Source organism: Felis catus, chromosome C1 (genome assembly GCF_018350175.1).
Source record: "Felis catus isolate Fca126 chromosome C1, F.catus_Fca126_mat1.0, whole genome shotgun sequence".
Taxonomy (NCBI): domain Eukaryota; kingdom Metazoa; phylum Chordata; class Mammalia; order Carnivora; family Felidae; genus Felis; species Felis catus.
In genome coordinates, this window is record NC_058375.1 from 13944609 (window position 1) to 14226056 (window position 281448).

The window sequence follows — 281448 nt, forward strand, 5'->3', positions numbered from 1 at the left end:
GTCATGATCTCATGGTTCATGAGATCTGCACTGTCAGCACAGGGCCTGCTTGGGATTCTCTCTCTGCCCCTTCTGTGCTCATGTTCTCTCTCTGTCTCTCTCTCTCTCAAAATAAAAATGGCTTCTTGGTTGGAGGTCAGTCTCAAGGTCACACTAATGCCTTACGAGGAGGCGGGTGTGTGCACATCATTTACCTTATAAATCCTTACTGGAAAGATGGTCTAAATAATACAAAATAGACTGACCTGAAAGAGTATTCGATTGATCTCATAAAAATCTCTAATGGAATAACATTTAAGAATTTCAACCTTGTCGCCATTAAAAAAGGGTATGGGAAATCCATATTGCTAATATGGAAAGCTCTTCACAATACATTAAGTGATAAAATCAAGTTGAAGAACATTATGGAATCTGGAGAGGTATTTACCAAATTGTTCAGTGGTTACCTCTGGGGCACAGAATGGGGGAAGGCTTTGAGGGAGAGACTCATCTTACAGTTTGGGGCATTAACTTTTTTTTCTTAGTCTTTTTTTTTTTTTTCCTAAAGTTTATTTATTTTGAGAGAGAGCACAGAGTCGGGGAGGGGCAAAGAGAGAATCCCAGGCTGATAGCGCAGAACCTGACAGGGAGCTTGATCCCAAGAACCAGGAGATCTTGACCTGAGCCAAAACCGAGAGTCGGACCCTTAATCCGCTCTACCACCCAGGTGCACCTATTAAATAGTCTTAAAATAGAGAACTTGGAGGGGCGCCTGGGTGGCTTGGTCAGTTAGAGCGTCCATCTCTTGGTTTTGTCTCAGGACATGATCTTGTTTCATGAGCACACCCCCCCAGCTCTGTGCTGCTAGCTTAGGATTCACTCTTTCCTCTCTCTGTCCCTCCCCCACTTGTGCACACGCACGCGCGCACTCTCTCGCTGTCTCTCTCTCTCTCTCTCTCTCTCTCTCACACACACACACACACACACACACACACACACAAATAAAGCAAAAATTTAAAAAACATGGAGAGCAAAATTGAAGCAGTTCATACAAAGTACCAGTATGTCCTTCGTTATTGAAAGGTAGATGCTACCTCTGTTTACGTTTTACAAACTTACAATAAAAGTGCACAGAACGTTGTCTACGTTCTTTTGATTATGCAGTAATTGTCAAGTTACGTCCAGCTTGGGGCTCAAACTCACAACCCCAAGATCAAGAGTCGCATTCTCTACCAGCTGAACCAGCCAGGTGCCCCTCATCTGGCAACAAATTTTTTAAAAAGGTTCTTCCCCTGAATGTTCTGATTCTGTAGTTAACTCATACTTTCCCCAATAACTGCAGAGTCAAAGGCTAGGGAAAAATTATAACAAAAGCCACAAATTTTACATTATTCCCTAAAGGGACTGACAATCACTAAATAACTAGCTGCAAAATCTTCCACCAAAGATCTTAAATACTGACCAAATAAAATAAAATTTAAAAAACATTAAAAACACTGAAGGACTTACTTCTTTAAGTGAAACACTGCAGGGGGCTCCCAGTTAACCTAATTATTGAAGAGAGAGGAAACAGCTCAAGGGAAATGCACAGAAAAGGAGGAAGACCAGAAAAATCAGAGCACTGAGGGGCAACAGTTTCAAATGCCACAGGTAGAGGCTGGGTGAAGCCGGTCCCAACCAAGCACAGCTTTAAGACGGTGAAAGGTAGGAAATGACAAGATGGACGCTGGAACATGCCATCAGCATCAGCTATTTCAAGCACTTGCTTTGCAATAACTTTCAGTAGAATGGTAATGATCAGAGCTGAAATACAGGGCATTTTATGAAACGGCAGATAAGCCCTCCCCTTAGCTCGCTCTTGCAGATTCTGGCACATATGTAGGTAAATAAAAACCAGAATCTAGCAGAGTTGGGGGTGCTGTGCAAACAGAGCAGGCACCAAGGCAGCAGCTACCGACGCAGCTTGCACACACGTATACAGGGCAGTCAACATTCCAGCCGGCTCTCTCAAAACTAGGGCAGAATTTTTTTGTTGTTGTTTTAATTTCTTTCCTTCTCCCAGGACACTTTAAACAAACTATGCCTTGAGTCAGGGTGAAAAGATGCTGGTTTTCTTCTGGAGACACCTAGATGTTGACTCACTCATTAAAATCAGTTTCATAATTTTATTACTCAAGTAAAAGTAAAATGATTATCTTGTTTCTTCCTTCTCTATCATGATCTACCAGCAGCATATGACCACAAAAAGATTTCATTTTTTTTTTTAAAGTTTATTTATTTTCAGAGAGAGACAGCATGAGTGGGGGAGGGGCAGAGAGAAACAGAGAATCCCAAACAGGCTCCTTGCTGTCAGCAGAGCCCGATGTGGGGCCCGAACTCAAACTTTGAGATCATGACCTGAGCCGAAATCAAGAGTCAGACACTTGGGGAGTCGGTTAAGCATCCGACTTCAGCCCAGGTCATGATCTCACGGTTCGTGAGCTCGAGCCCTGTGTCGGGCTCTGTGCCGACAGCTCAGAGCCTGGAGCCTGCCTCAGATTCTAGGTCTCCCTCTCTCTCTGCCCCTCCCTAGCTCACACTAGCTCTCTCTCACTCTGTCAGAAATAAATTAAAAAAAAAAAAAAAAAAAAAAGAGTCGGACGCTGAATTGACTGAACCACCCAGCTGGCCCAGATTTCATTTTGTTTTTAAATAACACAACTCTTATATGATTGAATTGGCATGCTTCCTATTCAAATACACTCCATTTCTGGATAGCTTTTTGTCCCCTCTAATGCAGAAGTAGCCTCCAAGTCCCACACCACAAAAAAGGACTGACATTCGTGCCATTCACCATTCACTTTATTCAGACACCCAAGCACACCGCTCTCCCCGCAAGGCTACAGATGGTCTCCTCTGCACGTGTCATTTCCACAGTAAAGAAAAACTCCATCGTTCCCAGATCCGTGAACAAAGGAAACTTTTAGGACTTCTTCCATTCGTAGCAGAGACAACAGCCCAGCCAATCAGCAATGCTTCATCCACAAAATGCCCATTTCCTTCCCCTACCCCCACTCTCCCCTCTTTTAAAGCTGCAAAGGTTACAACAGTAACATTTAAAATCTACTCACTTTAGGAGAAACACGGTGAGGCACTCATTAATTTATATCTAAAAGTAAAAATAAATAATGAGGTTCTTGAACAGGACAACTTCCTCTAGGTCAGAAGAGGACTACAGCCTGGGGGTGAAACGAGAGGTTAGCAGGCACCACGAAATGGTAGATTCTCTCCTCCTTAAAATCTCTTGCAGCTTGAGACAATTCAGTAGTATTAAAAAAGGCCTCTGCTTGGACACAACTTAGGTGAAAAGCACTGGCCCAACAAATCGGGACACTGTTTCGCATTCGACTTTGATGAACTGCATCAAGGACAGGGTGGCCCGCCCTGATGAATGACAGCCTCCAAACAAGGGGCTCAGTTAAAGTGAGTTTTGACACCATATATAGATTCCTCAACTCTTTGGAGAAAGTCCGTGAGAAGCTGGATCAGTCTTTAAGCCTCAACTAAGCCTGGATCTTCTTTCTCGACGTAAAACAGCAAAAGCACCTGCGAGGTGGAGTTCTCAGTAAGAGTGCCCTCCGGACTTTGAAGCATGAGGCCGGGAAACAGAAAGATCTCTGGACAGGTCTGGGAAACACAAGAGGCAAACCACAATCAAGTTAGGCAGGCCTCACAAAAGAGAAAAATCTGCTGGGGGTCTTCGAAACAACAACATTCACGAGTGGGCAAAAAAAGGAAACAGGGCGATAGCCTTCAGACGTTGAGGGCAAGTCCGTCGAGATGCTTTGAGATTCTCGGCTGAGACAACGTGTGAGTTCAGCCTCCGTGCGCCACCAACACCGCAGCAGACGTGTCCCGGAAGGAGTCTCCACAAGAGTCCCTCTTCTTCCCCACGACTCCGCTGACACGAGCACCCAACACACATCCTCCCCCGGCCTGTCACACTGCAGCTTCCTGTCTGACCCTCTCAGCCCTCGGCTCTCTGTTCTCTGGCAATGGGTCTTGGGTCTTTACCGCCAGGCCCGATTCAGGAGTTTCACTTGTGCCAGTCTCTTAGTGATCATGGTGGCAAACACCAGGCCAAAGAGGACACTGCTGATTAGCACATAGTCATAGTCGTCCTTCAGGACGTCAAACTGCTTGGATGGGTAGACTCGAGTTTGGTAAATGTCCAAGCCGTAGGCCACAACCTAGAAGGCAAAAGGAGCGAGAAATACGTAAGAAAGGTGGCCAGTGGTCCACCGTGACCTCAAACTCCGGTAAGAAAAGATATGGAATCCTCAGCTGTCTCCTGGGGTGAGCCAAAAAGCAGCGATCACACGCAGCGGCTGTGGGCTCTACTCACCAAACAAGTGGACTCCAGGCCTGAGGGAGCCGTGTAAATCCCTCGCATTCGAGAAACTGTCTGGTTGTAGTTAATGAATCGCTCTGCGTGTATCTGCACGTCTGGAGAGTACGGGATTAGGTTCTCCTCTCTGCAAAACATCAGCCAGGACTGGCATTCAAAACTCCTGCAAGGGGATCTCTTGGCTGCCCTTTTTGAGTCCCAGGAGGTTTCCAGGCCACATATCTAGCCTCAAATCTTCCCTCAACATCTACTTGCATCATGTAGTTAAAAATTTAGCAGCTGAATGTCAGCAAGGGCTACAAGAAAGAAACCTGTGTGGAGAGTAAGATCTGGATTCCTACCTCGTTCTAAATCTAAGAAAACAACAGGATGCAACTTCACCCTAGAGGAGGAAAGTCAGGGCCACTCTAAAACTCACCCACGGAGCCACACTAGGCCAATTCCTGCTCTTTGCTCCACGGTGACTCGGTCCGTGCTCCTTGGAAAACCCTAGGATCCTCCCACGTGTCTCCCCAGCTTCAGCCGCCCCTCTCTCCAAACCACACACCCCCTTTCCCCCTGTTCCCCTTTTCCTGCTCCCTCTTCCCCACACCCCTAAGTGAAGAGGATTCGGGACAGAGGTGGAGAAATATGCAGAGATGATGGCTGTCAACACAAAAATTACTACTAACAATGACAAGCTTTTGACTTCCCCACATAACCCAGCCCCCATTGCCTCCCTGAGCTCATTTCCTAGTGTCCCCCCATCCCTGCTAGCTGCTGCGGCCACTGTGGCCTCTTCCCTGCCTCTGGCTCACCAGCCATGATCTCAGGGCACAGGCACTGGCTGTCCCCTGCCTGGAAGTCTTCCCTTACATCCACAGGCTGGCTTCTGACCTCCTCCAAGGCTTCACTCCACAGTCACCTTTCCAGAGCGGCTTTCCCAGGCCACCCTCTCAAATTTCACCCCCAGGTACCCCTCCCCAACCCTTCATAGCCTCAGTCCCTTTTTGATTTTCTCTCCGTAGCATTTACAAGTACCTAACACAACATTATTTCTCTTGCTTATCTCATTTAACCTCCTCCACCAGAATGTTAAGCTCCATGAGGGCAGAGAGTTTTGTTGGATTTGTTCACTGCTATGACCCCAGCCCCAAGCACAGCAGAACGGCAGATAGCAGGCCAAGGACCAGGTTTGTTCAATAGGTCACCTTCTCAGGGTCAGAGCCTTCAGCACCACCTGCAAGGTCTCACCTGCTTTGTTCTGTTGGGATCTCAGGACGGCGGGGATCCAGCAAGGCCTTAGGAAGGGAAAGAATTGCTCCGGAAGGTAGCCCAACTACACAGAAACGAGTCAACAGAGGTAAATGTTCACACAGTGATCCAATCCCAAATCGGGGCTAGTCACAAAAATGTCATTATCACAGAAATTTAAGATAGTTTCAAACCAAAAATTGGGTCATTGAAGTGCCCTTAAGTGGCCAAAAACAGTAATTCAAGAATATACATGGGTGTGAATGAAGGTTCCCACTTTTGAAGATACTGGTTTCTTCACACATCATCCTGAGACCTCAGGAAATCAAGTTCTAGAATCAAGAAATGGGTATGATGAGAGAGAAGAGCTCAGAAGGCCACTTGATCTCTTCAGCCCTCTCCTTTCCCTCCAGTGACAGCCGCCCCAACAAAGCGGGCGTCCCCGCCGCTGGCCAAACACCAGAACACCAGGTATGTGCGTGTCGCTGCAGGCCACAGGAGAGCCTGCTGGTTACAGGATGGAGGGACCAAATCTGGGAAACCCACAGATTTGAGAATAAACTAGTGATCCAAGTGCCTGTCGGAGCTGAGAGTCCCTGACGTCTCTAGTAAAATCCAGCAGACCAAGCAGCCTGCTAAGCTGTCACTAAGTCCCGCACCCAGACACAGAAGGAGACCCTAACCCCTGCCGGTTTCCGCAGTATCAGCACAGACATGACATCAGGGCTCAATTTGCTGGGTGAGGTGAAAGTGCCTGACAGAGAAGTGACGTGGCTCATCAGAAATGAGTCGTGCCGTCTCTTACAGGTGGCAAAGCCGGACTGAGGAACTTTCTCGGCTGAAACAAAGCCCTCCTCACTAACCTCCCCTACGGTGGTCAAACAGGGTGTGCCAGTGTCGCGTCTCCAACCGTCTCCTTCAGTGTGACGCCCCACGGAAACCCCGCCACCCCGGACACCCTCCCCTGGTCACTCACTGAGCAGGTGCCGGCTGGTGATGCCCCGCTCGGTGATGGTGGCTTCCATGGCACTGATGGAGGAGGGGAAGATGTAGGACTGCTGGAGGACCTGGGGCAGCTGGGGACGGTCCAGGGAGCTGAAGGCGGTGGCGTTGTACTGCTCGGTGCCCTCATAGAGCTCCAGCGCGGTAAACTCGTTACGCCGGGCCTTGGTATTCCAGTACTGGTACTGCAGAGAGAAGAGAGGGCAGCTTGGGACACGGCTGCTGGCTCAGCGGGAAAGGGGAACTTCCACAGGAAGCCAGCTTTCCGACGAGCTACATGTCCAGGGAGGAAAGAAACCACCCAGCACCCCACTTTTCTTCCTTGCTGCCAAGTTTACTAACTTTCAGGGTAGTTTTATCTAGTTTTATCCAAAGTGCACCATAAGACAAAGGGGTTTTCAAGATACTCAGAAAGCAGAACAGCAAGTCAGCGTTTGAGTGCTTATTACATGGCAGGCGTCGTCCCAACCTAGGCCACAGGACACTCTGCTCTCTCTACTTCGCAAATGATGCAACACACTGGCTCAAATAACTAGTTCAAGGTTATACAGTCAGGAAAAGGCAGGGCTGGCATCAGCCCTAGGTGGTCTAATTTCTGAGTCTGTCTCAACTGCCATGCAGGGGTCTGGATCCTACAAAAACACAAAGCAGCCACTGGTTGCAACAAGAGGCGATGAAAGGATTCGAGACACGGGGAGACCAGCCATGCGCTCTTGACGGTGTCACGTCCCTGGTAGTGACACCTGTAGATCTGCCCCTCCTTACCACCACCCAGTTCTCGGAGTGCACAATGTGGACGGGGCCCTTGGCTTTCCTCTGCACGGAGGAGTGGATGATGCGCCCGGTGACACCATCAACGAGGAAGATGCCGATGAAGGTGCGCTCGTGGTGTATGTCTGTGCTCTCCGTCACCACGGCCAGCAGGTTGGGGTTCAGGCTCTGGGGAGAAGGAGAAAAGAGGTCCTTCAGAACCACGATGGCAAATCACGAGCTCCACTCTGATGTGAGCCCTGGGCACGGCGGCAGACCTGGAGCCTGCCAGCCTGGAGGAGAAACCAGACCTCCTGGTCAGAAGAGCTTCCTATTGGAGTTCGTCTTCCCTGCACTGGATCAGAGTCCCTGGGTGCCGCGTGCCACACCGGGTGCTTGGCCTACATGGCCTCACTGAATCCCACAAACCACCCTGCAGTGGAGCTGTGGCTCTCCACATTTGGTAGGCGAGGAAAGGCTCGAGGTAGTTAGTTACGCAACCTGCTCACGTCACAGACACAGCAAATGGTTAACTCAAGATACAGGTCTGCCCACTCACGGACCTAAGTCATCACTGCAGCGACACTGTTTCTCTCCACCACTGCCCTCCCTACCACTAAGCCCATGGCCGAGTCTGCTCTGGTCTTCCCTGACCTGCTGGTACAATGTGACACAGGGCGGTCACCCCTTCTGGAAACACCTTCTCCACCTAGTGTCCGTGACACGTGCCCCCCTGCTTCTCCTCCACCCCACGGACCCCTCCTTCTCAGTCTATTCTGCGGAGTCCTCGTCTCTCCGGGCTCCTGGACCTCGTCTATGCTCGCTGTCATGGTCACGTCACCCACAGGAGCTGGCAATGGCCAAGGCTGCGTATCTATGCCAGACCCTCCCCGAATTCCAGGCTTTGACAGGCTGCCATCTCAGTATCTCTTCCTAACTGTCCCATCTCACACCTGACACGCCCCAAAGGGAACTCCTGTCCTGCCCCTGCCTAAAGCCTGCTCCCTGTGGGCCTCCCCCTGCGTCAGGGTCTAAGACCGGAGACCTCCAAGCCATCCTGGACTCCCCCTTCTCTCTCTCCAGCACAGACCCAAGCATCCCATCCATCAGCATATCCCACTGGCTCTACCTAAAGACACACCTGGATTCTGGTCCCTCCTCACCCCCCACCAACCCTGGTCAAGCCACCACCACATCGCCGGGCTTACTACAACAGCCTATGCGGTCTGCCTGCTCTCTCCCTCGGCCCTCTGGTCTCAACACAGCAGGCTGAGTGAGCCCTTCATCTTGGTCGTTTACGTCACATTTGTGTTCCCAACTCCCCACTGGCATTCCATGTCACATGACCTAAAGGCCAGAGTGGCAGCTGTGGTATGCCCCGCCACCTGCCACCCTCTGACCTCAGCAGCCTGGACTTTCCGCACTTACCCCATTCCAATCACACCATCCTTGCCATTTCTGGAACACTCCAGGCCCACTCTGGCCTTCCTGTCTAGAAGGTTCTTCCCCTGCTATCACACACTGTCACTTCCTCCTTCCGTCCAAGTTTCACTTAGGTGTCACCATCTCAGTGAGGCCCTCCTAACATTCCTATTTTAAATTGCAACCCCTTCCAATCCCAGCTCCGCATTCCTTCTTCTCAGTTTCACATTTTTCTGTAACCAACCTCTAATTTGCTGTAAACTTATCTATTTATTTTCGTTATTGGCCTCTCCAGAATATATAACAGCCTCAATTTTGTCTATTCTGTTCACTAACGTATCCCAGAATCTAAAAAAAGTACCTGACATCCTGATAGCACTCAAAAAAAAAATGAAAGAAAGAAAGAAAGAAAGAAAGAAAGAAAGAAAGAAAGAAAGAAAGAAAGAGAAGAGCAGAGCTGAGCTTCCCCTCTGTGGTATTCCTTCTAAACCCCAACCACAGTCTAACCGTGAGAAAAACATCAAACAAAAACTGCCTACAAAACACCTGCCCAGTACTCTTCAAATCTACCAAGATCGTGAGAAACAGAGACTGAAAAACAGAACAGAGCGGAGGAGACTAGAGAAACAGGACCACTATGTGGAGCATGGGGTCCGGGGCTGGGGCCTGCAGCACAGAGGGACCTCAGCGAAAAACCTGGTGAAGCCCGAAGAAAGTCTGGAGTTTAGTTAACAGTCTTGCACCAATGCTGGTTTCTGAGTTCAGACAGATGTACCACAGTCTCCCAGGAGAAACCAGGTAAGGGGTGAATAGGCAAATTCAATGCATGGTCTTTGCAGCTTCCCTGTAAATCTAAAATTAGGCCAAAACAAAAGGCTTATTGAAAAAAGACTAAACTAAACAATGTGTGTGATGAATATGAATCTATTCTATTTTTTTCAATCCACTCTACTTTTTTCAACACAGAAAAACATAAGCACTCTAGTAAATTTCACCTCATAAAGGTAAATCACATAGTGAATGTATTTTTCTCTAGTACAAGTCAAGCATACTTTAGAATTTGTGTTATTTTGGTCGTTCTGAATAAGTTAAACTGACTGCAGCCACGTGGAAGGCATCCATCAATAAAGATTTCAGATCAATGGCTCCAATAGCATTAATTACACAGCAGTACACTAACCACGGTCTGTGTTATCGTCAATCTTCAAGACAATCCTGTGACGTAGGTGCTCTTATCTCCGGTATATTCTTGAAAACAGACCTTCGGGGAGCCTACCCAAATTACCCAGGACAGAAGTTAGCCTGCGGCAGAGCTAAGTCTGTACGTGGACAGCCCAGCAGGCCTGCACTCTGCGGCACGGCTTCACGCCTGGGGAAAGCAGCCTGCTCGTCAAGGCTCCTGGGTCGCGCTACCCTGTTCTATCCCATCTCCTCCTCCAGCTCAGCCCCCGCTCTGCAGAGGGTGGAACCAATGACCACTACTACAAGGACTGCATTCTCTCCCGGAGGTGCTGCAGCCCACTGGCCACCTCTCCGTCTCCCTCCCTTCCCCACGAACTAGTGTCGGACCACAGAGGTGGGGTTTCTAATGGATCAGCTAAGGCTCAACCCCAGAAAGTTCTATCAGCGCTACCACTAGTAACAACAGCTAACCTCTAGTGGGTAGCGGCCACGCACCAGGCACTATGCTACACGTGAGCATTCGTGTGATCACACAACAACCCTAGGAACAGGGTATGTTATACTCGTTTTACAGACAATAAATTAAGGCTCAAAGGAATGAAATGACTCACTCAAGGTCAAGTATCTGCCAAATCCTAGAGCCAGAATCCAAGCCATGGCCCCTCTACTTGACACCAGACTGCTGAACCGTACCTTATAGAGCACGCTGCGGTCCCCCATCACGCGGCCCTGGGAATGAACGTGCTCGCTGCTGCGCTTCCCCTTCACCTTGACGATACGCTGTACTTCTGGGGGAATAGTCAGCTCCCAGCTTAGCTCAGTGGTAAGATCCTAGGGCCAGGGCAAGAGAACCAGCACTTATAAACTGGAGAGCACACTTAGACCCACAAGAGCTGTAGCCAGATACGTCCCATACTCTTTTATTTGGGGCCTCTGTGCTGGAAGAAATGGAGATCAGAGCTCCTAAGAAAACAGTAATAAGGATCTAGTTTGTGCAGGAGTTTTGGAACTCTCGGTTTGGTTCAGAAAGATACTAAAGCTAGTAAGAAAGGAGAGGAATACTCCATGGTATCCCACTGTTTGTCTGAGAAAGAAATATCCAAAGAAAGTTTACCACTTTATTACTGAAGGTGAGGATTCCTAGGGGTGCCTAACTGGCTCAGTTGGTTAAGCGTCTGACTTTGGCTCAGGACATCATCGTACTCTTCATAGTTGGAGCCCCACTTTGGGCTCTGTGCTGACAGATCAGAGCCTGGAGCCCACTTCGGATTCCACGTCTTCCTCTCTCTCTGCCCCTCCCCTGCTTGCTCATGCGTGCACGCTCTCTCTCTCAAAATTAAGTAACATTAAAAAAAAAAAAAAAAAAGATTCCTGTATCTGAAGCCAGCAGTAAATTACTAAGCTGGCAGGGACCCTGAAACATTACAGGAAATGTTTTTTGGGTTTTTCTGGTTTTTGGTGTGCGTGTGTACACAGTTGTTTGTTTTGTGTGTGTGTTTTTTTAATTTACATCCAAATTAGTTAGTGTATAGTCCAACAATGATTTCAGGAGTAGATTCCTTAGTGACCCTTACCCCTTTAGCCCATCCCCCCTCCCACAACCCCTCCAGTAACCCTCAGTTTGTTTTCCATATTTGAGTCTCTTCTGTTTTGTCCCCCTCCCTGTTTTTATATTATTTTTGTTTCCCTTCCCTTATGTTCATCTGTTTTGTCTCTTAAAGTCCTCATGTAAATGAAGTCATATGATTTTTGTCTCTGACTAATTTCACTTAGCATAATGCCCTCCAGTTCCATCCACATAGTTGCAAATGGCAAGATTTCATTATTTCGGATTGCCGAGTAATACTCCATTGTATACAGATACCACATCTTCTTTATCCATTCATCCATCAGTGGACATTTGGGCTCTTTCCACACTTTGGCTATTGTCGATAGTGCTGCTATAAACATTGAGGTACATGTGTCCCTTCAAAACAGCACACCTGTATCCCGTGGATAAATGCCTAGTAGTGCAATTGCTGGGTCGTAGGGTAGTTCTATTTTTAGTTTTTGGAGGAACCTCCATACTGTCTTCCAGAATGGCTGTGCCAGCTTACGTTCCCACCAACAATGCAAAAGAGATCCTCTTTCTCCACGTCCTTGCCAACATCTATTGTTGCCTGAGTTGTTAATGTTAGCCATTCTGACAGGTGTTAAGAGCATATCTCATGGTGGTTTTGGTTTGTATTTCCCTGATGATGAGTGATGTTGAGCATTTTTTCATGTGTCGGTTGGCCATCTGGATGTCTTCTTTGGAGAAGTGTCTATTCATGTCTTTTGCCCATTTCTTCACTGGATTATTTTTGGGTGTTAAGTTTGCTAAGTTCTTTATAGATTTTGGATACTAACCCTTTATCTGATATGTCATTTGCAAATATATTCTCCCATTCTGTGGTTGCCTTTTAGCTTTGCTGATTGTTTCCTTTGCTGTGCAGAAGCTTTTCATTTTGATGAGGTCCCAGTAGTTCATTTTTGCTTTTGTTTCCCTTGCCTCTGGAGACATGTTGAGTAAGAAGTTGCTGCGGCCAAGATCAAAGAGGTTTTTGCCTGTTTTCTCCTCAAGGATTTTGATGGCTTCCTGTCTTACATTGAGGTCTTTCATCCATTTTGAGTTTATTTTTGTGTATGGTGTAAGAAAGTGGTCCAAGTTCATTCTTCTGTATGTTGCTGTCCAGTTTTCCCAGCACCACTTGCTGAAGAGACTGTTTTTATTCCATTGGCTATTTTTTCCTGCTTTGTCAAAGACTAGTTGGCTATACATTTGTGGGTCCATTTCTGGGTTCTCTATTCTGTTCCATTGATCTGAATGTCTGTTCTTGTGCCAGTACCATACTCTTGATGATTACAGCTTTGTAGTATAGCTTGAAGTCTGGGATTGTGATGCCTCCTGCTTTGGTTTTCTTTTTCAAGATTGCTTTGGCTATTCGGGGTCTTTTCTGGTTCCATACAAGGAAATGTTCTTTATAGTCAAAGAAAACCAATACATATAGTTTTATAGTTAGATACATTTTTTTTAACTATTTACTTGAGAAAGAGAGAATGAATGGGAGAGGGGGAGAGAGAGAGAGGGAGAGAGAATTCCAAGCAGGCTCCGTGCTGTCAGCACAGACCCAGACATGGGGCTTGAACCCACAAACCGTGAGATCATGACCTGACCCAAAATCAAGAGTCAGATGCTTAACTGACTGAACCACCCAGGCAGCTAAATACATTAGTATACATCCATACTGCATATATGTAGAGCCTTGGGGGGGGGGGGGGGGGCAGGGAGAGAGACTAGAAAGGGACACAAGAAGGGCAACTGGGTGGCTCAGTTGGTTAAGCGTCCGACTTCGGTTCAGGTCATGATCTCGCAGTTCGTGAGTTCGAGCCCCGTGTCGGACTCTGTGCTGATAGCTCAGAGCCTGGAGCATGCTTCTGATTCTGTGTCTCCCTCTCTCTCTCTGCCCCTCCCCAGCTCATGCTCTGTCTCTCTCTCTCTGTCTCTCTCTGTCTCTCAAAAATAAATAAACATTTAAAAAAAAGAAAGGGACACAAGAGCCCCCCAGGGTCCCGGTGCCATACGCTGCTTCCTGATCTGAGGGCCATGTACACAACCACGTTCCTCTTGTGAACGAGTGAGCCGTAACCTCATGGTTCTGCATTTTCTCAATACCGTACATTGACAAACAATAGATTTAACAAAATAATGAGGTAGAAAACATACTAAATAAAAGGAACAAATTTCACAAATTCCACTTAAGTAAGAAAACCTGAAATATGAACCCCACACATTCTATAGTCCATACCACCGTGACTCCAGTATTTACAAATGCACAGAAAGGACAAGGGAGGATGCACGGCCAACTACTGACACGCACTCCATCTGCAGAGGTCTGCTCATGTTCTGTGTGCTTCTGGATCAATATTTACAACATGCGTAACTTAAGGTTTTTTTTGAAATAAAATTTGTATTAAGAGCAAATCAGGCTGCATCGCCACCGGCTCCTGTGAAGCCATTTGAATGCACGAAAACCTCCCCAGGGAGTAAGGTCGCCAGTACGCTCACCTGGAGGTCAACGACCCAAGACTGCAGTTGGCTTATTTCCCACGTAAGCTTAATGTCCTTTGTCCACCTTTGGCTACTGTTTCCTCCCATATGTCCTCAGGACTCCACTGATCATGACACCCATGAGTTTGCTCCCCTCTACCACAAAGAACCATCTCTTTCAAGGTCCCCTTTTTATCAACTTGAAGGGACAATTTTTTTTCACCCACAAGACTAAAGAAGATGTTTTCCGGGGAGACCGTTTCCCGTGCTGTTTCTGTAAAGGTTGGCTACTACAAAACGTCAGGAAAGGACACTTTTTTTTTTTCTTTAACATTTTTAGGACAACAGCAGCTAAAACTTAGCTGGCATTTATCATGTGCCAGACATTACTTCATGTGATTTACACCTTCATGTGATTTACAACCTTATGGGGGTAGATCCTACAATCATCGTATTTCACAGATGAGAAAACAGAGCGTTGGAGAAGTCATAAGCCCGAGGTTACAAAGTTAACAAGTGATAGAGCTTGGCTTCACTCAGACAGCCGGATCCAGGCCCTTAAGCTCTACACTGTATTGCCTCTCAAAAGACCCTGCAGGACAGGATGGAGGGCCTCTGGTGAGTCCACAAATCCTTCTGTCCACAGCCCTACTAATGAGGCCAAAGTCAGCCCCTTGTGAACCTCAGAGCTGGACCCCAGAGCCAGTGTCTACACTGTTTGCTAGTGCTGGGCTCAAGTATGTCAGCATTAGAACAAATCAATCTCATATCTAAAAATAAAACTCAAAGCACACATTCCATCAGAAGCGGGTCAATAACATCATCCTCAAACAGAAAGTACGACTCATTACTCAACCCGGGTTCCCACCTCCCACCCGCTCAAGGATGGACAACATCCCTTCTCTCTGCTATAGAAAAAGAACATGGAATAAAAACTCCCCAGGGGAGGAGCACTTGGGTGGCTCAGTCGGTTAAGCATCCGACTTTGGCCCAGGTCATGATCTTGTGGTACAGGAGTTCACGTCCCAGAGCCTGCCTGGGATTCTCTCTGCCCCTCCCCCACTTTCTCTGTCTCTCTCTCAAAATAAACTTAAAAATTAAAAAAAAAACCTCCACGAGGGCAGACTTCATGTGTCGGGCACCCCTCTTTCCACAGCACCTAGACCCTCGTCTGCCACATAGCAGTCGCTCAGTATGAAAATGACCACGAGTCAGACATCGGGATTATGCTGATACGTCTACAACAGAATGCATGCTATAATCCACTTCTTAGTGGAACATCCAAGGGACACCCTTACTCCTCCCCAAAAGGTCCTGCCACGAGGCGCCTTCCCTACCTTTCGAAGTCGATATCCACATAGCCGTCCCTGTTCTGCATCCACCAAATAGAAGAAGATGGAAGGGGCGAGCTCATGGAGCTGTCGCAAGACATTCCGAGTGGCTGGGAACGCCGTGACCTTGAAAACCCCAGATAGCCCAAAGAAGGAATTAAAGGAAAAGGACTCTCCATACAGTTTCTCAAGACTCATTACTGTTCACCATTAAAAAGAGCCTTAAGAATAAAATAGCAAATCTTAAAAGAGTTAAAGTCCACTGACCCGACGTGGGGCGTAAGTCTACTTTTGCTAAGAGCCCGAGTTTTCTCAGGTGCAGGAAGAGCCATCGGGTGGCTCAGAGACGCCCCTCAAGCCCACACACGTGCTGGCTGCTTTGACCAGCTCCGACCACATACCTCCCCCCACATCTGACCCTCCTGGATGCCCTCCGGCCACTCGGAAGTCTCGCACCTTGTACTCATCATCAATCAACAGCAGCACCTTGGCATAGTCTTGATCCATGATGGGGAGAAGCAAAGACTGCAAGATGGGGCGCTTCAGCACCGGGGGGGCCACCTGACTCCACTTCCCGAAAATGGGATTGAAGACATACAGCGAGCTCATTCCCGTCTCCTGAAATGGTCAAGCAAACAGTCAGACTCGGCCAACCGGAAAAGAAGGCAAACGCTAAGGGTACATCTGGAGAGCTGGGACCTCGGCTCAGCTGTGACAGCCTCCCCAGTGCCCTCTGGGTGGATTCCCTCTTTGTGCAAAATCACGTCCTGTCTCAGTGGGAACGGTCCTCGAGGCTAGCGTGTCAGAAGGGAAACAGGTAAACTGCCTGTGGCTGCAAAGCTAACCAAGCACCGGACATGCTGAGGAACAAACAAAACGGTCGGCACCGACCGATTCGGCAGTGTCTACCAAACCGCCTTTCCAAGGACATAGAGTGAATCCACAAAAATCCAGCTAATTCTGGGAGGCAGAGATAAACAGCTTGTGTCCTGCTCTCCCTCGTCTAAAGAGAAACCGGTGGCCTGTGTCTCTGGGAACGAGGAGAGCTGGCTCGTTCCAGGTCTGGTGACGTCACAGCTCCTCCAGAGCCAACCGCCCCCCCCACCGGTCCAGGATGCTCCCACCACTCAGGCAAACAGCTGCCTAACCCCTGAACACCCGTCCCTAGCTATCCCAGCATGCCAAAGGCCCCGGAGAAATTCGGCTTGCAAAACACCAAAAAGCCACACCTACTTTGGCTCAAATCCGAGGAGAACAGCCTCACCTTGTCCTTTACCAGAAGGGTGCACTGCGGGGGGTGGGGGAAATGGGCGGTAGTTCTCTGGACCATCAGTTTAAAGGAGGAGTCTGGCTTGACGTTGGGGAGATACTGTTTCCACAGGATGGTGCCAGAGCTGCTCTCAATGCCAAAAAGCTGCAAGATAAACAAATAACTGGCTCGCTACTAGAGAGACAAGCCGAAGAACCGATCCTATCCTTGGAGACTGGAACTGGCGCTATCCCCTACCAGAGGCTTTTTGCTTCCCACTCGCGGAGCCTCAGAAGGTTTGGGTACCCGGGGCTTCAAACGCCCTCACCTTGCCTGAGGCCGTCACCATCACCATCATCTTCTGGAGGTTAAATTCGTCTCTGGCTAGGGTGTCAATGTTGACCTCATTCTTAATCTGGCTTCGGGGCTTCCGAGCGTCGTAGAACATCTTCCAGAGGTGGGAGGTCCATGCCTGCAGCAGGATGAGCTGCGACGAGAGGCGTTTCAGGAACATTCCCAGCAAGCCGTCTGGTGTCAAGGAAAAGGTAACGCAACTGAGGCTCCCTCCTCATCGGACTAGGTGTTGCCAGCAAGGGGCTTCTCCTAGCGAGGGGTCTCTCCCGCTCCTGTGGGGCATTCAAGTCATCCACATGCCAGGCTGCAAGTCCAACGGGCAGTCCTTTGTCTGAAGCTGCCCATCTCACACTCAGGTACAGCCAGGCAGGAACTTCCAAAACCTGCTTTCCTGGCTCACAGTATTCCACCTCCTGGAATCTTGGGAGAGGAGACTAACTAGGGGTCAGGGGTCAGCCACGCAGGCTGTAGCCATGCTGGCATGTCTCTGCCACGGCCCGCATCCAGAATGGCCAGAGGAAAGCTTCTGGGTGCCGCGACAAAGCCACAAGAGGGGAGAGTATCGGGGTGCAGGACGCAGAGGCAGGTGCACTGTGGACAGGTACTCCCATTACCCACTGCTTCATTCCCACCCGTCAGCTATTTAACCTATTCCCGACAGACCAAGTGATGACTGACCCCCAGAGCTATCACTCACTCCACCCCACCCCGTGACTGAGGATGCCACCCTCGAGTCTCCTCCGGAGGGTCAACGTGGCCATCGGAGCCAGCCAGTGTGAATAAAGAGCACGGTCTCTGGTGTCGCCTGAATTAAAATCCCAGCTCTACTACTTACCAGCTGGGTGACCCCTGTACATAACCTCTGACCTCTGGTTCCTCATCTGTAAAACCACCTGTCGTCTACTGGGCTATTGGGAAGATTAGACCACAGGATATACACACAGGACTTCACACCATGCGGGGTCCACGGCGAGCGTTCACTGAAAAGTAGTGCCTTTGCATATCTTACTTTGCAGCAACCTCAGCTCAAGGAAGAGGAGAGCCAACGGGACAAGTCACAGCCCCAGCGGTCCATGCACACACGGTAGGCACGTCATCGATGCCGGCCAGGACAAACAAAGAACTAACCAAAAGCTAGCCACGCGAGCAGACAACGAGCAACAGGGCAGCAGGAAGCAGAGTTTACCTTGAATTGCTGGATCCGGGCAGCAGAAATGAATAGTAAAGTCAAATTAATCCTCAGCTCAAGAAAATCCACAATGCCTACCGCGGTGCCCGGCCCAGAGGAGGCCGAGGAAACACCAGCTGCGGAGCGAGGTGAAGGGGAGGGAGGGAGAGGCGGGAGGCAGGACTGACCAGAGGGAAGTGAACCAAGTCCAGCCTGCGGCTTGGGACTGGCCGGCGTCAGAGGGCACCGCCAGTCACCACGACAACCGCACCCGCCCAGTCACACCTCTCCAGAAAGATGTGGCTGGGGTTTAGGGATGCCTGACACAGTGCCCGGAGAACCGAGGTACCGAGGCAACGGTAGCTATCATTCTACTGAGTCAAGCTTCCTTTCCCTCAGGATCTCGCCACAGAGGGATGCACAAGAGACTCCTTCAGAAAGAACGGTTACCTAAATCCCATGGCCACAAATGCCCCGGAAACTGGTCACAGAGCTAGGTCCACACAGACTGGCAAAACGACTGTGCCCAGGAAGCCGGGGAGGCCACGAGCCAGCGTCTCTTGTGGTCTAACTACCAAACCCGTTCCCGGGGCGGCCCCTCCAGCAGCCCTGCTGTCCCGGCCTCCGTGCCTACCCGCCTTCTTGCCAAATTCGCCTTCCAGCTCAGCCTGCGCGCCAGTCAGGGGCAGATCCACCGTCTCCAGGCACACCACCTCCGCCAGCGACTCCTCCCGGCCCCACAGCACCACCTTCCCTGCTACAGAAACCCCGGTTACAAAAGCCAAGCCCGCCTCCCCCATCGCCTGAACGCACTCTTCTCCGTGGCTCAGGGATTCCAGCAGCTCCTGTGGGAGACAGAGAAGCAGCGGGGGAGGGGGGGATTCAGCAGCTCAAGTAAGGGGAGTTCCATGCCCCCCCCCTAGAATGCTAAGGGATTACTCAAAAGCAGGTGACATATGGCTCTAAAAAACATTCAGGCTACACTCCGCTGGAATCTTTGCCAGCAGCCGGTCCACAGACCCCAAAATAGAGCCTGACTAGAAATCTGGGCAGGCCTGAAGAAAAAAGAAGAGGGCCGAAGGAGGTCTGCTCACCCAGCTGCTGCAGAAACAGCACCAGGTGGTCCTCCGTCTGCACCAGGGCCCGGTAGCCCACGGAGTCATCCTTCTTCAAGAACACCTGGATGTAGAGCTGTGGGCAGAGTGAGAAGCACGCAGTCGGCGAGCATCCACACGCCTCTGAGCACCAGACCCCAAAGGCTGAGGCACAGGGAGTGGCTAGGGGCCCGGCTCATGGTGTTATTCGCTGTGTAAACAACACGGCTACTGCTCAGACCCCCCGCGAGATAACGTGAACTCGTCGGAGCCGGCGCAGGGGTGCTAGGCTGCAGCTCGGACCTCCCCAAGGAGGAACCTGCGTGCTTCCCGGGCGCCGTGTCATTCCTCGTGTCACTCCCCCGCAGAGCAAGCAGAAGGCTCAGATCAGACGTTCCATTTTGGAGACAAAGAAGCCACGGCCCCAGACAGGCTGAAGAAGACCCTGAACGTGCACAGTGGCAATGCGGGGCGACAACCCGAAGTGCAGGCTATGGCACCGGTGACCCCTTACCAGCTCCGTGACTCTGGGTGGCATCCTGAATCTCACCAGGCCCAGTTTCACTGGTAAAATGAGGGTAGTATAGCCACTTCACAAGGCTGGTGACAGGCGGGGTCCAGTCGATTAGTGCGTTTATGAAAAGCACTAGCTCAGCACAGCGCCTGGCACGCTCACCACTTGGCATAAATGACACCCGCCTCTGCTGTGATTCACAGGGACTTGCGACAGGTCGGCTGCTCAGGAAGAACTAGCACCCGTGTCCAGAGAGCCCTAATCCAGCGCCCCAGGCTGCGAGCTGACCCTGAGGAAGCGAGGCTCACGGTGAGAGGCTCGCAGGACAGAGCCTCAAGACCAAGGCCCCGACTCACCCGCTCTGGCCGAGTGCCATTCTGTTCCAGGCTGAAGGTGATGGTGGTGTCCAGCAGCCGCCGACCCGTTTCCACTAAGTAGAGATTAATGGTGTAGGTCTGGTTGAAGCACGCCAGTGAGTCCTGCAGGTACGGACAGCACGGGGTAACTCGAGAGATCCCCCAAAGCAAAGCCCCACAGAGGACGTCCAAGAATTGGGGTGAACCACCCTAGAGGGGACCAGTCCAAAAGAGGAAATACACGCAAAGGAAAACAAAAGGAAAAAAGAAAGCTTAATCCTGAGACGGAAGTAAGGTACCTGAGTAAACAAACAGAACTACGACTGCCGTACTTGTTTCAGAAGGAAGTCGGTGCGGCGCAGCAGACTTCCCAGAGGTAGGACCACAGAGCTCTCCAGAGGAGCTTCGGGGACGGGGGACGCAGCAACAAGCGTGCCACCCAGGGTCCCACACTCTGCCCCGATGCAGATGCACAGACTACCACTTGGCAATACCAGCCAGGACCCCAGAAGAGACAGGGAAATTGAGCGCCAGAGGAAAAAGTGCTTAAGAACAGGTTCTAGGGTCTCTCCTTCCAAATTCCCAACTAAAGAGGATCCAGAGAAACCGGATTTCATTTACAGAACGTGGCGAACCCCACGTGAGGCTGAGGGTTCCGGGAGACCCGCTCCAAGCCTCAGCTGCTCCCAGCTTCCCTGGAGGGCCGCCCCTGTCTCTAGGTCTGGCACGATGCCAGAGGCCCAATGCTGGTACTCAATGCCACACTGTACCTGAGGACTAGACTTCTCCGAAAAACTCCCCAGTGACCCATCTTCAGAACTGCTAGGTTTCTGCGGGGGAAAAGAGAAGGACAGAAGGAGAAAATTTAGCCAAAGGGTCATTCCCCAGTCACCAAAATGAAGCTCTCACTTCTGTGTCATCTCAGCCCCTGGAGAAGACAAACTTCACTCCTGACTCCTGCCCAGAGAGCCCGTGCAGCCCTTAGCAGCCCCAGGGGAAAAGTGAGGTTGTAATATTAGGGTTCATTCCCGGGGACAAGGGGGTATGCAGAAAGTTCTGTAGAACCAGCGAGAATTTATTTCTCAACGGCTTCCTGCCCCCTGCATTCCAACCGCCCCGACTTTTGGCTCTCAGGGTTCCTGGTAGATACGAGGAGATGCTACTCTCAATACTCACCACTTCACTCCGACAGGTCACGACCGCAGCCACCGTCTTCTCCCCAGTGGTGGCAAAGCTCACTAGGGCAGCCTGGGAATAAAGCAAAGTGCCACTTCCTAAATGGGGCCTGTACCAGCCAGTGGCCTTACAGAGGAGCACCTCTACAGGGAGGTCCCCTAGGCCTTGAGGCTAAAAGTGCTCCTGACTTTGGAGCACAGCAGCCAGGGCACATGAGAACAGACGAAGGCTCCAGGTGCGTCCATAGCTGCACATAAGCCTTTCCCCGTACCTCCAACAGAGGCACAGGCCAGTCATAAATCTCATGCTGTTATTAGTATCTACACGGAAGCTCAAATTAACATCCCCACCCTGCTGCAGACTCAGAGGAAGGCCCTAGTTTTACTCTAAACATTCTTTGTGACTCTCAGAAAAAGAGTGTTCCATTTCTGCTCTAAGGCTAACCCCTCTCAAAGCACACACAGAGATGTCTGGACCCGGAGGGAACATCTACAGATTCAGAGGCAGGGTTTTCTAGCTTCGTGACTTGGCTAGATTCGCCTGAATCCTATGCTGCCTGCGGTTACCTGTGGGAAGTTCTTGAGCAGACTCAGGACCCCGTGACGATAGTGCAGCAGAGCATAGTGACTCGGGGACAACTGCAGGAAGAACTGGGCCCGAGAAGGATCCACCGGGTTGGGCTGTGTGGGCAGGACCCGGGGCTGGAAACCACTTGCAAATTCCAAGTCAAGAGACTGAAGGGCAAGAAGAAAGAGGATTGGGGCTAAACGCAGGCAAGTCACTGATCCACTGATCCATCCCAGGCCTGCTTCCCCTGCCCCACTTTGCCAGTGAAAGTAACTAGGCCATGGCATGTGGCTCCGGAAGCTCCCATTCAGATTCCCCAAAGAGAAGAGTGGCCCATTTCCCCTCACACCAGGTCAGCCAGAAGCCTGACCTTTTCCCAGCAACTGCCAAGGCTCAGGAAGGAAGCAGCATCACCAGGACAAAGACTTTCCTAAGCGGCAAAGCCAAGGCCTTGGGCCAGAGGGCCGCAGCACTACCTCTCACCTGCAGTGGGATCTGTCTCAATTCCCACTCCGTCTCCAGGGCCAAGGTCTGGAGGGACCGTGAGCTCGGATCAGGACACACCAGCACAGCCTCATCCACCACACCACAGGCTCCGGTGAGACTCTGAAGCCAGGGGGTTGAAACCCTGACCTACAGGAAAGATAGCCTAGTGAGAGAGGTTCGTGAGAATTTTTACATTTCCCTCTCGGCTCATCAGCAATGTCACCACCAATCTCACGGGGGGCTAAGCTCAAAGGTTCTTCATGGCTGGCTCTAAAGGACTTCTTCCCATCCCTCCCAACCTCTCAAGAGCTCCAAAGTTGGAGAAAATCAGGATTTTGTTTCTGGTCACTGGAAAAACATACCCAGTCATCTTTAAGACCTGATACTTCAGGTAAGCATTTCCCCACTATATTTATCAAATGTGGTTTCCTCGCTATCTCACGGTATCATCTTCTAAGAAACTCACAGGCAATGAAAGCAACCTATGTAATTTTCAGCCACCCCAGTAGAGCACCGTGTACAAATGTGAGGGCTTTAAACAAACACTGGATGAGAAGAAAAGAGTCCCAAGTGACCAGAATCAGGGACCACGAATGGCTTCTGCATCTTCCCGGCCAAGTTCTCTGGTCCTGGATGCAAAGAAGGGCTCCATCTATTCCCCTCCACAATCCACAAGGCTCTTCAAGCCGATGCCTTGACCATACCTGCTGAACAATCTCTCCATCTTCCACGTTAAACTTGACAATGTTCACGTGGCTGAAGGGAACGACTCCGAGGGCCCACACCACCCCAGAACCATAGGAATACATCATCTGGTAATGGATGCTGTCACTAAGAGACAGAAGAAAAAAGGCAAGGAGCAACAGCTTCAGCTGTGGGACAGGCCCATCTCAGGGGTCCTCTAAAATCAGTCAGGTCCTGGGGCACCTGGGTGGCTCAGTCGGTTAAGTGCCCGATTTGGACTTGCCCGACCTGGTTTGTGAGTTCGAGCCCCGCAATGGGCTCTGTGCTGACAGCTCAGGGCCCGGAGCCTGCTTCGGATTCTGTGTCTCCCTCTCTTTCTGCCCCTTTCCCACTCACACTCTGTATCTCTCTCTCTCAAAAATAAACATTCTTAAAAAATAAAATAAAATAATAAAATAAAATAAAATAAAATAAAATAAAATAAAATAAAATCAGTCAAGCCCTTAGCCAGAAGTTACAAACTAGCCGTCCCCAAGTAGGTTTTGTTTGGCTCGCAGTTTTGTTTTGTTTGTTTGTTTTTTAAATAGTCGTCAATATTTAGAACTGAGACTTTACAGGGGCGCCTGGGTGGCTCAGTCAGTTAAGCGTCTGACTTCGGTTCAGGTCACAATCTTGCCATTCCAAGTTCGAGCCCCACATGGGGTTCCGTGCTGACAGCTCAGAGCCTAGAGCCTGCTTCGGACTCTGTATCTCCCTCTCTTTCTGCCCCTCCCCCGTTTGCACTCTGTCTCTCTCAAACAGGAATAAACCATAAAAAAAAAAAAGGAACTGAGACTTTACATGTAAAAATCAGATTTCTAGCTCTTCTTAAAAAGTAGGAATGGCATCCCCAGGCATTCCTGTAGGGCGCCAATCTGCTGGGTAAGGCTGCCCCCTGGAGGGCAGCCAGGCACACTGCAGCTGCCGGCAAGCCCCATTGGGCCTCCTTTGCTCCAGGATACCATGCACTGGGCCACATAGGAACTTGAGTTTTACACTCTGAAAATGGCCACAGGTCTAAGCCAATCTTTTCCTTTCCTCCCTGCCTCCTAATGCCTCCCAGCTTTCCACATCTAGGACTTCTGGAAACCATCTCAAACCTCACCCAGCTCCTACCCTGGCCTCTTCTTCAGTTGTTCTGATTCATAACATGAATGAAAGGCTGAGTCCAACTGAAGACGTACTTGGGTGGCTCAGTTGATTAGGAGACTGACTCTTGATTTCAGTTCAGGTCACGATCTCACAGTTCATGGGTTCAAGCCCCGTGTCGGGCTCTGTACTGACAACATGGAGCCTGCTTGGGATTCTCAGTCTCTCTCTCTCTGCCCCTCTCCTGATCACGCTCTCTCTCAAAAATAAGTAAACATTAAAAAAGAAAGAAAGAGGGGCGCCTGGGTGGCTCATTTGGTTGAGCGTCCGACTTCGGCTTGGGTCATGATCACACAGTCTGTGGGTTCAAGCCCCGCGTCGGGCTCTGTGCTGACAGCTCAGAGCCTGGAGCCCACTTGGGATTCTGTGTCTCCCTCTCTCTCTGCCCCTCCCTCGCTCATGCTCTGTCTCTCTCTGTCAAAAATAAATAAACATTAAAAAAAAAAATTAAAAAAAAAAAAAAAAAGAAAGAGAGAGAGAGAGAAAGGCTTAGTCTGACTTGAACCAGAAGTCAAAAAGCCCAGAGTGTTATGACCAGGAGCAAGTGAGCCACTCCCTTTGCCGGACTGCCTCTAGTGCCCAGTTTGAGAATTTTCTCCTCACTGCAAAGGAAACGCCAGAGGTAGCAAGGCCTTTGAGCGCAGGCCTACATCTAGTGAGCCCAACACCATCCATGTGATACCGATATAAGGTGAGCCTGAGCCAGAACAAACGCTTCAACCCTCAAGGAGACACAGGGGCTTGTGGAGAGCACGGCGAGGCAGTCATCACCGGGTGGGAAGGTGGCCTTACCTTTCTGGGAGATGTTCCACCCACTTTAGGTGCCCACTGGAGAGATGATGCAGGGCAAGAGTGGTCTTCTTCAGGACCGCGATGTACCTCACTGATGCCTGCAGGCCTACCAGCCCAAGCGCCTGGAAACTGAGCACAGGTACAGGGGTGAGCACGGCCTGGCACCTCCGGGGCCTCGGACTAGAGGAGACGATCTGGAACACTACCACTGCAGCTTGGTAGGTGAGAAAGCAGGCCTTGGAGCCAAACGCATCAGAACCCTAATACTGGCTCTGCCTGTGCTTGGCTGACTTGAGGGGCTGCATTTCCAACCACTCGGCTGTTCTGCTCCCCTGAGACCCCAGGAACCTCCTAAGGGTTGCTCCCCACCCCCCCCCCCGCCCCCAGGGCTGCACAGCAAGCAGGTGATCCCTCTACCGTGGCAACCCACACCATACTGCCACTGAAGGCTACGTGCTTGCCTCCCCCAGCTGACAGTGCATTTCTTGATCTCACATTCACACGTGTGTTCCCACTGTCTGGAGGGCTTGCCAAGTGTTTGCCAAATACATTACTATCAGAAGAGGTATAGGCTACTGCAAATGACCCTATAACGGAAACAACCCCGGCAAAGGTGTAACAGTAGCCCAAGTTGCTCTCGCAACGTAAAATTAAAACACTGGGAGGTTTACATGACATTCCTATACCTAGGACATTACAGAGTTCTCAAGTCACAGTAAGATGAGGACCACCATTCGAGGGCAAAGACACACTCTGCACCTAGCACAGAAATCTGCGCCTACGGGGGTTCAATAAACACTGGCAGAGTAACCACATGTTCCATGAGTTCAACTCATCAGGACACTGGGTGTTTGATGTTCTTTGGCTCTTCGGTGGTCCGTGAGGAAAAAAGCCAAAGACCCGGAATTGCTGTCCATGCAGACCTGTGTTCCAGCAAAGCCTCACACCAAGCCTAGGTGAAATACAGCTTCCTTGCCCTCTACCTGCCACTGTCCAAGGTAATCTCCCAATTCAGGCCCCCAATGTTAGTCTCCCAGGAACGCATGATCCGGCCTCCATTGGACACAGTGATTGCATCTGGAAGAGAAAAGACCACGGTGAAGTCATCTCCCCAACTGGCCCTCTGTAGCCTCCTCCGACAGTCCGTGCGCAATGGCCGCACCTCTGATGTATGGACGCAAATGGAAGTTACTTGCAATCCCTGTCCTTTCCTTTTGAAAACACCCCTTCTCCTTTCTTAGCCAACCCTGCACAAAGGAAGGAACCAAGGAATGGGGAGATGGGGCCAACACCATGAGAGAGACAAAGCAGGACTCTGCTTACCCTGTCCACAGAGCACCATGGCGTCCACAGCCCCTTCTGCTGTGCCCTTGTCAACATGGCGCCACACTGAGAAACATGAGAGTCAGACATTACCATAAACTATAAAAGAGAGGCATCCAAGGAGACAGGTAGGAGAGAACTGAAGAGCTCTTTGTTTGCGTAGCAGTATCCAATTTTTTTTCAAAGGAGAGAAGGATTACAGCTAACTGGCAATGGTCTCCTCCCACTCACTAGGTAAGGAGGGGAGGAAGGGTTGAGAGGAGCGACTCTTATCCCAGTCTGAAGTCTCTTCACTTCCCATACCCCCTGCCACCCTAAACATACGACTGACAAAACAAAATCTCTGTGATCCGCAAGAAAAGTAGTGATCGTAAATTACATGTCCACAATCTCAGTGCCTAAAAACATCCATGAAAGCAGCATAAGGAATTGGGAGTGGCATCCAAACCTTTACTGCAGAATAAAAGAACGGGTTTTTTGAAGCAGTATCTTAAGAACTCGCAGGAGTTCTCTTACTCGCAGTAAGAGATGCATCTTTTGGCCAACCTGTCCCTAACTTGAGTTGCAGCCAGGAAGACTACCTAAGCCATAGGCCATTCTGGATTCACTACGGTCAGCCATCCCATCCCAAGCTAATGGCCTGCACAGGTCACTCACAGATCTCCCCCGTCCGAGAATTTAATGCTGCAATCACATTCTTTTCTGTGGCCACAACCAACTTCTTGGATCCAGGGGAAAATTCCAAGGAGGCAAACTTGAGCTTCCCAACATACTGCTGTCTCCTGAGGAAGAGAGTACAGGGCAGTGAGAGGGGTCAAAATCATCACTGCACAAAATATTTTGGGAAAAGACAACTGTGCCAATACGTGAGGTTGTCACCATCTTAGGTCCTTATCTTAGGACACAGGAGAAATGTCTGTTAACGAGATCCGACCAAAAGCAAGATTTCTATGCAGTGTAGTCAAGGAGAAAGAATACACCCTGGTAGATAAGAAGTGCCAGTCTTCCTTTAAGTTCACAAGTGTGTCTCAAGTGACACATCTGACCAAAACCCCCCTGGAATAAACATTAGTCCTCTCGGTCTTCGTTAACAGAGGGACTAGACGCTATTACACATGAGGAAACAGACACAAAGCCTGTTGTTCACAAGCACACAATCCAACTTGCCCTTCTATTTTCACTGAGCTCTGGAGAAAAAAAAAAAAAAAAATCATGCAGATTCTCCAACCAAAGTCCATAGACGGGGTCAGGCTTCTGTTCTCTACAGCCTTTTCGAGCCCACTCCATGCTTGGGATCCATTTGACTCATTACTCAGACTTCCCTTGGAATAGATCCCATAACTTTGAACACCGTTCTCTAGCATAAAGGGAATATAATTAACTCTGCATGGCTCACTACCAAGTACACAGGAGGTGCCCACACATGGCTGTTAGGCAAGAAGTACTCTCATCTCTGGCAAACTAAACACATATGGCATTTACACTAAATTTCTCTGGTGGTGTGGTTTGGTCTGGTTGTTTTTTGTTGTCGTTGTTTCGTCTTCTTTTTTAAAGAAACTGAGCAGATAGACAGACCTATGTGCCATTTGACAGTTTCTACTGGTATTTTCACATACTTAATTCTTGCTATGTCTATTAAATGCTCTATGAAGTACATAGGACAAACGTTACTAGTTTGATTTTACAAGCAATAAATGACTACTCTCATTTAACACATAAGTAAACTAATGCCTATTGAGGTCAGCTAGTTACTGTCAGAACTAGAACACAAAACTAAGAACTTCTGACTCTAATACCCAAGCTCTCTTGTAAAATATTGCTATCTTTTGGGGTGCCAGGTGGCTCAGTCAGTTAAGCGTCTGATTCTTGGTTTCGGCACAGATCGTGACCTCACGGTTCGTGGGTTTGAGTCCACAGCGGGCTCTGAACTGACAGCACGGATAAGCTTGCGATTCTCTCTCTCTCTCCCCCTATCTCTCTGCTCCTTCCCCGATTGCTCACTCACACTCTAGCTCTTGCTCTCTCACACTCTCTCGAAACAAATAAATAAACTTAAAAAAATATATTCCTATCTTTTATTTGAACTGCAAAAGTAACGCCTGCTCATTGTAGAAGATATTAAAACTATGTAAAAGTATTTTTTAATCTTAAAATGCTTAAAATACCACCACTATAAACTTTTTGGTGTTTTAGGGTATTTCCTTCTGTTTATTCTTCTATTTGTAAATTGCATATACCTAGTATTTGGTAAGTTTGAATATCGCAGGCACATATATGTGAATACACCTTATGCATGTAATATTCACATATTACATTGTAAGGATTTGCACATATCATTTAAAATGTGACTCGAGGGGCACCTGGGTGGCTCAGTCGGCTAAGCCTCTGACTTCAGCTCATGATCTCACAGTTCACAAGTTTCAGCCGCGCATCGGGCTCTGTGCAGACAGCTCAGAGCCTGGAGCCTGCTTTGGATTCTGTGTTTCCCTCTCTCTCCACCCCTCCCCTACTCATACTCTGCCTCTCTCCTGCTCTCAAAAATAAATAAAAAAGCATTAAAAAAAAAAAAACTTTTTAGTGTGACTCGAGTTGCCTTTGTCACACTGTCTTATGTCACATACAGATACATCTGCCCCACCAGACTGAGCTCCTTCCTAACTCTGTATCCACAGCACCTAGAACACCCATTGGCCCATTGCAAGCACTCAACAAATACATGAATCAATGTATCTGATACAGAAAAGACTGCACAGAAGAGGAAGTATCCAAGCTGGGCTCTGAAGAATAAACTGTTCCCTGAACAGTAATAATAACGGGTAACATTTACTAATTGCATTCAATGAGCCAGGCATTGTACTAATTTAAAGGAATGATCTCCCTCATCCTTACAACTACTGCAGGTAACAATGGACTACTAGTAAACCCATTTTACAGATAAACCTTGGCACAGCGCTGTTGAGTCACTTTCCCAAAATCGCACAACCCTTAAATGGCAAAATTTAGTTTCAAATAAAAGCAAACCAATTCCAGGACCTTAAGGAAGGGGGCGGGAGTGACTAAGTGAGTGAATGAATGAGTTAATGGCACCTCCCGGCTGATGTGAGCCTTGCCGGGTCTTATTCTGAGCCCAGGGTCGAAGTTGCCTGGAAGGGAGCAGAAAGGGCACTCGGTTTAGGACCTGTCTTGACCCAAGCCTTGTTCACATACCCAAGAGACGCCAATTCGCGGAAGAACGAGAGCTCACTGAGGGGCTGTCGACCCCCGACACCCAGTAGATCAGAAACCTGAGTCACAAAAACAGGGCCTGACGGGGGAGGATGGAGCAGTGACCTCTGACCACAAACCCAAGCATGCCTGAATGTCAGGGCCGGCTTCACGGGCTCGCGACCTGTCACCCAGGGACTGGCTTAGAAGTGCCCCTAACGCTTGGTTTAATGCTCTGCTCTGGCCATCTCAAAACTCTTCATTTTTCAACGCGGGGTCCCACATTTTCATTTTGCACTGAGCCCCGCAAGTTATGCAGCCGATCCTGCTGCCTGTAACGGCCCTCCCTTTAGCAAGCACATAGGTACTGAGAAAACAGCCACATATTTCCCGAACAGGCCCCACACGCACGCACCAATCAAACTTGCCCACTTGGTCTTCGTAGACCGCGTCCGAAAGGACAAGCAGGGCGGCCCAGAGCCAGGACCAAAGAGTCGCCCCTACCGCCGCCGCCATGATAGGAGCCCGGGCCGCCGCCGGCCCGGCATGCACCGGGCCGAAGGCTCCGCCTCCGTGGACCATAGAGTTTTGAGCGCACGCGCAGCCCTCGCTGGGGCCCTCGGGATTTGGAGGCCTCCGGGTGCGCTTAAAGTCGCCCTAGAGAAGTCTGGGTGGAAAGAGGCGGGCTGTGGCGCAGATTGGGTCAGGCACGCGCGAGGGCAGCCCCGGAGGGCCGGCCCAGAGGCCCCCGCGCCACCCGGGTCCTAACAGGCAGCACCGCCTTCCGACACATGTGCGTGCAGCGCGATGCCCAAATCCAAGCGCGACAAGAAAGGTGAGTGAGGGGTCCTGGGATCCGGAGGAGCACCACCGGCTGGCTGCCAGCTGCGGTGGGGACGTGAGTGGGACGCCAGGGCCTCCGCGAGGAGCTCCGAGTGGGACGCCGGGAGGAGCTCCGCGGACTAGCTGGGAGCTGCGAGAGGGCTTCGCGACTGGGGTCCGGAGTCTGCTCGGGTCAGGGGAACGAAGACTGCCTTGCCGGGCCTTGAGTGCCTTTCCAAACAGCTTCTGAGCACCCGATCTCGCCTTGGCCCACCTTTGCCACCCTAGCCCGTCTTCCTTAGCTCTTCGCGCGCCCGCCACCCTGGTCGCTTTTCCTTTAAGACGGGTTTAATCCCAGATCTGGCCTTTTCACTTGCCGTTGCCTCTGCCTGGCATGCTTATGTTTTGGTCTTCATGTGCCTGGGTCTGTCTCAGCTGACCGTTCATAAGGCATGTCTTAAAAGGCCATTTCTGACTCTTTTATTGTGGTAGTGTCTCTCCCATAATAGACTCTCTAGCACAGTCACCGAACAAATATACTCGGGAGCCTAGTACTATTGCATCCACACGACTCCTGAAACAGAACGCTACGGGCACCAGTGACAGTCACAACAAAGTTTATTGTAATGAGAGGCAAGGCCGATCGATGGGGACCAACACTCTTGAACAGCCAGGGTACAGAGTTTTTATGGCCGATCACATCGTTTTATCATCACCTGGGAACAGAACAGAGAAACAGTTCCCAGACGAGTTAGAAACAGTTGCCGGATGAGGTGATTATTTTAGACTTTCTGCCGCTGAGTTGCAACCAGTGGATCTCCTTGACCTTGCCTCTGATGCTCTTTTCTTTGAACTTTTGTTTCCTTAGTTGGTGAAGCCTGATTTACAAGAGTATGAAGCATAATTTACAAGAGTAAAGCAAGGCTGTTATCTCTTGACCTTCAGTGTCAGAACAAAGCCGTTAGTTTTCAAGCTACAGTGTCAACACAAAGTTGTTATCTCTCAAGCTACAGTTAGTCCTACACTACAATTTAACCCTTGCAGTACTCTAGGCATTGGAGGTTACAGCAGTTACAACAAGAAGGCCTAGAGTCCTCAATGAGTTTAACATTTAGTCACTGGAAATGTTATCCCCCAAAACACCAAAAATCCTATACGGTCAGATTCTAATGAGTCTTGTGGACTCAAGATAAAGAAGTGATATTTCATATAATGCAGCCAGAGAGAGGTCTCTGATGAGCTGACAAGTGAGCAGAAACCTAAAGAAAGGAAGTGAGCAATCCACGGAGTTACCGGGGAGAATGGTATTCCAAGGAGAGGGAAGATAAAGTGCAGAGGGGCTGTGTGGCTGGAGCAGAGTAAGCAAAGAAGGGGAGGGAGGTGGGCAAAGAAGGCAGGGCTTTACAAGCCTTTGCAAGGAATTGGCTTTCACGCCCAGATGAAATGGGTAGCCACCTGGGAGCTTGAGCAGAGGGATGACAGGGTTTAACTTTTAAAAGATCACCCTAATTTCCTTGTTGAGAATAGTCTGGGGAAAGTGAAGCTAGAGGGCAAGGCTGGAAGGAATGAGACCAGCAGCAATCCAAGAGAGGGTCACGCTGGCTTGGTCCACTGTTGTAGCAGTGAACCTGGTGGGAAATGGACAGTGGCGTTCTGTTTGCCTTCCTGTGCTGCCCTTACCCTGACTGGCATGATTGATTACCTTTCCAGGTATACGCCTTGTGAGTGCCAGGCAGACTGAATAAGAAATAGCCCCTTACTGGGGACACTCGTGGCCTTGCATTTGATGCTTTGTTAAGTGTTTGTGGAATGACTGGGTTCGGTAGAGGGAACCCTGGTGAGATGGCAAATGCCAAACCCTCTGGATATGAGGAAATTGGGCCCCAGCTCTTGGTAGAGGTGCTTGCCCTCCCCAAAGAGACATTGCTGCATCCAAACTGCAGAACAGGTTGTAGCAGAGAAGATGGAGTCCCCAGATTCATCATTCCACAGCTTAAGCCACCTCAGATTTTCTCTACACACCATGGGGAGCGGAGGGAGGGGATCAGGAAGGGCCCTGGCAAGCTAGGTATCCCTCTGAAAGCCGTCCAAGAACAGGAACAAGCCCTGCCCCCACACCTCAGTACAGCTTTTTAGGTTAGCCTAATAGGAGCGAGGGAACACCTGGTTTGTCTAAGTGACAGGAAGTATGTCAAGGGATCTCCAGGCTCAGGAACACTAGAGAGTTGGCATTCTGGGGACCCTGGGAATACAAAGCCCTGGTGCCTTTCCTCAGGCTGGCTTGGTCCAGCTGAGCTACCAAAGGGGAGAAGGAAATGAGCCTGCAAGGCTTCTGGATATGTGTCTCATCATCTATCTTTTTCTTCTTTGTATTAGTTTCCTTAACCAAAACTGCCAAGAAAGGCTTAGAACTGAAACAGAACCTGATAGAAGAGGTAAGAGCTCATTCTTTTTATCGGTTCAGATTTTGGTTTATAAAGGTGGCTATAGGGTTGTCAGGGAAATACTGTTTTTTGTTTTGTTTTGTTTTGTTTTGTTTTAAATTTTTTTTTTCAACGTTTATTTATTTTTGGGACAGAGAGAGGCAGAGCATGAATGGGGGAGGGGCAGAGAGAGAGGGAGACACAGAATCGGAAACAGGCTCCAGGCTCCGAGCCATCAGCCCAGAGCCCGACGCGGGGCTCGAACTCCCGGACCGCGAGATCGTGACCTGGCTGAAGTCGGACGCTTAACCGACTGCGCCACCCAGGCGCCCCCTCATACTGTTTTTTAAAACACACACACACACACACACACACACCCCACAACCACCACAGTTCAGCCCTTTTTCCGGTTCAGCCCTTTTTCCTCCAGCAACAGCACCCAATAAAAACCCCCGTAGTAACGATTTCTGGTTTTCACAGAGCTCTTACTCTGTGCATGGCACCCCACTAAGTACTCCACGTGTGTTCCACTTCATTCATACGTGTCTATGAATAATGATCACTGTTATGCATCTAGGTAACAGAAACTTAGATTTGGTAGCCTGCCCAGTGTCAAAAAGCTGTACAATCACAGCGCACCTGGCTGGCTCAGTCTGTAGAGCATATGACTCTTGATCTCAGGGTCATGAGTTCAGGTCTCATGACGGGCATAGAATTTACTTTTGAAAGGTGGGGGTGCACCTGGGTGGCTCAGTCGTTAAGCATCTGACTTTGGCTCAGCTCATGATCACAGTTTGTGAGTTTGAGCCCCACATCAGGTCAGGTGAGCTCAAGGCTTTGGGTGAGCCCTGCCTGCCTCTCTCTCTCTCTCTCTCTCTCTCTCAAAAAAAAAAAAAAAAAAAAAAGCTCTGGGGTTACTAGATGTAAGTGTACCAGCCAGCCCCCTGTCTACATTGCTCCAAGGCTGCAAGCTGGATGACAGTAGATTGTCCTCCAGCACAGTGATTCCTTTTCCATGAGACCGTGTCATGGCTGCAGCCAGCACTGTGGGCAGAGCAGGGCCGATGAGCCGCTTCTTCTTAGTAAATAATAAGGTGTTACAGATTTCCATTTCACAGGAGCCTTCCAAGTATGGCCGAGCGTTTCTGGGTTGTCAGTTAACGGGCAAAGCAAAGCGATCCATTCCACTCATGGCCACAGATAACCCATGTTAACAGATGTTGACCCATGGCCCAGCTGCCCCTGCGCTTTGAGATCACGCCTGCTTTGCCTCGGGGGAGCCCCTGTAGTCCGCGATCATGACTTCAGTAATGGAAGTAAGGAGGAAATGACGAGATTAGAGCCTCCAGCTCTAAACGTCCACGGTTGTTAGGGACCTAGAGCAGATTTTTTCCCATCTGAAGCCCAACCCGTGCTGCCCCTTGAACTCCAGAACCCCATGAATTGTCCCGCAGCTTCGGAAATGTGTGGACACATACAAGTACCTTTTCATCTTCTCCGTGGCCAACATGAGGAACAGCAAGCTGAAGGACATCCGGAACGCCTGGAAGCACAGCCGGTGAGCAGGTGGCGGGAAGAGGGCCTTCCTGAGTAGAGAAGCAGCCAGGGTGCTCTCAGAGCAAGGGGCGGTTATTGACCCTGCGGATACCACCTTACTAAGGAGAAAGTGCCACACCCCCCAGAGGCACTTTTCAGCTGTTAAAACTGGCCTTGTGTTGAGCTTCTCAGGGGCAGGATTTGGTAGTTGCTCAGGGAATGCCTGAGTAATGATCCCTCGGGAGAAGGGGCATCCTTATCCCTGGAGGCTGGTCCTTTTAGGAACGTCCCATCAGTTTTAAAACGTTGATGTGTGGGGCGCCTGGGTAGCTCAGTCGGTTAAGCGTCCGACTTCGGCTCAGGTCATGATCTCACGGCTCGTGAGTTCGAGCCCCGCGTCGGGCTCTGTGCTGACAGCTCAGAGCCTGGAGCCTGTTTCAGATTCTGTGTCTCCCTCTCTCTCTCTCTCTCTCTGACCCTCTCCTGTTCATTCTCTGTCTCTCTCTGTCTCAAAAGTAAATAAACGTTAAGAAAATAAAATGTTGATGTGTCCTCTGAAATGACACAGTGACTTGAGAGCCATGTGGCGGGTACCTGCCCCTCGGGTGAGTCTCTGACGGTACGAGTGAGTCCTGGTGTGGCTCAGACCGGTGACTGTGCCTCTTCCACGTTTCCAGATTGGGGCGCTCAGTGGGTCACGTAACACCCACGGGCTGGTAGTCAGAATACTGTGAACGTTGAGGTCTTCAGACAGGAAAATCACGAGAGGGGTCCTTGGCTGTGGACAGAGCAGGCAGGGCTGTGTGGAAGACCTCCTTCTGCGGAACAGTCTGGGCCTGCGCTCGGGCTCCCCGGAACCAGAGCTGGTTTGCACCTAACGGGGGGAGGGTGGGCAGGGCGCTTCCTTCATAGATCTCTCTTTTTCTGTGTAGGATGTTCTTTGGCAAAAACAAAGTGATGATGGTGGCCTTGGGTCGGAGCCCAGCTGACGAGTACAAGGACAACCTGCATCAGGTGAATTTCTGGCCAGTGGCGGGATCAGTGAGAGCAAGGCCTGACTTACAGCTCGGTTCTCCTTTAAACCCCGGACTCAGAATAGCACCCCTGCCCCACCAGCTCCTGACAACCAAAAACATCTCCAGATTTTGCCAGATGTCTAACGAGACTGGGCTGACCCTCTTTTGTTCTGTAGGTCAGCAAGAAGTTGAGGGGTGAGGTCGGTCTCCTTTTCACCAACCGCACCAAGGAGGAAGTGAATGAGTAAGTGTTACTGAGGAGCAGCAGGGAAGGAATAATCCTGGTACTCTGTACAGTATGGAGGCGTTGAGTCAAAACTGGTTCCTGGAACACTGCTCCTGGGTCTTCCTTCTCTGCAGCACCGTGCTCCAGGCTGACTGCTGGTCAGCAGCAGAGATGGACAGGGAGGTGTAGGGGTGGGGGGAGAAGAGGCCAGGGGGCCTGACTTCATGCGGGGCTGGGGGGCCAGTCAGGAGCCTCCCCTCTTACCACTGATCTTTTCCCAAAGGTGGTTCACAAAATACACAGAAATGGACTTCGCTCGAGCTGGAAACAAAGCAACTTTCACCGTGACCCTGGACCCGGGGCCCCTGGAGCAGTTCCCCCACTCCATGGAGCCACAGCTGAGGCAGCTGGGCCTGCCCACTGCCCTCAAGAGAGGTACGGGTTAGTCCCTGTAGCGGGAAGGTCACAACTTAGCTGCCAGGAATGCAAGCTTGTGAGCTCAACAGACCCCCTCTGGCTCTGTGGCTGAGCAGGTTATTTCTGCCGGCCTCCATTTTCTCCTGTGAAAGTGGGACTGAGTGACCACCTCTTGGTCGGGACGAGAGTGACAGTAACTTGCAGCCAGAATTCAGCTAAAGGACACAAGGGAGGCTTCATCCCCCCACAGACCCTCCTGAACGCTTGCTGGTTTAGCACGAGTGTGCTGGGGTTGGGCAAGGTGGAGTGGGGTCGGGGGTGCCAGCCAGCCCCCTCCCGGCTCTGGGCAGCGGGCAGAGAGCTGTGCACAGGCCTCTGTGCAGAAGTCACTGTGTGGGGTCCCCTTCTCTGTAGGTGTGGTGACCCTGCTGTCTGACTACGAGGTGTGCAAGGAGGGCGACGTGCTGACCCCAGAGCAGGCCCGCGTGCTGGTGAGTCTGACCCCTTCTGCATCCTGTGGCCTGTAGCACAAGGGACCACGGCCACTTCGTGCCACACATGCTCCTCCTGACCATTGGTTCCCTTTACACATCTCTTGCAGAAGCTTTTTGGGTATGAGATGGCTGAATTCAAGGTCACCATCAAATACATGTGGGACGCACAGTCTGGAAGCTTTCAGCCGATGGGAGAGGACTTGCCTGAGAGTGCGCCCGAGTCAGCAGAAGAATCAGAGGGTGAAGACGACTGACAGGCGCTTGGGGCCAGGACACATGGGACTGCCGCCCCGCTGGGGGAGCAGCAGGGGAAGACAGATGGACTGCTTTTCTATAAGGTGTAAAACTATCTGCAGGATGACTCCCTGTGGACAACAAAGAGGAATTTTCCTAGAAAAAAGACCTTGGCTTGGGCTTTGGTTTGGATTCCTAGGATGCCTTTCCTTTACCGCGAGCCAGCTTCCCGCGCTGGCTCCTGCGTGACGGCTGGGGTGGGAGAGCCGCCACCTACACTGGCAATTCGCTCCTCTGGCCTCTGTGTCCCCCTACTGGACACGGGGTTTGCCAAGGAATACGGGAGCCCTGGCCGCACTTCCTTCCGCTTTCTTCCCCTCCTCCCAAACCAGGGCCGGGAGTCTTACAGAGAAGGAGGGACACTTTCACTAAGATGAGAGTAAAGCCACTGCTGAAACCCAGAGCAGATATTAAAACTGCTCAACAGCATACCAGGACCTCTTATTCTTGGTAGTGACTCCAGCGGTAGGTTTTTACCTAAATTGTTCTTGGTGGCGAGTATCCCGCGAAGGATCTCTGAGTGACAGGAAATCTTCGGGATGTGTGGCCCTCTTTCTCTTTTGTGTGTAGCAGCATGAGTGCCATCTCCAGCCGCAGTGTCGAGAGATCAGGCTGGATTCAGGACAGGAGGCTGGGAAGCCTAATCCGTGCTCCTGCCCTCTCCCCCCAAGCCCTCGGCAAGGACAGGAACCAGGCTGCAGGCAGCAGAGGAAACAGATTCACCAGGTTCGCTCCCGGGCTGGGCAGCCAGGTCTAGCACCCGCTTTGTCCAAGCAGGAAGTGGCCGAGTGGACCACAGCCCCAGCCCTTTCACGTGAAGGCAGCTGGGGGCACTGTGGGAATAGAGGAAATAAACAGCTTGTGAACTGGGACTGGGGAGAGAAAACAGGCTCACTAAAGCCGTTTAAGGCCCAGGGTGAAAGTGTGAAAGACGAGGCCCTCTGCCACCTCAAGCCAGCACTGGCCCTAGCAGAAGTCATCGGGACGTTGGTGACAGCCGGGTGCCAGGCTGCATGACGGGGGGCTGTAGGGGCCGTTCCTCAGTCGCCAGGTTCTGTGCCAGCTGCTCCAGGCTGGACATGCCCAGGATGACTGCACCCCCCCATGAGCACCTTGCAAGGGGAGACAGCCACATGGGAACCGTTAATGGACCATAGCAACCAGCCCTGCCCCGCCCCTGCCGAGACCTGGCATCGGATGTCTGCCTACATCCTACATTATTCCAGAAACAATTTATGTCTTGAAAGCCTTGCCTCTGCAGACTCCTCTGCAGGCAGACGTGAGTTCAGAGGCACTCCCCTGCGCTGCTCGGCAGCTGGGTAAACCTGGGTTAGTCACTTGACCTCCCCGAGCTTCAGACTTCTTTACTATGCAGGGTGGCTGTGGGAATTAAAATTTTGTGAAGGAGTTACTTCAGGCCTGGCACTTACCCGCTCAAGAAAGGGCAGCCCTCAGTAGGCCATGGCTCGAGCCAGAGGAAGGTGTTAGGGACACACGGGACAGCAGAGAGGGGAACCCTGCCAGGCACAGAGTCAGACTCTGCGGAGTGTGCCCCCTGGGACAGAACAAACGCTAATGGCTAAAAAGTGTCCGTTTCAGAGTCCAATCTGTGCTCATGTAGCTGCGGGACCTTAACAGCCTCTGAAATGTTTCCCCACACGTAAAATTGGGATAATCACACTTCTAGGGCCAGTAGAGTGCATAATGTGGCATTAAGGAAACCGGATTAGCATGAAGAAATACTGGAAGAAAGGAATAATCTCAGAAACCATCAAATAATTGTGTAGTCCTCTCTCTTCCGTTGTCCCCCTCAGCCCACCAAACAAGAAAGGGGAAAAACACGTCCGGGACAGCGGGTTACCTGGAGCTGGGGGCGCTGCCGCAGTGTGCAGCCTGCACGGCCTTCTCCATCAGGGCAATGGTCTTGAAGTGGTGTTCCTTCCAGAAGCTGGGCAGGTGGGGAGGGTGGCACAGCGGTCAGTGCCAGGAGGTTACCCCAGGGCAGGTATCCCCACGCCGGTCCCTGAGGCGCTGAGAAGCCAACCTCTTAGCATGCATGTGGCCTTCCGGTCCCTCAGTGGGGCATCTTGTAGTCTGGTGGTGGGGGTAGAGAGCACACGGTGGGCAAGAGGAAGAATGCTTGCATTTAACATGCTCACTTCACTAGGTGTGAACAACACAACCCCCCAAATCAGGACCCAGGTCACCAGGGTGCCGCCTGCCACCAGCCCCACAAGTCCCACCTCTGAGCTTGGCTGAAGCCACCTGCCTCCACTTTTCCCTGCTCAGTGAGGAGAGGGGACGCTCCGTGCCAGCCCCTTACAGCAAATGCAGAATGTAAAGGAGGTAATGGACCCCGTCATGCTTTATAAACTAAAGAGCAGACGACGTCAAAACTATCAGGCCTTGATTCCCCACGGTGAAGCCCAGGCCCTGGCTGCTTCACTGCGTGGGGCAATGGCTCCTAAAGTGACAACCTGGCCTGAAAGGTCAGAAAATGCAGTGAGGAGGGGGGATGCTGGATGAGGATTGACATCACAGCAGTGCACACAGAGTGATCTCACATATCAGACACTTTAAAAGTCCTTGGCCCGGGGTGCCTTGGTGGCTCAGTCGGTTGAGCATCCAGCTTCGGCTCATGTCATGATCTCACAGTTCGTGGGTTCGAGCCCCACATCAGGCTCTGTGCTGACCGCTTGCTCAGAGCCTGGAGCCTGCTTCGGATTCTGTGTCTCCTTCTCTCTCTGCCCCTCCCCCGCTCACGCTTTGTCTCACTCTGTTTCTCAAAAATAAAAATGGAAAAAAAAAGATGAAAAAAAAAAAAGTCCTTGGCCCTTTGAACAATACTAACATTGGAGCCCCCTGCACAAAACTCAGCTTCTTGTTCTGGTCCCAGCGACGTTGGGGTGGGGGAGGCAAGTAAACTACACACAGAAATTAACCTTGGAGGCTCATCTTCATTAATGTAGAAAGATTCAATAGGAGCTTTCCAGCAATCCATGGATGGCGTCTAGATCTGGTAAATGGAGGAACAGTGATAAGGTGTGTATTTCGGGGCTCTCGCAGTAAAGAGCTGTCTAAATCCTCACGACTGATGAGTGCAACTTGGAAACGGGTTGCTTTGAGCCATGGGTACATATTGATGGCTTTTTCAAATTTTAGAAAGTGGGAAACAGAAGGGAAGAAGGCTGCTGCCAACATTTGTTCAACTGTAACTATCGACATTGGTAATGATTTCATGGCCAAGAGATTACAAAACTTAGATTCCTTTGCCCGAGGTGAAGGGCCCGCTAGCAGTGGGGCAGGAGTGCCAGGTTTCTCAAGTCCTCATCCAAGGGCCCCCCTCCCGCTGTGCGCAGCGGGTGAGCCCTTCCAGGGAGAGTCTTGGGGACCTGCCAGAAGGCCCAGGGATCACATTCCCAGTCCAGGCCCTAATCCCTCCCAGGAAACATAATATGGTGGCAGCGGGGACCGGGGAAGAGTCGGGAATGCAGGGGCCTCGGTCTGAGCACCAGGAGGAGGTGCCGGTCCACAGGAAATCAGCCCCAGAGATCCCCTATTTCAGACTAGGGGGACCCAGGCCAACTCTTGTGCTGACACGGCCCACCTCCAGCTCACCTTTTCTTGTAGGTCTCAGCCCAGTTGTCCCCAAAGAAGCAGTCCACAGGTGGTTTCCCACCATTGTCCTACTTGTACTTGCCAGTCAGCGGGAAGACTGCCATCAGATCCACTGGCCCCCCCCACTCCCACAAGCTGTTCCAGACTGGCGGGGGGATGGCAGGGAACCCAGGAGAGCCGGAGGACCCAGCCCAGCCTCCCAAGTCCTGGGCCGGGCATCTACTATGTCAGGAATAGTCAGACACAGGGGCCAGGAATGCCCTCCCACCCAGGGGGAGCCTGTCCACACAGCAGCCCATACCAGCCTGAGAGTTGTAGGCGTAGAACCTCAATCCAAAGTGCCTGAGGCAGGGAAGGAGCTCCATTTCCATCTGCTGGGTGGTGGCCTTGTACATGTCCTGCAGATAGAAGAGCCAGATGGAGAGGGTACACATGTCAAAGGAAGAGACCTCAAATCTTCCCTTGCAGAACCCCCAGTTTGCACCCTATCAATCCTAGGGCCTTAACACTCAGGGCGTATACTTAGTGGAAGGAAAATTCATTTATTCAGCCTACATTTCTGAGCACCAACTATGGGCTGGACATTGAATTTCCATCCACACGCCCAAAGGACAAGGCCTCAGCCCTGAGAGATTTAATAGCAAGGTAGAGCGTAAACGGGTATAATCGAGACAAGCCTCAAGTACACTAGTAAGTTCTGTGAGCAGTGCCTGGCACCAAGTAGGGGTTCAAACATTTGCTGGATGAATGAGAAGGAGATACGTAGAGTCTGAGATCTCAGGCTCCTCTGGGGCATCGAGACGGGCCATCTAAGCGGGGCCTGAGCGCTTACTTCTACCAGGGAGAAGGGGAGGAGTGGTCCAGGCTGACGCACAGAGACAGGGCAGGAAGGAAGGGCCCGAGGAGCACATGCGGGCCATGAGGGGAGCCAGGGCCAGAGCCAACAGGTGGTGCCCGTGGGTCAAGCTGAGGAGCCTGCCCCTCATCCCCATGGCACCCGGCAGCCCTCTACAGGCTGTCGGCAGGGGAGTGGCTGCTAGGGAGAGGGCACAGGAGGCAGTCGGAGGGGCCAGGGGAACCCGGGATCAGCAGCAGCCCCGCGGACGGGCCCTGCAGCCCTGGCCCTCACCTGGTACACGGTGGGCAGGATCCAGCCGCTGCTCTTGCAGAGGGTACAGATCTCGGCCACCTCCCAGGCAGCATAGTTGGAGAGGCCAAGCTCCACAAACTTGCCCTGCAGAGGAGAGGCCTCAGTCAGAAGCCGCCACGGCCCAGGACTCTAGAAAGGGGAGACAGGGGTGGGGACCCCGGCAGCGGGGTCTGCCCCCAGCTCTGCTCTGGGACTCCCCTGGTGCCTCCACTCCCCTGGGTAACGGCAGGCCAAGGAGAGGACCGGCAGACCACTTCCTGGAGCTCGGAGGCTGGCCTCACCTCCTGGTGTAGCTGGTGGCAGGCACGCAGCGTCTCTTCCACGGGGGTGTCGTGGTCAGGGGCATGCAGGTAGAAGAGGTCCACCCTGGAGCACTGCAGCCGCTTCAGTGATGTCTCCAGCTGGGTCTGGAGACTGTCAGGCTTCAGCGATTTCCCTTCCCAGGGATTGGCCTTGGTGGTGACTTTTGCTTTGGGGGGAGTAAAATTAGAGTTCAAACCAGTCTGCCGAACACTGGAGAGAGTCTAGCGTAATGGCTAAGACACATCTGGGTTTGTATCCCAACTCTGCCATTACTAGCTCTGTGACCTTGGCCAAGTCAGTTAACCTCTCTGAGCCTCAATATTCTCAACTGTCAACTGGTAGTGACCATGGTACTATCGTGCATGGTGGTCCCAAGGATTGATCAGAACTTGAATGGACGTGCTCATTGTCATCACTATGATGGATTATTTACCAGGCACTAAGGGCTGGTAGAGCCAACAGTTGGTCCCTGCCCTCAAGGACTCACTGTCTAAGGGGCTACTACACAGTGAGTGAGGCAATGATATGTACAAGGTGCTAGGGGAGCTCAGAGCATAGAGGCATGAGGCCCCCTGGGAGTTCAGGGAAAGCTTCCTTTAGAATCTGAATCTTGGTCTCCAAGGAGAAGTCAGCAGCTGCCAGTTGAGGAAGGGCGGGAAGTTCATTCCAGAGGGTGAGGACAAGGGCAAAAGCCCAGAGGAAAAGAACAGAGGAGCCATGCCTGCAGTTCCAGGGATCTGCAGCACTGGGTTCAGGCGGGTGCACGAGGCAAGAGAAGGCCCGCAGACCTGACGCAAAGGGACTTGAGAGCACCCTGTGGAATCTGGACTTTACAGGGCCACGGGGAGCCTCTGAACACCTTCCAGCTGGGGAGCTAAGTGGACGGTCTTGCAGTTTTGAAAGATGCATCTGAACAAAGCATGGATAAAGAGCCGCGGGCAGGTCTGGAACCAGGGAGACCAGCAAGGGGACCATGGCAGGAAATCAGGAAAGAGGGGCAAGAGGCTGGAGCAAGGGCCCCGGGGAAGGAAACGCAGGAACCCATCAGAGAAATAGCCCCGTGCCATCTGCGTTGAGTCAGGTTCATTACAAACTTTTCTCTCGAGCCCCCATTAAGAATCCAGGGTGGCCGGACTGATGGGTGGGAGGAGGGCCCTCTCTGCACACTTGGGGCTTGGCCAGTCAGCTCAGCTGACCAGAGGGCAGTCAGCGGGATAGAGGACGGCCCACTTGGAAAAGTTTCATTCCCTCACCTCCTCACCCTCTGCCCCTCCCTGTTCTTCAGGTGAATTAAACTTCGGATCTGAGGTTTGAGGACTTTGGCCCAGCCAGCTCCGACCGGAAAGAAGGAAGAGAAGGAGGGCTCGGAGAAGAAAACACCTTCAGGAATAAGGGTCAGAGAGGCAACCAGGTGATCTGGAAAGCGTGAGCACCGAGACGCAGGCATGTTCTCTTGTTCCAGATCCAGCATGCTGTGAATCACCCGAGAAACCAGGCAAGACTCTCTCTACAAGAGGGGAGAAGAGCTTGAGTGACACAGCGCGTGTCCTAATAACACTACCAATAGTAACAGCCAGTATCGCCGAGCCCTCCCTGTACCCGCCCAGCACTGCCCGAAGCTTTTCACATGGCATCAGACCGAGAATGGACGTTCCCCTGCCCACACACAAACCCTCCACTTAGCTACATCTGCCTGCTCCAACACCCTTGGCTTTGCCAAATCGCACCCCCTTGGCACCCCCGCTGCCCACCGTGTGGACGCCTGTTCTCTTCTTACTCCTTGGCGGACTCTATCAGTTCTTCAGTGTCTAATGTTCCCTCTCCTGAGCTTTCTTCAACGGCCCCTGGGGAAATGCTCCCTCTTGTGGGCTTTCCCCAACCTTCTCTGGAATCCCAGCTCCCTGGACTGGGTTAGTGCCAATTTCCCTTCTATGATCTCAGAAGCTAGCATGGAGGGCAGTTAGAAACCCTACCACCTCCCCTCTCCCATCCTGCTCGCTCTGCCCACTGAGTAACCACAGCTGCCAGGCACTGCCAGGCACTGCCAGTCTCGTGAAGTGGGAGGCACTGCCGACTGAACGTGGCACCCCAAGCTCCACAGAGCAAAGTCTAGGGCCCAGAGCAAGGAGGATGCAGATCTCCCACCTGTCCCAAAGTCTGATCCGGGGCTGTGCCAGGGAATGCCAGAACAGTAGGGGCAGGGTTCTGGCAGATCTGCCGGCACAGGGCACCCGCGGAGGGCGGGAAAGGGGGCAGGCACCGCACAGCGCCAGATTCCAACCCTTTCAGTGCCCCCTAGAAGAGCTAACCAAGGTGTCCCAGACTGGACCTGGACGGGACATTGCTGTAGGGACGGTCCTGGACGATCTTCTCGGAAGGGAAAAGAGGAAAGGAAGGAGGTCAGGGCAAAGAATGTCCGGCTGTCTGGAGCTAGACGTTCACGGAGCTGCCGGGAGGTCGGCGCCCGGGAGGGGCGCGCGGCTGGGACACGGCTGGGGCCGGCTGGGCGCCGCAAAGTGCACGGGAGGGACAAGTTACCTCTGCAGTCGCCGCCGCCCAGCCCGAGGCCCAGGCCGCCCAGGATGCTCTCGGACTGGCCGTCGCTGTACATGAAGGCCGTGTCCAGCTCCGTGTGGCCGCGCTCCAGGAAGGCGCGCACGGCCGCGGCGCTGGCTGGGGCGTCCATGCAGCGCCCCATTTCCAAGGTGCCCAGCACTGTGGCGAGTCAGGCCGGGGCCCCCGAAGCGGCCCGCGCGGCGACAGGGGCCGGGACTTGGCGGCGGCGACGAGCCACTCTGGCGCCCCCGGGCGTGGAGCGCTGCCGTCGGGGGGCGGCGGGAGTCAGCCCAGCCGAAATCCGCTCTGAGGTGTCTCAGGCCACGCCCACCGGCGTTGGGGGCGGAGTTCGGAGGCCGAAGGGGGCAGGGCTTTGGGGACCGCGTGCGCTTGGTTGAGGCCGGTCTCGGCCCTGGGTCAGGAGGGTTGAGCTAGTTCTGAGGGTTTCCAGCGAACCCGAAGGCCAACGGCTGGCCCTCCTGGGGCCTGGCTGCCATGTCTCCCCACATCCCTCGGCCTCCCCTCGCCCTGAACTGTTCCGGGGGCCCAGCGTCGTTCCGGAGGGAGTTTTCCTACGCGCTGAAGTGTCCCGATGTGAGAGGCCTTGGCTGGGGGAATGTGGCCCTCGGGGCTGTCCCGCTACCGTGCGGTCCCAGAAGTGGGTGTGTGATCCCTCCAGTTCCGACTTGCCAAAGGCTTTAGCCCGAGGCCCTGTGGAGTGACAAGCAGAGACAGTCAGCCTCGGATTAATCTATCCCAGCAAAAATACCTTTCCAACAGGAAGGCAAAATAAAGGCTCTGTTCAGACAAGCAGAGGGACAGGGCATTCACAGCAAACTTTCACTGTTAGAAGTATTTGTAGACCGAAGGAATTCGATTTTCGAATTTACCCACACAAAACATGAGGGGTGCTGGAGGTGGTCAACGTGGGTGAATACAAAACACATTTGTTTAACCTTTAAAAAAAGATCACTGCGTTTTTATAAAATTAAACAGAAGTTTACCATATGACTCCCCGAAAGCCTATGTTCACACAAAAGTCTACACACCTGTGTTTTAAATTTTTTTTTAATGTTTATTTAGTTTCGAGAGACGGAGTGTGAGTGGGGGAGGGGCAGAGAGAGAGGGAGACACAGAATCGGAAGCAGGCTCCAGGCTCTGAGCTGTCAGCACAGAGCCCGACGCGGGGCTGGAACTCACGGACCGCGAGATCATGACCTGAGCTAAAGTTGGATGCTTAACCGACTGAGCCACCAAGGTGCCCCTAAATTTTTTTTTTAATATTTACTTTTGAGAGACAGAGAGAGACTGTGAATGGGGGAAGAGGAGAAAGAGAGGGAGACAAGGATCGGAAGCAGGCTCTGTGCTGGTAAGAATATTACCTGAGCTGAAGTCGGAGGCTTAACCTACTGAGCCACCCAGGTGCCTGGGAACCATCCATTTTATTGTGGGTGAAGACAAAGAAGGGTGACTGCTTTTGTAGAGAATGACATTTTGTCTGTAAGGTATCTCCCTCTAGCTGACAAATGGGACATTTCTTAGAACAAAGAGCCTGATTGGTGGTTTGGTCTAGAATTTCCAAGTTAAGCCCCTTTCCTTACTTCACGTTTAGCAAGCTCTGAGTGTTGACTTCTGCTGCTTGCCTCCCTTGCCCAGAGCTAAACCCATATTTCCGCACCGGGAATGCTCAAATTCCAGCCATCAGACCTGGGATTTTCTTTTCCAGCCTTGGGTGCCTCCTGCTTGGAGGAGGGAAACGGGGCTCCTGGCTGCCCATGCCACACTTCCAGCAGCACGAGACCCAGGGCTAAGTAAGGCTGAGTGTCTTACAGATGACAAGGAGACAGGATGCTTTCACTAAGAGTAAAGCCATTCCTGAAATTGAGTTTGCGAAAAACGTTCCGCAGCATCTTAGGAGGTGCCCGGGAGCGTCTTTATTCTCTAATGGAAGGTTTTGGCCTTGATGATTCTAAGTACCTCCATTTCATGAGGAGATTCTGAATAAGAGAAAATGCCCTTCAGGGTGTATGGCCTACTTTTCTTCCTTTGTGTACAGCAGAGTGAGGGCCAGCTCAAACCTGCTGTTGAGAGTTCAGGCTGGATTCGGACAGAAGGCAGGGGAGACCCTCGAGAGGGCAGCCTGCACTGTACCTCTGCCCTCCAGAGACTCCATCTCATGGTTCTGCTCCTCTCGCAGGAAGCCCCTAGGCAGGATGAAAACTGGTCGCAAATAAGTCAAGGAGATAGGTTCATGGGGTTTACTCAAGGCCTGGGCTACAGCCAGGTCAAGTGCCTGCTTTATTCAGACAGGAACTTCCCAAGGGGACCACAGCCCCAGCGTTTCCACATTCTGAGGGCAACTAGGAACCAGACGGGAATCTAGAAAAATAACGCATTGATCCAGACAATCAAAAAGACCACACTAAATCAACTTAAGGCAGACTGGTCAGGGTGAGAGAACAGAAGATGTGACGGAAAGGAGAGAAACCTTTGGCAGCTCGGGCCAGGGTGCGGCCTAGCGGAAGTAGTTAGGACATTCGTGGGCAACCAGGTGCCAGGCTCGCTCAAAGGCCTGCACGACGGCGGGCTCCAGGGGCCCTTCCTCAGTTGCCGCCAAGTTCTGTGCCAGCTGCTCCAGGCTGGACATGCCCAGGATGACTGCGTCCCCGTGGGCACCCTGCAAGGGGAGACGGCCGCGGGTGAACACCTCATGCGCTGTAGTGACTCCAGCCACACGCCCGCCCTCCCAGCCCCGCCCCTGCCGAGACTCGGGCTCTGAAGTTTATTTACACCGTGCACAGTTCCGCAAAGAACTTGAGGCGCCTTCCACAATTTCAACTACGTGACTCCAAATCCTGTCTTCTTTCCCTCTGCTGTCATACTGCTCATCCTCGGACAGACCTACGTTCAGAGCCCCGTTCCGCCACCCGGCAGCTGTGTAAGCTTGGCTTACTTACCTCACCTGTCTGTGACTCAGTCTTCTCTATTTTCAGGGTGGTTATGGGAATGAGAAATTATGTAAAGCGCTTAGCCCCCATTTATTGAGAAACTATCATATATACGGCAGACCCCGTGCAACTGTATGTATAAGGCTGATACAGGAGAAAAGTTTTAGCTGAGAAGACAGGGGACACAAGAGAGAGAGAGGGGAAACCCGAGGTCCCACCACAGAGTGAGACTAATGAGTTTGGAGAGATTTTCTGCCCCCTTCCTGGCTGTGTGAACCCATCCCCTCATGGAGAACACCACTTCCTAAGGCCTAAGTACTAACTAAAGACATGTTTGTGAAGCTCTCATCCCAGGTCTGGGGCTCAGACATCCACTAAGAACAATGGAAGAATTGCTCACCATCAGGGATGGGGCCGAAAGAAACTTCAGAGGAAAAAACTACTTAGATGGGGCGCCTGGCTGGCTCAGTGGGGGCAGCATGTGATTCTTGGTCTTGGGGTTGTGAGTTCAAGCCCTATAGTGACTGTGGAGATTACTTAAAAATAAAATCTTTTCTTTTCTTTTCTTTCCCTTTCCCTTTCTTCCTTCCTTCCTTCCTTCCTTCCTCCCTCCCTCCCTCCCTCCCTCCCTCCCTCCCTCCCTCCCTCTTTCTTTCTTTCTTCCTTCCTTCCTTCCTTCCTTCCTTCCTTCCTTCCTTCCTTCCTTCCTTCCTTCTTTCTTTCTTTCTTTCTTTCTTTCTTTCTTTCTTTCTTTCTTTCTTTCTTTCTTTCTTTCTTTCTTTCTATGTAGGGGCCTGAACTCACCACCCCGAGATCAGGAGTCACGTGCTCCTCCAACGGAGCCAGCCAGGAGCCCCCAGAATTAAATCTTAAAAAAAAGAAGCGGCAGAAGCGACTTAGAAGTCACCTAGGGGTAAGTCTAGCTGTCCTCAGAGGGCAGTAGCAGCACGTCCAGGACGGCGGCTTACCTGGAGCCCGGAGTGGTGGTACATCCACCGGAGGGCGGCCGAGGTCATGCTGGGGACGCTGCGGCTGTACACAGCCTGCAGGGCCTTTTCCACCAGGGCAATGGCCTCGAAGTGGTGCTCCTTCCAGAAGCTGGGCAGGTGAAGGGGGTGGCACAAGGGTCAATAACATGGGGTCACAGCGGGGCTACAGCCAAAACGCCAAGCACGGCAGCTGTGCCCACCTAACTCTGCAGTGAGGAGGGACCAGCGTCTCTCCGGCAGAACCAGTGTTTCTCCCGCTTTATCGGGCAGCAGAATGACTGGGCGCGGGAGGCAGTCAGAGGGACCTCACCAGAGACCCCACCTTTAACCTCTTTAGGAGTTCTTTTGAACTCGTAAAGCTGCCCTACCCTTACCTTACCTAGTGAAGCAGAGGTGACCAGGACGGGGGGGGGGGGGGGGGGGGGGGGCAGGACTCAGCCCCAGGCCCCGTGAGTGTCAACCCAGGGCTCGCTCCTTCCTTCCTGACAAGTGGTAAGCACTTCTCAGGGAAAAGCTATGACTTGGAAGGCCCGGTGTAAGGGGCAGGGATCCTCGTTTATTCACAGAGGTCCAGAGAACACCAGAAGCACCAGAGTTCAGGAGGTGTAGGTCCAGGCAGCAGGGAAGACCTGGGACCCCGGGAAAGCAGCGTAGAAGCTCTCCATTTCAGATAAGGGGGACCCTGTGCCCCACCCATCCTGACGCAGCCCACCCCCAGCTCACCGATTCCTGTAGGTCTCAGCCCAGGTATTCCCGAAGAAGCGGCCTATGGGTTGTTTCCCGTCCTTGTCCTCGTACTTGTACTTGCCAGTCAGCAGGCCCCCTGCGGGAAGACTGCCATCAGATCTGCCGGCTCGCACTGTTCCCAGAGGCTGTTCTGGACTTGAGGGGTGGGAGGCAGGGAACCCAGGAGAGCCAGAGGACCCAGCCCAGCCTCCCAGGTCCTGGGCCGGGCATCTCCTATGTCAGGAATAGGCAGACACAGGGGCCGGGAATGCCCTCCCGCCCACGGGGAGCCTGTCCACACGGCAGCCCATACCAGCCAGAGGGTTGTAGGCATAGAACCTCAATCCAAAGTGCCTGAGGCAGGGGAGGAGCTCCGTTTCCACCTGCCGAGTGGTGGCGTTGTACATGCCCTGCAGACAGAAGAGCCAGATGGAGAGGGTGCTTGTGTCCAGGGAAGAGACCCCAGCCTTCTTTTAAAACTGCCAGTCAAAGGGCGCCTGGGTGGCTCAGTCGGTTGAGTGTCCAACTTCGGCTCAGGTCATAATCTCACGGTTCATGAGTTTGAGCCCCACATTGGGTTCTGTGCTGACAGCTCAGAGCCTGGAGCCTGCTTCTGATTCTGCGTCTCCCTCTCTCTCTGCCCCTTTTCTGCTGGTTCTCTGTCTCTTTTTCTCTCTCAAAATAAATAAGCATCAAAAAAAATATGTTTAAAACTGTCAGTCAAAACCTGCCCAGGACCTCAGCAGTGATTTCCCAAATCACTAGTGGTGGCAGAGGCTGGGGAGATAGGGCTGGGTCCAAGGCAGGGAAACCCAACTGGCTATATCATTGCACAAATATTTATTGTTGCCAGCCGTGGGCTGGACGCTGCATTCCTGAACACAAGTAAGTCCAGCCAGGTCTCTGCCTCTGCGTCTCAAGCTCAAAACACAGAAGGAAAAAAAACAACAACACAGAAGTAAGTATCTGTCAATAGATGAATGCAGAAGGGAAGATGTGGTACATATACACAACGGGGTATCACTCAGCCACATAAAAAAGGATGAGATCTTGCCATTTGTGACAACATGGAAGGACCTACGGAGAATTATGCTAAGTGAAATAGGTCAAAGAAAGACAAACACCGTATGATTTCACTTACACGTGGAACCTAAAAATCAAATGAACAAACAAAAAAGCAGAAACAGACCCACATATACAGAGAACAAACTGCCAGTTGTCAGAGGGGAGGGGGTGGGGGATGGGCAAAAAGGGATGAAAAGAAGCGGGAGATACAGGGTACCGGTTATGCAACGAAGAAGTCACAGGGACGAGAGGTACAGCAGAGAGAATACAGGCAACAGTACGTACAGCGTTATGTGTTGACAGGTGGTAGCCACGCTTATGATGCACATAACACAGCACAGAGACTAGCGGGATCAGTATGTCGTACGTCTACGACTAATGTCACATGGTGTGTCAACTATACTTCAGTTAAAAAAAATACACACACAGGGGCGCCTGGGGGGCTCAGTCGGTTGAGCATCCGACTTCGGCTCAGGTCATGAACTCATGGTTTATGAGTTCGAGCCCCGCGGCAGCTCACTGCTGTCAGCGTAGAGCCTGTTCCGGATCCTCTGTCCCCCTCTCTCTCTGCCCCTCCCCTGCTCACTCTTTCTTTCTCAAAAATACATAAACATTTAAAAAAAAAAAAAAGAACCTTCTTTACAAGAAAAACCCCCACATACACACAGATAAAGACAGAATAAAGGCGAGTTCTGTGATCCCAGTAGATGCTTACAAACACTCTGAATGCATGGAGATGAAGTCTTGATATTGGAGGCTCCTCTGGGGCATCGAGATGGGCCATCTAAGCGGGGCCTGAACGCTTACTTCTACCAGGGAGAAGGGGAGGAGTGGTCCAGGCTGACGCACAGAGACAGGGCAGGAAGGAAGGGCCCGAGGAGCACATGCGGGCCATGAGGGGAGCCAGGGCCAGAGCCAACAGGTGGTGCCCGTGGGTCAAGCTGAGGAGCCTGCCCCTCATCCCCATGGCACCCGGCAGCCCTCTACAGGCTGTCGGCAGGGGAGTGGCTGCTAGGGAGACGGCACAGGAGGCAGTCGGAGGGGCCAGGGGAACCCGGGATCAGCAGCAGCCCCGAGGACGGGCCCTGCAGCCCTGGCCCTCACCTGGTACACGGTGGGCAGGATCCAGCCGTTGCTCTTGCAGAGGGTACAGATCTCGGCCACCTCCCAGGCAGCATAGTTGGAGAGGCCAAGCTCCACAAACTTGCCCTGCAGAGGAGAGGCCTCAGTCAGAAGCCGCCACGGCCCAGGACTCTAGAAAGGGGAGACAGGGGTGGGGACCCCGGCAGCGGGGTCTGCCCCCAGCTCTGCTCTGGGACTCCCCTGGTGCCTCCACTCCCCTGGGTAACGGCAGGCCAAGGAGAGGACCGGCAGACCACTTCCTGGAGCTCGGAGGCTGGCCTCACCTCCTGGTGTAGCTGGTGGCAGGCACGCAGCGTCTCTTCCACGGGGGTGTCGTGGTCAGGGGCATGCAGGTAGAAGAGGTCCACCCTGGAGCACTGCAGCCGCTTCAGTGATGTCTCCAGCTGGGTCCGGAGACTGTCAGGCTTCAGCGATTTCCCTTCCCAGGGATTGGCCTTGGTGGCGACTTTCACTTTGAGGAGGGAATGCAATGGCTAAGAGGCTTATTGTGTGACCCTGTCTAAATTATTTAAGATCTCTGAGCCTCAATTTGCTAATCTGTAAGATGGGGATGGAACAATGGAACTGTCTCATAGGGAGATCATGAGCATTAAATATGTAAGTTCTCAGTGTTCACTGCTGCTTTAATCACTATTATTAGTCACCAAACTGCTGGCTGTGCCAGGCCCAGCACTAGAGGCACACTTGCTCCCTGCCCTCAAAGAGCTCACAGTCTAAAAGGTGATGTTATGACACAGTAGAGATAAGCACCTGGTGCTAAAAGAGCCCAGAGTACAGGGTTGTGGCCATTCTGGGAATTCCAAGGAAGGCTTCCTATAGGGATGACCCAGGAGCGGAGTCTCTAAAAATGAGTCACAGCCAACATGGGAGGATAGGAAGCACGTTCCAGAGCGTGGGAATGCAGGCAAAGTCACAGGCCAAAAAAGAAAAGAAAAGAAAAGAAAAGTATGTGGAGGGCCATCCCTGCAATGCTGAGTTCTAAGAGCATCAACTCCAGGCAGGGAGCGGCGGGACATGGGACAAGAGAAGGGTCACAGACCTAATCACAAACGGTTTTCTCAAATACCATCCACCAAAGGCAGCCATGTTTACTGTGTCTGTATCGGGAGACAACTAAAAGGGTGGGCCTGGAAACAGGAGACAAGAGGCTGCCTCAAGAACCCTGGAGAGACAGAGCTGCCCGAACAGGCATCACTGACTGGCACACTTCAATCTGAGGGACAGGTCAAAGGCAAAGGCAGCAGGTGATTACAGACCTCTCTCCCCTTCAGACTCAGAGAACAAGACAGTGTTTTACCACGCAAGCAGCTCAGAAGGGCCTTAACTGGCTGGATTCTGCACTTTCCACACAGGGCAAAGGCAAATCAGCAGGTCACAGGGGAGTCACCAGACTACTTGGGATGTGGGAGGGAATAAGTCCCACCGCTTCTTGTCCACATTGTCTCCATTTCCCTACATTTCTCAAATCCTCTGTGTTCCTGGTGTGAACTTTGCCTCAAGTTCAACCTGTGGACTTTGGCTCAGTGAATGCCTGTACTCAACGAAGCAAGCAGGGAAGGGCTGGAGGAGAAAAACCAATTCAGAAACAAAACCTTCATCGTTAAGGAGGGGCAGGCAGGTTAACTAGAAAGCGTGGGTCTGATTTCAGGTTCCCATTCTGTTCTTCCAGGTCCACCAAGCTATGAATCCAAGGAGGGCCCAGAGGGGGCTCCTGAAAAGAGTAAGGTAGTAAAAATAACAGCAAACGTTTACTGGGCCTCACCACATGCCAGGTACCCTCCTAGGCACATCCAATGGCATCAGGCTAATGAAGGGCAGTCCCTCCCATGCACAAACATCCTCCACTCAAGCCACACCTGTCTATTGGCCGTCCTTCCACATTCCAGACACTGCATTTCCAAGCCTGGTCTGCACAGCTGTACCTTCAGCCTTTGATATCCCTTTCTCTTATTATGGTCCCAGTAAATTACTATTGGTCCTCTAAGGCCCAGCTCCAGTGTTCTCTGAACCCTCCATAGGCCTCTCCCTGACCCCATAATCCCCCAGAGTGCTTCCTCCTCTGGGCTTCAACTTTCCCTATTAGACTCTAAGCTCCCTGTGGGTGGGTCAGAGCCACCTTCTCTCCTATAGCCCCATAACGAATCTCCCCACTCCACCCCTGCTCCCCCAGCTTGCTCTGTGGTCTAGCTGCAGCTCTCTCTGGGAGCCAGGGTACTGTCAACTAAAGAGAGCAAAGTCTAGGGACTGATGAAAGACCAGGATGAGAAGAGGGTGCTTAGAGAGCCGTGGGAGAGGGAGGGGTGGAGCTACTGGGGCCCCGCTTTGGGGCACTCGACAGGGTTGGAGGGGGTACTGCAGAGCTCTCTGGAGACCAGTGCCCGCAGAAGAGGTGCCCCAAGAAAGCAAGGCTGGGAGGAAGCGAAGAACTAGACCAGGCTCAGGGTAAGACTCGGGGTTCCTGAGCTGCAACCCCCAGAGGAAAGAGAAGGGGAGGGGAAGGAGATCAGGACAATGCACTGTCCGGCTGTCCGGGGCGAGACGTTCACGGAGCTGCCGGGAGGTCGGCGCCCGGGAGGGGACGCGTGGCTGGGGCCGGCTGGGCGCCGCACGGTGCAGGGGAGGTACAAGTTACCTCTGCAGTCGCCGCCGCCCAGCCCGAGGCCCAGGCCGCCCAGAATGCTCTCGGACTGGCCGTCGCTGTACATGAAGGCCGTGTCCAGCTCCGTGTGGCCGCGCTCCAGGAAGGCGCGCACGGCCGCGGCGCTGGCTGGGGCGTCCATGCGGCGCCCCATCTCCATGGTGCCCAGCACTGTAGCGGGCCGGACCGGGGGCCCCGAGGCGGCTCGCGGTGGAGACAGCGGCCGGGACATGGCGGTGGCGGCGGCGGCGGCGCGAGCCTCGGGCACCCGGGGACCTCGGGTGCAGCGGACGGCTCCTCGGGCCACAGCGCGACGCAAGGCGCTCAGCATGAGGTCGGCGCCTGCGCGCTGAGGCGCTTCGAGCCCCGCCCACCCGCCGCCAGAGAGGAGCCTGGAGGCGGTGAGGGAACGGAGACAAGCTGCGCACAGCCCCACCGCGCACGCTCCGCTTGCTCGCACCGCCCCCAAGGTCTATAGACTCCGCCCACGGCGCAGGAGGCGGAGCCGCGCGGCTCAGGGGCGGGGCGGGGTTTCGGGTCAGCTGACCTAGGCTGTGGAGACTCAACCCAGAAGCCGGAGCTGTGCTGTGGATCTTGGCGCGGTGAGGCAGGTTTGAGGCTGGGGGCAAGGATGACGGCTGCGGGTCGGGACTCTGGGGCGTCTCTGCCACATTTTCCAATAACCTCCTCCAGCCCCTAGACCGTCTTGGGGCTTCTGTCCCCTCCTTCGGGTACGAGATCCCGGGACAAGGCTCTGAGCCGGGATTAGGTGGCCCCTGGGGGGCATACGTTCCCCTCCTGAGCATGGCCTCTCAGCCGAGCCTGTCCAGGGATTAGTATCTGAGTCCCCTGTTCACCTCCTGGTTCCGGCGGTCGGCCCCCGTCGTGTCCGACGGCTTTGTTTTCTCCAGGGCAGGCCATGGGAGGGGGCCTCGCGGCGACTGAGCGCTGACCCCAGCAGCTGCCCTGTCATTATCCGCGCCAAACAGGCGGCTCGCGCGGGGCTGAGTCACCAGGTGGCCACGGACCTGGAGGCCTTGGAGTGGGTGGTATCCACCAGCGGGGACGCCCCTCCCCTCCACAGACGCCGCGGTTCTGTTGGGAGCCCAGATTGCCTCCTCCCCTCATGCCTAGGACAAGTTTTCAAGTGTGTACATTGGGAGGCTGGGTTTGGAAGACTGGCGCGGGTCTTGTCCATTCAACACTTAAAGGCTGCTTTGCGCCAGGGACTTGCGGAGGGCGGTAGAGGAGCGGGGGACACGAGGCAACCAGTGCTTAGCCTGTACCGGGTACCATCCTCATTTCTTGGCCTCAATTATGTCATTTAATTCTGCAGTTTGTAATTCTGCAGTCTAGGAGATGGATACCTAGGTTATCCGCCCCCCCCCCCCCCCCGCCCCATTGTATAGATTGGAATTCTGAGGCTCAGTCACTTGCCCCGGAGTTCTATACCTTGTAGGCATCAGGCAGGTCAGTTCTAGGGTGTTCTCTCCTCAGACCTAGGTCATCTGAACTCACGACTAGTTTCTTTCCTTCCTTCCTTCCTTCCTCCTCTTTCCTTTCTATATTCCTCTCTGTCTCCTCTTTCTTCCTCAGCACTTTCTGAACCTTTATTGTGCAGCTGGTGTTTCCAGCCCTGAGAGTCCGTCACAGCTAGGGTGAAGGGAGGGGTGTGGGCTTGAAGAGCAGGATTAGCTGAGGAATGTGATAAGCATTCTTCAGGTATGTGAAGGGGGGGGCGGTGGGGTGACAGGTGTCATCCAGCCAGCCTTTGCAAGACCTCTTTGAGATGACATGTTAGAACTCGGTCTCAGTGTCTCCTTTACCAGGCCCTCCAGGGGCAGAAGGACACTCCTCGGGGAAGAGACCACACGTGCGGAAGCCTGGAGGCCTGCAGCTTCCTTGGGAAGCTTCCATGGGAAGCATCTCCGTGATTCAGCTTGCGATCCGAGAGAGGAACTTGGTATGGCAGGTGATGCCTTCTCCAGCACAGCCTTTCTCAGAGTGTGGCCGTGTGCACCAGAATCGGATGGGGTTGCCCTTTTTTTTTTTTTTTTTAAGATTTTAATTTTAGGTAATCTCTACACCCAGTGTGGGGCTTGAACTCACAACCCCGAGACCTAGAGTCACATGTTCTACCAACTGAGCCAGCCAGGCATCCCAAATCCCTGTGTTTAAGGCTGCTTCTTAAACCCAAAGACCCTGATCTGAAGTCCAGAGACACTGTTCCTGAATTCTGGACACGTACCCTCTGTGGTTCCAAGACACCCCTGCTGTGGTCCTTGTCAAACCTGTGGATGCAGCCAAACTTTGTTGGGACCCCGGGCATCTGTTCTCACAGTGCTATTTGACCAAGAGGTGGGCCCCTTTCCAGAAGCCAGGCCTGGGGCCCAGGCTGGCTCTTTAGCTGGGTCAGAACTTATAGGTGACGGGCTGTACGCACAGCGGCCCCCAGGGGAAGGCCCTCTGGTAAGGACTCATGTGCATCTTAGAGTGCCCTGAGTTGTACGCATGCCCTGTGCATGGATAGGAGACCACCCACCTAGTGCTCTGGGCCCTCTGAGCCAAGCTATGATTCTCAAGACACCCCCTTCCCTCACTGGGCATGTGCTCACCTTATTTCCTCCCTAACCTGGTGAAAAGGATGGGGGGTGAGGGAGTGGCCTCAGGGTGGTTGAGCTATAGGGTTCTCATCCCTCAAGCAGTCATCAGCCTGACAGCCAGTCAGGCGCTGGGCTAAGAGCCTCATATGTGCTTCATCTGCACCACAAACCCCAAGGAGTGAGTGTCATCATCCCCATTTTATAGAGAGGCTCAGACGGGTTCCTCACTTGGGCAGGGCCACCCGACCTTATCTGGAAAACGGAGACCCTCTCCACTACCTCGCAGGGAAGTTACGAGGGTGGCGATGTATTCATGTGATGGGCTGGATGGGCACACTCAGAATCTGTAAGAGGACGGCTGGGAGTCCAGTTGGGAGGTGGCTGGGGGACCAGAGGACTTGCTCTGAGATGCCTTTAGCCCAGCAGAGATACAGTTCTAACCTGGATTGTCTGTTAACCTGGGTGGCCTCGCAGGTGCTAGTGGCAAGACATCAGGTCAACAGCTCCCACGTGGGCTGTGCTGAAGGTCATCAAGGTGGGTTACCAGGATGCCGGTAGAGGCTATCAGCACCCTTTCTGGGCCCCGGAGGTACTGCAGAGAACCGGGCAGACAGTGACCTGGATGCCCTTGCCCCCAGCTCAGGGCCTCTGCTCGTGGCCAGTCACAGTTGGGCTGAGAGTCTCCAACTTCCTGAGAAGAGAAGCTGACTTGCTTCCTTTCCCTCCCTGGTGCTCCCAGGGTGCTGCGATCTCAGCACTTCCAAGGGTCTGGCCAGGGTGACAGTCCATTTGGGTGCTGTGACAAAACACCAAAGACCAGGTGGCTTATAAACAATACACTTTGATTTCTTACGTGTTCTCGGGGCTCGGAAATCCAAGGTCAAGGCACCAGCAGATTTGGTGTCTGGTGAGGGTCCGCCCCCTGGCTCATAGGTGGCTGTCTTTTCGCTGTGTCCTCACATGGCAGAAGGGGTGAGGGAGCTCCCTGGGGTCTCTTTTATAAGGACACTCGTCCCATTTATGAGGGCTTTGCTCTCCTGACCCAAGCACCTGCCAACGGCCCCATCTCCTAATGCCATCACACTGGGGGTTAGGTTTCAATGTACGAATTTGGGAGCATACAAATGTTCACTCCGTAGCACAGGGCACTGCTTTATGAGGATTCTGGGCCTTCTGAGTAGGAACTGAAGGTGGCCGGAGACAGTCTCAGTCTGGTGAGGAAAGCCTCTGAGCACAGGAAGAGAAGAGGAAGCCTGCCTTCTGGCCGCTGGGGAGGTCGGGGCAGTTAGGCCAGGCCACAGGAGAGCTCGGCCACACCCAGGGACAGAAGCACCTGAGGCAGCATCGGCAGGGTGGCTATGAGCTGGGGTGTGGTGGGCTCCCAGTCCCCGCTTTGACTCTGGCCTCTGCCGCTTCCTGGCTGGGTACGAGTCCCTTCCGTTCATGGAGTTGATATGAGGACAACATGAGTAAATGCCTGCAAGGTGCTTAGCACAAAGCTGGCAAAGAGCTTAGTAATCAAGGGCTGTGATGCGTCTCGCCTGGTAGACACGGCGCCATCTGGCTCCACTTTCTCTCCCTTCTCTTGGACTGTCGCGCAGACGGGGACTGCTTTAGTCACTGTGCAGGGTGCTCGGGCACCGGGAGGAGACTTTCCTGCCTGTTCCTGCACCAGCCACCTTCTGGCTTTGCTGGTGGTGAGAATGGGGAGGTGGTTCTGGACCCCTTGCCAGCGGGCGTCCCACACATGTTGCTCCTGGAGAATTCTGCGTGAGTGCCACGCTTGGGTCCCAGCCACCTGTGCAGCCCCTGGGCCCGCCTGGCCGTCATCCCCTGAGCGATGTTGGCAGATAGCCCTACTTTAAATGAGACGATGTGCTCAACGGGGCCTGCTCTCAGCAGACCCTCCTGGAGTAATTGACAAAACAGATTGGAAACAACGTAAATGTTCAAAAGTTCTGACAGGTGCCTCTGAGGGCTCAGTTCTCCGCACTGTAGGGACTCCTTTAACCCTGGTGACATCCGTGTGAGGGCGGTAGTGTTACCACCCCTTTTATAGATGAAAGTATTGAAGCACAGGGGGGCCGGGGCATCTACCCAAAGCTGCAGCACCGTCAAGTGGTAAAGCTGGGATTCGAACACACTTGTCCCTGACTGCAGATCAGCGCTCTCGCTGCCTGTGTCATTGGCACGCGTGTGCTGTCATCTTTCTGTCCTTGAGGCTGATTGTCCTCGGATTCAGAGGCTTGGTCTGTGCCAGGTGTTAAAACTGGGGATGGGCATAGCTGGGGGGGCCACAGGATGCAGACCTGCCAGAGCTGAAGGCGCCCTTTCTTTCTCCCCCTACGACCCTCCCTCCATCCCACAGCGGCCATGGTCTGGAAGAAACTGGGCTCCGGCAACTTCTCCAGCTGCCCCAACGGCTCCCTCGAGTGGATATGGGACGTGTTTGGCGAATGCGCCCAGGACGGCTGGGACGAGGCCAGCGTGGGCCTGGGCTTGATCTCCATTCTCTGTTTTGCAGCATCCACCTTCCCGTGAGTACCGGCAGGGGCGCAGGGAGCAGGGCAGGGGTATGGGGTGGGGTGGGGCGATGGCTTCAGGCACTGCTTGGAGGGGCCTCTCCAGATTCAAGGCCATGTGTGCTGCCTCCACTCCCACTCACTGACTTCCAGCCCGCCCCGGAGGGCCCTGCGCTGAACCCCACCCTAGGCTGACACACAGATGATAATAACAAGAATCTTAACACTTGCTGCTCTGTGTTGAGGGTCCAGTGTGTGTGGCTGACTTCTAAGCGCTTGGTGTGTTTTTTACTTCATTTAATCCTCATAATAAGCCTGTGAAATAGGAACAGTTGCTGTGCCTACTTTATGAGGGAACGGAAACCCAGAGAGGCTAAGTAACTTGCTCTAGGTTGCACAGCTAGGAAGAGAGGAAGCAGAGGGGTGGGTGGGCTGAGACGCACCAAGCCCTTGTCCTGTGACAGTCTGGTGGTGGGCGGAGAAGCAGGGATTACCAAACAGCGTGGCCACTGGCATGATTGGGGAAGAGGACACACTGTGACCTGGGAGAGTCACTTTGCTGCTCCGTACCTCAGCTTCCCCATCTGCAAAATGGGTATGTTGTTCCCTAACTGCCGGGGTTGCTGGCGTGAGGGAACGTACGCCTTTGCTCGTTGTGTGCACAACCCCGTGGCTGCACAGAGCGTGTGCGGGTCAGGGACGCGGGGGACAGGTGAGGTCAAAGAGGTCACCAAGGGCCCTGTAATGTGAGGCATTCTCCCCTGTTAGGAAACGTGCTCTTTATCCTGAGGGAGAAAGATAGGAGTTTAATCAGGAGCTCGGCATCTTTTAAAAATAGCTTTATGGAGAGATAATCCACATACCATATAATTAGCCTATTTACATGTATAATTCAGTGTTTTTCGTATAGCCACAGAGTTGTGTAACCATTGCCTTAATCAGTTTTAGGACATTTTCTTCGCCCTAAAAAGAAACCCCCAAAGCAGTGAGTCATTCCTCATTTCCCACTCCCAGGCCCTGGCAACCACGAGTCTACTTTCTGTTGCTATAAATTTGCCTACCCTGGACATTTCGTGTAAATGGAATCACAGAGTATGCGAAAGCCTGGCTCCTTTCCCTTAACATAACGTCTTCAAGGCTCATGCATGTTCGGCAGGTGTGAGGGCTTCATTCCTGTTTATGTCTGAATAATATTCCCGTGTGTGATAGCCCACCTTTTATTCGTTCATCCATTGATGGGCATTTGGTCTGTTTCTACTTTTCGGCTATGCCAGTCAAGGCCACTGTGAGCATTCATGTGCACGTTTTTGTGGGTACATGTTTTCACTTCTCTTGGGTACGTGCCTAAGTAGCAAAATTGCTGGGTCATATGGTAACTGTGTGTTTACTCTTTTAAGGATGTTTAAAAAACATTAAGTTCTGGTTTCATGACGTGGCCTGGCCCTAGTGATGTCATTTGGGGCCTGTGGTTTTCTTTTCTTTCTCTCTCTCTTTTTTTTTTAAGATTTTTTTTTCCATTTTTCTTTTTAATATTTATTTATTTTTGAGAGAAAGAGAAACAGCACAAACTGGGGAGGGACAGAGAGAGAGGAAGACACAGAATCTGAAGCAGGCTCCAAGCTCTGAGCTGTCAGCACAGAGCCAGACGTGGGGCTCGAACCCACCGACCGTGAGGTTATGACCTGAGCCAAAGTTGGATGCTTAACCGACTGAGCCACCCAGGCGCCCCTTTTTCAAAGATTTTTATTTTAAGGGACGCTTGGGTGGCTCAGTCGGTCAAGCGTCTGACTCTTGATTTTGAGGTCGTGATCTCACAGTTTGTGAGTTTGAGCTCAGAGTCTGGCTCTGTGGTGATGGTGCAGAGCCTGTTTGGGATTCTGTCTTTCCTTCCTTCTGCGCCTCCCCCCCTTTGTGCTCACTCTCTCTCCCCCTTTCTCTCTCAAAATTAATAAACTTAAAAAAAAAAGATTTTTGTTTTTAAGCAATCTCTGTATGCAATGTGGGGCTTGAAGTCACAACCCTGAGATCAAGAATCACACGCTCCACTGACTGAGCCAGCCAAGTGGTTTTCTTTTTAATAAGGAACCGCCAGGCTGTTTTCCAGAGAGGCTGCACCATTTTACATTCCCACCAGCCATGTGTGTGAGGTTCCAGGGTCTCCAAATCCCCATCAATGCATATTTTCTTTGTTATCGTAGCCACCCTAATGGCTTTGCAGTGTTATCTCATTGTAGTTTTGATTTGTATCTGCCTGATGGCTAGTGATGTTAAGCGTAGCTTTTCTTGTGATTTTTGGCCATGTGTGTATCTTCTTTGGAAAAAGGTCTGTTCAGATCCTTTGCCCGTTTGTCAAGTGGATTATTTGTCTTTTTGTTGTTGAGTCGTAAGGGTTCTTTACATATCCTAGATACAGCAGCTTCATCTGACATATGATTTGCAAGTATTTTCTCCTGTTCCGTGGATTCTCTGTTCACTTTCGCGATGGTGTCCTCTGAAGCACAGAAGTCCTAAATTTGGACAGTGTCCAGTTTATCTCTTTTTTTTCTTTTGTTGCTCGTGCTTTTGGTGTCCTATCTAAAAAAGCATCGTAGCCTAACCCAAGTCACGGAGATTTGCCCTTATCGTAACTGGGGTGCAGGGGCACAAGAGCACCTAGCTTTGGGGGTCCCACACAGACCGGGTTCGGCCACTCACTGCTGACAGAATCTGAAGGCAGAGACACCAAGTGATGGTGAACCAAGAAAGGAATTTGTTTCCAAGAGGCTCATCCTGGGAAGACCATGGACTTGCGTCTCAAGGACTGTCTCCGTAGTGCTGAAAATCCATCTGGATTTATATAAGGAAAATGTGGGACAGGGGTCAGTGGGGATGTGCTGGTGGGCAGTGAGGGTCAGGTCAGTCCTTGTCTTGGGGTCAATCATTCCGGGTCTTGCTGGCTCAGGGCCGTCCTTGTCGCCTGAGGGAGTAGTTTCGGTTCCCTTCCCAGGATGCTTTGCCCTCAGGGTCTTTTGCCTGAGTTGTGGGATGAGCTGGAAAGAAGAACTTAATCAATTAGAAAGTTTGAGGTCAAAATGGATGTAGGTGAAGCCCTCTTTCGTTATCGTTTCTTCTGAGAGTGTTATAGATTTACCTGATTCTGACACCAGCATCCCTGTGTATTTTTGCCCCACAGCACCAAGCATTTAACTCAGTTTAGGCCCTGTCTACTTTGGGACAGCATCAGATCCCACAGGTTAAGGGCTCAGTCCCACAGGATTGCCCCTCCCCCTTCAGAGGTCACTTGCAAGTCTAGGTTGTCGCCTGTGCTTCTGGTAGGTGTAGACCAGCTCTAGATCAAACCTGCTTGGGTTTGATTAATTTGCTAGAGCGGCTCACAGAAGTCAGAAAAACATCTTACTCACTGGATCACCAGTTTATCACAAAAGGATGTAACTCAGGAACAGCTACATGGAAGAGATGGAATTTCTAATTTCTCTCCCAGCGCGCCGCCCTCCCTGAATCTTTTACACGTTCACCAACCTGGAAGCTCTCTGAACCTGCCTGTTCCATTTCTTGTACAGGCTTTGCTACACAGGCATGCTTGATTAAATCAGGGCCACTGGCGATTGACTTCATCTCCAGCCCCTGCCCCCTCCCCAGAGGTCACTGGATTGGGCCGGAAAGTTCTAAGGGTTTAATCACATCATGGCAACCAGCCCTCCTCTTTGGAGGATCCAGAGGCTTCCCAAAACTTAACCTCGTGAACATAACAAAAGGCACCCTTATTGTTCTAATCGCTTTGGAAATCGCAAGGTTTTTAGGAGCTCTCTGCCAGGGATGGGGTGAAGACCGAATCTAGATTTCTTATTATAAATTGCAGTGTAACAAATTAGCTTTTAAATTTAGGTCTGTTAAGAAACAAAGTTCCACTGGGTAAAATTGAAGATCCGGTTGGTGCTATGAAGCCATTCATGAATTGGACAGCATCCCATCTAGCAAATAGAGATGCTCTAAGGAGTTTTATAAAATGGAAGATTATAAGAAGGAGAGTGGGGCAAGAAATTATTAGCAGAAAAAAAAGAAAGAGAGAAAGAAAGGATGGTATCAGGTAACTTCACTTTCCTGCAGGGGATCTTACTTAGTAGATTACCTCATCTTCTTTTGATGGGGGATGGAGAGGACAGATGACCTCATTGCTGCTGACCAGAAAATTCCTGACCAATTAAGACTACGTTTCTGGGTTGAAATGCAATTAGATTACTTATTAAGCCCCTGTTTGGTGATTTGGCCTGAGTGACTCCATCTTGAGCCTGTGGTTTTCTTTTTGATGGGTTGTTGATACAGTTTGAGTGATGTTTTGTATATGGTGTGAGGTAGGGGTTCAGTCTTTCTTTTGCATGGAGATATCTAGTTGTCCCAGTACCATGTGTTTAAAAGACTATGATTCCCCCACTGAATTGTCCTAGTATGCTGTCATGGGCTTGACATTTTTATTGAATTGGCTTATTCCAGGTGCCGTTGTGGGTATATTGCAAGTCGTCAAAGCAGATGCCATCCTTGCCTTTCCAGAGCTTCTACTGTGGCTCCATTTATTTATTTATTTATTTATTTATTTATTTATTTATTTATAAGTTTATTTATTTTGAGGGAGAGAGAGCATGCATACTGCCAGCGGGTGAGGGGCAGAGAGCAAGAGGGAGAGAGAGAATCCCAAGCAGGCTCTGAGCTGTCAGCACACAGCCCAACGTGGGGCTTGATCTTACAAACTGTGAGATCATGACCTGCTGGCTCCTTTTAAAAGGCAGTCTGGGAGGGGCGCCTGCATGGCTCAGTCAGTTAAGCATCACACTCTTACTTTTGGCTCAGGTCATGATCTCACAGCTACAGAGATCAAGCCCTACGTCAGGCCCCATGCTGACAGCGTGGAGCCTGCTTAGGATTGTCTCCCTCTCTCTTCCCCTCCCCTGCTCTCTATTTCAAAATAAATAAGTCAACATTAAAAAAAAAAAAAAGGCAGTGTGGGAGTCACAGGGAAGAAGGGCTAGAGGGACAGGGAATAAGACTGGAGGCAGGGAGGCCAGCTTGGAGGCCGTGTAAGCCATCCAACAAGCAGCGATATTAGCGGGAGTTGGAGAGGCCCTTCACAGGCTGACCGGACAGGTATGGGTGACTGATGGAGGCCGAGGGAGAGAGAGGCCTTGTTCCGGGCTGAGAGCTTCTCTAGAACTATCTGAGGAGCTGGCTGAGGCTTTTCCTGCTGCCTGAGCCTGGCCAAGTAACCAGTGAGGGGGGTCAGAGGCCGGAGAGAGAGCCCCAGGTGACAGCAGGAAGGGCAGTCCCCTTTGTGCTCCCCTGTAGGACTCAGCCTTTCTTGAGTGCGGCAGAATCACTCCCCCTGAAATTTATGGAGTCTTGCCAAGACACATGTCCCAGAAGGGGCTTTAGGGGCCAGAGGATAGACCTTAATTAGGGCTTCCGTGGTGCCAGGCCTGTGCCGGACCCTATTCCTGCCTTCAGGAAGCTTGAGTCCGGGAGGGACGGGGATGTCCCGTGTTACAAGGGAGAAGTGGAGGACACTGGCGAGCTCGCCACAAGGAAGCCCTGGGGAGGAAGTGATAGTTCTCAAGCCATGAAACACAAAGAGGAAGAGGAGGGAGTGGGCCGGCCGGCTGCCAGGAACAGGCTGGAGAAAGGGAAATAGGTCCTGGTGGAGGGGGCAGGGGCAGAGGAAGAGCCAGACCTGGGGGCCACGTGAGGACGCGCCCGGGAGGATGCGACTCCTCGCTGAACAGCAGTGAAAGGCTCTGAATGATTTCAGGGTTTTAGAAAGATCCTTGAGAGGGAGGAAAGATTCGAGGAGGAACCAGGCGTGGATAAGAGACACAGAGGTGGGTGGTTGGGCAGGGGGCGCTCGGACAGGAGGAGGAGAGGGAGAGATGGCCATGGGGAGAACCAGGCCATGCTCTCTGCTCAGTTTCTGATGTTGGTGATGGTGGGGGTGGGGGTGGGGTGAGGTACCACTTAGCCCCCTTTTATTTAAATACACACCAACGACTAAACAGAAATGTAAAGGCTTAATGGCAGTTGTGTAAAGGTTAAGGGTGACTGGAGCCTCAGGGTCTGGCTGTGACAGGACTGGCCCAGCCCCTATGAGGAACGTGGCTACACAGACCTGCCCTGTGGGGGTTCTTTGAGGACTGGGTGAGTCCATACGCACAGAGGGCCCAGAATTCTCCCGTTACCTGTCATCGGCATTGAGCTCATGCTAAGACCAAGGGTCCAAAGAGAGGGCCTTTGGGAAAACCACCAGCATATCAGAAGCCACTGGCCTAGTGACGGAGAGCTCTGGGGGTCCCAGCCCTGGCCCTCCCCAATGCCCTTTTTTAAAAAAATTTTTTAACGTTTATTTATTTTTTTTAAATTTTTTTTTTTTTTCAACGTTTATTTATTTTTGGGACAGAGAGAGACAGAGCATGAACGGGGGAGGGGCAGAGAGAGAGGGAGACACAGAATCGGAAACAGGCTCCAGGCTCCGAGCCATCAGCCCAGAGCCCGACGCGGGGCTCGAACTCACGGACCGCGAGATCGTGACCTGGCTGAAGTCGGACGCTTAACCGACTGCGCCACCCAGGCGCCCCAACGTTTATTTATTTTTTGAGAGAGAGAGAGAGAAAGCTGGGGAGGGGCAGAGAGAGAGGAGACACAGAATCTGAAGCAGGGTCCAGGCTCTGAGCTGCCAGCACAGAGCCTGACGCGGGTCCCGAACTCACGAACCGAGATCATGACCTGAGCCAAAGTCCGACGTTTAACCGACCGAGCCACCCAGGCGCCCCTTCCCATTGCCCTTTGAAGGTAATGGGCTGTCGTCTGGTCCATCTTATCACCGGCTGCTCCTGGAGATCGTGCAGCCCCAGGCGTTGTGCTCCCGCCACCGTCCTTTGAACCCCCTTCCCCTCCTCAGAAGAAAGAATGCGGGGTCCCTGTGAAGCGGTCTCAGGGCCTGACACAGAACTTTAGCACCCTGTAAAAACTCCACGTTCCCACTGGGAGATGCCAGGGGGCCACGGAGGGGAATCTGAGTACTGCTATGGGTGGTTCTGGAAAGAGGGACGCCCCACAGGGTTCCCGGGTGACTTCCTGTGCTTCTGCGGCCCCTGCCCCACTCTTCCCCTGAGTGTCGTCTCCTTCCTCTGCCACAGCCAGTACATCAAGGCCTGCAAGACAGGCAACATGGACCAGGCGCTGTCTCTGTGGTTCCTCCTGGGCTGGATCGGTGGAGACTCCTGCAACCTCATCGGCTCCTTCCTCGCCGACCAGCTGCCCCTGCAGGTGGGCCAGACCGCGGGCAGGTGGGCTGCACGGGACAGCCAGCACGAGGGTCCCCGCTCCAGCGTCCTGATCCATGGTTCCATCTGGCGAGGGCCCCACCCCGTAGAGAGTGCCTTCCGCCCTGCCATGCGGCGTGACAAGGGGTCGGTCGGTGCCCTTGTCCGGGCCTCAGTTTCTCCATTTGCACACTGAGCACATCAAACCAGAGGATCGCTCTGGGGGCTGTGCTGTTAGGGTGTGGGGCCCCAGAGGAGGAACGGTTTCCCTTGGCAGGTCCAGGTGCCAGGAATCACAGGAATCCTCTGCCTTCCCCACCAGGACTGTAAAGTCTTTTTTTTTTTTTTTTTAATGTTTATTTATTTTTGAGAGAGAGGGGCAGAGCATGAGTGGGGGAGGGACAGAGAGAGAGAGAGGGGGAGACACAGAATCCGAAGCAGGCTCCAGGCTCTGAGCTGTCAGCTCAGAGCCGGACGCGGGGCTCGAACCCATGAACCGCGAGATCATGACCTGAGCCGAAGTCGGACGCCCCACCGACTGAGCCACCCAGGCGCCCCAGGACTGTAAAGTCTTGATGGCTCCTGTACCAGCCAGACCAGAGCCCTCACTTAACCTCCCAGTCCCGTTCTGTATCCTGCACGTTTTCTCCCTCTGCCTCCCTGATCTCTGCCGGGTAGAAACTGTGCTCCCCTCCTTCCCAGATAAGGAGACAGAAGGTCAGAGAGGTGAAATGAATCGGCCGGGCCACCCGGCTGCTGACTGAGCCCGGCCGTGCTGTCGGCACATGGTCCGCAGAGCCTGGGAGCCCTGTTTGTCTTGCAGACCTACACGGCGGTATATTACGTACTGGCGGACCTGCTGATGCTGTCACTGTACTTTCATTACAAATTTAAGAAACGCCCCTCGCTGTGTGAGTACGGGGTCCCTCTGGTCGGGCGTGTCGGGGGCAGCGGGAGAGCCGGCAGCCTGGGAGGAAGTGGGTTTCCCATTGCCCAGTGATAAACTCAGCGCAGGGCCTTATCTGCAGGTCTGAGCCCCAGCTGGCCACAATGGAGGCTGGAGGGTGATTGGCACATCCTGGCAGGACCGCAGGGACTTCCCTTCTCTTGAGCTCTCATTCAGCAAACGTGGCTTCAGCTGCTCCTCTGTGCCTGGCCCTGGGCTTGGAGCTGAGGAACCGAGGACAAGGACAGGTCCTCGCTGCCCTTGAGGATTGAGAAGGGGGAGGTCAGATGGAGGCACTTGGGGGTGGGGCTGTTTCGCTGGCATTTCCGTGTGGGATAACCCCCTCCTGATCCTGCTGCCTTCGTCTCTCCTTTACCACCCGAGGAGAAGGGTGCTATGATTACACCCGTTCTGTAGATGAGGAATTAAAGCTCAGAGAGGTTCGGTTACTTGCCCAGAGTCACACAGCCGCTGAAGGGCAAGGCCAGGACTCAAGTCCTGGTCTGTTTCCTGCCACTGATAACCTAACCGTGGCTTTCCACCTGCCTCGCGCCCAGTGTCTACCCCCATCAATTCTCTGCTCCTGTTCATTTTGGCAATGGTGTGTACCACCCCACTGCTGAGGAGTGCTGGCCCCGTGACTGCCCCGAGCGAAGTCTTCCGGGGGCGGACGCTTCTGTCAGTGGAGCCGGGCAGTAAGGTGAGGTGCGGGTCTGGTAGGGTGGGGTGTGGATTGGGGGCTGGCTCGTCGTCCCCAAGGACCCTGCCCTGCATGGCCGGGGGGGGGGGGGTGGGCACTGCCCTCTCCCAGGGGGCCTGGGGTCTTGCCCTGCACCTCTGGCCCCTGTTAGGCACTGAGCACCCCCTCCCTCCCAGCCCTTCACTCGGCAGGAAATCATCGGCTTCGTCATCGGCTCTGTCTCCAGCGTGCTGTACCTGCTCTCCCGGCTGCCTCAGATCCGCACTAACGTGAGCCTGGGGCAGGGGTGGGTGGACCCCCTGTGTTGAGGTGTGGAGTTTCGCAAAAGGTCTGGGTCCAAACTCACTGTTGGCTTGGGCAAGTGCATCCAGTTCCCGAAGCCTCAGTTTCTGCCTCTGGGGAGTGGGCACGGGCCGCCTACGGGCACGTGTGTCCCGTGTGTGTCTCAGGGAAGCAGGAGGTCACGCGAGGTCAGGGGCTAGGCCCAGAGTCCTGAGAGGAGAGGAGAGAGTGGCATATTGGGGCCAGGGGGGCCAGCGAGGGTCCGTGGGGGGCGGGGGAGCGGGCCATCGTGGGGCCAATGTCCCATGGGCCTGGAACGGGTGTAGGGGTGCGGGTCGTGGATACCGGGTGCACAGGGAGACGTCAGCTCAGAGCACGCACAGTGCAACAGGGACGTGTGGACAGGGACAACCCAGGGTGACAAGAGTCCTGTCTGCGGCCTCCGACCCCACCCCCTCCTCACCCCTAGTTCCTGAGGAAGTCGACCCAGGGGGTCTCCTATTCGCTGTTCGCGTTGGTGATGCTGGGGAACACGCTGTACGGGCTGAGCGTGCTGCTCAAGAACCCCGAGGTGGGTCAGAGTGAGGGCAGCTACCTGCTGCACCACCTGCCCTGGCTCGTGGGCAGCCTGGGCGTGCTGCTGCTGGACACCATCGTATCCTTCAGGGGCGGGGCTGAGGGCGGGGCAGAGGGCGTGGTGGGGCGGGGCGTGCTGCTGCTGGACCCCATCATATCCTTCAGGGGCGGGGCGGGGCGTGCTGCTGCGGGACACCGTCCTATCCTTCAGGGACTGGGCAGCGTGGGGCCGGCTTGGCAGCCTCCGCCTGCACACGGCTCCGCACCCACCCATCCAAGCACCCCGGGAGGCACCAGACCCGGCGGTGAGCAGGAACCGAACGGCCCTCGCCTGGGAAGCTTACAGCTCAGTGAGGGGGCAGTTGGCACGCATGGAGTGATCAGAGTGTGGCGCCGGGGGCTGTCTTGGTTTAGAAGGTCAGCCAAGGCCACCACAGTGCCATTTAAACTGCCCCGAAGAGGTGCCTGAGTGGCTCAGTTAAGTGTCAGGCTTCAGCTCAGGTCATGATCTCGAGGTTTGTGAGTTCAAGCCCCACATCGGGTGCTGTGCTGTCAGCACCAAGCCTGCTGGGGATCCTCTGTCCCGCCCCCACCACCCCAAGCCCGCTCGTCCTCTTCCTTTCTCTCAGAAATAAATAAACATTAAAAAAAAAAAATTTAAACTGCCCCCCCCCCCCGGAGAAGAAGAAATCACGCAGAGAGGCAAGGGAGGGGTGATCCAGACTCAGCTTGTGCAAAGGCCCTGAGGAATAAGGGGGAAATCAGCCCATCCAGGCCAGAGGAGTGTAGGCTGGAACGTGGAGGCAGCTGTCCCTGAGAGCCTCAAAGGAGGGGCTGCAGCTCCAGACCTTGGCCTCTCAGAGTGAGGGTGACTGGGAAGGAAGAGGGGAGCAGCTCCGGAGGGAGCCGGGTCACGTCCGTCCCAATCTCTGCTCCGTTTGGCCTTGACGTCGGCCCTTCCAGATTTCTATCCAGTTCCTGGTGTACAGGAACACGGCCACCTCCGCGGAGCGCCAGCCCCTGCTCCACAGTTGACAGGGACCCAGGCCGAGCCCAGGACAAACCGGGACCTCCAGATGCCACACCCAGGAAGGGACAGCTGTGGGCAGACACGGGGCTGCTGACCGTGGACTGGATCGTGGAGGAGGCTGGGGGTGCCTTGAGCTCCCCACCCACCTCTGAAATCTCTGGGCTGACTCCCGGGAGCCCCGACCGACTCTTCAGGGAGTGAGGAGTGAGAGGGGCACCAGGGCCAGTCCCCCACCCTCTTGGGACACACACCAGTGTCTGAGGCTTCTGTCCCTGGAAGCCTCAAGGAGGGCCTGCAGCCAAGACCTTGGCCTCCCAGAAGGCAGCTGGCGCCCACGAGCTCCCCTCCCTCCGTCTGTCTGCATGCCCCCCGGAGCGGGGCGCAGGTGCAGCCGGGTGCATCCGGGGCCATCCTGGTGACTCCGGAAGCCCAGTAAATGGTACCTCCCAGCGAGGCCTCCCTCTGTCCTCATTCCTGAGGTGCTGGGGTCTGGGCTGCTCTGGGCGACAGCGGTGGATGGTGATCCGGGCCCCAGCTGCCGGGTCTCAGGTGGGGGCCTAGAGGTCCGGATGTGGCAGAGCCGAGCAGGAGCAGATCGCCCAGCCTCCTGGGGACCTCTGGTTTTCTCACCTGCTTCTCGTGGTGGGGACACAGCAGCGAGGACGATGCTCTGACAAGGTCCCGGCTCCTCTGTGCTCAGGAAGAAGCAGAATAGTTAGGTTCAGACCTTGGTTCTGCATCTTAAGCTTGTCTGCGCCTGTTACCTCATCTGTGAAGTGGGATGACGACATTACCATTTTGTATTTCCTTCCAGGATGGCGTAATTAACGGAGGTTAGCCCCAAAGTCTGGCATGTAGTAAGAGCCTAATAAATTTGGTGATTTTCAGTTGGAGGAGAGGCACATCCCAGATCTCCCTGCAGGTCAGGGAGACCTTCCTGGAGGAGGGGACATGCAGAAAATGAGCAGGGGATAACGGGGAGAGGTGGGGAATGTTGCAGGGAGCAGGAAGGAGGTGAAAGAACAATGGGAGGGAGGCGAGGAGGGCAGGGCCCAGCCGTGAGCTCTGGTTCTGGACCCCAACCTCAGTTTGTCTCCCAGATCCCATTCTGAGGCCTCCTTCTTACTGGCCATGACCCTGTGGGTGCCTGAGGGCCCGTCAGGGAGAGAATCTAGGTCTCAGCCTCTCCGAATCTCCTCTTCCTGCCCCGGGGACAGAAAGGAGTCCGGCAGTGGCGCCCACCCCCCCCGTCGAGAGGGACTGCCACTGCCCCAATTTGTTGCGACATGTATTTGCCGAGTGCTGCCTCCACTGGCCATACTGTGTGGGGTGTCAGGGACGGGGGTGAACCAGCTCTGGTCCTCGCCATCAAGGAGGGAAGACGGCTGCCGGGCCCTGGTGGTAATAAGGGCTTTGACCCGAAGGTACAAAGCGCCGGAAGATGAGGAGACTCAACAGGAAAGGCTTCGTGGAGGAGAGGCCCTGGGGCTGAATCTTGAAGGCAGAGGAAAGTCAGGAAAGGGCGACAGCGTGTGCACAGGCCTGGCATTGAGCGTCTGGGCTGCTCCCAAGATGGGGCCGCTTACGAAGAGCCTTGAAAGCCAGACTGACCGTAGACAGGGTCGTGAGGATAGGGACAGGCAGCGGCTCACAGCAGGTGGCCTGGGTGTGGCCAGGGGAGAGAAGGCAGGAATTGGGGTCTGGGGAGACCGCGAAGGGGCATCTCAGGCTCAGGTGGGCAGCGAGGGCAAGCAGGACCAGTCTCCCCCGGTCCTGTCCTGGGTCATACCTGTGGGGTCCTGTGTGTACCTGGCACGTGACTTGAGCGCTTCCTGTGTGCTGGGCTGGGCTGTGCCCTGTCGAGTGGGTGTAATTAGCATGTAATCTTACATCTGTAATTTTATAGATGGAAGACAGACCTTGAGGGATCAGACTTAAGGTCGAGCAGCTTTTTGAACCACATCATGTCCCTCTGCTGCAAGGGCCATCCCACACCTGGTGGGGGTTGGGGCCCTCCGAGTCCCCTCCCCGGACGGGGGTCTGGAGTGTTGGGCTGTGTGCAGTCCAGCTTTCCCTCGCTCTCAGGAGCGGCCCAGCCTTGCTGGGCTTAGGCTCCCTTCTCACTTCGAGCCTCTGGCCTTGTCCCAGCCAAAGGGGCCCCAGGCCCCGGCTGCCTCTGGCCTGGGCCTGGTTCGGGTGTCCTTTGCCAGCCAGCACCTGGCTCCACCCGGGGTCCTGACCTTGGTGCCAGTTACCGGGGGCGCATTCGGAATGGCAGTATGAGTCCCAAGTGTGGGCCTGAGTTAGAGCTGGGGGGCCCTGCCTCCAAGCCCTTGTGTGGTGCGGGTGACGTAATCTCTTCCTCGTGGGAAGCACCGAGTCTTCGGGGTGCTAGCTCTTGCTTTCCATGGTTGCTTCCTCTTCAGGAAGCCCCGGCCTGATGGATGTGCCCAGGGGAGTGATGGAGGACGTAGCTGTGGTGGTTAAGAGAGATGGGCTTGTAGGCTCATGCCCCAGCGCCTGGCATGTGTAAGCGCCTGGTGGGTAAATGACGAGCTTCTCCGATGCCCAGGGCCTCCCCAGGCTCCTCCCGGAAAGCACAAGGGCCAGTCTGATGGACCCATTAGTTCCGCCACGCTGGCAGCCGTGCGTGCAGGTGGGTGGGGTCCCGGGGCGGGGTGCTCAGGTGGACTTCTCCACTGGGCACACACCTCTGTACCTTGTTGCAGGCAGGGGGTGGTGGGGCCCTCACCTCTAGGTGTGGTCTGAAGGGGTGAGCTCTCCCACTTTGGACCCTTCCTCCCGCCTGATTCAGCCGAGTTCTGCCTTTAGGTTTCGGGCCCAGGCTCGGCCAAGAAAGCGGCATCCCACACATCAGTTGTCCTTGTCTGGGAGGGATTCTCCATCTGGACACTCACGGGGGCAGGAGGCTGGGCCGGTCACCCCCAAAGAGCCCGGCCTGGGCGGTTCATATTTTAACTATTGAAGGAGATGCCGTGTATGCAAATGCCTTGCCACAGTGCCTGGCCTCGGTGTCCCCCCAAATCCTGGGGGGCAGGAAGCTGCCTGGCAGGCAGGTGGCAATCTCCAACAAGGCAGAAGGAAGGGCCCAGCATGCCTGTCCTCAGCATGAGGCCCCAGGTCCTCCCAGCCTGGGGTTCCCCTTGGTCATTTAGGGAAACTGGGATTTTTCTTTTTTTTTTTTTTTAAAGCAGGCTTCACGTCCAGTGTGGAGCCCTACTCGGGGCTTGAACTCATGACCCCGAGATTAAGACCAGAGCTGAGATCAAGACTTGGCACCCAGGCGCCACAAACCTGGGATGTTTTAAGCCATAGCTTAGGTATGGCCTTCAGTCCCCAAAGCTGAGAAAGGGGAGGAACGCACAGCTCACCCCTGCACAGCCAGCCAGGTGCTGAGGCTTAACTGTTCCATACGCATGCGCTATATCTGATCTGGTTGAAGTGGGGATTGATTGCCTTCTGCTGTGGGTTAACTCAATGCACCCGAAAACTCAGTCCCCCAACCGTGTGACAGCCCTGAGGACACAGTCACCCACTGGGATCTCTGTGCCCAGCACATGTAAGTGCTCCATAAAGGTTATTTTTATTAATAATCACTTCCCAGGGCGCCCGGGTGGCTCAGTCGGTTAACTAAGCGTCCGACTTTGGCTCAGGTCATGATCTTGCAGTTCGTGAGTTCGAGCCTGTGCTGACAGCTCGGAGCCTGGAGCCTGCTTCGGATTCTGGGTCTCCCTCCCGCTCTGCCCCTCCCCCACTCATGCTCTGTCTCTCTTATCAAAAATAAACAAACATTAAAAAAACCAAAAACACTTGCCCACCCCCTCCACAGTATGGGCAGACTGTGTATCCCACCATCGTATCCCCCTTCCACAGTAGGTGCTCAGTAAATGTTTCCATGAATGAATGAGTGAAGTGAATGCCTTAAACACTCCCTCAAGAAGCCCTCAGTCTGGTGAAGGACACAGGCACGTAACCGCCAGTCACAGTACTGAATTTGTACACTCGAAATGGGGGAAGTGTATGGTGTATGAGTTCTATCTCAATAAAACTGCTTGAAAAAAGACCAAATTAGCTATTACTAAATTTGGGAAGTTATGGGTAGGAGAATACATCTTGCAACATTTCTCCTCATTTATAACCATTACAAGGTAACCCAAATGCCTAATATTCACCAGGAACTGAAGGATTGCATTCACTAGGCCGGTCAAAGACCTATACGTGTATGATAGTCTATTCATTCTAGGAAGCATTAGTTGAGCTTTTAAAGTCGAAAGCCACAGGGCACCTGGGTGGCTCAGTGGGGTAAGCATCGAATTCTTGATTTCGGCTCAGGTCATGATTTCACGCTTCGTGAGCTCGAGTCCCGTGAGTCTGTCCCCCTGCTCGCTCGTGCGTGCGCTCTCAAAATAAATAGACTTAAAAAAAAAAAAAAGGAAAAACAAAAAAAATAATTAAAGATTTTGCAGATTTTTCTTTAGAGGCTTCATCACTGAGAGAACAGGAGAAAAAGATCCTCCAAAATGGGCAGGAGGGGCCGGCAGGCAGGGCGCGCGTCCCGGCCCCCTGCTTACCGTTAAGCGGGAGTAGACGGTGGCCCCTTGGGCCCGTGGTGGGGGTTCAGTGGCAGTGCCCTCCCCTGGGGGGCATTTCCTCCAGCCTCCTCAGGGTCTGCCGGGTTCCGGGAGCAGGGGCCCACTGGCTAAGCGCTAAGCGCACAACACGAGACGCTGGAGGCAGGCTGCGGGGAGCTCGCAGGAGGGAAGGGAAAGGTGAGCCGGTGGCATCTCCAAAGAGCGAGGCCGAGCCGGCTCCAGAGCCTCAGGGACAGGACCCCTTCCCGGTGGGGATGACGCCGTCCTGACTCTTTGCTATCAGTGTCTCTCGAGGGAGAACTTCTTACCTGGCTCGGCATGGGTCGTGCAGGTGGGGGTGGCGGCCCCCCCGTGACTGCAGGGTACCCAGGCTGCACGGAGGGGATGGCACCAAAGAGAAGAGGGGCCGAGGCCCAGTCCACACTGCCTGCTTCCCCCGTGGCGGCAGAGGGGTCCACACAGTGGCTGCTTAGTCCAGGACGAGAACGAAGGAGACGGTTCGGAGTCTTGGAATCTGGGGCCCCAGGAGGACCCCAGCGAGGGCCGCGAGAGACTGACTTGTCAAGGTCACAGCAAGGGCGTGAAGGGACCCCGGAGACAGCCCTGCTTGCCCATCTGAGCTCTCACTCTCTCGAGGCCACCGCCCGTCCCCGGGGCCACTGAACAGGTGTGGGCTTCACCCGGGAGCCAGGGTGTGGGCCCTGCTGACTGGCCACGTGGCCGCCTGGTGTCAGCCGGGACAGCAGGGTCCGTCCGGAAGGGTTGTGAAGCGTCCCGCTTACGGTGGGTATTTGCGGAGATGAAAGGGGGAGGAGCAGAGGGGACAGCGCAGGGAGGCCGCACCCAGAGTGACAGAATGACAAGGTGGGGGCCCCCCTCTTCCGGGGCGGGTGGGGCCGGGGAGCCGAGCAGCAGCTCCAGGCTCCGCAAGGACCCCCCCCCCCCCCCCCCCGCCCACCGCGCGGCTCCCGCCCGTCTTCTGTCTGACTCGCCACCCCGGTGGGGGCCAGCCCTCACGGCCAAGGCCACACGCGCTTGCAAAGCGAGGCCGGCGAGAAAGAACACGAGGCCAGTGCTGACTGCGTCCCAGTTTCTTTTTATTCATTTTTTTTGTTTTTTTGTTTTTTTTTTTAAGTATGGAAGCTCAAGTATAAGATGTAGATTTTTTTTAAGCTTTACAAAAAAACAAAATAAAACAAAAACTCCTTTTGCATTCCATAAAAATTGACAGAAAAGCACCTGGCCAGAGCAGCCCGTCAGCAGGCCCCACCCCCGCACCCCCGCCACGTGGTCTCGTGGGACAGGGGCCAGTCTGTGCAGGACATCGCCGAGGGCCACCCGCTTTCTCCCAGAGCTGTCCCCTGTCCCCCCAAGCCCCAACCCCAAGCAACTCCCAAACACACGTGGACTCAGATTTCCAGTTTTTCTTCTCTCTTTCACACACCACAGTTAGTTCATAAAATTTTTTTGTTTTACATTTTTTACACCGATGTAACAAAAAGGTGGGAGGGAAGGGGAGGCAGACAGACTGTATTTTATGCCTATAAATGGGGGGAGGGAGGCAGACAGGGGGCCGGGGCAAACAAAAAACACACGGTCTCTGTGGAAATACGGAGAGTTTTGATGGCAAAACGTGGTGGGAAGGAGGCCTCAGAGACAGGAGGGTGCTTACTGGGCTTTATTCTCAGGGAGAGATGGTGATGCCGTTGTTCCGTGACCTGGGGGGGGAGGCGAGGGGCGAGGGAGGGGAGCAGAAGACGAGTTTTCTAAGAAAGGGGTCTAACGAGCGCATGGCGTGTCCAGTTAGCGTGGAGCAGGGCTTTAACACTGCTGCTTTCTCTTCAAGGCCTCCACCAGGTCGTTCTTAAGAGCTTCTTGCTTTGATTTGTCTGCGAAAGTCTGCACAGACCTGCCGGAGGGAAGAGAGTCGATCAGCCCGTGTGACGGGCAGGGGGCCGCCTCGAGCACGGCGCCCGAGGCCCGAGCCCTCGGCCCTTTGCCAGGCGGGCTTCCTTTGCAGGGGAAGCGCGCGGCCCGCCTGGACGGGCGCCCACCTCTGCGCCAGGCTGGGGGGCCCGGCCGGAGCCACCAGAACCCCAATCCACTTCAGGGCCCGAGGTCGGCCTGAACCAGAAGGTGGCTTCTGGGCTTCCAGGCACAAGGCAGCAAAGACCCTCTGTGCTTCTGACCAGCTGCGGACTCAGCCGGGGCGGGGGGCGGGGCACAGAGGGGCATGGACTCTGGGTCGCAGGGACCCCGCTATCAAGCTTCCCCCTCACTGCACCCTTGCCGAGCAGAGGCAGCCCGCTGCCCACCCCCCAAGTGCAGGGTGCAGAGGAACCCCACTCAGCGAACGTTTAAAACCCCTGGCCATCTGGGCAGATCGGGTTCACGTCCAGGGTGGCGCCGGAAGGGCAGGTGCTCTCAGCCGTCAGCGGTGAGCGTGGCCGAGAAAATCCCTCGGCCTGGACGTCAGGAGGCAGGACGGGACTGAGCTAAGAGGCCCCGGGTCCCTGCTGGCAAATCCCGATCTGTGGACACATGCTGACATGAGTGCCCCACGCGCCGGCGTTAACACTCCTCATTCGCCAAAGCGAACAGCCACTAACTCTCGCAGAGGCTGTATGGTTTACGAAGTGCTTCCCACACACCTCTCACTTCCCTCTCCTGGCATCCCGGAGGAGTCCCACCGGGGTTCCCAAGCACAGAAGAGGAAACTGAGGCTCAGGGAAACGCCCCCTGCCAACGGCCTGAACGGTCACTCTGTCAAACGGACTCAACGTGTCGACCGGCCAAGGACTTCTTAAACTGTGTGTAAACTTTCCAACCGTTTCAGAGCAGTGGAAAGAAAGGAGTGACGGCTGCCCGGCGGTGGATGCCACGCCCACGGGCATCTCAAGCTCCGTGTGCATCAGCCGTGAGAGAGGATGGGAAGGAGGAGTCAAAAAATCCCCAGATTCCAAAAGTAAAATGAAGCGGGACCCAGGAGAAACGAGAGCAGCCCCAGCTGAGTTCTGGCTGCCGAAGCCCCGAAAATCGTGGGACGCGGCCTCCAAATGGTACACGGGTGACACGGGAGACAATAAAACTCTCTCACGAAATGCCGACACGTCTGGCTGAGCGTCTCTAAACAAACGTTTGCCCTGGACTGTCCTGGCCCTGCGGTGGCCCAAGGAAGGGTCAGACACCAGCCGTGGTGGCCTTGGCTCCAATTCTCAGTCAGTCCGCCACGTGCTTCTGGAAAAGCTCCCGGCAGGAAGTGGCGGCGGCTCACACGGCTCCTCCGCCTGCGAGGGTGCTGGCTCTTCTGGGAAGGACGGGCTGAGCGCACCAGGCCTCACCCCCACCCCCCAACGAAGCAGAGAGTCCCCGAGTTAGAACCAGAGTGAGAGTCAGGTCAGAGACAAGACACTGGGCGCGGAACGGCCGGAGGCTCTAAGGAGCAGGACAGGGAACACAGCTTGGGCGGGTCAATGCCAAGCAACGTCAAACTCATGCCCGGAGCAAGCGCTAACTCGGCACGGACAGAGGGACGTGGGACGGACAGAGCGCCAGGCTGCCCACTGCCGCAGAGGGTTCCCATGCCGGAAAGCCTCCAGCGGGTGGCCACGGGACTGACCACGGACAGGGATCTGGCAGGTTCTAGGGGCTGCCAAGAAAACCGCACCACGGTGGCCCACCGTACAAAGGAGGCTCTCTCGGGATGGGCGCGGACGGTCCCGGCGTGAGGCCTGAAGGTGGCACGGAGCCCAGACCGACCAGCAGCGCCGCCCGGTTACACAAACGGCCCGGCCCGGCCATCCCGCCGAACCTCTGCTGGCTCGGGTTCCCGGTGGCCAGTCCCTGGGCCCTGCGGCCCTGCCCCACGGGCCTCATGTCAAACGTTTCCCTCCTCTCCCGGGACACCGACTGCTTCCATACACCTGTATCTGCCACAAGCTCAAGCTCTGGTTCTCGGTTATGGTCCACAAGCAAGGCGATTTCCTTGCCGTCAGCACCAGGCGTTTAAGAGGAAGGCCACAGCTCGTTAGGGGCCCAAGCAGCTCCAGCAGCCACCGGTCTGGGGGCGCACCAAGTCTGGCCAGGGGGGTTTCGGCCCCCACTCCGGGCTCTATCCTCAGGTTTGGGGCGACACAGCCCTCTCAACTCACGGCCCCGAACAGTCACTTTCCCACTGAGGAGGCTCGCTTGGCCTCTGCGACGCTTGGCGGGAAAGCCCGAGGCCCCGGCCGCACATAACAGCACACGCAGCGGACTCGGGCCGCCCTGAGTGGCCGAGCGGAAGGCAGTGCACAGACCCCCGCCCTGTGGCCCACGAGAGCGGTGCAGACAAGCGGCTTCTGCTGGAGAGGCAGAGTTAATCCCCAGACGGGGGCCTCTTCCAGGGCCAAACCCCCTCTCTGCCCCACACCCAGCCCCGCCCGGCGTGCGAGACACACACAGCACACGCGTGATACGGGTCCGTGTTACGTAGGGCCGAGTCTACACGTTAACGTGGCCGCTCACAGCCGTGAGCCGACACGGGGGTTAGTGGTGTTTAAAGGACCGCGCGCAGCGACAGCTGGTCCGGGGCGGGGGTGGTGGCGGGCTGGTGAGTCCTGTTTAGTGGGGAGGGTGCGCACGCCTCTCAGGCAGGGTACCTGCGTCGGCTTAGTTATCAGGCTGGATGTGGATCTGGCGCTGGGTCAGCACTTGGGAAAGCTCCCTCTGCAGCTGCTGAAACTTGGGGTGGTCGGGGATTACGTCAACAGATCTACAGAGAGTGGTCACAGATGAGCGCGGCGGGAGGCGAGGGCGGCACACACCTGGGAGCGCCGGGGCGGGCGCGCGCCGGGCACGCAGGGACCCGCGAGGTCGAAGACAGGGCAGTGTCGTCACGGCCCCCGCGCTCCGGCCCGAAGGGGTGGCCGCAGAGCTCGATGCTGGGGGCGGTCTCGACCACCCGCCCGCAGGCTCTCTGGGTCCCTCTCCTCGTTCTCCTGCCGCTGGCCAGGCCGGGCGGGGAGTGTGTTTGCTGAGGATGACGCTCCGGCCCCGGGGTGACCAGAGGACAGCAGTGTTGTCGGAGTCGGGGAGTACGACCCACCGGGGGCCAGATCGTGTTCCCCAGAGGCGGGTGGGAGATCGGGAAGATGGAGACCCGGAGGGGGCGCCTCGCTACTTTAAACTGTTGGAGGAGGAGACTAGAAATCTGTCTCCTGGGTGAATTCACAAGTCAGCGTGGCCCCTGGAGCGGCTTCCTGCCTCTGATTTGGCCCCAAAGGAGAGACTCACACATGGAGTGGGGGATCAGAGGGCTGGAGGCTGAGGGCAGGGCACCAGACCCGGGCCTCACACGGTGGCCAGGCGGGCTCCATCTCATCTGACCCCTGCGGCAGGCCTGCCTCCCTGACGGGACGAGGGCCAAGTAGAGGAGCCACCGGCCTAAGGTCACACAGCTCGGGTGGACAGCACTTATACGGGCTCTCAGCTTTCCGATTTCAAGGCCAGTGCTCACTCCACAGCCGCCCCACCTGCCCCCCAGTGGGCCTCTGGCCTCCTGCTCTGTCCCCCCATGGCCTCTGGAGACCCAGAGAGTCCCTCCCAGCCTTCATTTGGGCCCAGGCTGCAGAACCAAGGACAGAAGATGGGTGGGGAGGGGCGGTTCAGGACCACGGCCATAGCCAGCAGAGCCCTGGAGGACGCCGGAGTAGCCGGGGGACCCAGAGCCCAATGGGCCGCACTCCCTCGCATGTTGTGAGGTCCGGGCAGATTCCTGAGATGGAACTGATGAGGCGGGGGACCGAGAGGAGGGGACTTCAGGGACAAGGGCACCAACGCCTGTCCAGGTGAAAGTCCCAAGACAACAAAAACAGCAGGGAAGGAACCGGCGTCTACTGAGAATACAAACTGTGTGTGAGGGGTCTGACCTTTCAAGATCTGTACTAACAATCCCGTGACGTGGGTACTTCAGCAGGTGTTACAAATGAGGAAACTGAGGCCCAGTGACAGAGAAGTGTTATGCAGCACACCTAGGATTCAAATCCTCGTCTTTTGGTTCCAAAGCTTATGTTTTGGGGGTACATTACCTCAGCCCATTGACGATGTCCTTTGTTTTCCCAAAGTAGATCTCATTCAGCGTACTTCTGATTTTATTTTCCATGTCCTGGGAAGGGAGGTCAGTCAGACAGGATGGCCAACAGGCGTCCTGAGGCCCACACCCTCCCGGTTCCACCGGCTCACCCCTGCAGTCCCCGCAGTGGCCACAGGGGGGAGGCGTGAGACCGCACCAAAGCCCAGTGAGCCAGCCACCCCCACGCCCCCTCGGGGCCAAGACCCCGCCTATCATTTGTGCTCTGAGCCCTTCCCAGGCTTCAGACACCAGGAAGCCAATAGTCAGGGACTGGCGGCCACCGCTGACCACGACAGGAGCAGGTCTAAACCACATCACCACCTCTCAGGCCCCCCACCAACTTCAGGAACAACTGTGTGAAGCCGGAGAGCACCCTTCCCTCCAAAGAGCGTGGGGAAGGGAAGGCAGAAGCAGCTGCGGCCAGAGAGCCTCCTGAAGTTCCTCCTGAGCCCGTGACCTTGTAGGGACACTTCCTCTCTGAGCTCAGGTCTCTCCTGGCACCCAGCGGGCCGGGGGAGCAGGACCGAGGCCTTCCTGCGCAGCCTCCTGGGAGCACGCGCTACGGGGCACAGAGGGGGTGCCCCGGGAGCTGAGCCCTGCGTGCATTCCCATCAGGAGGCTCGGAACACACGAGCCCAGGGCAAAAGGGCCAAAACAGAAACACGCTGCTGGCCGTTAAGGCGCTGCGCACCGGGGAGGAGGCCCGCAGGCCCGCACACACCCCTGGGGGCAGGATGTCTGGCGCTGGGGCGCGACCCAGAGCCCAGAGCCCCACTCACCTCTACCAGGCGCCCGATATTGGCTATGTGTGGGGAGCAGTCGCTCACGGTCTCATCCTTCTCCATCTGCAAGAGAGAAGAACATCCCTCCACGTCAGAGCCGCACACGGCAGCCTCTGCCGACAGCACAGGCCAGCCCTGTGCTTTGCGCACAGCCCGTCACTCCCGCCGGTAGCTGTAGAGTCAGCTGCAGGTGGTACAAGGCCACTGTTCCAGCACGGAGCCCAGGCACCGGGGACTTGGGCTTTGGGTCATCAACAGCTCAGCCAGCAGAGGCCCAGAGGCCCTGTTCCGGAGCACCCCCCTCCCGGCCCCCAGGCCGCAGCAGCGAGGGCAGAGGGATGGCCCTGGCCAGACACTGGCTCAGGCTGTGGGTCCCCTCATACTGCACAAGAGCCTCCACTGCCCTGTGACAGCAACTTCGGAGGGAGGGGCCAGCAGCCCCGAGAGACGGGGACTGAGGAGCCTCGCCCGAGGTGACACAGGTAGTGTCAGGTCGTGGCCCAGACACTTCTCAGTGCACAGCCTGCGGGGCTGGCCATGTGGCCGGGGGCAGTTTGAGCAAGAGGATCTGAACCCAGATTCCTAGACAGCAACCAAGTAGGGTTTTGGAGGAGGTGGGACCCAGCAGTCGGGTCTTGGGCGGGTCAGTTCTGGTCCAATAATCCTAACTACTAAAGTCCTGACAAAGTTTTACTGAAAGTAGTAAAAGGCAGGGGAGGGGATGACAGATGATTCCTGACCTGCACACTTATGCACGAGGTGTGGACCCCCTACCCCTCTGTCTGTGCAAGGCAGAGTTCCCTCCCAAGACCGTGGATTCCTTAAGGAGAGCCTTCCCTGTCTACACCTCACAGGGCGCCTAGGACGGTGGTGAGTTACGGAGTGGAGACTCCTAGCAGCCCTGCTCACTGTTGGGTGAAACAGGTCCTCCCGACACAGGATGAAAAGGTAAGGACAGGAGTACCAAGACAGCCAGAGCTCAGAATGAATTCAGACGAGAAAGCCCAGGGGGAGTGGGAAGGTGAATGGGCTTCAGAGGCAGGAGCGCAGGGCGGATGCCTGGGGAGGGCAGGGCGGCAGTGTGCTCAGAGGTCAAAGGTCTCTGCTGCTTCCCACACCGATTTTGACTTTCTTATCAGACAGAATGGTTTTCATGCCAGAAACGGTAGAAGAGACCCAGTTAGGAGCCAGATGAAGCGAGCAGACGGTAGGAGGGACCCAAGTCACTTTAAATGATCAGGCTTCCAGGGTCAGACAGGTCCGATTCTGTGGACCAGCCATCCCTGAAAAGTCACAGCACAGATTCCAGAACACGGGAGGAGGGCGGAGACTGACCCTACTTTCACCAAAAAGGAAGATTTGAGTTGGAGATTCAACACTGATCCACACCAGCCCTGGTGACAGCACCGAGGGTCCAAATGATCAGAACCCAGGGACGTGGGCTGGTACGGGACACAACAGCTGCCAAGTGCAGGGTCATCTACTCCGCTCAGTCCCTGTAAGAGACCTCTGTCTGCAACCCAAGGGAGCGGAAGCTCAAAGATGTCAAGGCATCTGCCCCGGTCACGGCAGGTCTCGGCTGGCTGGGGTGAGTGCCAACCACATTGGCTCCAACGTGAACCTCACCAAGTACAGAATGGGAACCAAGTCCTGCGAAGAGACGCGTGGTTTCGAGAGGACTTCAAGCTTGAGGACAACGTGACGTGGCTGCCACAAGAGCTTCCACGCAACTTCAGCTACAGAGATGAACCGTTACCGGTGCCTGGTCAGGGGCAGCCCAGCAGCGCGGCGTCGGCCCCTCTCCCTCCGGGCTGCCCGGCCCGGCCACGTCTGCAGGGCAGGACTCAGTTTAGGGTGCTGGGTTTTAAGAAACCCGTGGGCAAAGCTGGAGGTCCGGTGCTTGCAAGGTCTCGACACCCTGACCCCAAGAAATGGGCAGGAATGGGGTATCTGGCCTGCCCCTGGCACTGGCGACCCTGAGGAGCCTCGAGCCTCAGAGATCACAAGGGCCCCCACCAAACAGAAGTGAGAGCGCTCCTGAACTCGGAAGTGATAGCCACTCCCCACCACGTCAAGTTTCCTGAACACCCTTTGTCCTCCCACAAAAGCACGGTCTCTCGCCGCCTTCCCCAGCTCCGCGCAGGAGCTAAATTCCTGGCAACCTCGGGGAAGTGACGAGGCTGAGCTCACCGAGGGCCCCGTCTTGAACGAGTGCCAACAGCCCAAAGTAAGGCTGGGACTGTCGGCAGAGGGCTTTGGGCCGCCAGGGTTAAGTACAAGCACATCAGCAACCCAACCTCTTGGGTATCATCTCTGCTTCCGATCAACCTTCAAGGGAACAGAAGGGCAGGAAAACACCAGTCGCCCAAAGGTACAAAAGGTCTGGGGTGAGGGTAGGGGGAGAGTGAGGAGGCCTGGTCTTCTCTAGGAGCAGACTGACTCCCCAGGAGGACACAAGGGGTCCCTAAGCTTGTGGCAGGGGATCCGAGCCCAAGGAAAAGTCTGGCGGGGACCAGGGACCGGAAAAGGGAAGGAAGACACGGGCTGGGGGTGCGGGCAAGGGGCCCTGGCGCACACAGACGTGTTTCCACAGCCCCCCTGCCCACACCCCTGCTGACTCCCTCCACACCTGGTCAGGGTCAGCTTGCTGGAAACGCTGACCCACCAAAAATAGAATGATTTTTGCAATGCATATATTATTACATCCTTATAAAAGCGGCTGCCAGAGGAAAACATTTTTATGTGCTGTGGCCGCACAGATGTTCCACAAAGTGGATCCAACCAAGTCTGAAGTCAGAGCCCAGCCCGCTTGTCCCCATCAAGCTCCTCTCCTCCGCTGTGGCCTGGAGACGGGAAGGACACGGTAAGTACGTGGAGAGCAGGCCGTCTTCCTCCAGTCCAGTCTCTCCCGTGGCCATGTGGCATTTTCCAACAGGCGCAGCCTGGAGGGTGGGACCCTGAAGGGAGCCAGCCCCGCTCCGTGCCCCGCTCTGGAGCCCAAGGGCTGAGGGCCTTGGCCTGCCCATACCTCCGTTTCCAGGCCTCTACCTGGGCCCACTACGTGCCCAGGACAGGGCCTGGCAGGACGCCAGCTCCATTCCCGGGGCTCCTCCGGTCCTGGCTCTCAGGCAGAAGCCAGAGACGTCCTCCTGCTGACTGAGCTGTGCTCTGGGTAAGAGCTGGGCTGGAGGCCAGGACTTAACACGCTGTCAAGCCAGAAGACGTGGTCAGACGGCCTCTCAAGGAAGGTTCGGTGTGCCCAGTTTAGGGAAATTTTAATTGAGCCTAGAACTGCATATATTCTAGAAGACGGAAAAGTCTCTGCTTATAGGGTATGCGGTAGAAGGTATTTCTGAATACTAACAGAAATAGTTATTATTTATTGAGCACAGACCATGTGTCCAAATGGTTTTTTATTTTTCCTCTACAACAGCTTTTCCAAACAGGTGTTATTAGCTCAACGGTGAGAACGTGGAGACTCAGAGAAGGGGAGTGGACTGTCCGGATCACACAGCTGGTAAGGGAGCAGGGTAGGACTGACCCAGCTCTGGACAATCCTGAAGCTTGTTTTTCTTCCATGAGACCTCTCCGTGGGCTCAACTTCATGCACATTCTTTCCCAGAAAAATCAAAGACAAACCACAATCCGGGGCTCGGAAATTCTGACCAGTACCCCACCTCTCCACCTCCCTCCCCCGCAGGGCCCCCTGCGGATCTCCAGTCCCTTCCTCTCCTGCCTGACTGTCCCTAGAAGCTGATCCCGCCCAGTGCTGATCCAGGCCACCTCACGGAGCACAAAGAAGCAAGCAAGTGCTCCCTGAGCTGCGGGGCGTGCTCGCCTGCCTCCTGAAGACGCCACGGGCCTCGTTCCCCTGCTAGAACATACCGCCTGGCCTAACTGCCAAGCTCAAGTCAAAGGGGATGTCCCTGCCGTGACACAAGGGCAGGTGACTGCCTTGGAGTTTTCTGGCTTAAAGACAAGTCATAGGGCGCCTGTATCCGAGTGGGGAGAGCTCAGCTTGCAGAGGACCCGCCTGATCCCCCCACTCGACACAACATTCCACCTTCGTTTCTAAATGTTTAGAATCTGAAAAAACTATCAAACGAACATCTGGGCCCACCCCGGATCGGAAACCTTGGATCTCCTTCCAGAGATTTATGGTCTTGCCTCTTTCCCACGTCTCCAGCTGTCACACAGGAGAAGTGACCTCTCAATGCAACTTCCTTTCTAACATGTTGGTACTTGGCTTGCAACGTCTTTTCCTTGCTCTACAGCCTTCCCCCTGGGGCCCAGGTGGCAGTCGGCCAGAGGGCACCTTCCGCCCTCCTCCCCTGGAAGGACCATATGATTTGGCTGTGAGGAGCTCCCACAAGCACCGCTGCGCACCCTTCCTCCCCAGCCCCCCAGCCGCCTGGATTTGCCCCGATGCTTGTTCCACCTGTTCCACCTTCCAGCCCGTGTCCCCAGGAGGCCTTGCTAGGCGGAGGGTGGAGGCAAGAAAGGGCCAAAGGGGAGGTGACGGGAGAGGGCGCCGAGGGAGCGCAGGCTGGCGCGCCCCTGGTCTGAGCCCACCGGAGCACCTCTGCAGCCTGGGTGTTGTGAGCAGGGGGGGAAAAGTGGCCGTTGTTAAATTCACCAACGATTTAAAGAAAGCTCTCCATGTCTGGGGCACCTGGGCGGCTCAGTCGGTTAAGCAGCTGACTTCAGCTCAGGTCCTGATCTCCCAGTTTGTGAGTTCGAGCCCTGCATCGGGCTCTGGGCTGACAGCTCGGAGCCTGGAGCCTGCTTCGGATTCTTGTCTCCCTCTCTCTCTGCCCCTCCCCAACTCATGCTCTGTCTCTATCAAAAATACACATCAAAAAAACAAACAAAAAAGGAAGCTCTCCAAGTCCTGCACTTACGCTCCCAGCCACCGAACTGAGAGAGAAGAGGACTGGGGGCAAAGCCTCCAAAGCTGGGGAGGGACCCCTGGGGGCCTCTGTGGGGGAGTGCTCCCGACCACTGGCCAGGATGGCTTGTAGGGTGGGTGCCTGGTGACACGGGTCCTTCCTTCCAGACGCACACGAGGCAGGAGTGAGTGTGTGGCCGCGGGGAGGCCTAGCTTCCGGAGGGAAAGCCTGGGTCTGGTCACCTCGGGCATGGCTTGGTAGAGGAGCTCAAATGAGGAAGCCTCCCCTGACCCCATCGCTCACATCATGACGGGTCACCCACGCCCCGCCCCTCCTGCCTTGTTCTTTGTTACTACCAGCCTCGGGGCTGACACCAGCTCATGGACTGACCTCCTGGCTGCTGGGCCCAGAGGACAGATTAAGAGCAGAAAGTACAGCGTGGTACAAGGTAGCCCTCTTTTTTTTTTCTAGACAGACAAATCTGGCTCCGCCTCCTACTAGACAAATCAGCACGAGGACATTACATAACGGTTCAAACGTCGGTCTCCTCCTCCTGTCGGTTAAACAGGGAGGGGAACGCCACCTCGCTTACAATTGAATCAAGGGGGCAGCCCCCCAAAGCACCACGGGTCGCCCACTCTTTATCACCAGCTTTCCTGGAACCCCTTGGTTCCCGATCCAAGGCAACCGGACGTTTTCCCGAGGTTCATCCGGGACACACAGCTAAACCCGCAGCCCTCGTTTCCCGTTTGCTCGGAAGCCACGCATCATTAGCCGAGACCTGTCTCCCTGGCCGCGGCCCTGCCCCTCCTCTCAGTTACTTACCTTGGAAACCGGCCCCAGCTTTAACGCACCTCGGATAAGTTATGCGACCGGCCGTTAGGATGACAGAAGCACGAATCTCCTCATTAAAGGCCGAGGGCACAAGGCGACACAAACGGGCCCTCGGCCCCGGCCTGGCGGGCTGAGGACAGCCACTCGTCGGGCCCGTGTGGCTTGGCAGCAGGCACCGCTCGCGGCCAGCCGGAACCAGGCCCTGGCCGTGGGCTGGCGGCTCCGACCGAAACTACCAGGAAGGCTGAGGATTAAATATTTGTCCGGGTCGCTGTAAACCAGTGGAATTATAAACAGTTTGGAGCGGTAAGTGGTGCAGGAAGCCGTCTCCGGATACGGATTTAGGATTTTCCACCGTCGCCCGGGTGGCAGGGGGAGGGGGAGGGGGAGGGGGAGGCAGGCTGCAGTACAGCTGGCCGTCCGGGCTCAGCTGCCCTCCCCGCCAAGGGTTCCTGGGGGACAAGGGCCTGTTTCCACGCAAAATGACGGGCCTCGGGTCTGAGATGAGTGGGGACAGCCCCGCCGAGGGGCCAGAGACGGGGACCCCCAAGATCCCCGGCGGCTTTGGGCCCCTCTTAGTCGGCAGAGTCAGCGGAGGCTTAGCATGGGGTGGGGGGGTTGGTCTAAGGCCCTGGGACGCATCCCAGGCATGTTGACAAAACGTCCACCCTGCCCTCTTTCAAATGCATGTACGCACTTTTCTGCTGAGCCCACGAGCCCACAAACCTACGTGAGTCACTAAATTCATCTTTTCCGCAATCTATTTTTTCTATCAAATACGGCTATTGAAAGTATTGGAGTTATTAACGTTAAAACATTACGGGGCGCCTGGATGACTCAGTTGTTTCGGCTTAGGTCATGATCTCACAGTCCGTGAGGTCGAGCCCCGCATCGGGCTCTGTGCTGACAGCTCAGAGCCTGGAGCTGCTTTTGGACTCTGTGTCTCCCTCTCTCTCTGTCCCTCCCCCACTCACACTCTGTTTCTCTCTCTCTCTCAAAAACAAACATTAAAAAAATTATTAAAAAAAAACAATTAAAAAATCGTTTGCTGTCAAAAGGGACCCTCGGGCACTACTGGCCGGGGCAGAGGCGAGGTTCTCTGCAGGGAAGAGGGCTCCCTCCGGAGGGCGTTCTCAAGACCACCATACTGCTGCCAACGGACTTCTGGAAGCCCAGGGAGCCCAGGTGCTACCGGGTCTGCCCTTTCTCTTCGACCCCGCCCCTTTTTTCCTAAGACATCTCAGTATGGTTTTTTTTGGTTTTTTGTTTTTAATTTTAATTGAGAGAGAGAGAGAGAGAGAGAGAGAGAGAGAGAGCGAGCGCACGTGCGTGCAAGCGGGGGAGAGCGCCAGAGGGGGAGCGGAAAGAGAGAATCTTAAGCAGGCTCCACACTCAGCACGGAGCCCCACGCGGGGTTCGATCCCAGGAACCACGAGTCACGACCTGAACCAAAATCAAGAGTTGGACACCTGACGGAGCCACCCAGGCGCCCGTCCCTTCTCTGCCCTGTACACAGAGACACCCCACTGCACTGCACCAGCTCCCGGTGAAGGCCTTTCTTCCAGGTGGGGCGCCTGACGGTCCTACACGCAGAGGCTTCAAGTGGCATCTGAAGTGCCAGTTCGGCCCAGTCTGCTCTGCAGGAAGCAGCCACTCCCAGCCTCCAGCTCCCAGGTCACCTAGACACACCTAGAGGGGACATCTGGGACACGGGCTGCTGAGGACACCTAAGCAGAAGGCGGGTGAGAGGCACGTGGCAGATGCGACATTCTGATCTGTGAGAAATCGACGCTTTCATTCCAGTGACCTAAATATAATTCTCATACACACCGGTCTTCCTCCACGGCTCCCACCCAGCTCGTGGCTCCCAAAGCCTTGCAATTTCCTGAGCCACAGTGGGACCGTCTTTTGTCGTAATGCTCTTTGGTCTCCTGTCCTCAGCGTCTGAAATCACTTGGGAGCCATACAGGTGAAATGGGCTTATGTTAGGAGGAGATTCTGGAAAGCACCTCAAAATGGGGGCTGGTTGCCAGGGGATCTTTCGGTCCCCCCCATTTCCCGGCAGGGGCGAAGGAGGGAGATTCAAAGAGTTTCCAGGCTGGGGAACAGAACGCTTCCAAGTGCCGCCATGCCGGGCGCCAAGCTCACGCTCCACGAGGACAGAAGACAGAAACCCCTTTGTTTAAGACCTCGCCCTCGGCTTTGTCTTCATTCGGCCGTCCATCTGTATCCTCTAATATCCTCTGCAGGAAACCGGCGCTCGAACGAGTAAATGGGTTTCCTGAGTTCTGGGAGCCACTCCAGCAGATTAATCGAACCCAAGGAGGGGTTTATGGAAACTGCTGACGTGTGGCTGGTCAGCCAGCACAGGTGGCTTGCAAGTGGCATCTGAAGATACCCGTTGTGGGGACGGCCTGGGCCCCTAACTGCTGGGATCTAACGCCATCTCCAGGTGGACAGGGTCCGAGCAAGCTGAACTACAGGACGCCCTGCCGGTGTCCAGAGCGCTGCTCGCGGCGACGTGGGGCACCGCCCTCACCCACGACAGAACTGTCGAGTGTCCATGTGCACGCAGATTCCCTGGAAAATTCTGCTGAGTGCAGATCCCAACGTGGCGGGTCCGGGTAGGGCCGAAGATCTCTGCGTGCCCAACGAGCTCTTTGGTGCTGCCGACGTGAGGCCGGGAGTGGGCTGTGGGCGGCAAGGCGGACGCCCTCGGGCTGCCGAGGAAGGCTTGCAGAGATGGCCCGAGCCAGCGGCTGTTCGTGGCCGGAGGTACACAGACGTGGTGAGCCCCGGTGAGGGCGAGGAGAAGCCGTGGCCACGCCTGCAGCCCCTCGGCCCCCCCGGAGGCACGGAGCCGGATGGAAGCGGCAGGTGGTGTTCGGCCATAGACTGCTCCACGGTCTTCGCTTTGAAAGGGTGAAGCCCTTTAAGCGTCCGACTCTCGACTTCAGCTCCGGTCAGGATCTCACGGTTCATGAGCTCGAGCCCCATGGCGGACTCTTGTGCTGGCAGTGCAGAGCATGCTTGGAATTCTGTCTCCCTCTCTCTGTCCCTTCCCTACTTGCTCTCTCTCTAATAAAAATACACTTAAAAAAAAAAAAAGGAAGCCCTGGCTCACACTGGACGTACGGCTGGCTCCACGACACCCCCTAAAAAAAAAGGACTGTGCGAAAGATGATTATCAGATGATGCCTCCGCTGAGGGAGTCTCTGGCAGCCACACTGGAGGGTTCTGAATCTGGCCCCGAGCTCAAAGGGAAGCCACAGTCATCGTGGTTCATGTGCAAGGAACAAAACCAAAAGGAAGGGCTAACACCTGGAAAACTGAAACCAGGATCGAACGTCGAGTGTCGAGAGAATGGGTAAAACCCAAAAAGTGAGGCCAAGTGTAAAATCTCATCTGAAAGAAGGCCAAGTGCACGAGAGCACGACGGGAAATCCCGGGCCCTCGGTGGCTCGTGGGAGGAAGAGGGGTAGGGGGGCACCTGTGGGCTCGTGAGGTGCCAGCCGAAGCGATCCTGGGCGCACTGGAGGAGAGCTCCTGTTCAGACACCACTTTGTGTTTGTTTGTTTTTTTAAAGTTTATTTAGTTTTGAGAGACAGAGAGAGACACAGTGTGAGCAGGGGGAGGGGCAGAGAGAGAGGGAGACACAGGATCCGAAGCAGGCTCCGGGCCCTGAGCTGTTGGCACAGAGCCCGACGTGGGGCTCGAACTCACGGACTGTGACGTCACGACCTGAGCCGAAGAAGGACGCTTACCGACTCAGCCACCCAGGCGCCACCTGGGATGCCACTTTAGTGGAGGCCGACGTAAAAGGAGTGGGCAAGCTCCTTAGTTCTGCCCCGTAGGGTGGCAGGTGTCCCGTCAGGTTGGGAGGTGACCTCTCAACTCTTCCAATGTCAAGATCCTGTGACTAAGGCAGCTTTTTGACTGCTTTGGCCAAACGTCCTCATTTTTTCTTTGAGGGGAAGGCACGTTTGGAGTTTCGAAAAGCACCCTGCCTGGACCCGCACTGAAGCATTCTGGTGAGCATCACCGAGGTCTGTCCTCGGAGCGCTGCCGTGTGGGGCGGGGGCCAGAGCTCAGCAGACAGCGGGCTCCCCCCAGTGCCTGCTGGTCACCAGTCACTACTGGGCACCCGCACGAGGCGGCCACAAAACCCGCTTAGATGCTTAAGGTAGGCATGTCCTCTCCTGGATCCTCTTAGCTTTTATGACAGCCTTTTCTCTCTCTTTTTTGGAGGCACTGGCTACCGTCCCCAGCAGCCTGTCGCCAACCCGCTGTCTCTGCCGTCACTCCATGTACAAGATAACACCCGTCAGTTCTCTGCACAAAGCACCTCTCCGCTAGAGTCTCCTGCCTGCCCACAACCATCCCTCCCCCCCATGGCGAAAAGCAGCCAGATTTTACCGCAGGAAACTGACACCCTTTTTTCCCTCTATACCACCACCAACCTGAAGTCTGGCCAGACTGCTTCATGCCCCCCCGGCCTTGGGAAATGATACTGCGATGGACACAGGTGGCCGAGGCCAGTGAGACATTGCTGGGGTTAGAGGAGACCTATCGTGAAAGGGAAGCTCTTCCCCCCCGCACTGCCCGCCGCCAGATGTGAGCCAGAGGCCGCCTGCTCCCATGCGGAGACACGGGAGTCCTGACGCCCTAGGCCCAGTCACACCAAACGAAGCCCGAACGTCTCTCAGTCACACAAAACGCCTCGTTTTCATTTTGGCTTAAGGCTGTACTTGCTACCAAGAGTCCTCACACAGGACCTGAGTCACAACTGGGACATTCTCCCATTCTAAAGTGTTATCGGGAGTCTGTCCTGAACATCACAGAAGCATTTCAATGTAAATACCCTAGCAAAAAGATAGACCCTTCCAAGACCTGATCTCTGGAATCACCAAGAGGCCTGTGGGGAGGTCCCCGCGGGCACAGAGGCTGCCCCAGGCCTTCCCTGCGGGGCACCGGCAACTCTTACCTGTCTGGTTAGGCTGCCTCCGAGGTTCATGGTGCCAGAGCCCGACTTGTTGGTCTGCAGCCACAGCATCACCGTGGAGGTCAGCTTGTAATGGGCGGTGCGACCACTGGATTTCTCCTGCAGGACGAGACGGACATCAGGACCCTAGATGCGACCCTGAGCTGAGGAGAGCCTGAACTCAGTTGGAGCCCGAACTCAGGGGCTTAGGAGTCCTAAAGTTGAACTGGAGTGTGAGCTCTGCCACACTAACGCTGTGGTCTTTGGCAAGCTTACTAAACTTCTCCGGGCTTCTGGTTCTTTCCAGATGAAGGATCCAGCAAAGTGTGTTCGGGACCCTGAACTCAGGGCCATTCTACATTCGAACGTGTCCCTCCCACCACCGTGTGCCACCAGCACATGACCTTCTTAGAAAATCCCAGCTGGCTTCTAAAGGGACTGAGTCTACAACCACGTGCACTCAGTTCTTTGGGATCTTTAGCACCAGGGACTACTGCAACCTTGACTTCTCTCTATAGAACTAAGTGGCTTTGGGGCGCGTGTAGGAGTGAACAGGGCTTGAACAGGGCTTCACATATCACAGCATCCCCCTCACTTCAAGAAACTTCTGCCGGGAGGTGCGGGGGGAAGGGCCATACCTGCACTTCCACCACGTGGATGGAGTCCCAGCAGCCCTTGATCTTCTTTGATCCGTCTCCAGCCTTCTTTATGAGGATCACTCCAGCAAAACCATGATCCAGATCCCAGAGGTAGACAGATGAGACGCCGCCTTCAAAATACCTGCCGGAAACAGGCCCACGTGCCCATTAGATGTTAAGCCCGTCAAATTACAGATCATCAGCCCAGGGGTTCGTTTGGCAAAGCTTCATCTGAAGGTCTGTCTGGAAATGAGGACCCTCCCTCCCTGCGGTGCTTTCCAGGGCTGACTCTTCACGTGTCCTGAGCACCTGTGCTTGGGGGAGGGGTCCCAAAAGGAACAGGGGCTTAGGAGTCCTAAAGTTGAACTGGACTGTGAGCTCTGCCACACTAACTCTGTGGTCTTTGGCAAGCTTACTAAACTTCTCCGGGCTTCTGGTTCTTTCCAGATGAAGGATCCAGCAAAGTGTGTGATGTGGAATGGACGCACAATGGGGGTCATCACCAGAGTAATCGTTACTGTTCGACATCCCTATCTTTCAGGACAGCTATTTCACAGGGGGATCGGGAGAAAAAGACAGCAGAGCCCCCCCCCCCCCAGCTCCCTCCTGGAAAATCTCCTAACTAAGAACAAATGCAAGAGGGGAAGAGGACGACATCAGGCTGGGGTCCCAAATCCAGGAGACCCAGAGTGACAGCGCGGCAGAACCGGGCGGCCGGGGGCACAGCGGGTCACCAGCCGCTGTGCGGTGAGTACCCGCGTCGCAGCACGCTCTTTATCAGCCCGCTGCTAGAGCACATTCTTTACCGGGACGTCTGTGGCCTCTCTGACCCCAATTAACCTCGGCATCCACGGTGTGGCAGGCACACTCTGGGGCTCGCTGGGAGGGCCAGCAGCACATGTGCGGCGCTGAGCACAGGCTTGGGGGGCACGGGGGCCTGGGCCCCGGCCCCCCCATCACCAGCTGTGGTCACACATTACCCACCCGCCAACTCTTTATAAAGTGTTACCAGGTACCGACAGTCTGAACTGGGCCTTAGTTTCATTATAAAATGGGAACAGTAATACCTACTTTATAGGACTCGTAAGAGACAAAAAAACAAAACAAAAAACCCCCCAAAAAACCCCACGGGAAAGTAAAAAAATCTGACCAAAGATAATTATTGATTTTAATAACAAAAATAAGTACTAAAAATAAACACGTCTGTGAATTCTCAATAAAGCTGTTACATGATAAAAATATACACGGTTAATACTAATATTTAGAGAATGTGGGTGAAAGGGACACTAGAGTTCTTTGTACTTTTGGGGGGGAGTAATTTTCATCTGAAACGATTTCAAACTAAAACGTTTTGGTGCCAAGGTCAGCAGGCGACTCACGCAAGCGTAACAATCGGAGCAAGGAAACAGCCTTTCCTCACCAGAACGAGTCTCCTACCTTTGAGCTGCAGGATGCCGTGGTCCTAACCCACAGCGGGCCCACCGGGTGCCCAAGGGGTGCAGACGAGGTCTGCAACCCTCACCCCTCCCTGTGGGGATTCCTCGGGCAGAGGGGACAGCCCGCCGCTGCCATCACATCCCATCCCTGCCTCTAGTTCCCCGCAGGATGCGCTGTGATTAAGCCGTCAGATGAAATTCACACCCCCAGTTGCCCTGGGCCAGGGCTAACCACACGGTCAAGCCAAGGAGGGCGGGAAGGGGCTGGCTCCAGGCGAGTGCAACACAGAGCACAGATACACCTGGGTGGGTGGGGGCGGAGGGCAGAGCTCAGAGGCCTCCTAGGCGACCTCCAAGAAATCCACACTCAGGAAGGTTCCTTGTCTTGCTCCTAGTCTGTCCACACCCCACTCTCTGGGGGAGGGGGGGTAACGAGATGTATTCCGGTCTAGGACCTGTGGCCCTACCTCTCTTCCTGGAGATCCAGCGGTCTCTAGAACAGGGCCCCTGCAGTGCTCGGGTGAGCTCCAACCAGGGGCTTGGGAAGCCTTTCTGGCCCGTTCTCCTGGGCTCTGGTGGCTCCCGAAGCTTGAATATTCATCAGGAGGCACACCAGCACACTAGGGAAGAAGAGCCCCACCAAGCCCAGTCCTGCTGGGGACGGAGGGCAGGGTTCTAATGCACGGCTTCCCCTCCAGTCTGCTTGTGGGGAGCGCGGCCCCACATCAAAAAGGAAGAAACAACAGCTCTAAAAACTGTGGCTTTTCTTTGCTGGCAAAAAGGAGGGGCCGATAATCCCTTCTGAAGGCTTGATGCCCGCAGTCACTCTCACCCTTCCGCCTCTCATGGCTCGTGGCCCTGGTCTCCGTGACCAGACGGCGGCGGTGGTCTTGTCCAGGCTGTGCGCCCTCTGTGCCCTAGCATACTGGGGAAAGCGGGCCAGGCAGCCCTGGAAGGGAACCAGAAGAGACCCTGGTGGTTTCACAGCCCTGGTCACCACGTAGAGACCAGCTCCACAGCACCAAGCAGCCTACAGTCGATTCCCCTCGGTCCTGTCCCTTGGACTTGTTTTCTTCCAGAAAACAAAACCTCTACATTCATGTTTTATATGGTGGAACTGGCCGTTTCCACCCCAACGTCCCGCCCGGTGGCCTGGCTCCCACTCTGGGCAGCCTCTCCCCGGGATCCTCAGCCTCCTCTCTGGGCCACACTGACCCGGACAAAGTTTCAAGTCGGAGACAAACGAGGTAAAAACACAAACACAACTCTGACTCCTATGTGGGTTGCTATTCCTTTCTCCAAAATTAAAAACTTCACTGCAAGAACAGTTACAAAACAAGGAAATTTAAAAATTAGCCCACAATAAATACCATGTATCAACTTATCCCATAAATCTGATTTTTCCAAATCCCCTTCCAGTCCTTGTCCGGGTGCGTAATTTTTATATAACGAAAAGCACAGCAACGGTACTGCGTTGAGCTCGGCCTTTTCGCCTGGCACAGGATCGTCGGCACTTTTCCAGAGGGCCCCATGATCTCTCACTGTTTTTAACAGCCCAGGTACTAGTCCACCGGGCAGCAGCCTAACTTACAGTCGATTTGACTTGTAATAAAGCGATGGCAGCAGGGTCGGAGGCGACGCCGTTGACCTCACTTTGAATCTGTTCCCTCTCCCATCGGGGTGTTCCTCATCGGGGTGAGGCAGGCGTGCTGAAACCCGGCCTCCGCAGGCATATGGCCCCAACACACAGCAAGTCAACAACGGGCCTGCATTCCATTCACCAAAAGGCATCTCCGGGGACTGGGGAGCCAGCAAGTCCCAACCTGATGCTCCAAGACAAAGGGAGCAGAGGACTGAGTGATCAGAAGGGCCGTTTCGGAATCTCCCAGAAACACCGGCCTCCCCGACAAGTGCCGTCAAGGACCGCGGTGAGCAGGTTGGTGGCGGGGTGACTGCGGGGCATGCAGACAGCCCCCCATTACGTGGTTTACAGCTTGGCTCTGCGAGTGAAGCATTAATTAAACAGGGACCTCAACAAGTTTTTGAAAATTTATTCTTACCTACTGTACTTTGATCATAATGACATGAAACAGGAAAAAAATAATTTTTATGTGGTTCACATTTATGAGTTTTTACATAAAGGCTTTTGTGGGTATTTTAAGAATGTGCTAAAATGTTGTCTGAAACCACATAAAGCCATCTGAGGAGTCGCCCGCCAGAACTAACAGCACACACATGGAAGCACTTTAACCGGCCTTTGTATATTTAATGAGTCAAATAGTATTAATATTGTTTAAATGCTAACATGCCATTTCAATAAGGTGGCTCCACCATCGCCAGCGACCCGCTCTCGGGCCTCGCACGTCAGTGTGAATGAATGATCCAATGTGGCCGGGACCGAGAGCAGGCCAGCGCTTGATCATTTCTAAAGCCCCAGCCCTCCAGGGAGGGAGGGAGGACGGGCCCCGTACCAACTGCCACGACACTGCTGTGTGAGCTTGAGAGGCAAGGCCCAGAGTTCCTGCGGTGGGCTCTCTGGTCAAGTGGGCAGCTCAGAGAACTTTATCTAAAAAAAATTTGTTTTTAATTTGTTTGTTTGTTTGTTTAGAGCACGCACAAACAGAGAAGAGGCAGAGAGAAGGAGAGACAGAATCCCCAGCAGACCCCGTGCCGTCAGCGCAGAGCCCGACACAGGGCTCAGACTCACAAACTGTGAGATCAGGACCTGGGCTGAGATCAACAGGCAGGTGCTTAACCGACCGTGCCACCGAGGTGCCCCCAGCTCTGAGAACTTTAAAACATGGAGGCCTGAAGATGAGAGCAGAGGCTTTTCTTGGCCCTGAAACCCACATAGACTCAGGTGAAGGGGATGAATGATGTCTTAGCTGGACAACACAGGGACAGTCTGCAGGGGAACTGGGGAGAAGCCACCCTGGAAAGTCTTGAACCATGAGGCAGCGGTGCCCCTGAAGGCTCCAGGGACACCCGCAGTGGGGAAATGACACGCCGGAATCAAACTGTGCTGGTGTCCACTGAAAAGCAAACCCCTTCCACCATCCACCACAGGGCTCCGTGGTCTCAGTGGCTTCCAAGACTTTCCCAGTAAGGGTGAACGCTTCCTTCCCTTTAAAAAAAAAAAAAAACCTTTTTTAAAACTGATTTGTTTAAATTATTACTTTTTCAAAGTAAACCCTGCCTCCAACGTGGGGCTCAAACCCACAACCCCAAGATCAAGAGTCACATGCCCTACCAACTGAGCCAGCCAGGCGTCTGAAGGGTGAACATTTCCTAAGGCAATGGAACTGCAGAGAATTCGGACAGCTAGGTCTAAGATGGGGCCACCGTGCACCGGCTCCCTAAGTCCGGTCCTCTGAAAACCAGTACTTGAGCACAACAGGCAGATCCAGGTTCATAAAGTCCAGAAGATCGGGGCACCACGGGCCACCTCTGCCCTGGAGGAGCTGGGGGTAAGCAGCCAGCCCAGCAGGTGGGCTCACATTTATCCGCACAGTCAATTACACTTAAGCATCATCTGCTCAAGTTTACTCCCTATCACCAGCTACATCCCTGAACTTGGACCAAGTAAAAGCCCGACTCCTCAGAGTTCAGTATCATTCCTCCCTGCAAATGACTCTTGCACTCGAATCATGTCATAGTCACGGGTACAGATTCTGGGTCCATAACTCTCCAACCACAGGACTTCTGGGTGGAGGCGTAGCGGACAGAAGAGGGAAAACATAATTCTTCACATACTTCACACTCAAAATGACCTACTTCACAAAAGCTGAAGAAAAGAAAACATCTCAGCTCCTGAAGCTTCACGGAGTGTGTGCAGCCGAGCTGTGCGTGGAGACCCAGCATGGAAACTTGTTCCGGGAATCTGAGCTCTAAGTATGAATTACCCAATCCCCAGTCTTGGCCAGTGCTGGGCTGCAAATGTACAGGAAAGACGGGACTGGAATGGATGGGACCCCGTCGGCTTTCACTCCTTCCTTTCAAATTGCCCCTGGGGAGAAGAGCCGGATCCACGCTTCTAATACAGAGGCCCCGGCAGCTAATGAGTCACACGCCACGACCCTCCCAGAAGAACGGCATCCAGGACAGACCTGCCGGGAGCGGGCCCTTGTTGGCCTCACTCGGATGTGCTCTTTTTGCTCCACGTGGCCGGGGGGCTGCAGCAGACGCGGCCCTCTGGCAGTGCAATGTCAATGTTTGACGTGGAGGCCCAGGCCATCACCCCCAAGGTCAGAGAAGGTGGGGGCATCATAAGGCCCCTAGATGCTAGAGTGTGAGGGGCCTCCTTCTGCAGTTGGCTTCATTAAATAAGCCAGGAGAAGGCAAGGAACATTTATTTGGCACCAAGGTGGTGCAAAGACTGTTTTCCCATTTGCAAAATGAGGCAGCAAAAAACCAGGGCCTTACCTGGCTCGGCTGCCCAGGATTTGGTGGCTGCATCAGCGCCCGTATGAAGTACCCCCTGAGCACCACAGTGCACATTACTAACACCTTCATCAAGTTGGTCAGGATTCTGCTTGCACGCCTCCAGTGACAGAGAACTCACTACTTTTACCAAAGCCATCATTTTCATTTTGGACAGTCTGACTAGTTCTCACAGGGCTAGAGTGAAAACTTCCACCCACTGCCCACCAGAACCACACAAAATAAGAACTTAATGCTCTTCCCTCCAGTAATCCTTTTAAATATCTAAAAATAGCTTACGTAAACCCCAAGACTCCTCTGTCGTGGCCTTCCCGTTATCTTATTCCTCCTAAGACGTGAATTTAAGCCCCGACCCCTTGCTTATCCCCTTCGGTAAGGGTCCGAGAACAGACGTCAGCACCCTGTGTTGACCAATGTTATGGCGGAGCCCAGCACAGCTCTGGGGGCAGAGGCAGCTTCTTCATTCGGGAGCCCAGGAGTGAGGCAGCTTTCCTGGCCACCACGCCGCACTCGTAACGACACATACGAGCTCATGCTCATCCCTCCCGGAACGTGTTTTCTTACGCACTGTCATAAAATTGTCTCCCGTGTCCTGTATTTTTGAGACCTTGGTGCACGGACCTGAGAATACCACTTTCCACTCATATCTGTTCTACTTAATCTCAAAGACATGGCTTCACCACCTCAGTGTATCTGTGGGGCTTTGGAGCCTGCTGTCTGTCGTCCGTGTCCCATCCAAGCCACCCTTCCCGGAGGTCTTTGCATGTGGGAATACACACAGAGGTAGGGTGCAACCAGGGGAGTATAGGACCAAGTTCCAAACTGAGGGAATGAGCTCACCCAACCAGCTCTAGAGAGTCCTGGCAGCTGGGGTGACCCCTCTGTGGAGAAAGTGATGGTCGACTTGGAAGGACGCACGTGGTCTGGACACTTCTTCCGAGTTGGGGGTCCGAAGTATCTAGGTGGGAATTCCCACGGGCTCTGATCCGACTGGAGATGAAGGGGCCATCAGGGTGGATGAGGGAGGGACAGAGGGGATAGATGATGTGCTCAGGCCGAGATGCCAGGCAAAGGCTTCACACTGTATAGAAATGTTTACTGTCAGTCCAATGAAAACAAGGGGAATCCTTCTGGTATTCTGTCTGAAGCCAGGAAGGCTGTCCCTTAAAATGCCCCAAACTGTTAAGATTCTAGGAGGTTCTTCCTTCCCTATTCTGTGCCCTTGTGTCTCGGCCGTGGTCTGTGGTGCTTCTGGGATCTCCCCGCCTAGCAGCGGTGAAGACTTGGGGGGACACTCTTCACCATGACTGGCACTTGGTCACGACAGTAACAAGGAGGTCATGTGGGTGCTTGTTCAGGTGGAAACCCTCAGGCTCGCTGACTGACTTCACGGCAAAGACAGGGAGAAGGAAACCCAGAGGCAGAGCCATTTCACTAGCGGCTCAAGTTTGGCCCCAGAACAATACCTTCTTGTTTCCTCCCAGCCGGAAAAAAGAAACTAAAATTCCCAGCTACCAGCAGCAGTTTGTTTTTCTGATCATCCTTAAACATCCTTACAACATAAGAAGGCACCTGGTACCCACAGGTGGGAACAATTCAATTCCACTCCAGGAAAAAAGAAAACTCTCCAATTTGCTTGGAGCGGCATCTAAAACTGGGCCTCCTTCCTTGCAGTGCAGACCAACATTCCTCTCTCGTTGGCTCCAAACTGGCCACCACTGAGAGGTGAAGAGTCCTCCCCGTCCAACAGAAGGACGTGGGTGCTGCCCGACGGCTACAGAGAGCCACAGAACAGGCTGACAGCCACAACCACGAGGGTCTGGGAAATGCGGGCTCCCCCGCCCGGCCCCGGCCCCTGGTGTACCAGCCTCCATTCGGATGCATCCACGAAACCACGGGGGGGGGGGGGGGGAGGCTGTTCGTCTCCCTGAGGCTCCTTCTCTCTGGGCTGAGAAGGGAAGATCTCCCTCCTCCTAACCTTGGCCTGCTCTGAACTGCACTCAAAGCAACGTCCTGTTTGCTCTGTGAGCACAGTCCCGTACCCACTTCCCTGGGGGCTGGAGCTGGCAGACCCGCGGCTGAGTGCAGACCAGCTGTTCCCACCGTGGTCTGCCGAACGTGTCCGAGTCTGCCCGTGGACACGGCACAGGTATTCTGTGGAAATGCCTTCCAGGGCACACAGGTGCGACAATCCCCTGAGCAAACATACCGATCGGCTTAGGCACGTGTGACTTTAACGCCAGTTGCATTTTGAAGCGCACATCTGGACCACGGCCGCAGCCCTTTACAGCCTCTTTACAAGGTTTTTAATTTTTTCTTTTTTTTTTTTTTTTTACTTACAGAGACACGACGAAGGTCTCTCTAGAAACAAGGGTGCCGCCCGCAGGGGCGGCAGATCTGGCTCTGGGATCTGACCCAGCCGTCCACGCTCGGCGCCACAGTGACTGTCTCCGGGCTCTCCGGAACCCTGCAACAATCCTGGCCGTCTGGAGTCACAGAGCCATCACAGTCATCAAGGGCTGCCATTGTGGGGAACCCATTCTGTGTCAAGGGCTTTGCATATGTTATTTTACAGTTAAGAAAACCGAAACCCAGAGAGTGAAAGAAACACGCCCAAGCCACGGGGCTGAGAAGAGGGCCGCTGGGACCCGACCTTGGGTCTGGCTGGCCCCGTGTAGAAGGGGCACTGTGGCAGTGCAGGCGGGCAGCGGGGCTCAGGGGCCCTGGCTCAACCCGTGAGGTTGAATTTGGCTCAGATGAACACACACAAGCACAACACCACCACCGTATACCACGCTGGTCTGGGAAAAGAAAGCAGGAGACGACGGTGCATGGCCTGGCAGCTGGGGACCACCACACTGGGAATTCTGGAAAGAAGAGAAGGATCCTCCACCTTAATAAGGCAGCTAGGGTCTGCTGGCTGAGCCTTTGTTAAGACCACCCACTCTTGATTCGTGCACAAAGCAGCTTCCCAGAAAAGATGGGTCTACCAGGAGTCCGGGAGGCAGCTCAGCCAGGAGCACAGCTTGATCACTGAGGGGAGCCGGTCCTTCCTTCCCGGTGGGGGTCTTCACCCCAAGACGTGCAACTGCGTGATCCAAGCGTGACCGTGTGACATGTGCTTGCCAGAAGCCGAGATTTCTGGAGGAATCGGAGTCGCCGATGCTGATTCGGGGGACTGTGTTTATAAACAAACTTCTTTTTTGCACACTCCTGCTTTCCATTTGACCTTCCTCCACTTTCTTGGTAAAATTTATTTTTACAGAGACAGAAAGTGCACACATGGGTGAGGGGTGGGGGGGGAGGGAGAGAGAGAAAGAAAGAGAGAGAGAAAGAGAGAAAGAGAGAGAGAGAGAGAAAGAGAGAGAGAAAGAGAGAGAAAGAGAGAGAAAGAGAGAGAGAGAGAGAGAGAGAGAGAGAGAGAGAGAGAGAGAAAGAGAGAGAGAGAGAAAGAGAGAGAGAGAAAGAGAGAGAGAGAGAGAAAGAGAGAGAGAGAGAGAGAGAGAGAGACAGAATCCCAAGGAGGCTCTGCACTGACAGTGCACTGTCAGTGGAGAGCCTGATGTGGGGCTTGATCTCAGGAACCGTGAGATCATGACCTGAGCAGAAATCAAGAGTCAGACACTTAACTGACTGAGTCACCCAGGTGCCCCTTTTTGACCTTCTTTTAGCAGATGAAAATCAGATGGCGTGCCAGGGCAGCCAAACCCTGAGCTGTGGCCTTACGATGGTGGGTGACAGATGATGGGGCCCTGCCATGGTCACTCCTACCACCCGCCTCCAGGCTGGGGGCGGCTTGCAGGCTGGTCTAGACTCTCTCTTCAGGGGCTCCGGAAGCCGCAGCGGACAGTGTCTGTGTCAGAGTGGTGGTCACGGGACAGCTGAACCTCGCACTGTGGGCGCAGGACACGGACCAGCTCCGCTCCCCCGGAAGGCAGACAGGCCTCTCTCTCGGCCCGTCGCCCTAGCCAATTAAAACGGCACGACTGAGGGGGGCCCGGGTTTCCCCACTAACTGCTCCCAGAGCTTTCACACAAGCCCAAGGCTGCGGCAGGCCGGGTCCCACAGCAGGCAGGGTGGGTTCCCAGAGGCCCTCCGTACACGTGGCTGAAGATACAAATAATACGTGTGAACACCCAAGTACTGATTACACTGCCGACAAGTGGAAAGCCAGACACAAACCCTGTCCTCGCCCGCAGTCCCTGGAGCGCGGCCTGCAGCTTCGTGCAGGGACAGAAAGCTTTACGCATCATGAGCCGTTCAGACCTATCTGACCAAATGGCCCAGGTCTCATCAAGCTCCAGGACTTTCTGAATTATCTCCCCACCACTTCACACTCCAGAGACTGAAGGTAATGGCCAGCTGTTTCTGTTAGCGGGAAGGCACTGGGTGACCTTAAAGCTACAGATTTTACCCGGCCAGACTGAGGGACGAGTAGTTGGGACCCAGTAGCCAGACTAAGGGAAGTCTGGGGTGGGATCTTTCCACTCAGGCCTCTCCAATCCAGCCTCCAAATCGCTTATGAGGATGCACTTCAGAGCTGGCCTATGTTCCCCTGGGACCCTCCAGACCCTTCCTGGTGCACTGAGAATGACACAAAGCCCATGCCTGACAAGGGCCTGGGTACCTCTCACTACTGCTCACACCCTGCTCCAGCCTCCACTCAAGAGACCCCACAGCCCAGGAACCACAGCCCGAGTGACTCCCACTGCTCAGAGCACTGGCTCACCCACCCTGCCCCTGTCAGGCTCCACGGCTGAGCCCTCCACCCTGCCCCTGCCAGGCTCCAGAGCTGAGCACGCTCCACCCCCCCCACCCCCCCCGCTGCCCCCAGCCCTGCCCCTGCCAGGCTCCACGGCTGAGCCCGGGCTCTCCACGACCACCCAGGGTTCAGTGATTCACTAAGAGGCTCACGGGACTCAGCACAGAGTCTTCCTCCCCTCCAGGAGCTATTCCAGCGGAAGGAGACAGGGCAGAAGTAGCCAAAGGGAAGGCACGAGGGGGAGGACCTGAGGAAACCAGACACAAGCTCTCAAGAGCTCGTGACTCCTCTTTGGGGTCAGACAGGACGTGCTCCATTCCTCCAGCAATGAGTTGTGTGAGGTGCTGTCTACAGGGACGCTCATCAGACCCGGTGACCAGGATTTTTATGGGTAGAGTGCTCCCTACCCAGCACACACAAAATTCCAGGCTCCCAGAGGGAAGCAGGAGTTCAGCATAAACCACAGGGTTTGTGGAGAGAGTTTAAGCAACACGCGCCATTCTTATCAGGGAATGGTGGGGACCCTCCCTGAAAACCAAGCTCCTGGACGCCAGCCAAGGGCGAGCCTTGCAAGGACAGAAGTGCCACACTGGCTACTCGAACTCTCTCCTGCACAAGGGCAAACCCACTATCGTCAACGCACGCTCGTACCCCCCTATCTAAAGTCAGGCTCTTCTGCTCTCCTGCCTCCACACCTGGGTTTGGTCCTTCACATCACTCAGCAAATCACGCAAGCACTTTGTTCCCTTTCTCGGGTGTGCACCTGCACCTCTTCAACTTCTGTTAAAACGTGAGCCCCGTGTTGGGGGTGCCTGAGTGGCTCAGCCGGTTAAGCGGCCGGCTCTTGATTTCGGCTCAGGTCATGATCCCAGGGTTGTGGGATCAAGCCCCACGTCGGGCTCCAGGCTGAACACAGAGTCTGCCTGGGATTTTCTCTCTCCACCCATCCCCCGCTTGGCCCCTCTCCACCACTTGTGTTCTCTCTCTCTAAAATGATAATAATAAAGCCCTGGGTGGCTCAGTCGGTTGAGCGTCCGACTTCGGCTCAGGTCATGATCTCACAGTCTGTGAGTTTGAGCCTCGCGTCGGGCTCTGTGCTGACAGCTCAGAGCCTGGAGCCTGCTTCGGATTCTGTGTCTCCCTCTCTCTCTGCCCCTCCCCCGCTCATGCACGCACGTGCGCGCACGCTCTCTCAAAAATAAACAAACATAAAAAAAATTTTTTTTAAATGATAATAAAAAAAGTGAGCCCCATGAGGGCAGGGGCTGCACCCGACCCACTCCCTGGTGTGCCTTGTGCTCAGGGCACAGAAGGTTCTTAATATCTGTGGAGCGATGGTAAGTACTCTCTCCCATCGCCACAGATGGGAACCACTTCACTCCGTTTTCGAGACAGAACTTACTTGAGGTCTCACTGTGGGCCAGTAGCCGAGCCCCAGCCAGAACCCACAGCCTTCCAGTGTGGCTGGTGATGTGACACGGCCTGCGCTCTCACCACGTCTGCACCCAAAGCCACCTCATACCCACAGCCATAAAAGGCCCAGGACGTGAAACATCCACAGGATAACTACCGCCAAACCAGAATAATCTTGTCGCGCTCAAGTCGGTGCAAGAGGAGCCTTACGAACAGCACCTCACTGAATGGCCCCCTCACCCCTCAGAGGGCAGGGGGCACCTCTTCAACAGACAAGGAAACAGAGGCTCAGAACGTTCACATACTTGCCCAGAGTCAGTGAGTGAGTAAGGGCAGAACAGAGAAGGAAGTCCAGGCCCTTTCAAGGCCCGGCTCCTCCTGATTCCATAGCCGGCCACTCAGGTCCAGTGAAGGGGGGAGACCCCAGGGGCCCCGGGTGCAAGGTCTGGGGAGGCAGCCGGGAACATGAAGTCCCAAGGATTCGGGAAACCAAGGCGATAAACTTTTTTCACACACAAATGTGGATGCCGTGCCCCTCCAGGGCCAGTGTTGCCCAAATGTCAAATGACAGAGGGACAGAATGGAAGAAGGAAGAGGCAGAAATAACCACAATTCGTGCATGGCCCCAGAGAGGGGAGAAAAGGCAGGCAGCCCGTCCACCCAGCACCCTGGCCGCTCCCAGAGAGGCTTGTGGGTTTCTGGACTGCCACAGGGACGCCAGCCTTGTTTCATTCTATAAACTTCTTCCAGACAAGGAGAGCTGATTAGAAAAGCTAATTAAATCTTTTGAAGATTATCTCAGACCCGAAGCAAGGGAAGAACACGAAACGCCTTCCCACCCAGCTCCTCCACCCCCCAGACTCTGGCCTTCATTAAGCTTTGATTTCAATCAATTGCACACCCACTAAAATTAACTTATAAGGCCAATAAATTGCAACCGCATGTTTGAAGGTATTATCTGCTGCAAGCCAAGAGCCAAGGACCGCAGAGCACGGGGCAAGATGTCTGGCACAGACGGGAGTAATCATCTCTGGAAGAAAGCAGTGCCAGCCCACTTGGTCAGAACATCTGGTCTCAGCAGAATCCAGGCCGACAGAGGCAAAAGTGAGACCCGGTGTGAAAGCCAGAGGTGGGAAGGTTTCCCTGGGAACCCGAAAAATCAAAGCACCGATCCTGGGGTTCACAGTGCGAGATCCCTGGCAGCAGCGGTGGCCGCCCCACGTTGAAATCCCCACTCCCGACTCTTCCCCGAGGAAGATGCATCGTGTAGATCAAGCGATGGGGTTTTGTGACCGATGAGCTACCCTAGGCTTGGGCCTAAAAAAGCAGTCAACTTTGCCAAGAAAGAACGTGAAGCAATCCCATAAGCCAGCCGACCAAGAGCCTGCCCTTTCTGCTACCTTTTCCCATGTCCCCAGGTGCTACGCAGGCTGCGGGGACACTCCTTGGACTGAGCCAGGCCCACGATCACAGGTAGGAAACCGTCTTGGGGTTTGGCAGAGGAGAATGGAGTAGCCTGGATGTTGGTGACCAGGGTGGGAGGGCTTGGACGAGGGCAGTGAGCCATCAGGATGGCCTGAGAGTAGACAGCGACCCCACCCAGCCCGCCAGCAAAACAGGCTTGTCCCCTAAGCATGTGCAGCAAATTGACTATTTGGACCTAAAATGAGGGCTGCTTGGGTGGTACAATCAACAGTCGTTGGGACAGTTCTTCCTCCGGGGGAAAGCTGCCACCATACCACTGATGATGGCAAAAAAGGGCATCGATAAACATGGGAGGGACCCGAGTCAGAGGCAGGGAAGCAGGGACCCGATCGGCTTGTGAGGGGCTCCTACTTGAAGGCTCCTCCTGACCACACCCCAACTGAGGGCACATTTATTCCATGATGGGGGAAAGGTGCATGCAGGCAGGAGAGGGGGCACCACGCCCCTTACAAGTGGAGGGTCTGTGGGTCCATCCATCCCTGGCCCCGGCTCCCTCCCTGTGACCACTCTGATCAGTTCCAGGGGCTCATAATTCATTCTAATTCTCTGCAAACTCAAAGCCCTGACACAGCCCGGATGAAAGCACCCACCCCGCGCGGACCTGAGGATAGAATCCAAGGCTTTCCCTCCCTCAGGATGCTAATGAAGAAGCCGTAATCTCTCAGGGCAGAGAGCAGCCTCTGGGGAGACAGCGAGCACTCCCTCTCTGGCAAGGCCTGGGTGGCTCTAGATGCCTGACCCGGATCACGTTTCAGTTCTGGTCTCAAGCACTCACTCTCCCGAGGAGAACAGCAGGAGAAGGAACGAGGTTAACGGGTCCACGATAAGCAGGGGAGAAAGGGGTGTCTGCCACTTTGCCAGAAGACAAAATATCCCTGCAAGGTCTTCAGGCATAAGCCCACGGGGGCGGCAGCAGGGAGGGTGGCAGGAAGGAACACTCCGGATCTCTGTGGGCTGCGTTCAGTGGCCTTCCCAGCACGGCGAGGGCCCTTCCCACCAGCAGTCTACACGACACGCTCCCGGAAGTGTTCGCTGCAGAAGGATTCTGAGCCCACAGGCCGGAGCCTGGCAGCTTCAGTCACTTGAGAGGGTCAGTGGTCAAGAAGTCGGGCACAGGGCAAGACCAGTCCTAACTCCGTGACCCATCAGGACCCAAGAAATCAGAAACATCTGGGGTCATCGGGAATCCAAGACCAGGTGAGCACAGGGGAGGAGTCTGCTCTCCAGGCTCCTCAACGCCTATGGGGGCGCAGGCCAAGCTCCAGCATGGAATGGGGTGCTCCCGAGACGGCAGCACGCCCTTGCGCCTCTTCTGCGCTCGTGGTGGCAGTGCTTTTCTTCCCGGCCCCTCACGCAGCAGACACAAGGCAGTGCTAGGGGAACGCCTCCCCTCGTGGCGACCTTCGCCAACACGACAGGGAGACAGGCGGAAGGAGGGCTGTGTGGCCTCACTCGCTGGGGGCGACAACAAATGAGCCTTTCTAATGGGAAGGGACAGAGCTGAAGGGTAAAGGGAAGGCGTGACCTACTGCCCCTTCACCCCATGGACCGATCCGGTCCCCGGAACACCCAGGTAACCACTGGCTTGTGCTCAAGGCAGAGGAAAGCCCTCCTAGCCCCCAGCTGACTTCTCTCTACTCCAAAAACACAGGGCAGAGAAGAGCTCAGCCTTCTGGGCCGTACCGTGGTCACCAACGTGGCTACCACCAACTCGGGGCACTCTGAGAATGGAACTTCTGGAGGTGAACGATGTACCACGATGTTAAAAAAAAAAAAAAAAAAAAAAGTAATTAAGAAAAGGAAAGAGAGAAGAGGGGGGAAAAAAGATTTGTTTTCATAATTTTTAGCCCAGAAATGTGTCTCATTTTAACTCTCGTCATGTGTGGTCCAGCTGGGAAAATGTTCCTCACACATGGTCTCAGGAGAGAGTGTCCTCAGTACTCTGATAACAGTGGGTGGTTTGAAACACGACTCTCGGTCCCCAGTGACAGCTCTAATCACCACCTGTGTGGTGGCCTGTGGTTGCTGGCACACGGGAAGAGGCGGGCCTCCCCGCACCCCCCACACCCAGAGGCCCGGAACTCTCTCCTCCCTGCTAGCAGCAGCACACAGATGCTGCTGGGGACAGAGGTGCGTCCTCTGGGCTGGATTCCATGCCTGCCACAGCACCTCAGGGTCTGGGCTTGTCCACTCGGGTGCAGGAAGCCGTCCTGTCAGTCCGTCTCAAGCCCACAGCAGGTCAACACCCCTCCAGAGGTGGGCACAGGCTCACAGACACCTTCAGGTGAACATTTGCTCAGGAAGGGAAGTCTCTTCAGGAGATGCCGTGAGGAGATACCCCCAGGGAGGGAGTCCCAGGCCTCGCTATACTGGAGCGGGGTGACCGCTCTGGCCAATCAAGACCCCACAGAAGGCACACGCCTAACAATGACCACGTGTCATCACATATGTGAACCAGCAAGACGGGAGGGGGGAAGAAAGTCAGAGATAAAACTGGGCCCTTCCCTAGGTCTGCCCCAAAAGGGCAGGACCAAGGCCACGAGTCTGAATCACTTCATTCGGGAAATCACAACTCAAACCCTTTTTTTTTTTTTAAAATTTTTTTTTTTCAATGTTTATTTATTTTTGGGACAGAGAGAGAGACAGAGCATGAACGGGGGAGGGGCAGAGAGAGAGGGAGACACAGAATCGGAAACAGGCTCCAGGCTCTGAGCCATCAGCTCAGAGCCCGATGCGGGGCTCGAACTCATGGACCGCGAGATCGTGACCTGGCTGAAGTCGGACGCTTAACCGACTGCGCCACCCAGGCGCCCCTCAAACCCTTAAGTCCAAAAGAAATCAGAACCACTCTCATTCTGACCCCTGGAGAATCCAAGAGGCGCCCGCACAAGCGGCCTGACAGACTGCTCTTTCCTGGCTCGGGCGTGGCTGGCCCCCTCCGGGCATCAGACCTCAGCTCCAAGGTCACGTCCTGCAGAAGCTTTCCCAACAGCTCCGCTTAAAGCAGCCAGTCACTCTCTGCCCCACCACCCAGCGGGGTACCTGCTCACAACCGTCTTCCCACAGTGGACACTTCGAGAGGGCAGGAACATGGTCTAGCACGTTCGAGGCCGCACCCCCAGTGCTTGGCGGGCACCTTCAGTGCCGGGTGAGTAAGTGAACAGACTCTAGACTCTGGACTCTGGACAAGGATGACTTTACATCCCAGGTCCACTGCTCACTGGCTGTGTGAACTTGGGCAGTGTACTTCGGCTCTCTGGACCAGTCACTCACTCGCAGAATGGGGACGATCCTTTCACGCGGGCTGTTCTGGAGAGTAGATGGGGGGGGGGGGGGGCGGCGGGGAGTCCGGCGAGGCCGTGAGCACAGCGCTCACACCGTCACTGGCTGGCCACCGCGCATCACTGCCTTCTCATTATCAGTACCATCCCCACAGCACGAGACGGACTCCACTTGGGAGTTCTCGTAGGAGAGCCGTGCCGGCCTCCTAGCAGACGGCGGAGGGAAAGGTGGCAGTAAAAACCAACTACAGATACACGAGGAGACAGTGGTGCGTCCCCCTCCCAGCCTCACTGCACGAGCAGCAGGTCTCCGGCGGGGTGGTTCTGGACTTGAGAACACTTTCAACACCAGGACTGGTTTTAACTGTGAAAATCAGTAACTCGCGTTTGTGGGAACAAACACGGACTCACGCGCCAGCTCTCTGCCTCGACATCCCGTGGAGCCCACGGTCTCATCTGTGAGGAAGGGACAGCCCTCTTCCCCAGAAGTTCTTGTAGGGACGAAAGGTAACGTACGTAAACTACTGGCGTGTGACAGATATCGAAGATACGGTGAATTACACGGCGAAGCATTCAGGGACGACCCAACTGTTTCAGGCCACCTGTTCCCGGCTTCCTTAGAGCCGGGCTTTTGTATTTCACGCGTCTGCTTAAGCGTCACGGGGATTTTCTGTGCGTGTATGCCTGAGAAGTGTCACTTTTCCTCCTGAGCCAGCTTCTGAAAGAAATTCTTTGTTAAATGTGTTGGAGCAAATCTGCTGCGAGCTGGAAGCCCATTCCGACTGTCTGAAAACCGGAGTCCTGCAGTCGCCACAGCGCGTGTACCGCCACCAGCTGCCGGACAACGGTTCTGGCGGTTCGGATGCTTTGCTTTTCTCGTTTCCACTTTCTTGCCCACAGCCTAGATCCGGGTGGGCAAACAGCCCGAGGGCCAAATCCCACCCACTTCAAGGCTCAAGAGGTGGCTTTTAGGTTTTTAGAGGACGATATATACAAAAAGAAAACACTGAGACTAAAGGACAGACACTTAAGTGACCTGTGAACCCTAAAATTTAACTTGCTCTCGGGCCCTTCACAGAAACCTCTGCGGATCCCTCTCTGAAATGACCCAATTTGGGGCAATGCGTATTTCACGGCTGTGCTCTATTTTCAGCACAGAACTTTTACAGTGAGATTCTACTGATTAGGGAAAAAATGCTTCAGAGGCTAACCTTCTCTGGGGCCTTTCCTTGCAAGGTCGATCGATTAAGTGGCCACCCCCAGTGGCACCTGCTGTTATTATGAAGCACAACACGGGACCCGCACGGGGGGCTTGCGCATGGCAGCGCTCCACCCCCGACCAAGTCAACTCGTAACCGACCCGGTCGCCAAACGAACACCCAGCGTCCTGCCGTGAGTGCTGTTTTACTCGGTTAGGCGAGCCAGGTGACAGATTCAAGGAAGGCTGTTTGGCCTGGTCACACTTCCCTTTTGTGATTTACTAATCGAAGCCGCAAGAGCTGGAGTGCAAAGGGAGGAAGGAACTCACAGGTCTCGATACTGGTCAAAGGCATTGTTGGCTTCCACCTCCAGCTTTCTCAGCCGAGCCGAAGGCATGGCCCCGTCTTCCAAAGGAGGGTCATACTTGTTACTCCATGGTGACCTGGAGGGGAGGAAGGGAAAGAAATAACATGAATCGTTCCAGGAAGACACGGCCCGTGAGCCGTGAGCCCAAGCCCCAGGTGCCTGACATTTCAGAGGCAAAGTCACTCTATCCACAGCAGTTTCCAGGCCCTGCTCGGAGTTTGCAGAGCAAGGGCTTGAGGCACACAGGCCTGGGCACGGACCTCGAGTGCCATCTCTCATCAGCTGTGTACTTCTGGGAAGCGTCTTGACTTCTCTGAGCCTCCCTTTCCGAGTGTATAAAATGAGGCTACCATTTGCTACGAGAAGGCTGTTGAGAGGAGCGAAGGAGAAAACACACCGAGTGCCCAGACCAAAGCCTGGCATGTACTAAGTGCCAACGGTGTGACACCTTCTTCCCCCTTTTCTAATTTCCCTGTTTGATCAACAGACGCCCCTCTCGCCTCTCGGACCTGCTGGCAGTTCTGTATAAACTTTTAATCCAAAGACCTGCCTACACAACTAAAGATAAGAGAAGGGAGCTGTCCGTTACGGATGCAGCAAGACACTCAGCCCCAGAGGAACTGCTGATTACATGTGAGGAAACCTGAGGGGTCCTGTTCTCCATGGGAACAGGACAGCCTTCCCAGCATCCAAGACCACGGGCACATATAAAGACAGCCAAGTAATGAGAGGCAGCCTTTTTCTAGCCCAAAGACTTCCCGCGTTAAAAAAAAAAAAAAGTATTTTGCCTCATCAGGAAAGCACTTAATGACAGAGAGTACTGGAAAGGGGGTTCCAGGGGAAGTGCCTAATCATGAATTCCTGCAGGTGGAGTTCAGAGAAAGAATGAGAATGAAAAGGAGAGAGGAACGGAGGGGCGGTGCGGGTGCCACGGGCTGTGGACAAAGTCCTTCCCGCTCCTGGACAGAATCCCCTTGACGTCTCCACCATAAGAAACGCATACCGCCTTTCCACGTCGCCCCCAGCTGACAACCAACCTTTGCATCGCACAGAGTTCCAAAGAACCTTTCAATTTGGCATTGATTTACGGAAAAAAGGGATCGCTGTCTTCAGAACCCCAGTGTTAGTGAATTCCGTGCACAAGCCTCATTCTTCCAGGGGACTGCACTGCCCCCCCCACTCCTGGGCACCCCCACAAACAAATCACAAGCGCACCCCACCGCCCCCACTGCCCCCCCCCCCACCTCCTGGGCACCATCACTAACAAATCACAAGTCTGGAACCAGAGGGAGCTGGGTGGCCACTCCTCCAGCTGCCTTTGCACACAGGCCCCAGCTCTCTCGGCTGCTGGGCCACAGAGGGCAAGCGTGGGAAGAGTCATCGGCCTGGCTCCCAAAGGGGGCTCTAGGCAGTAGTAGCCCCGGCCACGCCGAAAGCAAGGAGTCTGAAAATCCTTCTTTCCAAGCTGACCATTCCTCTGCACCATTTTCCTCTCTGTTGGAACAGAGACTTCACAAGAACGGGGTAAGATGCTCCCTTCTGCCCCCTGACCAGCAGCCAGCTCTGTGATCACCCTGAACTGGGCACACAGCACAGGGAAGAGTTATCCAATAAGCCAGGACCCATCTAGCTTAGGGAGCAGCTGTGAAGCAGACACTAAGCACCCTCTCATCTTTGCCTAAAGGCCTCTCCCTTCTAGAGCGTGGCTGAGGTGTCTGTTCTTACTGTTATAGCACGTGTTCTTCATTCCCCCAAACTGTGCTCAGAGAACTCTCCTCCGCGACAGAAATGTTCTCTATTGTCACCGACCAAAATGGCGGCTACTATCTTCGGGTTGGCTGCTGAGTGTCTGAGATGTGGCTAGTGCAACCGAGGGGCTCTGTTTTAATTTTACTTAATTTGAATTCATTCAGGCAACCAACTCCAGAACCAAGGTTCCAAGAAGGCAAGTCTTTCCTGTCTTCTTTGTCCGCTAAGCACCTAGAACATGCTGGCATGCAACCACATGCTCACTTAAGCTTTTAAGAGAATGAATAAACCCCCCCCCCAACACACACACCCTCCACTCTCACATACAGATGTCTATCTCTGCAGCTGCCACAGTCCTAGCCTTCCCTCCTCCAGGCCACGAGGGCGCCTGGGGAAGGAGCCCACGTTGGCCTCCTCACGTCCCTGCGCCCAGCACAGAGCTCCCAGGTGGTGAGCACTGGTGATGGGCCGAAGCCTTACAGCACGGGGTGGGAAAGAAGGACCCAAGGGGATTCTGCTGGTGGCCCTCCAACCGGAAGAGAAGGAGCCACCCTCCGCTCGTTCTGAGGAACAACAGCGGCCTCGCAGCAGATCCCGAGACAAAGATGCAGTGGAAGAGAATCTGAGGCCCCCCTCCCTGCCCCCCACGTGCCCCTTTCAAGACTTCCCAGAATACTCCCGGGCCTGACCTTCGTTTCCCCAGCTACACAGCCATCGCCTTCCTGCGGGCCTGGAAGACCTTCTCCAACTGGCTTTCATTTGGAGGTGACCTGATTAGACACCAGAGCCCATCTCTCTTGCAGACCGGGGGCCTGGAATTTTCAAGAAGCCTGTAACTCACATTTCTCCTGGCTCACAGACGACAGCATTTGAAGCCGTTAGTCCTGGAGCCGGGGTAATTGTAGCTGGGGGAAAAAATCATAACATTACCCAGAATATTCTTAGTGGAAGGGGCACTCAGAACACATTTAAGAGCTTAAATGGAGGCCATTTGAAAAAAGACAGATGGACAGGAACGGTTAGATTTCAAAAGTCAGGCCTTTCATTTCCCTCAGAGAATGCTTTTTGTTTGAGCTAACAGGTTTCAAACAGTGCTGCTGGCAATGGTCACGCCATAAGGATCTTATTTAAGCAAACGATCAAACACAGTTGGGATGGAAATGTGTGGGGAGAAATCAGAAGACCGACCTTGAAGTTGTACCCCGAGAAGGGAAAAAGGGAAAAGAAGTCCTGTGCCCTGAACACCCTGGGCTCCTCTTTGGCTGAGGTCCCCGGGAGGTGCCCCAGGAAGGCGGGAGCCGGCGGGGCAACCTGGAGGGGCTGCAGGCACCGGGGAAGCCCGGCACGGACACTGGATATGGAAACAATTCCAGCCGTCCCACAGGCTGCCGGGGACCAGCTGCCGCACACAGCGGACTGGAGTTTTCAGGTGGAAAAGAGAAATACAATGGCGACATCGAGTGAGCGAGAGTCAGCTCGAGGGCCACCTCTTCCCGGAAGCTTCCTGAACCCTGTGCCTGGAGGGGCCGCCTGTCCCTTGGCGGTGTGCCGCCCGGTCAGACCACTCGGCACCGCCTCGGAACCCTCTCCAGCGAGGACTGGCCCCTCAGGGCGGAGCCCGATCCATCCCGGCTGCCACAGCACCTCCAGGCATCTCCACCTCGTCCAGCCCTCGCTCAGGAACTCCAGGCCATCCGCAGCCTACCTGCCACCTCCACGTCCTGCCTAAAGGACATCTCAAGCTCCTCCCACAGTCCTCCTCATCTCAGTCTGCAGCGGCCCCCACCTCCCCATCCCTCCTCACTGCTGCTTCCTCCACGCCCCGGCCCCGCAACAACGCTGCTGACTCTACTCCCGGGACGGGCCTCTCAAGTCGGACAGCTGCTCACCACCTCCACTCGGGTCTCTGGTCTGGACGGGGCCAAAATCTATTCCTGGCCTAACTTCCAATCGAAGCTGGCAAGGGGGCACGACTGTAAAACATTTGTCTCGTCTCTCCGTAAAGTCAGTATCAATGAAATCTTCGTAATTCACACCAGGTTCTGTGCCATTCAGCACTTGGCCTGTGTCACTTCTTTTAACCCCTCGTAGCTCTGTGCTACGTCCTTCAAGGCCCTGCAGGACCTGCCCTGCCGCACCCTTGACCTCAACTCCCACCCCGGCCTTCCTGTCAAGCTTGAGCCCGACCAGCGCAGCTCCAGCCAGGGACTTTACACCCAGAACGCTCTTCCCCCAGACCCGCGCATGACCGAACCTTCTCATCAAGTCTCATTTCACACATTCCCACTAACAGAAGTACCGTCCCTGACTTTCCATCCTGCCTCTCCTTTTGTATTTTCTCGATTCACTTTTCAGTGTCTCGGTTGACTTCTGCATTTGCTACTTGGCTTCCTCACTGGGACGGAAGCTCCATAGAAAAGGGACTTAAATAGTGCCGGCACACAGAGGACAGGCCTACAGAGACGTCACCACGCGTTCTGCCGAACAAAGCCCCCGATTTCCAGGTTAGAGGTGAGAACGCTAAAGGCCAGAAATGGTAAGTCATCTGTCAAAGGCCTTGTGGCTACAGGGGCCAGCGCTGGTTTGGAGCCAACGTTGTGACTCCAGGTAATTTTTCCCTGCTTCCGTGTCTCAGCCCCTGCCTCCTCCCCCAAGAGAACATCAGGCCGAAGCTGTAAGACTCAGCCCAGGTTGTGTGGCCTCCAAATAAACCTAAAGCAGGCTGCATTCCTCCACCATCCTCCAAGGCAATGCACACAGCAATCCATCACAGAAATGCTGGACAGTTTAGGGATTCCTGATGTTTAACAGGAAGAACGCCTAGACACCCTTAAAACCTAGCTCAGACATCACCTCCGTCAGGAAGTTTTCCTGGAGTTTCCCCAGCCTCTTCTAGGCTACCTGCAAATTCCGAATGAGCTTGGTTGGCCCTGGTCGCATGAATCACATCACACAGTAACCAGCTGCTAAGTGCACCTCCTGTTCCGGAGTGGCGATTCTCCAATGCAGGGGCCAACGTCAACTTCGTTGGGTAGGGCCCTCAGCACGGCGATGGCAAGAGGAAGGAGAGCTGTGGATCTGGTGGACAGAGCTGCCTCCCAACATCCCTCACTGAAGCAGTCCCTCCTCGTGCTCAAGATCCCCGTTACATGCACACCCTATACCTTGCCCTTGGCACGGCTTAACGCAATTACTGTTTTGTAACAACAGCCACCTCCTGTTAGATTGGAAGGGCAGGGGCCCTCGCTCACTGCTGAATCTCCAATGCTTTCTGGAGGCACCCCACAAGCACCCCAGTGGTTGACCGGATGGCAGGATGGATGGTGGGAAGGGATGAAGGGTGGGAGAGAGGGAGGAAAGTCAGGGAGAAAGAAGGCCGGTGGGCTCTGAGACTGTCCAAGTTCAGTGGTCCTCGTGCTGCTGGGCCGGTGGCAATGCCCGGCCCGGGCTCCGGCCCACCATGCCTGCCACATTCTCGGGGTGGGAGCTCACCTGTACGAGTCCCCATCTCTGTTGTAGTCACACAAAAGGTAATCCTTCCCCACCACCTTGTCTCTGGCGATTTTCAGGGGCTGGTCAACAGAAGACAGGAGATCTTCACACAGACTGGGGACCTGGCAGAAAGAAAGGAAAAGGCAGAACCGGGGGGTTAAAACAACACGTCAAAACCAGGTTGGCTAGAGCCACGTCGTGGTCAGCACATTTAACATCTGGCCCTTGGTACTCTGCCAGAATTATGGGCCTGTTCTTTTCTTTTCCACATGTGTCTGACACCAACTGTGTCCCTCCATAAAGAAACCTGTTCTTGAGTTACAGCGGAGCGTGATTTCCAACACAGCCTTCCTTCCAAATCTGCGTGCAGCGTTAATTACCTGGTCGCCAGGGTGGTCTGGTACATTTAAGTATGTATATGCTTGCTATTGGTCTCTGGTGGGCAAAGTACAAGCTCAAGTCCCGAGAAGAAGGTAAACATTTGAAATACACAGGAATCCAAAGAACTCTGAGAATAACCCGTCCGTGCCGGAGAACTCCCACAGGCTCCCATGCTGGGTGGAGTTTCCAATACTTTCCAGGCCCCCGGCCAAGCATTGCCAGGCTGGCTGGCGGAGTCGACCCTACCTGCTGCAAAGGTAGCTACACACCGGCCTCCCCCAGTGCCGAGCTCCAGCTGGCTTACCTCAGGTGGACCCACTGGGAGCCATGTCACCGAGAAAGAGGGCCCCAGGGCCTGAACCCCATGACAAATGCTGCCGACTCTGACACGTGGCCCCACTGGTAACCAGGCCGCTGGCCTTCTCCTCCTCCTCCTCCTCCTCCTCCTCCCAACTCAAACATCAATTTCCACCAAAATATTCCAGGAAGCGATGGCAGCACTTTCTGAAATGGATTCCTTCAGGCCTGAGTCACTTCCATGCTGTATTTTCAATGTGCTGACTTATTCCTTTCATGGGCCTGGGTTTATGGAGGCCCCACCATATCGTTTACCAGGCAAGCGGCTGCCAACTGCACCAACAGCCCTTCCAAATGGAAAAGTTAAATCATGTGGCAAAGATACCCAGCAGAGCGGCTCAGCAAGGGGGCAGACGGCCGCGGCCGTTCCCGCGTCCCTCCAGAAGACCCTTATCGCCTCCAGAAAGGTGGTGGTGGGGAGACTGCCACCCCAGGGAACACTCAGCCTCCGGGGCCTCTCCGGGAACCCCTGCTGAGCCCCACGGTGCTTCCGGGCAGCTTGTAAGGCCCTGGCTGGCACAGCTGGAAGACAGTGACCCTGTCTCGCATAGACTCCAGCCTCTGTGAGGCAGAGGCTCCCTCTACGTGGACCCCTGCCAGTCACCTAGGCCCCCAAGAGATGCCCGCACCACTAACTCCTATACACCACCTGTGTCCAGCTCCCCCCCCCCCCCCACACACACCAGGGCTATTTTCCTCCTTTTTTGTTTTTCTTTAGATTTTATTTTAAAAATAATCTCTACACTGAATGTGGGGCTCAAACTCACAACCCTGAGATCAGAACTCTCATGGTCCACCGGCTGAGCCAGCCAGGCGCCCCAAAACGGGGCTGGCGAATCAAAGTTAGTTTTGGTGACGGTAACATCCTACCCCCTACCAAGTGTCTGTCATGTATCATGGCCTGTCAAGAGTACAGATGGTCAACTTGAGAGCTCACACACAACCTGTGAAGTAGGCATGTATTACCCCCATTTTCCAGATTACAGACAGCCGAGGCCCAGGGTTACCAAGCTGCCCAGGGGCCACACCAGAAGCAGGCAGCAGCCACAGAAATCCGCCTCCCTGCCCCCACCTCTGATGGTAACCCTGACACAGAAGTGGAAGGACAGTGCACGCCAAAAGCACACTGTGGTGGCAAATAACCCCCTTCTGCTCCCACCCCCTGCTCAGAAACCAGTGGCCACGGGGCCTGGAAGAAAGCCCCAGCCACGGCAAGGCAGATTTTAACAGCTTCCGCCCGAGGCCGCTGGGATCTAGAGGTGGTCTTGCTTTGCTGCTGTAGGCCCAGAGGAACGGCCCTGAGCACCTGCGCCGGCCCAGCATGATGAGCCCCTCCCCTAAGCATCACCGTTGAATGCGCTGGACCAGCTCACACCCGGGGCCCTGACTTCTGTCAAGAACCCCATTCTAACTGGCTGGCGCCCCTGGCACTGCTGGCCAGTTCATCCCGGATTGTGGCAGAGAACAAGCCACCAGGCTCTGAAGTGCGACTTCCCGACTCCACCGTCCCTGTGGCCTCGGGCAAATCATTTTTACGTCTCAATGTCCTTACCTGGCAAGTGGGGATAAGAGAACCAGCTCATCGAGATTTGGGGGATCACAGGAGGCAATGCCTTCAGCATTCCAGCCAGTGCCCAGCACGGGGACATGCACGCACACTAGTACTGGACAGGGAAGCGCCCGCCCTCCCCCCTCCGCACCCGCGGTCATCTGCGCTCTGTGACTCTTTGATGGCAGCGCCAGTCCAGGTCCCACCTGGATCCACCGCACTGCCTCTTTGGGATCCGGATAAAAACGGACCCTTGAGAATCCAGTTCTTCTTACCTGCAGTTCTGCCTGGAGCCAGCTGTTTCCCCTTCCCCACCAGTCCTGCTGCTTTGCAGGGACCCCCACCCCCCAACACAGGGAAGCCCACAAGATCATGGGATTTGGTATAAAACGGGCTTGACTTCACTGCCATCCAAAAGGTGAATCCGTGGATCAGAAGTACCTCCATAATTTCTTCCTAGCACTTATGCTAACTGAAGTGACTTTTAAATTTATTTGTTGTCTGTCTCCCTTCCCTAGAATGTCGATTTTTTTTCCCCAGGGCAGGGACTTCAATCTTGTTCACTGCTGGATCCCCAGTGCCTACGGCAGTTGTCAGAGGCATAGTGAGTTCTCGAGATTTGCATGGGAGGGAGGAATTTTATAAAGCGAAGCCTCCCAAACACCAATCAGCTTTGTTTCTAAGTTAATAAGCTGGTGTGCAGCAAGAATCTTCATCAAAAGAATCTGTCGTCCAGAACTGAACTCTGATGGATGCCAGCGACCAATTTTGCTTGTGGTTCCGGCCAGACAATCTCAAACCTGAATCATGACATGGTGGAAAAGCCCTAGACAGAGAACTGGAGTTTTAAAGTTTGGGGCGGGGGGGGGGGAGCGGTTTATGAATACAGACCCCGAGGAACACAGCAACGGGGGCAAGACTGAGAACTGAGAGACCGGGTTCTAGCCCCTGCTCTTCTGGCAAACACGCCGGGCGCCTACCCGGGAGGCGGACGGCGGCCTGTTATGAAATGAGACGTTTACTTGGGTTTTGTTTTACAAGTTGGGAACTCAGTGACCTACTCTTCTTTTTCTGTTTTTCTTTCTCCTGGGACCTCCCCACCCCCACCTTAAAAAAAAAAAAAAAGTGCTTCTGGCCTGTGAAATCAAAAAACGTGGCAGCCACTGGTCTAGAAAATGGGATCCAGCCCTCCCTGCCTGTCAAAGTAGATAGATCAGGGTAACTTTCAAGGTCAGTGTGAAGAACCGGAAGGGAGTCCGCTCCTCCCACCTCGGACGTCCTGTCCTTCAGAGCACAAAGCTGAGGCAACAGTGCAAAGGATCTGTGGTACCAGCCGTCATCAAGAGCCACTCTCGTCGCCTGCCCAGCCTACCTTTCCTATCCTGGCCACAAAGCTTCTCAAGCCCATGAAGCCCGTGGCAGGGCTGACGTCCCCTCTCCACCGCTGCCCACGGGCAGCCAGAGAGCCTCAGCCCCCGGCCTACTCAGGGATGGGGCCTTCCTAGGAGTTTTCTCCAGGGGCAGATACACGGCCTATATTCCCTCTGCCAGGGAAGCGGGGGTGGGGGTGAGGGCCCTGGGCTGCGGCAGGCCTCAGGAGAGCATCTGCGTGAGCTTCTGGGCGAGGCAGAGCGGGTGATACTATCTGAGCTCCTAGATCCAGCTGCCCTTGTGACTGGGGCTTTTAAAGTCCATGGCCAGGTACTAACCAGAAGAACATACATCTAAACTGTCACTGAAAAATTATGGCAGTGCACCAGAAACCACAGAGAACTCCTGAAGGCGCAGGGACGTGCCCTTCCGTGAAGAGAATCTGGGACGTGATACGGCCGGCTGATTCTTCAACCAGGCAAGCACAATTTTCGCCTTTTGGGTAAACTTTCAAGTTGGACCGTATTTTTGTATTCCAGTCCCTTCCACCAGTCCTGTTTCTCCGGTCAAAGACAAAGTGCCCTGGAAGAATCATCTTCCTGTCGCCACAGGGACTGAGACGTGTGGATGACACGGTGTATCCACAGATTTGTACCAGCGCAGCCGCTCGAGGGTGCGTTAGTCACGATCTGGCACCACCCACACCTGTCTGACTTCCATTCCGTCCTACCCCCCACTCCTGCCTGCAGCCTCCCAACACCATCCTGTCCTGTTCAGCACTCCCTCCACGTGCAAGTTAGCACATGCGTTCTTCCACCGGACAAGTCCCCCCATATAGGGTTGCTGGAGAAAATACAGGATCAGGCGGTTAATTTTTAATTTCAGATACACCACGAATCTCAAAAACATGGGGCATACGTTTTCATTTGCCAAACCTGGCAACCCATCCCCTTCTCTCAAACCCTACCACCCTTAAGAACCCAGCCCGGGGCGCCTGGGTGGCTCAGTCGGTTGAGCGTCCGACTTCGGCTCAGGTCAGGATCTCGCGGTGTGTGAGTTCGAGCCCCGCGTCGGGCTCTGTGCTGACAGCTCGGAGCCTGGAGCCTGTTTCGGATTCTGTGTCTCCCTCGCTCTCTTTCCCTCCCCCCCTTCATGTTCTGTCTCTGTCTCAAAACTAAACGTTAAAAAAAATTTTTTTTAAGAACCCAGCCCAAAACCCGACTTCTTTGTCAAGGTGCCAAGTTCTTTGGAATTCCTGTAGTAACACTGATGTCAGCTGAACCCCAAATGCTTTGGGGATGGCTGTTCTAATACTGCCATCGGCTATCACTTTACTCCTTCCTCGCTATTTAACATTCTTTGTCTTTGAGCGCTGTGAGCCTACAGAGGCAGAGACCAGTTCCTGAGGCCGAGCCCCACGAAATGCATGGTGTGGCCAGTGCTCCAGCAAGTGTGCTGACTTCTTCTGTGGAAGTGGGTACTAATCTTGATCGAGGTTATACCAAAACCCAGAATACAGGCAGTTTCTCTCTGCAGTCGCTTACTTACCGATGCTCCCCCTGCATTCAACCCCAAGGCTACCCCCGCTCAGTCCTGTCAAGTGCTTAGAAGAGTGGAAGAAATCACATTAAGTCTCAAAGATCAGGAGTTTGTAGAGCAATTTAAATGAAAGGACAGGTCCAAACAAAGCCAAGAGTTCACTCTGGGCTGCGTGTGTCATCGGCTCCACTGCCTCTGAAGGCAAGAACACGTGTTTGGTGCCTACACCCAAGGGCCGGATGGTTTCTGTCCAAACTGCACATCTGAACTGCTTCCCGGCCTTTGGAAGGAACGTTCAGATAACACCAAAGGTGTCAGATCAATCCTGGCTGCTGGGGGGATTTAAACTTAATTCCCAGTGACTTGGAACAGAAAACAAGGACAGCGTTCTGGCCACCCTTGGTGGTGAGGTTCAACTTCTCCACTGCATAGACTCCTTTGAGGCCACACCCCAGGGACCACCCAGCTCTTTAGTGACATCATCATCTGGCTCCCTGGTGTTGGGGGAGGATGGCCCTGGAGGAGGGGGCGGGGAGAGGAAGAGTGAGCTGGGGCAGGGAGAGAAAAAACCCCAGGGGGTAGAAGGTAAAGGACAGGCGAGGACGCCCTGAGCAGCAGCCACAGGTGACCCTTTAATACCGAGGATCAAGACAAGCAGGCCGTCACAGCCAACACCAGGCACTGTATTACAAACTCTCCTGGTACCACCTCCTCTAGGCCTCAGGCACCCCAAATGTGGAGCAGTTACAGAATCCTTATTTTAAAGACGGGAAAAACGGGGCCTTGAGAACTTGCCCAAAGTCACAGCACTACTCGCCAGCAGTCTGGGAAAGGACACGGGAGATACGGAACGGCTCGGTCGGCAAAAAGTGCATCCACTCTTGCTGTCGCCCCAACCTGAATGCTTTTCTATCTAACCCAACAGCAATCACATGAAAAGAGATACAAATCAGAAGTTTCCGGCCACAAGTGAGGTTCGCGTCTGTGCCGCCATGTGGTTCAACTTTGCCTCTTCCCCTCCTCCGTTAGTTATTAATGTTGAAAACAATTGTTCAACCAGAAAAAGAAACTTGAGATGAACCCTTAAAAAAGCACAAAAGCCAGACCAGTGCAACTCCACGGATAATCTAATTCACAGCACCCCCGTCTTTAAGAAGTGCACCCTTGTACCTCAGTTTTTAAAAACACGGCCAAACGACCACATTCCATCTTTTGATCTGCCCGCTGGCCGAGAGCCCGCCACCAGAGAGATAAGAATCGAAAACAGACCCTGTCCGCTGGGTCGCACACTCGGATGAGTGATGTCGGAATCGCAGCCGGGCACAGGCCTGGCTGGCCCCGCTCCCCTCCCCGCCCGAGCTCCCAGGCATCGAGGTGTCAGGACGCTGGGGCTCCGGGCGGCCAGCAGAGGTCTCTGCCTACAGTCTGCCCCTTTTCTACTTTCGAAGGCTACCTCCTTCCCCCCTTTCCGCTAATACGAACACAAATAAAAATGAGAGCTAAAACTAAAGAGAATGCTTTTAGGGACACAAGTGCTGGTGGAGGAAACAACCTACAGTGTGGCTTTCCGGAAAACACCAACCTTGAAATCAAACACCAGTTCAAATCCTCGGTCTACTGCTTCCTGGCTGAGCGTACCCTTCCTTAACCTCAGAACTGGGGCTACAATACCCGCCTCAACGAGAGATTCATTCCACTTAATGATGCTGAGCACCCACACCAGGCATGTGCTCGGTGCCATAGACTTGGCAGCAGACAAGATGGACCCACGCAGCCTGCTCTCCCAAAGTTTGTTCCGGCCGCTGGGAACAGACAAGTGCACAAGGAGCCATCCTGAGTGGTGGCGAGGGTGGGCCTGTGGAGATTCAGTGGTCCGGGAGTTGGCAAAGAGATGACACACGAATGAAGGAAAGTGGGGGGGGGGGGGTAGGGGACGCTGTGATGGGAGCAAGAGCCAGCAGGCAGAGACTGCGGCAAGGAAGCCACAAGGCGAGCGTAAGGAAGACAGGATCATCTGTGGCCACAAGCCACCCCTCCCATGACACGGAGCCAGCACTGGGAAGGGGCTGTGCTGCGGGGGTCCCTGCCCACATGAAGCCCTCCAGCCATGCCTGGACCTCAGCAGAAATCCTAAGGCCACCACCCAGCATAGAGCCTGGTGAGAAACAGGAGCTTTGCACCTGCTGAACTCGTCCCCGCACTCCCAATCACACCCACACAGGGGCGCCGTCCCTCCTTCCCACTTCAGATCCAGCCCTCTTCTAATTCATCCATCACTGGACGCCAAGAATGATATCCCTCAAATGAAAGGACAGACTATTCTTCATCGGCAGTCTGTAAATTATTTAGGAAGATGCACAACTGAGAAAGAATATCACTGAGTGTCTGAAACAATTTCCCAATTTTGGAAACATTAAAACGTGATGAACCATGCACGCTCAGATTCAAGAGGCTGGTACCTGTAGTGCCCCCAGCAGACTAAGTACGTGCTCACAACGGGCACACAGCTGTTAGCTGGGGGACAGTCCTCAGGGTCTGAACAAAGCTGGCCAAACAGTGCTACCACCAGGAAATTGTTTTTGGTCAATAGATATTTTATTCTACTTAGAAATGAATTTTTCACATGCCATTAATGACAAAGAACTTTCTCAAGAAACCAGTCCCCCTCTCCCCTTTTTTCTTTTCTTAGGCAGGTGCCCTAAACCACCCCAGAGAGAAATAACAGAGATGAACTTCCTGGGCTGGGTTTCAGCCATTCATACTCCAGACTCCAGAGGCTTTGCCTTCTAGAAGCTCACAGCCTGGAATAAGAGGCCAGAACGGTTTTCTAAAGGAAGGGTCAGGAAAGGGCAGAACAAAAAGAGGGCAAATTGAAAGGAAAAATTAAAATCACTATCTGTGAGTCAACCACAGGCGAACACACAAGGTTCCTGTTGTCCATTTGTAACCTTACGCTTCCCCGAAGGGGATGAACCAGGCAGCCGGAGCCTAATTAAATTAACCATTCCCTGGCCAGGGCTACAAGTCCACATCTGGTGGAGGCAAGTCTACAGAATTCAGGGTCATTCTAACCTGCCTGCTCCTTTTAATTAAGGCCTTGTCCCCCAGGGACAGAGCACAGTACACAAACACCTTCAAGAAGCCAGAGGCAGAAAAGTCACCAGACAGAAGTCACTGTGGCCTCGGAGCCTGTGCAGGCAGTTACCCCGAGCAGAGCCCACTGCCCCAGTGTCCTATACAGTCCATCCAGACCGAGGCTGCTCTCCCCGGGGCACCTAAGAACCCCCGCCTGTTCCCTGCAGCCCTAAAGCTTCAGAGAGGAGGTGACTCCCCGGCCTATGCTCCTCCAGGCCACAAGGCCTTGGCTGGGGGCCTCACACATTCAGGACGGGGTCTCTCTCCTCAGGACAAGGGTGGGGCCTAACACCGTCGGGGCTTCCCGTGCTGGTGACATGGTGCTCCAGTGCAGAGCAGCAGGGTCCCTCAGGTCGAGTTCTGATCTTCTGAAGGCTCCCAGAATGTTCTCCCTCCTGGAGACTCGGCTAGGGGGCTGGCTGGCTGGAGCCGAGGGTGAGCGTGCCTGTGACCGCTGGCCCCTCAAGGCAGACGGAGACTCAAGCTCTCAGCCCTAGGGATGTGACGAGCACCCGGTGGCGACCACACGGAGACAAGCGTGGACAGAGAGCTGTGACCCTCTTGCTGGATGTTCCGTGGTCCTGCCTCCTCAGTCTTTGTCGTTAAGGGATTACTGTCTTGGCTGCATTCTTAGAAATCACTTCAAATCTTTCAGGGAAAAAGACCAGGTAAAAACTACATGAAAACAACTTGTTGATAATGTGATCTTTACACTAAGGCCCTGTAATTTCATGGGAAGGACAAGGGATCTCCACCCTCTATTTCAGTTTCTGTAATTTTTTTTTTAATGTTTATTTCTTTTTGAGAGAGACAGAGACAGAGTGTGGGGGGGGGGGCAGAGAGACAGACAGACAGACAGACACAGGGAGACGGGATCTGAAACAGGCTCTGGGCTCTGAGCTGTTAGCACAGAGCCCGATGTGGGGCTCAAACTTGCAAATGGTGAGATCATGACCTGAGCCAAGATCAGACGCTTAACTGACTGAGCCACCCACCCAGGCGCCCCCTCTATTTCAGTTTCTAAAAGCTACTACCTGGGGACACCTGGATGGCTCAGTTGGTTGGGCGTCCAACTCTTGATTTCAGCTCCGGTCAAGACCCCAGGGTCGTGGGTTCAAGCCCTGCATCAGACTCCACGGTGAGCATGGAGCCTGCTTAAGATTCTCTCTCCCCCACACCCCCCGCCCTCTCTCTGCCCCTCTCCTTCACTACAGCTGTGTCTAAAATTTTTAAAAAATTAAGGAAAAAAAAAAAAAAAAGCTATGACCCTAGCAGCTGTAGATGTTCTTCTAAGTGGTTATGCACAAGGCGTTTTTTTTAACATTTATTCATTTTTTAGAGACAGAGAGAGACAGAGCATGAGCAGGGGAGGGGCAGAGAAAGAAGGAGACACAGGATCCAAAGCAGGCTCCAGGCTCCGAGCCGTCAGCACAGAGCCCGACGTGGGGCTCGAACTCACGGACTGCGAGATCATGACCTGAGCCGAGGTCAGACGTTTAACCGACTGAGCCACCCGGGCACTCACACACACGTTCTTACTTTATCATTATGGCAACCCTGTATGACACACTGGTGTCACTGTCATCCCAAATTATCGCTGACCAGAGAGGAAGACGCCGAGGCACAGGTGGGTTAAGCAATGCAGGTGAGGCCTGCAGTTAGAAGAGGCCCCTCGGCCGGTGCCGCCTGGAGCCTGCTGCCTGGCGAGCAGCCATGGGACAGAACTATTTCAGCTGGAAGGATCACCAAGTGGGTGGTGGCAGAGAGGCGCAACCGGCCGAAGTGGGGTTTGCATGACGAGGTCCACGTGAACCACCCCCCCTCCCCACAACGGCCTGAGGGTAAAGCAGCCGCTCTCAGGGTGGAAAGTGAACAAACAATCTGCCCCCTTGCTCATCGCTGCGCACTCGGGTCTGGGCCCGGGCTCAGGCTTTACAAAACCCGAGTGCAAAACCTTCATGCGCAAGCCCTCCTTAAAGCTACGAACAGGCTACCGTGGAAACGCACATGCTGAGATCCTGGTAGGGAACTGACAGAGGGCATGTGCCGCCCGAGTGAGAAGTGAGCTACCAGACAGGCAATGCTGGTGAAACGCAGAAACATTCTTCACCGCTGGTCCGGGAAGGCTCAGCATGGCGGGGAGGGGGGGACAAACCGCTGGGTACCCATCCATGCGTCCCGGCACAGGGACAGGATTCCTAGAGTGGGCGCGGGTACGCCGACCAAAGCAACGCCACCACCCCCACCGAGGCCTCACAGGGGGCCAGGTCCCGGTACACCTTGCTCCAGGGACCCTTACAGCCGACCCTGGGAGGCCAACGACCTCGCGAAGCAGCAGCGGAGGCTCAGAGTCATGCAGCCACCGAGTCATATGCCAAGAGTTCCGGCTCTTTCCACCACACATTCTCCCCAAACTCTCAAGACCACAAACTTCCAAACAACCCTGACAGTCTCGCAAAATTCCAGCGATGTGGCTGGTTCCTTTCAAGTGGAAATGTTCGTGCCATCTGTGTGTGTGTCTGAGCGGGGCCGGAGGCCAGCGCTGTTGTGCCACGTTATGTGAGGCATGCCCGGAACAAGCCGGGCCTTTCCCCCCCCCCCCCCGCCCCCCGCCCCCATTAGCACAAAAACCATCCTGGCTGGCCGGCCACAATGTTTCCCACTGGATTCCTTCCACTGGATGGATGCCTCATCAGGTTTTGTTTTAATTTCACTGAGTCACCCAGAGAAAATGACCACGCACAAAGAAAAATCTGTAATTCTGGGGAAGTTGGCTCCACTTAGGAGGCACCAATGTGTCCCCTTTCATTGGCTGTGTCTTTCCAGGATCAAGAGCTCCTCTGTTTCTCCACTTTGGCCCATTAAGAGATAAAACTCAAATTTGACGTTCCAGATGAAACCCACCCAAGTGCATGAGGGGTTAAATACAGTGTCCCCACCCTCAAGGAGCTCAAAGTATAGGAGGAGAGAGAGGGACACAAACCAAGTCCCGATGTGCTGCGTGCTATGGACAGGGAGTACTGGACTGGCCATAGAAACGAAGAGGAGGGCTGCCCAGGGCTCCCTCGGAGGGGAGTCCAGGCAGACGTGTGAGGAGCTAGCCGGGAGCTAAGTTACAAAAAGTGAAGCGCGAGCGTGGCACGGCGATGCCTGGGGGACTGGGGTGGAGAAGGGGCACCCACCTGGACAAAGGAGTATGGCATGGAATCCGGATGGCTGCACCACCCAGTGCATATGCTAGAAACCCATGAAACGTACCCCTTAAAAGAGTGAATCTTACAGCAAATAAATTATATCTCCATTAAGCTGTTGTTAAAAAAAAAAAAAAAAAAAAAAAGAGGGAGAAATCAAGAGAGAATATCCCAGGTGGAGAGCACAGGTACATCCAGGGAAGTCTAAGTTCAATGCAAATGCAAAAATATCAATTTGGGTTTTTTTAATTTTTTTTTTTTACATTTATATATTTTTGAGAGACAGCACAAGCGGGAGAGGGACAGAGAGAGAGAGGCAGACACAGAATCTGAACCAGGCTCCAGGCTCTGAGCTGTCAGCACAGAGCCCGACGCGGGGCTCAAACCCACGAACCGTGAGATCATGACCTGAGCCGAAGTCGGACGCTTAACTGACTGAGCCACCCGGGCGCCCCCAATTTGGGTTTTAGCAGAGAATATATTACATGATCGAAGTCCGGGTTAGTAAGCATCTGGGCATCGGGGGCCAAAGGCAATGTTACTTTTTCCTTCACTCACAGTAGCTACTGGAGCACCAACCCTTATAACCCAGAGCTTTCCCACATCAAAACAAATTAATAAACAGAGCACAAAGTAGGGGACGCATCACCAGCCCGGAAGCCGGAGCTGGGTCCTTAATGAAATGGGCATAGACCACTGGATGGTCCTCGGTTTCCTTATCTCTAAAATGGACCAACTGAATGAGATGGGTCCTTTGCTTCTCCAAGGCAGAGAAGCGGTGCCTGGTGGGATGCTGGTGGAGAGGGGCTCAGGGTGACAGGGTAAGAGGGCCTGACTGTTTTGTGTTTGTGTTAAGATTTAGCTTGAAAGAGGATTCCAGTCATTAAAGAAATATCTGAAAGCCACCAGACTAGATGACTAGCAAGGTTCATTTTAGCCTTAAGATTCTGCAAAGTCTCACAGATCAAGACAGTCTAGGGCCACCTGGGTGGCTCAGTTGCTTGGGCGTCCAACTTTGGCTCAGGTACGATCTCACCGTTTGTGAGTTCGAGCTCCTGTGCTGACAGCTCAGAGCCTGGAATGTGCTTCAGATTCTGTGTCTCCCTCTTTCTCTGCCCCTCCCCCGCTCACACTCTTGTCTCTCTCTCTCAAAAATAAACACTAAAAACAATATATTAAAAAAAAAAAAAAAAAAGACAGCCTATGTACTTATCTCTATGACCGTCCAGGAAATGGCCTTTGGAGCTAATCAGAAGCTTGTGACGTTCTTCCTAAAACTGAACACAACATCTACTGAGCGAGGCACTGTGTGTGATCCAAGAGAGCCTAAGAGCTGGGCCCACCTCCGAGGTGCACGACCTCAGGACCCAGACCCAGCACAAGGGAGAAGGAACAGGCTCCTGCATGGGCTTCGCCCTCAATCCCACACTCGAATTCAAAGTCGAACAGAAATTTCTCTATTTGTACACAGAACCTACACTACACCCTCTTCTCTCTTCCAGGAGTGACCTCCCCCACCCCCTCAGAGCCCCCCACGCCAATTCCACACACCAAAGGGAAGCGGTGTTTTCCTCCTGCCCATGACAGGATCTTCATCAACTTCAGCGTCCCTGTCATGCATCTGAGACCTGGTCACCAGCAGTGAGCACGTCATCCGCTCTTAAAGGGACTGCCGACGGACACACATTAGAAACCCCAGGTCCCGGAAGGACATGCAGGCTGTTCCAGGTCCCGGCCCACGTGCTAGACCCATTTCCAAGGTCAGGGAGACAGGCTGGGCACGCCATGCTGCTCTCAAGTGCTTTCCATCTGGTCCCAGATGCGCTCTACAGGGGTGACCCAGGCACTGCTCACCCAGGGCCAGTGCCTGCCAGGCTGCACAGGCCTCCCTGTTGACTCTCCGAGTCCTGGGGAAGCGGAATCTCTTTCCAACGGACTTTGCTGTCTCACGGTTGTCATCGACCAGAAAGCAAGACCTAATCTAGAGAGATACTCTTCAGGCCTCCTCAGTGGAGGCTCTCCAAACATTACCTAAAACACTGCTCCCAGGGGTCCACCGGCAACAGGATGCCACACAGTTCCTAAAACGCAGACGCCAGATAGACCCCCGACTAGGGAGTTCCATTAGGGCAGGGCGAGGCCGAGGAAGGGGTCTTTGTGGGTTTCTGATGAATCACGCCTCCCAGCTCCAGCTGACAAGAACCGCGTATCTTTTTCCCATCAGGAGAGCGCAGCCTCCTGCTACCTACCGGTGATCCTCACCTAGATCAGACTCCTCCTGAACTACTTCCCTGATCTCACAGTACTGCTGCCCACTAGCCAGCACCACGGGAGGACTGAGCTCTTTTGTTCATTTTGCCCAGAACGAAACCCAAACGATACCCTTGTCCTTCGTGCCTCCAGGAGGGCAACAGCACGGGCACCGAGGGGCACGCACTGCCACCTCCCGGTGCCGGGGCAATGTGCACCCAGCAAGTCTAACAGAAAGGACCACGGAGCGCCTTCACGAACGATCCAACCCAAAGAGACGCAAATCCGTGCCCGGCAGAACAGAAACCAAAGAGGAAAGGATTTCCCCTCTTGCAGGCGTGCAAGGAGACTTGCTGAGCGGCCAACATTTTGGAAAGATGGAATTTTAGACACAAACACGAAAGGGCAGAGATTTGAGGCAGAGGAGCCGGGCACACAGCTGGGAGGCCCTTTAATTAGGGAAAGATTTGCAAAGCCTGTGGAGCATCGGCAGATTTTCCCCAGGTCTCCGGAATGGAAAGAATGTGGAAACCAACAGGGTGACCAAGAAGTTTGCGTTCGGCTTGACACTCTCACCAAGAGTGAAGCCCACGGTCCTATCTCCTGCCACCTTTTCAGCAGCTTGGTGATCGGTCCCTTGGTGCAACAGAGGGGGATGCCCTGGCCTGGGAGGAGACAGGCAGGACCGGCTCCCTCCTAAGAGCACTTCCCACAGTGAACAGGAAACCTCTGCCGTCAAGGTGTTTTATTCACGTTTAAAAAAAAAAAATTTTTTTTAATGTTTATTTATTTTTGAGAGAAAGACACAGAGCGCGAGCAGAAGAGGGGCAGAGAGAGAGGGAGACAGAGAATCGGAAGCAGGCTCCAGGCTCTGAACGGACAGCCCAGAGCCCGACGCGGGGCTCGAACTCACACACCGTGAGATCATGACCTGAGCTGAAGTCGGACGCTTAACCGACTGAGCCACCCAGGCACCCCTATTTATATTTTTTAAGTTTATTTATGTGTTTTCAGAGAGACTGAGACAGTGTGAGTAGGGGAGGGACAGAGAGGATCCCAAGCACGCTCCCGGCTGCCAGCACAGAGCCTGACGTGGGGCTCAAACTCATGAACCGCAAGACGATGACCTGAGCCGAAACCAAGAGTCGGAGGCTTAACCGACTGAGCCACCAAGGCGCCCCTGTCAAGGTGTTTTAAGGCAGAAACATAATTCCAGGGAAAACTAAAGAGCCCCACACACCTGGGGCTGCAGTTCTCGTCTGCACGTATTATATGGCATTTTCATAAGCGTTTCTAATGGACTTAAATATCAGGCACATGGACAGATGGTCTGTAATAAAACAGAAAAATGATATCCCCCCAGCTCCATTCAGGGGGAACGCGTGCCTATTCAGCTCCCAAGGGGCGAAGGAGGAGGCAGTGGTTTGCCCCACATGGCCAACACCGTGTGGCCATCTTCTGTCCGGGACATCGTGATGTCCCACACGGCACCAGGGCATGGTCTTTTTAGACAGGTGCTTTGGCTCTCCTTTGCAGGGTGCCCTGTGCCCCAAGTTCCCAAATCTAAGTTAGGTGACAAGGCTCAGGAACAAAGGCGGAGCCGCCGCGCCCCCCTCCTCCACCACAACCTAAGAGTTCAGGAGAGACAGAACGCCGGGAGCCTACTGCTGGTAAGAGAAGCAGTAGTTGTTAGCAACCGGGGCTAAGGAGACACCAGGCGGTGACGGAGCACCCGGAAGACCAGATTTGGAAAGCCCAAGGTCCCTGTGAGAGCACACAAGATACAGGCGACTGGCACCGGGCTGCACGAAGCACTCGGTGTCAGCAGGGCCAGCCAGGTCGCCGCTGCCCAGGAAAGAACTGCCGGGGACTCTTCCACAGGCAGGCAGGCTCGCCGAGCAACTCAGGGAAGAGGCACGCTTCCCAGCTCTAGCCTTAAAACTGCAAATAATCAATCGCTGTCCCTTCTATTATGTGGCTAGGAAGTCTGAGTGGCAACTAACAGCTGGTCCTCGGCGAGACTGGAGTGTGCACCATCACTTGCTTTTTGGCAAGGGGCTCACGAGGCCTGAACCAATGCCCGCAGCTTACCAGGCATCAACTCGCAGGTCTAATCTGGACAGAGACACACACTCCTACCTGATCTTTGTCCAGCCAGCTCCCTTCCTATCACCCTGTCTCAGGCTTCACCTACTCCAAGAAGCCTTCCCTGAAACCCACCCACCAAGGGTAAGCTCAATGCCCCTCCACGCTGCCTCCATGGAGCTCTGTGTTCCTCTCCATCGGAATCCTTGTATTAAATCCATCTGGGTATCTGGCTTCCCCACGACTGTGGGCTCTCTGGACACAAATATTATCTTACCACTCTGACCCCCGTGCTTCAGCACAGGCTCTAGCGCTTAGGGGTCCCTTCACTGGGGGTCCCTTACGTGCCACACACTGGGCATACAAAAGTGAACAAAGCAGACAAGATCCCTGCCCTCGTAGAGCGTAGGGGGCAGTGAGAGTCCCTGAGAGTACACGGGAGTACCATGGCTGGGGTGACCAAGAGACAGGGTGGGGGAGCGAGGCCAAGGCAGAGGTCCGAAAGATTAGCAGAGCTGGTGCGGAGATGTATTCCCAGTAAAGGGACGGCACGCACAAAGATCCTACAAGACAGAGCACAGGGCCTCTGGGAAACCCTAGCAGGTGAGTATGGCTGGAGTGGAGGGGCCTCGGGGGAGGGAAGGGGGAAAGGGGGGTTGACAGGGTCAGGTCAGATCAAGAGTTGTTAAACCCAGACTGTCCTCTGGCCTTGATCCTGATGACAGTGTGAAGTCAGGCAGGGTCATGGAAGGTCACGATGAACCTGCATCTTGGAAAGTTTACTCTGGGCTGCTGATAAGGAGGTGGACTTATCAGTCCACCCGGGTGTGGGACTACAGACTGGGAGGTCCAGAGACTGTCAGAATAATCCAGTAACCTAGGGAGGGGTAGCAGCAACAAATGTCCACTGAATTGCTCTAAATGAGGATAAAGATGCCTTCGGCCGACAGGCTGGATGGGGGCGGGTGGGACTCCTTACAAGTGACCACCTCGGGCACATGGAACCATGTCTCCACTGGCCTCCAACAGCCCGAGCTGCACCCAGTGCTCCCGGGGCCGGCCTCTGTGCTGGACTCCCAGACGCAGCTCTTGCAGAAGCCACAAACCCTACCTCATGCCTCCACTGCCAAGACCCAAGAGGTCAAGAACTAGAGGTGATGGCATTCAAGCCCACTCGCCACTGTGGGAAGATGTGGCACGCCCACCACCCCCTTCCCGGCCGGATGACAGCACCACCTCCCAGAGCCCGACCAAGCCGCACTCCCCCACAACCCAGCCAGACCAGACAACACGGGGCGCACGGACGAGGGACACACCCCTCCTTAAAAGGACAGCTGAACTGCAGCGGGAAAGCCGCTCTAGTTCCTGTGTTTCTTCTGCACCCACTACCTGTTGTCACAAAAGCCGTAAGGAAGGTGCACCACCTTCTCTCTGTCACGGCAGTCGGTGTGACCCAAGGGAGCACTCATCGTGTGCCCCCAACGCTGCCCCGAGCACTCCCTTTAGTCCTTCCACCCGCCGTCTGAGAACAAGGTGAATTCATAACTCACTGTGCCGTATACATGGGGAAACGGAGGCACAGGGAGCCGAAGCAGCTTACTCAAGGTCACCCCGGTCTTCAGGGTGCACCAGCCCCAGCTAAGTCGTGACCCTGGTGATCTTAAAGACGCGCAGTGGCTTCCCCGTGTCCTGCCACCTGCTGGGGCCACCAGTGCCGACTCCGTGGGGCTGAGGCCTCCCTGCCCCCTTTCCCCTCTCTCCTCAGACTGCACGGCTTTACAAAGCACGTACGGAGGGTCCTGCGCTCTCGGAGTCTGGGGACGGCTGGGTTTACTGGACCATCAACCACTATTTATTTAGCATCAGCGATGTGGCCGGGCCTGTAGACCCCGGGGACACGGATGAGCAGTGTTACATTCCACAGGTGCTTTGGAACCCGAGGGCCCTTCGGGGCCTAAGAATGCAGAATCGTTAGGCAGCCAGGCCCTGGTGAGTGACACGGCTTGGAGACGTGGCTCCCCCGGCAGGAGGAGTTCAGAAGCGGGAAGGTCAATGAAACAGGGTGTGAGAATGTCGGGGAAGCAGCAGCAAGCAACTTTCCAGGGCCCGACGCACACCCCTTACTCCCAATTTACGTTCAGCACCGTCAGAATGAGGGGAAATCCACTAGCATGAAGAATAATCATTTCCAGCCTGGGGCAAACCTCCTAAAGCGTTTTGTTCTGAACCCAGAGTGTTATTTTAGCTTCCAGTCAGTAGTAATTAAGTGTGCCTCCGCATTCCAGGAAGAGGAGAGAGGGAGATTAGCGATAATTAAATCTCTTCTGCATTTGGCCCCGAATCCCTCCTCGAGTGGCCTGCTGTCAGATAACTTCTCCAAAGCCTCCATCTACCAGCACCATCTGCAACATCAATTCTGGTCTTGGCGTGAAGGTTTCAATTACACGCAAGGTAACAGGCCCCCCAGGACCAGAGAGTCTGGAGTTTTACAAGCACGTTCTTCCCTCTTCTCCTGCACACCACGCATCCAGAATTTGGTCAGTAATCGTTTGCAAGGGGGGAGGGCACAGGGACAGCCCCTCCGTGAGGCCTCTCGAAGGCAGGTTCTGGGCCTGTTGTGATTGACAGGGTCTCTAATGAACCTTAATTGTGAGCCCAACAGGCCCAGGAAGGCAGCAACAGATGTGGCGACGCGGCAACCGCAAACCGCCTAATGAATAAAAAGTGTCCTGCCTGATGAGGGCCAGTGACCCCAAAACGGAGGACAGAATCATTCCTCACCCCTGCACCCTTTTCTACAGCGCTGACTCCTTCCTGCAAGCGACGGGAAGCCTCCGGGTGGACTGGGAAGGCACCCGCCTCGGCGCTCCCAGTAGAGACCGCCGGACCTGGGGTCACGTGATCCCCACCTCGGCCGCCCCTGCAACTGGGAAGGGGACTGAGTAACTTCTTGCCGGCGTGAATTATCATTTTGTATGCCCAGTGACGGTATCTGCATTCAGAGTCCGCCGTCGGCTGGGGACCTGCGGTGCCCAGGAGAAAACCATTCCTGGAGAAGCGGTGGGCACAGACAGCAGGGCGACAGAAGAAGGGGCACCTGAGTCCAATGGACCTGGGGTTGATCCTGACCCTGCCACTTACTCATTCATTAGCTGTGGGGCTCCGACCGACTCATTAAGCCTCCTGTTTCCTCATTTGTAAAATGGGGATAAGACTAACCTTGTGGTTTGTGGTTTAAATACATTAAATAGGCAGAGGGTCAAGAAAGGGATTTGGCATCTGATAGTTACCAGCTAAAAGCCAGGTGACCAGCAGAGTTTTAACTCATTCGCACAACGGCCACATGGCACGTGTGCAAGAGCCCCGTGCAGACGGCTGCTTACTCTGAGCTAGGTACTGTGCTCGAGGCTTCACACGCACACCGTCTCCAGTTTTCAAGGTCCGCGTCATCACGCCCACCCCTTAGATGAAGAAGCCACAGCCCACGAGTCTCCCAGCTCAGACACGGTGACGACGAGAGCTCGGCTTGGCCAGGCCCTTCGGTTTCCAGGCGCTCAACCGTATCAGGTCTGGTGCTCCTAGTGGGCATATCGAGCACGGAGTGTCAGACTCACGGGTGCCCTAAAACTTCCTAACCCAGAACTTTCCAGGAGTTTGATCTTCAAGCATACTCAAACAGGCTTCTGTAGCCTGACAAAGGGTATATGCGGAGGGGGGAAATGGTTAAACAATCAGTCTGTGTCCCAGGAAATGTGCAGAATAAATGGATACTCTGCCGCGAGCCCACCCCAAACATCCACACCGCGGCTGGTGGCACCTCACAGGCATTTTCTGCATTGGGGGATGAACACGGTGTGGCGGGTAAGGTGCTCGAGTAGCCTCCCCACCCAGAGCCACAGACTCAGGAGAGGGGCCGAAGGGGAAAGGCCATGGAACAGAGGCCACAGCTGGATGACTGTGAAGGACCCGCAGACGTGGACTTGGAGGGCTGGTCCTCAAGCTGGGGAAAGGGTGCCTGGGGGGGGTCACACTGGCAGTGCGGTGCGGGGTGGGTGGGGGAGATGAGGGGGGGTGGGTTCAGGCTGGGACAAGAGATTAGCAGTCCTGATCAGACGGAAGAGGAACCTGGACAACAGAGAGGGATCCTGAGGGTCCTAAGGTCACAAGTGGCCTGTCCCGGATGATACCCGGGTGCCTGGGTGGCACCTCCGGGTGGCTGAAGATAAGGCGGTGAGGTCAAATGCCCTGTGAGGCTGTCCGGTCTGCCGGCTGGTCCTCGGGCATTGAGGTCATGCTCCCCAGCCGTCGGACCATCCGACCCATCCTGTCTGGCTCCTCCGCCAGGGCTTCCGAAGGCAGAGCTCCAAGCGTTAGGAATTCAGGGAACTGAAGCAGGGAGAAGGGCGCCCGCCAAAGCAACAGGGGGGAAGAGGGGAGACGACTCACACAGGCCGGGAACCCCCCTCCACCAGGACGGGACGGGAAGCAGGACACATCATCACCCCATCCTGTGGCATGACAGATGTCCTTACTGGCCACGAGACCTGCCTGCCACAGTGGGACTCTGACCTCCTCTGCCGACTCTGGGGGTGAGGGCAATGGCGTCTCCCTGCTTTCCATTCAGGAATCCCCACCGTCAGAAGACGGGGCAATGGTCTTCAGGACCACCTAAAAACGCCTCAGCGGAGGGCCTTCTCACCAAGTCCCGGCAACCGTGAGCTGGGTTCTAAAACCCCAGTGAAAGTCAAGACCGGAACTGTCCACCTGCGAAAACACAGGAAGGCTGCTTGGCGTGTCGGGGCACGGCCCCTAGGCTGGCAGAACCCAGGAGTCAGCGAACAGGTCCTGGAAAGCCAGTGGAGATAAGAAAGGCATCAGCTAGCATTTATGAAGCACCTGTCTGTCATGCACGTCGGCGCTTTCCACATACCCCCAAATCGTCACAACTGCTCCAGGAATGTGGTGTTCTTACTTCGATCCTCTACGTCGGAGGACCTTCTGGGAGGTGAAGCGACCTGCCTCTGGGCGCAAAGCTGGAAGGTGACCCAATGGGCTTCAGTCCCCGTCAGCCTCGCTCTGCCCACGGAAGTGAGCTGCGGAGGCAGTGGAGCCCCACCCTGGGGGACATGTGCCAAAGGCCCCCGCCTGCTCGGCTCTCGCCACACGTTTACCACTCAGGGCGGCCCGTACGGTCCCAGACCTGAGAAAAATCAACTGCCTCTTCTGCCACCAGAAGGGGATCCTGAAAGCAGTGACACTGACACAAGGTATCCATGGTGATGCTCTTTTAGTCCTAGGCAAGAGGACCCAGGTTCTGAGACTGTGACCGTCTGGCCCCCGCTTCACAGGGGAGGGCAGGAGACCCAGAGAGTCCTGCCCATCCCAGTGAAGTTACTGGCAGAGCCGACATTATAGCCCACGACCTCTGACTTCCAGTAAGATTTGCTTCATGTACACAATGCTTTTATCCACCTTCCTATTTCCCCCTACTGAAGGAGCAGAAGTTCCCTGAAGCAGTTCTCTATCTGAAGAAACCACAAGGAAAGCTACGTTCTTTCTAAGCCATTTCGCCAAACAGTTAACAAAAATTTTAAACTTGGCTGACATCACACTTATGGCTGTGGTCAAAGAGGGTCTAGAATCCAGGTCATTTGATAGGCAGGTTACGAACTTTTCCAGGAAAGCAATGTTTTCCAAAGTAGATTCCATGAAAGTGAGGTAGAGAAATGCTAGTTTAAAAGAGATGTTTTGTTTTTTTAACTGCAGGACTTCTCAGTACCTTTAATAGGACAACGTGGATGGTGAAGCTTCTAGAGGGCAGAGTGTGCCACATTTTCCCCATTGCTCACTGTCTTTGTTCCTCAAGAGGCTCAACCAAGGTGAGCCGACCGATTTCACGACAATCAGGAGAAATGCAGGTTGTATCCAGGAGGAAATACAATCCATCCACTGAGCAGAAACCCAGGTCATCAGTGAAGGACTTTTCCAACCTATCCTGTTTCATTCTGCATTCCTCTGAGAAGGACAAAAAGGATGTGGATTAGACGTCTGCACTGCTCGCTCGCGCTCTCTCTGTCTCTCTGAATCACCTATCTGTGTGCCTGGCCCTCTGTCCCAACAAAGGATTCCCACTTTCCTTACTGGTGGAGGCCACAGCACATGGCAGCTGGGAACCCGAGAGCCAGACTGCTTGTTCAGAGCTTGGCTCCAGCACTGCTACCTGGTGACCTTGGAAGAGCTGCCCCAGCCCCTGCTGCCACTTCTGGCCAGTGGGAGAGACGAGAGCGACAACTTCAGGAGGAGGTTTCTCAAGATTTGAGGAGGCATGTTCTTTTTTTTTTTTTAATTTTTTTTTCAACGTTTATTTACTTTTTTGGGACAGAGAGAGACAGAGCATGAACGGGGGAGGGGCAGAGAGAGACGGAGACATAGAATCAGAAACAGGCTCCAGGCTCTGAGCCATCAGCCCAGAGCCTGATACGGGGCTCGAACTCACGGACCGCGAGATCGTGACCTGGCTGAAGTCGGACGCTTAACCGACTGCGCCACCCAGGCGCCCCTGAGGAGGCATGTTCTGTATCATAAGCGGCAAATACTTGTCTATTCTCTGCCCTTTCATTTTATTTTGTTTCAACTTTTTTTTTGTTAATGTTTTTACTTATTTTTGAGACAGAGAGAGACAGAGCATGAGCAGGGGAGGGGCAGAGAGAGAGGGAAACACAGAATCTGAAGCAGGCTCCGGGCTCCGAGCTGTCAGCACAGAGCCCAATGCGGGGCTCGAACTCACAGACTGTGAGGTCGTGACCCGAGCTGAGGTCAGATGCTTGACCGACTGAGCCACCCAGGTGCCCCTATTCTGTTTCAACTTTTAAGTTAAAATTGCATGCGGTCACAGCCATCATTCTGGCGTTAGTTTCTACGCCTTAGTAAAGGCCTCCCCCATCTGAATACCATATATCATCTCTGCTTCCTCTCTGGTTCTTTAAATATATTTAAAGGAAATATGTTTATTTACTTTTGAGAGGGAAACAGAGTGTGAGCCGGGGAGGGGCAGACACAGAATCCAAAGCAGGCTCCAGGCTCTGAGCTGTCAGCACAGAGCCCGACGTGGGGCTCGAACCCATGAACCGCGAGATCATGACCCAAGCCGAAGTCGGACGCTCCCCTCTGGTTCTCGCCTGTCCATTTCATATTAGTCCGTAAGGAGGAGGAGGGAGTGCAGGCTTGGTTTTCCTTCCAAGTTTTAGTTGTGTCAGCAATTTGACCAAATAATCAAGTGTTTTCTCACAGGGAAACATGAACGTGACCTGTAATATACCCTCAATGCTTGCGTGACTGGGCCCGTTGCTGAGTGGTCAGCTCTGCTCGCTGCTGCCCTCGGTTCTGAGCTCTGTGCTGTCTTCGCACACGGCCCGCCCGCCTTTCGTGGAGCCCGTTCCTCGCCGGTGAAGTTCTGCCACTGCCACCAACGGGGTTTTGTCCTCCCAGCGCCCCCAGCACCTCATACGGCCCAACCGGCTTCCGCTGGGCTGTGTGCTGATCCTGTTCATTCGATCTACTGGCCCATCCCTTCAGTTCTTCTAGTGCAACAGCTTGCTTTCCCTAAAATTTTTAGATTTGCTTTATTGACTGACCGTTACTTGTGTTGGGCAGAATGTTTTAAAGAGTATCCCCTGCCCCAGCACACACACGGTGTGGGCGTGTGAGCATGACTGTGCATGTGTGCATGCCTGTGTGTGTGTGTGTGTCTGTGTGTGTGTCGGGGGACGGTCACCGAGGGCCTCTTCTCTGCACCACTATTCCAGTGGAGTCCACTCTTCCCAAAAGCCAGGCCAGGCAGAAGTCGGGCGGCAGGTTCTATGCGCTTCAAGCTCTGATGGAGCTTCAAGCCAGAAGAGGCAGGAAGAAGTCTAAGAAGGCTTTTTCCCTCAGGTACCTACAAGTTCCGTGGCCACCGGCCTGCCCTCATTGTGAATTTCTTTTACGGTCTCACCTTAAAAGAGGATTTAATTTTAGCAGGGCACACGGAAAGTGCCGAACTGTCACGTTTTCATTTTTCAGACCGTAATTCAGTGGACAACACCGAGTCGGACCTTCCCCTGGCCGCACCCCAGGTGCAGGACAGGACACCCTCGCTGTCCTCATCCCTAGAAGGGGCTCTGCCCGCGCTCCTCCCAGAGGGGCTGAGAAGAGGAGACGAGGCGACAGGTCAAATGTATTAGTAACGTGGCCCACATACAGGAGTGTTTCTGACACCTGACGGGCCTCCATTAAAGCCATGTTTCCATGACATTCACTAAGAACGACATCAGGAAGAATCAAAAAAGAGGGGAGGAGAGTCAAACTCTAAATCTGAGCCCCCACACAAAATAATCTCCATTTAGAATTTAGAATTTCCTCTGAAAAAATAACAAAACTGAACTGGCTGATGGGCATTAACAATGACAGGAAACAGCTTTCCAATTACCTAACTCTGGGGGATTTCAATCCCCTAGCCATCCGGAGTCATCCACCGTGACTGCTCTGTGCTCTAGAACTGCTCAGGACCAACGGACACGTCGTCACAGCCTCCTGGAAACAGTCTCGGCTCCTCGAGGAACCCATGCACACAAAGGAAAAGCAAAAGGCCCCCCAGATTTTTCTCCTTCGTTCACTTGGCTTCAAGTTTGAATTGTCTAGACTACTTGTGAAGCAGGCAATTTATCTCATTCTCAAATGGATCAAATGAGGGCCCGTTATTCTACGTATAACAGAACTCATCAGAGATTCGAATAGCTTTCTGGGCTGTAACTAGGAGGGAGCAGGCCAGGTGAGGGCACCCCAGGGAGCCCCATTTCCCTTTCCAAGCCAAATCATGCCATTCGGGCCTGGTTTACAGGGCTGCCTAGCTGCCACCTTGACACAAATCAGAGGCCGCACCTCTGAGGTGCAGGGTCCTTGCCTCAGCAGCAGGTTAGGGTCATGAAAGACCATCTCCGTCTGGAGAGGCAGCCCTGGGTCAGGGACAGGGGCCAGTTCAGCACCTTGGTCCAGGGGCTGCTCTCTCCTCTCCCCTTTTTTTTTTTTTTTTTTAGTCCCCACAGCTGCAGTCCATTCAAAGAGCAAAAAAAGCTTGCATGAAAAGGCTCACCACAACTTTCCAAGGAATGGAGTTCATTAAAATACTGCTGGAGGCCCTTGGCTGGAATGCTTTTCCCCTTGTAAAATGGAACTGCAGCTCAGTGTCGCCTGTAGGGAAGCTCAGGATAAGCTCAGAAACATCAGCGCAACAGAGACTGTGCAGGGGCTTTTGCATAATTACCAATTATTCGATCCATTCCCCTGCTCAAGCTCCAGAGACAATATCCGGCCTAGGAGAGAAAACTTCCCGACAGAGCCTATGACAAATGGGAGAATGGAAGCCAAGTTCCCCCAACCCTGACCTAAACCCACAGGGAACTTCCCTAGGGACCAGAGAATGGGGTCTGGCCTAAGGCTCCCAAACCACCCGGCCCCATGAGTCAGTGGTGTGTCACGGGGCGGGGACGGACGGGGACGGGGGACCCCTCACCTCCAGCTCAGCTCCTAGGTGCCCAGCAGGGGGAAGCCTACACCCAGCTGAGAGGCCCACGCACAAGGCCCCAGGCAGGAAAAGGCCAACTTCCCCAAGCCTCAACTTGACTTAAAGCTTTGGTGCAGAAAGCATTCTTTTTATATTAAAATGTCTTACATGTGGGCATGTTATGGATTGGAATGTAATTGTTTAAAGAGAAGAAACATAAAATTCTCTACTCCATGCAGCCACTTTGGGACCTGCCCCCCAAACTCCAAAGAGGTGTATCTGCTCCAGTGTAAGGAATGCTGTGGGGAAAGAACTGGAGGAACAGGGAGAGGCCTGGTGAAAGGCGGCCAGCGGAGAGCCAGGGGGAGACGGCACACAGTCCCTGCCGCTGGGGCCCGACCACCAAGGAGACCCGACCGCCTTTACACAAAAGTAAAGACAACAAATGCTCCGGCTGGGTATCTGCCTGATAGATAGACAGTGCCGAGCTGGCCCCGGCCAAAGTCTTCCCGCAATTCTCCGCTAGGTGCCAGCTCTATGGAGCCAGGGCTTTCGTCCTGTGCCCTCAGCCCCTGGAAGAGTATTTGACACACAGGGGATATTACATTCTTGTAGAAAGAGCAACTCAGTTCTGCAGCTCTTGACAGCCCCCCTCAGAGCTGATTAACCGGTAAAGACCAACGGGCCGAGAGAACCCAGCCAAGGTCCTTCTCATTAGGGGTCGGGTTTAAGGATCCTGGCATTTTCTCCTGTGGAAAGGGAGCCAAGGAATAAAGGCTGCATTTCTTCCCAGGGCTGAGCACAGCGGCTGACTCAGAGGAGGTGCCCCGTAAGTGTGGACTTCAATCCACGAACTTTTCACCCACTTAAGCGAAGACCCCTTTAGAAAGGAGAAGACACTTTTTTTTTTTTTTTTTTTTGAAAGAAGACATTTTAAATGTCGCCTCTGAAACAAAGGAGGAAAAAGTGCTGGTGGGAGATCGGTTTTCAATGGCGACAATAAGGGGCAAGTCAGGCAGGAAGAAGATACAAGCCTATTCACTCCTGTGTACAGATAAGCTGGATCGTCTTGGCCTGCAAGGCCCCGGTCCCCAGGCCCTGCGTGTCTTCACCACCTGGGGACGGAGCGGGTTTGGTGTTTCATTCACAGAGCCACCACTGGGAGAAGAACTTCCAGATCTCATTGGTTCTGCTATTAAAGACTGAACACTGAGTAACAATGCCTGGCAGAAATCAGACACGATAATATTAATGGACGATTAAATATAATATTCGCCTTCATTTCAGCAGACTCACAAACGTCTGAGAGCTTGGCTCCACCGGCTGCCTCACGGAGAGCAGGAGACTTGGAGACTTCAAGCTGTAGGTTCCCACTCGCTCATCTGCTGGGCCCCCGGTGCCTAAGAACCCGCCGTGCACCCCAGCCTTCTGACCTGTCAGGTGCAAAGAATCGCATGCTCCCTGCAGCCCTCACGCTGCTGAGAGGCAGACACTTTCTGCAAGCCATTCAAAGCCCAGGGCTGCTGAGGCTGGCAGGGCAAAACCCTGCACCCAGCTGGCCCCTTCTATTTCTGGAGGGCAATTCTGGCTGCTACAAAGAGGGATATGCGGCCACGAAAACTGACCGGGTCCTCCACTCGCTGGGAGAAGCACCAGGATGCCTCTTCCCGCCTCTAACCCCCAGGCCTGGCCAGGATAGCTTGGGGGCTTTCCCAGCTGATGACCTCCCCCTGGCTCGAGTTAGGCCTGGGGACACTCACGAGCTGGACCTCTAGGTGGCTACATCACAAAAGAAAGAAGGAATGAAAAATTAAACAACCAACGTTTGCAGGCAAAGACTCTCCTGCCTGGTTAAACGGATTTAGGGCTATTTTTGGTCTGCTCTGAAAGAGGGCAAAGGACGGATGGCCTGCTGGGTGCCAACTCGCAGAAACAAACTCCTTCCTCAGCTCAGGGCTCAAAATACACCCAGCCAAGTTTCGGCTAGAGCTGCCAGTGTGCAGAATGAAGCCACAGAAGGTCAAAGTTCAGGGAGCCAAGGGAGCATCTAAACATCATATGATTCTTGGCCCACACGGACGAAGTGGGTATTTTTGAAACAGCTTAACAACGGATTTCGGCTGGCTTCACTCTAGTACGACAGGATTAATATGTAATAAAATGGATGTTTTGGCCATCTGCAAAGGAAGGTCATTTCCCACCAATCCCAGCATGCACCATAATCCCGAGGCAGCAAACGCTCAAACGCTGGAAAGAAAAGAGAAGGAAGAAATGATAAATCGGGCTGCCCCGGCCTCGCGGCCACGCACACGCCACATTTCTCTTTAATACTGCCCTGTAACTGGACCGCTGGTGGACCGGATCAATTCCCCTACAGTTCTCTGGCTCCAACATCTAAGAGTGGCCATTCCCTTCATGGAGAATGCTGGCAAATCCTCACATTTTTGTCAGTCTTAAAATTGGACACTTCTCTTGAAAACAACTACTGCCCCTTCATTATTTTGGGCAAGTGAGCACGAGAGGAATGACTGCGATTTGCACCGAGCGGTGCGTTCGCCGCAATGGAAAACACCGGACTGATCCCAGATCATGTGAAACAAAGGCCTGGATACACACACTGCTTCTAGACGGACCCGTGGCGGTGTGAGTTTTCGGAAATTATAGCTCTGGGAACTTCAGAGGCACAGCAGTACACTCAGCACAGACCACCTCTTACAGGAATGAAAAGAATACTGCAGACCCAGTTAAAAAGAAAAGGAAAAAAAAAAAAAAGGCAAACAAACTCTGTCATTCCCAGGGCAAAGAGAAGAAAATTAGCAGCAATGAAAGACAAACATTCAAAGAAGGAATTTCTAGGACTGGTCACGGGATCTTGAACAAAACGGGCCCAAGTGCTCCTTGTACACTACGGTGCATAGCGAGGACCTTGACGCAAGGCCATTAATCAAAAAGTGGCCTTTGAAGCATGTCAATATAGTTTTAACGAGGTGTGCTTTACCAGATCCTAATTCGGCGAAAAGTCATGCTCCATTTCCATTTTGAGATTTATCATACTTCAAATTAAAAAATTAATGACCACACGGATTCCCCAGCCCATGCTGGATGATGGGGATCTATTACATACGGCCTCCTGTTCAGCCTTAGGAGGTAGATGGGGCCCAAGGCTGGCCTCCACACAACTTGGTGAGGGGAAGTCGGCACCCCTCCAACCTCCCCACAAAGCACTGGACAAAAGTGAAGTGCTAATCCCACGTGGCCTAGCTCTAAGAAGGGAGCGTCTTTCAAGTCTCTAGCTGCTGCTGCTGTTGTTTTCAATTGTATGAAAAATTTTTAAATTTTTTTAATGTTTATTTTTGACAGAGAGAGTCTAGACAGAGTGCAAGCGGGGTAGGGGCAGTGAGAGAGGGAGACACAGAATCTGAAGCAGGCTCCAGGCTCTGAGCTGTCAGCACAGCAGAGCCCGATGCAGGGCTTGAACCCACGAACCTCGAGATCATGATGAGCCAAAGTCGGACACTCAACCGACTAAGCCACCCAGGCACCCCTGAATTATATAATTTAATTCTAAATTACTCTCCATAAAACATACATTTTAATATTTTAAATTACTGATGAATTATTTAACCCCCTTTTCTCCAAACAGGTAAGACGGACACATTAGGAAGACGTACCATATTTAATCTGCTGCTCTAGGGGTGAGTGATTCACCAAAAGGTACCCAGCAGAGTGATCCCACCCGGAGGAGTTGGGATTCCTGGTGCTGCTCAGCCACACCACCGCCCCGGCTTCTTCCTGACCAAGTCTAAATCACCTAAAAGAGGTGCAGTGGTCCTACATACATTTCAAGGGCGACTGTGAAAATCAGATGAAATAATAACGCAAACCAAAGCACCCGGCCCAGTCCTGGGCACACGGCAGGCGTTCAACTGTTAGCTGTTGAACCCGCCACCTGCATCTCCCTCCAGCCCCTCGCCAGCCACGTTCTACGGAAGACAAAGTTAGAAGGGGGGAAGCAGTGCCTCTGACACTAACCCACAGGATGCCACAGAGCATGTCACCTATCTGGGGCAGGTGCAGAGTGGTACTTCAACCTGGGCCCAAGCACCCTTCTGCAAAGTACGTGCCACGGTGGGCCTCTCGCACCCAGTATGTGGCTGCGGTGAGAGGCGGCTCTCCTTCACTCCCGCCAAGCCCAAGTACAAGTACCAGACCCAGCCAGGGGAGCTGACCAGGTTCCCATAAAAGCTGCTCTGGGCACATCTCTGAAATAGAGAGCGGCGAGGGGATCGCACAGAAAACACACAGCTGTAGAGCACTTCAGTTGCCGTAAGAACAAAATAGCCCGAGGAATGGTCTACTGAGAAAAATTTGCTCATCATTTCTTCTATGTTCGGTTGATTTCTAAAATACAGTAACAGCTAAATTGGCACACTGAATTTAAACTCAGCCAAGCATGCTTTCATGCTGAGTTTAAAGACAAACAGGCCTCCGCCACTGACCCAATTAGGGATCTGATCATACCTTCAGCCTCTGCCCACCTCTGCCACATACGATCAAGCAAAAATAAGCAAAAATCTCCGATCAGGAAAAACACAAAACAATACAGCACTGCCCATTTCGCTACTTTAACGGGGCTGGGAGTCAGCAAACCAGTCCGCACAGCCCGGTGTGCCCCAAGTTCACGGAGTGGATGACGGTGACAATAGCCACCGCTTCACGTTCAAGCCCTCCTTCTGACCTTCAGGGACCCCTCGGAACCACCCAACTCTGTATTTCACCATTTCCCAACACAGACTGCTTTCTCTCAACACCCCCCCCCACCCCCCAAGCTGCCCCGCCCAACTCACTGCACATCCTCATGCCCAGATTGTTTACAAAATCAGGTCTAACCAATCCAATGTTTGGGCCAATACTGGAAAATCAGGAAGTTTCACATCAAATTCTAAATGTATGGCTTCTCCAGAAAAATCCGAAAGCAAGTAACAGAGGACCACCCACCCACAGGGCAATAAACAAGCAGCTGGAACGAAGCGGCCCCTGCCCTTTCAGAGGGGACCTGCCCACCAACCCCCTCGAGTACATTCTGTTCCCCTCACGGGCTGAAGGCACTTCCCAGGCTCTGGGTTTTGACTTGATTCCGCACGTTCGGAGGCTCGTTTGCCTTGCGATTCCACCCACTCTTCTTTCACGCGCCCCTAACACGCCTCCGTGTCAGCCGGGACCCATCGCGCCTTGCGTCGCAAGTACCTGTCGCTGTCTTTCTCATCAGGGCTGCTCACCTCAAGAAACCTCCTCCTCCTTCTTACTTGCGGAACTGTTACCCGCACAAGCTAGCGGGTTCACAACTCCTCACTGGGCTGACTGTGTCACACAGCTGCCTCCCGACTGGGACTCTGGGTGCCTATAAATACACAGACAGTTGCGAGTAGGGGCCTGCAGACTGCTGGGAAGTTCTCCGTGGCGATGACACGAGTCTCCCGCGGTAAGGCTTTGCTAGTACAACTGCTCTGAACTCATACAACGGAATGAAGTGTGTGGACAGGTTTTCAATCCATTACAGTAAAAGCCACCTCATCGATGAGCCACGGTCGGCAGCTGATGATCACATCCAGAAGACATGGGGGCCATGAGCACAACAGGGGACTGGACTCGGAGGCCCAGGTGCCAGAGCCGGAGCCAGAATGTACTGGCCAAAAAATCTAGCAACTCAGTTGGCCTCTTGGGGCCTGATTTTAGTTTATTTTACTTCTTTTCAATATTTCCCATAGCTTTATAGGTTATTTAAAATAGTCTGAGCTATTTCAAATAATATCATGGTGCCAGTTAATCTGAGGCATCATTGTGAGACCAATCATTCCGAATTAAAAAGAAAAGACGCATTTAAAAAGTAGGTGTGATGAGATCTTTGAAAGCCGGCTTTTGTGTTTTATACCATTCCAAGTGGAAGGGAAGCCCTCAAGTATGTTACAGGGTAGATTCTGCACTGCCTTGGTTGGAGAAACTTCCACAACAGCAAAGAAATGAAGGAAGCCTGGCTCCGGGCACTACCGAATGCCTGCTGGGCGTGTACGGCCTCTTCCTCCCTGCGCGGAGATGCAAGCTTCTAGAGCCTGAACCCATGCAGGTGGGGCAAGGAGACAGACGGTGACCAACTTCAGAAGTCCTATCTTGGGCTCTGCAAACGCAGCTGGCTCCGAGACAACTGCGTGGAGGAATCTCAGAGCTCAGTGGGGGTGGAAGGTTTCTGCCGTGTTTTGAGCGCCGCACGGCAAAAGGCACACAAACACAACCAGTTGGGAGCCACAGCCCCAAGGAAACCATACGAACAAAGCTCATACCAGGTCGATCAGGTCGCTGAGGTTTTTCTCGATTTGCTGTGGAGGCAGGCGCCTCATCAAGTCCAAGGCACAGTCCAGCTGCTGATCGCTCTGTGAAAAGAGAAACAGACGTGTCTGTGTTATTTTGCTTTTGCCAAAAGAAGCGCCAAAACCCCCTTTTATTATTTTTAAGTTTATTTATTTGTTTTGAAATGGTGGGGGGGGGCAAGGAAGAGAGAGACCGGGAGAGTGTGTATGGGGAGGGGAGGAGCAGAGAGGCGGGGGGAGAGAGAATCCCAAGCAGGCTCCGCACATTCAGCACAGAGCCTGATGCAGGGATTGATCCCACAAATCATGAGATCATGACCTGAGCCAAAATCAAGAGTCAGACGCTCAACCAAATGAGCCACCCAGGCACCCCTAAAACCCCCTCTGAAAAAGCATTCTTGCAGTTTCAGCTTGCCCAGGGTACTCTAACTCCAAGCAGGACTGCAGCGGGCCCTCCAACACATCTCCCAGAGAGAGGGGGACAGGCTCTGTGACGGCACAATCTCACGTGGAGGCATCCAGAACATACTCCAAGTGGGAAGCAGGCCAGAGCTCCACCCACAGCTCAATGCCCCTCGGCTTTCCTTTTCCAATTCAACAGACCGTGGGAGATGCCGACGTGTGACCTCCTGATCAGCCCTACAAGGGACCATGGTCCAACAGCAAGTTAGGCTTTCTCCTTTGCTGTCACTTGGACATACAAGTCAGGTAATGTTACCAGGCAAAGAACATCCGGCAAGATGCACACCAAGGTTAAAGTGTTTCAGTGAATTCAACGGAAGCTTGGGACATGTCCCCAGGCGCCAGGCCCTTGCAAAGGAGACCGAGACCTGGAGCATCTACAGTCAAGAGGTCGCTCCAGCTGCAGAGCAGACGGCCAGAGCAGCCAACGGGGGTCACTGCAGCCGTAGGGGCCCAGGAGGATAAAGACTATACCGTGAGCTTCACAGTACTCTCGCCTCATCTGGCAGTCAGTCTGCACACATTTACCACGAGCCGCCAGCCAGCCCTCATAAATACGGGACCGATGACGGAGGCAGGAGGGCGGAGGGAGGAAGGACCGAGTGGGGGTGAAGTGAAAGTAATCAGTGCCCAGGGGCTACGGCACAGGAGGCACGACGAGAAAGGGGAGAAAGGCAGCCCAGGCAGACAGGGCAGACGACCGCACGCACCCTGAGAAGTACAGGCAGGGAGGCCGGCCCGATGGCTCAGAGGCACCACCTCATGAGTGTCCCAAACCTGCTCTGCCCAGACCAAGCGCAGAATCTTTAAAAGCCCTCCATCAACACACTAGAGTATCTTCATAAAATACACAAAGTAATCCTGGAGATGCCACATTGGCCTTAGTGAAATAGAACCCCCGAGTAGGACCGCCTGTGCCCTAGGTATGTTAACCACGGACGCTGTGGGGCGAGGACCCGCTCTGTACTTCACCAAGGAACGAACACGTCGAGGTGGCTGGAGGCTGTTTCATTCCCAGGTAACTGATGTGGCGCATACAGCAGGCTGTTTTTAAAAAAGAAGAAAACAAAACAAACAAATACAAAACCAACTTGTGCCCTGCTGAAGATGGTGATCAGTGACACTTTATTCTGGGACACATGACCGTCACTACTAGCCTGCAAAGCTGGACACACACACGTGCACACACACATACTCTCTCTCACCCCAGAAATGGTAGAGCACTTGTTCTGTTCGGTGGAACATTCCAGCAACCGTGGGTTCCCCGCTTGTGCCATGCCGTCTATCTATGCCAGCCAAGGCCATAGTGACATGGGTCTGGCCTACTGGACACACACACGTGCACACGCACATACTCTCTCTCACCCCAGAAATGGTAGAGCACTTGTTCTGTTCGGTGGAACATTCCAGCAACCGTGGGTTCCCCGCTTGCGCCATGCCGTCTATCTATGCCAGCCAAGGCCACAGTGACATGGGTCTGGCCTACTGGCACGGGAAGACGTTTTAACACCACTTAACGGGTCGAGAACGCAGAAAAATGTAGTTACCGCCAGAGAGACTTCTAGTCAACGTCCGGTTCTGCCATTCATCAACTAGAAAGAACCTTGGGCAAATTTCTTAACCCCTCCAAGCCTGTATTTATCCGTAAAATGGGACAGTATGTACTTCACAGGGTTGTTGCAATGATTCACTTAATACCCGTGAAATTTTTAATATACAACAGTATGTGTTTGGGAGTACTGTCTGTGTATGTGTATTAATACATGTTGTAAGTATCTTGACATTTTAAAATATAAATGTAACATCCACCCCACTCAACCTAGCCCTCAAGTCTTTCCGGCTGCTGTAAATTGGAGACACGAGCAGCTGTGTCTCCCCTCCCCCACAACCGTGCCAGAACAGAAAACCCTGAAGTATTCAAGTCAAACTAGCTAAAAGATGTAAACTAATGAGCCAAAGACCTAAACAGACACCTCCCTGAAGAAGAGAGGCAGATGACAAATGAGGATATGAAAAGATGCTCCACGTCATTTGTTACCAGGGAGATGCGGAGAAATACAAACGAAAGCAGCAGTGAGATCCCATTACACCCCTATGAGAGCGGCCCAGACCCGGGACTCTGCCGACAAGGCTGTGGGGCAACAGGAACTCTGACTCGTTGCCGGTGGGAACACAAAATGGGACGCAGCCACCTTCGAAGACAGTTTGGTGGCTTCTCACGAAGCGAAGCATGCACCTGCCATCGAATTCGTACGATCCAACAACTGCACGCCTTGGTATTTACCCAAAGGAGCTCAAAACTTATGACCGTCCACACAAAAACCTGCACACAAATTTCATACCAGCTTTATTCATAACTGCCCCACCCTGGGAACAACAGAGATGCCCTTCCGTAGGTGAATGGATAAGCAAACCTGTGGCCCATCCAGACACCGGAATACTATTCAGGGCTAAAAAGAAAAGATACCAAGCCATGGAAAGACATGGAGGAATCCTGAATGCCAAGTGAAAGAAGCCAGTCTGAAAAGGCTACATACTAGTGATTCCAACGAGGTGGCATTCTGGAAGAGGCAAAACTATGGAGACAGGAGAAAGACCAGTGATTGCCAGAGGCTGAAGGGGAGGGAGGGCTGAACAAGCAGAGGACAGCACACGGGATGTTCAGGTCAGTGAAACCACCCTGCACGGTACTATAATGGTAGGCACGTGTCACTGGAATGTGTCCCAAAGCACAGACCGTACAACACGAAGAGTGAATCCTAATGGAAACTACGGATTTTGAATGATTATGATGTGTCAGTACAGATTCAGCAGTGTTAACTCTGGTGGGGAATGCTGATTTATAGTGGGGAAGGCCATGTGTTGTAAGGCAGGGAATATACGGGCACTCTCCGTACTTTCTTGCTCAATTTTCCTGTGAACTAAAAACTGCTCTAAAAAACCACGTCTACTAAAAAAAAAGCTGGGGCGGCTCAGTCGGTTCAATGTCTGACTCTTGATTTCGGTTCATGAAATCGAGTCCCATATCAGCACAGAGCCTGCTTGGGATTCTCATTCTCTCTCTCTCTCTCTGCCCCTCCCTGGCTAGTACATGCTCACACTCGCTCTCCCTCTCTCAAAATAAATAAACATTAATAAAAAAAAGCTGTGAACGAGTGTTTTCAACTGGGGTTGATCCTGCCCTCCCACAAACCCCCAGGAGACATCTGGCAATGCATGGCAGTATTTTTTCGTTGTCATCACAGGAAGAGAAGGCGCTACTGGCATCTGATGGGTAGGAACGAGAGATGCTTCTAAACATTCTACGATGCAGAAGACAGTCCCCAACAAACCTGGCCCCAAATGCCAGAGTCAAGTCTGAAAACCCTAATTTAAAAGTCAGCTAAAAGTCATTTTGGGGGACTGCAGACGCTCAGACTCTGATCAAAGCTAAGGCTCTAGAAAACTGCACACCCACAGAAACATTTTACACACAATTCTAATTCACAGACCACTCACAACCCCTAAAAACTTCTGGTCTTTAGAAATATTCTCAACTGGGTATTAATACTCTTCCCGAGAACAAAAAAACCAAAGTTAGATAGAAGTAAACCTAGCTATGCTGAAACCTTCATCCAGAACATACAGGAAGTCAAAAGCAATAAACTAGAAACTGAGCAGCGTATTATCTAGGAAGAGAAAGTCGTAACTTGGCCAGAAAAGAGCCGCATGGAAAGATCTGGTGTCCACCCTTCCATGCAGCCTGAGCACAGCCTCGCCCCCGAGGGCGCCAGCGGCTCGGAGGCCCCGTCCTGGACGGTCCTCTGTCTGACTGCGTCTATTTGAGAGCACTAGAAAAACACAACTGCAAAATGGTCTAACTCCTATTTTGCATCAATCCCAATGAATCCTGCTCGGAAATGTTTCACTACAAATTTCGAGGGCTGAGGACGTCTGTCGTTAAATTCGGAAAAGGACCGAAGGCTTCCCAGAAGTGAAGCAACATGGGGAAGCTTAACCACAGCTTGCAAAAAGTTAAAATGAGAGTGAACCGGGCCCTTCACCCGGGAGTCACCCCATACCCTGAGGGGTCCAAACAGGACACAGCACCAGAGAACGAAGACAACACAGACGGCCCGCAGCTCCGGGCAACAACGTGAGCGAGCCCAGAGACACAGTGACCGGCTGTCAGGCTTGGGTGTCCCGCCCCGGTTCCTGCCCTCAGCCGGCTTTCTGTGTATTTTGTGGATGCTCATCCCACGACTGAGCGCTCCCCGTGGACGGACGGCGCCTTCAAAGCCCAAAGTGCTCCCAGACACGTCCCGCAGACAACACGCCTCAGCAGGTCTACCTCCCGCTGGTGGTGGTCTCCAGGCTGAAGGGTAAATGATAAAAGCATGACCACCGCCCCTCCCTCCGCAGAGTTCTCTGCCCATTCCGTTAGTCATTCGATAACTACTCGAGTGTTTCCTAGGTGACAAGCACTGTTTTTGATGCCGAATGGTGAGTAAAACAAAGTGTCTTCGGGAACTTATGCTGTAGTCAAAATCTGCATGGGAAAAAAAGATCTTTGTTAGGAAGAGTCTCTGTTAGGACGTCAAAGAGTAAGGAGGGGACAGGTACCCCACTTCAGGCTGGTAAGGTTCTACAGGATCGGACTACGAGTTCTGGGTATGTGTGTGTGTGGGGGGGGGGGGTGGGCTGTGTGTGTTTAAGCACATAAATCAAGTCAGGAAATGTTTCACTTTCTGCTCGTTTTTCACACGACTTGAAGAAAAAACACAAAACTGCTTCAATCACCCTCCAACAAATAAAGCCACTGTTAATACAGACTAGAAACAATTTTTCAGAATAACAAGCTGAATAAAACACTACAGCCTAAAACAAAAATCTCCTATGGAATTCTAAGACAGCCGCCAGGGTTGTCCATCATTTGCAAGCAGTTAAAACTCGGCCCTGTAAAATGAAGTAAAAAGGCACAGACTGATTTGGAAATCCTCACCAAACAATCTAGCCAGCCCCCAGGCACAGGACACGTCCCAACCTGTAAAAAACTCGAAGTCTAATTCAGCGAACACACCTGTCCACAAAAATGAAAAAAGTCACAGTAAAGGTGACACTAAGTGGTACGGGGAACCTCATCTTTTATCACTGGCTACATACAATACAGGCTAGGAGTGCACGAGGCAGGCATGGGGGGCTGGAGGGGGAGTTGGGGGGTGGGGAAGAGAGGCCCTGCGATAAATGGGTAAGGAAGAGGACAGCACAGGGACACGGAGGAGGAAGGGGTGGCACTGGGAGGGGACTGGGGCCTCATCACGAAGGGCCTCCGGTCGGGCTGGTTTCCGCCCACCCGGCTCAGAGGGCAGCAGTTTTCTAAGCAGGCTCCAAGCCCGGGCTCCAGACCTCAGGTCTCCCGGCAGCTGTGCCGCGGCCTACTTTGTAGAAAGGCTTCCGTGCCACGTTCTCTGGCCTCGCAAACTTTAAAATCGACTTCTCCAGAGGGATTAGGAGTTCCTAAAGATTTGTCCACAGAGGAATGACAGGAACACTGCTGCGTCCCAGAAGGTTAAACAGATTACATTGTCCAAAAATGGCCATAACAAGCTCTCTCACCGGGCCTGCTCCTCTGACGTGACTTTGACACTCCTCCCTTTGAGAGGTGGAGTCTATGTACCCCCTCCTTGGAAATGGGAGAACTTGGATGGCTATTTCTATCAACAGAGAATAGCAGAATTGATGCTCTGCGATTTCTGAGGCCAAGCCATAAAAGCCAATTCGTTTCTTTTTCTTAACTTTTTCTGCTTTAAAAATTTTATTTATTTTTAATTTAAAACTTTTTTTTAATTTACATCCAAGTTAGCATAGTGCAATAATGGTTTCAGGAGAATTCAGTGATTTATCCTCTACATAGAACACCCAGTGCTCATGCCAACAAGTGTCCTCCTTAATGCCCTTACCTATTTATAGCCCACCTGCCCAGCCACAACCCTTCCATCTACCCTCAGTTTGTTCTCTATATTTAAGAGTCTCTTAAGTTTTGTCCCCCTCCCTGTTTTTGTATTATTTTTGCTTCCCTTCCCTTATGTTCACCTGTTTTGTATCTTCAGGTCTACATATGAGTGAAGTCATAGGACATTTGTCTTTTTCTAACTAATTTCGTTTGGCATAATACCCTCTAGTTCTGTCCACAATGTTGCAAATGACAGGATTTAATTTTTTGATTGCTGAGTAATATTCCTGTGTGTGTGTGTGTGTGTGTGTGTGTGTGTGTGTGTGCGCGCGCACCACATCTTCTTTATGCATTTGACAGTTGGGGTCTTTCCATCCTTTGGCTATTGTCGATAGTGCTGCTATAAACATGGGGGTGCACGTGTCCCTTCGAAACAGCACACCTGTATCCCTTGGATCAATGCCTAGTAGCACAATTGCTGGGTCGTAGGGTAGTTCTATTTTTAATTTTTTGAGGAAAAAATTTTTTGAGTTGCCTAGCCATTCTGACTGGTGTGAGGTGATATCTCACTGTGGTTTTGATTTGTATTTTCCTGATGATGAGTGATGTTGAGCACCTTTTTCATGTGTCTGTTAGCCACCTGGAAGGACAATTCACTTTCCATCTTGAGTGCTGCTCGGACTTGGAGCCCCAAGCTTCAATGTAAACAGTTTGCCCTACAGCGGCCACACTGTGAGGAAGCCCAAGATAACCCACACAGGAAAGCCACATGAAGGGACCATGAGAGTCACCAAGCCCCCCGATGTCCCCTCTTCCAGCTGCAGCTAGCTGTCTGATGGCAAGAGCTCAAGACCCCAAGCCAGAACCACTCACCCAAGGCCCACCTGAATTTCCTGAGCCACAGAAAGCACTTGACATAAGGATTTCTGTTATTTCAGGTCACTAGATTTGGGGGGGACTCTGTTAGTCAGCAATAGTAACTGATACAGAAGGACGTCTCTGGTGACTGTGGGGGAGACGGTCTGACCAGAGATGGGATCAGGGGCAGGAGAGCCAGGACAGGAGCCAGGACAGCAACCAGGGCTGTGGCTGTGTGGCTGGAGAGGACAGTGGGAGGTGGGCGGGGGGGGGGGGGTGTCAGGAACTTTAAGAGGCAGGAAAGACAGGGCGAGGGCACTTACTGGAAACGGGAGGAGGCCCAAGAAGTTGGGGACGGACCACCTGCTAGAGGACAGCGCTGTGGCCTCGTTCGCGTGCGTGTGGTTTCTGCGTGCCCTTTTAAAACACGCTGTTGTAATTGCAAGGACAAGCAGTGACTCCGACTGTGTGGATTTCTGAGCGGAAGTCCTGCTTGGCCCGCGCTGGTGTCTGGCCAAGGCCGATGTGCACTTAACAGCATCTGTCTGTACATAAACAACCACCCAAAGCTTCAAGGCCTTTACAGTCTTTCCTAAGTTCATCAAGACCTTCACGCGTTTACATTCCCGAGCGGCTTAAGTCAATTCTTGCTTCACAGACAGCACCGAGGCAGACTTCACCCAGGCTGATTTCCCACAAATTTATGGGGTCTAACTTGACCATGACTTGTCTTGTATCATCTGTGACCCAAGAAGCAACTCTGTTTACAAGGTGCATCTCTTTTCTGCCATGTGGCTCAGGAACAAGTTGTGCTGGGGGCTATCTGGGGAAAGATTCACCAGCCAGCCCAACCCACAACTCGTCTGTAGGTCACTCTGGAAAAGTGTCTCTTCCATTGACTGACTGCCCTCTGGCTGAATCTTCTGGGAGGGACGCACGGTGGTGAGGGCCGAGCGCAGAAGGACATGGCTCACCAAACACACACAAGCATTCCCTCTGGATGACTTTTCATTCCCACGGGAAAGCCCAATACCCTCTAGCAAGCGAATCAAAGCCACAGTGAAAGCCCATTTGGGAGATCAAGCCTCCTTCCACCTTTTGGGGTTAGTGCCGCATATCATCACAGCCGATCAATGTCATTTGCCAAAAACGAGGAGAAAACTGCGCGATATAAAAACCACTTTACAGTGGCAGTGGCGGGACCACCGTGCTCTGGATCCCTCTGGAAACACCATGCCTTTACAAGTCTCCGCTCTACGAAAATTCTATCAGAATCACAGGATGGACTTCGAGTGCACCTAGGTCCCGCCCTCTCATTTTATGGACGAATAATGAGGTTCAGAGAAAGTCTGGCAAGGTCACAAGGCCAGTGGCGAAGTCAGCACTTGAGCCCGCACCTTCATGCTGAGAGGTTTTCTACCATACATCACGCTATCTTTCCACTTGATTCAGTTAGCACAACCGTGCAAGGGACGGGCACACACGGGGGACACAGGGCTGGACTAGTCAGACATGGTCCCTGCCCCCAAGGAGCTTGTGACCCAAGGAAGAAGGCAAACAGCAGGAAAGGTCTATGCCACTCTGTTCAACCCTCAGAACTACGGACACGTCACTCACCCCATCATCACTGAGGAGCTGGGAGCCCCTCCAATAACCAAAGTATCAACCTTGTTTTCATCCGGAGAGATGGTAACCCTTCTAAAATGTTCTGCAGGGTCCGTGTGTTTACAGAGAGGACAAAGCAGGGAACACAGTTAAACCATCTCTCACTGGCAGAGGATTCCTGGAACACAGCCCGGTGTCTGCTTTTTACATTGTTCTGATCTTCCGTTAGCTACACTTCATCTGTTACTTTTCATCTACTATGAGTGTGGAAACTGGAAACCTATTTTGGTTTAAAAACAAACAGACAGAACAAAAACAGCATCAACTCTGATGGAAGGAATAAACCACAGGTTTTTAACTTGGGGTACAGAGTCACTGTTCCACAGCTGGTGAGCGCCTTGACAGTTTGTCAAGGGGTGTGTGAAGGTACAGATGTGTGTGTATGTGTGAGAAAGGAGGCGAGTGTGTGTGTGTGTGTGTGTGTGTGTGTGTGCGTGTGAAGGTAGGGATGTGTATGTATGCATGACAGAGAAAGTAGGGGCATGTGTGTTAAGGTAGGGGTGTGTATATACATGAGAAAGTAGGAGTATGTGTGTGCATGAAGGGAGGGGTGTGTATGTATGTGTGAGAGAAAGTGTGTAGGAAGGGATGTGTATGAAGGTAGGTGTGTACGTGAGAAAGTAGGGGGTGTAAGAAGGCAGATGTGTGGGGGTGTGCATGAGAAAGCAGGAGTGTGTTTAAGAAGGTAGAGGTGTAGGGGCACCTGGGTGGCTCAGGTCAGTTAAGCGTGATCTGACTTTGGCTCAGGTCGTGATCACCTGGTCCGTGAGTTCGAGCCCAACATCGGGCTCTGGGCTGACCGCTCAAAGCCTGGAGCCTGCTTCCGATTCTGTGTCTCCCTCTCTCTCTGTCCCTCCCTGCTCATGCTGTGTGTGTGTCTCTCTCTCTCAAAAATAAATAAACATTAAAAAAAAAAAAAGAAGGTGGGGGCGTAAATGTTACAAAAGCATGTGTGTGTGAGAGAGAAAGCGGGTGTGTGTGTGTGTGTGTGTGTGTGTGTGTGTGTGCACACATGTGAGCACACAGTTTTCCAAGGTTAAGGGTCCACAGCTTTTTTCAGAGAAGTCTAAGACTGTGAAGGCACAGATGTGATTTAATAACAATAAAAATTCCTGTTCTCCCACTTCACCTGCAGGGTGGAGCTAAGTCAGTCACCACTTCGTCCCTTGGAGCCGCGGTTTTTAAAACCGCGAAGCAGTGTGGCCTGGCAATGCTCTCTGTGCTGCGGGACCACCGGGAATGAGGCAGAGGGTCTGGTATGGCGTCTGACCCAGGAGCTCCCCGCAGCCCGTCCTCCTCAAGTGGCAAGAGCCTTCTCAGAGGGCAGAGCACATGGCTTACCTGCTAGGACTTTCACACAACAGTTTTGTGGGTGCTCAAGGGCCCTTTCCTCCCTGATTTTTTGCTCATTCGACTCAGGTTTTCCACTTGGGCTGCCAGGAGTCTCTAGCAAGGCAGGCAGAGCGTGATTTCTGTTTCCAAGTCATGAAGCACCAACAAAGGAGGGCAGGCTCCTGCAACTCCCCCCCCCCCGTGCCCCCCGCCCTGTTTATGATGGAGCATGTGAGACCATGGCTCCCCTAAAGCCGAAAAACAGTAAGAGTTGATCAAATTCCATATTCGCCCCCAAAAGATCTTCTTCTTCTTCTTCTTCATTTTTTTTTTTTTTTTTTTCCTGTTCTGTACTGTTCTCTCCTTGTTCAGCTTTATTTCTGAAGCCCTCTGGCCAGGACAGCACCAAGGAGTATCGCCATCAATTCGGCTTTCTCTGCATTTACTGGTGTTCCCAAACCCGTCTGAGGCCACTGAAACCAGACGAATGGGACAACCCCCAGAGAGTCCCCCGAACAACCTCGACTCCCCACCCAGCAGTGAGAATGTCCAAGTGCCTCTCTCCCTGGTATATTTATTCCAAGACAAAACTTAGCAACCCCTGCAGAGGCTCTGTGTCAAATACTACGACAGCCATCAGCCGATGTTTCCCTTAACACGTCCCTTCAGGGAGTGCGAGATCCCAAATGAATCACACTCAGCAGGTGGAGCTGTATCTTTGCTGCAGTGTGGCTTAAAACACTGGTTTGGGATATGACCAATTCAGTGTTGATAGTCCCCAAACCTCACAGAACACAGAATGGTTTCTCCGCAAAGATCAAAGTCTATCTGGTAAACTTGGTGGGATGGGAAAACTTCCCAATGCAGAGTCAGCAATCGAGTCCCGGAGGAGGCATGACTGGGCGAGCACATTCTAAACGGCAAAGCAGGGTCTCTGCTTAGCAAGGGGAGGAAGCACAGGTGCATGTGTTCTACCTTCCCTGTAAAGCAGAAAGAAGCCCTTTTCCTCCTGCAGCCTCCCCCTGTCCCACCCCCTGCCAATACTCCAGAAAGCCCGCCGACCCCTGTTCCGTGCACAGAGACTCAGCTCCCGATCTGCACTCAACTCGAAGGCAACTGCTGGTCGCTCTCTGTGGCGGCCAGGCAAAGCACAGGGGATGACTTTACGCAGGGAAACATCCCAGGTCAGATGACAACCGACAGGATCGCTGTCTGCCAGATTTCTTTCTTCCGCACTGCTCTTGGCTCTGCTCTCCAGCCAGCTGGGGAAGTGGAGCATTTTATCTTGGGTGTGCCTCCCTCTACCTCTCCAGATTGCAAGGCGCAGAATCAGAGAAACGGGAAGCTAAAGGGAGCCTGAGAAACCATCGAATCAGCAACTTCTTTTAAAACCGAGAAAAACTGAGGCCCAGACTTACAAAACTAATTAATGCAGACTTAATCAGATAAACTAAGTAGCAAATGAACCAAGACCAGAAAACAAGTCTCTTCATTAACAGTTTAGTGCTATCTGCTTACAGAGCAATCCTAAATTAATTCAAGACTGAAGACAGATTCGCCCCCAAAATCATCATCTTTAATAAAATTCTATATTATTAGAATCAACAATGGTGTTTTAATTTTTTCAACGTTTATTTATTTTTGGGGGGACAGAGAGAGACAGAGCATGAACAGGGGAGGGGCAGAGAGAGAGGGAGACACAGGCTCCAGGCTCCGAGCCATCAGCCCAGAGCCTGACGCGGGGCTCGAACTCACGGACCGCGAGATCGTGACCTGGCTGAAGTAGGACGCTTAACCGACTGCGCCACCCAGGCGCCCCAACAATGGTGTTTTAAAGACTACTTATATATCATCCATATAATTTTGTTTTCCAAATTAGTCATTCTTTATCAGAACACGAAGAACCCAAAATGCAGGGGTGCCTGGGTAGCTCAGTCAGTGAAGCGTCCCACTCTCGATATTGGCTCAGGTCATGGTCTCCCGGTTCCAAGTCATGAGTTCAAGCCCCAAGTCGGGCTCTGTGCTGACAGCACGGAGCCTGCTTGGGATTCTCTCTTTCCCTCTCTCTCCACCCACCCCCGTGCTCTCTCTCTCTCGCGCTCAAAATAAATAAATAAACATTAAAAAACGACAACAACAAAAAAAACCAAAATGCAAACCAACTTCCAAAGAGAAAGGGCAGAGAACGGGCTTCTGCTACAGGCCTACTATGAACTGTAACTTACCCACATGGTGCATGTGGGTTTTGGGAAAAGTCTCACCACAACTCCATGAGTTTCCCCAGTTATAGAGAAGTAAACCAAGTCTCAGAGAAGTTAAGACTTGCCCCAGATCCTGAGCACTGAATGACAGAAAAGGACACAGAACACAGAACACACTGGTCTGCCTCCCGGGACCAAACACTCTCTAGAGAATGTCAAAGGCCCAAACTAAAAAAAAAAATAAATTATTTCAAATAACTTTTGGAGAACGGCTTGCTGGCTCACAGAATCAATCCTTTAGGGTGAGTCTCTTCTCCCCAGCTGGGCAAGTCGCGAACAATTCTACCTACAACCAAATTCTGAAACCTCCTGTCATCTTGGATTACAGACTCCATTCTCACAAACACTATGGCCGACGTGTGGATTTCTCGAAAACGCTAAAACCTTTTTCAGACGGTTTCTCTGGTTGATGGTTTCCTGGACTTCTTTGTAAGATGTGCAAGGCGCCATTACCTATTGTCTCATCATTAATGCTTCACAGATGTCTACAGCCACTGCCCCGGCATGTTCCTGACTGGTTTCACGTAACAAGCTTCTAATCCTTCCACTTTGTCAGCTGGTAGTGAGACACGTAATTAGGGCCGATCCTGAGACGTCTTCAATCAAAGTCATACACGCTGTCCACTTCTACTTCAATGACACAAGGAATTCAGGAAGGCTTTCACAGAAGTCGAAGGTGATTAAAGCAGAACGTCCCAGGATTCCAAACAAGAATTTAAAAAAAAAAAAAAAAAAAAAAGTTTGGGAGAAACATCGTCCACATGTTCCCCAATGGAGGCTGAGAAAAGTAGACCCCCTTTTCCATGGCAGGAACAGCCACCTACATAAACCCTCTCCCACACCGACTTATAAGATGGCCTGGATAAAATTTAACATTTCCCCGTGGGCTTTTGCCAGTAACACGAGTACGTGGTTTCCAAAGGTGTGGGGGAGACCTTGAGTCTAACTTGCAAACGGTGCAGACAGACAAATCTTGATGGAAAAGCAAGATTTAAAGGAGCAGGAAAACTAAAGGCTCCATCAATCCAAGAACTTCATCTAAAAGGGGGCAGCGCTGCCTTCTGTGCAAAGGGAGGCTTGAGGAAAAAACCACAGTGCTTACCCATCAAGCAAAGCACTTGGCCCACTCCTATCCTGGGTTCCGGATGCCCTATCTCAGAGGTGAATCAATACGGAAGACTCTCCAACCTCTACTTGTCCTATCCAACTCAGGGGCAGCTCCCGATCAGGGCACCACCCTGTACACGAGCCGCCCCGGGCACCACTCATCACAATACCGCAGAGTCCCGCAACAATGACCGGCCCCCTGGCACTCCCAAATACGTCACCAAAGCTTCCATACGCTTCGCCGACAGTAAAGTACAACGAACATTTTACCAACCTGTGATAAATCTGCAAGTCTAATCTAAGTCCAGTCTCAAAGCTCATCCCTTCTGGTTGTCAGGACTCACTAGACAGAAAGATGCCTTAAAAATGAAGTCCTTCTGGCTTCAAGATCTATGACCTTCAAGACAAACACACCACCTTGCCGGTCAGAGGCTGGCACAAAGGACCTTGGAAGTTAAGACACACAAAGGTGTACATCTTTCACCTGCTTCTTCTGAGTAATGAAGATCTGGACAAGTCTTTCCCCTCCTTCAGCCTCAACTCCGTCATCTGTTAAATGGGTACAATAATAGTACCTGCCTTGCAGCACCGTTTTGAGGACATCAGAAAGTATATGAAAAGAACCTCGCACAGGTCCTGAAATACATTAAGTAACTCAATAAAGAAAGGTATCATCACCGTCCTCTTACACAGCTTTTAGTTCCAGAGGGCCCAAGAATCGAAGTTCCCATGTAGAATTAAAACACACGCTCGCATGCGTGCACGCGCACACACACGCACGTTTACATAATTAATATTACCGGAATGTGTACAAGTGGGTAGCCCTGGGACAAGAGCTTGAGTATCAAATCAGGGTCAGGCCACTCCTTTTTGGTTCTTTTGGGCTAGACGAAAAGTGATCCTTACGAGTGAAAACTACTCCCCCATCTACACACACGTTTCCTTAGGGCTGGTGTATATTGTCGCCAACAAGACATTTTCACAAGTTCAAACCTTCTTTTCTTCCACCCTCAACGGAATGCTAAGTGCTCTGTCTCAAGAAACTTGGCGCGTGCGTAAGGAGCTTAAAGTCCCTCAATGAGCAGAAAGAACTAAAGAAAGGGAAGCAACAACTTCCAAATCCGAAATCTCTTTCGGACGACCAGGAACTACACCCGAATACCGCACGGCACCGTGGTTATCATCTCTCGCGCCAGCACCGCAAGCAGGGCTCGGGCAACCACAGCCTACAGATACGATCACCGGTAGCAGCTCCCATAGTTTCCACCGAGCAGCGACGCCACGGCCGGCTCGGACCCAAGGGCTCAGAAGGCATTCACAGTAATAGCCAAAACGTATTCGGACACTAAGTGATTATATGCCAAAATCTCATTTCATCTTAACAACAATCCTAGAGGGTCACTACTGGTGTTATTCTCAGACGTGGAAACTGACGCAGAGGGCGTGGTGACGGCGCGAAGCAGGGATACAAAGACAGGGCTCTCCGGCCCCACAGCTGGCGTGCCCAAGCGCTCCCCTGCACTACTGTCTGGTAGCCAGGCACCTGCTGCCACCACCATGCTCTCTCTGTGGCCTCAGAACCACCGCCAGCTCTCTGTTGCCAAATCTCGAAAAGAAGGGGAGCAGGTTATTCACCGTCCGCCTCGGCCAGCTAGGCGGCAAGCGAGGGTGGTGACGGAGCGCTCTAGTTAAGGACACAGGTTTTGTGTTGTTGCTGTTTTAAGTTTGCTTATTTTGTGAGAGAGCAGGGGAGAGGGAAGGGGACGGGGAGGGGGAGGAGCAGAGGGAGAGAGAGAACCCCAAGCGAGCTCCGCATTGTCAGCATGGAGCCCAGCGTGGGGCTTGAACCCACGAACTGTGAGATCATGACCTGAGCTGAAATCAAGAGTCGGACGCTTAACCGACGGAGCCACCCAGGCGCCCCAAGAATACAGGTTTGAGAAAGGTCGTCTGCACTCAAATCCTGGGTACATCAGGTTCTAGCTGTGTGACCTCAGACAAGTTCCTAAGCTCTTCTGAGCCTCGGGTTTCCCAACCTATAAAACGAGGGTAGAGTCGGTGCATACTTCACACTGTTATTTTAAGGATCAGGTGGGGGGTATTCCTTATTACAGCACTTAGCACACACACACGGAATGTAGTCACTGCTCCCTAAGTTTTCCATGACAAGTCAACAGAGTAGAGGAAGCAGGGAGCGGGGGTGGGGGTGGGGGAATAAAAGGATATGATCTAAAATTTCAAAATAAAGGTCTCTGTGGCCTTCCGCCAACCTCTAGAAAACAGTGCTGGACTTGTGCTCCTGCAGCAGGGCAGTGACTGTGAGCCCAGGGAGTGCTCTGGGCCTGCTGAGCCTGGTGGCTTCACCGTCACATCACAGGAGGGCTGGCTCAGGCTTGGTGGGCAGGGCTGGGCCTATTTCAGCCCATACCTCCACCAAGCGGAAACCCAAGGATGGGCCTCTATTGGCAGTTCTTTGGGAATCCCAATGCCTGACTTCTCAGAGGTGGTTTCCCATCCCATGGCAGATGAAGTGGTTTCTCATCCAGACGTATAAATCCACTGACGGCTTTCACTAAAAGCAAAGAGTCTGTGACAAAAGACCTCAAGTCGGTAAGGTCTTCCCGAATGTAAGAAATGTCACTGTGGCCCAGGCCAAACATGCTCGCAGACCTGCTTCTAAGAGCAGGCAAGGGAGAAACTGAGGACAAGGTGCTGACCGACTCAAGGGCTGGGGTGTAATTACCCTATCCACCTCTATCTAGCCTGCACACTCTTCACCTACGGGCGAAAATGACGGTCAAAGCAGCACGGGGTGCAACCGAGACCCAGGAGGCACTTTCCTAGATAAGGTTTCAGAGCAGGGTGCTTGCTACGTTCTACTAAATGAACGGTAACGTCAATTACTGCCTGTCACTAGGTCACATGGATAAATACAGAATGCAGAGTCGGCCAGCCTAAGAAACTCGTGCCCCTTCTGCACAGTCTTACAAAAACTTGCCACGGAATGGGGGATCTCTACGACTGGAAAAGCGATCAGCAGAACCCAACGGGCAGTGAAACTTACTCCAGGCGCTGTCACAGCAAGAACCCCTTCTCGCATTCCCAAGCTAGGAATGCATTCTCCCCGTGCTCCCACCAGCCCAGGGAAACCGAATGAATCGTCTACGAGGGTCCCCAGCAAAGCCAGCCTGAAACTCACCAGTGAGAGAGCTTCGCAACAGAGAGAAAACATCTTTGCTTTAGTTTGCCAATTTTCTTACACTGAGCTCATAAGCTCCGTGACCACAGCGAAAGGGGAGGCACCGCAGGAGAGCTTAGAAAAGTACAGGGGGCTTGTTCTGCGAGTTCTCTTCGCTCTGACACGAAGGTAGAAATCAATTCACTTTCCCCTTCTAACCCCTGAGTCCCAGGAGAACCATCGTGTTTGGATGGCCTACAAATGCTCAGCTTTCCGGCAGCGCCCCAGACAGGGAACGCAGCCATCCAAGTATTGTTCTTACCTCCCACCTCCTCCTACGTCAAGGGAGGGGAGCGGAGGGGAGCGGGCACATGGTTCCGAGGTCACGCTCCTCACTTAAAGGATCGTGGGAATGCTTATGGAAACACTTGTGACAGCCCTGCCAGCTGGAATCCCTGCTTCTAAGAGGCTGGAACGCCAGCGAGTGCAGGATCGGACACGGGAGGGAGGCGAGCGCCAGGAGGCAGATGCTGGCGATCTCATAAAACAGACGGCAATGACCAAACTGTCCCCTTCCACGCCGCGTCACTTTGCGTGCTCCGATTACACCTCAATAAGGCTGGGAAGAAAGAACAGGAGAGAGAGACAGCCGGCCATTCCTCCACCCCCTCAAAAGTACACTGCTGCCCGACAGCTTGGGGAAAGCGGGTTTTCGAGAAAATTCAATTAGGACGTAAGCTTAAGGAAACCCAGAGCATGCCGAGTGAAAAGAGTTTCCCAAGCGTCTCAGGGCCGAGCGGCACACCCAGGTACCTGGAAGACTGACCACTGAAGCCTCCCACTGCTCTCTGAGGAGCTGAAGTTCAGACAGGGCCCGGGGCTCACCCACACTTACACGTGGAAGCAGAACCCAGACCCAGAGCTGTGCTACCTTTTCCATTTTCCTGTGCCCCTTCCTGGTGAGACTCAGCATGAGAGGAAGTGGCCGTGTAAGACTGCCCAAGTTAGGAGGTCTGTTCTCAATCACACCGAGTTGTTCAAAGAAGGTATTAGCACAGATGTCTGCCCGACTCCCCACCGGAGGCTGCCAGGCCCTCCAGAGCCTTCAAGGTCACCAGCGAGGACGCCCCGCTCCCTCTCTTGTCGTTTCCCCGCATAACCAACCGCAGGCAGCTGGTCATTGTTGGGATGTCCTCTGACTGGGGAAAATGGCTTAGCTGATTATCACAGAAAGAGTAAATCCAGGGCAAGGGGGCAGGGTTAGGAATCGTTTCCAGTGATGGAACAGAGCTACTCATCAGCCAGAATTCTTTCTTGCAGGATGTAAAAATCAGCAGGTTCCACCAAAGACCCACAAAAGTCCAAGGAGGTATATGCAACGTGGTGGCACATCGGGGTGAGAGGGTCCTGTGGGAAAGAGGCCTTCCGGCCTCGGGCAAGCCCACCAGAGATAGGAAACAACATGTCTCTTGGGAGGGAGCCTCAAAACTCCCACAAAGATTTATTGGAAAAGTGAGATAGAGGAAAACAGTGCCCATTTCGGTAAATTTATTAGGAGTTACGAATTTGTATTTGTACAAATGTAAGAAAAGATAGTTATCAACTAGTAAAGTCTTTGAGTGAAAGGTCTCTTGTTGTTCAAGAATCCAGAATGTCAGAGTTTTAGTGACCCCAGAGTCCCCCGTCCCCCTCACAAACCCCCTTCAGCCTCTGCCTGGTCATCACCAGAGGGGACAGCTCACCGCCCGTTTTCACACAGCAGTCCTGCCCCCCAGAGCCATCCCAAAGACATGCAAGGTCCTGGCCTCATGACATCCCTTCAAATACCTGAAGCAAGCCCTCACACACTTGTGTCCTCGCCCAGAGAGCGGCTCACTCCCGCTCAACACTGCCAGTGCTGCCTGGGTCCTGCAGAGGACACAGTTCCGACACCACTCTCCATCACGCACTCCCCAGGGTCAATTCCACTGACTCAGGCAGTGTTTACTACGTGTCACTCGTTTTAGATTGGACTCCCCCTAGCTGCAGCCCTTGGAGCTGTGTTCTATTTTGTTGTTTGTTTGTTGAGGGAATCAAGGTCCTAAAACAAGTACTTCCTTCGGCGGAGGTCCTAAAACAAGTACTTCCTTCGGCGGTCTCCCCAGCTGCCATCATCACATCCTGAGCCTGGACATGAGAAAGCACACCAGGGCCAGGCAGGGGGGTGCTACCAGATTTTCCCTCAGCTAGAGAAAACACACACGTTACTGACAAGTCCAATAAACTGCTCAGAAAGTATTTCCAAGCATAACCATTCAGGAAACGCTTTAATAAAAGATACATCGTAACGAGTATGTTAGAAACAGAGGCTAAGAAGGTGTAAAAACAATTCGCTCTTGGGGTGCCTGGATGGCTCAGTGCGTTAAGCATCAGACTCCAGCTCAGGTCCTGATCTTGCAGTTGGTGAGTTCGAGCCCCGCGCCGGGCTCTGTGCTGACAGCTTAGAGCCTGGAGCCTGCTTCAGATTCTAGGTCTCCCACTCTCTCTCTGTCCCACTTGTGCTCTCTAAAAAGACAAACAATCCGCCCCCCCCCCAAATAACCCCAACAATTTGCTTTTTTATGTAGATTGAGCATTTCTCCCAGAACACAACCCTGGCAGCTCAGTCCAACCTTCCTCGCAGCCAAAGGGTGACTCCCAATCCAGCCTCAGGTCGGCTGCTCTGGATGGCAACCACTGGATCCAAGCTATGTTGCTGGAACGTGTGGTTTGTACACTGATGAAGTGGCATCAGCAGACATCCACGCTGAGGTCCCCGAGGTGGGGCGACTCAGAATTAATGTCTCAAATAGGTAATGCTGCACTCAGCTCAACTCCATTCTTCAACCTTAAGACACACTATCGCATAAAAAAACATCCTCTCAATAGTTAATGAGATTTTAAAATAGACGTAATATAAACAATAAGCAGGTTTGAGAGCTCTGAACGACTGAATCCCGGGTGGCTTGCCTTGCATCTTCTTGGCTGTGCAGCGTGCGTGTCCAATCCAGAACGGGGGACACATGGCACCCGGGTGACCTGGGCTCACCAGGAGTTCATCTGCTCAAGGACTTTGCCCGGAAGTAGAGTGAGCGGGCGAGGCGTGCTCAGGAGCGCCACATTTCCTCGGGACTCGGTTTTGTTGCCCAGCCAGCCCGGGGTGGGCGGGGGGGGGGGAAGCGAGGAGGCTCTGTTGGCCCAGTGGGAGCAGGGTGCAGCGCATACACTTAACTCCATTCGCTGGGCTCCCATCACGCCTATAAAGAACGAGTCCCCAACCGGAGGGTGGTGATGGGCACGCGCACCCCTCCTGCACAACATAACACCCGGCGAGTCACCAACACACTAGGAACTCAGAAGTCTAGCACTGCTTCAGACCCTCCCCGCGTGTCCGCCCCTGCCAAGTGCCACAGGCGATGGTGACGCTGGGTGAGGGGCAGCCCGATGGGGACCGCAGAGCAGAAGGCAGAGGCAGTGTGCACAGGAGCCCTTCAAAATCATCAGGGTGGGTATCTCCAGATGGGGCTTTGTTATCTATAAACTTTGTGATTTCTAATTATAAGAGGCAGGCACGAGTGTGTCAGCACAGAACAAGCTAGAGTTTTTACACTTAAAAAAAGTTTTTAAACTGACAATTTTCAAAACAAAAACCAGCAACCAGTCGTCATTTAGAGTATGGTACAGAGAGCAGCAAAAGTCTATTCTCAGAATGGTCACCCAGAATGCTCATCAAAATTAAACTCGGTGGGGGGCACCTAGGTGGCTCAGTCGGTTAAGTGTCCGACTCTTGATCTCAGGGTTGTGCGTTTGAGCCCCACGTTGGGGGTAGAGATTCCTCAAATAAACAAATAAACCTAAAAAGTTAAACCAGGTAATCTGGTTCAAAGGGGAGGGTGGTGTGGGTGGGTATAGATACAAGATTGGCCTTGGCGACAAGCCACTGGTTCTATATGCTTGAAATTTTCCATAATAAAAAGGGTTTTGTTTTGTTTTACAAATTTAAATCAGGCAACACCCCCTCGCATTAAGCCCCAGCTGCCAACTAAGCCAGGCTCCGAGGCCCATTTACCAGACATTAGGCAACTTTCTCCCACTTGCAGTAGGGCCTGGGAAGCACCCTCTCCACCCACCTCCCCAGCCAAGGGGGATACAAAAGGAGCCCTACGCAAAGCTCTGCAGCAGCCCAGGTGCTTAAAGGACTGAAAATCACAGGGTCCTCAAAAGTCACCAGAACTCTCCAATTTGGAGAGCTCTGCTTTCACTGGCTTCCTGCAACGATGCCACCGGGCGCTCTAGAATCTCCAACTCTGGTTTGGTTTTAGGAAAGGTCCACTGCTTCGGGCTTTAGCTTGGCTCCCTCTACACACTATAAAAATACTGCTTCCTAGGGCTGCAGTAACTCAGCAACTGCACTGAGAGAAGTCGTCATGACCAGCGTTCATTCCGTGAACAAAGGGTAAACATGTACATGGCTAGCACTGGTTGGATTTCATGCCCTTTCTCCCTCAAAAAAAAAAAAAAAAGAAAAGAAAAAAGAAAGCCTAATAATTATATCCTTCTCTACAACGATTTAAAAAATCCATTCCTTGGAGTGTCTGGGTGGCTCAGTCGGTTAAGTGCCCGACTTCTGATGTCGGCTCAGGTCGTGATCTCACAGTTTCATGAGTCTGAGTTCCACGTCAGGCTCTGCACTGACCCCGCAGAGTCTGCTTGGGATTCTCTCTCTCTGTCCGTCCCCTGCTCACATTCTCTCTCAAAATAAGTAAATAAACTTAAAAAAAAAATAACAATAATAAATAATAAAAATACATTCCTTATTTTAAAATAAACAAGATACCGTTTAACAGAACCACATTAGCATCACCAGACTCCGGGTGGAAGACACAGAAGGTTGCTCGGCTCAATTCTGGGTCCATGGCTCCTTTAAAGACTTGATGAGCCAAAATTCAAATAAGAACCCAGATGTGACTCTGGGTGCCTCCAACATGCCCAGCACTTCACAAGGAGGAAACAGAGGTGCAGGGAGGCTAGGTCACCTGATCAAGGTCACACAGCACAGAAGTAGTGGCTGCAGCATGGGTGTCCCTAGTTAAGGACGATACCAGTCCCTCTGGAGTATTCACAGTTCTGCCCCTTGTGAGGCCAGAGATGAAGTGACCCTCTCCACAGACAAATGCACACACACCACAGTGTGGATGACAGCTGGTGGGGTCACACACGTCTCTCATTCCCAGACATCCCAGGTTAAAAACCTCGGTTCAGACTTTGGATCACGAAAGGGCTTGGGCCAGAGAGTCTCCAATGAGAAGGGGGCATCCAGGTAACTGGCCTCGCCTCCCCTGGAGCCCGCAGGATCCCAGAGTTGCTCTCGAGGTCCGTCTGCATGCTGCCTCCTCCTCCCCAGCCCTCGGTAACTCTGGCTTGAATGGGACCAAAAGTCTCTTTGGGCTGACCCTCTTAAAATAAGGAAGGCATCTGCTCACCCATCTATGTAAACAAAGCTTTACTGCAAACTAAAGATGAACAAAAAGGGATTCTTTACAGAAAACACAGGTGCCTAAGCCCTGTCTAGATCACGAACACGAGATTTTGTGAAGGTAAACTCGACCCTGGCTCCCATGGGCACGGCTCTTCCGTTTATCCCCCTGCCACTTTCCACCTCGCACCTCAATCCGACATAAAGCCACCTCCTAGAAATCTAAACCCGATCCTTGGAGCCAAATAAATAATTTCAAGGAGCAGGTAACACAGAAGAAATCTAGAGAACAATTTTGCAAAAATAGCTGCAAACTGGGAGAGAAACATTTTTCTTCCATGTACAAACCCCTTGACCCAAGGGTTTTGCAAAGGTATTACACAAAGCTTTTACACGTTCATTCAATCCACATTATTTCCAGTAGCAAAAAGTAAAACTAACCTTAACGCTCAGTGTACGCGAATTACGGGGAACCATTAAATGAACCACTGTATGATCATGGACAAGAAGTTTGCAACAGTGTTGTAAGTTAGGTGAGAGAAGGGCTTCTGTGATGCCAGTACAAACAAGCAAGGATGCAAAATTTAAAATATGAAAGCCAGATTTTAAAAATATGCTCAGAGAAAACCGGGGCCTGGGGGAACCAAACCCACACCAAAGTAAAAGCGGTTTTATCCGTGAGGGGGGATTTCTGAGAACTGTTCGTTTTTTATCCCCTTTGTACTTTTTGCATTTTCCAGAAATGAAATACGTACTCTCCCTCCCCTTTTTTTTCCTGACTGTAAATGTGATACAGGCTCTCTGTCAAAAATTCAAGCATTACAGAAAGCAAGAAGCCCCCCTACCGTCCCATCACCCAGAGGACATCACTCCCTAAAGGTAACTCACACTAATCACTGGGCTTCCATTTAACCAGATGTTTTCCAACAAGCACTACTTTAAGAATCAAATCTTTTCCTTAGAAAACCATCCGTATGATCCCATACAGGCGAACCATCCAGAAAGAAGAAAAGATCAGTGGTTTGCCTGGGGGCAGACAGGGAATTGGGGAGTAATCGCAATAGAGCGCAAGGGATCTTTCTGGGGGGGGGGATGACAATACTGTTAAATTGGATTGTGGGGACGGCTCTGCAACTCTAAATTTACTACCAAACTTACAAAACCCAGCCGCATGCTCAACGCCAGGGCAATCTGTGCTATGTAAATTACACCTCTGTAAAGCAGTTGCAGAAAAGGGAAACACAACAGGGGCAGAACCAGAGGCCTCTCGGGGGCGGCTGTGCACCCTGCTTCCCTCAAGAGCACTTGGCAAGACCATGTGGTCGCAGCAGAGGAAGCTGGTGACCTCTCAGGAATCACTAGACAAACCTCCCGCTCACAGAAGCTCGTCAGATAAAGTGCGAGAGCGAGCATGGGGGGCCAGAGGTCAGTTCCACTGGACACAGGACACAGCGAAGTCCCGGCCCTGAAAAGCCATTCATAAGGGCGGGGGGGGGGGGGGGGCTGGACTGCCAGGCTCGCCTTAATGACAAGTGGCGGTGGAGAGGGAGCACAGGCCCAAGGGGCCAAATACCACACGGGGTTCAGGATGTGCTGTGTGTACGAAAACCGAGAACACTGCTCTCATCCAACAGAAGCTTCAAAGCTGCCTCGACAAGATGTCACTCCCCGGAAGTGGTCAAAGGTGAACAGAAATGGGCCAAAGTGAAATGGGGAACAGGACAATGAGCCATGTGGAGGAGAAGGTGAGTGGAGGTTCATATATTACAGAAAAGGCACACAGAACAGAAAAGCAATCTGGATGCTGGAAAGGATGGAAATGAGTACAATTCTTTTAGAAAGTAATTGGCAATTATATGTCAAAAGCTGTTAAAGTGGTCACACCCTTCTAGGGAAAATGATGATAGTCTGTCACCATTACAGTGTTTGCAGAGAAAGTCCTTTAAAACATGGGAAAAGGATCTATTTTATGTTAAATTAGCACAGTTGGATATAAATATTTAATCTCAACTAAGGAAAAAAAAAGCCAATATCCTGGAGAGAAACAATATATGAAAATGTTACGTGTTTTCTCTGGGAGGTGTTACCTGTTTTTCTGAACTTTCCGAATTTTTATTTTTCAATCTCTAAAATACCCACGATCCAGCTGCTGACTGGATTTTGTTAACTTTACCCTCTAGGGTTTGCACTGTGCAGAAACTAGGCTTTGTTTTCCAAATAAAAAATTCTAATGCTGGATGTGCCTTTCCAAATTACAACCCACCGATCAAAAAATGACAACCCCCAGGTCCCAGTGGGCCCGCAGGCGGTGTGCATCCCAGCCCTCGCTGAAAATAATCTCTACTAGGAGCGTGTAAAACTTCTGTCACCCTTTGGGACATGAGGATTTTGTAGCTTTTGCTTTGTTTTCAAGCGGGAAGGGGAAAAAAAAAAAAGAAAATTAAGAAAATTAGGAAAAACGATGAATTTAAACCTTAGCCTAGAGAGACAGGGCCACTGGGCAGGCCCAAGCCTCGTCCTTGAGGGAGCCCAATACCACCTAGAAGGGAGCTGGAGCCACAAGACCTTCGTGCCCTCTTAGAAGTGTTCTGTGGACACAGCAGTCCAGCTACATGGCTTCAGCTGGCAGAGTCCCTTAACAGACATGCCCCTGGGATGCCACCCCAAGGTCAGGGGCAGAGCAGTCTGGACAGAGCTCAGCTGAGAACCGGCAGGGCAGGGCACAGCTAACTGGCCCCAACCAATCACAAGCCCCTCGGCTCGGAGGCCTCAACCAGAACGCTGGGCCACACTGATGAGCCGGGGCCACCAGAGCAACGGGCAGTTAATTCAAGTCACAGCACAAAGTTTATTTTACATTTAAGAATGAGAATAAGTTTGGGGCGCCTGGGTGGCTCAGTCGGTTAAGCGTCGGACTTCGGCTCAGGGCATGATCTCACAGTTTGTGGGTTCGAGCCCCACGTCGGGCTCTGTGCTGGCAGCTCAGAGCCTGGATCCTGCTTCGGATTCTGTGCCTCCGTCTCTCTCTGCCCCTCCCCCACTCGCACTGGGTCTCTCTCTCTCTCTCTCTCTCTCTCTCTCTCAAAAGTAAATAAATAAAACATTAAAACAATTTAAAAAAAGAATTAGAACAGGCTGGACATTAGCTCTCTAATTAGGACACTCTCGCTTGTATCCTCAGAGCTTCCTCCAATGTGGGAGAAAAAAGGTAAAGACAGAGCTAAGACTCCAGCCCCACACGGGGTGGGCTTTTCTTTGGGAGAGTTAAGAGCCCGCCCACCAATCAGCCAATCGAGTGTTAAGGGGCCCTGGTCTGCGGACAAGGAAGTCAAATAATCTCCAAGCAATCAAACAGAAGATCGGGTCTGCCCAGCCCCGTTTCAGCCGCAAGCCGTGCTGCTGGCAGGGAAAGGCACGCTAGGGCAGCTCCAAAGGCGAAAGTAAACATCCAGAACACCCTTCTCTCCTGGCACTTTCCATCTCTCCGGGGGCTTTTCCTTTGCAAGGCAGAACTTCCACTCCTAGTTGTAAATCAATTTGAGTGCGCTGATCGCCTCTCCTCCCTCCCACTCTTTAGGGTATCTGATGAGTATTTTTCTACTCTCTCTGCCCCTGAACAAGCTTGTTTAGACACTGAAATGAATGCATTACTTCCCGCTCTGGCAACCTCCTTAATCCACAAGGCCCGGAGGTAGAGACCTCCCCTCGTTTTCCCTCTCTGAACCGCAAATCAAATCCTGGTGGCAGTTGTGACAACTCAGACCCAAGGGAAGATGCCAAGTGCTTTGCCACCCCTCACCTTTCACAAATGCCTTTTTCCTTCATTCGACTGCAAATGACTCGCGTGCCAAGTGGCCTGGAGACCAGACCAACTCGACTCAACGTGACTCCCTAATCTGTAGCAAGCTGTCACTGGCCAACACATTTCCTGGGGGGACTGTTTTCAGTGTGTCTTCGTTTAATCACTGGCCTTGCTCCGTCCAAAAGCCTCTCCTGCCTGTGTGCCATGTGGATTCCATTAACTTGGCTATTTACTCTCCCTGCCGCCTCCCCCTCAGCCTGACAGTTAAAGTTTCCACCCCGATGGCCACTTAGCCACCTGTCGCTCCTCTTCTGCCATCCAATCTGACGTGAGTGTCACCTCTCTAGGTTCTGGGTCACGTCTTCCGGGCTGGCTGTGGCCTGGGTGGGAGGACCCTGCATCCCGGAACTGTCTGGGCACGGGAGAGATGCCGGGTTACACGCAACCCCCTGCAGGCTGACGGGGCCCGGGAGGGGCCGAGATGACAGGACATGCGGACGCTGCTCCAGGCTGCCCAGCGCCCCCTCCCAACTTCCCCCATCTGGCTCCCATCTGACCCAAGCAGCTGGCCAGGTGGTTTTCATTTGCAGACGAAACCCCAGCAGCCCCAGCAGCCCCAGCACCACACACCTCCTGACCCTGGAGCCCATGTGAGGCCGACAGGCACGAAGACTGAAAGGCCGCACTTTCCGAGGCCGGAACCAGGGGTAAGAGAGCAAAGTGGGGTCTCGAGGCTTGGTAATTCTGACGACAGCCAAGAAAAAGAAATGCGCGGGTCTGACAAGATGTGAATCAAATCTGGTGCTGGAGCGGAGGAAACAGGGAGAGGATTCGTCAAGGTTCCGTGTCCACCAGCATGCTGGAGACCACGAAAGCAGCGGCGGGTCTTGTGTGCGAATTGTGCTATGTCTACACGGTGTGTTAGGAAACCACTAAAATCAGGTTTATAAAGGAAGCGTAATGATTATGATTTTTTTAACGCTTATTTATTTTTGAGACAGAAAGAGAGTGTGTGAGCAGGGAAGGGGCAGAGAGAGGGAGACACAGAATCGGAAGCAGGCTCCAGGCTCTGAGCTGGCAGCACAGAGCCCGACGTGGGGCTCGAACTCACGGACCGTGAGATCGCGAGCTAAGCCCAAGTCAGACGCCACCCAGGTGCCCGCGTAACGATTATGATTTTAACCACAGTTATACTGATGAAGGCTTTCTGTGTGCTTACTATGTGTTAACTCATTCAATCCTCATGACTGGCTTATCAAACAGCTCCCATCATTAATCCTGTGTCATAGATGAGAGGATCGAGGTACGGAGAGGTTACGGAACTTATCAAGGGTCACAAAGCTAGTCAGTGGCACAGCTGGAACATGAACTCAGCCTGGCTCCAGAGGCTATGTTTGTAACTGCCATGCTACGACCCTGCCACCCAGCAGGGAACAAACAGAAACACAACAGCACCTACTTATATACCCACCAGAACGTTAAATAATAAAACGCCAGAAAGAAGTACTCCAAAATAATACTTTGTCTAAGTAGTGGGATCGAGGTGATTTTTATTTTTTTATACTTTGCTAGTTTTTTCTAATTTTCTACCATTTGCTAAGTCAGAAGGAGACCATGACTATTTTCGCTGTGGAGTCCTTAAAGAAAAAAAGATCCCTTCTAGCAGCAGGGATCATCTGGCATCAGCCCCCGGCACTTGTAATGAAACTTTCACACGAGCCACTTCAACCACCAGCACGCGTGCGAGTGTCTCCACCTGTGAAATGGAAATGCCACCACCCGACCTCAGAGCTGGCTCAGGGAGACACGAGAGCACGGGCGGAGCTCCTGGCCCTGGACTGGCATCGAAACGATCACACCCTCTCCAGGAGGCCCAAAATATTACTGACCACAGCAGCTACCGCTTTCGGATGCTCACCCCCGCCCCCCGTCCCCCAGGCACGGAACACAAGCGGAGTCAATTCTTTCTAACGCCCTGGTAGGTGGAAGGGAGAAATGAGGTTCAGGAGCTCACCCCGAGCCGCAGTGCCTGGAAGAGGCCAACCCAAGATTGGAACCAGGTTTGCCCAGCCCCAGGGCCCACGCTCCTTGCACGATCTCCACTTCCCTTTCAGATCGGGTTCCAGGTGAAGACAGACAGGCTATCACCATCTTCCTCTTTCTCGGCTGCTCCCTTTCAACTATTTCAGACTCCTTAAAGGTCCGGGGAGAAGGGAGCATGCCTCACATTGAAATGATTACAAGGCAGTTCTCAGTATCTTTGTTCACACTCGAAACCTGATCCACCTGGTTCAATTATCCCCCAGCTGTCCTTAACTCAGTCCAAGTTCATAGACAGATTGAGGCTGACAGTCTTGGGAGCAAGCATCAGCCCTGTCCTCCTACAGCCATACTTAGGAGCAGTCTAGTTTTCAGAACTGACTTCAGGAGACGGTTGCCATTTTCGCATACTAGATCCTAGACAGGAGTGGTGGGTGGTTATTAAACATGCCCTCTGCCAGGAGACACCGATCCCAGTTCTCCCGCGTGGGCCAAAGCTCAACCCCGGGGGGCTCAGATGGGTAACGGTGATGGCCTGGCCACGGATTGCAGTCTGGGGCAGTGGAGAACAAGCATGCATCCCCGAAACGGTGCTGGAGCGCTTCCGAAGAGGCCGACGGCAAGCCCTCTGGAAGCAGGACCACGTTGGATGGTGCCTCCTGACTCACCAGCAGGGGTGGGCCCTGCTTTAGGAATCCAAACATGTGAGTATTCTAGTTCCTCCTGACCTCCGAACAGACTTCCTGCCAGGGTTAATCAGATGCAGAAGAAATGTTTACTTCTTAAAAAAATGTTTAAAGTTCATTCTACGGTTCCTTAAAGTGTGGATCTGATATACAAAAAGTCCATTTTACTTGCTGTACATCAGTAGGAGTGTTTCAACCGCCTAAGGGCAGAGGCCACCCCGACTGGGTGCACGTTGAAGGAGGAGGAAGACTGCACCCTGGGGATTATCGAGGTTCACATGGTTGTTCCACAAACAAGGAAACCGAGTCCAGAAAGAAAGCAGCCGGTACCAGAACCTTTGGAAGCAAAAACCCTTACAAACGATCCCTTTATACGTCTGCAATGTCAGCTGATATGGAGGCTTGTGTTGGAAAATCTAGTACTTCTGAAGGATAAAGGGGCAAGGGAAGAGAAGTATCTGAACTGCAGACACTCACCATGTTTATTTTGGGAAAGAACAGTCAGGAGTCCACGGAAGGTTATGAAAAACCCCAGTGACTCCATCTCTAATGTTTATCTTTGGAATAACAGAAAGGGATGTTTATTATTTGTAAGAATTCTCTTTGCTATTCCACGACTCGTTCCTGCATGCTAAGACTGCTCTCATCCGGTGCCAAGGAGACACTGCTGAGTCATCAAGTTTGTAAAAGTTATCACTGCTCAATTCGTGTCACCCTGCAGGGCAGGCTGCCATGCACCAAGTCAGCTACGCGGAGGGACTGCCATCGTTCGTTCCCAGTGGTTCCTATGGCACCTTACGGCCTCAACGACATTAAAGTCTGAGAACCCATCAGCCTGAGCAGCGAGCTGCTCCGAAATGCCCACCGAGTCAGCACGAGTTTCCCAAGGAGAAGCCACTGAGGGATCTGGAGGTTGGATCATGGCACAAGGAAGGGGAGAACTGGGGACAGAGGATGGAAAGAAGGAACAGGGAAGGGAAGACTATGGATGAGAGGAAAAGAACTTACTGCCACAGTTGGCACACAAGAAGCCTTTGAGAATGTGAGCGAAGAGGCGCCTGGGTGGCTCAGTCGGCTGAATGGCCAACTCTTGATTTCGGCTCAGGGCATGATCTCGAGGTTCGTGGGATGGAGCCCCTCCCATTGGGTCTGCACTGACAGTGCGGGCCCTGCTTGGGATCCTCTCTCCCTCCCTCCCTCTCTCCCCCCACCCCTGTCCATCTGTCTCTCTCAAAATAAACATTAAAAAAAAGAATGCGAGGAACAATCCTGTAATTGGCAAAATATAAAAGCTTTTTTTTTTCCCTACTCCCAACCAACACGTGGTGGAAGGGATGGCAAGGAATATATAATACTGGATGAAATACTACGAATACCACCTACACGCGTGCAGCACCCAGGAGCCTGCAAAGTGCTTCCACGTCAGCTGCAGAAATCTCCGACAAAGTTGTGAGGCCGACACCACCACCATCCCCGTCTATAGGAGAGGACGTGGGTGCCCCAGGAGGTGAGTGGAGCACGCCCCGTGGCACAGAGCTATTCAGTGACAAGGCTGGGGCCAGAAGGTGGGAAAACTTCTGCACCTGACAGTGTGGGAATATTAACAAATAATACATCCCTGAATCATCTAATTACCATCGCCCCACTTCTCTGAACGATTCTAGTACCAAGGTCCTCAACATACCCCAAAGCATACCCATCATGCAAATGGCTAACATCTATTGAGCATGAAGCACGTTATTATTACAAGTATCATTTTATTATTATTTCTCTCCATCCCCAATACCAACCATCCCCCTCTCGCCCAACCCACCGGGTCTCACCTGGTCTACCACAGGGGTCTCCTGACTGACCCACACTTGCCCAGCCCCCTCCCTTCTCCACACCGGGGTCAGAGCAAGCTTAAAGACTCAAACGATCAGCCCCACTGCTTACACCCTTTGAGGTCTCCTGGGAAAGGGGCGCCTGGGTGACTCAGTGGGTTAAGCCTCCGACTGCGGCTCACGTCATGATCTCACAGTTCATGAGTTCGAGGCCCGCGTCAGGCTCTGTGCTGACAGCTCAGAGACTGGAGCCTGTTTCAGATTCTGTGTCTCCCTCTCTCTGCTCCTCCCCTGCTCGTGCTCGCATGAGCACGCTCTCTCTCTCTCTCTCTCAAAAATACAATAAACGTTAAAAAAAATTTTTTTTAAAGTCTCCTAGGAAAAAGACAACCCCCCCCACTGGCGACTAGGAGGGTCCTGCCCACCTCTCCATTCTCCTCTCCCACCCTGCTCCTTGCCACCACTATCTTCCTTCCATCCCTCTACTCATCAAGCTCCTTCCTGCCACAGGCTTTGCACCCTGTGGTTCCTTCCACGTGGGCTGCTATTCCCTCAGCTCAAGCCCAGACCCTCCTGACTCTCCCAATGTCCGCCCCCATCCTGCAGCCTCAAGGCAGCAGGACTCCCTCTGGGCACCATGACTACCTGGTCGGTGTCGGGCTCCCCCACCAGGCTGCAGTCTCCAGGAGAGCAAGGATGATGTCACTTCCGTACTGCCCGGGTCTGGCACAGTGTTTAACTCGGGGTCGGTGAATAAATATTCACGGAACAAGAGGACGAGTCTGCTATCTACTTGAGCACCAAGGACACAAAAGGCTGCCAGCTGTCTCCCAGTCGCAAGCGAGCCGCCCACCATCACGCAAGTGCAGCAAGGATGATGAGGGGCTGCAGGGAGGTGTGGGAAGAGCGCTGGATGTGGGGTCAGCATGTCCTGACAGGGGTGAGGCCCGATGATGACCAGCCCCGCGGGCGAACATCACTCAACCGCAGACAAACCCTGGGTGGCTTCTGCTTGGAGGCTATGTCCACCTCCCCGTCCTGGGACTCTGAACCAATGCCAATCCCACCCACCTCCACCGCACAGCCTCCCTCTCACCGAGCGTCCCGTTGTCACCCTGCTTGCTTCCACCCTTGCCTCTCACAACCCCTCCTCTGTGCAACAGCCAAAATAACCTGTTCTTATGTTAGCTCCCGGTATTCTCCTGCTTAAAACCCCAAGTCTTCTTATTACCATTAGAATAAGACCTGAGGCACAAGGCCCTGCATCCTCAGGGCCCCGGCAACCCGGCAAGGCTCAGCAGACCCTTCTGCCCGCTCCACCTTGGTGCCCCTGCCCCGGCCAGCCCCCCCGCGGGCCCCTTGGAGCTGCCTCCCTCTCAGTGCTCTCACCCGCCTTCCCTGCCTGCCCTGCACACCACCTGCTGCTTCCTCGCGGCACTTATCACTGGAAAGCCTTGTGTTTATGATCTGTTCTCTCACCACACACCAGGGACTTTGTGTGGGTCACCACACAGGTGAATATTTGCGGAATCAACGCCTCCTACAATTTTGTTGTTGTTTATTTCGAGAGAGCGAGAGAGCACGCGAGTGTGCATGTGGGTGCGGGGAAGAGCAGAGAGACAGGGAATCCCAAACAGGCTCCGTGCTCAGTACTGAGCCTGACGCGGGGCTCCAACTCACGAACCGCAAGATCATGACCCGAGCCTAAATCAAGAGTTGATGCCTGACTGACTGAGCCACCCAGGCGCCCCAACAATGTTAATACAACTACTGCGCCCTTCCTGGGGACCAGCTGCAAGAAGCGTATGAGATGCATTAACTCATCCTCCAAACCACCACCCTATTCCCATTTTACAGATGAAGAAAGTGAGGAACAGAGAGGATATGTGGGATTCAAACCCAGGCAGCCAGCTCCATCCAGCACCTGAGCTGCTGACCACTACCCCACGTGTGCCGCCTCTCATCACTTCCCTGGAATGCAGACTTTTCTTGCACGTGGACGGAAGCTCCTGGAGAGCAGGTACCAGATCTAGAGGTGCCTGTTTCCTCCGGGTTAGGTATACTCATTGGAGGTCCTAGAAGAAAGCTTAGCAATAAGTGAAGAAATCAGGGGTGCCTGGGTGGCTCAGTTGGTTGAATGTCCAACTCTTGATTTTGGCTCCGATCATGATCCCAGGGTTGTGAGGTCGAGCCCCGCACTGGACTCTGAGCTGAGTGTGGAGCCTGCCTAAGATTCTCTCTGCCCCTCTTTCCCACTTGTGCACGTGTGCACATGCTCTCTCTCTAAAAAATAATAAATGAATGAAGCAAGGAAGGAAGGAATCAGAGGGGCACCTGGCTGGCTTGGTCAGTAGGGCATACGACTCTTGATCAAGGGGTTGTGAGTTCGAGCCCCACATGGAGTGTAAAGATTACTCAAAAACAAAATCTTACAAAAAGAAAAAAGAAAAGAAGAAGCATCAGAGAAGACTTGGCTAGGAAAGCCGTGCAAAAGATGGCACCCTGTCTGCTGTGCTTACAACTTACACACTCGCGCTCAAGGAGGGAGGCACCCTGCAGGTGGGCCACCTGAGTCACACCTCCAGAGAGGGAGTCGGTCCTGTAAGGTCTCCTATCTCTACAAACTCTTTCCCACGACATGTCATGCAAATGACACGTGGAGGGGGCTTCCCACTGCTTTCATTTTGCAAAGTTATAGAAGAATACTAACAACTACTATTGTTTTCTCTGTGTTGTGCGTTTATGCACAATCTCTGCTGTATCCTTGTGACCCCGTGGAGCACACGTGGTCATCCCAAGTGAGCAGGGAGCCTCGGTGATTTGAGAGAAGCTGACCCACAACGGCAGTGAGCGGGGGATCCAGGCTGGCTGCAAACCCGCACTCTCTACCACGATGCCAAAGCTTTCGATAATGTGGTTCGGGAAAGTGGTCCCAATTTTCTCCAAATGACTTCAAGTAGTACAGCTTAGAGACTGCAAGGCAAAGGCGGAACCATGTTTGGGTGAAGCACTTCTTCTAAGCTGATGGTTCAAAATGCCCCACCACAGCTCAGAGCTCCGGGGGTGCGAAACCGCAGCCGTCAGCAGGCGCCCTCATGGAGAGATCGGCCCCCCATACGGGAAGGAGGGCCTGAGTCTACACTGTGAATTCACGGAACCCGCCTGCGAAGAGGAAGCCAAAATGCAGACCAAGCAGCCAGGAAGCCAAGGGCCCACGGGGGCTGCCTGCGCAAGCCTCACAGGCCAGTTACAGGTGGCTCCGAGGGACTGAGTGGCAGGCGCAGACAACGCCACCTGGGCAGAGAGGAGACGGGAGGCGTCTAAGAAATGCCAAAGGCCAAAGCCGGGCTGAGTCCTGGCTAAGGAGAGCAGAGCATGGCAAAAACCCAATACCAGCCAGCAAGTGCCCACGAGGGCGCCGGGCCCCCAAGGGGTCATGGCATCCAAGACTCTGGTGATAATCTGCTCTATTATTTCACTCAATGAATCAACTTTATTCTCTGAAAGAGGCCAATTTCAAAGGACCTCTCCGTGCCCAACCGATGGTCTGCCCAGCGAGCGGGAGTCAGCCAAGCTCACCATCTTAAAGCCTTCCAAAAGGGCTGGCCCACTCCAAGGTCCAAGGACATGGTCACGCCCAGCACCACGGTGGCTACCATATTCTTTCTCTCCAAGCCATGAAGAGGGCACAGTCTCAGAGCAGGCTGTTTACTTGAGGAAAATAAAGACGAATTTCCTGCATTTTATAGGGTTCTTAAGTGCAAGGCTCATACCTTTAAGAGCAACCAAACAATCTGCTACCACTGTAAATGGAGCAAGTTGAGGAGAGAAAAGCTTTGAGAAGTAAAACAAATGAAATACAAAAATGATCTCTGAATACTAATAAAGCCTCTCAGAGGAGGATCAGCTGCGAATCCAAGGCAGGATTAGGTATTCTAGAGGCCACAATGCACGCACACACACACACACACACACACACACACACACACGCACACACGCACGAAAGATCTACGTTTTATACAGAGGCTGTCACACAGGAACATCCTTCCAACAATACCAGTCTCAAGATCCCGGGCTTCAGTTCCCTTGACTGGGGCTGCCCATGGTTCATAAATAAGCTGCCTTGGACGGAATGCAGACCCACCCCACCTGGCCATGACTGCACTGTACAGAAAGGCTACTCCAACGCACAGGCCCAGCCTGGCCAAGTATCTCCATCCAACCACATGACATCCACAGACCGCATCTCACCTGGGCTGCCCCGGTGTTCTACCTGGGAAGGGGGAAGGAGCAGCGTACTGCAACATAGAACTGCTCAGACCACGGGATCTACGCAACACAAAACCACTTACATTTCAAAGGGGGGGGGGGAGTTGCCTAGACACAACTTGAGCAAGAGAGGCTCCTACACAGGTCACCTCTGTTCCTCTAGGTCACGAGACTGTAAGAGGCACTAACGAGGGGTCATTATACTCACCTTAACGGGGGCACTCTGGAGGATTTTCAGCCAGGAAATGGAACAATGACCAGCATTCCCTACTATTACTTAGAGATTAGCTCGGTGCTGTGGGGCAGGGAGAGGGGAGGTTTAAAGGGTTCTATTTAACCCCAGAAAGGCAGGAAGTTCCAACAAAAAGGCTGTCACTCTATCCCAGTCTTGTTGGAGCTAAAGCACAGCAGGAAAATCAAACAAACCAAAGGGGAATTGGAGCCATTCGCCAAAGGAGGGGCCTCGGGATTAATGGACTCTCTAATTTTCGAATTTCCTGAGGTTTCCGGCTAATTAGGCCCCTTAGCCATACTGTAATGTGATCAAATTTCAGCTGAGTTCACAGAAGGGCTCAAGGTAGAAGATGGCACTGAGATCACCACTGGGCCCCAGGGACTGCAGACAAGGCCCGTGGCACTTGCTTCCAGCTTGATCCGCACTAATTAGGCACCTCTAATTCCCCCAACAATGACTCAGAGGCCGGCTGGGAGGGCACCGTGTAATCCACCATGAACACTCAGGGAGCTCTGGTCTTGCACGTAAGGATAATTCTCGAATTCGGTCTGAGCGTGCAGACACACACGACTCACAGGTGGGGAGAGACAACGCTGAGTGAGTGCAACGCCAGCAAACACATGCGAGAGCAAACACCTTCAACCTCGCTAACCAAGAAACGGGAAAAATGAGGTACTATTCGATGCTCATGAAATCAGAAATTTGACGGCTGACAAGGAAGCAACACAAGGACACTCATATTGCTGGTGGCGTCAGGACCTGGCCTGACACCCTGGGAAGACGGTCTGGCAGTATCTGTCAAGGGCTGTGACAGCGTTCCCACTCTGACACACTGATATTCCCCCTGGGGGTCCATCCTACCGAAGAATCCAAGTACAAGGGAAACCATGTGAGGGAGCCCAGTCACTGTGACACCGTTCCGAATGCAAAACACGAAACGACCTACACGGATGTCGGGGAGGTTAGGGCTGTGTCCATCCATCTGCTCTGCTCTAAGGAGCCATTAAGGAAGGACAGCTGGGAAGACTTCTTGCTCGCCTGGGCAAAGTCCTAGGTCACGGAAGTTGTTTTGAGTGGACTTGACTTTTTAGAGCAGTTTTAGGGTCACGGCAAAGCTGAGCAGAAGGCGCAGAGATTTCCCATCTACCTGCCACCCAACTCGTGCACAGCCTCTCCCAGGACCAGCACTCCCCTCCAGAGCGGGGCCTCGGTTGTAAGGGAGGGACCCGCATCGATACATCGTGGTTTACCGCCGAGCACCCACCACAGAGCATCATCACACAGACGAGTTCCGCCAGAAGTTCCTACAAGTCCCGCACGCTCCACCTATTTCAGTCTTTCCTCTCCCCCGATCCAACAGCCACTGGCCTTCTTACAGTCTCTACAGTGTGCCGTTTCCAGAATGTCCTGTTGCCGGAATCGCACAGACTGCAGCCTTTTCAGACTGGCCTCTTTCACTCGGTGCATTTAGGTTTCTCGTGTCTGCTCATGGCTTGACAGCTTCTTTCTCTTTAGCGCGCACCAGTGTTCCACTGGAGTGGGCCACAGTCTGTCCATCCGCTCACCTGCTGAGGGACACCTTGGTGGCTTCCAAGTTTTAGCAATTATGAATAAAGCTGCGCTAAACACCCATGTGCAGATTTCTGTGTGGACATAATTTTTCAACTCTTTTGGGTAAATACCAAGGAGCACGGCTGCTGGAATATAGGTTTAGTTTTGTAAAAACCTGCTAAACTCTTCCAATGGATCTGTACCATTTGCATTCCCACCAGCAACGAATGTAAGCTCCGGATGCTCCATGATGACAGCACTTGGTATTGTCAGCGTTCCGGATCTGGGTCATTTGAACAGACGGGGGTGGAGGGGGTGCGTAGGGGGAAGCTCACTGTTGGTCATGTTGGCTCTTAAAAAGGAAGATAAGGGGAACCTGAGTGTCAGTCAGGTAAGCATAGACTCTTGACTTCAGCTCAGGTCGTGATTTCACGGTTGTGGGATCAAGCCCCGTGTAGGGGTCCAAGCTAAGCATGGAGCCTGCTTAAGATATTCACTCTCTCTCTTCCTCCCCCATTAGCATGCACGCTTCTCTAAAATAAAAAATAAAGTGCTCCTGGATAAAAAAAAAGGGGGGGGGGAGATAAAAAACTACCTGTGCCCTATGACCATAACTAATCAAAACCCACATGTACGTGATAAATAAAAGGACTTATTAAAAATGACACCCTTAACAAGCGATTTTTCCTTCTACAACCCAAGCTTCTCTCAATGAAGCTTTATCAGACTGAACCGTATGAAACGGCCAATGCCAGTCACAGTTGGCCTACGATGATGGCAACTTCATGTGGCTCAGCTTAATAGTTCTATAATTAAGTCTTAATAACCTCAGGCATTCACAGCATTTGTCCCTATTCTATGCCACCACCCCCTCCTCAGTGTAGACAAACCTCTCCATACATGTGGGCAAACAAGCTGATGGGTGTGCAAGCCAACCTTTACAAAGCTGTAATCCAAAAAGGTAGAGAAGTCCTCCCAAGAGGACATGAAGCAACTGATAAACAACAACAAAACAGCCAGGGGCGCCTGGGTGGCTCAGTCAGTTAAGCCTCTGACTGGCTCAGGTCATGATCTCACAGCTCATGAGTTCGAGCCCTGCGTTGGGCTCTGTGCTGACTGCTCAGAGCCTGGAGCCTGCTTCGGATTCTGTCTCTCTCTCTCTCAAAAATAAATACTAAAAAAAAAATTTTTTTAAATAAATACACTTAAAAATAAGACAACACAGCCAGTGGAAGTCAATTTCACCACATCTCAGTCCCATCCTAAAAGCCACAGGCAGCCTCTCCCGGCACCACAGTGCGGAGAGGGCACTTCTAAGCTGTGAATTCAAAGGGCAGAAAGCCGTCACTTGGTCAGGGAAGCCGGGGCACAAAGTCCAGCACCGCAGCCTTCTGTACAAGGGGGCGTGTGCGAGGGGGAACAGTTGCTGCCGGGTCCCCTCACTTCTGCCTGCCCTCCCACAGGCCTCCTTCACCCCAACCAGGACCCACCTTTCAGGCCAGCATCTCAGAGGACAATTGCTTCCCTTTCCTGGCCTCAGGGCACGACCAATTCTACTCCACTAGGTACCGGGATTCCCGGCGCCCAGAAAACAGGATCTGAAGGACAGGAAGGCACACTGGAAACGGCACACTGAACAGCTGTCTGCAGAGGTGAGACAGCATCTTTCAAATTTTTTTTTTTCAACGTTTATTTATTTTTTGGGGGACAGAGAGAGACAGAGCATGAACGGGGGAGGGGCAGAGAGAGAGGGAGACACAGAATCGGAAACAGGCTCCAGGCTCTGAGCCATCAGCCCAGAGCCCGACGCGGGGCTCGAACTCATGGACCGTGAGATCGTGACCTGGCTGAAGTCGGACGCTCAACCGACTGCGCCACCCAGGCGCCCCGAGACAGCGTCTTTCAAACGTCAGCGCACAGGTAGAAAATATCTGGACAGAAACGTACATCAGGCTCCTAGCACCATCGCTGGGGTGGACTTAGGGGTGGTTCCACTTTCCTAATCACACCTTTCTATGCTGTTCAAATAGAGTATTGCTTTTCTAGGGAGAAAAACAGGGAATTAAATATTTTTAAAAAGAGAGAATGAGAGATCTGCTTTGATTCAGTTCTTTCCGAAACTTCCTACCACTCCTCGCTCAGCCTGCTGGCCTCTACCTCAGAGTTCCCACGTAGTAGAATTTCTTTATCCAAAAAAGAGGGGTCAGGAGAAAGAAACCTCATGTACTGGAAGGTCCCCCCGGGCCAGGCACTGTACTAGGGATTTCATCCACGTCATTTGCCCGTTTGATTAGCTGAAGCGGGTCCTGGCCCTTCTGAGCAGCTACGAGGGCCGAGGGCCGTCTGCAGGCAGCTGAGCTCTCTAGCTGAAGATCCACTACCTGGCAGGGAGCGCCGGCCTCGAGGGAACCCGGTCATCTCTGGAGAAGGGCACCAGGAGCTGTGTTAGTGTCATTTACTCTCCCAAACAACCCCATGAGGTAGTTTCCTGAGATCAGCGCCTCTGTTTCAAGGATGAGTAGGAGAGCTCATGGTCAAGCAGAGCGCAAGCTTCCTGGAGGCAGAGCTTTATTCCCTGTCGCGTCCTGGGCACACAGAACAGTGTGGTTCACGGGAGAAGCCTCCGGAAGCACGACTGCTGGGTGTGGGGATGGAAGCCCACAGGCTCAAAGGGGTGGAGTGGCTTGCACGAGGCTGCCTGGCTAAGCAGGTGGGTAGTCAACTTCTGCTCCAACGCAGCAAGGCTGGCCATGGTTCTCCACTGCTTCAGGGCACACAGGGGAGCCAGAGAATGTTTTAGGACGAAGCTCCGCCTCTTCCTCTCTCCCGGAGCCCACTGTGAGCTCACTGCTGGTTCCTGGAGCTCTGGCTGACCTAAGCTGAGCAAGGGCATCCCAGCAGGAGTGTGTTCAAAGCAAGCCTTTCGTGGATACGCGTACAGGAGGACACAGGCTTGCCAGATGGGCTGGCCTCCCCCCGCACCCCCTGCTCACTTTACTCCTAAACCCTCACAGCCACTGACCCCAACTTGAGCACCACTGTAAAGCCCATCTCTTAAAACCCCAACTGAACTTCTACCTAAAGCAAGACTTATTTATTTATTATTTTTTTTAACGTTTAGAGGCGCCTGGGTGGGTGGCTCAGTCGGTTAAGCGTCCGACTTCAGCTCAGGTCATGATCTCACAGTCCGTGAGTTCAAGCCCTGCGTCAGGCCCTATGCCGACGGCTCAGAGCCTGGAGCCTGCTTCGGATTCTGTGTCTCCCTCTCTCTCTGCCCTTCCTCTGCTCACACTGGCTGTCTCTCTCTCTTAAAAATAAAATAAAAACATAAAAAAATTTTTTTTTAAGTTTTAAATATTTAAGTAAATACATGTATAAAAATACATCTATTTTTAAAATAGCCATTACAGGGGGGCCTAGGTGGTTCAGTTGGTTAAGTGTCCAACTTCGGCTCAAGTCATGATCTCATGGTTCATGGGTTCAAACCCCGGGTCAGGTTCTGTGCTGACAGCTCAGAGCCTAGAGTCTGCTTCAGATTCCGTGTCTCCCTCTCTCTCTCTGCCCCTCCCCTGCTCACACTATGTGTGTGTCTCTCTCTCAAAATTAAACATTAAAAAAATTTTTAAATAGCCATTACATAAATAAAGCTTCCACTGAAAATGAGCTCAGAACAAGGCAGCCCAGAGTGGGAATCTGAACTCTACAGTTAACTGGCAACACAGCTACAGGTAAATGACTTGGCCAAGCCTCAACATTCTCATCTATGAAACTAGGATAACACCTAGTTTCCTTGGGACAAACATTAACTCATTCCTCTTACATGAGATAGCGCGGGGCGTCTGGGTGGCTCAGTCAGTTAAGCGTCCAACTTCAGCTCAAGTCATGATCCATGGTTCAAGATTCGAGCCCCACGTGGGGCTCTGCACTGACAGCTCAGAGCCTGGAGCCTGCTTTGGATTCTGTGTCTCCCTCTCTGCCCACCTCCCCCCCTCCCAAATAAATAAACATTAAAAAGTAACTAAACAAATAAACGAGACAGTGCATTTACTTAATGTCTTGAATACCATGCCCAGAACACCGGGGGGAGTTCAATGAGTAAGTGCTATTGCTATTATAGACAAAATCATAAAATCTAGTCCATCTGGTCCAACACCCTTGTTACAGATGGGGAAAAGGAGACCTAAGGAAGGTACCCATCACGGTACCTTATCAACAGAGGGCACCTGTAAGCGTACCGTGTAAATAGAACACACGAAATAGCAGTAGTACTGGATATGAAACAACACATTCACCTAATCTGCTTAGAAATCAAACCATTTAATGGTATTCCCTATGGCTGCAATCTAGAATAATTCTGTAAGTTGTTGAAACTTTTTCAGTGAGGTTCAACATTCACCTGGACGTGCACTGCCCAACACCGCAGCCACTAGCCACTCCTGGTTATTTAAGAAAAATTGAATGAAACTAAATATTCAGCTCAACACACCACTAGCCACATTTGAAGCGCTGCATGTTGTCTAGAGGATGCTGGACGGCACAGGTACAGAACATTTCCATTATCACAGAAACTTCCAGTGGGCAGCACAGCTGTAGAAGACAGAAGACATCCTTAAGCAATGTTTCACTTCTTAAACAGTGGATCCGGTTTCCTAAATCCTACTGTCTCCTAACAGCACTACCAGAAGATCAGAAAAAGACTTCACTAGCCTTCTTTTTCTCATGCATTCTCTTACCAAGCCTAACGTCCCTCAAAAAGTTACAAACAATGTATCACTGGGGGAGGGAAGGGAGGGTATGGATAGGGGTCTAGAAGGCAATGGGGACCAAGGACAGGTAAAAGTAAAAATTAGTCTAATTAAATGTGTACTGAGCAAACACCTAACTTCCACCACTATTCTCCACCCACATCAGCTTCCCAATAGGTCAGAGGTCCACTCACCATGGCTCCTTACACAGAAGGACCTTCAAAGGGCTGGTAGCTTACCTCCACTAAGAGGCACTTCAAGTTTTGCAACAGGATACGATGAGCGCACAAGCTAATTTCTTTTGCAACTTAATTCTAATGCCAAAATGCTCAGGTAACCCCACCTAAGCCCAGCACAGCCTCGCACTCGCCCCTTTCAAGGGTCCACAGAGTGAGAAGCCCTGCAACATTGGAATAGACCCAGAGAGCGGTCCTCCCTGCAGCTGTGCCTGCTTCCATTGCCTTCTCTGAGGTCCCAGCAGGCCGACACCCCCCCTCCAGAAGCCAGGAAGGCCACTTGGCACCCTCAGCTCCTGGGATGCTAGGACACACACACACACACACACACACACACACACACATCACAGGGATGATGCAGAAGCATTTTCATAATACTCTACCTTTTACATTAAAAAGGAGGGGAAGTAAAGGATTTATTTGTATTTATTTGTTACATCTTAAAAATGAGTAAAGAAAAGAAACACAGCCAGCTACACAAAAGCTTTCCCATGAAGATTTGCAGCAGAATTACACATAACATCCCAAACCTGGAAGCAACCCCAAATGTCCATGACCTGGTAAAAGGACAAACTGTAAAATACCCACGCCATGGAATACTGCGGAATCCTACACAGCAGTGAAAAGGAACAAACTATCAACACAACCAACCACGTGCATGAATTTCAAAAAACTCAGGCTAAAGTGAAAGAAGTCAAACACAAAAGTCTACGTCCTGTGATTTCTATGAAATTACAGAAAAGACAAAACCAACGTAACAAGGCACATCAGTGGCTGTCCAGGGATGGGGTGGGGGAAGGGCGAGAGATGAAAAGGAAGAGGCACAAGGGAGCTTGTCAGGGTAAATGAACTATTCTACAACTTGGTGTGGTGGTGGCTACGTGATTATTACCGAAACTCATTAAACGCTACATTTAAAACTGGTGAATTTCATTGCAGGGAAATAATGCCTCGATAAACAAAATGAAACAAAACAGAGGATGGGAATATTACCAGTGTCAGACAGTGGATTCAGGGAAGGGGGGCACAAGGACAGGAGGGACCCTGTTCATTACACAGTGCCTTAATGCAAGAGTTCTTATTTTTCATCTTGGGATTGCACTGCCCATTCCAAATCTGAGTTACAATTCTTTTTTTTTTTTTTTAAGTTCATTTATTTTGAGACCACAAGAGAGAATGAGAATCCTGAACAGGCTCCACACCGTCAGCGCAGAGCCTGATGTGGGGCTCAAACTCATGAACCCAGATATCATGACCTGAGCTGAAATCAAGGGTCAGACACTCAACCAACTGAGCCACTCAGGAGCCCCCTGCGTTACAATACTTTCAAAGCTAGACTCAGAGGAGAGCTCTGGGTACTGGCTCAGCTGGGGCAGGGTGATCCAATGTATGGTTCCTGTCCAATGAGCTACAGGCACGAAATCTTACAGGGCCGGCGGTGGGGGGGGAAGTGGAAAGCCTCTACATCAAACATCAGAGTTGAATGTAGAAAATCATCACCTCCTCTTCTCCAGAGGCCAGAGCTACCTGTCCCGGCCCTCCTGTGTTATTAGAAAAACAACTGGGGGGGGGGGGGGGGGCGGGACGGGGCGTGCCTGGGTGGCTCAGCTGGTTAAGTGTCCAACTCTTGATATTGGTTCAGATTATGATCTCACAGTTCATGGGATTGAGCCCCACGTCGGGCTCTGCACTGAAGAGCCTGCACTGAGAGCCTCTCTCTCTGCCCCTCCTCTGCTTGCACACTCTCTCTCAAAATAAACGTTAAAAAAAAAAAAATTAAAGAAAAACAATAGTGACCATTTGTTGAGCACGTACTATATACCCCAGGTGCCATACTACTCATCTGACACGTACCATCTCATTAATAACCAGGCCAACAACGACATGCATGGAGCCCTTACTACATGCCAGGTACGATGGCAGGTATGTTACCTGTTTTATTTCACATAACTTCCAACAGACCCTCTGATGGGGCACCGGCCCCACAGGGTTAAATGACACCCAAAGCCACGCAGCTGAAAACGGAGGAGCAAGGACCCAAACCCAGGTGGTCTGGCTCCAGAAGCCAGGCTTTATATCCATGTCCAAGAACAACTCTGTTGCCAGGACAGAGGCAACACTAACCGCTACACCCACATCACACCCCCCAGTGCTCTGCGCTCCAGAGCACGGCAGGCCTGCCACGAGGGTCGCCCACTCCCACACTAGAGAGGGGGCCAGAGAGACAGAGGAGCTCAGGATGCTGCCAGGCTCCGAGGCCTTATTCTTTGCACTAGACCAAGCTGCTCCGTTGGCTAACAAGCCATGAGGGCTGAAACCCAAATAAAAATAAGAAGCACGTGGGAAGACAAAATGTTCCTGAGCTGCAATATTTTTAAATCTCTGTTTCTCTGAGCAAACGAATTACGTGTCCAGGTCAGCCCAAGCTGCTGTCAGAGGAGCAGGGAAACCACAGAGATATCACTGAATGGCACCCCAGAATTCTTGAGCCTGGAGGGACCCTGGTGCTCATCAGTCCGATATAAAGAAGAAATGGGAGAGGGGGAGGCTGGGGAGGCTCAGTCGGTTAAGCATCCAACTCTTGATTTCTGCTCGGGTCATGATCTCACAGTGTGTGAGACTGAGCCCCGCGTCAGGCTCTGCAATGGCAGCACAGATCCTGCTTGAGATTCTCTCTCTCTCTCTCTCTCTCTCTCTCTCTCTCTCTCTCTCTCTCTCTGTCTCTCTCTCTCTGCCCCTCACCCCTCCTCTATCTCTCAAAATAAATAAATTAAACTTAAAAGAAGAAGAAGAAACAGGGTGGAAAATTCCCCTGCCAGAGACGGGAGGGGAAGCATTCATCATCACACAGCACATCAGGGGCCAGGACGTGGCCTGAAGTCAGGGCTCCGGAGTCCTGGAGCAGTGCCCCACGGTATGCAGATCACTGGAGTCTGAGAGAGGTTTTAGAGGGGTATGGACACGTGGAATTCAGCGGTGACTTATTTTTAATATGCACAAAAAATATGACAAGCACCTCAAACGTGACCTTACAGATGTTTCTGCTTAGGAAGAGGTGAAAGCAGGCGGCGGTGTTAGGCTCAAGCCAATTTGAAGAAAATCACTAAATAATGATAAAGGCAGCATAAAAATATGGCAGAGTGCTGGCAGATGGCCAAGTAGGGAAACAGGTCCTACACCATCCTGGGCTCACCCCGGCAGCAGGCTAAAGCAAGAAACCAAAGGAAAAGGTGAAACAGAAAGGGAGAGAGGAACAGAGGCGTGGAGCCCCACGGGTAACCCCACTCTTACCCAGTGAGTGAGTGCCCGCAGCCAGGGGCGTCCAGGTGTCCCGCTCGCCACTCCCAAGCTGATCCAGCCCGAGCCAACAGTCTTCCCACCCCAAATGTGAGAAGGTCCCAACACCAAGCATCAGCCCAGTCCAAGGGCACAGACATCCTGGATCCTGCGTACCCCCCAGCCCCAGACTGCAGGCAAGGGAGCCTTACTCTGCTCCCAATGCTTGGGCCAGTTGTGAAGCTGTCATCCATTTTCTTGCCTCGGTCTCCTTTCTATTTTGCCACATGCTCCTGTTAAACTCCCGGTGCGGGAGGCCAGAAGTCCCCCTCAAGGCCTCCCAGGTGGTAAGAGCCCAAATTACCGGTATTGGTTTTGGTTCAAAGTACAGTTCGGGTTCACGAAATACCGCGTTATGCCTCCCCGTCATCTGTTTCCACGGCAGCGTCAGGTGCTGGATCTGTGGCTGGAAGCCACTGCAGGGCAGCAAAGGCCCTTAGGAGCTGCGCCCGCCCACCCCGAAGGTCTCCAGGAACAAAACGCTCATCTAAAATCACGGGGGATACAAAGCGCCTTCTGATCACAATGGAGTCAGCCTCGCTCCAAGAGGCAGAAGCACCCGACCGTCTAAAGACAGGACAAGTGACCCCCGAGCACTCAAGTCTTCTCAGGCTCTGAGAAAGATTCGCTCATTACTGCAAAACTGCCTCTAATACCTACAGGGATAATGCTTTTCCCCACAACTCCCCCTCCCAACGACAACAACAAAAATCAAAAGTCTGGGGAGGAACTCTATTAAAATCTTATTTTCAACCCATCATCAGTGTCACCACGTCTGTGTCACCAGCTAGACGGCACGGCCACATACCGGGTTCATTCGGCACGCCGCGTCCAACAGCCGGTTCTCGCTCGCTGCAAAGTCACCTCCTTGCGAAAATTTATGAGTAAAGCCCCCAGTCAACACTCGGGGCACTTTCACGGTCACGCCCAGACCTGCGCAGAGCCGCAGACTCGCTGAGCTGCCCAACGCGCACGGTCTCCGAGACGGAACAAGGCGGCGATCTGCTCCACCTCAGCTCTCGCGCCCTCGGCAGGAGTCCTTCCCGCAGGCTCTGTCTGCAGTGTCACCTTCTCCATACCTTGGGGCTCTCTGTTGACTTCGTGGTCGAGAAGCAGCCCCCAGGCTCAGCGCCGTCCGGGGCTCCTGAGCACGGGCGGCCGGGAGTGCAAAGGAGAACGTGTGCGTGCTTAGACGGGCTCCGCTCAGGCCCCAGGTAGTGCGCGGCGGCCCCGATGGTGATGTTAATGAGCCAACCGCACCAAACGGTGTCCTCAAGCAGAAACACACATAACGCAAGGTGTTTTTTTCTTTTATGTTTCACATCAGATCCTCAGACCTTACTCATCTTGTAGCTGAAAGTTTGTGCCCTTTTAGCAAACTCGATTTCCCCTGCGCAACACCCCCCCCCCCCCACCCCGCCAACCACCGTTCCATTCTGCTTCCGAGTTTGACTGTTATTTGTTTGGATTCCACATGTAAGTGATGCCATACAGTGTTTGTCTTTCCGGTTATGTATTAATCAGAGGACAAAAATGTTGTGACCGGAAGATCCCAGGAACTAACTGTAGCCTGCATTTCTCCTACAAGCAATGGTTCAGGATTTGCTAATTCACCGTTCATGGTGACGCTACAGAATGATAACTGAGCAACAGCAATAGACTGTATACACGCAGGTAGGAAGAGAGTTCGTATCTCAAGACGCGATCACACGGAGTGGGGGAGAGGTCACACCCACAAGACATGATCACACGGGCAGGGAGAGTTCACACCTACAACATGACAACGTGGCAGGGAGAGTTCATACCCACGAGACGCGAACACACGGGCAGGAAGAGTTCATACCTACAACATGACAACATGGGCAGGGAGACAGTTCATACCCACAGGACACAATCACGTGGGTGGGGAGGTTCATCCCCACAAGAACAATCACATAAGCAGAGAGAAAGTTTATACCTCAGAAACAGCCTATAGGAACAAAGTCATACATAACATGCAATAAGCAAATAAGGATGACCAGAAAAAGTGCTGTGTAAAAGCCTCCACGTTATTAAAAAAAAACAAAAACACACAAACATGCAACATTAAGAAAAAATTAACTCCTACTTATCCAACAATGGAGGAATGGTTGACCAAATGACAGCATTAACCAGCTGAAATATTAGTCATTTAAAACATTCACGAGGGGCACCCGGGTGGCTCAGTTGGTTAAGCATCCGACTTCGGCTCAGGTCATGATCTCGCGGTTCGTGACTTCGAGCCCCATGTCGGGCTCTGTGCTGACAGCTCGGAGCCTGGAGCCTGCTTCCGATTCTGTGTCTCCCTCTCTCTCTCTGCCCCTCCCCTGCTCACACTCTGTATCTCTCTCCCAAGAATATTAAAAAAATAATTATTATTTAAAAAAAGTTCATGAATGGGGTGCCTGGGTGGCGCAGTCGGTTGAGCGTCCGACTTCAGCCAGGTCACGATCTCGCGGTCCGTGAGTTCGAGCCCCGCGTCGGGCTCTGGGCTGATGGCTCAGAGCCTGGAGCCTGTTTCCGATTCTGTGTCTCCCTCTCTCTCTGCCCCTCCCCCGTTCATGCTCTGTCTCTCTCTGTCCCAAAAATAAAAACGTTGAAAAAAAAATTAAAAAAAAAAAAAGTTCACGAAAATACTGAAACAAAAAAATTCTTGTGAAAAAAGAGCACAACGTATAAATCACACAGAAAGTATGACACAATCCACAAAAAACCTTTAAAAACCACGCAGAGACAAAGACACTAAAGCGATATACCAAAAGGTTAACCGTAGCTGCTGGCAGGGTAAGATTATGGGCAAGTTTCTTTTCCTTCTGTATTTTCTGACTTTTCTATAATGAACACGTTACTTTTAAAATAAAAGGAAAAACGCTGAACTTTAAAAAAATAATACTGTCAGATTCCAAAGGGATCCCTAGTGGCAGGGAACGGGGTCAGGAAGCTTCCCAGGGCCCCTGCCACTGGTGTTCACACCCAACTAGATGGCCATGGGTCTCCTCCACTAGGCTGTGGGCTCTTTAAGGCAAGGCCCTCCCCTCACTCAGCGGAGTGTCCCAGGACACGGCACAGAGCACAGGACACACTCAGCACACAGCGATGGGGGGAAGGGCACTGAACCACCAGCAAATCCTACTCCAGGGACGAGAGCGTCAACAGCTAAACCTCATGGGTAAGGGTTGTGCTGTGTTGCAGGTCAGGCCAGGGTGTGGACGGGGCACGCAAATGGACAAGGGTGAAGTCGGAGCCTCCTTCACGACACAGGACGTCTTCACAAGGGACCCCTGCTGGGTCACGTCAAGCTCTCCCACCCCTACCCTTCTGGCTCCAATGACTGAATTATTGCCGATTGCCGGTTCCGCTGAACAGGCCACGTTCTCCTGCACGTGCCGTTCTCTCTGCCTGCCGGGTCTCCACCACCCGTCCTCCTGGTAAATGAGTCTTTTCATCTCGCTTCAGACAAAAGCCTCTCCCCTGAAATCTCTGCTGTGGTCCCCGCTCAGTCGAACCCTCTTCGCTGCACCCGCACACACCCCTTTCCAGCGATTATCTTCCATTCCACAGCTTCTCTGGACAGACACTTGGTCTCCTTATAGATACAGTAAGGGTCTTTATTATGCCCGCCCCCCCAGCAGAGCCCAGAGCATTGTTGAATATTTGCATGGATGGATGGACGGATGGTGGGCAGACAGGATGTGGAGGGCTATGGTAGTCAGAGAAGGCTTGGTGGCCACGAGGGGACAGAGCCGGGCCTGGAGGCAAGCGGGGTGGACGCAGGAAGAAGGGAGGAAGGCACGGAGGGGGATGCTGCAAGCCGAGGCCCAGAGAGAGAAGCAAGCCAGGCTCTGAGGGCCACCAATTTTACGTGGTCCTCAGATGAGCATCTCTTCTACCAACAGTTACAGGAGTTTACTTCAACGGATACTTTCTACTTGGGGCAACTGATACTGGTTTTCCATTCACGGTAACGACAAAGTTTCTTCAGTTAAAAAATGAGGTAATTTAAAGAAAAATGACTGGTTCTGATATGGAGACGCTGTCGCAAAAAGCATGGCGGCTACCCCTAGATAGGACATTTCTGCAGGAAAGCAAGGAGCTCTCTCAGCTTGGCCAGAACAGGAAGCCAGACTGCGTAAACAAAGCTGGCGAGGCAGGGGGGTGAGGTCAGATCCAAGGGCCTGGAGGCAGCCTGCGAGGCAGAGGCTGTCATAAGTCATGAGGGCAAAGGGACAGGAAAGACGCGTGGGGAGAAAAATGCTCGTTCTCCTTAGCCCCACAACCCACTCCTGAGGGTTTACTGCAAGGAAGTGACTCTAAGGAGGGGAAAACATACATGCGTGCGTCTAGATAAACAGATAATCAGTAACCACTGCAACTAAGACACAGCAAAAGGCTTGCAAACCGGTCGTTTACTGAATCCTCACAGCCCCAATGAGGCAGGCACTCTAACGAGAACATCCTAGAGAGAGATGTAGACAGAACAGCCCGACTCCGGGCTTTGCTTTCCTCGACACCACATTTTAATGGCTGTATTATATACCACTGTGCTACCGTGCCACCATTTTTCAACCGACTGTCATTCGCTTTCCCCAGTGCCCTGCCACTGTGATTCCCGTCTCCTACAGACACGCCACAAAGTAGGAGCCAAAACCAAAGGGATCTGGGTTTGAGTCCAGACCTGTCCCTAGATTTCTTCTGTAACTAAGGGCACTGGCTTTCTGGGCTCGTCTGAGCTGAAACTCTCTTAGGACGTCATGCTGGAAAAGTGTGGTCTTTGCATGGGTCACTGGAGAAGCACGTTCAGAGAGGAGTTTTCAAATGTGGCTGAGTTCAGGCAGCAGCAAAGGCAACAGCCCACTTGAGAACACAGAGTCCAGATTCTAGTGTGTCAGACACAGGACGCCAGTCCCAATTGCCCTAGTGATGTACTGTGGGATCTGGGGGCGAGCCACAAGCCTCATGTGGGCAGCAAAACTCCGTGACCAAAGAGGTTACGTGCAAAGGCTTTAAAGTCATAGCAACCAGGTTCAAGTCCCAGCTCTGCCATTTATTAGCAATTTACATCAAGTCTCTAAATTTCCATAATTATCATTTACATAAAGACCGAAATTCACAGGATCCCATGCTTAGGAGCTAATTCTAGGGGCCAAAGAGAATAATGCATGTTAAGTACTAAGTAGAGTGGGGCTGGTGCCTTCCTTTCCTTGTTAACTCCGAGGGCTTGCTAAACGCTTCAGCCGCCTTAGAATCCACTTGTACTCGTTAGGACCCATGGCCCATCACCTGAGGCTTGGAAATCGTTTTTTCCCTTTCCTGAGACACCGGGCCATGTCATGGAATTCAACTCACGGGGTTTTATCAGTTAATTCAATGGCTCACGAGGCACTCTGAGCTCATCCTATGGAGGTCCAACACTATTTCTGTGTCCTTGTTCTGCCGATTAGTCACATGATGGGAGGGCCCTTCCTTGGGGACCATGGCAACCAGTACTTGCTTGTTATTTCAAGAAATGCCTTCTCGACAATCAATATGTACCAAACAGATACTGTGGAATCAAAATAAAAGCAGGATCCTGGGGAAAACGCCCAGGATGCTTCTGTGTGCTCTCCATCTGGGATTCAGCAAGCTCAGAAACTGCGGTCCATGGCCAAGAGGGGAAAAAGCCTTACAGCCCTGTGGTACCAGTTTTATGGCGGGCAAGAGGACAAGGGAACTCTATCTAGGTGGCAGCTGAATAATCACTTCTGGAGAAAGTGATTTAAAGGAAGAATGAAGAAATCAACGTTAAGAAAATGTGAAGACTGGGCCCATTTTCCAGGCGTATCACCAAGTGCCAAGTAAGACAACAAGGAATAGAGGTTGCCATGAATGGAGGCCATGGAGACCCTCCCCATCCTGCAAGCAGATGCCGACATCCACAGCCCGGCATTCTCAGTTCCTTAAGATCAGGAACCTCTTTCAGTACCTTAGATTGGTTTTACCTCTTGGGGTTGGACTAATTCCACTGGTAACATAGGTAGGCAGACCACCATAGTCTTTCTGTTCATTTCTGGCCCTAGTTGCAGGTGCAGCACAGCCAGGGCATGGAGTAAGTTGATCCTGAATTCAAATGCTAGCTTGGTCACAAACAACTACTGTATCCCCAATAGTGCATTATTTCAGAGCCCAGCTATCCAGCACAGAAAGGAGGAGACAGGACAGGTGGCAGTAAAGACTACATAGTGCTCAGGGTCTTAAGAGTAATTCAAGGTTAGAAGTTACAATGTAGGAAACAAGGTTTCCCTTTAAATGAAGAACGACAGTCACAGCAAGCTCATTCTTGTAGCATCTTAAGATGGGCTCCAAGTCATCAAAGCAAAACCAGGGGCAGCCGCCTAACATAGTCTGCTTTGAGCTGCAAAACATATAAAAGCACTAAAGAACATTGGTTACAACCATCAACATAAACACTTTCCTCTGTACGTAAAAACAACATCGTAGGACCAGCCTAGGACTCTAGAATGGAATCTAGAATCAGAAGACCAAGTTCAAAGGCCACCTCTGCCCCTTACTAGCTGTGTGACCTTGTACAAGATACTTCTTCCCTTCTTAGGCCTCCATTTCCACATCTGCAAAGTGTGTTGGGGGCACAGTGACCAAAATGGGGCTACGGTACAGATCACAGGAGATGGTATCCACGATGCTCAGCACACAGGGGCTGGCCCAATGCAAGTCCCCCTGGGTGATGAAGCCTCTAAGCCAAGGCACAGAGGGCTGCTCGGTCCAAGAGCAAGGTCCCTGGAAGCCACAAAGTCACAGCCTCCCCTTAGTGTGATCATTACATCTGCTTTTCAGATTTGTGGTATTTCTCACTACAGGGATTTTCAGATTCAACCCAAGTCTCTTCCCCATAGAACAGTGCTCATTTATATGAATAATATTATATGAATGATCAAGTCCCTACAGATAATAACGAACCACACAGGCCTCCTGTGTGGACACTGTGTAAACAGTGTTCTTATTTAATCCTCTACCCTGTAAAGAGGCAGATGTTATGTGCGTTGTACCGACCAGGAAGCTGAGGTTCAGAGAGATTAAGTAACTAGTTGAAGCTCACACAGTTCACAAGCAGCCACAGTGGGAATCAGAGCCAGGAGTCTCCTGCTATACCTTATGAGGCTGCCTTCCAACAAGTGTTTTCTCTGCCCATTTCCCTTTATTTTGCCTCCTTACCCCTAAACCCCAACACTCTACATGCCTTAAAAATCAAACACAACACTCTACAAGCCTTAAAAATCAAACATTCGGCGCCTGAGGCAGCAAAGTCTCGCAGGTCTGTGGCAGTTCACAAATGCAGCACTGACTAGCAGAAGCTGGGAGCACCTACGAACACCTGCCTGTTCAGAAAGACGAAAATGGCTCAGAAAATAACCACAGTCCCGGGGTGGGGGAGGCAGGAATGACAAGCATCATGCCCCATTCCACTCAAAGACCCTGGATACCAAATGTAACTGGCCCTCCAGGGTTGGCCACTCATGCCAGGAGAAGAAAAAACTAAGCCATTTTCCAGAAGAGTGACTTTGATTATAAGCTGGAACAAAAGTACCATTCCAAACAACTTGTTCAGGGATAGTCAGGTGCATCTCTACAAGGCCCGTAAGTAACAAGAGTTTCCAGTGAGCTACCAAAGAAGCACTTTCCTGAGAGCTAGGTATTCCAATACAAAGCACAGGGAGTCTCCACATTCGGCTGCGATAGCACGTGACCGACAAGTCCACAGTACCGATAACAACACCGCCTTATTACTGATGTTAATAACGTTACCACGTCGGGCTTGACATGTATTAACTCATTTAACCCTGGCAAAATCCATAAGAAATACCTGTAATTTTACCATTTCATAGACAAGGAAACTGAGGCAGAGAGTGAAGGAAGCCACCATGTCTGCAGGTGTGGATCTAAATTCAGGCTCCAGACCCTGCCCTTCAACTGTCCCTGCACTCCAGAATCCAGAGTGCCTGGGATCATTCGGAAACTCCAAGCCAGCCAAGTGACTCTGCGCCCAGTGCTCAGGGCCACCACGTGCAGAGCCACCAGTGAAGCTCAGAGCCATCAGGATGACTGCTGCCACCAAATCCCGATCCCACCGCTGCCAGTGCCTCCGGACAACCTTCAACGTCAGGGTGGCCTGAACAGCTAACGGGTGCACTGACCCCATCTCAGAGGCAGACCCTGCTCAGCTCCTTCCGTTCTTGTCACCCCTACCTAAAGTGAAACTGACAAGCGGGAGCCCGACACTGGCTCTGGACTGCCAGAAAAGTGTCACACTTGGAATCACCCTGCTCAAAGCGTTCCATCTGTGTAGGGCTAAACCACACGAAGTGCTGAGAATCGGCCATTTCTGACCTAGGAAAACAGCAATTCCATACAGTTCAACCTCACGGGGAAGGGGCCCTCACATTTATTAAGGGCCTACTAGACATCCATGCATTCAACAAACACTATGGGGCAATGGCCCCTGTGCCAGGGACAACGGAACACTGTGTGGCACTCACACTCCGAGGAGGCACTTATTGTGCCCCTTCCCTCCTAAGGGCCAGAAACAGCTTGAGGCAGTGCGAGAGTCACCAACTGAAGCCACTCAAGGTCATAGAACTACCGAACTGGGCCCCTAGGCTCTTTCCCCTCAGAGGCCGTGCAACCTGCGGCAGGCGGTGGCGCCCAGGGCTGGGCTGGGCCTTCAGAGGAAAAGGTCAAGGGAATCCTGCAAGGTTTTGTGCAACCAACAGTGTCAGTGGGGGGCTGTCCCAATCACTAGGATACGCACCAAGAACTACTGTCCTACCCCAAACGCCGAGATGTGACCCTACTGATGGCACGTCAAGACAGATCTGTCACTTGAAGGCTTAGCAGGTAGCTTCCCCAAAACAGACTACAGCTCAGAAAGACCCATCCCCTTTCATTTTAACAACCCGAACCAACAAAATCTTCTAACGTCTAAACCCAGGCTTCAGCCACCATGGCCGGACCCGCAGGGGAACCGCTCTCGACCTCAGCTTCCTCATCTATAAAATAAGCATCCTGGTGAGTCCATGCAGGACAGGCGGGATAGCAGAATTCCAGAAGCATGCAATTTTGGGCGGGAGGGACCTGCACCGGAATGCTGACTCTGCCACTGACTACCCGGGGGCCTTGCAGCGAGCCACTAACCCTTTCCGAGCTTCAGTTTCCTTATCTGCACAGTGAGGAAACCACCCTCCCAGGGCTGGGTTGAGAGAATTAAAGACCGTGACTGTGTGCATCCAACACAGTGCAGAAGGCAGGCACTTTGAAGACGCACGGAGAACCCAGGAGGGAATACTTAATAACCCATGGGGTGAAGACTGCTAACCCAGGCACCTCCAATTCCCGTTGCACAAGCGCCTCAGGACCAAGTCAGAGAACTCAACTCTCAGGACGACCAAAGGTCCACACCCACTATGGCCAAAAGAGATCTGAACACGGGAGCCGTCGAGAGGAGGATACGCAAGGAAGTCCAGGACAGCCCGGGTGGGAAATTCTCAAAGAGCAAAGCACGCAAAGTGGCCCAGCCCGGCCACTGCCACGTAGGGGTCTGCCTTCCTCAGTGATGGGTCCCTCTCCAGCCCCAGGGACGGCCGGGAAGTCACAAGGCAAGCTGTGCTCAGCAGCGGAGCAAAGGACTGATAAAATCAAAGCCAGATCAGTCAATGGGGTGTGTGACTCTGGATCTCAGGGCTGTGAGTTCCAGCACCACGTTGGGTGTAGAGATTACTTAAAATAAAAAATCTTATAAAAAAAAAAAAAAAAGGCCAGCGATGAGACAGAAATTCAAGAATAGCTCCTTCAGTGGCTGTAGTGCCTACAGTCAGACTCTTCACCAGGAGTCTGGGGTAATGAAAGCTCCTCCTCTCAGTTTCTTAGCCTGAAATTCTATGCAGGAAGCCCGTTCATGGGAAATCTGATGTACCCCTTCGGGGCCAAACCTCACAGTGGGGAAGCCTTGAGAAGCAAGCCAGACCCAAACCCTCCGGCCACCGATCACGGCTATGGGCGACGAGGAAGGACAAGGGCGTCTGGTACCACCAGGAAACACACAGTTCCACTGGGAGGCCGCCCACAGAGAGCATGTGCAAAAGTATCTTTTCATAACTTAGGATTTTAAACGATCGATATTTCACTCATTAAATGTAATGAGTCCTCTGCCTGAATCTTGGAGAAAACTCTGAAACAGTTAAGTCCCGATAATACTAACATCCTGGTCTCGCGGCAGGTCCCTGCTCAGAAGGGTCCTGGTGAGTTCAGGGTTGGGACAGGAAGCTTCACGAGCAGTTGTAGGCAGTGGGTGAGAAGTTCAGGGGCTGAGCAAGCGGCAACAACTGCTGGCAGTCTGCAGCGTGGTGAGATCTTTGTGGCCAGGGCACGCCAGGCTGCAAGCCCTAAGGACTGCTAGCCTTTGGGGAGCCTGGGTGGCTCGGTCGGTTGAGCGTCAGACCCTTCATTTCGACTAAGGTCACGATCCCAGGATCGTGGGATCGAGCCCCATATCAGGCTCTGCGCTAAGCGTGGAGCCTGCTTAAAATTCTCTCTCTCCCTCTGCCCCCCTCCCGGGCTTGCACGCGCAAGCTTTTTCTCAAAAAAAAAAAAAAAAAAAAAAAAAAAGACTGCCGGCCTTGGGCAGAGGACTCTACTTCTCAGGGGCTCTCTGCACAACGGGGCACTACACTCGCACTTGCCCTCCAAGCCGGCCAGAAACACGAGGGGTGGGAAGAGGAGGAAGCAGGGAGAAGGGAAGGCAAGTGGCTCCCTTAAGCTTAAGCCCTTCTGATGTGGACTCCCCCAACCCCACCCCACCCCGGTTGCTGCTGCATGATGTGTGCCCCAGACTTGTGCCCCCAGTCTGTCAAGACTCCAATTAACCTGTCTCCACCCGCCTCCTCCGCCTAAGACTCATATCCTATTAGGTCTATCTGATGGCTCGGTGATCATCCACACGACAAACGGCTGGATGGAAGAAACGCCTGGAGGCAGCAGCGCGGGGGCCCAGAGCCCAGGCTGTGGGGTCCAACTGCCCAGGTGGCCTAGGTTTCCTCGCCTGCATGACGAGGGTAACACAAGAACCTGCCTCATAGGGCTGCTCTGGGCATTCACAAGCAGTCAACAAAAAGTAGCTCCTGTTATGGTCGCGGCCACCATGCACAGTCCCCCCTCCCCGCCCCCCTGTGGACCGGTGGTCTCAGGTGTTTGCCTGCCCAGAGCCTAAGGCTGTGCAAGCGGAGTGGAACTGGGGGCCACCCGAAGATACAGGATTGCTGCGCTAACCAGACTAAAATCCCCGCTTAGTTGTTAGTAGGATATCAAGGCTTTGCAGACAGTACTATCTAGGATTTAAACTGACCAGAAATAGCAAGTTGGATCAATGATAAAGCAGCCTATCACAATGCCTCACCAGTGAGCTCTGGGGGCACAAATGTCCCTCTCAGACCCAGAGGCGGTGAATCACGGCATCTCACTCTGCCTTCCTATCTTCATCTTTCCTGCCCACGTGTTCCTCTCCGTACCCCGGGCCTCACAAAGGGCTGGGACCCTCGTAACCCCACAGGCTGGTGCTGGCGAATGCCTCCCTCCGCTCTCTCACCTCTTGGGGCCTTTGTACACACCAGGGCCAGATGACGCTTCCTAAAATACCACGACTCTGCCAGCCTCCTCAAATTTCTACCTGCCCCGTCAAATATTTAACTGGCTCCACGCTGTCCCAGATCAAATGCAAACTCCTTAGCTTAGCAACTCAGGCACTCCCCAGCTGACTCCCAGGACTGAGGCACCCCCCACTCGCTCCGTCTACTCCGTGGCTGATCTCCAAACTCACAAGACTGACCGGACCCCTGAACCTGGAATGGCCTCTCCTTGACTGCACCCCACCCTATCCTCTCTGCCTGGGCAAGGTCTCCCCGGGCTTCACACCCAGCCCCCACCCAAGCTGCCCGTGGGCCGGAGCGGTCTGCAGGGCTTCCTGGAGGAAGTGGAATGCAGGCCGAGCAGACACGTGCCCCTTGCCAATAAAGCCTTTTCCATACTGTGTCCTTCCTGCTGCACGAAACCTTCTGGATGCCTCTGGTCTCCCCTTGCGGATCAGAGAACGGGGATTATGGCTTCTGTTTGTGTCCCTTACTCTGCAGTGTGCAGAATAAGACAAATAATAACCGTAGCTACCACCTACTGTGTGCCAAGCACCGGATTCAGTACGTTGCAATTTTCCTTCTCCCGGTATCCCCGTAAAACGTTACCCACGTGCTACGGATCAAGAAACTGAGGCTAAGGGAGATTAGAACTCCCGCTTCAGATCACCGCTGAGGCAGGACTCCGACCCGCCTGGGCCCAGCTCCAAAGCCCACGTTCTGTGGTGCAGGCGGCAAACACAGGACAAGGACTCTCGGCTCTCACTTTGCATTGCCTGGTGTTGCTGAAGCGCCCACCGAGTGCCAGGTGACCAGTGCAAGGTGTGGGTGATGAGCGGGCACCAAACAGATGAGCACCCTGCTCTCACGGAGCTCACGTGCTCGGTCCCCAGTCCTGACCCTCTTCTTCCAATCTGGGAAGAGGGCAAGGATTCAGTCCGTAAGGGGTTCCACCAGGCACAGGCCCGAGATACAGCAGTGGGCCGTGACAATACACAAGTGTCCGATGTACGGGAAGCCTTTTTTGTGAAGTAGAGACTCGGGCTCCATGAGGGAAGCTCTTCACTCGAAGCACAGCCCAAAGCCAAGCAAACCTCAGCAAGCAGTACAGAGTGGAGGAAAGGGGTCTGTCTCTGGAGTCAGAAAACCCAGTCCCCCACTTAACGGCTACAGAGAGACTCCCCACATACCCCTCTGAACCTCATCTGTAGTAAGGTGATAATAACAACAATAGTGACTGTGTATCCAATTATGTGCCAGATGCTGTTAGAAGCACTTGACGTGTATTATCTCATTTAATCCCCATAACAAGCCTTACGAGGAGGTCCTGTTATTATCCCAAGGCAGTCTGGCTCCGAAGTCCTAACTGCTTATACCGTGCTGCCCCCCTCCCAAGGCTGAACCGTCCCGGCGGGGCTGATGCAGGGATCCAGTGAGCTAAAGCTCGCAGCAGAGTGCATGCACATGGCTGGTGCCCTATAAATGCACATCTCCGCCTCCTTACGCTGCAACACGGCTCTCTGAAAGCCTCGGTTTGGAAATGGCATTGCTCTAGCTGGTCCTAAGGTGGGTGATCTTGTGACGGCATCCTCTGGCCTGGCACACCCCACTCTCACGGCTGGGATCCGCTGCACAGAGCAAGGGGCCCAGAGCCTGTACTGCAGGCTCACTCACAGCTTCTGAGAAGCAGACCGAGTGTCCAGCACGGGAGTCGGGTGGCCCCAGCCTGGAGTCCCAGGCCTGCCACTCACACCGGTCACTCAACCTCTCGAGCTTCAAGGTTCCACGCAAGTAAGATGGGGAGTGGGCTATAATCTAAGCCACGTTTCTGCATCACAGTAGATTCTCCATCAGTGGCCGCTCCCCAGGTTGGGAGGGTGGGACTTCCACGGCACCACAGCGTTACAGTTCTGGGTAGGAGAGGTGCTGGCGTGGAGAGGATTCACTCCCACAGTTATGGCAGAGGGAAGAACAGGCACACTCCGAAAGGTCTGGGAGTGAAGCCTGGCACAAGCCAACCTTCTCTTAAATCTCCTGCTGTGTCTCACGCAAATGCCTTGCGGCTGTATCAGTCAAGGTTCTTTCCCCTTAAACTTTAGGTAGAAGTGGCATCTCCCCCCCCCCCACCCCCCAAACAATGTAAGCTGTGAGCGATGGACGCTCGTCTTGGTCATCACTGCGTCCCTGGCACAGAACGCTGCATAAAGGAGGCACTGAATACACAGAGAATTAATGCTATCCTACAGCTTCGGGCACCCCCTAAGGCACCGCTGTATTTGCCTAACGGCAAGCATCGCCCAGCCTGGGAAGCGGGAGTTGGAAGGTTATGTACCTGCCCAGCTACCATCTCTCCGGGCTGCCTGCCAGTCATCCGTCCTCTCCATGGGACTTCCGAGTTATAAATAGGAATATCTGCTTTCAAACTATGATTTATCATCTCCATCTCAAGCTATCGATTGTTGGCTATTTTTTTCAAGCATTCCACCAAAGAGGCCAGTTAGGTTTAAACGGACGGGACTGTGTGTCCATGTGGGGTCCGAGCTGAACCGTCTCTCGTCTACACCAGGAGACCAGCCAAGACACATTAGTGTCAACTATATTGTTTCACCTTGCAACAATGTGACAGGCCTCTCCTATCAGCTCCTGTCAGGCAAAACCATCCGGGGCTGGAGGGACAACTCATGAGGGGGCCCCACCATCTAGCACCAGAATCAGAACTCTTAAGGTAGAACAATCATTCTTGACTTAGAAGCTGCAGCTACGTAAGGAAAAGTTGTCTATGCATTCTTAACCGATGCCAACAAAAATCATGACATTTACTCCAAAGTCCAACGCATTTTAGATTCTCAAACTGCTATTCCCCTCCATTGATAACTGAGATGTAGCTTGTTTTCTCGACTGTCACGCACTACCGAAAATAACCACGGTGGTCTTAACTCATTTACCTATTCCAACATCCCACGTCACCACTTGTGTCCCAGCCCGACTGACCAGTCTGGATTATTAGAGCATTCATGTAAGGGACTGACTTGACAAGCAGCAGTCAGAAATTACTCAGAAGCCTAGGGGAAACAGCACGCTCCCGAGAATGAGTACAAAAACCCAAGTGGCCGAGTTCATGGACACAAGACACGCCCCAAAAGCCATTTCCTTCAGTGCCAGGTGTTGTTCTAGGCCCCAGGGGTGCAGCCATGGAAAACACAGGGGAAAACCCCTGCCCTCCAAGAGCTCCTGTCCTGGCCCGGGCCAAGCCCACCTGTACCACCCTCCGGATGACTACTGCTCTGTTCAGTGAGGTCTCCGGTGCAAAGGACCCAGAACACAACCAGTCCTCAGCAAATGCTGCTGCTCCCTTGCCATCGCTGAGTAGCCCACTGTTCTGTCTTCTAAACAGTGTCCTTCCTATCTTCTGGCACAGCAGCAGCCCGGGACAGTGGGGAGGACGGAGGTCAGAGGCTGACAGATGTGCTTCCACTGGCTAAGCAACACCTGGAGTAAGTTACTCCACGACCGAGCGGCAGCCTCTTCACCTGTACGACGTGTGGATTCAAGGAGCTCATACAGCTGAACTGCACAGCACAGTGCCTGGCACCTAGTAGCCCTCAAGAAAGGTCAGCCCTTTGCTTCCAGCTCCTCCACGGTTCTTTCAGACTGTCCAAATAAAACCCAAATACAGGACTCCTGAGAAGCATCATAGGTCGCTGTGCTGCTCCTCCTAGGTCATTACGGGCCTTGTCCCATTACCTTTGGAGAATCGGGCACCTGGGGCTAAGCCAAGATGCCCCTCCCTGCCAGTTATGCTGCCGTGAGCGTGAGCAGCCCCGCCTGGCCATGTTCCCCTCCCTGCTTTTGCCCCAAGAGCAAATTGATTAAACCTCCCCCCACTTTTAAAGTCCTCACCCAACACTGTCCTGGAACACATCCCCACCCAGGCCCGGGGCGGGGCCGCCTCCCAGCAAAACACCCATCAGAGAAGTCCAATCGCATTAAAAATGGCATAAGCCACATTTTTAATCAATATACAGGAAGGCACCAAGAACGCCACTCTTAATTAGTCATCCTGGTTCAGCAGCCACATCTCTTCATGAAACAAGAAACTGAGACCCTCAAAACACTCTGAAGCCCAAAGTCCACACGCAAACATCTGCCTGCACTAGGCAGGAGGAGCAGGTGGGTGGCCTGAGCTCTGTCAGCCCATCTCCAAAGGTTCCTTGACCATCTGAGGCAGAGAAGCCCTCTGGCCCTTCCAGTCTGGGGGGAGAGCCCGTCCTGCAGGAGGCTGCAAGGTGGAGGCAGGGCAGGCTCACTTGCGTTGGCCCAGGTGAAACCTCGGGCCATCCAGAGGACCCAGGGCACCTGCCACCATGACTAAAACAAACACCACGAGTGGAACTGGCTAGCTGTCTCTCTCGGTGTCTGGCTCACCTGATCCGAGGCACCTCCATAATCAGCAGTTCCAACCCTCACAAGCTGACAGTTCAGGGGGAAGGGGAGGCTGCGCCTGCTGTGCTGCATCGTGTCCGGGCCGTTTGTTGGCCTCGGGGCCTGCTGGTCCCCCCCAGGGGCCGCAGCCTCACAAGGGCGATTGTGCGTTCATTCCTGCCCCGGAGACTCCCCCCGCCCTCATCCCTCTGCTCCCACTCAGGCCCCGGCACGACGCCCCACAAGCACCGCACGGGGGCAGCGGCCGCGGAAGGGGCCCCGCAGAGTGCGGCGCTGCCTTCCTGTCTTCCGGGCACACAGGTGCCCGCCCTTCCCTCGCTCGGTCCAGGCGGCCTCCCCAGAAGGGGGCAACCCTCCACCTGAGAAGTCACAGCCCCAGGACCACCACCCTCCCCGCGGGCTGGAGAGCTCCCGATGCTTCCCAGAGGCGGCAAAGAAGGTTCGCCCTGGGTAGAGGGGAGGGACCACCTGGGTCGGGGGCAGGGAGCAGGGCCCTGGAGAGAGGGTAAAGGCCAGGACAGAGGGGGGCTGACGGAGGCTACGCTAAGGGCGGTGAGAAGTCTGGGGAAGAGGATGGGAGGGGGGTGTTAACGTCCAGGCGGGGGCCATGGACGGAGGAGGGAGAGGTCCAGACTAAGGCCAAGGAGGGAAGAGAAGGCTCAGGCTGAAGCCTTGGCGGAGCGGGGAAAGAAATCTAGGCTGGGACCACTGGAGGAGGCGTTGACGGGGGCCCAGACCGAAACCACGGAGAAGAGTCGGAGGGAGACGGAGGCCTACCCCGGACCACAGGGAGGGGAGCCCAGCCTGGGCCACGGGAGGGAGAAACGAAGGCCTACCCTGGCCGCAGGAACGGGGAAAGGGGACCCAGCCCGGGCCGTGGGCAGGGGCAAGGGGGACCACGCCTGGGTCACCGGAGGGGGTGCCTGGCCTGGACCACGGGTCCAGGAGGGTCTAACCTGGACTGCGGGGGAGACTAGCCAGACCGAGAGGCGGAGAGTGGGACTCCAGCTTGAGCCAAGGGCGGGGGCTGGGAGAGGGAGGCAGGGTCGCTGCCCAGCCCCGCCGCCCGGGCCGGCAGCCCCCTCCCGAGCCGGCAGCGATGGTGTCTACCTGGGTCCCAGACCCCGCCCCTCCCCCACCCGGGGGACCCACCCTTCTCGGGCCGGGGGGTGGGGGAGGACGGCGGAGGCAGGGGGACACGAGCTCCGGCGGGGCCCCCGGGCCTGGGAGAGGGTGACGTCGGGCCTTTACCATGGTGGCGGCGGCGGCGGCGGTCCCGGTCCCGGCGTCTGTGGCTCTCCCCCCCGCAGCAGGGCCCGGCGCTTCCACTTCCCCGGGTGCCCAGGAGTGAACATCCGGGTCAGCGGCCCCCTCCCCCCGCGCCGGGCCGCCGCCACCTTCCTTCCCCGCCCCGGCCGGGCCCGGGCCCGCCCCCACGCAGCCGGCTCTCGGCCAATGAGCGCGCAGGGCCGCGGCGATCGCCAAGTATGGAGCGCGGCGCGGGGGGGAGGAGCGCCGAAGGGGGAAGTGAGGGGCGGGGCCTGCGAGCGGGGCGGAGCTGGGCGCGGCGGCTGGCGGGGTGGGCGGGTCCGTCCGAGGCGCGGGGACCCGGCAGGGGGGCCGGCAGGGGGTTTCCGCCCGCACCCACGCCCTAAGTCGCACCCGGTGGCTACCGAGGCGGGGGTGGCGGAGCCACAGTGCGCGCGGGCCTCCGGGGCGGGGACGAGGAGGGCCCTGGGACTGGGAGGGGTCAGGCCCTGCCCTCCCCTCCCGGTGCACCCGCTGTCTCCCGCGCGGACCCGGAACTGGTGTTGCGGCGGGCCGGTCGGTCCCGGGGAGAGCGTCCGAGCGATCCCGAGGTGTGATCGCAGCGCCGCCACTTGCTACGTGGGGACCTGGATCAAGTCGCTGCACCTGAGCCGAATCTCTACAAAAAAAAAAAAAGGAGCCCTAGGCCACGCCATTCATTGGGCGCCCACTGTATACCAGGCCCTGTTGGGGGCACCGAAAGAGAGTTGCACTCGGCGTGAAGATGCCCTCAGAGCTACCTGCCGCAGGTAGCTGTGAGGACCCCGCAGGTAGAGATTAGAAAACTGGACTCAGGAAATGTTAGGCGTTTACGAGTGTTTTTAAATGTGCTAACAGAGAACCAGCCCAGTTGCCCAGTGGGGTTGCCTCACTCCACAGAGTGACTCAGAAAGTTTTTTTTTTCCTTTTCCTTTTTTCTCTCTCACTCGCTCCATTTAACAACTATCTGTTGAGTTTGGTCTAGAAAGCAGAACTAGGATTCTGGCCGTGCTGATAATACCTGCCCTCCCTGGCTTGCTCACTCTATTTTGTGAGAATCAAATCAGGTCAGCTGCGACAGGATTGTAACTGGTTAGTGTTGCACAAATGGCGGGAATTGTTACCACAGGTCAGGCCATGTCCTAGGCCCCCATCCTCAGGGAGCTCAGAGTCAAAAGCTGCCACTGGCATAAAAAACAATACAAGTAAGTGATTAAGGGCTGTGTTACGGGAATTCAAAGAGAGTGGGACTTAAGAATTTTTTCAGTTGGTAAGCGTTTATTGAGCACCTACTGTATACTGAGCACTGTTCTAGGCTCTAAGGATAGAGTAATGAATTTGACAGTCCCAGTCCATGACGTGATAGAGGTGGACCCTTGGAGGAAAGACAATCACCTGGTAAGTAAACATCGTGTCAGGTGGTGATTAGAGGTGGAGAACACTCAGGGCGAGGGAATAGGCAGGCAGATTAGCCAAGTGGGCCAAGGGGAGGGCTAATTTAGAAAGTAACATTTGATCACAGGGAGGCACAAGAACCAGATAGGGCACAGACCCAAAGGGGACAGTCTCTGGTGTGTTCATGGACCAAGGAGGCCCATGGACTGGGCGGCCCAGTTTAACTAGGGGGAGAGCCCTGGAAGCTGAGGTCGGAGGGACACCAAGCAGTGACAGGATCAGGCCTAGGCTTGAGCAGGATCAGGAGGTTGCTGTGTTCTGGATGGACTGTAGGGGGCTAGGGCCAGTAGAAAGCTATTTAAGGCATGTTTTATTTATTTAAAAAGCACTTAGATGGGGTTTCCTATGTGATGAACACCGTTAAGCACTTTACAAATAATAATTCACTTCATCCTCAAAACAGAGGCCCGAAGAGGTAAACTGAAAGTCACACAGCAGAGAGACGAAGGTGCCTACTACCCTGGGGACACAGTGGACGCAGCAAGGGAAGACCCCTTTCTGGATGTTTGCTGATGGCCTGGCGGTGGGCACAGGAAGAAGAAAGGAGTCAGGAATGATGCTAAGATTTTTAGCTGGATCAACACTGGAAGGGTTAGCCATTTATTGATCTGTGGAAGATGAGAGGAGGAGCAGGCGTTTGTTTTGATTTTCGGTGGTTATTTTTTTCTTTTTTGTGAGGGGAGGGTAAGAGTCAGTTTGGGGCAAGTTATGTCTGAGATGCCCGTTGGAGCTCTGAATGCAAACGTCAAGTGATTGGATGTGGAAGTCTGGAGTTGGGGAAGAAGTTAGAGTTGGTATGAGAACTATTAGCTAAGAAATGATATTTTTAGGTACTGAAGTGCCCAAGACATCCAGGTGAGTTCACTTAAGAGGTGAATGTAGAGGAGAAGAGGTCAAGAAGATAAAGAGGAACCAGCAAGGAGACTGAGAAGGAGTGACCTGGGAGGGTAGCAAGACGACAAAGAGAAGGTGATGTCCTTTTTTAAATTTTTATTCTTGAGAGAGACAGAGAAAGACAGGGTGTGAGTGGAGGAGGGGCAGAGAGAGAGGGGGAGACACACAATCCAAAGCAGGCTCTAGGCTCTGAACTGTCAGTACAGAGCTGGACGCGGGGCTCGAACTCACGAGCCACGAGCTCATCGGCTGAGCTGAAGTCAGACGCTGAACCGACTGAGCCACCCAGGCACTCCAGGTGGTGTCCCTTCTTAAAGGCAGGGGATAAGAGTATGAGGCAAAGGTTTATGATAGAATAACACTTGAACTGTTTACTTGAAAAAAATAAGACTGACAGGGAACCTTGCTGTTCCAAATGCATTACCTGTATTTTCTCATTTAATCCTCATACAACCCTGTGAGGTCAGTGCCTATTACTCCCATTTCACAGATGAGGGAGCTAAGGCACACAGAGGTTAAGAGACTTGCTCCAGATCACACAGCTAATGAGTTCAAAGCCAGGCAGTCTGGGACCAGAGTCCACATCCGTAACCCTAAATCTGATCCTGTTGCTTCGCTGCTCACAAAGTTAAGTCACATCTGGGGCACCTAGGTGGCTCAGTCGGTTGAGCATCCGACTTCCGCTCGGGTCACGATCTCGCGGTTTCTGAGTTCGCGCCCTGCATCGGGCTTGGGCTCTGTGCTGTTAGCACGGAGCCTGCTTTGGATCCTCTGTTCCCCTCTCTCTGCCCCTCCCCTGCGTGCTCTCTCTCTCTCTCTCTCTCTCAAAAATAAATAAACACTGGCGCCTGGGAGGCTCCGTTGGTTAAGCGCCCGACTCTGGCTCAGGTCACGATCTCACAGTTCATGAATTCGGGCCCGTGTCGGGCTCTGTGCTGACGGCTCAGAGCCTGGAGCCTGCTTCGGATTCTGTGTCTCTCCGTCTCTCGGCCCCTCCCCTGCTCATGCTCTGTGTCTCTCCGTCTCTAATAAATAAACGTTAGGGGAAAAAATTAAAAAAAAAAAAAAGGTCACATCAGACAAGAGGCTCAGGGGACAGCCCCCTCGGTCTCTCTCATGCAGCTCTGTTTTCGCTTCTTTGGATACATCTGCTACATTCTTTACAGTCCTGCACCCTCAGCTTGCTTATACCACTATTCCCTCAACATTTCAGCCTGCGTGGGGTCTATCCTGGTGGTCTTTGTTCCTCCTTCATTCGCTGCGTCAGCTTGCTCTATTACCTGGCAAAGTATTTTTCTGTTTCATAGTTCAAATCCCGACAGAATGCAACGTTTATTTATTTTTGGGACAGAGAGAGACAGAGCATGAACGGGGGAGGGGGCAGAGAGAGAGGGAGACACAGAATCGGAAACAGGCTCCAGGCTCCGAGCCATCAGCCCAGAGCCCGACGCGGGGCTCGAACTCACGGACTGCGAGATCGTGACCTGAGCTGAAGTCGGACGCTTAACCGACTGCGCCACCCAGGCGCCCCTCCCAACAGAATCCAATGGGCCCATCTCATGTCTTAATGATGGCAGCTTGTTGGATAGATCCCCGGCTGATCCCAGATTGAGTCCCCACACGTTGGATCCTACCCCTGACCCGTCAACCATTGCCATGACCATGGGGCCATGGGCATTAAGCATGGCAGCCTGCCAGGGGCTGCGGGTTAGCAGCAACAAACACCATAAATATTTTTAGTACTCTTTCTCCCCCCCTCCTCTTTCAAAAACCCAACCCCCCTTGAAGTTCATGCTGTCATACTTTCCAGCGGCCACCTCTCCTTTTTTTGCCCTCATGAACTAACCTCCTCCCCTCTTGTACCTTTCTTTATGACTTCAGCATCCATAAGCATAATCCATCAGAAATCTTACTGACTCCTCAAGGATTTCTTCCTTACCAATGAGTTTTTCCTTCCCTCTGCCTTAAGTACCCGCTCCCACAGTCTTACCTTGAACCTGCTCCCGCCCATAATTGCACAGTCTCAGAACACACAATTGCAAATATCTCATATCCGACTTTAACCTCATTACTATAGTATCACACGCAAGCATTATTTCAACCTCATCAAGCCCTGCAAACCTTCGACCCTGCCAGGTCTTTGCATTTATCTTCCCGTTCACGCTCACCTCCCTCCTCGCCCGGCTTAGTAATAAACGCTACACTCACTCCCTTGCAAAAACCAGTAAGCCCTTGTCCCTCTCCTTTCTTCTAACTGGCACCAACCTTGTTAAGCCTGGCTATTCCCCAACACTCTGCCTGCCTCGGAACGTCGGAACGTTGCTGGCAAATTGAAAGTGACTGGTGTCACTCCGGATTGATGTCCACAAATTTCAAATGAGCCCTCAATCCTGGCTAGCAGGATTGCTACCTCTCTGCCATATTCTGTCCCCCTTGCTACTCTGCGAGGATGATCTATCAGCCTTGACCCTCGGTCCCCTTTTCATCCTTCACTCTAAGCGATGGGCTTGCCTCATACTTCACAGACATAACAGTATGAATCAGAACCTTCTGGTCTACCAACAACTCTGCATCTTAGCCACGGTCTCTGCCTTCTGGCTTTTGAATGAAGGGTTTGTGTACCCATCAAAGCTGACATCTCCACTCCTACCCTGGATTCCTCTTTCCTTAATCCTCAGTTTCTCTCTCCATACTGGATCATTCCCACCTGCACAAAATAACATGCCCTAATATCTTGTATCCTGAGAAGTTTCAACAACACAAATCTTGATCCCACATCTCTTTATAGCCACCTCCCCATTTGTTTGCTCCCCTTCACCCCAACACCTTATGAGTTCTCTGCAATGGCTGTTCCCACATCAACTCCAATTTCTCAGATCAGTCTGGGGTTAGCTTCTGCCTCCACCCGTCGGCCTGGAAACCATGTCGTAGAAGCCAGTGGTCGCTTCGGGGTCTCATCTTACAGCTGACCTCATGGTGTTTGCTGCATCGGTCACTCTCCTTGATGCACCCCTCTCGGTGCTCTGGCTTCCTCTGAGTTCCTTTTGATGCCTCCTTGTCTGTATCTACATACTCTTTTGGTTGCTCTGGGTGTTCAGTATCTAGAACATAACAGGTGTTCAATGGAGGTCTATTAAGTGAGATAGTAGTATCCACATCATAGGAGTGATTCTTGTGTGAACGAGTGGACCAAGATCGACCAATAAAGTATGGCTACTTTTTTTTTAATTATGTTTTTAATGTTTCTTTACTTTTTGAGACACAGAGCACAAGCCGGGGAAGGGCAGAGAGAGAAGGAGACACAGAATATGAAGCAGGCTCCAGGCTCCAAGCTGTCAGCACAAAGCCAGACACGGGGCCCGAACCCACAAACCGCAAGATCGTAACCTGAGCCGAAGTCGGCTGCTTAACTGACTGAGCCACCCAGGTGTCCCAAAGTATGGCTACTTTTATTTTTTTTTTTAATTTTTTTTTTTTTCCCAACGTTTATTTATTTTTGGGACAGAGAGAGACAGAGCATGAACGGGGGAGGGGCAGAGAGAGAAGGAGACACAGAATTGGAAACAGGCTCCAGGCTCTGAGCCATCAGCCCAGAGCCTGACACGGGGCTCGAACTCCCGGACCGCGAGATCGTGACCTGGCTGAAGTCGGACGCTTAACCGACTGCGCCACCCAGGTGCCCCAGTATGGCTACTTTTAAATGAGTGCTTACTACATGCTACACTCTTCCCATGCATTACCTCCCTAATTCCTCCTAACAATCCTTTGAGCTAGGAACTTCTATTTTGACCATTTTATGAAAAATGAAGCTGAGCCTTAGAGATGGCTTGCATAGGGGCGCCTGGGTGCCTCAGTCAGTTAAGTACCCAGCTTTGACTCAGGTCATGCTCTCACAGTTCCTGAGTTTGAGCCCCTGCATCGGGCTCTGTGCTGACAGCTCAGAGCCTGGAGCCACTTCAGATTCTGTCTCTCTCTCTCTGCACTCCCCTGCTTGTGCTCTCTCTCTCTCAAGAATAAAAATTTTTAAAAAACCACTTTTTTTTTAATATATATTTTTTTCAACGTTTATTTATTTTTGGGACAGAGAGAGACAGAGCATGAACGGGGGAGGGGCAGAGAGAGAGGGAGACACAGAATCGGAAACAGGCTCCAGGCTCTGAGCCATCAGCCCAGAGCCTGACGCGGGGCTTGAACTCACGGACCGCGAGATCGTGACCTGGCTGAAGTCGGACGCTCAACCGACTGAGCCACCCAGGCGCCCCAAGAAAAGGCCATCTTGAGGACCTCAGAGAAACAGCCTTCCACAGCACGTCGAATCTTTTGCAATGCTTATCAGCCAATACAGGACACAGTAGAGCAGGCATTACCCAGAAGCTTGCCCAACGTGGCTTCTCCTTTCGTTAAGTCCCCACAGCTGGAAATAGTGGGTTAATAAAGGCACACCATCTCAGGGGACTGGGGCTTGCTCAGCTCCTAAATCCCCTTTGATTTAACAGGCCTGCTTTCTGAATTGGGGATCTTCTTGGATTACTAACAGTGGTTTTAGATGTTTTACTGTGTCTTTGGAGATACACGAGAACACTAGGATTAGCCAGCTTTTAACCTCTCTCTATACTGAATTCTATAGGCAAGGGGTTTCAATCACATTCCTTGAACATTCTAATTCCATATACTACAGTTTCAGTGGAATTTAGGGGTCTTGTTACCAAAGTATTAGAAGGAAGGAACACCACCTGGTAATGTCGTCTTCCCCATCGTTCAGCTGTTCAGAGGTCACTTCTGGGGCATCCTCTCTTTTCTACAACTCAAGTCTTTCTCATGCTCAGACCTTTAGTTTGGGGAGAATTGAGGCCACCCCCAGCTCCAGAGGAGAGGATCCTGATTGCCTGAAGACAAAGTATGGCCTTGGCCCTACTAATGGGTTTGGGAATGGACCATTAACCTAAGTTGGGCCACAGGACTTTCTGCAGAACGCTAATCAAAATAAACTCTGCGTGAAGGGAGTTGGTCCATCAAGTAAGTTTGGGAAATGCTATAAACGATATTCCCTCTTGGGGATTCTCTGCTCACAGGAACCTTACACTTCAATTATGATGTCTCTTCCCAGACTGTTCAACTACTCCCTCTCAACTAGATGATTTTGCTGTGCTTTTAAGCATCCCTAAGTACTTTCCATCTCACGTTTAAAAAGAAAAAAAGGTCTACATGAAAGCCACCCCTACACCAGCCTACCGCCTATCTCCCGTCTTCCACAGCTACAGAATTGTCAGGCTGTCCTCTGACTTCCTAACTTCCCATCCTATGCCATCACTCCTCCATAGAAATGACCCCAAGGTTGCCCATACATCCATGTCGAAAACACATGGGCTTTGCTCAATCGTCACCTCCTTCGACTCTGGTCGCATTTGACACCATTGGGCACTTTCTCCTTGAAGCATCTTCTCCCATTGGCTTCCAGGGCACTGTGTGACTCTCCCGGTCTTTTTTTTTTTTTTTTTTTTTTCAACGTTTTTATTTATTTTTGGGACAGAGAGAGACAGAGCATGAACGGGGGAGGGGCAGAGAGAGAGGGAGACACAGAATCGGAAACAGGCTCCAGGCTCTGAGCCATCAGCCCAGAGCCCGACGCGGGGCTCGAACTCACGGACCGCGAGATCGTGACCTGGCTGAAGTCGGACGCTTAACCGACTGCGCCACCCAGGCGCCCCGTGACTCTCCCGGTCTTAATCCTACCTCTGTGACTGCTCCTTCTCTGTGTTCTTTGCACACTGTGTCTCTTCTACACAACCATTAAACGATGGGGTCCCTTGTGGCTCAATAGTAGGCTCTTCTCTTAAATTGTGCCCTCTCCTTAGACCATCTCAACCACGCTCCTAGCTTCGGTGACCAGCTGGCTTCAGTCATGAGCCCACCCCTGAAGCTGGCAGGAATGGGGATGTGATCATGGGCGGGGCGTTTCCTTGGTGATGGGAGGAAATTGGAGTACTGTGACCAAAAGAAGGAGAAAGGGATGCTGGAGAATAGAAAAAAAAAAAAAAAGATGGTTATTACAGCCATGCATTCTGGGTAAACTCATGCAAAGCAATGAAACAGGCACGTTTTGGGTCTCAGAAATTTGTATCATAGAACCCCTACGCAGGACTGAGTACCGGCGAAACAACAGCCTGACTTCCTTGGAAGACGGGACACTGTGTGCTTAGTAGAAGAGGAGCCTTGGCTAGACAGCTTAGATCAACTTTTTCCACCCCTTAGCATCTTGCAAGAACACGTGGCAAGAAGCAGGGAAGTAAACAGGCCACCTGCAATCCACTTCTTTTTAATATATCCCCAAAGTCAGTGCCAAGAGGACCTCTTAGTCCGAGGTTAGACACCATCATCTCAGGGCTTTTGTTTTTGCTCTCCTAGGGGGTACCTGGAGAACTCACAGCTGCCTTCTGCTAGGCCAGAACTGTGTGTATCCTGACCATCTGTGGGGTCTTGCTCAGAGTTACAGAAAGGCCTCTCACATGTGGGCCAGCTGTTGGAGTTTTTACACGCATACTTGGGAGAATTCATGTTTGGTTTATTAAGCTGGCCAGCCAGCCACCCACCAGGCTTGGGATGGGCCTCTACAATGTGTCTGAGGCTGACCCTGCCTCCGCCATGTAGTTTTTTTCTGACAGTCCCCTCAGAAGCTGAGTTTGGGAACCCTCCTGTTCTGGGTTCTCCCGGAAACCCTGTGTTTTGCACACGTTTCACTTGCAATTTGTCCCCTCTGCTCTCAGGGCTCCTTGAGACAGAAACTCCAAGTCCTCTCATTAATAATTAGCATAGTACCTGGGATATGGTGCTCTGTGAATGAAGCCTGTCAAAAGATGAGCCAGAGAACCTCCAAGCACAGTCGTCCGGGATGCAAACCTCAGCTCCTCCAAAGCACTCATCCCGCGTTCCAATCAGACATTGCAATGTTGCAAATGAAACTAGACCAGATGCAGAACGGACGTAGGAGCTGGTATAGGGGCGGGACTTAGGGACCAGTCTAGTGAAATGGTGCAATAATAAATCAGAACAACAACCCACTGAAAATCAAATATTTAAAAATGCCATTTATGAGGGGCGCCTGGGTGGCTCAGTCGGTTAAGCGTCCGACTTCGGCTCAGGTCATGATCTCGCGGTCCCTGTGTTCGAGCCCTGCGTCAGGCTCTGTGCTGACAGCTCAGAGCCTGGAGCCTGTTTCAGATTCTGTGTCTCCCTGTCTCTCTGACCCTCCCCCATTCATGCTCTGTCTCTCTGTCTCAAGTAAATAAATAAAGTTAAAAAAAAAATTTTTTTTAATACCACTTATGAGGGCGCCTGGCTGGCGCAGTCAGTAGAGCATGTGACTCTTGATCTCAGGGTCATGAGTTCTAGCCCCACATTGGGCGTAGAAATTACTTAAACAAACAAGCAAGGAAAAACACACAAAAAAAATACTTAGGGATGGGGCGCCCGGGTGGCTCAGTCGGTTAAGCATCCAACTTTGGCTCAGGTCATGATCACACGGTCCATGGGTTCGAGCCCCGCATCAGGCTCTGTGCTGACAGACTTGGAGCCTGGAGTCTGCTTTGGATTCGCTCTTTCCCTCTCTCTCTGCCCCTCCTCTGCTCACACTCACTGACTTTCTCTCTTTCTCTCTCTCAAAAATAAACATTAAAAAATTTTTTAAAATTACTTAGGGATACATTTAATGAAAGATATACAAGTCCTGTGTACCCTGAAAACTAGAAAACATTGCTTAATAAATAGATGTCCCCTATTCATGGGTTGGAAGACTCAGTATTGTTCAGATATTCATTCTGACGATCTATAGATTCAGTGCAATCTAATTAAACATCCCAGCAAGTTTTTTTCCTTCTAGAAATTGACAAGCCGGTTTTAAAATGTACATGGAGGGCCACTTGGGTGGCTCAGTCGGCTCAGGTCATGAGCTCACAGTTTGTGGTTTCGAGCCCAAACCTGCTGACAGTGTGGAGCCTGCTTGGGAATCTCTCTCCCTCTCTGTCTGTCCCTCCCCTGCTGGTGCTCTGTCTCTCGCAAAATAAATAAGTACAACTTAAAATTTTTTTTATAATAAAATGTATCTGGAAATGCAAAGACCTGGCGTGAGGCTCTTGAGGGAGGAAAATAAAAGTGAGAGGACGCGCCTGCTACCTGATTTCAAGACCTACTGCAAAGCTGTAGAAATAAAAACAACGTGTCATTGGCAGAAGAGACACACAGATCAATGAAACAGAGTAGTCCAAAATTAGACCCACACATATACATCCAAATAATTTTTGACAAAGATACCAATGTATTTCAGTGGGGGAAGAAAAGTGTTTGCAACAAATGGTACCAGAACAACTGAAGATCCATGTAGAAAACAGTGAATCTTGACTCGTCCGTCATTCCATGCGTAAACATGAACTCAACTGCATCACAGACCTGGGGCACCTGGTTGATTCAGTTGGAGGAGCATGTGACTCTTGATCTTGGGGTCATGAGTTCAAGCCCCACGTTGGCTGTAGAGATTACTTAAAAATAAAATCTTTTTTAAAAAAAGCTAAAACTCAAGCTTCTGGAAGACAACATGAGTGAAAATCTTTGCAACATTGAGCAGGGAGAAGTTTCTCAGGATACAAAACACACTAGCTAGAAAAAAACCCTGATAAATTGGACTTGATTTTTTTAAAATTTTTTATTGTTTATTTATTTTTGAGAGAGAGAGAGAGAGAGACAGTGTAAGCAGAGGTGGGGAGGAGGCACAGAGAGAGGGAGACACAGAGTCCAAAGCAGCTCCAGGATCTGAGCTGTCAGCACAGAGCCCAATGCGGGGCTCAGACCCACAAGTTATGAGATCATGACTCAAGGCGAAGTTGGAAGCTTAAGCGACTGAGCCAGCCAGGCGCCCCAAATTGGACTTGATTAAAATAAAACGATCCTGCTTTTCCAAAGATACCATTTAAGAAAAGGATTTCAGAACCATGTAAAGCATTGTTTAACTTTGCATAGGACTTAAAATCTTTTTGAAAGAAAATGGCATTCTCTTCACTACATGAGCTCCAATCCTTCCAAATAAATAAACATAAATATTAGCTTTATTTTTTAGTCAAGGGAACCAATGGAGTGCATAGCATAAGAGGTCCTTTGTTGAGATTGTTAACTCCCAGGACCAGGCTAGACCCAACGACCTATTTATTGAAGGCAATTGATGTCATTATAGTCAGAAAGACTCCAGATTCTGGCCGAAAAGGAAAGCAGAGGTCAAAGACAGAGAAGTGACTGAAAATATCTGGCCCAGCAGGTAAAGTGACTGTACCCAGGGAAAATGAATCACGGAGTCTGAAGGTAGGCAGGTGGGGGAGAAAAGCAGAGGGCATGATGGGTCAGGTTGATTCAGCACAGAGGCCCAGAGTGATGACGGTAGGGATGGAGCTCATTTCTAACCCTCACTGGTGCTCACTGGTTTGACAGCTTGAAACAGCCAGGCAGGAACAGACATACTTGATTTCAGATCCTATGAGGTCTGACCCCATGTAAAACCTATACGTATCAAGCAAACTCCAATTGCCAGACTTCTCTGTTAGGCGCCACTCCCCGGACAACTGCCATTGTAGTTCTGTTGGCTTCATCTGGATGACTTTTCACTCTTTGCTCCACACTAGCTGTGATTGCTGTAGGTACGTAGCACAGGCAGGTCACCTGTTCCACTTCCTCTTCCCGGACGCAAACATCGTCTGTATTTCCCAGCCTCCTTGGAGGTAGGTTGTGGTCATGAAACTGGTTTCATCCAATGGAATGTGGGAGCAAGTAACATGAGCCACCTCCAGGCATGGCCACAAAAGGCCACTTGTAACCTGCCCCATTCTCTCTCTCTCTCTCTCTCTCTCTCTCTCTGGTCATCAGCCAGCCGAATGCAGAGGAAGCAAGAGAAGACTCCACGGTGGAAGAAGCCTGAATCCCCTCCCAGGACAGTTCACAGTCCCAGTGTCTCAGGGAGAAAATAAACCTGTATGGTCGTAAGTCACTGAGAACTGGAGGTTGTTTGTTTCGGCAGCTAACGTTATCCTGACCAACACAAGTCTCAAGAGCTCCCCATGATAGCTTCCAATCTAGCGGGTAATGTTTGGGGCCACCAATTTAAGCAGGATTTCCATACCAATGTGAAGGTTCCATAGGTATCTCAAGATAGAGTTGGTGAGACGGGACAAAGGTCACACAGCTACATGGATGGTGAGCCGGGGTTTGAACGGAGGTCTGTCTGACCCCAAACCTATGCTTTTCTCATTCTTCCACATTACCCAAAAACAAAGAGGTGTTTAGACGTTTCGAGTGATGATCATCACGAGGATAGACTGTAGGGCTCTGCGTAATTTACTCTCAGCACATTTGTGCTACGTATTTTTTTTTTAAAGTTTATTTGTTTTGAGAGAGAGAGAGATGGAGAGAGAGCGCTCGAGCAGGGGAGGGGCAGAGAGAGGGAGTGAGAGAGAATCCCAAGCAGAATCTGCTCTGTCAGTGCGGAGCCCAGCACAGGGTTCGATCCCATGATCCTGGGGTCATGACTTGAACCGAAATCAAGAATTGGACATTTAACCGACTGAGACACCCAGGTGCCCCATCTGTGCTCTGTGTTACTATAGAGCCTCCACCGCTTCCCCACAAGCCAGTGAGGTTGAGTATATATGAACATTTGAATAGGTAATGGAATCCTCATTTTCATATCAACATCATCCCCAAGGGCTGAAACGCGGGTGATTAAAATTATTATCTGTTTCTCTAACCAGCAACCCAAATGTTCACCAGTCTGGTAAAAGACTCTGGGGACCATGCCAGAAATATAGCTGTCTTCGTCACCGTCCACTTCTTCCTTTCTGCCTCCACCATCCCGATCATAAACTGGGCTCTCTGCTGAATACGTGCATCTTCTTTCCCCCTGCAATGTTGAAAGAGCAGGCGATAAAGCCCCTATCTCCTGGTTTCCACATCTATAAAATGGGGGTGTGATACCTACCACATACAATTGTTGTGAGATTTATTTTTTTTATAATTTATTTTTATTTATTTTTTTAACGTTTATTTATTTTTGAGACAGAGAGAGACAGAGCATGAATGGGGGAGGGACAGAGAGAGAGGGAGACACAGAATCGGAAGCAGGCTCCAGGCTCTGAGCCATCAGCCCAGAGCCCGACGCGGGGCTCGAACTCACGGACCTCGAGATCGTGACCTGAGCTGAAGTCGGACATTTAACCGACTGAGCCACCCAGGCGCCCCTTGTTGTGAGATTTAAATAAGCAATCAACGGGAGGCATATAGGATGCTGTTCATGTTTATGCTAGTCATTATGCACCCCCTACCCCCCCAACAATCTCTCTCCACTGTTCCCACCAAACATCAAATGAGTCTTGGTATTTTGTGAATATATTTGCCGGTCTTATCACGGTGTCCCTGTGTTTTATGCCTAGTTATGTCAGCCTTGTATATCTGTGACCTTAAACTCCAAGTAGGCAGAAAACCCACGATTGCTAAGTATTTATGGGTCCCCTGACCAGACGATGAATTCATTGTTCCAACCACAATAGGACACCATTGAGCACTTCCTATCCCATGAGCTTTATATAAGGAGGCTCCAGGAATAAGACTCTGTTTCTGCCCAGTAGGATGATCAGAGGGAGGATTTTTTATGTTTATTTTTGAGAGTGTGAAAGAGGGGGAGGAGCAGAGAGAGGGGGCAGAGGATCTGAAGCAGGCTCTGTGCTGACGGCAGCGAGCCCAAGCCCAATGTGGGGTTTGAACTCACGAGCTGCTAGATCATGGCCCGAGCCGAAGTTGGATGATTTAAAAAAGCATGGCAGCTTATTATTCTTAAAAATAGCATTTTAAGGAGCACCTTGGCTGGCTCAGTCAGCGGAGCGTGCAGCTTTTATCTTGGGGTTGTGAGTTGGAGCCCCACATTGGGTGTAGAGATTACTTAAAATCATCTTAATTATTTATTTATTTATTTATTTATTTATTTATTTATTGTTTATTTATCTTGAGAGAGAGTGTGTGTATGCACGCAGGTGCACACGTGCAGGGGAGGGGCAGAGAAAGGAAGACCGAGAATCTGTGCTGTCAGCACAGAGCATGACACGGAGCTCAGTCCCACCAACTGTGAGATCACGACATGAGCCAAAATCAAGAGCCAGGTGCTTGGGGTGCCTGGGTGGCGTAGTCGGTTGGGCGTCTGACTTCAGTCAGGTCACGATCTCGCAGTCCGTGGGTTCGAGCCCCGCGTCGGGCTCTGGGCTGATGGCTCGGAGCCTGGAGCCTGTTTCTGATTCTGTGTCTCCCTCTTTCTCTGCCCCTCCCCCATTCATGCTCTGTCTCTCTCTGTCCCAAAAATAAATAAACGTTGAAAAAAAAAATTAAAAAAAAAAAAAAGAGGCAGATGCCTAACTGAATGAACCACCCAGGAGCTCCCCTCCAAATTTTTAAAATGGTATTTTAAGCATCTGGCTACAGAAATACCTGCTCATTTTGGAAAAATTATAGATAAAAGCATCAAAAAAAAAATACTAAAGAAGCAATCACTACCGTCTTTTTAGAACCTATCCTTCCAGGGTGCGTGGGTGGCTCAGTCGGTTAAACATCTGGCTCTTGCTGGGGCGCCCGGGTGGCTCAGTGGGTTAAGCCTCCAACTTCGGCTCAGGTCATGATCTCAGAGTTCATGGGTTGGAGACCTGCATCGGGCTGTGTGCTGACAGCTCAGAACCTGGAGCCTGTTTCAGATTCTGTGTCTCCCTCTCTCTCTGCCCATTCCCTGCTCACGCTCTGTCTCTCTCTGTCTAAAAAAATAAATAAACATTAAACAAAAATTTAAAAAAGAAAAGAAAAACATCTGGCTCTTGGTGGCAGCTCAGGTCATGACCTCATGGTTTGTGAGTTCAAGCCCCATGTTGGGCTTCATGCATGGAGCCTGCTTGGGACTCTCTGTCCCTCCCCTGCTCACACTCTGTCAAAATAAATAAATAAACAAAACAAAAAAAGAACCTGTCCTTCTAATCTTTTTTTTCTCTGTTGCACATATATAAATATTTTACAAAAATGGGATCAATTTTTATAACCTGCATTTTCCCCATATTATTAATATTATATTTATTAATATTATTAATTAATAATATTAATTAATTGACATTAATTAATATCATTAATATTTCACACGTTATTAAAGATTCTCCTATGGCATAATTTTTAATGGTGCCTTAGTATCCATTGTATGGATAGATCATGATTTTTTTCATCTTTTTTTTAAAAGTGTTTATTTTTTGAGAGAGTGTCTGAGCAGGGGAGGGACCGAGAGAGGTGGGGGACAGAGGATCCAAAGCAAGCTGTGCACTGACAGCAGCGAGCCTGATGTGGGGCTGGAGCCCATGAGCCGTCAGATCATGTCCTGAGCTGAAGTCAGATGCTTAACCGACTGAGCCACCCAGGCGCCCCTAGACCACGATTTTTTTTTTTTTTAAAGCAACTCCCTCATGTTGTACAGTTAGGTTATTTCCAATTTTTCACCATTATTAGCAATGAACATCTCTGAATGCATTCCTCAGGTCACATCCCTAATTATTTCCTCAGAACCCACAAGTAGAAGTTAGCATCAAAGGAAGGGCACACTGTCAAGGTATTTCCTACCCGTTGCCAAGTTCTCGATTAGGAAAATCATACCAATTCGCAACCCCACCAGCAGTGTGTAAGAACGCTATCATAAAGGCTTTTGTCCAAGATGATGATTACAAAAAAAAATAATCAAGAAGATAAGTGTTTGCTAAGGGCTCGCCCCACGCCAGCTGTGTTTATTTGTTGAACTCTGTAGCCATGTTCCTTGGACCAAATGCTGAAGGTCCTTCAGACTCTTTTTATTTAGTGCCTCTTTCAACACCCTGACACTTTGACCCAAGTTTCATCCGCAGGAAAGGAGATTTCTGGTAAATACGGTTTCCAGTTTGGAAACTCAGTTCAAGGACTTCCACGTCTTGTCCCAGCATGGACCACCTCTGTGATTTTAACTGCTGGGAGTCAGTCAGAAGGGCTGCTGCTGACTTGGGGCCGAGAGCGTATGTGCTTGTAAGAAATGAAAGAGCTGGTTTGGGGTGAAAAAGTCATGTTCCGAGGTACAAAGGAAAAACCAATAACAACCCAAGGGTTTGGAGTTTCATTTGACCTGCTCTGATAATATCACTATGGTGATGGGCTCCGTAAACAGTTGCAAAACAGCAAGATGAAAAGGAACGAGCCAGTTCCACCCAGGAGATCTGGAGTTATTTTAGGGATCAAGGCAATGTCATCTGGGGTAAATATGGAATGCAAAATCTGTTCTTTTAATAATCATCCCCTTCTTTTGTGAAGCTGAACAAAGGGCCGGCAGATCGGTCATGTGTGTCTTCAGGGCTGAGAAGGAAGCACGGCCAAAAGAATCGAAATAGTGCTTAATAACAGATGCGGGGTTGAGTCTTCTCACACCCTTGGCCTCTGGGACTCCTGCTGAGCCCGGTGTGGAGTCCAAGCGTGGAACACGGGTGATGTTGTCGGGAAGGGCCGGCCTGGTTGGAGAGGCTGGGATCGGGACCGCCGGGAACTGAACTTGGTTGTCTGCCCCTGACCTTGATTCCTGGGCCAGAGCGGGTGGAGGGAAGCATCTTCAAGGCCACAGTCGGCCTCCAGAGCATCCCCATCTGCCGCGGATGACATCTGCCACTCCCATCCCCATGCTGTTCTCTTTGAACCCCTGACTCAGCGAGCCCCGTTCCAAAAAAGCAGAACTCGCTATTTTTGCACCGAGAAAAAAAATGTCAGGCGATACACTTGCTGAACTCCTTCCTGACCCCGAAACTCTTACTCTTTACCCTTAACCCCTTGCTCTTTGCTCCCTTCTCTCTCCCCCGCTCCCCCCCACCCCGCCCCCGGCTTCTGTTTCAGGCTGCTAAATTGCAACCTCCACCATTCTGTCTAGTGAAAACTATCAAGGGAAAAGATTTTTTTCTGCAGCCACGGAGGCAGGAGCAGTTCCTGCCACACGGAAGTTTCTCCGTAAGTGCCGGCTGGTAGGAACTGAACTGAAAAGCCCATGACTACCCTAAAGTGGACGTTTCCACAAGTGTATCTGAGACAACGGCTATGTGTTCATTCATTCACCCGTTCAACAAATATTTGAGTACCCACTAGAGGCCACAGCTTCTGCTGGGGATTGGAGCGAGAGCTCGGGGCCTGTCCTTACAGAGATTACATTCTAATGTAATTAGAATCAAATCAGGTCAACCCCAATACCTCGGTGGTGACCACAATTGTCATCCTATCATAGAGCCTTCTCCGATCATTGGACATAAAATCACACTACCCCCCGTTCCCTGTTTAATTTTTCTCCCCAGTACTTATCATCCCAGGGCATGTTATATATATACACTTTTTTGGTTTTTGGTTTATTCGTCGGCCTTCCGACGCAAAAATATATCCCCTTTGACAGTGACTTGTCTGTGGGGTTCACTGCTGAAGCCCCAGGACCATGCCTAGCACGCAGCAGGTGTTCAAACAAATATGTGTCAAATCAATTTGTTCAATGAACTGATTAGTCCCCTGGAACTTTCTAGCAGAAATCTCCAGGGAAGGAGCTAAGAAGAACTCCAGAGGATCATAACAACAAATTACAACTGTCCCGGGCTCTGTGATTTCTAAAGCAGGGGGCCATATGCAGGGGGACTCGGGGGACTTCACCTCCTGATGTCCTCCTTGTAAAGCGGAAATAATGATGCCTACCTTTGGGAGCTGTTGTGGCAGGTGGATAAGGTAATACACGTTAATCACCCACCCTGGGACCCCAGTACATGGTAGGTGCCCCGTGTCTGCGGAGGAAAACTAATGTTTCTTTATTATTTGAGCTTCATAATTCCGCGTGGACATTATCATTATCGCCACTTAACTGACAAAGAAAACAGAGCTCACGGAGGCTTAGTGATCTGCTCATGGCAGCTCAGGTGGGACTAAACCCCCCCCCCCCCCAGAGGGGCAGAATTCCAAATGCTGTGCCTTATCTGTAAGCCCTCAGCTGCCAGCTCTGGCAGGAAAGCACATCTCACAAGCGCCTCCTAATTCCTCCTCTACCCTCACTTTGCTGGTGCTGTTTTCGGCGGCCACACCACCCATTGCTGTGGGAAGGAGGAGAGCTCTGGGAAGTAAGCTTAAGCAAGAAGGATTGCGCGCTCGGTTAGGAGGTGAAGGACAAATCTCCCTCCCCCCCCCCCCCCCCCCCCCCCCCCCCCCCCCCCCGTTCTGCGGCCTCCCGCAGTGCCTCCCTGAGTTTTCTATAGCTCCAGCTTCTCCAGTGTCTTGGGGATGCTTGGCCTCCCAACATCTATGCCAGTGGGGATTCCGGTCCAATCCAGGGCAATGGGCCAAGAGACTTATCAGCATAAACAAATCTCAGGTTATGTGGGAGGCAATTTACAAATATCCAACCCAGAAAGGCAGCCATTGCTGTTCCCATTTTATGGATGAGAAAGATGAAGCCCAGACAGATGAATGATCTTGTTGGAGGTCATGTAGCTAGCAAGGGAGGAAGGCTCTGGATCTAAAGCCACATCAGCCTGCCTTAGAAGCCCATGCTCCTCAGTCACACCAAAGTATGGGGTGAGCGTGAGGGAGGTAGGTGCCCAAGGATGCCTATCCCAGCATTATTTTGAAGGAAATTGGAAACAGACTAAAAAATACAAAATTAGGGGATGGTTCTATAAATTACAATGAGTGTGGCCAGTAGAATATTTTACAATTATTGAAAATGATACAAAGAATGTGATAGCATAGAAAAGTCCTTATGATAAACAGAAAATGTGGGCTACAAAATATATGTCCATAGAGATTACATTAAAAAAATTGTTTTTAATTTTTTATTTAAAAAAAATTTTTTTTAATGTTTTTATTTATTTTTGAGACAGAGAGAGGCAGAGCATGAGCCGGGGAGGGGCAGAGAGAGAGGGAGACAGAATCCGAAGCAGGTTCCAGGCTCCGAGCTGTCAGCACAGAGCCCGATGCGGGGCTCGAGTTCACAGACTGTGAGATCATGACCTGAGCTGAAGTCAGACCCTTAACCGACTGAGCCACCCAGGCACCCCTAAAAAAATTTTTTTAATGTTTGTTTATTTTTTAGGGAGACAGAGTGCAAGCAGGGGAGGAGCAGAGAGAGAGGGAGACACAGAACCTGAAGCAGGTTCCAGGCTCTGAGCTGTCAGCACAGAGCCCAATGCGGGGCTAGAACTCACTGACCATGAGATCCTGACCTGAGCCAAATTCGGACACTTAACCGACTGAGCTACCCAGGCGCCCCTAGAGATTACAATGTATAAACATGCATGCACGGAGGGCTGAAAGGAAGCATACACACATGACCGTATGATCATCACTGTGTGGTGAGATTTGGAGGGATTCCCCCGCCCCCGAGACTAGTCTTTCTGCAATGTGATTAAATTACTTTGCAATTTACAGATTAAAAAAAAAAAGATCAGACACGGTTTTCAGAAGTCTTGTAGCTTTGGCACACAGAGCACAGGAACCAGCATGCCTTGTTTTCAAGGCTAACTAGATGACTTTCCTTTACCAACAGCTCCTGGAGACCCACCTGCTCCCACCTGTTAGCTCTTCCTGCACAAGCACCTGCCCTTGCCAGCACTGGGCATCGTTCTCACCCACCTCTGTGTCTGTCTGCTAATGCCAGGCATCCATCTACAGCTGCTCTGTCCAACAGGGTGACCATTGCCATGTGTGGGTGTTCACGTTTCAATTAAATAAATAATTTGGTGTCTCGGTCTCACTGACCATATTCCAAGTGCTCAATAGCCATACTCAGCTAGTGGCTACTGTAGTGGACAGCACAGATATAGAATGTTTCTTAATAATAGGGAGCCTGGGTGGCTCGGTGGGTTAAGTGTCCGACTCTTGATTTCGGTTCAGATCATGATCTCATGGTTCATGGGACTGAGCCCTGCATCACGGCTGTCAGCACAGATCCAGCCTGGGATTCCCTCTCTCCCTCTCTCTTGGCCCCTACCCTCGTCAAAGTAAGTAAATAAACTTAAAAAAAAATTAGGGGGGCCTGGATGACTCAGTTGAGCGTTGGACCCTTGGTTTCAGCTCGGGTCATGATCTCTCAGTTTGTGCCTTTGAGCCCCATATCAGGTTCTTTGCTGTCAGCATGAGCCTTGCTTGGAATTCTCTCTCTCTCTCTCTCTCTCTCTCTCTCTCTCTCTCTCTCTCTCTCCCTCCCTCTCTGCCCCTCCTTGGCTTGTGTTCTCTCTCTCTCTCTCAAAACAAATAAATAAACTTTAAAAAAACTCTACAAAATACATCTGAAAAAGAATGTTTCTAACATGGCAGAAAGTTCTATCAGATAGCAGCGATGTAGCATCCAGACTGAAGACAATCTCTTGAACTTGGCCACCTCTGATCAATGGGTTGGCTGGACCATGACTTTTCCATCCCTGAGACTGTACTCTCTCATCCCATCTATACTCTCCAGAGAATTCAAGGATCGGGGAAAATTAAGGCTGGCCCCTCCCACTCAAAGGTGGGGCCTCCCAATTATAGTTATTTAGAAGTGCTTTGCAGAGTGAAGGTCGATCAGGCAGGGTGGGACAGTGGAGAGGGTAAGAATATTGCTTTTTATTATGAATGTTCTCAACAGAAGCCATTTATTGATGTCTATCATGTGCCAAGCACTGTATGTATTTTATCGTCGTTAATACTCACAACCCTGCAAAGTAGGTTTTACTCCATTATATACTAAGATGAAGGCACTGAGGCTCAAGTCAATAAACTTGCCCATGAACCAGAATCCATACCTTCAGACACCAAGGCTCATGTTGTTTCCATTATGCCAATGTGCCTCAGCGGGGAGAGGAGGAGTCCAAATCTCAGAGAAGGATTCTCACTGGCCCTGCTTATATAACAAGCCTGTCTTGGGACCAATCACATTGGAAGGAAAGATCGGTACCACATTGGCCTGGCCTAAGCCGTCCACCACTGTACTGGCAGGGGCAGTGATAGTCTGATTCGAACCATCTGAGGTTGGGGAAAGGTAGTTGCCAAAGAGAAATAATTGTCAGTGGGCCTACCCACGCACTGATGTCATTTGTTTTCAAAATTCTCTCAGGGAGAACCTTAATAGCAATTACTACCATCTTTCACGAAGAGCCTGGGTATTGTGGCATGTACTTTTCCCATGCATTACTGTTGATCCTTACACTTGGACACGTTGTTCTTCAGTAATGTTGTGATTGTTTTCTTTCTTCGAGTAGAAATAGTAGATGTGATTTCCTGGAAACTCAGACGTGACCTCCCTAGGTTCTCTGTGGTCTGTTTCCCACAGCTGGCCCACCCCTGCATCACGTGCCAGACTAATTCAAGTCATCCACATATTAAACATCAAATCCTTTGCCCTGAAGCCTACACTCTCTGAGAGTTAAATGAATAAGACATTCACACACAGGATTACTCATTAGGTTGGGCACCAAGGGGCCAATTCTAGAACAGAACTTCGTCTACACTCAGTGGACTGGGGACTGGACAGTTGACTGGAGGCTGGACCGGATGCCCTCCAGAGGGCCCTGGAGAGCTGAGAGGTCTGAGTTTCAATGGTCAGGGGAAAAGGAGGAATGTTCCCGGGCCATGGCTTCTCCTTGGATTGAGTCCAGCCTACACAAGAGCCGCTTGGGGCCCAAGTTGTCTAAGTAAACACTGATTCCTTGACGAGTTTCCAAAATCGGGAACAGAGCAACTGTTTGGTTTGAACAGGCTGCGCTCTGTAAACCACCGCCTGCATATCACCAGGGCCCCATGTAAATATTTTAGCTACAGATTGGAAGAACACAACTTTTTTTTTTTTAATCCCATCACTTCATTGCAAGACTTATAATGAATTATGTGTTGTCTCTGTTGTTCAACTTAAAATGAATTATGTGTTATTTCTATTTGTTGGGAGGTTTGATTCCCTAATTTGGTGATAAGCATCTTCGATGTAGCTCTACAGGGACTGTTAGGGTTTGAGGAGAGCCCAATAAATAGCACGCCATTTTTGCCTGCTTGAATTTGGAACGAAATGAAGACACAGGAATCAAGTAGGTACAGATGAAAGTATCATTTTATTATCAGTAGAACTGATTCTGGAGATGTTGGCTTCAGGTGTATGAGTTAGGATCTTTCTAATTCTTCACTCCAGACTTAGGCAGACTGAGTCATTCCGTCTGAGACAGCACTGGCCCGGGGTGGACCCGTGGAGAAGCAGAAGAAAACACGTATAGCCAGAGAGAAGAAAGGAAGGAAGGCACTGAGCTAAGCATTTCCTGTTTCTTCTCCCAAAGCCACCAATCACTGAGCACCTCCTCCTCCAGGAAACAGTAGGACGGGGGACCCAGAGCAGCTGAGATGTCAGTGTGATGGGCCTCCTGCCTCGTGGAGACATGAAGCCAGAGAGAAGGACGTTCTCCGTGAATAGACCCTGATAGAGCATGAGACAAAGTGAGGATCTGGTCAAGAATCTCCCCAGACACAGCGTCTTGGCAGAGATGACAACTGCTTGAATCAGAAAGCAGAACTTGATCTTGAGGACAAACAGTTTACCTTCAGGCATAGCTGCAGCAACACTGGTAATAAATACTCAGAAAAACAGAGACTCAGGAGTACTGTTCCTATTATGGCTCTGATCACCACAACTGACCTCACTTGCTGAGAACAGGCCACCCTCTGTCCAACAGCACCTCCCCTCTAGACTGTGGCAGACAAGACCTGTGGTACTGAACGGGGCCATGGGTTGAGTGGAAATTAACGTTGTGGATTTCAAACCTGATCCCTTAAATGTTTCCTTTCTTGGTTATGTGGCAGAATGGGTTTCTCTGGCTCTGCCCTCTCTCTGCCCCTTTGCATTGTCAGCCCTGGAAAGAGATGAAAAGGCAGGGCTTTATCACAATAACGCCCCAAAGATTTACAAAACCTATCAATATTGTCACACAGAAATAGGTGTCTTTAGCCTCAGTCACAGGGGTTGTGGTGGATGGAGCCAGAGGCCCCGGGGGGAGGGCAAGGAGGCAAAAGATGAAATTTCGAGAAAGGCAAAGGAGAGAAGGTACATGCGGAGAGCAGAGGAATAGTAAAAGATGTCTTACACCATCCTCTTGACTTTGAAGGTGTTTGTGATTTGGGCTGGCTATAAGGTGGGGAACTTCTTGGGAGCGGATACTACCTGTTTGCTTTGCAGGGGTTGCTGGGCATGAGGACAGGGTTTTACTTACACGGCATCGCCATCCTCAATTTCTGGTGGCCTCTACCAGATTCTCATTGATGACCACGCCTTGTCCCTTCCTTCTCTGCAAGGTCTTTCTCCCATCTGTCTCATTTCTATTTTCACTGCTCATTAACTGTTGGAAAAACTTCTCACCTAGACTTCCTGCCTTTATCACCTCTTGTGCATTTCCGACTGATCTTTCTGAAAAACAGATCTGAACTACTCAAGGCTCTGTGTTATTCAAAGGTCTCTGCTTGCTCCCCATTACCCATAAAATAAAGTCTGAGATCCGACATCCTCAGGCAAGCATCCAACTTCTCCCCCACCGTTATTATTCATACATCCTGCACACTAACACAAGTAGAGCTAGGTGAGTATGGGATATTGGATTAAAAAGAAAGAGGTTAGGGGTAAACTGGACAAATGAACCAGATTTGCAGGAAACTGGTAAGAAGGAGAAACCATTTGGTTTCATGTATTTGTTTGTTTGTTTAAAGTTTATTTAGAGACAGAGAGGGCAAGCGAGGAGGGGTGGAGAGAGAGGAAGAGAGAGAGAATCCCAAGCAGGCTCTGTGCTGTCAGCACGGAGCCCGACGTGGAGCTTGAACTCCCGAATCGTGAGATCATCACCTCAGCTGAAGCCAAGAGTCAGACGCTTAACCAACTGAGCCACCCAGGCACCCCTATTTATTTATTTATTTATTTATTTATTTATTTATTTATAATCCCAAGTGGGTTCCACAGATGTGGGGATGGATCTGACACACTGTGAGATCATGACCTGAGCCGAAACCAAGATGTCAGATGCTTAACTGACTGAGCCACCCAGATGCCCGTTTGGTATTTTTAATATTTATTGGGTCTTCCTAAATATCCAGCCAGAGGAAAATGATGATCTATAAAATCTCTGCTTATGATATGTTATATACTTACAGTTTAAATTACATTTATGGTTCAAAAACAGGGTAGTCTGGAGGTGCCTGGGTGGCTCAGTTGGTTAAGCATCCGACTTCGGCTCAGGTCATGATCTCACGGTCTGTGAGTTCGAGCCCCGCGTCGGGCTCTGTGCTGGCAGCTCACGGCCTGGAGCCTGCTTCCGATTCTGTGTCTCCCTCTCTCTCTGCCCCTCCCCTGTTCATGCTCTCTCTCTGTCTCAAAAATAAATTAAAAAACATTAAAAAAATAAAATAGGGGCGCCTGGGTGGCGCAGTCAGTTAAGCGTCCGACTTCAGCCAGGTCACGATCTCGCGGTCCGTGAGTTCAAGCCCCGCGTCAGGCTCTGGGCTGATGGCTCAGAGCTTGGAGCCTGTTTCCGATTCTGTGTCTCCCTCTCTCTCTGCCCCTCCCCCGTTCATGCTCTGTCTCTCTCTGTCCCAAAAAATAAATAAAAAACGTTAAAAAAAAATTAAAAAAAAAAAAAACAGGGTAGTCCGCATACAAGAGAAACCATGGTACATTTATATGATATTTTATTATGAAGTTATCTAAAAATCAGAGTTTGAAGAATACTTAATGATATTGTAAAGTTTAAAAAGGCAGAAAAAATGTATTATTATAATGATGTCCATGAAGTGAAAGCAGACTAGAACGTTTTACAAAAATATATTACTGTGATAGGATAATAGGAGACTTTGTATTCATTCTCTACACTTTTTTGTATTTTTCAAATATTCTACAATCAGCACGTATCATTTTTATTTTACAATCCATCAAAGGATAATGTTTACAAGGTTAAGAGTAATATCAGGAAGTGCAATTTGTTGTAATGTGAAATTTAAAAGGCAGAGGACAAACTTACATAGAGATATCAACTGTATTGTAAACAATATTTTGAAAAGGAGCACCTGGGTGGTTCAGTCGGTAAGGTGTCTGACTTCGGCTCAGGTTGTGATCTATCTCATCGTTTGTGAGTTCGAGCCCTGCATTGGGCTCTGGGCTGACAGCTCAGGGCCCGGAGCCTGCTTCGCATTCTGTGTCTCCGTCTCTCTCTGCCCCTCCCCCGCTTGCGCCCTGTCTTTCTCTCTTAAAAATAAATAAACATTAAAAAAAATGTAAAAACGTGTTTTTGAAAAGGTGGGAATACACCCAAATGTTAGCAGTGGTTGTTTTGGGGTGTTTTCTTTAACATGCAAGTATTACTTTTATTATGGGAGAAAACATCTTATACAAAAATTTATTGCGGAGGCCCCTGGGTGGCTCAGTTGGTGAAGCATCCGACTCTTGATTTTTGCTCAGGTCATGATCTCATGGTGAGATGAAGCCCCGCATCAGGCTCTATGCTAGGTGTTAAGCCTGCTTAAGATTCTCCCTCTGCCTCTCCCTCTCCCTCTCTCTCTGCTCCTCCCCTGCTCATGCTCGGGCTCTCTCTCTCTCTCTGTCTCAAAAAAAAAAAAAATGTATCGTGACACTATATTAGTTTCCTTCAGAGAAACAGATAGGATTGATCAATTGCTTATAAGAAATTGCCTATCACAATTAGGGAGGCTTGTGAGTCCCAAATTTGCAGCAGGCCTGACAGGCTGGACACCCAGTGGAGTTGATGGTACATTTCCAACCCAAAAGCAGTCTGCAGGAGAATTCCCCCCTGCTTGGGAGGCTGGTCTTTTTGTTTTATTCAGGCCTTCAACTGACTAAATGAGGCCCACCCACACTACAGAGGGTGGCCTGCTTACTCAAAGATGAAAATATTAATCACATCCGCAAACACCCTCCATATAAAACTGACAGTTGACACATAAAATTAACCATCACAGATAGCATAACCAGTAAAGTATTCTTTCCAAAAAAATAAATCTAACTGAATCTTATCAATCTTCTAGATCTATATTTATCAGTTTACATGAACAGCAGGGTATAGAGAAATATGTTAAAGGCTACTATGGGAATGTGCTTATCCAACCCCGTATGAAACAAATTCATAGCATAAAAAAATAGAGGAAGGGTGATAGATAAAAACTGGCTTGAGAGCCTATCAGCTAAACGTGATGCATGGACCTTGTTTGGATCCTGATTTGAATGAACCAATTGTAAAGAGACATGTATGAGAGAGTCAAAAAATCTACACCTTAACTAGATATTAGTTGATATTAAGGGTTGGGTTTTTGGGTTTTTTTACATGTTAATAGTATTGTATATGTTTTCTTTTTTTTTTATTTTTTTACATTTTTTTATTTATTTTTGAGAAACAGAGTGAGAAAAAGCATGAGCAGGGGAGGGGCAGAGAGAGAGGCAGACGCAGAATGCGAAGCAGGCTCCAGGCTTTGAGCTGTCAGCACAGAGCCTGACGAGGGGCTGGAACTCACAAACTGTGAGTTCATGACCTGAGCCGAAGTCGGACTCTCAGATGACTGAGCCACCCAGGCGCCCCTGTAGTTATGTTTCTAAAACAAGAGATCTTGTTTCTTGGAAATATGTCAGGAGGCACTTACCACTGGAACGGTTTGACATCTGAGTTCTGCTTTAGGATAACCCAGCACATTGCGAGGACATAGAACAGAAAAAATGTCGTCCACATATTGACCGTTGGTGCTGGAAGGTGAGGAATGGTTACGTTATGCTCTCTACTTCTGTGTGTGTTTAAAATCTTTCCATTAAGACATCCAATTTTTTTACCTCCACTTCCAGCCAGAAGGATGGGAACTAGCTGCTGTGAGCCTCAAGAATGACCTATTCTACAGCACAGATATTCCATATTCTATATTCACACTTTCCTATATAAAGGGACATATCAGTGAGATTCTCCCAGCTCACAAAACAGCAAATCTACACCAGCATTCTCCAAGAGAAATAGAATGCAGACCATATATACATGATTTACAGTTTTCTAGGCCATAGTAATGAAAGTAAAAAGGAACGAGTGATGGGGCGCCTGGGTGGCTCAGTTGGTTAAGCATCCGACTTCGGCTCAGGTCATGATCTCACAGTTGGTGGGTTCAAGCCCTGAGTCAGGCTCTGTGCTGACAGCTCAGAACCTGGAGCCTGCTTCGGATTCTGCATCTCCCTCTGTCTCTGCCCCTCTCCCTCTCGTGCTCTGTCTCTCTCTCAAAAATAAATAATAAACATTTTAAAAAGCTTTAAAAAAAAAGGAACAAGTGAAATCAATGCTAATAATACTTTTACTTGAGGGACGCCTGGCTGGCTCAGTCAGTAGAGCGAGCAACTCTTGATCTTGGGATTGTAAATTCGAGCCTCACACTGGGTATAGAGATTATTTTAAAATAAAATCTTTAAAAAGATTATTTAAAAAATAACAATTTTAGGGGTTCCCGGGTGACTTCAGTCAGTTAAGCGTCTGACTCTTGATTTCGGCTCAGGTCATGGTGTCATGGTTGTGAGATCAAGCCCCGCATCGGGCTCCGTGATGAGTGTGGAGACTGCTTGGGATTCTCTTTCCCTCTTTCTCTGCCCCTCCCTCTTTCTCTCTAAAAATAAATGAGTGAACATTTTTTTTTAAAAAATAACAATTTTACTTGACTCGGTATTTCCCAAATATTATCATTTCCCAAATATTATCATGTAATACAAAAACTATGAAGGAGATATTTACATTCTTTTCTTCATCCTAAATCTTTAAAATCTGGCATGTGTTTTATATACTGCGTATCTCAGTTTGGCCTAGCCACATTGTAAGTGCTCAATAGCCACGTGTGGTGAGTGGCCGCCATGTTGGACGGTGCAGACCTACAGACTGGGCAACCAAAAACTCCGGGATTCTTCTCTATCCTACTTCATATACATGGTCTAGTTCTTGGGCTGGCTTCTTCATGGCTGCAAGAGGACTTCTCAGAGAAACCAGAGCAACGTGTTTCCAGTTCCCAATGAACAGGACTGAGAACCTGGCAGAGATCTTCTGATGTCGTATCGACCCATATCGTCCCAGGTCTGCCACCCTTGAACCCATCATTGGCAAAGGGCACGGGATTCATGACTGAGTAATCAGAGGCTTGGAGCTGGCATCAATTTCCTGAGTCTCACGGCTATTAGTCAGAAGGGGAGGAATGTGACGGAATGGATGTTGGGGGCCAAGCTGAAAGGCTATACCTGGATGGGTTCTAGCACCCAGGAATACCATCTAGACTGCTTGAAATCGTTTCCACTGCTCAAAGGGCAAGAGAACACAATTCCCCACCGGGGCATCTTTAATGACCTTCGCCACAAAGGGGTAAAGAGGTTATTAATACGATCTGTTTTCAGGCCAGCCAGCATGAAGCTGAGTATTGACAGAGACCAGTAAGACTTTCCTGGGGGGGGGGAAACCCAAATACCATGTTCTTACAGCACAGTGTGGATGTGTAGCACAGACGAAACAGCCCCGCCCTAGCTTCTATACATCTGCTCTGCCCACCGCTCATTAGTTGTGGGACCTTAGGCAGACCACTTAGCTGTCCTGGCTATGTTTCCCATTTGTAAAAGACAGGATTCCATTACACAAGGTGGTCGACCTTTGTTCTTCCTTTTAATGATATCTTACAAGAAGGCCAGACATACGAAACAGATGAAAGCAGAGCATCTCTGCTGGCAGTGATGACGGGGACCTGGCCTCTTCCCCAGTTGACCACTGTGTCACTCTTTTTTAGATTTAACAAATATTTACGTTGCATTTACAGTATGCCCGACTCTGTTCTTGGTGCCTTACATGCATGAACTGATTTAAAATTTCATTTACATCCAGGGGCGCCTGGGTGGCTCAGTAGGTTAAGATTTCAGCTTAGGTCGTGATCTCACAGCATAGGATTGAGCCCTGAGTCAGGCTCAGCAAGGAGGCGGAGCCTGTTTGGGATTCTCTCTCTCTCTTCCTCTCTCTCTCTCAAAATTAATAGATAAACTTTAAAACGTTTTCATTTAAATCCACCTAAAGGCCCTATGAAGCAGACATTATTATGATCCACTGCTTACATGAAGCTATCGAGGCCCAGAGGAGTTGAGTAACTTTCCAAAAGTCACACGGCTAGTAAGTAACAGAGCTAGGATTCAAACCCGAGACAATCCAGTTCCAATCCACGTTCTTATCTTCTCAAAGCCCCGTGGTTCCAGTGAGCTAGATGATGCTTGAGACCCCCTCCAGCCTTCAAGTCTGTCATCCCAGGAGTAAAAATCTGGTTTGTTGCTTGTTTGTTTCAGCAGAATTCCTTTGTTCGGCCCCCAGAACTCCACGATGGTGCAAAGGGCAGGGATGGCGGGAGAGTGATCGAGAAGGCTTTTCTTCTCCAAACCCTGGAGGAGTCTTATTTCCCCCTTCTCCCAGCTCACTTCAACTGAAGCCCCCTGACTCTGACTTCAGGCTTTTGCGTCCCTACCCCTACCCCACAACGCCAGGGTTAGGGGGTGCCTCTTTCTCCCTACCTACCCCCAAACTCCATTTTCCTAACTTCAATTCATGGCTAACACTAGACACATGTTGTGATCTTGCAAACTAATAAGAAATATGTTTGGCCTTTGTCCAGTCTCTGGCACAGCACTCCTAAATCTCTTGTCATTTCTTAAGTGATAGGAACAATCAGAACATCTCTTCTTATGATACTTGGTTTTTGTCTCCAGTTTCTGAAATAGCTCCAGAGGGATGAAAGTGAAAGGAACACCTTTTGTTATTCATAACAAGCCCCTTTGGGCTGCTCCTGAGTTTATGTTAATGAGGTGACTTTAGGAAAGCCCCTAGGTTTGGGGGGGGGTGTTGGTTGTCAGGGGAACCAACCATGTGATCAGAGGGTTGGAACTTTCAGGCCCACCTCCCAACTTCTGGTCAGGGGAGGGGGGGCTGCAGAGTGAGTTCAACCACTGATGGCCAATGATTTAATTAATCATGCCTGTGAAATGAAGCCTCCATAAAAACAAACAAACAAACAAGCAAAACACAAAAACAAAAACAAGAAAAAAAAATCCCTAACCTAAAGGATTCGTAGAGCTTCCTGTTAGGTTGGCAAACAAGAACACATCCAGGAGAGTGCCCCCCAGACTCTCCAAGGGCAGGAGAAGCTTCTGTGCTCAAGCCCTTCCCAAACCTTTCCCTCTATGTCTCTGCATCGGGCTGTTCATTTTTATTCTTTAAAATATCCTTTTAGGGGCACCTGGGTAGCTCGGTTGGTTAAGCGTCAGACTCTTGGTTTCGGCTCAGGTCATGATCCCAGGGTCTGTGGGACTGAGCCCCTGTGTTAGTCTCTGTGCTGAACATGGAGCCTGCTTGGGATTCTCTCTCTACCCTCTCTCTCTGCCCCTCCTTCCCCCTAAAAATAAACAAATAAACTTAAAAAAAGTTTAAAGTATCCTTTTATAATCAACTGGAATTCTAGGAAGTAAACTGGTTTCCTGAGTTCTGTGAGTCATTCTAGCAAATTACCAAACCCGAGGAGGGGGGCATGGGAACTCCCTGCTTGTAGTCAGTTTATAGAAGTCCCTGAGGCTCAGACCTCCCAGGGGAATCTAAAGTGGTATGTGTGGGGCGCCTGGGTGGCTCAGTCATTAGAGCACCCGACTTCGGCTCAGGTCATGATCTCACAGCTCATGAGTTCAAGCCCTACATGGGGCTCTGCTGTGCTGATAGCTTGGAGCCTGGGGGCTGCTTCAGAGTCTGTGTGTCTCTCTCTCTGCCCCTCCCCAAATCGCGTGTGTGCATGCACGCTCTCTCTCTCTCTCTCTCTCTAAAATAAATGCACATTAACAAAAATTAAAAATAAGTAAAAAGAAAAATAAAGCAGTGTGTAGGTTTGGGCTTTGGGACTGAGTGTTTCACCAGTGGGGTCTGTGCCAACTCTGGGCAGTTAGTGTCAGATCTGAACGGGGTGGGGGAGACACATCTAGGCGTTGCTGAGAATTGCTCTGTATGGAAAAACTCGCACATCTGGTATCCGAAGTGTTGTTGGTGTAAGCAGAAGCAGAGGGGAAAAAAAACAACAACCTGTTTTGTACCTTCTTCATAGAAAAATTGGAGGAAATGATGATAATCAGGATTATCCTAGAAAACTTATATGATGTAAATTCACAGAGATGGAAAATAGAACGGTGGTTACCAGAGGCTGAGGGAGGAGGAAGTAGGGAAATCAGTGATGTTAATGGCGCATTCAGTGTGGAGTAATGACAAAGTTCTGGAGAGGGACACGGGAGATGGTTGCCCAGTAATATGAACATACTTAATGTCACTCCATTGGACACTAAAAAATGGTTAAAATGGTAAGATTTTATGTCACATGTATTTTACCACAATATATGTTTAAAAAGATTATCCTAGGGGCGCCTGGGTGGCGCAGTCGGTTAAGCGTCCGACTTCAGCCAGGTCACGATCTCGCGGTCCGGGAGTTCGAGCCCCGCGTCAGGCTCTGGGCTGATGGCTCAGAGCCTGGAGCCTGTTTCCGATTCTGTGTCTCCCTCTCTCTCTGCCCCTCCCCTGTTCATGCTCTGTCTCTCTCTGTCCCAAAAATAAATAAACGTTGAAAAAAAAAATTAAAAAAAAATTATCCTAGAAAATGCACAATCTCTTGACTGCATTATATTCATTAGATAATAATACATATCATATAATAATATAATATTACATAATAATATGAACATTGTGGCAGAATTAGTTTTGGCTGCTCTGCCATTGTGTGTGTGTGTATGTGTGTGTGTGTGTATGCGCGTGTTCTGTCAGTTACTTTCCTGTTACATTGAGAAGGTTAAGTTTAGGGGTTTTAGAGTCAGACAAACGTGGGCACACTCTTAGCCCTACCACTTGCTCGCTGTGGGACCACAAGTTACTTAAAAATAAAAATATTGGGGCATCCATGTGGCTCCGTCAGTTGAGCGTCCAACTCTTGATCTCAGCTCAGGGCTTGATCTCAGGGTCGTGAGTTCAATCCCTTCGTTGGGCCCCACGCTGGACGTGAAGCCTACTTAAATAAATAAAGATAAAAATATCGAGGAATCGGGGGGGGGGGATTGACGGATGTTTAAGCACACAGACTCACAAGTCGTAAATAAGTCCTAGAGATCTAACGCACAGTATAGTGAATGTGGACACCAATATTGCATTGCAATCATCAAACTTGCCAAGAGACCAGAAGTTAATTATTCCAACCCCTGGAAGGCAAGGATAGTTAGGTGACATGATAAAGGCGCTAATCATCGTTACAATGACAATAGGAGTACCACCTATAAATGAAATGTACATAACCTGTTGTGCACCTAACGTTTACACAATGCTGCATGTCAAATGCATTTCTGTTAAAAAATCAATGAACGTTTATTTATTCATTGAGCATTTTCGTTTGTAGTAGGCAGAGCTCTGAGCGTGTTGCCTGCATTATTTCACTTCAGCCTCGTTATCACCGTATGTAATAGAGCTGCGATTGATTCTTGCGTTCCAGGGAAGGAAGATGGGGAACAGAGAGGTAAAGGAACTCTGCCAAAGCCACACGGTCAACAGGTGGGGGAAGCAGGCCTCATGCCCAGACAGAGCCCACTTCTCCATTACACATGGGAGGCATAGTGTGTCAAGCCCGTGATACCTCGACGGCCCATAAAATTGTTTTTGTTTTCATTTATTTTGAACAATTTCTTTTTTTTTTTTTAGAGGAAGAGAGAGAGAGAGTAAGCATGAGTGGAGGAAGGGCAGAGGGAGAGAGAGAGTCTCAAGGAGGCTCCCCACTCTGTGTGGAGCCCACCGCGGGGCTCTATCCCACGAACCGTGGGATCATGACCTGAGCCAAAATCAAGTGTCGGATGCTCAGCTGAGCCACACAGGTGTCCCATTTTCATTTATTTTAAAATCAGAACAAGGGGCACCTGGGTGGCGCAGTCGGTTAAGCGTCCGACTTCAGCCAGGTCACGATCTCGCGGTCCGTGGGTTCAAGCCCCGCGTCGGGCTCTGTGCTGACAGCTCAGAGCCTGGAGCCTGCTTCCGATTCTGTGTCTCCCTCTCTCTCTGCCCCTCCCCCATTCATGCTCTGTCTCTCTCTGTCCCAAAAATAAATAAATGTTGAAAAAAAATTTTTTTAATCAGAACAAAAATGAAAATAATGATAATGAGTATGTAATAACGAATTCAGTCTGGATTAGATTCATCTTTATTCCAACACACCCATAAGATAATGACATTTAATCTTTTTTAAAATTTTTTTTTACATTTATTTATTTTGGAGAAACAGTGAGACAAAGCATGAGCGGGGGAGGGGCAGAGAGAGAAGGAGACACAGAATCTGAAGCAGGCTCCAGGCTCTGAGCTGTCAGCACAGAGCTTGTGACACGGGGCTCGAACCTACGAACTGTGAGATCATGACCTGAGCCGAAGTCGGACGCTCAACCGACTGAGCCACCCAGGCGTCCCGACATTTAATCCTTTTTATGGAGGGAAGGGCCCTACAATGGCAAGACTGCCCATAAAATCAGGACCCCTTACTGCAGGTCCCTAAGCCCAGGCCACTGGGCTTAAACCACTAGGACTCCCCAACTCTCTGAACCCCAATTAACTCACTTTAAGACTGGATATCTGTGTGAGAAATCAGAAAGTCACCCTTTCTCTGCCTCAGGTCTCTCCTCTGTAAAATGGGAATAATAAACAGTATTGATTTGTCTGCAGCCGTGAGGATGCCGTGAGTAACTGTGCCCAGCACCTTAGCATGGGCCTGATGCTAAGCATTAGCCATGGGCATCACGCCTGATGCTCAGTAAGGACTCCGGCCCGCTAGCTACAGCTGACCTGACTTGTTGCAGCCTGAGGGTCTGAAGCATCCAGACCCCAGAGGGGCCGTCTCTGAAAGAGCCAGATGGCCCACAGCCTCGGTGCAACAACACCTCATCAGGCACACCAGGAATTCTACAGCAGCCTCCGGGGAGATTCTGATGTATTCTTCAACCAACCAGGGGAGATCCACACTTATAAAAGCTTCCAGTCCTCAGCGATAATTTCTCCCCTCCCCATGCCCCTCCCCATTCCCCCGGGCCCCTTTCCATCTTAGCTCTCTGTTTCTGCAGGCAGCAGGACAGAAAGGTCTCGGTCTTATGTGAGTATAGTAAAAAGAGCACAGAGTTGGAGCTCTCAGGAACCAGCTTTGTAGCCCAGCTCCACCAGAACAAGCTTGGATGAGTCATTCAACCTCTTCGAGCCGCTGAGCCCTCAGGTGGACAACAGGAACTCATAACCAAATCAGGAACTAAGCCTTTTTTTTTTTTAAACATGTATTTATTTTTGAGAGACAGAGAGGGAGAGACAGAGAGGGAACGGGGGAGGGGCGGAGAGAGAAGGAGACACAGAATCCAAAGCCGGCTCCAGGCTCTGAGCTGTCAGCACAGGGCCTGACGCGGGGCTTGAACTCACAAATGGCAAGATCGTGACCCGAGCCCAAGTCAGACGCTTGACCGACTGAGCCACCCGGGCGTCTCTAAGTTGGGACTAATATTTGTGACCATTAGTCCCACAGGGTAGTACTAGAAGCATGAGGGCTTTGGGGTCGGAGTCCTTCAGTTCAGATCATGGCTTCTACCCCCTGGCAGCACATGACCTTGCCTCTCCAAGTCTAAGTGTCTCACTTGTAAAATGGGGAATAATGATAGTACCCATCTCAAAGGGTTATTGGGATGATGAAATGAGATACTTAGATCCAAGGCCCTTTGCAGCACTGGTTACACAGCAAGTGTTCTGTAAAGGTTAGCAATTGTTACTTTAATGACAATTGTGCCTCTTCATGAGCACTTTGGCCTGCAGTCCAGTTTCCCAACTGCACACAGTAGATGCTCAATGAATAGCTGTGGAGTGAAGAGATGATTGAGTGAATGAATGAATGGATGAATGCATTAATGAACAAACATGTCATCCTTCTCAATCCAGAACTCTTTTTCTTTAGGCCCAATCCTCTTGATCTAATGGCAATAGGAAACTTTGCAGCCTCAGGACTCTCCATTTTCTTGTTCCTTCTTGACTGGCTAAAGCAGTTAAAAATATGTCCACAACTCTGACCCTCCCTTCCAAATGTGGGCCCTGATTCCCTTCCCCTTGACTGCGAGCTAAACCTAGTGCCTCAGTTCTAACAAACAGAATTTTTTTTAATGTTTATTTATTTTTGAGACAGAGAGAGACAGAGCATGAATGGGGGGAGGGTCAGAGAGAGAGGGAGACACAGAATCCGAAGCAGGCTCCAGGCTCCGAGCTGTCAGCACAGAGCCTGACGCGGGGCTCGAACTCACAGACCGTGAGATCATGACCTGAGCTGAAGTCGGATGCTCAACCGACTGAGCCACTCAGGCACCCCTCTAACAAGCAGACTTAGGTAGAAGTGACAGTGTGCAACTTCCAAGACCAGGTCATAAAAACCATCAAGACTTCCATCCCTGTCTCTCTCGGATTGCTTGTCCTGGTGGATGACAGTGGCCACGTCATGAGCACGCTCGGGCAGCTCTGCGGAGAGGTACGCGTAATGACGAACTGAGGCTTCTCGCCAACAGCCACGGGAGTGAGCAGATCCTCCGGCCCCAGTCAAGCCTTCAGATTATGGCAGCCCCAGCCAACAGTTGGGGTGACAACCTCAACAGAAGCTGTGAGTGAGAACCACCCAATTTTCTGACCCACAGAAAGTGGGGTACTAAGTGTTGTTTTGCTGCATCTGGATGGCTCAGTCAGTTAAGCGTCCGACTCTAGATTTTGGCTCAGGTCATAATCTCAAGGTTCGTGAGTTCCAGCCCCACATCAGGCTCTGCGCTGACAGTGTGAAACCTGCTTGGGATCCTCTCTCTCTTTCTCTCTCTTTCTCTGTCTCTGCCCCTTCCCTGCTCTCATGCTCTCAAAATAAATAAATAAACTTAAAAAAAAAGTGTTGTTTTAAGCTGCTATGTTTGGGAATAATTTGTTACTAACACTAATATTTGTATGAATATTCTTTTTTTAATTCTTATTTTTTTATTCTTTTAAGTTTATTTATTTATTTTGAAAAAGAGAGAGAGAGAGCACAAGCAGGGGAGGGGCAGAAAGAAGGAGAGACAGAATCCCAAGCAGGCTCCTCACCATCAGCACACAGCCTGATGTAGGGCTTGAACTCATGAACGATGAGATTATGACCCGAACTGAGATGAAGAGTCAGACGCTTAACCGACTGTGCCACCCAGGTGCCCCTCTTTTTTTTTTAAGTTTATTTATATACTTTGAGAGAGACAGAGATAGCATGAGTGGGGGAGGGGCAGAAAGAGGAGAGAGAAAGAATCCCAAGCAGGGACTCAAACCCACAAAGCCGTGAGATCATGACCTAAGCAGAAACCAAGAGTTGGATGCTTAACTGACTGAGCCACCCAGGCGCTCCTGCATGAATATTCTTGATGAAAGATCGAACAGATGCTTTTCTGACAATACCTGGCTCATGGAGACAGCTGACAATTCCTTCTCCATGTTGCTTTGTCGCTATTCAGAAAGCCCGAATCCACACTTCACTCGTGACGTTGCTATTACGAGACCACGCCTGCCAGCTAACTAAGGACCTCTTCCTCCCTAGGATCTCAGGTGGGATGCATTGTGCCATTGGTCGCACACCAGTCCTCAGTGGGATGGGCACCACCAGATTCCCAGTTGGGAAGGAAGAGTCAGGATTTGCAGCAAGCAGGCCAGTCAATAGCTCATAGTTAAAAGAATCATATCATCAATTTCTGGGGGGCCCATCTCAGGGAAACTGTTTCCTTACTGACAGCGCCCATGTTGTTCTAACAGCAGCTAATCCTTTCAGCTTATTTAGAGACAACTTCAGAGTCCTTTCCCCGCCTAGCCAAGCCTCTGCATCCGCTGGCGACAATGCTGGTAGCCCTTTGTGTCTGGGAAGCCCCTGCCTAATGTGGAAAAGTGCCTAGAAAGAATGTCTGTGCCTGACCAGATTGAGAACTCCAGGCTGAATTCTTCTTATCTTACAAGGAGGGCATCAGCAATTGGGCTGTCCCGAGGGCATGGCCAGCGTAGCTATGGCCATTGAGTTCAATGGTCTTTACTGAGCACCTGCTATGTGCCAGTCGCTGGAGACAAGGCCAGGACACAAAGATATGTGCAGACAAGGTCCTCGCCCTCAAGGAACTCACGGTCTGCTTGGGAAGACGGGCAAATCAGCAAACCAATCAAGAGTTACCATCCAGAGCAACTAGCAGAGGTTGACTCATAAACCAGGTAAACCGAGAGCACAGAGCAGAAGAGAAACAAGGAAGAGTTCTTTCCATGAGGATGGAGAAGACAGGACCGATTCAGGAAATACTGAGAAGTAGAGTCAGTCCTGAGCCAAGTATGGAGAGGAGAAAATGCCAGGTTGAGGACTGTGGAGGCTAGGGCAAGGATTCCTCTGAGTTCTTAGTCATAACTTCTGAGGATCTAATTTATCCCCCTCCGACCCCTCTTAGAGTCCAGCTGGGACGTTAACTAGCAGACCGAACCTGAAATTTGAAGGGAGATCTTACAGAAAGAGGTCTGGGTCCATAAGCCCATGCTGAGTTTGTAGCAAGGATCCCGAGGCAAGAGTCAAGGGCAGGTTCTTGTCGCTTCTGCAATCTGTTCACGTTCTCCATCTGCTCTGCCCTCACCTGGGTCCCGGCCACCATCCCCTCTTGCTTGGACCATCACAGTGGCTGCCTAACCCGTCTCCCCTTCCCGTGCTTCATTTCTACTCTATAAATTTTTTTTCAACGTTTTTTTATTTATTTTTGGGACAGAGAGAGACAGAGCATGAACGGGGGAGGGGCAGAGAGAGAGGGAGACACAGAATCGGAAACAGGCTCCAGGCTCCGAGCCGTCAGCCCAGAGCCCGACGCGGGGCTCGACCCCCCGGACCGCGAGATCGTGACCTGGCTGAAGTCGGACGCTTAACCGACTGAGCCACCCAGGCGCCCCAACTTCCTTTCTACTCTAAATCCAGGTGCCAGGAGGAGCTCTTTAAAAAATTCAAATTGGATAACGTCACTCCCCTGCTTAGACCCTTGAAAGGTCTTCTGTTACTCTTAGGATAAAACCCACTCTCCTTTTCGCACTTACCTGGTCCATAAGTCCACCTTCTGCCCACTTCCCCAACTTCCTTTCCTGCCCTGCCCCACCGTGTCCCACACGCTGTCCTTCTACTGTTGCCCAAATATACCAAACTCTTTCCATTCAGAGCCATCCATTCATTCAGAACATAGGTATCAGGAACTTTCTATGTGCCAGACATTGTTTGGTTGCTGAAGATACAGCAGGGAATACAATGCACACAAATCCTGGCCCTTTGGAAGCTTCTATTTTAGTGGAGGAAGACAGACTATAAACAAGAGAAGCAAATAAATATAGTACATCAGACGGGGGGAGAAAGCAGAGAGAGGGGAGTAGAGACATTGGAGAATGGGTCTGCAATTTTCAACATGGAAGCCAGAGATGGCCTCAAGAAGGTGACATTTGAGCCCTGAAGGGGGTGAGAGTACAAGCCATGCAGATAGGTGGGAAAAGAGCATTCTTGGCAGAGGGGATAGCAAGTGCAAAGGCCCTGAGGCTGGGTCATGCCAATTATGCGCAAGAAACAGCAAGGAGGCCAGATGGGCTGGAGGGGAGTGAGCGATGAGATCTGAGAGGTAACAGGCGTCCTAATCAGGCTCACCTGAACACGAGACTGGCATAAGAACTTTGGCATCTGTGGATATTTCCAACTAGAACATTCTACCCTGACTCTCTACATGTCTGGCTCTTTCCCACCCTACAGATCTCAGAGAGACTTTCTTTGACCAACCTCATACTCCACTTTCAGAACACTCATGAAATAGTCTTCACAATCAGTAGCTAAACAACTGGGGCAAGAGAGCTGTCTGCCTTGTTGACAATCATAAACCCAGTGCTTAGCAGACTACCCAGCACTCAATAAGTGCTCAATAAATAACTTGTTGAATGAAAGAACGAAAGAAGGAGGTTCTGTAATTACTATTCCTCCCTTGAAGCCTCTGGAGTATAAAGAAAAACGTTTTGATGTTGGAGGATCATCCCTCGGAAATCCGTGGGCAAAAAGCTTTCAGAGAGAGAGAGAGAGAGATTAACAAAAGAAAAATGAAAAACATGCCATCTTGAAAGACCTGGGAATTAGAATGGCCTGAGCTTCTGAAAAAATAACATCGGAGGCTATAGAAGGTAAAGGAACAGAACCTTCAAAACATTACGTGAAAAATATTGTTCACAGGGAACTCTGCGTCTAGCCAATCCATCAACTAGGTGTGAGGGAGAATAAATACAACTTCAGATACGCAACCTTTCAAAATGTCCTACCTCTTGCGCACTTTTTCTCAGAAAGCGATTGATGATGTACTCCACCCAGATGAGAGGAAACTGAAAGAGAAAGACAAGTATCGGGGAGATAGTGGCTCCAACCCAGGAGAAGGGCGAGGAAAGCTTCCACGCCGATGGCAAAAAGGAAGATTCAGCGAGATACCTGTGCTGGGGGGCTCATTCCAGATGGGACCAGGAGGGCAGATGACTCCGGGATTGAGATCTCCCGAAAATAGGGAAATTCACACATTATCTACTCCTTGCAACCAGGACTGCCTGCCTTGTTTGCAAAATGAAACGGAGAGGCTTCCGGCTTAAAATTTGAGAATTTCAAGATGGCGAGAGCGAAGCAAGTGGCTGGGCTCTTCTGAGGATGAAGCCTGGTGCCTACTGCACGGGTCACACGCCCAGGAAGCTGGCCTTGCACGTGATCGTGTGGAAAACTGTACTGATAGCTGTTCTTATCTATAAGCTAAGAGAAACCAGCTCTAGTTGACTTAAGGAACAAGGGAATTTATCAAGAGTGTTAGGTGACCCACAAAATCCCAGGAGGGCTGGAGAGCTTCCATCATAGCTACCCAGCTAGAAACAACTCCTCAAACCAGACTGTGGGCTGGCATGGGGAGAATGACACTGCTGCTGTCCCCAAGTAGCTGGTACCACAGCTCAGAGAGACGCCACTGGCTGGCTCAGTTCTCCTAAGGGGAAATTCCCCAAATACAGGAAGGGTTTAGCATCTGGACAACAAGGGAGAATGACAAATATCCACCGTGAAGTATGGAAAACATTGGTGACATGGAGATTAAAAAAAACAAACAACTAAGCGAATAAAAATAAAATGAGATGAATGTAAACGTAGAGACAAATAAAATGAACAGTTGTTCACAAAAGGAAACATGATGCTGGTTGTACCATCTGGCTCATCAGTGTTCTATATTTGCATAGTCTGCATAACGTAAAAACTGAATGCGGATTTAACCCCAAATGTCATATTTATCACGTGGTGAAGTTGGTCAGGGGACAATCGGGGTTGTTGATGACTTAGGAACCCTAAATGTCGTCTGCTGTCACAGGGAGTTAATAGAGAACCCCTAAAGTTGATAAGTACAAAGTTAGAAGTAAAACCACGTTTAGAGGAGCGCCTGGGTGGCTCAGTCAGTTGAGCGTCTGACTTCGGCTCAGGTCATGATCTCACGGTTCACAAGTTCGAGCCCCGTGTCAGGCTCTGTGCTGACAGCTCAGAGTCTGGAACCTGCTTTGGATTCTGTGTCTCCCTCTTACTCTGTCCTTCCCCTGCTTGCACTCTGTGTGTGTGTGTGTGTGTGTGTGTGTGTGTGTGTGTGTGTGTGTCTCCCCCTCTCTCTTTCTCTCTCTCTCTCAAAAATAAATAAACATTAAAAAAAATATTTTTAAATCACATTTAGAAATGTGGACATAAATGCCCAAAAAAGTTGTTAAAACATTGTAAGTGGTCGTCTGGGGGAACAAGACTGGAGAATGGGAAGAGGGGACTTAGGGGACCTGCTACTTTTGTTGTTGTTTGTTTTGTCATAAGCCTTTTGGTGCTTGTTTTTGTCTGGCTGTGTTACGCTCTGTTGCAATAATAAATCCTGCAAAGCTCCATGGCTTAACACAATAACAGGTGGGTTTTTTTTTTCTTCTTCTTCCAGAATCCAGTGTGGGCTGGGTAGCCCTCTTCAGTCTTGTAGCCCCATCATCTGGAGCTAGGTCATGGCAAAAAGAAGAAAAAGCTGGGGGGGTAGGTGGGACATTTTGAAGGGCCAGGCCTCGAAATGGCTTATATTGCTTCCATCCGACCATCCAGAACTCAGACACTTGGACCCAACGTAGCTCTAGACAGCAGGGAAATGTGGTCTTCCCAGGAAGACACACGGCACTGTCTGCTTCAACACCTGTTACTTTTTCTTTTATTTATTTTTTTTAATGTTTTATTTATTTTTGAGAGAGAGTGAGAAACAGAGTGTGAGTGGGGAAGGGACAGAGAGAGAGAGGAAGATACAGAATCCGAAGACCCCGACACGGGGCTCGAACTCACAAGCCATGAAATCATGACCTGAGTGGAAGGTGGACGTTTAACCGACTGAGCAATTGAGGCGCCCCGAGAGCAGTGAATCTTCAAAAGTTAATAGACTTTATTATTTAGAGAAGTTTTAGGTCACCAGAAAAATCGATCAGAAGTGCAGAGAGTTTTTCCATATACCCTCTCTTCCCTCACTACACACATAATTTTCCAAATTTTTAAAAATATGCAACACTTCATGAATTTATGCATCATCCTTGCACGGTGACATGCTAATCTTCTCTGTGTTGTTCCAATTTTAGTATATGTGCTACTGAAGTGAGCACAATTTCCTCAAAACTTTTTTAACTGTATTTATTTATTTGGAGGGGGGTAGGGTTAGCGAGAGAGAGAGAGAGAGAGAGAGAGAGAGAGAGAGAGAGAGAGAATCCCAAGCAAGCTCTGCACTGTCAGCCTGGAGCCCCACATGGGGCTTGAACTCCTGAACCATGAGATCATGACCTGAGCCAAAATCAACAGTCGATGCTTAACCGTCTGAGCCACCCAGGCACCCCAATTGCCTCAGTTTTTAATATCTTGGAGTTGTGTGGAACATTTGTTATAGTTGATGAGCCAATATTGACACATCACTGTTAACTAAGTCCAGAGTGTATGCTAGGGTCCCTCCTGGTGTTTTACACTTCTGTGGGTTTCATCAAATGCATAATGTCATGTATCCACTCTTACAGTGTTGTGCATATCTCCTGTGCCTTAAATATCTTCTGTGCTGCGCCCCTTCATTTCTCCCCCACCCTGCCACCCTGCCAGCCCCCATGTTCCCTGAACCCCTGGCAACCACTGATCCTCTTTCTGCCTCCATAATTTTGCCTTTTCTGGAATGTCATATAGTTGGGATGATTTAGTATGAAGCCTTTTCAGACTGGCTTGTTCCACTTAGCAATACGCATGTAAGCTTCCTCTATGTGTTTTCGTGCCTGGATAGCTCATTTCCTTTTAAGCGTTGGATAATATATTCCATTGTTTGGATGTACCGCTGTTTGTTTATATCCATTCACCTATTGCAAGACATCTTGGTTGTTTCTAATTTGGGGCAATTATGAGGAGAGCTGCTATAAACATCCATGTGTAGGTTTTTATGCAGACATAAGTTTTCAACTCATTTGGGTAAATACAAACGCAACTGTAGAAAAAAATCGTTGCTGAATCTTATGGTAACATGATGTTTAGCTTTGTAAGAAAGTGCCAGACCGTCTTCCAAAATGGCTGTACGTTTTGAACTCCCCCCCCAGGAATGAATGGGATTTCTTCCTGATGCCCCACTTCCGCATCAGCATTTGGTGGTGTCATCGTTGTGGACTTTAGCTATTTTGATAAGTGTATACTGGCATCTCATTGTGGTCGTAATTTGAAATTCCCCAATGACGTGTGAGATTGAGCCTCATTTCATCTACTTATTTGCCACAAGCACATCTTCTCTGGAAAGACGTTGGTGCAGATCTTTGGCCCCCTTTTTCGCCAGGTTGTTTGTTTTCTGGATCGTTGAGTGTGTTTGTTTGTTTAAGTGGGCTCCATGCGGAGCGTGGAGCCCAATACAGGGCTCGAACTCACAACCCCGAGATCAAGAGTTGCACGTTCCACTGACTGAGCCAGCCAGGGCCCCCTAGAATCCTTTTGATTGCTTCAGCATCATTTGTTGAAAAGATTATCCTTTTTGCATTTAATTTGCCTTTGTTCCTTCATAAAAGATCAGTTGACTATATTCACGTGGGTCTAATTCTGAGCTCTCTGTTCTGTTCCATTGATCTGTTTATTCTTCCATCAATACCACACTGTCTCAATGACTGTATCTTTAGAGTAAGTCTTGGCAGTTGGGTAATGTCAATCGTCTGACTGTGTTCTCCTTCTTTGTTTAATGTTTTTTATTTATTTTTAAGAGAGAGAGTGCCTGCAGGGGAGGGACCAAGGATCTGAGGATCCGAAGTGGGCTCTGTGCTGACAGCAGTGAGCCCGATGTGGGGTCCGAACTCACAAACTGCAAGATCATGAACTGAGCCAAAGTCAGACGTTCAACTGAGCCACCCCTGTGCCCCAATGACTTTGTTCTTCTTTAATGCTGTGCTGGCGATTCCAGATCTTTTGCTTGTTCACATAAACTCAGTTTATCAATATCCAGAAAGTAACTGGCTTGCATTTTGACTGAGATTGAACTGAATCTACGGACCCAGTTGAGAATATCTTAACAATACTGAGTTTTCTTATCCACGAACAAAGACTATCTCTCCTTTTATTTAGTCGTTCTTTGATTTCCTTCATCAGAGTTTTGCCATTTTCCTCACATAGATCTTGCATATACTTTGTTAGATATTATACCTAAGTGTTTAATTTTGGGGGTGCTAATGTAAACAATATTGTTTTAAATTTCAAATTCCACTTGTTCTTTGCTAGCATATAGGAAGGTGATTGGTGTTTATGTATTAACTTGTATCCTATAACCTGGCTGTAATTGCTTTTTTTAATTTTTAAATTAAAAAAAATTTAATGTTTATTTGTAAGAGAGAGAGGCAGAGCATGAGCACAAGAGGGGCAGAGAAAGAGGGAGACACAGAATCTGAAGCAGGTTGCAGGCTCTGAGCCGTCAGCCCAGAGCCCGATGCGGGGCTTGAACTCACGAACCATGAGGTCATGACCTGAGCTGAAGTCGGATGCTCAACCGACTGAGCCACCCAGGCACACCCTCAATTTTTTAATTTTTTAAACCACTTTATTGATGAATGATTGACATACAAAAAGCTATACAGATTAAATGTGCACAACTTGTTGAGTTTAAGATGCGGCTGTTTTTTTTTTCTTTTTTTAAATTTACATCCAAAATAATTAGCATATAGTGCAACAATGATTTCAGGAGTAGATTCCTTAGTGCCCCTTACCCATTTAGCCCATCCCCCCTCCCACAACCCCTCCAGCAATCGTCTGTTTATTCTCTATATTTAAGAGTCTCTTATGTTTTGTCTCCCTCCCTGTTTTTATTATGTTTGCTTCCCTTCCCTTAGGTTCATCTGTTTTGTCTCTTAAAGTCCTCATGAGTGAAGTCATATGATAACTTGTCTTTCTCTGACTAATTTCACTTAGCATAATACCCTCCAGTTCCATCCATGTAGTTGCAAATGGCAAGATTTCATTCTTTTTGACTGAGTAATACTCCATTGTATGTGTATCCCACATCTTCTTTATCCATTCATCCATCGATGGACATTTGGGCTCCTTCCATACTTTGGCTATTGTCGATAGTGCTGCTCTAAACATGGGGGTGCATGTGTCCCTTCGAAACAGCACACCTGTATCTCGTGGATAAATGCCTAGTAGTGCCATTGCTGGGTTGTAGGGTAGTTGTCCTTTTAGTTTTTTGAGGAACCTCCACACTGTTTTCCAGAGTGGCTGCATCAGCTTGCATTCCCAGCTGTAATTGCTTTTTAGTTCCACGAGGCTTTTGTTGATGCTTTGGGATTTTCTACATACACAATCATGCCATCTGGGAACAAAGTGAGTTTTATCTCTTCCTTCCCAATCTGTATATTTTATACCATTTACTTTTTATTCCATGAATGTATTCTTTTGCTAAAAGTGTTTATTTTCTTTTAAATTTTTTGGGGGTGCCTGAGTGGCTCAGTCAGTTAATCATCCGACTTCGGCTCAGGTCATGATCTCAAGGTTTGTGGGTTCGAGCCCCGTGTCAGGCTCTGTGCTGACAGCTCAGAACCTGGAGCCTGCTTCAGATTCTGTGTCTCCTTCTCTTTCTGTCCCTCCCCCACCTGTGCTCTGTCTCTCTCTGTCTCTCAAAAATAAATAAATGTAAAAAAAATTAAAAGCAATTTTTTTAAGGTTTGAGAGAGAGAGAGATAGAGAGCATGGGGAGGATAGAGGCAGAGAGAGGGAGAGACAGGAGGGAGAGAGAGAATCCCAAGCAGGCTCTGTCTGCACTGTCAGCTCAGAGCCCAATGAGGGGTTTGAACTCACAAACCAAAAAATCATGACCTGAGCTGAGGTTGGATGCTTATCTGACTGAGCCACCCAGGTGCCCCAGAACGTATATTATTTTTTTAAAGATTGTATTTTTAGTCTCTACACCCAGTGTTGGACTTGAACTCACAACCCTGAGATCAAGAGTCATGTGCTCTACTGACTGAGCCCGTCAGGCGCCCCTAAAAATGTTTCATATTCACAATTAAAGGACACCTTGGAAGGGTTCTTGGTATGCCAGTGTGCTAAGGCACTCTGTCATCAGACACAAAATCCTAAGTCTCTGTTCCCTTGCTCCTCCAAAGTTAATGATGTTACAGAGAACAAGCATTGGTGAGGATGTGGAGAGACTGAAACGCTTGTGCACTGTTGGTGGGAATTTAAAATGGGGCGGCCACTATGGAAAGCAGTGTGCAGGTTCCTCAAGACGTTAAAACCAGAATTACCAGTGAACCAGTGATCCAGCAATCCCAGTGTTAGGTATTTACCCCCTAAGAACTGAAAGCGAGATCTCAAAGAGATATTTGCACACCTATGTTTATGGCAGCATTATTCACGACTAGGGTTGTGGAACCAATCCAAATGTCTACAGACAAATGAATGGATACAGAAAATGTGGTAGGGGCATCTGGGTGGCTCAGTTGGTTAAGCGTCTAGCTCCTGATGTCAGCTCAGGTCACGATGTCACTATTCGTGAGTTCGAGCGCCATGTCAGGCTTTGCAGATTCTCTCTCTCCCTCTCCCTCTCTGCCCTTCCCCCAACTCGCACTTGCATGCGCGCGCGTGCTGTCTCTCTCTCTCAAAATAAATAAACTTAAAAAAATTTAAAAAAAAGAAAATGTGGTGATACATACAATGGGCTATTATTCAGCCTTAAAAAGGAAGGAAATCCCGTCAGTGCTATCGTGGATGGACCTGAGACATTATGCTAAGTGGAATAAGCCAGCCACAGAAAGATAAATTTGGGTATGATTCCATTTACGTGAGGTACTTAGGGTAGTCAAACTGATAGAAACAGAAAGTAGAATGCTAGCTGCCAGGGGCTGGGGGAAGGGAAGTGGGAAGTTAATGGGTACAGAGTTTCGGTTTTGAAAGATGAAAACGTTCTAGAGATCTGTTGCACAACACTGTGAGTATACTTAATGCTACTGAACTGTACAAAATGATTAAGATGAGGGGCGCCGGGGTGGCTCAGTCAGTGAGCGTCCGACTCATGATTCCGGCTCGGGTCACGATCCCAGGGTTGTGGGATCGAGCCCCATGTTGGGCTCTGTGCTGAGTGTGGAGCCTGCTTGGGATTCTCTCTCTCTGTCTATCTTTCTCTCTCTCTCTCTCTCTCCCCCTCTGCCCCTCTCCTGTGTGCACCTTCTCTCGCTCTCTAAAATAATAATAATAATAAAAGATTAAGATGATACATTTAATGATATGTGATTTTTAGCAGAATTTCAAAAAATGTTAATGATCTTTCCATATTGAACTGGAAGGCTTTTCGGGTCCCACCAGACCCTATAGAAATCTGTCTGTAAGCAAATACTTAAACATGTCATGTTATTACTGTTTAAGTTTTAAATAGTAAGTATCTTTTAAGTGTCTTAAAGGGACTGTTTGAGGAAAAAAAAACGATTATGTTGCAGTGAGAGCAGCCAACTCCAATTTATCAGATTTGAAAAGTGAAATTTACGTTTCTTGAGTTTTCTTAAGGACATCAAAAACACACAACATTTGCTGGGATTAAACAAGTTTCAGTTTTCTGAGTCAAAAAAAAAAATGCAGCTATTCAACTACCCTTTATTGTGTAAAGAATTGGGACCGGCCACGCTGTCTGGGTAATTAGTTTATTTTCAATCTTAAAAGCACGTCAAAAGTATTTCCTTATTTGTTTTGCGGACTAGGAAGCTCAGAGCAAGATTTGCGGTACATCTCTAACTTCTACCTGGAACTTTATTTTTTTTTAATTTATTTATTTACTTACTTTCAAGTAGGCTCCATGCCCAACCTGGGGCTCAAACTCATGACCCTGAGATCAAGAGTCACATTCTATCGACTTAAGCCAGCCAGGCGCCCTCTACCCGGAACTTTAGGAAATAATGCATTGGGGCAACTTTGTGTTTTCTTTTGTCTCTTATTTCATCTGACTTATTCCCTCCCCTAATTTTTGCTTGGCCCAGCTTCATCACTTAATTTTTTTTTTTTAAATCTTTTGCACAAGACACATTTCGTAAGTCCTCTTTGGACCACGGTTGGGGTAGATAAATAAATAAAATAGAAATGACGAATGTGAACTGAACACCTTACAGATATGGTCTTATATAGTCATAAATTTCCAAACATCATCAAGTCCATGACTTCCAAAAACAAATAAAACACCAAGGCCAAGTGAAATTCATCCTATGAGGCAGAAGGAAGTAGCAAAGCATTAGGGGTGGACTCTTTAACTAGTAATATTTCATATCTCTTTGTAAACAGGAAGCAGAAGCTCTAACAGCCAAGCAGCTGATGGGGGGGGGGGGGAGTAGGGGGGAGGAGGTGGGGAGGAAGGCTGGGTTCCTGAACCAGCTCGTTCTGGGGGCAGCCTTGATTGAAGAAACCAGCAACCTTCTAAGAAAGAGGTAGGAAGCTGAAACTATGCAGTGAGGAAACTTTTAAACACGCAGATGTATCATAAATCAAGACAACGCTAATGACTCCTGTCCTGTTAGTCATAATCTGCTTCGAGTGGTTTCTCCAGCAGTGGGAGTGAGGGACTTTGAGCTATCCCCTTTGCTACGGAATTAAATCAAACTGAGTAAGTGCTGCATCAATTAGGCTTTTTGGTTGCAAGCCACAGAAACCGATTCTAGCTTCAGCGAAAACCAGAAAACACTAGAAGGATGTTATGGACTGAATGCTTGTGTTTCCCCCGAATTTGTATGTGGAAGCCCTGTCCCCCAGTGTGATGGTATTTAGAGATGTGGCATTTGGGAGGTAATTAGGGTTAGATGACGTCGTGAGGGTGGGGCTCTCATGACACGATTAGTGCCCTTATAAGAGACACCAGGGGCCTAGCCCTCCCTCCCACTCACAGCACGCACAAAGACGAGTTCATGTGAGCACATAGCGAGATGCCAGCCACCTCCAGAAGAGGCCTTAGAATGCAGCCCACCTGGCTGGCATTTTGATCCTAGATTCCCCAGCCTCTAGAACTGTGAGAGATAAATATCTGTTGTTTAAGCCCCCCCGGTCTGTGACATTTCACGATGGCGGCCTGAGTTGACTGCGACAAAGAATATGGGGGTTCGCAGAACCAAGAGGAAACCGTGGGGCCAGCTTGGAAAATCAGCGGGAACGAAGGGATCTCTGAAAGCCCATCAGCCACATTTGTACAATTCCTGGGACAAAAGGCACTATTCCTGTGGACCGGGAGTCAGCAAACTATGGCCCGCCGGTCAATTCTTGCCCGCCACGTGCTTTTGCAAATAAAGTTTTATCGGAACTACCTCTTTCTTATACCATCGCTGGTTTCTCCTAGCAGGACTGCAGAGAACAGTGACTGCCTCGACAGTACTCATACATTGACATGTTGTCTGTGGCTGCCTCTGCCCTGTGGCAGCAAAACGGAGTAGTTTCGCAGAGATCGTATGACCTGCAAAAGCCTAAAATATCTACCCCAAAAGTTCGCTGCCATAGACTAACAGAATAGAATGACATGGTGCCTCCTCCCGCCTCCCCAAACTGTACAATGCGCTGCTGGCCTTGTCTGGAGGGAAGCCAGATAGCAGAAACTACAGCTAAGGTTATGCTGGATAAGGATAGGTCAAGTTCATATGCTTCCTCTGTGATGGATGTGGGGTTTCCAGCCCCCTTTCCCATCCTCTGTGTCCTTAGAGAGTCCACTGGCTGAGCTTAAGTCCTGGGCCCATCTCTGTGCTATGGGACAGAGGGTGGAAGGATCAGGCCCTCTTGGCTTCATTTACAAGGGTGCCAGGCATTCCTAGAAGATGCCAAGTGAGTTCCTACACAGGGGGCTTGGGGTTCTACTAGCAGGAAGGGGGAGCCGGATGCTGATTGGCTGGAAGTCTACGAATGTCCTCCTAAATGCTTATGAACAGCACAATCATTGTGACCCATCAAGGTACACACGGCTCTCTCGTTCATTCGTTGTCATGCCGCACGTCTGGAATCTGGCTGCTCCTCACCCCTGCCGCAACCCTGGTCCGGGCCAGCATCATCTCATACCTCTTACAGCACTGCAGGAGGTACCTTGTCCTCCCCGCTGCTTCCAGCCTTGCTAACTATGGTCCGTTCTCCACACAGCTGTCAGAATATTCCTTCAACCGTTTGTTTCCCAGTAAGCTCGAAATAATATTATGTCATAGCTCTGTCCACGGTGTCCAGTGGCTTCCTATCTAACTCAGGATCAAAGCCAAAATTGTCACCATGGCCTACCAGGGCGTGATCTGTCCCCCCACTGGCTCTCTGATCTTACCTCCTACCATTCTTCCCTTCCTCACTCTGTTCCAGCCTCCTGGCCAGTCCTGCAAACGCGCAGGCGTTGTCTTGCCTCAAGGCCTTGCATCTGGCCCTTCCTTCCGCCTAGGAATCTGTTCCCCCCGGAAAACTGCATGACTTCATCCCTCAAGTCCTTCAGTCCTTGCTTAAATGTCTTCTCCGCAGAGAGGGTGTCCTTGACCGCCCTGTGACCTCTGTCTGCCTCACCCCGTTTTCTCTCTCGCCGTAGCCTCTCTCACCACCAGACACGTGACACACGGCTGTTCCTTTGTTGTCTGTGCATCTCAGAGAGTCAACTCTGCGAGGGCTCCTGCGCCACAGTGAACTCTGCCTGAAGCAGAGCAGCACTTGATGAATAAATGTTAAGTGGAAGAATCCTGGGGCACCCGGGGGGCTCGGTTAGGCGTCTGCCTCGGGCTTTCAGCTCAGGTCATGATCTCGCCGTTTGTGGGTTTGAGCCTCGCGTCGGGCTCTGTGCTGGCAGGGCGGGGCCTGCTCGGGATTCTCTCTCTCCCTCTCTCTCTTTGCCCCTCCTACATGCTCGCTCGCTCTCTCTCTCTCAAAATAAATAAATAAACTTTAAAAACAAAGTTAAGTGGGAGAATTCTGACCCAGGAAGGGCACTGCTTCCCTTGAACCCTGGGAAGCTCAGGACCCCGAAGCCCCCCAGAGTGTGAAAATGAACCTCTTTTCCCTACCCTTGGAATGTTGATCTGGAAATCCCTGACTTTAGACAGAGGGAATTTCCAGGCTATAAATCTAAAAGCTGAAGGCATTGACTCTTTAAACCCCCAAAAGCCTCAAGAGCAGGGAAAGGGGTACCAGCAGCGTCAAAACGATTTTCTTTTTCTTGTCCCCGTTGCCCTCCTTTATTTTTCTTCATAGCGTTGTCGCTGTTTGAAATGGAGCTGAAGCCCCATCTAGGCACTTGGCGGTTTCTGTATTTTCTGAGGCGACAGACAGCTCGAGGAAGAGGCATGCAGACAAGGCCTATGCTAGTCTTTATCTCCGGGGGCCGCAGTGACTGCCTTGAACATGGTCATGTGACCCCATTGAGACAAAGGAGAATCAGGAGCCATTTAAGTCAATGGGATGGCCAGAGAAATAGAGCATCTTCTTCCCGCTGGTATTAAGAAAGAACAAGATTAAGCCTGGCATTGCTGGTGCTGGTGCCACAGCCAGGGAAGAGCCTTCCTATATAAAGTTTCACAACAAAGAGACAGAGAGAGACTGGTCCTGATCCTGTTGAGCCCCTGGATCCAGCCATACCTGAAGTCGGCAGACTTTTCAGATTCGTGTTGCCTCAGCCAGCTTGAGCTGGATTTTCTGTTACCACTAAGTGATCATTGCTTTTTGATTCACTCTTCCCTCCTGCCTCCCTGTTCATTCATCCCCTCTAACTCCTCTTCTGTTGGTAGGAGCCGTATCTCTAGGTCAGACCTCAAGTCCTGAAATAGGATACAAAAGCACTTCCTGCTCGAAGCCAAAACAACAGGATGAAGGAGGGGAAAGGTCAGTCTATTTTCCCCATGTTTTCAAGCATTTGGATGCTTGTCAACAACAAGGCAGAACTTCTAGCTTTTGATCGGATAGTTTTGGAGCTCTGTCAATGCCAAAGGGCCTGATTCTCATGCTCTCCTTGGAATCGTAAGACTTACTAGAATTTGTGCAGAACTTGGAGAAAAGGACCCTGAATACATTTGCTGAAATACTTGTACAACTTTCCCTTAATCTACTTAAGTGATGTCATTGCTTTTGGAACATTTTGAGCTATTTTTCCTTTCTAATGTTGGAAGAAGAGAGGTAGACGCATGTGGACTGTATCTTTTTAATATTAAAAGAAGAGAGGTAGACACGGAAAGCAGGCTTTTAAAAAGTACATAACATTCGTCATTTTTTTCTTTTCTTTTTTTAAATGTTTGTTTTTGAGAGAGAGCTTGCACGAGTGGGGGAGGGGCAGAGAGAGAGGGAGACACAGAATCGGAAGCAGGCTCCAGGCTCCCAGCTGTCAGCACAGAGCCCGACGTGGGGCCTGAAATCACAAACCACGAGATCATGACCTGAGCCGAAGTCAGATGCTCAACCTACTGAGCCACCCAGAGGCCCCAGAAATTCCATAATTTATTTTTCTGTTTTCTCTCTCTTTTTAAAGTATGCTTCATGCCCAGCGCAGAGCCCAATGTGGGGCTTGAACTCACAATCCTGAGATCAAGAGTCAGATGCTTAAACAACTGAGCCACAGAGGTGCCCTCATTCTCTCTTTGCTGGGCGTTTGAGTTATCTCTGATGTTTGCTTTAATACATAACGCTATGTTGGCATCTGTCTGTGTTTGCTTGTTTGTGTAAGTATCTCTAAATGTGGAATTGTTGGGTTAAAGGATTTAAACACTAAAGTTTTGGGGCACCTGGGTGGCTAGTCAGTTAAGCAGCCAACTTTGGCTCAGGTCATGTTCTCAGGGTTCGTGGTTCAAGCCCCGCGTCGGGCTGTGTGCTGACAGCTCAGAGCCTGGAGCCTGCTTCGGATTCTGTGTCTCCTTCTCTCTCTGCCTCTCCTCTGATCACACTCTGTCTCTCTCTCTCTCTCAAAAAAAAAAAAAAAAAAAAAGAATAAACAAAAAAGAAAGAAAAAAGAAAAAACTTAAAAAAATTTTTAACACCTAGGGCCTAACTTTCATCCTCTGCAGAGGTTATACTGGCTTCTACCAACGGTGCACAGGAGTGCTTTGGACGGTAAACTCCCCCCACCAATAAAAAACATTGGTAGGTATCTCAATCTGTCTGTGCTCTTAGAACAAACTACCATGGAATGGGTGGTGCGTTAACAATATAAGTTTATTTCTCACGGTTCTGGAGGCTGGGAAGTCTAAGATCAAGGTGCTGGTAGATTGGGAGTCTGGCGAGAACCCCCTTCCCAGGTCACATCTGCCTCTCTTTTCGCTTCTCCTCCTGTATTGGGAGGAACACGCAGACTCTGAGATCTGTTTTACAAGGACACTAACCCTGTTTCTGAGAGCTCTGCCCTCATGACCTTTCTAAGGTCCCACCTCCAAGTACCATCCCGTCGGGGAGCATCCAGTCAATGCGGTGGGACTGTGCCGCCTTGTAGTACCCAGCCGATATTAGGGAACACACTGAAGTCAGTCATTTGCTGTCATTTCACCTTCATTGTGTTGGCCAGAAACCAAACTCAAATTGATCTGGCCGAAAATGGACTTTATGAGGGAAATGGCTTCAGGCAAGGCTGGATTCAGGGCTCAGATGTTGCCATAGGAACTCATCTTCTGTTTCCCGCGGGCTTGGCTTACTTCTGTTCTAGATGTTTCTTTCTTATGTTTCTTTCTTTTTTTCTTTTTTTTTTTTTTTTGGTTGTTTGTTTTTTATTAAAAAAATTTTTTTTTAACGTTTATTTATTTTTTGAGAGACAGAGAGAGACAGAGCATGAGCAGGGGAGGGGCAGAGAGAGAGAGGGAGTCACAGAATCCAAAGCAGGCTCCAGGCTCTGAACTGTCAGCACAGAGCCTGATGTGGGGCTCGAACCCACGAGCAGTGAGATCACGACCTGCGCCGAAGTTGGACGCTTAACCGACTGAGCCACCCAGGAGCCCCGTTGTTTGTTTTTTTAAGATTGTATTTTGAAGTAATCTCTACCCCCAAAGCAGGGCTCAAACAGACCAACCAGAGATCGAGAGTCTCCTGCTCCAGCCGGACATCCCCAGGCTCTCTCCTTTTAGTGGTTCCAGTCCTCCTATCCTCTCAGGTTCAAGTTCTGCACCCAAAAGCATGTTTTCTAGCAGTTTGAGCCAAAGTTCTGATAGTCACTCTTTTTACACCTATCATTGACCCAATCACAGTGACCCCCAAAATGGGCTGAGTTGATTGACTTGGGCTGGCTTGCTCAAGTGCTCCGTCCCTGGAGGTTGGGGGTTAGAACCTGATCCCCCTGCCTCCGCACAGTGCCTGAGAGAAGGGGGGAGGCAGAGGCCCTCATGAAAGTCTGGGAGTGCGGAAGGAATGGTTGCTGGGGAGACAGAGCCTTCATCCAGCTCTGATGGTCACAACTGCCTCCAGTGCTGCCCTGGGGTAAATCCATTCTCCAAACTGCAGCCAGAAAAGGGGCCCTCCAAACAGAACAAATCTGAGCCTTGTTTAAAACTCTTTGGTTGTTCTTCTTTGCCTTCAGGGTAAATTCCACCCCCCTTAACTAGGCCTCCAGGACCTGGCCTCTCCCCACCCCCCCCCCCCCACGCTCCCTAGCATTCCTTTGTAAAGCCGGACTGCATTGCTTAGTTGTCCAAATAAGCCTTGTTCTCTCTCTTACTTCTTGGGCTTTGCGTAACAGCCTTGGTGATTTATAAAGGACTTACTAAGTGCCAGCAATGTGCGAAGCATTATACGTGTATTATATACCCAACGCGAGTACTCACGATAATCCCACGAAAAGAGGCAGGGTGTATGTGATACAATCGTAGCAGTCGGTCGGCTGAAGTTCAGATTCAGGCTCATGTATTAATCATGTTTGCATTTTCTGTATTTTATGATGCTTTAACATCTTACGGCCTTCCAAACCCTGGAGAGAGTGCCCCTCCCAGGGCTAGCTATCTTAGAGATAGTGAACAACTTGACTTTGAGTGTGCCTTTCCTATACAAACCAGTCAATTCAAAGTCCACACCCCTAACCCCTCCTTTATCCAACCCTTACACAGCGAATCAATATTCCCTCGGCCCTAATCACACACCAGAGACAGGTACCAGACAACTAGGAGTTCCCCCATAGCCTGGAACCTGCTGGCATGATTCAAACGAGCCCATCTTGAACTGCAGGCCTGGCCTCTCTCATTCCTTCCCCTGAGAACCACGATCGAGGCTTTTGCCCGTGCTGTTTTTTCTGTCTAATTTGTCCTGGTGCTCTCCCTCGCGGCCCTGCCTCGCACGGTGTGCATCTGATTCTTGGGAATTACAAGTAATAAATCCTTCTTTCAAAGGCAGTTGTCTTCGCGTATGACATCTTACCATACCTGATTAAAATCAAATCATGGAGGGGCGCCTGGCTGGCTCACTTGGTAGAGCATGTGACTCTTGATCTTGGGGTCATGAGTTCAAGCCCCATGTTGAGGGGAGAGGTTACTTGAAAATAAAATTAAATTTAAAAAATCAAATCTTGGAGACATTCAGCCTCTAATTAGCTGTGTGACCTTGGGCTCAAGCTCTCTCTGCCTTGAGTTCTCTCTCTAAAATGGGGATGATGAGAACACCTACTTAAAAGATGAAGGGCTGGGGCGCCTGGGTGGCTCAGCCAGTTAAGCGGCCGACTTCGGCTCAGGTCATGATCTCGCGGTCCATGAGTTCAAGCCCCTCGTCGGGCTCTGTGCTGACAGCTCAGAGCCTGGAGCCTGTTTCAGATTCTGTGTCTCCCTCTCTCTGACCCTCCCCCGTTCATGCTCTGTCTCAAAAATAAATAAACTTAAAAAAAAAAAAAAGATGAAGGGAAAAATTGGGAAAGACTTTGAAATGGGAAAGAGAAAGAAAAAACACCAATGAGTGTCTGACGACCTCACTCTTCGTGGTGATTGCTACCTTTCCGGGTCTTTGAGTTAGTTTGCAACTCTGTAAGTCATAAGACACCGAGGGCAATGCAATAAACATTGCTAATAGAAATGCAAATTGTATCTGGTGAAATGCAGTTGATTTTGTCCTGAGGATATTGACCAGTTTTCTCAGTTTTGCATCTATTTGTGAGTTTAAGTGCAAGCACATCTTTCCTTGGCTCTCACAAATATATCCCAACTAGCAAGAGAGCCTTAACTTTTCTTTAAAAAAAATTTTTTAATGGTTATTTATTTCTGAGAGGGAGAGAGACAGAGTGTGAGCGGGGGAGGGGCAGAGAGAGAGGGAGACACAGAATCTGAAGCATGTTCCAGGCTCCGAGCTGTCAGCACAGAGCCCTACATGAACCTCAAACTCTAGAACTTTAAGTTCATGACCTGAGCCAAAGTCAGACGCTTAACCGACTGAGCCACCAGGCGCCCCAAGAGCCTTAACTTTTCTAACTCTCTGTTTCTCTCTTCTTGTTCTCTTTACTAAGTCTGTGTTTTGTTTCTTGTTTTGGCTCCCTGACAGACAATAAATTATTCCTCTTTAGTGGCAGCAATAATGGGGAAGTTGATTTTTATGGTCAGAACATTTAGCAATCTCTGTAAATGGGTTAATGGATTATAGAGATCAATTCTCTGCTGAGAGAGGCAGAGAATCTGGCTTGTTAGTCATTTTGTTTGTCTATTTGAGCTCAAATCAATTAAGACTTTAATGCTTGCCAGGAAGGAAAACAGCTCTTTGATATCCGGACCAGTGAGTTTTACGTGTTTTTGAGTTTATTCTCCACCCTTGGCTATAGTCGCAGGTCTGAAGCTGGAGGTTTTGTTATGTTTGTATATCTGTAATGCAGAAAGGCCCCTCATCTCTTTTGTAAGTATGTAAAAATTTCCCGTCTTTACAGGATATTGATAAATTAGGTTATGAAGTCTCCTAAAGTAAAGGAATTCTTTACTGAATCTCATAGAGATCTTTAAAAAGTGATTCTAGGGGCGCCTGGGTGGCGCAGTCGGTTAAGCGTCCGACTTCAGCCAGGTCACGATCTCGCGGTCCGTGAGTTCGAGCCCCGCGTCGGGCTCTGGGCTGATGGCTCGGAGCCTGGAGCCTGTTTCCGATTCTGCGTCTCCCTCTCTCTCTGCCCCTCCCCCGTTCATGCTCTGTCTCTCTCTGTCCCAAAAATAAATAAACGTTAAAAAAAAATTTTTTTTAAAGTGATTCTATTTCTCAAATATGAATAAAATGAGGAAATGGGATTTCTAATCCTTTAAATTTATAATAGGCAAAATATTATTCTTCCAGAAACTGAGAATTCTTTTAAGAATTCAAGGACACCTATGAAATGGGAAAGCTGAAGGGACTCCATTTAAAACACTTTTTTAATGTTTATTTGTTTTTGAGAGAGAGATAGAACGTGAGCAGGGGAGGGGTGGAGAGAGAGAGGGAGACACAGAATCCGAAGCAGGCTCCAGGCTCCGAGCTGTCAGCACAGAGCCCGACGTGGGGCTCAAACTCACAAACCGTGAGATCATGACCTGAGCCGAAGTCAGATGCCCAACCGACTGAGCCACCCAGACGCCCCAAAGGGACTGTTCTGGCAAGGGTCGGTCTCTGTTGTTTTTCTGCCAGGCCCGGTTTACTCATGAGCCACATTTTGCCTCTGACTAAGCCAGAGAAGCTTTGTTCCCACTGCAAGGGGGAAGCGAGAAAGCTAATCAATCATTCTCTGAGTTTTGTCCCAGGCCCCAAGCACCTGATAACACCTAAACTGAGCCAGATCCCAAACTTGTTCCAGGACACAAGCTTCAAACAAAGCTTTGGCTGACACTGACCTCCCTTCAGTAAATTACAGAACACCAGTCGTTCACCTGAACTTGCCCTTGACTGGACCCTACCACGGATTCCTGGACGAACATGGACCCTAGATACTTTTCTAATATAAACCCCTAGCCCCAAGCAATGATGAAACTCATGTTCCTTTCCTTTCCGAGTCTTCCAGATGCTCCCTCTGTTATTCCCACCTGCTGCCTACATTGTTCCATAAACTCTGTTTCCATTTTCTTTGGCTCACGGGAAGCCAAAGACCGTCTTGGCTGGTCCTGTGGGCCCCTCCCTTGTGTTCTTAGACCCAGCCTGCCTGCATCACAGACTCAAGATCAATCTTTGGCTGAAAGAAGGTTAGTTTAACAATTTTGCTTTTTGAGGTGCCTGCTGGCCCAGTTGGAAGAACATGTGACTCTTGATCTCAGTGGTGAGTTCAAGCCCCACGTTGGGGGTAGGGATTACTTAAATAAATAAAACTTTCAAAAAAAAATCTATAAAGAAAACAATTTTGCTTTAATGAAAACAACTGTCTGATTTGTCAGTGTGGGTATAATAACAGTGTACATTATATTCTACTTGGGTTTGTTTACTCTGAACTTATTCAGGCTTGTTATTCAAATAAGCTAACTTATTCATGCATAATATTTACAAAGTGAAGAAATGTAAATTCGTATTGAACTAAATTGAATCACCCTGACGCACTTTAACAGTGATCATATCTTACAGTATGTCTGCTAGTAGTTAATTTCCAAGATCATCAGTTGCCTGAAAACTGATATTAAATTGAGTTATTTAAAGCTTATTTACTTATGTTGAGACAGAGGGAGAGAGAAAGAATCCCAAGCAGGCTCTGCACTGTCTTCCCAGAGCCTGATGCAGGGCTCAATCCCATGATGGTGAGATCATGACCTGAGCCGAAACCAAGAGCTAGATGTTCAACTGAGTGAGCCACCCAAGAGCCCTTAAGTTGAGTTATTTAATGGATAATCATTGATATCCAAATAATTTCTGGGATACAATACTGAAACATTGGTTACTAAGCATGATTTTAGTTTAATACTCTGCTTTTATATATATATATATATATATATATATATATATATATAACATGTTATATATATATATATATATAGTTGGGATATATATATATATGGGATATATATATATATATATATAGTTGGGATATATATATATATATATATATATATATATAAAACTCACGAGCCTGAGATCAAGACCTAAACTAAGATCAAGAGTCGAACAGTTAACCAAATGAGCCACCAAGGCACCCCTACACTGCTTATATGTTTGTTATCTAAATGCTATATTCTGAGTTATTTTAATGAGCATTTTTTTTCTTTTTCTTTTTTTTTTTTAATTTTTTTTTCAACGTTTATTTATTTTTGGGACAGAGAGAGACAGAGCATGAACGGGGCAGGGGCAGAGAGAGAGGGAGACACAGAATCGGAAACAGGCTCCAGGCTCTGAGCCGTCAGCCCAGAGCCTGACGCGGGGCTCGAACTCACGGACCGCGAGATCATGACCTGGCTGAAGTCGGACGCTTAACCGACTGCGCCACCCAGGCGCCCCTTTAACGAGCATTTTTTAAAGGTGTAAGAGAGATGTGTGGCTGCAGAAAGTTGCACTGTAAACTTTGCTCACCTGCTCCAATCCTGGGGTAAGGCTGAGGGGTCTTCATTAGCTACCCCCACATGCCCCAGTTAGTAAAAAGTAAAGCTTTGGTTAAAAATACAAACTCATAGGGGCACCTGACTGGTTCAGTTGGTGGAGCGTGTGACTCTTGACTTGGGGTTGTGAGTTAGAGCCCCACAGTGGGTGTAGAGATTACTTAACAGTAAAATTCAGGGACGTTTGAGTGGCTCAGTCTTTTAAGTGTCCGACTTTGGCTGAGGTCATGATCTCACAGATCATGAGTTTGAGCCCTGCATTGGGCTCTGTGCTGACAGCTCAGAGCCTGGAGCCTGCTTTGCATTCTGTGTCTCCCTCTCTCTCTGCCCCTCTCCTGTTCATGCTCTGTCTCTGTCTGTCTCTCTCTCTCTCAAAAATTAGTAAACATTAAACAAATTTTTTAAGTAAAATCTAAAAGAAATAAATAAAAATTCCTCTGAGTGGTTGAGATTATACTAGGAGCATTTGTAAAAGAGAAATGTAACATGTATGTAAGCAGAGGTTCTTAGGGTTTTTTAAGATGTTTGTTTATTTTTGAGAGAGAGATCGTGTACACGGGGGAGAGCAGAATGAGAGGAGGACACAGGATCTGAAGGTGCCTGTGTGTTGACAGCAGAGATCCCGATGTGGGGCTTGAACCCATGAACCATGAGATCATGACCTGAGCTGAAATCGGATGCTTAACCAACGGAGACACCCAGGGGCCCCTACGCTTTTTTTTTTTGTTAATCTCTTGATCTCTTTGCGTTTTCAAGACTTATTGAGGACCCCAAACAGCTTTTATTCATGTGAATTTCAACTGTTAATATATACCATATTGGAATTTGAAACTGGGAAAAACTGAATAAGTTTTAAAATACTTACCAAGGGTGCCTGGCTGGCTCAGTCAGAAGAACATGTGACTCTTGATCTCGGGGTCATAAGTTCGAGCCCCACATGGGGTGTAGAGATTACTTACATAAATAAAACTTTAAAACAATATTTATTGATTCATCAGAAGATAAAACTCATTGCATATTAACACAACACCTTAGTATTAATATGAAAAATTATTTTGGCCTCGTGGAACCCGTGAAAGAGACAGGCTATGTTCAAGTAAAGTTTCAGTTTGATCCTGAATGTAAAAAAGAGTTTATATAAACGTAAATTTTATTTGCTTTGGCTTGTGATGTCTGAGAAGTCTGAGAAGAAGCTATGAAGTATGTTAACATCTTAGCAGAGTTGGTTCGATGCTGATTGGCTTGTTTTCTTGGTTTGCTGATTCTTGCTTTCACCTGCCATGTAAAAGGTTATTCTTTGCTTTTTGCATAGATATCTAGGTTGCAAAGATTCCATGTCTTCATCATTTTCTATGATTTATTTTGATTTTATTATATCCTTAATTATTTAAGGGGGAATGGGGCGTCTGGGTGCTTCAGTCGGTTAAGCGTCCGTCTCTTGATTTTGGCTCAGATCATGATCTTGCCGTTTGTGAGTTCGAGCCCTGCATTGGGCTCCACACTGACAGTGGGATTATCTCTGTCTGCTTGGGATTCTCTCTCTCTGCCCCTCCCCTGCTCATGTTCTCTCTCTCTCTCTCTCCCTCAAAATGAATAAATAGACTTAAAAAATTATTTAAGGAGGGGGAAAAAGAACAAAGATTCCTCATTCACAAATGAGTTAATGTTCTTTGCCATTCTATTACTGTCTATGCTTCTTTGTAAATGCTTTATTATCATAATCACAGGCACTCAAGATCCTAGCTTAACTGAATGTCCAAATCTCTGATAACTTGTCTAAACGTTTGCCTTCCTGTGACTGGATCCTAAATATAAAAAAAGAGAAAGGTAAAGAAAAATTTCAAGATATCTGCTACACCTAAAACTAACTTTGAGATTTCCCATAGGATCCCTGGAAAGCCATAGTAGAAAAACATTCTTTATGAACTGGTCCATCTTAACAATGAACTGGCCCTAGAATAATTATGGGGGCACCTGGATGACTCAGTCAGTTGAGCGTCTGACTTTGGCTCAGGTCCTGATCTCGTGGTTTGTGAGTTTGAGCCCCGCGTTGGGCTCTGTGCTGACAACTCAGGGCCTGGAGCCTGCTTCGGATTCTGTGTCTCCTCCTCTCTCTGCCCCTCCCCCACTCGTGCTCTGTCTCTCTGAAAAATAAACATAAAAAAAAAAAAGAACTAGAACAATTTTGAAATAGTTCTGTTGAGTTTTCCTAGATCAGAGTCCTGTTGGTACTTGGGGTGATGATATTGGCAACAACAGCATAGTGTATCATAAGTTCAGATATTATTTAAAATCTTCACTTGCTGTAATCTTCCTTCTTCTGTTTGGATCTAGCATGGTCTAGGCCAGTGGGACGCACATCAGACTTATTGTGGGCTAGAGATCTATAGACATCTATAAGATTTCTAGGTCCTACTCTAGACTTACCGAATCTCTTGATATCCTTGGTATGGCAAGGATTGTGTCTCAGGATTATTGTATGTTATCTCTTAAGATCTCTTCCTCTGTACCAATTACGTTCATCTATTTTTATGAATCAGATGTAATGTTAACTGACTTCTTCGAAAATAGACTTAATCATCATCTTCAGAGTATTTTGCCTACATTTTATTCTTTTTGCAATGATTTGATTATCTTTTGTTTAGCTTGCCAGAAACAACTTAATTTCCTTGTCAGTTTCCTGATTCTTACTATGAACCATCATCAGACCTTTCACACTGGAGAATTATCAGTCATAAGTTAACCAGAGCCATTTCAAGTCCCTGCCACCTAAAATAGCTGAGGTTTGCCTGAGGACCCTGCTATAAGCCACAGGGTTCGTGTTTTCATCAAAGAATCCGGTCTCAGAGCTTTGCGGGAAAGGACTATAACAGATCTTTGAAACTACTGGCATTCAAAACTGAGTTGACTCAGCTTAGACAACTTTTAGACTGTACCTGTGGAGTGAGTCAAGATTTCCAGGACTCTATGGTCGAGCAGATGGCTTCATGAGACTCCAACTCGAGAGCCAGCTGAAGAAGAATTAATTACACAAGACTGAATGAACTGACAAGGGAAATTTTATGGTAGTTATCTGTTTGGAATATGGTTGATCGTGTTTTAGTGTTCCATTTTCCAGATTCATAAGGAATCCCTTTGTCTTTCTTCTTAAGCCATCTGTTTATCCATAACAACTTATCTGATTTTGCTTTTGTAAACTGAACTAAACCATTTAAAATATCTGATCTTCAGGCGCCTGGGTGGCTCAGTTGGTTAAGTGTCCAACTCTTGATTTCGGCTCAGGTCATCATCTTGCAGTTCACAAATTCAAGCCCCACATTGGGCTTTGCACCGACAGCACAGAGCCTGCTTGGGATTCTCTCTCTCTCTCTCTCTCTCTGTGCCTCCCTCTCTCTCTCTCTCTCTCTCAAAATAAATAAATAAACTTAAAATAAAATACCTGGGGCGCCTGGGTGGCTCAGTCGGTTGGGCATCCGACTTTGGCTCAGGTCATGTTCTCAGGGTTCGTGGTTCAAGCCCCGCCCGGGGCTCTGTGCTGACAGCTCGGAGCCTGGAGCCTGCTTTGGATTCTGTGTCTCCCTCTGTCTCTGCCCCTCCCCCACTCACGCTCTGTCTCTCTCAAAAATAAAATAAACATTAAATAAATACATAAATACATAAATACATAAATAAATAAAATACCTGATGTCCTACTTCTTACCAGGATAAATTGATTGTACCTCAAGGCATCAAGAGCCATATTGGAGAATGATGTTCCTCAAATCAGGTATGACACGACTTTTTAAGGAATACATGTTGGATCTACTTATGGAGTTAATGCCTACAAAGATCTCTAAGAAACCTGACCTGGTACCTGGTTTACAAGTGCTAAGGTAGGATATTTGGAATATTTGGGGGACCTCAAAAAGAGAAGAACTCACCCAAATTTACAGCTATGACAGGTGAAAGAAATCTGGGTTGGGTTTCTTAACCTAGGAATAACAAATAATAGAGCCTTCTGAAATTCCAGTTGGAGATTCCTTAGGAAAACTTCCAGACAAAAGTTAATTTTGTAATTGTTTAAAACCTAATGGCTTTAAAGTTTGCAAAGCAAATTTGGGAGGTCCTTAGGGCAAATTAATACACTCACCGCACCTGTGTAAACTATCAGACCAGATTATGAGGACAGGCTTTATTTTGTGATCAAGAATAATTTTTCTTTGAGATTATTATGATCATAAGGGGTTTTGCAGGGACCACAGGGACAAGTTGGGAGGACCTTGAAATTTAGTGGGCATCTTGCCTGGCCGGTGAACCAGTTACCTCTGCCTTTCCTTACCACTGAGCTACTTTATAGCTCAAAACTGTAGAAAGTTGACGGTAATGGAGATGCTTCTTGTCTATTGAAATGCAGATTGTGTCTAGCAGAGTGTAATTGATTACCTGTGGATACTGACCAACCTAGCCAGTTTTGCATTTGTTTATAGATTAATTTCATTGCTCCTTATCTCCCTATAATTGTGTATAATTACTCCCTATCTCCCTTTAATTGTGAACCTAACTGGTTCCCCCATCATCTAATAAGTTCCATAAAATCTTCAATACAGGTTCATCCCATATCCTTATGATAAGTCATATCTTATCTTTTTTGAAAATTATCCTTTGGGTCGCTGTTATGTAGGGTGCGTAGAACAGTGCCTGATACCCAGTACAGGCTCAATAAATGTTAGCTTTTTTTTTTAATGTTTATTTATTTCCTTTGAGAGGGGGAGAGGAAGGGGCAGAGAGAGAAGGAGAGAGAGGATCCCAAGCAGGCTCCACGCTCAGTGAAGACCCCAACGTGGGGCTCGAACCCACGAGCTGTGAGATCATGCCCTGAGCTGAAACCAAGAGGTGGATGCTCAATGGACTAAGCCACCTGGGTGCCCCAATGTTAGTTTTTTAGGTAAAGGATTCCTATTACCCCTATCTTACAGGTGAGGAGAATAAGGTGCAGGGAAAATAAACAAAGTTGCTTAGACGACACAGCGCGTCAGAGGTGGAACAGAACTAGAAGTCAAGTCTGTCTACGCCTCCAAGCCCCTGATTTTTCGTCCCCCTCCCACAGTCCTCTCTGGCTGTGCTCTGCTAACTCCCACTCCTTCTTCAGAGTTGGAGTCTTTCTGGATCCCTCTGGACCTGGTGAGCATCTCCATCCCCAGCTCTGTATCCTCCCCTATCAGGCCCACAGCCTAAATATGTTGCAACCATCAACGTCTTCAACTAAAGGATGAGCTGCATCTGGCCAGGGACTGAGACCTTTTCCATCACTATCCAGCTCAGAGCCAGCATGCGGCAAATGCCCACGTGCGAGTGCAGGAAGTAAGACATCCTGTAGCCATGGCATTTTCTCCCCATGGGAAGGAGAGCAGGGCTTTCCAGAGCTTTCTGGAACTGCCTAGAAGCCCTCAGCATCTCCGTTCTCTGCCAGCCCAACACTCCCTGGGCTCCTGTCGGCTCAAGGGGCATCAAACCTCCTAAAGAAGATACCCGGAGCCACCAGCCCCTCAGGACTTGAGTTCCTGGGTTTTGTTGTTGTCCCCCACCTCCCCCCCCAAATCAAATTCCAGAAATCCAGGTTTAAAAATAACCAAGAAGTGCAATCTTCTCCACCAAGCCGCTTGGCAAAAACAAATCCTCCACAAAGACCAGTGTGCAGTCTCACTTACACACTTACTCATTTTCAGACGCCAGCTCAGCTCTGTTCTGGGTGGGGAGGAAGAGGGGCCCGGGGCTGAAGGACAAGGGCACAGGAGCCAGACACAAGCTGGGCTGGATATTGGGACGACCCGGCACGGCAGGCACACGCCCTTGTGGGAAGGCAGCTGTTTGGGACCTGCCGTGAAGTCCGGTTTTCCTTGGAGTCCCGGCCTGCTGGTCCCCAGCCCTGGATCGGGCAGAAGATCAAAGCAGCCCTGGAAAACTGGATCATTAGTGATCCAGAATTCCCTCTCCTTCCCTGGGGAGACATCAGCTTCTGCTCGAGCCTGCTTTTCCCCATCATTACTTAGGGAACTGGCTGGTGGTAATAGGGAGTAGCATTTAAACGCCTGCTAACAACAACCTCAAACTCCTTCCTCTTTTCTACATGGTCTATTTTCTGACCTGTCATCTTTCTTAATGCCTATTTTGTGGGCGAGAAAAATGTGTGATGGAAGAGAGGAAATTCGGGACCAGGGAAGGCTTGGAAAACTGTCAAAATTTCATATTTCCTCCTCCTTTGAATCAGCATTTATGTCCCTCAATGGGGTTTTCCTGCATATGCTTGTATAACTCCCTTTTAAAACAATTTTTGCTGTTTTTTCCTTTCCCTGCCCCTGGGTAAGTCATTCCAACGACTACTTTCCACCTCAAAAGAAAGTAGTGGACAGGAAAAAAGTGGTCGTGTGGTCTGTTGGCTACAAGTCCCAGCGGAGCCGGGAGACTTTGGTTCTATTCTGAGCCTTTTTTGGGAACAGGACGAAGGAAGGGGACGCGAGCCTTGCCCTTTCACGGGAGCTCCCGGGACCCCGTGCCAGCAGGAGGAAGTTGCTTACTCCAGATCAGAAGGGAGCCGGAACCGGCATTTATGAAACACCTAGGAAGTGCCAGGCCCACTTAATCCTCATAAGTTTGTGAGATAGGTTTTGCGACTTCCACATGACAGATGAGGAAGCTGAGGCTCAGAGAGATGTGGAGCGGCCCCAGGGTAGCACAGTTTGGCAGCTGGGAACACAGCCTGGTTCAGATTCTTGGGTCTGAGCTGTTTTCACTACAACGTGCAACCCGCCAACCATGCTTTATTCATTGAGTTACTGAATTTACTGAGTACCTAGTATGTGCCACCACCGCCCCCCCCCCCCCGTTGTAGTTGTGATCAAAGCAAAGATCCTTTTTTTTTTTTTTTTAATGGAGCTTATATTCTAGTTGGGGGTGGGGCGGAGGCAGGAGGTAGACAAAAAATAAACGTAATAAATACGTAAATTATGTAACACGGTGTGTCTTATATGCTGGGGACAAAGGAAAAAGTACAGCTGGCTAGGGGTATTGGAGACCCAGTTGTACATTTAGGGTGATCAAGACAGACCTCATGGAGGTGGTGACGTTTGCGTGAGGATTTAAAGGAGAAATTGGCGGGGCGGGGGGCGCCTGGGTGGCTCAGTCGATTGAGCATCCAGCTCTTGATTTCAGCTCGGGTCACGGTCTCACGGTTTGTGAGTTCAAGCCCCGCCTGGGGCTCTGTGCTGACAGTGTGGAGCCTGCTTGGGATTCTCTCTCTCTGCCCATCCCCCACTCCTGCACGCATTCTCTCTCCCTCCCCCCCCCCTCAAAATAAATAAACCCTTTTTTTTATTTTTAAAATTTTTTTTCAACGTTTATTTATTTTTGGGACAGAGAGAGACAGAGCATGAACGGGGGAGGGGCAGAGAGAGAGGGAGACACAGAATCGGAAACAGGCTCCAGGCTCTGAGCCATCAGCCCAGAGCCTGACGCGGGGCTCGAACTCACGGAGCGCGAGATCGTGACCTGGCTGAAGTCGGACGCTTAACCGACTGCGCCACCCAGGCGCCCCAATAAACCCTTTTTAAAAATAAATAAAAGAGAAATGGGCGTTGGGGGCGGTGTTTGAGCAAATTATCACTGTCAGAGGCAACAGTCAAGTCAGTACAAAGACCGGAAGGTGGGAGTTTGCCCAGTGCGTTTGACCGATAGCAAGAAGGGGAGGGTGTGTGCATGTGACAGAGATGGCAAGGGGTCCTTACCCAGGAAAGGGCCACTCTGGTGTGTTGGGTTGTGTTGGGAGTAGACCGCGGGGGCGGGGAAGAAGCAGGGAGACGGGGAAGGGGCTGTGGCTGTCGCCAGCTAAGAGACCCTGCCCTTTTGGAAGCAGTGGAGGCGGTGAGTGGTGGTTGGATTCTGGATTTATTCTGAAGGCAGAGACAGCAGGTTTCCTGATGGGCTAGATGGGGAGTGTGAGAGGGAGACGTCGGGGCACCTCCGAGGTTTCTGCTGGCCAGAGGAAGGTTTTGGGTGGGGCAGACCTGGACAGGGAAGGAAGACCAGGAGTTCTGGTTTTGGACATAGTGAGTTCGAGACGTGCAACCTCTCTCCATACGGGGCCAGATAAATAACATCCAGGGCAAGACTGAAGAGGCCAATTTATGAGGAGTCTCCAAACAAACCAGCCAATTTCAGAGTTTCCCCAACATCGCCTTCCTCTTAACCAGCTTTTTTTTTTTTTTTAACTCGGTGCGAGGGAGGGGTGTCCATGAACTTGGATGGGAAAAAATTACATCTCCCCCGCCCCCAACCTCTTACTGGAATGTTGCGTTTCCTTCGATTATGAATGTAGGCAACGAACCTCAGTAGACTTAGCAAGGCCGGTGCCACAGATCACCCTCAAATGTCTTTTATCGTTATCACTTCTTTGAACTTACGGTAATTATTAGATGTCACCCCATTTTATGATTCCGTGCGTTAACAAGCACGCATATTACCGCCTCATAAATTTGAATTTGAGACATTTTTTTTTCAACGTTTATTTATTTTTGGGACAGAGAGAGACAGAGCATGAACGGGGGAGGGGCAGAGAGAGAGGGAGACACAGAATCGGAAGCAGGCTCCAGGCTCTGAGCCATCAGCCCAGAGCCCGACGCGGGGCTCGAACTCCCGGACCGGGAGATCGTGACCTGGCTGAAGTCGGACGCTTAACCGACTGCGCCACCCAGGCGCCCCTGAATTTGAGACATTTTTGATGACGATATTTTATCATACTTAGTTTCCCTGGTAATCTTATGCATGTTATTGTTTGGGGAAGTCTCATCAGCTCCCCCCGACTGTCACAGGGGTCCCTGGCACAAAAGAGTTAAGACCCCGATCTAGGTTAAATATCCTTGATGAGAGAGGAGCAAATATAAATACATAAGTCACTAAAATCTCTTGATCTGGGGCAGGAACCATGCCAGGAATTTTATAGACATTCCCTAATTTAATCCTTACAGTTGCAAGGTGGATATCCTCATTATTCCCCTTTTACAACTGAGGAAATTGGGGCTCAGAGATGTTAAAGTCACCCAGCCGCTCGCTCAGTGAAAAACCGGGCATTCAAACTCAAGGCTGTATCTAAAGTCTGTGTTTATATTTTAGTAAGACAAATTGGCTCCTATGTTGAGTCCTACGGGCCCCTCTGGGTCAGCACAGTGTCATAGCCAAACAGCAGGGTGGTATTGGGTAAGAATTGAAGACTGGAGCTGGTCTGCCTGGGCTCAGATCCAGCCTGTGTGGCTTGTTTACCTGTGACTGTGGCTGAATTACTTGCCTGTGCCTTCATTTCCGTGTCTATCACATGGGCCCGATGGTGATAAAAATGCCACCGGCAGAAATGTGTTGTGGGGTAGATTGTGACATCTAGAACAGTGCCCAGAATGTAGAAGGCGCTTGCTTCATAAGGATTTATTTTTCTTAAGAGAGAAACAGATGGGATTTGAATGTCAGTGCAACTTCTTACTAACTGTGTGGTCTTGGGCAACTCACTTAACCTCTCTGAGCTTCATTGTCCTCATCTGTAAGTGGAGATCATAAAACCTGCCTCGTAGGGTGGTGGTTAAGAATTATGGGGCGCCTGGGTGGCGCAGTCGGTTAAGCGTCCGACTTCAGCCAGGTCACGATCTCGCGGTCTGGGAGTTCGAGCCCCGCGTCGGGCTCTGGGCTGATGGCTCAGAGCCTGGAGCTTGCTTCTGATTCTGTGTCTCCCTCTCTCTCTGCCCCTCCCCCGTTTATGCTCTGTCTCTCTCTGCCCCAAAAATAAATAAATGTTGAAAAAAAAATTAAAAAAAAAGAAGAATTAAATGAGATCATCGGGGCGCCTGGGTGGCTCAGGTGGTTAAGCGTCCGACTTGGGTTCAGGTCATGATCACACGGTTCGTGAGTTCGAGCTTCGCGTCAGGCTCTGTGCTGACAGCACAGGGCCTGGAGCCTGCTTCGGATTCTGTGTCTCCCTCGCTCTCCACCTCTCCCCCTGTCTCAAAAATAAATAAACACTAAAAAAAAGTAAAGAAAGCGTGTGTGTTGAAAAGAAATGATTTTAATACAAGATGTTTAGACATTCACTAAGGAGTATAAGCAATCCGTAATGGATATGTGCCCAATAAACGTTAACATTAATTAATTAATTATTATCTTTCTACCTCTTTTCAACCTTATCAGTTTTCCTAGTCCTTACTCTGGTCTTTATTAAGCTCTGCCAATCCCATTCCTTTACTTGGGAATTTTGTGGCATACCTAATATAATCGAATGCTTAAGGTTAAACCCAGACATTTATCACGCAAATATTTACTGAGCTCTTTCCATATGCCAGACACTGTTCCAGGCACATGGGTACATCAGTAAACAATAATCTCTCTGTGACCATGGCAGCTGACATTCTAAACAGTAGACATCCTGCCTCACATGAAGTCCCCTTTACTGATCTAGAGAAAATCGAATATATACTGTTTAAATTTATTATTATTGTTTTAGTAATTTACACACCCAACATGGGGCTCAAACCCATGACCCTGAGATCAAGAGTCACATGTTCCCCCAGCTGAGCCAGCCAGGTGCTCCACCAAATTAATATTTGACAATAATAATTTCATATCAATATATTGGACATAGGTCCATACTGTCTTGTTCTAGACAGATCTTCTCTACACTGGGCCCCACAGCTCTCTGGCCCCATCCCTCACCACTGAGAATTGCTTTCTTCTCTATTTTTTTTTTTAATTTTTTTTAATGTTTATTTATTTTTGAGACAGAGACAGAGGATGAATGGGGGAGGGTCAGAGAGAGAGGGAGACACAGAATCTGAAACAGGCTCCAGGCTCTGAGCTGTCAGCACAGAGCCCGACGCGGGGCTCAAACTCACGGACCGTGAGATCATGACCTGAGCCGAAGTCGGACGCTTAACCGACTGAGCCACCCAGGCGCCCCTTGCTTTCTTCTCTAGACATGTAGCGCCCATTCACAGTCCTATGCCTCTGCACATGCTTGGCCCTCTGCCTGGAACGTCCTTCCCACCTGACAAACGCTTCCTTGTTCTTTGGGGCCCGAGTCAAATGTCCACTTCCTCCATCCTCCTTGGTCTCCCCGAGGCAAATGGCCACCGTACCTGAGCCCTCCCGGGGACATCTGCTTATTTTACCTAACCAGCACCAATTTCATAATTGTCCTTAGTTGTCCTTTAGGGAACCATCCCCTCCTTGCTTTTTGGTCCAGTGGGTTGATCTTAACCCCACCTCATCCCTCATTCCGGGACAGAGCATGTGACTAGGACTAATCGATCTGAGTATTCTATTCCCCTAGCTGGTGTGACTGGTTCAGGAATGGACTCAGAGTCAAGCCTAATCAGTGAGATTCGAACCTGGGACTTTTTGTTTAAGCCAGTTCTAATTAGGTTTCTGTCCCTTGC

At 51.4% G+C, this 281448-nt stretch overlaps 6 protein-coding genes, 3 long non-coding RNA genes and 1 other non-coding gene across 31 annotated transcripts in view; 5 read left to right on the top strand and 5 right to left on the bottom strand.

Annotated features, from left to right (window-relative positions):
- Window positions 1-2802: 2802 nt before the first annotated feature.
- On the bottom strand, window positions 2803-30081 carry EMC1 (ER membrane protein complex subunit 1). Of its 4 annotated transcripts, none has more exons than XM_006934361.4 (24): window positions 29926-30081; window positions 26964-27088; window positions 26307-26372; window positions 25967-26060; window positions 24984-25112; window positions 23024-23150; window positions 22317-22466; window positions 21833-22000; window positions 21267-21338; window positions 20861-20920; window positions 20091-20213; window positions 19221-19317; window positions 18761-18880; window positions 18145-18153; window positions 16933-17132; window positions 16620-16769; window positions 15812-15973; window positions 15362-15481; window positions 10649-10786; window positions 7367-7540; window positions 6576-6786; window positions 5600-5684; window positions 4364-4493; window positions 2803-4208 (listed from the first exon to the last, which is right to left on the bottom strand). In XM_006934361.4, the coding sequence occupies exons 1-24, from the start codon at window positions 30024-30026 to the stop codon at window positions 4029-4031; spliced, it is 2991 nt and encodes a 996-aa protein (XP_006934423.2). In that variant the 5' UTR covers window positions 30027-30081; the 3' UTR covers window positions 2803-4028. The 4 variants fall into 4 exon arrangements, with proteins under 4 accessions (XP_006934423.2, XP_006934422.3, XP_006934424.2 ...); XM_006934360.5 differs by having other exon boundaries at window positions 18761-18883; XM_006934362.4 differs by lacking the exon at window positions 18145-18153.
- A 62-nt stretch (window positions 30082-30143) lies between these two features.
- MRTO4 (MRT4 homolog, ribosome maturation factor) lies at window positions 30144-37167 on the top strand. The gene is made up of 8 exons (XM_003989613.6): window positions 30144-30345; window positions 32709-32767; window positions 34210-34313; window positions 35224-35305; window positions 35484-35551; window positions 35817-35968; window positions 36365-36441; window positions 36552-37167. Exons 1-8 carry the CDS (start codon window positions 30318-30320, stop codon window positions 36696-36698), a joined length of 717 nt encoding a protein of 238 aa, XP_003989662.2. The 5' UTR covers window positions 30144-30317; the 3' UTR covers window positions 36699-37167.
- Window positions 31010-44656, bottom strand: LOC101090534 (aflatoxin B1 aldehyde reductase member 2-like). Of its 4 annotated transcripts, XM_045035190.1 has the most exons (8): window positions 44348-44656; window positions 41788-41975; window positions 41486-41590; window positions 40658-40754; window positions 39681-39754; window positions 37216-38832; window positions 34886-35069; window positions 33041-34341 (listed from the first exon to the last, which is right to left on the bottom strand). In XM_045035190.1, exons 1-5 carry the CDS (start codon window positions 44505-44507, stop codon window positions 39714-39716), a joined length of 591 nt encoding a protein of 196 aa, XP_044891125.1. In that variant the 5' UTR covers window positions 44508-44656; the 3' UTR covers window positions 33041-34341; window positions 34886-35069; window positions 37216-38832; window positions 39681-39713. The 4 variants fall into 4 exon arrangements, with proteins under 4 accessions (XP_044891127.1, XP_044891125.1, XP_044891126.1 ...); XM_045035192.1 differs by lacking the exons at window positions 33041-34341; window positions 34886-35069 and adding an exon at window positions 31010-31048; XM_045035191.1 differs by lacking the exon at window positions 34886-35069 and having other exon boundaries at window positions 33632-34341.
- Window positions 44657-44852: 196 nt separating this feature from the next.
- On the bottom strand, window positions 44853-54261 carry LOC101089785 (aflatoxin B1 aldehyde reductase member 2). 2 transcript variants are annotated; one of them, XM_045035187.1, is made up of 7 exons: window positions 53869-54261; window positions 51500-51687; window positions 51198-51302; window positions 49342-49438; window positions 49026-49125; window positions 48282-48411; window positions 44853-45076 (listed from the first exon to the last, which is right to left on the bottom strand). In XM_045035187.1, the coding sequence occupies exons 1-7, from the start codon at window positions 54203-54205 to the stop codon at window positions 45005-45007; spliced, it is 1029 nt and encodes a 342-aa protein (XP_044891122.1). In that variant the 5' UTR covers window positions 54206-54261; the 3' UTR covers window positions 44853-45004. The 2 variants fall into 2 exon arrangements, with proteins under 2 accessions (XP_044891122.1, XP_003989663.3); XM_003989614.6 differs by lacking the exon at window positions 44853-45076 and adding an exon at window positions 46618-47042 and having other exon boundaries at window positions 53869-54255.
- On the top strand, window positions 53533-70724 carry SLC66A1 (solute carrier family 66 member 1). 5 transcript variants are annotated; one of them, XM_019836279.3, is made up of 8 exons: window positions 53533-53678; window positions 58846-59014; window positions 66178-66307; window positions 67127-67214; window positions 67807-67949; window positions 68126-68218; window positions 68701-68886; window positions 69771-70724. In XM_019836279.3, exons 2-8 carry the CDS (start codon window positions 58851-58853, stop codon window positions 69840-69842), a joined length of 876 nt encoding a protein of 291 aa, XP_019691838.2. In that variant the 5' UTR covers window positions 53533-53678; window positions 58846-58850; the 3' UTR covers window positions 69843-70724. The 5 variants fall into 5 exon arrangements, with proteins under 5 accessions (XP_019691838.2, XP_006934425.1, XP_006934426.1 ...); XM_006934363.4 differs by lacking the exon at window positions 53533-53678 and adding an exon at window positions 54347-54476; XM_006934364.4 differs by lacking the exon at window positions 53533-53678 and adding an exon at window positions 54369-54481.
- Window positions 70725-75899: 5175 nt separating this feature from the next.
- On the bottom strand, window positions 75900-210630 carry CAPZB (capping actin protein of muscle Z-line subunit beta). Of its 6 annotated transcripts, none has more exons than XM_023258222.2 (10): window positions 210471-210630; window positions 148048-148137; window positions 116311-116432; window positions 111032-111145; window positions 92687-92828; window positions 92052-92168; window positions 81342-81407; window positions 80519-80595; window positions 79091-79203; window positions 75900-76359 (listed from the first exon to the last, which is right to left on the bottom strand). In XM_023258222.2, exons 1-9 carry the CDS (start codon window positions 210471-210473, stop codon window positions 79101-79103), a joined length of 834 nt encoding a protein of 277 aa, XP_023113990.1. In that variant the 5' UTR covers window positions 210474-210630; the 3' UTR covers window positions 75900-76359; window positions 79091-79100. The 6 variants fall into 6 exon arrangements, with proteins under 6 accessions (XP_023113990.1, XP_006934428.1, XP_044891124.1 ...); XM_006934366.4 differs by lacking the exon at window positions 210471-210630 and adding an exon at window positions 209202-209354; XM_045035189.1 differs by lacking the exon at window positions 210471-210630 and adding an exon at window positions 189256-189282.
- On the top strand, window positions 79203-93929 carry LOC109502126. Of its 3 annotated transcripts, none has more exons than XR_006583964.1 (3): window positions 79203-84207; window positions 84778-87373; window positions 91316-93929. It is a non-coding gene; the product is annotated as an uncharacterized LOC109502126 (long non-coding RNA). The 3 variants fall into 3 exon arrangements; XR_002160522.2 differs by having other exon boundaries at window positions 79203-83715; window positions 84104-87373; XR_006583963.1 differs by having other exon boundaries at window positions 79203-87373.
- A 189-nt stretch (window positions 210631-210819) lies between the features above and the next one.
- Window positions 210820-223882, top strand: LOC102900309. Of its 4 annotated transcripts, XR_006583961.1 has the most exons (5): window positions 210820-212552; window positions 212792-212930; window positions 222518-222613; window positions 222759-222871; window positions 223640-223882. It is a non-coding gene; the product is annotated as an uncharacterized LOC102900309 (long non-coding RNA). The 4 variants fall into 4 exon arrangements; XR_006583962.1 differs by lacking the exon at window positions 222518-222613 and having other exon boundaries at window positions 210825-212552; window positions 223640-223877; XR_002160519.3 differs by lacking the exon at window positions 223640-223882 and having other exon boundaries at window positions 210826-212552; window positions 222759-222875.
- A 28736-nt stretch (window positions 223883-252618) lies between these two features.
- LOC111562044 lies at window positions 252619-252724 on the bottom strand. The gene has a single exon (XR_002745104.1). It is a non-coding gene; the product is annotated as a U6 spliceosomal RNA (small nuclear RNA).
- Window positions 252725-257496: 4772 nt separating this feature from the next.
- Window positions 257497-281448, top strand: part of LOC109502128 — a 25824-nt gene continuing 1872 nt past the window's right edge. Inside the window, exons 1-2 of the long non-coding RNA XR_002160524.2 lie at window positions 257497-257544; window positions 273705-273767. This is a non-coding gene — a long non-coding RNA (uncharacterized LOC109502128). The remainder of the gene's footprint in view (window positions 257545-273704; window positions 273768-281448) is intronic.

What these genes read in the sequence shown, in the direction of transcription:
- EMC1 (XM_006934360.5), bottom strand. Translation starts at nt 30,026, where the DNA reads ATGGCGGCGGCGGTAGGGGCGACTCTTTGGTCCTGGCTCTGGGCCGCC. An exon ending in ATTACCTTGGACAGTGGCAG is followed by an intron (nt 25,113 to 25,966) that starts GTAGAGGGCAAG and finishes ACCTGTGCTCAG; the next exon opens with TTTCCAGGCGCTTGGGCTGG. An exon ending in ACTCCGAGAACTGGGTGGTG is followed by an intron (nt 6,787 to 7,366) that starts GTAAGGAGGGGC and finishes TTCTCTCTGCAG; the next exon opens with TACCAGTACTGGAATACCAA.
- LOC101089785 (XM_003989614.6), bottom strand. Translation starts at nt 54,205, where the DNA reads ATGCTGAGCGCCTTGCGTCGCGCTGTGGCCCGAGGAGCCGTCCGCTGC. An exon ending in GCCACCAGCTACACCAGGAG is followed by an intron (nt 51,303 to 51,499) that starts GTGAGGCCAGCC and finishes TCTCCTCTGCAG; the next exon opens with GGCAAGTTTGTGGAGCTTGG. An exon ending in TGCCTACAACCCTCTGGCTG is followed by an intron (nt 49,126 to 49,341) that starts GTATGGGCTGCC and finishes GTCTTCCCGCAG; the next exon opens with GGGGCCTGCTGACTGGCAAG.
- LOC101090534 (XM_045035192.1), bottom strand. Translation starts at nt 44,507, where the DNA reads ATGGGGCGCTGCATGGACGCCCCAGCCAGCGCCGCGGCCGTGCGCGCC. An exon ending in GGGCGGCGGCGACTGCAGAG is followed by an intron (nt 41,976 to 44,347) that starts GTAACTTGTCCC and finishes CTCCCCCCAAAG; the next exon opens with CAAAAGTCACCACCAAGGCC. An exon ending in CGCCTACAACTCTCAGGCTG is followed by an intron (nt 39,755 to 40,657) that starts GTATGGGCTGCT and finishes TCCATTTACCAG; the next exon opens with ATCTAGACGCCATCCATGGA.
- CAPZB (XM_006934366.4), bottom strand. Translation starts at nt 209,291, where the DNA reads ATGCAGCACAGCAGGCGCAGCCTCCCCTTCCCCCTGAACTGTCAGCTT. An exon ending in TCCACGTGGTGGAAGTGCAG is followed by an intron (nt 92,169 to 92,686) that starts GTATGGCCCTTC and finishes CTCGTCCTGCAG; the next exon opens with GAGAAATCCAGTGGTCGCAC. An exon ending in GAGGCAGCCTAACCAGACAG is followed by an intron (nt 81,408 to 92,051) that starts GTAAGAGTTGCC and finishes TCTCTCTTGCAG; the next exon opens with ATGGAGAAGGATGAGACCGT.
- SLC66A1 (XM_019836279.3), top strand. Translation starts at nt 58,851, where the DNA reads ATGGTCTGGAAGAAACTGGGCTCCGGCAACTTCTCCAGCTGCCCCAAC. An exon ending in CCGACCAGCTGCCCCTGCAG is followed by an intron (nt 66,308 to 67,126) that starts GTGGGCCAGACC and finishes TTTGTCTTGCAG; the next exon opens with ACCTACACGGCGGTATATTA. An exon ending in CAGTGGAGCCGGGCAGTAAG is followed by an intron (nt 67,950 to 68,125) that starts GTGAGGTGCGGG and finishes CCTCCCTCCCAG; the next exon opens with CCCTTCACTCGGCAGGAAAT.
- MRTO4 (XM_003989613.6), top strand. Translation starts at nt 30,318, where the DNA reads ATGCCCAAATCCAAGCGCGACAAGAAAG. An exon ending in ACCAAGGAGGAAGTGAATGA is followed by an intron (nt 35,552 to 35,816) that starts GTAAGTGTTACT and finishes CTTTTCCCAAAG; the next exon opens with GTGGTTCACAAAATACACAG. An exon ending in CAGAGCAGGCCCGCGTGCTG is followed by an intron (nt 36,442 to 36,551) that starts GTGAGTCTGACC and finishes CATCTCTTGCAG; the next exon opens with AAGCTTTTTGGGTATGAGAT.